General features: G+C 46.4%; 2 protein-coding genes across 8 annotated transcripts; one reads left to right on the top strand and one right to left on the bottom strand.

Moving 5' to 3' along the window:
* Positions 1–22,747: 22,747 nt before the first annotated feature.
* Positions 22,748–64,218, bottom strand: PLEKHO2 (pleckstrin homology domain containing O2). Of its 3 annotated transcripts, XM_073304313.1 has the most exons (6): positions 63,846–64,218; positions 53,652–53,804; positions 45,395–45,511; positions 35,515–35,619; positions 31,259–31,357; positions 22,748–27,820 (listed from the first exon to the last, which is right to left on the bottom strand). In XM_073304313.1, exons 1-6 carry the CDS (start codon positions 63,855–63,857, stop codon positions 26,573–26,575), a joined length of 1,734 nt encoding a protein of 577 aa, XP_073160414.1. In that variant the 5' UTR covers positions 63,858–64,218; the 3' UTR covers positions 22,748–26,572. The 3 variants fall into 3 exon arrangements, with proteins under 3 accessions (XP_073160414.1, XP_073160415.1, XP_073160416.1); XM_073304314.1 differs by lacking the exons at positions 53,652–53,804; positions 63,846–64,218 and adding an exon at positions 42,909–43,020 and having other exon boundaries at positions 45,395–45,471; XM_073304315.1 differs by lacking the exons at positions 53,652–53,804; positions 63,846–64,218 and having other exon boundaries at positions 45,403–45,488.
* Positions 64,219–141,347: 77,129 nt separating this feature from the next.
* On the top strand, positions 141,348–260,400 carry PCSK6 (proprotein convertase subtilisin/kexin type 6). Of its 5 annotated transcripts, XM_073304307.1 has the most exons (21): positions 141,348–141,581; positions 161,644–161,748; positions 179,063–179,173; positions 180,080–180,223; positions 182,655–182,731; positions 185,475–185,563; positions 196,594–196,766; positions 206,241–206,453; positions 212,096–212,196; positions 215,164–215,267; positions 219,450–219,567; positions 225,182–225,370; positions 229,499–229,635; positions 233,778–233,957; positions 241,774–241,876; positions 244,400–244,596; positions 247,874–247,961; positions 252,644–252,747; positions 255,112–255,241; positions 256,982–257,094; positions 258,229–260,400. In XM_073304307.1, the coding sequence occupies exons 1-21, from the start codon at positions 141,417–141,419 to the stop codon at positions 258,354–258,356; spliced, it is 2,769 nt and encodes a 922-aa protein (XP_073160408.1). In that variant the 5' UTR covers positions 141,348–141,416; the 3' UTR covers positions 258,357–260,400. The 5 variants fall into 5 exon arrangements, with proteins under 5 accessions (XP_073160408.1, XP_073160409.1, XP_073160410.1 ...); XM_073304308.1 differs by lacking the exons at positions 241,774–241,876; positions 244,400–244,596; XM_073304309.1 differs by lacking the exons at positions 255,112–255,241; positions 256,982–257,094; positions 258,229–260,400 and having other exon boundaries at positions 244,400–244,604; positions 252,644–252,730.
* The last annotated feature ends 2,320 nt before the right edge of the window (positions 260,401–262,720 follow it).

Raw genomic sequence — 262,720 nt, 5'->3', positions numbered from 1 at the left:
CCTCTTAGGAGAAGACTTTCTAGGTGTCTGGTCAGTTTCTGTGCCTTTCTCTGGGCATCTTCTGTTTCTGCTGTATCCTGTCTGAGATGGGCTGACTGGGAGCGTATACAGTGTCTAGGGTGACCACATGAGGGTGCCAATGCTATTTTGAGAAGTCATGCTATTTATTGGTAGCTCCTCTAATGACCTACAGCTGTTAGTAGCGGCTGCTACCAGTAGCTACACCAGATTCTACAGTTCACACTGTACCACTGGCAGAGTCTGGCCCTTTAACAGGGATCCTCTCACACAGAACTGATGCTGTGGCCCTCGTACCATCTCCCTGCTGCCAGCATAACAGGGAAATGGGGCATCTGTTTACAGCCAGTCTAAGTTAGAGCAGCCCTCCGGCAGCTCAGACTGGGTGCAGGGAGACTGGCCCTGCAAAGATGCAGCGTCACGACTGGAGTGCACCTGTCCCGCTCTGTGCAGAGCCGCCGCACCCTAACAATTTGCATGTTCCCGTGTCACTTCTCGAACAGATGTCTGGATCAATTAAGTCCTCCATTAGGACCAGGTCTTGTGGTTTGGATATTTCTGCTGGTTGTTCTAGAAATGCCTCATCCACCTCCTTTCCCTAATTTAGTGGTCTGTCGTGAATCACAAATTGAATGAGTCAACAACGTGATGCTGTTGCAAAAAAACATCTGTAATTCTGGGATGTACGAATACGCATGTTTAAGACCTGGGAAGTCATTGTTCCACTCTCCTCAGCAGCAGGAGTGCTGTGTGCTGTTTTGGGCACTGCACGCTAAGAAAGCTGTGAACAAATCTGAGTGAGTCCAGAGGAGCGCAATAAAAAGTGTAGAAAACCTAACTTAGGAGGAAAGGTTGAAAGAAAAGGGCATGTTAAGTCCAGAGAAGAGGAGCCGGAGGGGGTGGGAGAGGACCTGATAGCAGTCTTCAAATATGTTAAGTCCGGTTATAAAGAGAACAGCGATAATTGTTCTTCGTGTCCACCCAGGGAAGGACAAGAAATAATTGGCTTAGTTTGCAGCAAGAGAGATTTAGGTTTGATATTAGTTAAGCACTAGAACAGGCTTCCAAGGGAGACACTGGAATACCCAATATCAGAGGTTTTCATAAACAGGTTAGACAGACACCTGTCAGGGATGACCTAGATTTCCTAAGTCCTGCCTCATTGGGAGGGGAGGGAGGGATCAGTGACCTCTTTAGCAGCCTTCCAGCCCTGTATTTCTGTGAAGTGCATCAGAACCCCTCCTAAGCTATTCAAATACAGTATTGTCAACAACTCATTCTCTCAGTATGTCTGGTTTTTGTTATTAACTTGTAAACTTTCAGCCTCTGTGTTCCATCATTTTGCACTGGTGAACAGGGGGACAATTCGCAGCGAATGAGATTAGTCAGCCCCGTAGTTACCTCTAAGGGACCAGGTCTGGTCCGATGAAGACAATGGAGTTACAACAGGTTTAAGTCTGACTCTAAGTCTTTTGGCTCAATGAGGAGGCCAGAAGAAGGCTCCAGGAAGCAGATGCATCTGAGGAGACTTGAAAGGCAGGGTAGCCTGGCTGCATGGGCACTTGTTCAAGCTAATCCACAGCAGTGCCAGAGAGCTGCACCTGGGAACATGGGAGCTGTGAACTAGAAGCGATGAACAGCCACCAGAAGGATCAGACAAACATCCTAGCTCTTCTGCTGGCTCATACATTTCAAAGAGCCCATTTAACAGGTCATCCTCTCTAGGAGTCTGTTTAACAAATGGAAGTCGCAAAGTACTGTTGGGTTCCTCCGACTTCAAACAATTTCAGCTCAGTATCAAATGGGGTCCGGCATCTAATATTAGTCAATATTTTCGTTAGTGACTTGGATAATGGAGTAGAGAGTATGCTTATACAATTTGTGGATGACGCCAAGCTGAGAGGGGCTGCAAGCATGTTGGAAAATAGGATTAGAATTGAAAATGGCCTTGACAAATCATGGAATTAATCTGAAATCAACAAGGTGAAATTCAACAAAGACAAGTGCAAAATACTACACTTAGAAAAAAAATCAAATCCACAACTACAGAATGGGGAATAACAAGCATGGTGGTATCGCCGAAAAGACTGTTTTGTTTTTTGTTTTTAAATGGATCACAAATTGAGTATGATCCCCCAAATGTGGTGACGTTGCAAAAAAGGCTAATATTCTGGGGTATATTAACACGAGCATCCTACATAAGACACAGAAGGTAATTGTCCTGCCCTACTCAGCACTAGTGAGACCTCAGCTGGAGTGTGGTGTCCAATTCTGGGTGCCGCAGTTTAGGCTAGGATCCCCTAGCTGGCTGAATCCTGAGCTTGCAGGATGTATGTAGGTTCCTAGTCCAGCCTCTCGGCTGTCCCGTTGCTAAAACGCTTACCGGTCTATCTGTGCTGGAAAACCACTGTTTGCCACGTGAGGTTCCCACATGCTGTCTGAAGAAAATGGATGTGACCTTTTTTCAAAAGGACCTGAAATGCCCCAGGTGAAATGGTGTGTGTGATTGCCACTGAAAGGAAAATGTGCTGTGGTTCTTGCGCACTGGACTGATGCATTCTGTTTGTGTCCCAGTCTGGGTGTAAGATTTCAGGTCTTCACTAGAGCTCCGCTGGATCAGGATCGGTGCTTAGATCCCCAGGCGCTAGATACTCTAGCGATCACTTGGACAGAACGCCCCGAAACTGACTTGAACTTCACAACTAAAGTCCAGTTTTATTTTTACTACCCAGGGACTCTTGTGGCTAAAGCATGTGAGTGGAGGCAGGAGATCTGAGTTCAAGTCCCAGCTCAGACTTCCCGTGTGACCTTGGACAAGTCACCTAATCTCTCTGGACCACAGCGCCCCATCTGTAAAATGGAGAGAACATTTTCTTTAGTCTGGCCACTTGGGTTATGTCTACACTGCCCCACAGTTCAGACTACCAGGGTGTGAACAGCAGAGCGCATGGAAGTGTTGCCCTGTAACTCCCCTGTGTGGACGCTGCAGATGTGAACCTTTCCCTTTGCATTGATGTAACTCTGTTTGAAGAGAACTCTCTTAACACGAACTAGGAACCTTTTAGGTCATGCCTGCGGCATCCACACAGGAGAGTTACAGCACAGCACTTCCGTGCACATGTCTGTTCACACCCTGGTAGTCTGCACTGTGGGGCTGTGTAGAGAAGCCCTTAGACTGTAAATTCTTCAGTGCAGGCATGTGTCGCTTACTATGCATATATACGGTGTCTGGCCCACTGATACCCCTATGTCAATTAGGGCCTCTAGGCATTTGCCATCATAAACATGAATGAGTGCTTTGAGATCATCGGGTGAAAGTAGGGTAACCATCTGGCTGGTATTTGACTGGCTCTGCTGGTTATTTTTTTATAGATTAAATTATTTTTCTGGTGACTAGAAAAAAAAATCTGCCATTTTGTTGATGTTTTTAGTGGGTCTAAAGATTTGCATTATTATCCCAATACACTGGGATAGCTAATGTTAGAGGTTTGTGTCCAGCTAAAGAGGCTGCAGTGTTCCCGCATCCGCAGTTTAAGCTAAACAGATCAAAACTGTTGAAAATACAGCAGCTGCCTGCCCATCACCGTGCAAGGGCACTGCGCAGGGGCGTGAGAGAGGTTTGAGTCATGAGAGAGTGAGGAGAAGTGTAACGTTGTCAATTTTTATCTACATGTGTGGAGTTGCCTTGTGGTTGGGTGTTGGGATTGCCTCTGGGCGGGGTTCATTTCAAAGGTGGTAACGCTAGGTGCCAGGTTCTGCAGAAGTGCATTCTGGATCTTGAGTCAGGCAAGACCGATCACCCCACACTTGTTTGCTGCTTAATCCTAACCTATGGACTGAAATAGCACACAGATGCTGTGGGAATTTGCGCCTGTCCCAGGCTGCTGATGTTCCAGGACAATAGTTGAAGCCAGCAAAATATAATGCAAGTTTTTATATATATAAAAATATATATATATTTTTTACCTTACTGAATAGGGGTATGTTAGAGAGTAGGAAGATCTAACAGGTCTCTGCTGACACTAAAGTTCTTCTGACTCTTGAAAGGTTTTCTACTATTACCAGCTACTTGCATAGCAATCAACATGCCCTTTAATAAAAGACTGATCCTAAAGGCGCTTTCTCCCTTTTCTGCCATTGCTATAGCATAATGAATTGGACAGTGATGTAGAATGTAAGCGGCTAATCCAAACCCCCTTACAATAGATGTTTGGTATTGATTCTGCATGCAGAAAGAATTATAGTCCTCTGGCTCATTGCATGCACTCTTCTTACTTGAAGGATAATTTTAGCCAATCCTGCCAGATGCTATTTCTTGTCTCATGTCTAAAAAACTGGCTGCAAGTGACCTAAGAACCAGGAGGTCCCTTCCAGTCTTATCAGGGCAACCTTGTCATATAACCCAGTGGTTTTCAAACCAGTATTGGGTCGCTCTGGTCAGCACCACTGACCGGGCCATTAAAACTCCAGTCAAAAGTCCAGTCAGTGGTGCTGCCTGCTAAGGCAGGCTAGTCCCTACCTGTTCCGGGGTGCAGCCTGGTGTCGGAAGGGGCCAGCAGCAGGTCCAGCTCCTAGGCAGGGGAGCCACAGGGCTCTGTGCACTTCCCCTGCCCCAAGCATGGGCTCCACACTCCCATTGGCCGGTTCCCAGCCAATGAGAGCTGGGGGAGGCGGTGCCTGCAGGCAAGAGCCTCACAGAGCCACTTGTGCGCCTCTGCCTAGGAGCTGGACCTGTTGCTGGCCACTTCCGGGGGTGCAGTGCAGTCCTGCCTTAGCACCCCCGCTGTGCCGCTGACCGGGAGCTGTCTGAGGTAAGCCCGCGTCCCAATCCCCTGCTGCAGCTCTGAGGCCCCCCAAAGCTGGAACCCCTTCCTGCACCCCAAATCTGTTATCCCCAGCCCAGAGCCTGCACCTCGAGCCCAGAGCCCTGAACCCCCTCATTGCCGGCCCCACCCTGCAGCCCTCACCCCCGCAACCCAACCCTTTACCCCAGCCCTGAACCCAAACCCCTCATCCCCAGCTTTGTTGGGTCGTGGGCATCAACAAACTTCTTCAACTGGGTCGCCAGAAAAAAGTTTGAAAACCACTGATGTAACCCATTTAATACACTTATCAAGCTCCATCCTAAAACTTGTTGAGTTGTTTGTCCCCACTGATATTCCAGAGCTTCAATCCTCTGATCGTTAGAAACCCAATTCCCAGCCTAAACTTATTCATGGCCAGTTTATTCCCATTTATTCTTGTGCCAACACATCTTATGGGTGGCACTGTACACTTAATTTGTATGCACAGTCAATGTGATGGCATGTGCCCATTTGCTTGCACCAGAATTGTAATACTTGTGGTTGGCAATGTGATGAATCAGGCCCCAAATATTGAAAGTGGCTTAAAAACCATGACTGGTTAAAAGAACAATTCTACATTTGGGTTGGCTGTTACAATTATACCAGAATGCAATGTGCAAGTGACTTGAAAATAGCCAGCTTTGCACACAGTTACCAATGTGCGGGTGTAATGTTGCTCCCAAATTAGCTGTGCAGTTGCATTGTGCTCAGCGTTTGCTCACCTAAAAGGTTTAGAAAGTTGTCTTAAATTATAAGCAGCCTTTGAATGAAAAATTAGAATGAGGCCCTCTACCTGTTGCTGGTGGCTTTCTGTGCTGCCTACAGGGGGGACATGGCAGGTAGATGGGGCATCACCAGAGCATTATGCAACAGCCAAGAAATTATCCGAATTATGCCCATTGTTTACAGTGCCCGCGTTCCATCTTCTCATGCCAACACATTGTACTGCACACAGCCGTGTCCAGGACCTATTCCTGAGCTACAATGGCTGAGAGGTTATTGTGAGTGAACTACACAGGCCCTTTCAGGATCTAAGCCCACCGCTTTGGGCCACCTCAGGCCAGAATGGTACAGAATTCCCACTGACTTCACTGGGTGTTTGTACGTACGTGCCAACAGCTGGATGTAATTCAACTCTGAGTCTGAAACAGCTAACTGAATGTTTCCTAGAGAAGTTGATTGTGTCCCAATTACAGGGTTAGGATGGGTTATGAGTTTGGGTGAGAAGCTGGAAAACAGAAAACCCTGAAGGGCATCACAGCAATACACATAAACATCAACCTTTAGCCTCTAACAGTCACTCATACTGGGGCTTCAGAGACCTGGAAAGCTACCAGGACTCAACAAACACCCAGGAGTTTATCCAGAACCTCCTCAAATAATTTATTCCGATTCCCACAGAATAACAACTTGTTAAAGGGACCCAGGTCGCTCGAAAGCTGTGCCAGTAATAATTCATGCCCAATTTTGAAGTCAAATATTTAGTTAAGCAGAGACTGTCTGATGGCTGGATGAAACACAGACAGCATCTGAGCAAGCTCAACGCTTCAGTTCTTCATCAATGTCCATTGGCACAAGCTGGTCACTCAGTACCATGTTGCTTGTTTTTCCAGACTCTCTTATGCCCAGGTAGCTTTTCCAACAGCTTGGAGAGAGGCATTTCAGCTGTGCTCTCAATCCTATTACAGGCAGAAATAAGTCCACTGAGGCTCTTAGGGACAACTCTGATACAGATCAGCAACTTACTGGAGATTGGCAGGTCAAACCTATGCCTCTGATGTGTACCTTAGCTAGGCCTGCCCCTGTATAAGATGACTGCTGTCTACATACATGGAGATGGTTAGACTGAAAAGTGTCTGGCCCTTGGCTTCTTGGGAGTTGTTTTGTCCATATGATAAAAGAACTGAATAACGGGCAAGTGCCTGGTTAGATGAGGCCTATGTCTGAATTAGCCGGGGGTGTAGAAGAACATCTAAGTTCGGTCTCTACTTTGGAGTCTGTGGCTGTATCCTTACTGTTCAGCCTGCCAACGCTCAAATGTGGGAGACTGTGACAAAGATGACGGATACAAATTACACTAAAGGATTGAATCCCTGATCATTGTAAGTGATTCTATGGTATTAGGTTCATGAGTCTCTCTTTCTCATGTAAATGGTCAACAACAAAATTGTTTATGGAGCATAGGTAAAGTCAGGACTAGAATGAGGATCATCTCAGAGGTAGGCCCATACCCTGTATTGTAAAACACCAAAGATATGTCACTAGCTGCTGTGTAATAGAAATGTAATAGGCAGTGTCTGTGTCATTGCCCTCTGCTAGGTGGGATCAGAATTACTCAGCTGTGTGTCATTGTCCATATACTACTAACAACTAATGGAGATTCTCCATCTGCATAAAGCACAAAGTGCTCAAGCAAAAAGCGAATCTGAGGGTCTTTTATCACTGCTGGCCCAACACAATTCCAAGTGCCTGTGGTGTGCAGAACAGTAATGGGCATGAAGTCCTAGGTGGTTATATATCTGTTTGTCTTGTTGGCCAATGTTTGTAGATCTGACCTACTGGATGCTTTATGTCTGACTATGTTGTATAGATTACATGAGTCCAAGCGATATCTATGCATGTGGTTAGCAGAGTCTACTGAAAAGACACATACTTCCTGGTATGGGGTAATTTAGTGGACTTTTCACTTCCCTAGGGGTTCCTCTTTTTGAATGTTTTCTAGCAGACTCCAGTTTGCGTCCCACAAAGTGCAGCCACGTCTCAACAAAAAGCTCTCTGGCTTAGAAGCCTGCACGGGAGGGAGCTGCAGCAGTAGCCTCAAACGTGAAATTTGCCATCCAGCTCCTTAGAAAACCAGTTGCCAATGCACATGCAGATGAGCCCAGAAGGGCTCCAGCAAGGAAGAGCAGCTCTGTGGCATGCTCGTTCCATCATCTTCCCCCAGTATCAGCCCAGGCCCTTGTTTACACTAGGAAATCACATGGCTTCAGCAGTCAGGCTAGCTGACTTGGTGCTGACTACAGGGTTAGCTGTAAGGGAGCACCAGGGCAAGTCCTATTCAGCACAGGTTCCACTGAGCTTATGCTGAAGCCTGTGCTCTTCCCTGGTGTAGACAGGGCTATGTGATGTCTGCTGGGCAGTGACTTAAGACTGCAAGGAAACAGGGATTGCATGGAGGCCTATAGGAAAAGGTGTTTGGCAAGGCTTTTTTAAAACTCGTATGAAATATTTTGGGCATGATTCTAGTCTGTCTCAGTTATGAATTAGGAACTCCCAGAGGGCTCTACTGCTAAAGGGTCACTTGGAAGCAAATGAGATTGGTTTTTTTTGAAGGCAGATTGCATGTGTTCTGTATGAAACAGCCCAGCGTTCTTTCCAGGAGAAACCAGGGGCCAGATTCTGCTCTTACATGCACCAGTCTAAATCCTGAGTAATTCCAATGACTGAAATGGCACAACTCCAGATTTACGTAAGCCAGCGTCTCTGAGATCAGAACCAGGTCCCTTGTTTATAAATAAGGAATCCTTTTTACTGGAGTCTGCACCTTAGAACAGGGCTCTAGTTAACTTACTGCAGGAATCAAATCTGAAAAAATCAAACTGTCCAATGACAACCTGCTTCCTCATTCCCTGTGATTTGCTTCTACAAAACATAGAGGCTCCGGAGGAGCCATGAGGTGATGGAAGGTTCAGCAGTAGGTGGGACAGGGACAACTATCTGAAAGCTTGTCTCTTGAGTAAATACAGTTTTAGGCAGTTTAGCTAGAAGAGCTTGAGATGCCTGGCTCAAATCAGGTCCACCATTTCCAGCTCTCACGTGGTGGGAGGATAAATTTGCAAAAGGACTAATATCCACGTGCCTCTGCTCTCTTACGTGGCTTAGACTTGGCTTTCTTCTTAGTGTGGCTCCTCTTCCCTTTGTGCAGGACGTGTTCAAGTACAGAGCCAGGGCGGGGAGTGGTTTTAGAGAGGAGGAAGGCCAGGGACAATATAGAGAAGGAAATGAAGGCCCTGAGGTAAAGCTAAAACTTAACCCATGCATGCTAATAGGTAATGCTCAATAAAGAGAATGAACAATAATAGTTATGACCAATAACAACAGGTAGGGCTGAGCCTAGACCAAAACCTCTGGCACAATGTAGAACTTTGAAGAAGTTCCATTGGCAATTCAAACTGAGAAATGGCATGAAACAGTGGGTCAAGAGAGACCTGGGTTCAAGTCCCCTGGGTGAGTGATCTGATTCCCCTCTCACCCTTTGTCTGTCTGTTACCTTTGCGCCAGTAATGCAAAATAAAACCTGAGTCGCAGAGTTTGGTAATCTCCGGTTACACTGGTGGGAATAATCCTCATGCCCCGAGTTTGGAGCCATCAGCTGATGTCCACAGAAGTCAGTATAGAATCTTCTTGCTATACGGACCATTGCCTAATCAGCTTTTGGTAACTCTCCTCTAAAGTCTCAAGCAAAGCTCACTGCTGGGGGCAGACTACGGCAGAAGGTGGTTCACTGGTGCAGTGGCAAATTCTTTGTTGCATTATGAAATATATTGTACTTTGGGGCTGGTGAGAGCCTGTGGGGGCAGCATGCTCAGGTCCTATGGATGGAGAGGTTACTTTGATTAGTCAGCACATGATGGCCCCCAGCATGAGCTGTGGTCAGTCCTACTCCACCTAGAGGAGCCTGGATACTGCAGTGATGGGCATATGGATCAGGGAATTAATGGCTGATCACCAGCCAGGGTGGCCTTTAGGGTGGTAGGGGGACCAGGGCCAAAGGAAATTGCCATACTCTGTTTGATTCTGTCTTCTACTTTCACTGATCCTACTGGAGACCGTGTGAAAATTCACCTTGCCTTCACCTGACTTCAGCGGGAGCAGGTCTGAGCCCTTGCTTTCATGGTCACTGTTTCCCTCTGCACTGAAGGAGCCACACATGGTGTTGCGGAAAAGCACAAGGTGGTGGATCTGAGGCTGAGTTAGATCTCTGCTGACAAAGGTTTGCTCTGTGTGTGGTAATTGCTCCTCCCCCCACACTCGGCAGCAGGGATCGCCACAGAAGAACAGCTGCGGCTGCCTCATAAATAAAGTTGTCTAAACATGCACGTAATAGAAAAGTAGATACAGCCTAGTATGTCGCAGCTAGAATGGTCAGTTCACACCAAATTAATCTCTTTTGGTCTCTTGTAATTTATGGTGGCTTGTAGCAGAAATCCCACTGCAGATAAATGGATGGTCTTGCAGCGAGTGTGAAGGCTCTTCCAAAGCAAGGAAATCTTGGCTTGGCAGGAATCCAAAATACTAGCGCAGATTATGAAATGTCCTTTCCGCTGAGCGGCCCAGCGTATCCTGCTTACTTTGCAGCTCTCCGGACTGCCTCAGCTTGTAGCTAGTGTGTCAATGGCTCTGAACAAGCTGCCTGGGTTAAGAACTCAAGCGCCGCTCCCTCCCTTCTTCTAAAACCGCAACGAGCAGCAAAAATGAAACCATGCCCTGAAATAATCTATCCTGAGAGCATGGTGTTAACCTCTGAAGCAAGCCCACTGGGCAGTAAACCAAACAACCCAGAAGTGATCTAGAGGTCCTAGAGAGACACCATTTGCGGCTTCTTCAGTGCAGTGGGAAACTGAGGCCATAAAACTGAGGGCTGAGTCCTGCCCCTGCTGAAGTCAGGCAATGTGAATTTTCACATGGTTTCCCACAACAGTTCTGCAGGAGGATGTTTACACTGACGTTGAGTTGATTGTGTTAATTCCATCATGTAAAACTTGATAAGGAAGGGGTGCGATTCTGAGCATCTAATAGAAACTACATTAAATAAGATGAATGACGACACATGGGCTCTAGCAAATAATTCTCTTTTAGCCCATGGATAGTTTAATGAGGGAACAGATGGGGAAGCAACACCTTGTGTTAGAAGGATGCTTAAGTGCAGCCTTGGAAGTGTTTCATTTCTGGCTCTCTGTGTGGTGGTGTTGTTTTTGGTTTTGTTGTTGTTTTTTTTTTTTTCCAGAGCTTATCACATCTGTCTTTGCCCCTGGACATGTGCAAGTTCACAGAAATGGTTCTGTTCCAGGGCTAATGAGTAATTCCATGGTCTTGGGCTCAGAGAAGGGGGATGGAACATACAGCAGCTGGAATTGTATGGTTTGCAAGGAACTCCGCTGGTACAGAATTTCAGGCCAATCCATGTTTTTATTGTTGTCCAACAGGCTTTTCTTAAGATTGCTGCTGAACTCCTTGGCTGTTGGTGCAGAAATGACCCCTCCAAGGGATGCAGAAATCTAGTGGGGATACTTGTTTTCGGCATATCAAGTGCAAATGGAAAATAATTACGCCAACGCAGGTGGTTTGAATTTATTTGGGTGTGAGCTTTGCTCAGTTCATGAAGGAAAAAGTGCTTGAATCCAGAAAGTACACAGGCTGTCCTGACTCTGGTTTAGATCTGATTTGTGTCGGGTAAGCTGAGATGAATTGAGTCTTAGTAAGTCTCAGCAGATCACTGTGCGTTTGTTTGCTAAATTCAGCTTTTCTCCAAGCAGCGAGCGATTTTCTGCCTGATGATTCTGTACAGAGCACCGGAAACAGAAGACAGATGTCATATGTTTATCAAATGTTTCCATCACACACACTGGTTTTCCCATCTTGGCTGGCTTGCAGATCTCAGGCCCCAAGGCTGGGTTTACACTGCATGCACAGCAATGTATTTGTAGTGTACACAATCACTTATAGATTCTCCCCCCACACACACTTTTTCCTAGTGCTAGCATCCATAAATGAGGTCATGTACACACACACTGCATGATTCCAGCCACGCAGCTTCACACATTTTAATTGCTACTGCACTTTCCCTTTTTTACGTGATCACAATCTGCCTCCTTAGACACCTGTGCATCACTCCTCCCTGCCATATTCCTCTTCCTTTCTGCTGTCTGCCTCTTACTCGGTCCCATGGGACATATTTCTCCTTATCAGAGCTCACAGGCTTTTCCTGTTTAAGGAGAAGTTGGGAGCTCCCCTCCCCCCTTGTAGAGAGACTGATTAGAAAGGAAATTCTTTTTATAACCAAGATCTGAGGATGTAGGCTAAATCTTTTACAGCTGCCCATGAAGCATGAACTTAATAGGCCTCTTTCAGTCACTTCACAATCGCTCCAATAAATTATGGTTGAGTGGTGCGAGCACAGGTCAGAGAGCCAGGAGCTGCTGCGTCCTCAGCCAATACACTGATTCTTTCTGGGGCCTTGGACAAGTCAGCAGTGACCTGATTTCCAGAGGCGCTGGGCACAGGGCACTAGCAAATTCACTGCAGTCACTGGTTTGCTACAGTTTGGCAGTTCTGAAAATCTGGCCACAATCTTCTCCTGGCTTCAGTTCATCCTCTGTCCACTGAGAAGAAATATTTCCTGCTTTTCCAAGGTGGCGCTAGGTCCCTCTTCAGAGCAGGGAGTGTATTTTATATGATGTCTGTGCCGTGGCTAGGACAGCCTGAAGGTGATGTAATACAACTTAATGAAGTCCTGCAAAGAGAAGCGTTCAAGGTTATGATCACCACCCTATCCTACCTAGTTAGCAGGACACGCACTGCAGTGTCATCACACTTTGGGGAAGGGTGAGACGCTCAGGAGCTCTGGCTTCAGTTCCAAACTCTCTGCCACAGGCTTCCTGGGTGACCCCCAGGCAAGTCACTTAGGGTTTGTCTACACTGCAATAAAAGACGCGTGGTTGGCCTGGGTCAGCTGGCTCGCAGGGCTCAGGCTGCGGGTCTATAAAATTGCAGTGTAGACGTTTGGGCTGAGTTCCAGCTCTGAGACCCCACCAGGGGGAGACTCCAGCCTAAACCTGAACGTCTGCACTGAATTTTGATAGCCCCTCAGCCCGAGTCAGCTGACCTGGACTCTGAGACTTGGTGCTCTGGGGTTTTTTTATTGGTGTGTAGACGTACCATTAGGCTCAGGTTTTCCAAAGTGCTCAATACCTATCAGCTCCCATGGAGAGTAGTCAGAGCTGCTGGGGACGGAGCTCTTGAAAATCTGGCCATGCGTCTCTGGGCCTCGGTTTCCCATCCATGATATGGGGATAATAGCACCTCCTTCCTCTTGCCATTGAAATAGACAAGACGGACAAAGGGCAATTCCTTCAGGACAGGGACTCTCTCTCTTACTTTCGTTGTACAGGGCTTAGGGTTACCAGTGTTGGTGGACGTATTCCTGGAGGTGTCATCACCTGACCTGATCTTTAATTCCTGGAGACTCCAGGGCAATCCTGGGGGTTTTGTAACCTAGCACAGTGGGGTTACCGCTGCAGTGCAAGGCTTTGCATGCTCTTGCAGTCCTCTGCTCCTACTTCTCTAGCTGGTCCTGATCCTGTGGGAGATTCAGGAAACAGCACTGAAGGACCAACCTGTGAGGTCCATAGCAATGGAAGGTGCTTGCAATCCTGAGCTGTTGGGCCTCAGCTGCACAGGGTATTATTCAGTCTAGGGAGCCCCACCGCAGGGTCAGACTGGCTGGGTGTTGCCCCCTTTCTTTGCCCAGGGACATTTGCATTCTGGCTCCACACCTGGCATTCAGCAAGGGCCCATCACACACGCTGTGCCATCCACCTTCCGAACCGCACCACTGAGGGGGCAGAGTTTGGGACAGTCCGGGCAGTGGAGGAGTAGAGCCTGGCACCAGCATCATTAGGGATAACCAGTCAGTGCCGAAGTGAATCCAGCTTTCCCCTGACATCCCTTTACTAGGGAATTCTCTGGGTTACCTAGAAACAGATAGCACATATTGCCAATGCAATGATTTATTCTGCTGGGCTACTCCCCTTCCTGGGCCTTGACATCTGTCTGCCCCCTTCCAGCTCCAGCCAAAGGTCAGTGATAGAGGTGGAGGAAGTGAATTGGATAGAACCGAGCCTAGAATTTCACCGGGATCTGGCCCTGGGTGCATTGCCTGCATTCACAGTACCAGCGTTAGGCCCCGAAGCATGCCCCAGCATCCTTTTGTTCTAGCGATGGCCTTGCTGGCGGTGCTCTCGCCTATCAGCAGACTTCCTTCTCCATTGGACTCCTCCTGATCTACTATTGGCCCGGGTTCACCACTGGGGGGCAAGGATTTTGCTTCTGCATCTACTCTGATGCCTCCTAAAATATGATCTCCTCGCTGGCCTCCTTTATTGCCTGAAGCAGAGCCTGGTCAAACGCCACCTTTTGCTGTTTGTAACTAGTTTGATTACTTTTGGACGGATTGGTTCATTGTTATGCTCCGGGGTGTCTCCTGGCTCTGTCTGGGAGGGGAAGCGGAAGAGCCAATCTATCCTGTGTGGGCCCTTGCGGGATTTCTGGACTAGCAGGAAAAAGTAGACATCTTCTGGGAGAGCTGAGCCTTGTGAGATGGCAGTCCAGGCTTCAGCAGTTCAAATCCGTGTCTGGATTGCGGGGTGCTTCTCCAAAGTGAACAGCTGAAGCCTGCTGGTCACTGTCTGCACACACGCCGCTCCCCGCTCAGAGCACAGAACAATGCTAATATCCTCTAACGTACATGAAGGTTCCTTATTCCATGGCAGCGGACCCCAAAATGTGAATGCGTAGGCAGGCTTTGCGACCCAGAGGCCAGGTGAGTGTTAGTCAGATGTGAAAACATTTCACAAACGAGCAGCCCGGGGGAAACCTTGTTTTGATTTCAGAAACCTCAAACCTCCACACCCAGCAACCTGCTCCTTTCTCTGTGGAAACTTTCCCACTGAGCTGAGGTCTTGGCGACCAACGCTAGGCTGAGTTTATTTGGTTTCCCAGTTGCGTGGCTGTGCTCCCTCGACGCTGGTAAACTTTCCCCTGCACAGGAGGGTGGTGGTTGGCCCGGAGTCCTGGGGGTGATGAGGAGCTGAACGCGCACTGCACTGGAAGAGGGAAGGGTGGCGGAAGCAGAGAGGGCTCCTGTAGTAACAGCTGACCTGCTCCTATGGGCTGTTAACACATCTTACAGCCAACTTCACCACCGCCCCTGACAGGCCGGGCGTCCTCAGAGCTTGACAGGCAGCCGGAGCCAGTTGCTTTCATCATGACAATGTCATTATCCTTAAAAGGGAAAACTCTGAGTTATCTTATCTGCTTAACTGCCTTCTGGTGCAGATCGCTATATTGCTAATCTGAAGTATGCAACTTAGTCCCAGTGCGCTCTAGCTACGGCAGGCTAACCAGTACTGTGCCATTCTGCACTGTCTCTCCAGCATACTGAATTGCTCAGTTCCCCCCTCCCCCCCTTCTGACTCGTTGAACTGACAAAGGAAGGCCCAGTAGCATCCTGAGTGTCTCCGTGCAGTAACCATCGGAGGGTATGTCTGTGTGACAAGTGTTGTGGTGACACGGTTGCAGCTGCATCGCTGTAGTGTGGACATTTAGTCCAGCGATGGAAGGGGTTTTTCCAGATCTGTCGTCATCCCCCACCACCACCCCAAGAGGCAGTCGCTAGGCCAGTGGAAGAATTCTGAGCCAATCGGAGGGTCTAATCCTGACCACTCTGCACAGGGTGTGAAATTTGTCACGGCCCTGAACAATGTAGGTAGGTCAGCCTAAGTTTTAGGTGGAGACCAGGCCTGAGGCCCTGATCTTGTGCTTTCAGCCCCCCCAAGCCTGTGTGGAGCCCTGTTGAGGGGGGCCCTCTGTGTGGGTACAGGGTCCATCCACCTGGAGAGGTCACTGCAGGATTGGGGCCCCGGTGGCAATACAAGATTGGAGAGCTGCTGGAAGAGGTATACCTGAACACCGCGAGAACTCCAGGATAACAGGGTGGGAAACAGCAGCATCTTGTGCTCCTGCTGCTAACTTTTCAGGAGACTTTGTGAACTGTGGAGGTGAATGGGAGGGTCCACTGAGTCCTGGTTCATGGCCTGAGAATTTCTTCTCTTCTCCTGTGGAGCAGCCCAGCCAGAAGGCCACGTCCCACCTGGCTAAGACTTCTCTGAAGCTTGTCAATGTCACAGGTACCATGTGGCTGAGCAGGGTCACGCAAAACTTCTAGAAACCGCTCTCCTATTTTTGTGCTAAAAATGGTGATTTGGTGACCAGATCAAGGAGGAGGATGATTTTTTGGCAGCAAAAATACTTTCATTCAAAATTAGCCCAATTTCCAGAAGGAAACAATCCCCTTTTTGTCCAAGTATTTTGCAAAAATGGGATCAGATTTCTAAAGAAATGTGAAAATGGCCCTGTTCTGAGACTCTTTGAACTCACTGTGACTATTTTCCTCCCCTTGAGCAGTACAAGACACTCCTTTCCCTGGCCGGTGACGGATGCAGTTTGAAAAACCACCTCAGAGTGTAGCCACTGTGGTCTGCAACCAAAATGAATGTGCCCACAGTTTAGGGTTGATCTCAAGTCCCATCCAACTTTTAAATGATCCTTGAAGTAAATGCTCAGTGAGGGTGAGGCCAGTGCACGGTCTGTGCTGCTTAAATCCCACTCACTCCACATCTTGACTGGCCCTCTGCCAGTTTTGCTCTGAGGCCCTGATCTTGCAATTACATCTGCATAGGGAGAGAACTTTGAACCCATATGGCTGCAACTGCAGGATCAGGGTCTTACTACTTTGAATATTATGATCTGAGATTTGGATACTACCCCTCCTTAATCCAGCAGCTTGCATACAAAGTACAGTTGGCATTCAGAGCCTTTTTAAAAGTTAACTAGTTCTTCTCAGGCTTCCACTCGGACGAAAACAAGTCAAATGTATTGGCTCTGCTCAGTAAAACCAACCCCGAGCAGCTGCCATCTGTGCTGCTGGGAAGTAACACCATTTCCATGGAAAACGATCAAAGATTCCAGTTCTCAGGCTTCCTGTGTGAACTTGGGCAAGTCACATAGCCTCTCTAGGTCTCTGTTTCCCATCTATAAATGTAACCCTTCTGCCCCTCAGAGTTGGCAGCAACAAGGGCCAGGTTCAATATCTAGGGGATCCATTCCAATAACACAATGCAAACCGGCTCGAGCCCCCACCCAGTGACCTGGGACAAATATATACCACCCCCGCTGGGCGCCTCCAAGAGGCAATACTTCCCCTCTCGCAAGCACAGAGTCTGAGTGTAGCAAAAAGCCTTTTAATAACAGAGAGAAACAATGTGGCATTATGTTGGGGAAACACCACCAACAGGATTCATAACACAACCCACGAGCAAAAACCCACCCCAAGCAAATTTGGGGCATGTCCTTCCCCTTTGGTTCTTGAGTCCAGCAACCCCAAATCACCCAAAGTCCCAAAAGTCCAATGACCCAAAAGTCTCTGTCCCTGGTCAGGGCAGCCCCAGAGTTCGAAAGTTTATCTGCAGAGCTTTACCTCCCAACCTGGGTGGAGATGAGGGGGTGGGAAAGAGAGGTAAGGGGCACCTTACATGATCTGAAGCTGACCGCCCCACAGCTCCATAGGCCTTTGCTCCGCTCCATCAGCCGCCCCACAAACTGCTTTGCTCGGCTCCGCTCTGGGGCCCACACGCAGCTCCTGCCATCCCACAAACTGCTCTGCTCTGCATCCCACAAGCAGCTCCCGCCATCCTATGAACTGCTCCACCAGCCTGTCCACAAGGCACTCCAGCCGTCCCAGAAACTGCTCCACAATCTATCTTCAGGCTCCCCCACTACTTAACACAACGCTCAGTGATTTCAGCTCTTAGGTGAATTCAGCTTGTAGTAGGGGCACCTCAGTGCTGGTGCACCATTAGCCCAAAGTGAGCTCAGCAGCCTGTAACTAGACTCCTAATAGAATCAAAATTAGCTCTGATATTCCACAGTGGAGAGAGGAGGAAGTGCAATTAGCATGTAAGGCCCTCACCAAGGGGCCCATGCCACCAAGTATTAATACTTGTCCCCAGCCTCTCTCAATTCACAGAGTTTTGGAACCCATGACCCTTGCCTAGCAAGTGCTGCTTCGTTGATGGTGAGTCCCTCCATCATAACAAAAGGCCCAGTACAGTTCCAAGCACAGTTCCCATAATCAGGGTAATAACAATTTATTCTTCCTCCCCCAATAACAGAGACACTGGGGATCCCACAGCAGCCAAAGTGACCATTTGGGCAGCTATGGTCTCATTCTAGGCGGGGTGGGTGTGCCTATGCAAATGGGATCGGCCCCTGAAGTTCTTTTCCACAACTTGCCACACCGCACCACCAGATGTCAGGGTGGAGCTCATTCTGACACTGCTTACATAAAATTGGGGATAACAGCACTGCCTACCTCACCGGGGTGTTGTAGGGATTCTGGGGAGCTCATATACTAGGGTAATGGGGCCATCATAGCCAGACCTGTGCCTCAGAAATATGCTCCTTGTGGCAGCTAACATAGCAGAGGCCTTAAAATGGAGGTGGCTGCTTTATTTCCTCCGAGGGAGTCCGCAATAAACAATAGCTGTCATTTCTGTTGGACCTCTGGAAGATCACAACGTGTGTGGGTATTAAATATTGGACTTAAAAGGCAGCTGGTTTAGGGCATGTCTTTCTGGGACAAGGTATCCTGTTAGATGAGGAAAATGCAAGAGGAAGAGCCCTAAGTGAATATGAACACTGCGCGATGTGGTAGCTGAGCTTCCATAGAGGTCTGTGAACCTGGGCTCCCTATGTGCAGGTGAGAGGTACTAAGTAAGATGAATCCAGGGCTGGTGGAAATGGTTTGTCCCAGAAGTGTGTTTAATTAAACACTACTGTGGGGGTTGTAGAAACTTGGCACCCCCAAAAAAAGTCAGTTTTCCTCAAATTATTGGGTTTCTTTTATTATTAAAAATAAAAGAAAACCTCATCAGCCAAAATATGGAAAAATTTTCACTGAAAGAGACTTTTTTGACCAGCTCTAGGAGACACCCCCCCCCTTACAGATGAGGAAGTTGTGGCTACAGGATTGACCCAAGGTCATGATAGTAGCCAGCTCTCCTGATTTCCATCCTGTGTCTTAACCCCAGGACCATCCTTTCTCCTTTAGTAAAGCTCACCCAAAACATGTTTCAAATTTAGATCAGGCATCTGTGAAACTTCTGGAAGCCAAGAGGCCATTAAACACTGACATAAGTTGTGTGGGGAGGGGGAGCCAGTAATCCCTGCAACAGCCTCTGTTTGCAAGTTGTCTGGCCCACGTGGGGAAGGCATGACAGGAACTGTCTGCAATACTCTTGTCTCATCTCTACACCCAGATAATTCTTAGTATTGTCCACCCACATCCTCCCTCCTTCTGCCTCCTTGACCTCTTCCTTCACACAGGCCCTTGCGGTCTTTGCACTAGATGACCTCATTGTTCACCCTGAAATGCCTCCAAAAGAATGTCAAGTTTCTTATTTCGCCCTCATGTTTAAACAACAAACCCCATCACGCAGCATTCTTAGTCACTCAGGGCTCTTCCTCTTGCACTGTCCTTGCCTAACAGCACGCCTTGTCCCAGAAAGACATGCCCTAAACCTGCTGCCTTTTAAGTCCAATATTTTATACCCATTCAAGGGCAGGAATTCTGGGTTCTATTCCTGCCATTGCCCAAGGACTTCTGGAGGGGGATGGGTGAGTCATTAAAGGATGACATTTCAAAAGTGGACTCTCACTTTTTTTAACTCTCTCAATTTTTGGATTGACTTCAACTGGAAACATGAACATCAGCATTTCTGACATTCAGGGGCAAGATATCCATTGAGCAACCAAAAGCAGAGAGACGCAGAACTCGAATGTTTGAGAATCTAGGCCTTAGCCTCTCTTGTGCCTCAGTTTCTTTAGCTGTGGCCTGTATGTAATATCTCCCTCCCTCACAGGGGTATTGAGGCTAAATTTAGATTGTAATCTCTGGGGGGCAGGATTGTCTTTTAGTTCTGGGTCTGTACAACATCTAGCACAATCAGGTCCTTGTCCATGGCTGGGACTCCAGGGCTATATGGTAGCACAAAGAATAATAAATGTCCAGAAAGTGCATTGAGATCCTGATGGGAAAGATGCTATAAAAGCGCAGCATCACTCCGCGGATGATGATGTGAGTCAAAAGTGGGGACTGAGTTTTAACTTCTTGTCAATTTGATTCACTTGCCCTTATTTTTAAGTAACCCATTTAAAATTAATCTTCTTCCATTGCAGCCCCCAAACACTGGGGCACCATCTAATGTGTGAACCTAGCCCTCCTCCAGGGGGTTCCTAGAGGTTTGAATCCAAATGAGATGATCAGTAAGGAGGACAAATGACAGCTGCACAAGTAAAATTATATTTATATCAGCATGGCTATACACAAAGTTGAGCATGTGTGTCTGTCTGTGTGTCCCTGCCTCAAAGAACTTTAAGTCTAAAGGCACAAGATGGCATAGGACGCCTCTATGCTTCTTGGGAATGGATAGTTTGGGAAGGGGTTTGATAGAGAGAATAGGAGGTAGAGGGCACTTGGTGAATGTTAATTAAGAGGCTTTTCCAAACACTAGGGACAGCAGGAGAGAAGGGGTGATGTCAGGGCTAGGAGACGAGGTGGGAAAGGGGAGACCTTGGGCCAAGCAGAGGTAGCAGGAAGGATAGGAGATGTAGGCAGTGGGTATGGGGGAATTTCTAGTGTGGAGATGCTCCACGTGTTCTGAGTTGTAATATATCACCCTGCAGCTCCAGGTGCAACACAGGCCTCTGAATTCGTGTGAGAGAGAACAAGATTCAATATTTTAAAACTGATGAGTGTTGGAGGGGGGCAGTGGGTTATTAGTCATATAGCCTGGTTGCTGGGGCCCAGCCAACCTCTTACAGAAACTGTATAAAATTCCCACCCTTGGCCTTTAACGCTAACAAGACAGGCTAGCATGACCAGAGAGAACCATAAAGCTGAAAGCAGGTGGTTTAAGGGCTGATCCTGCAGACCCTTCCAAGGCTAGTTCTATTTTGCAGAACTGGGCCATAACTATGGAAGGGTAGGAGGGTGGGTGGGGAACACTGCTTAATAATACTTCACGTGCTCCTCGACGAGCAGGAATGCTCTTGCCAAGCACAAAATTGTTAACTGTTAAACAGTGCCACATCAGCAGTTGTCACAAGAATAATGCAGTTTGCATAACCATGAGGTAAGGCACTGGGGGATATCGTGACTAAGTTTCCAGGAACAAATTAAAAACTGGCTTTCCAAAATGTGTGGGCTTGCATAGCAGAATGAAATATAGGGTTCTTCTGTCTCTAAATATTGTGGCCGTGTTTTGTGCCTTTGATTAATTCCTCTAATTCTCCCTTGAACTGAAAGGCGAAATCTTGGAGAGCTTTGTAGTTTATGGCTCAGTTTTAAGGTAAGAGCCACATTTTTAACTCTGAGGGTACTTAACCATTGGAATGGACCAGCCAGGAATGTAGCAAATCCTCCATCGCTCGGGGCTTGGGGGTCTTCCTGAAAGAGATGCTCCATTTCCTCCACAAATTGTTGGGCTTGATATAGGAATCACTGGGTGAAACCTAGGGCCTGTTTTTATGCAGGAAGTCAGACGAGGTGATCATAATGGTCCCTTCGGGCTAGAGCTGTTCACTGGCTGAACTGGGAAAAAAGGTTTCAGGTGGACCCAAAACACACACTTTTCAAATTTGGCAGTGACCTTGAAAAAGGTGAAAAAAATCTGTTTTAGGTTGAACAAAAATGTTTAAATTTTTTTTTTTTTAGTGTAACTGGTTTAATGGAGGCAAAATTTGACACAGGCAATTTTTGAATAAAAATAAAAACATTTCATTTTGAAAACGTCAGAACACAACGTTTCGATTTTTCATTTTTTTTTTTTAATTCAACTAAATGGAGACAATTTCAGGAACAATTTCAGGAAATTTCAATTTCGGTTGGCAAAAAGTCTGAAACATTTTATTCAGCTCTACTTCTGACCATAAATCTCCGCATTTACATGGGAGCAGAAGCAAAAGGGGGAATGTTTCGTATGTCAATACTACATTATGGTCTAAATGCGTTTAAAATCATTAATACGTGCTCCACATACTTCATTTAATCTAGATATTTAATTTTACCAACATTAGTGTTCTAGAAAATCTGTGATGCAGTTAAAGGCCACTTCTTAGAGTGGCTGGAAGGAAGTAATTAAATCTTGTTTAAAGTAAGTTGTATATCCGGGATCGATCGGCTTTCTTTTATCAGTACTCCAAAAACAGCACTTAAGCAAACTGGTGCTTGGACATTCTCCGATAAAAGGTGACCTGCAATATTCCTCCGTCCCTGCGAGGGATCACAGAAGCGATTCTATTCACTTTTATAACTGGATAAAGCAAAGGGCGAGTAAGTGACTTTCCCAAAGAAACCCAGATACTCAGTGGCGGTCTGGGGTATAGAAACTCGAAGCCCTGGCTTCCTAGCCTCTGCTGCAACCACTAGGCAACAATGCCCTTAAATCAGACACTTGCAATCTGCTTGAGGAACTTCCCCAGTTTTAGGACCTGCTCCTGTTCCCATAAGTCAGCTCTAACACTCTCAGGGGGGGCTCAGTTGTGAGCTGAGTTATACACCGGTGCGGGAGAGGAAGGGGTGGGAGGTTCCCCCCCACAACTAGTCTGTGTGTTTGTGTGGGGAGAGGAAGGAAAGTTGTTGCTGCAGGGGTGCTACTACCCCTCCAGCTACTACCCTTCCTCCACAGCTGGGGGAGAAGCGTGCGCCTGCATCCCAGCCAGAGCAGCCATGGCAGTAGTAAGCTGCCCTCGGCACAGGGCTATCAGTGCCGCAGTTTGATTCCTGGCCTGCTCCTGGGGCAGTGCATGATTGTTCCGCCCCTTCCTTGGGATTTGTGGGTAGCCCATGAGCTAGCCCAAAGACTAGGCTGGACACAGTCTGCACAACCCTCTATGGCTGTGATAGAACGTATCCGAGCAAAGACTTAATACTCTCTCCCGATGCCTGCTCTTCCTTCTTGTTCCGAACAAACTGCTCTGAAGCCGAGTGTGCTTAAAAAGGAGTTTTATTGCCAAATCTCAAAGCTCTTTACACGCAGAAGGCAGCGTTGCCTTTCCACTAGCCATGACAGCTGATTTTCAGATACAATCGTTCACTGCCACTCACTAGCACATTCACTTCCTTCCTGTCGGAACCATGCAGCTCTGGCAGTCCTTGTACAAATCTGAAATTGAGTCATGCTCCATCTCGACACGCCCACAGCGTCTTCAGATGTGAGAAAGCAAGCTTAGTGCAGCTGGGGATTTTGAGTGACGAAAAGCTAGGTGCTCACTGGTGGTAGGTAAAATGAAGACTGGAATTGTCCTTCTAGATCAGCGTAATGGGTCTTCTACTCCAGAACCTGGCTGGGACAATGGCTAGTACTTGCTGTTTAAGAGGAAGGTGCAAGAAACCCAGAAGACAGCTCTGGAATAACCTGCCATCCCCATTGGGCAGAGATTGGCTTATGCCCTGAACAAGAATAACATGTGCGAAAACTTAAATGGTCTAAACAAACCATGAAGCTTTGTTTATATATAAAAGCCCAGTCGACCCAAAATTCTAGGTGGGTTAATCACTTTTAGAATGAAACTGCTAAACCTATACAAAAGGCTATTTTTCCGTAATTAACACAACATTTTCAGCCATGGAGACACTGGGTGTTAAAAAGAGAGTTCACTTAATTTATAGTTATTTACAAGACATAGTACATGAAGGTAAGTGACGTTAGTACATACAGTATTTAGCTCTCCCATCTCCTAACAGATTCAGGTGTCTTCTGCTAGGAATCCTATTGGGGTTTCAGTAAAATATCAGACATTAGAATATTCAGTATGATTTAAAAAATACAGTAAATATAAGCACATCCTCTAGATTCTTGCTGCAATAGATAAGGAGATCTGGGACTCTTCGTCAGCACTACAGTAGGTAGATATTTAATAGGCACATTGTGATGACAAAATATTTGTAAGAGCGAAAGCATCCATGTATATCGGAGATGAGTCTGAGCTGGATCCAGACCTTCCCCAGTGTTCAAAGGTATTCAAATCCAGGGGTTTGGTTTGGTCCTAATAGGGATAAGGGACAACTTTAGCACTGGGATTTGAATCTGCATCCAAATGTTGACCATGGCCAGATCATGGTTCTGGTCTGGGCACATCCCTATTACATATACATCTTTGTTAGCCATCTATTTTATCCTTTTGTTATACAATTTTTATCTCACAAATGCCTCCCACTCGCTGAAGGCTGACGTCCCAAGACATTCTGTACTCACCAGGTTTGTACAGCTCATGTTCACATCGCACAGTGTTCGGTAAACAAAAGTGCACATGCAGAAAAAGACATATTAGAAGCTGGTAGGCACTGAATAGACTAGGTCTGTATTGTTAGCCCTTGTCTTATAAGTACATCTCATAAGAAAACAAGATACCTCAGTTCACATTGACTCTACAGCAGTAAATTATGCAGAACCAGAGTTCATCCTTGGCCTGCATCGAGGGGACTATGCTCTGGACTGCATATATTTGGAAATCCGGTGTCTAAAAGCAGGGCTGTTTTGGCACCTGAAACTCAAGCAAATTCTACTATGCAGAAACTTTATGGGTGACAGAATGAGAGACTTTCAATAGAATTCCTATGACTGGCTTGAGAATGAGGCAGCTTAAAACAAGGCTGTTCTAATCACTCGATTTGGAAGTGTCTGGTTGAGTGACTACGTAGCTCTTATCTAGGATGTTCCCATTTTTCAGTTCCTGAAATGCCTTAGGTCAGGGCTGGGCCGGACATGTCAAGGAGTACTCATCAGCTGAATTAGGAAGGGGGGGGAGGGAGGGAACTGTAGTTTGAGTTTTACTTTGGCTGCTGCTATGGTAGATGTTTGCAGCATGGGGTACCATGGAGCCTCAGTGAGCTACTGGAGAAGGAACCTGAGATAAAGAAGGCGTATAGCATGATCCTGGCTTAGTACTTGGAAGGGGCAGATGGCACAAGCTACTGGGTAGTGTAGATACTTTTCAATGAGAACTGCCAAGCTGAACTCTCTTCTGGCTCAGAAATTCTTTGTATTCTGCTGGGCCTTAGCTATTCAACATCCACCTGCCTTCCCTGGAGCTCCATAAGATCAGCTTAGAAAAATCCAATCCTTCCTCTGCTGCACAAACCTAGATAAAGCCAAGAGGAGGTGGTGGCCCTTAGAATCCCTGGGTAGTTGATGTGGTGCCATTGAGAGTGAATATTTTAGGGCAAAACTCTGAAAGAAGGATACAAGGGATGCACCTGCACCCTGTGATGACCTGGCTTGGTTGGGTAAATGAGCATCGCTGAACTTGGACTGGTTCACATCCACACGTGTTGTCTGAGGGTGCAAAGGGTGCTTACACTTTTAATCTTTGTCATGCAAGACGTAGTTTTGTAATCATTTTGTCACCATGACTATTCTCATTTCATCACGTTTCTCTCATTGGATGCTTAGGAAGATGCGACTTCCCTAAGGAAGGACCAAGGAGGACCAAGAAATTAGGGCATTTTGCCATTGCCTTCCATGGGAACCAGACTGGGCCCTTATTTAGTAATGCCTTCTTCATTTCAGTGTACTAAGTTCAGCCACCTACCCACCAAGATTTAAACTGCAAAATGCATTTCCCTGTTAAAATGATATGATTAGACATTCCAGCAAAACCAGTTGTCATGACGCACATGTCATCAGTCAACCTCCCAGGACAATGCTGCTCGACACACAGCAGGGGGAGAGTCTACTTTCAGAACAACCAGCCAACCGCTCCCATGAGCCTCCAAACAACTGACTGTTTACGTCTACAAATACAGGAGACTCTAGTTACCAGGTCAATGTATTGCTTCAAAATGAACATTTCGGGCTGCTTCAGCAAGAAGCAGTATTTCAGACGAAGCAGCACTGTCTAGGAGAAAGAGCACAGAGTTAGGGGTAGGATTGCTAAATTCTGTCCCGGGCTCTGAAATGAACTCCTTCTGTCGGCAAATCACTTCACATCCCTGCCTGTTTCCCCACAGGAAAAACTAATACTTGCTTGGCAATGGTAGTTTGAGGCTCAATGAATACTTGTACCGTTCTTAGAACAGTGCTCTGGTCTAGAGCTGAAAACAATTGCTTACCATCACCAGTTTGCCAGTTTTGTACGAATTTCTAAGACAATTTTTGAACTGCCGATATGTTCAGTGAGTATCTTTGGAAACTGTTAACCATTTGTTCCAGAATATGATTGGGCCAGGTAGTCAAAACTTGTCAGCAAGTGAACAAACTGAGCAAAATTTAGGGACGTTTGCGGCCAGATTCCCAGTGGAATGATTTCATTGGCAAAACTCTCTGGGTGCCAGTACAAACTGAGTAATTCCATGTCTTACGTGCCAGTTTATACATGCACACATGAATTTTTTGCTGGAATATCCATGCCCTCCTTTGAAAAACTGACCTTTAGTCTGATTACCAGTGATGTGGTGGTGGGTTTTTTTGTTTGTTTGTTGGTTGGTTTTTGTTTTTTTTTAAGGGCCTAATCCAAAGCCCATTGGTGTTTTTTCTGCTGACGTCAATGAGCTTTGGATCAAGACCTTAAAGAATATTCACATTTTTGCAACTGATACTCGATGTCCTCTAACTTCCTATTGTGATCAGGGATGGGAATATGGCATAAAGACAGAACAAAAAGAAAATTATAACTGAAATGCCCTGCTCTGAATGCTTGGTTTGTGCATAGCAAAACATAACCTTATTTAACACTGGCCAAGCAATGGTATAAGTCGTAAATAGCAAATATTTAGCTTGACTGTAAGAAAGAAATGTCGTCTTAAGTACATCTCAGGGAGCACTTCTCCTATAAAGAGTTACTAGATCCTTCGGCTTTTCTTTCGGTTTCTCTGTCAGTTCCTTATTCAGTTCTCCTAACCCTTTAATTTCTTGTAGGACTTGTGTTGCTTGCCGGAGCTGTTCTACAGCCTCATTAAGCAATGTCTCTGCATTTACGGGGGGCCCATTCCCCTCCTGTGCTTGTTCTAACTCTCTGCCTAAAACCTTTTGCAGAAGTTTTTCTGTCTTTTCCCTTTCGCAAGCCACTTTCTCCTCCATTTTAGCCAGGCAGGATTGGGGCTCCTTGCGGAAGCCTTGACCCAGAAGTTCTTTTTCTGCATTTTTCGATTCATTCAGCAGTCCTCCTACGGATACACAGCGAGTTCTGAGAGGTGAGGAATTTGCTATGGACTGTGGTAAAAGTGTTTTCTCTTTACTAGGAACCTCTGTACTTTCCTGCTTTGCTTCGGTAACTAAGGAAGTCTTTATTTGTTCCTGTATTGTTTGTGGCTCCTCTTTCTCAGCAGCAGCTCTCTCACTTCCTTCTTCAAGCTCTACTTTTTGGGGAGTGGATTCTGTCACTTCCCCGTCTTCCATTTCATCCCTGAGGGGCTTGGAATCATGGGGCTCCTCGCCTTCTGAACTCTTCGCCTCTAAATTGCTTGGGGTGGAATCCACACTGGCTGTCAATTTTTCTGATAAAATCTTATGAGGAAGTGGAGGTTTCACAGTAGCTTTTGTGACCACCTCTGTGAGGTTTTCTTTACTGCCACCCTTGGATGGTTCCAAACCTTCTGTGCTTTGAGGGTGAGGGGCTGGTTCATCCCACCTGACCCCTTTCAGCTTGTCCGATAAGATTTTAGGAGGAGGAATCGGAGGCTTTGCCGTGCTGCTGTTGCTGACCTCCATGAGGTTCTCTTCCTTGTCCCCTGCTGAAGCTTTGGGTTCTTCACCCTCCTCACCTTGACTGACCGAACCCTCATCCTTGTCGTTCAGATCGTCCTTTGACGGCGTACTCTCGTTCAACTTCTTTGCTGGAGGCAACGGAGGCTTTTTAGGCTCTTGATCAGCAACGCTGTTAACTGCACTCTGCTTCTCTGACACGACACTGGGTTTTGTAGGAGGCATAGGTGGCTTTGGAGTTTCCTTTGGAGGAGGGATGTTCTCATTATCGCTCACAGTCAAGGTGACGTCTGGAGGGCCATTATCCACTATATCCAGATCCAGCCTCAAGATTCCATCCGATGTAGACTTGGCGACCTGAGAAATGTAATATGAGAGAGCTTTATTTAGACTGTGTCCTGTATCAATCCCCTGAACGATCCTGTCCTCAAAACCAGTCTTAACAAATCGTTTAAGTCAAAGAAGTGGAGGTGGGGTGACTGAGGGCTGGACTACACTCCCGCGCTACATCAGCGCAGCTATGCCACTGTAGCGTGTCTGAAGACATGCCATGCTGACGGGAGAGTGCTCTCACATCAGTATAATTTCTCCACCTCCGTGAGAGGCGGAAGCTGTGTTGGCTGGCACAGCGTGGTGCGGACACCGCGTTCAGTCAGTGTAACTTATGTTGCACCAGGTGGGGGTGGTGGCTTTTTTACACCCCTGAGGAATGAAACTTGCATCAGGTTAAGTGGCAGTGTAGACAAGTCCAGCATCTGACTACAAATCTTTCCTCCCACAAGGAGGATGGTACAGACAAACCTGTATACCTCAGCACAGCTTACACGTGTGAGACTGAGTAGTGCCTCTGTTTCTGCTCCCCTTGACGCCCCCACTTCTTACTCAATTTAACACCCTGCAGGACATTACACCAGCACCCGCTTCAGTGCGTGCGTACTTGCCGCTGCGCTATTTTGTCTCCAGTAGTGGGCGACAGTCAGGAGCGCCTCAAAGCCAATAATCCCAAGAGGTCAAGAATGTGTACTTTGGACTGCTTTGGACCATCAAAAAGCCTATCAAAAATCCTTCTTCCTTTCTAAGTTATCAACACTATGCTGTGCGGTTCTGATGTGGACAGTTTGCACGTTACAAATATTTACATGGGCAGGTGCGCTGTCTGAACTGATAAATGCAAAGAATTTCCCGGAGCAAAGAAGAGACATAATGGGTGAGGAGATATCCTTTTATTGGAACAACTTCTGTTGGAGAGAAAGAGACAAACTTTTGAGCTACACAGAGCTCTTCCATGTAAATGGTCTTAATACAGGGGTGTTAGTGGGCCACTTCACCTTGAATGGTCCCTTAAAGTACATGCTAAACTATCTGTTCTACCTTGCATTTAGCTGTGAGATTGAGTACCTTTTCCAGACCTGAGGAAGAACTCTGTGTAGCTTGAAGGCTTGTCTCTCTCACCAACAGAAGTTCGTCCAATTAAAAATGGCTTCCCCCGCCTTGTCCCACTAATATCTTGGGACCAACACGGCTACCACGCTGCATACAACCTAGAGCAATGGAGGCAGATCATCTGGTTCTATCCTCTTGTAGGAATAGCTGTTGAAGTAGCCTAGCATATTTTATCCCCTTACTACCCAAGTCATCCCCCCCAAGAGTGTTTCCCAGAATTCCTATTGCTGCTGTCCTTACATAACTTGTTGCATTTTCTTAGATTGATAAAATGTACAGGTCTGTTAGTTCATGTATCGAATCCTTCAGTCCAGGGCACTAATGTAACATCATTTTGCGCTTGGCTGCTTCCTCTCCCCTCCTGACATCATCTGTCTCGGCTGGGTTGGGCCTCAGCCAGCTAGTCCTTCATGTCACAAGCTCCAGGCAAACTGCTCAACCACAGCTGCCGGATCAGAAGGGATGGCCATGCAGAGCTGCATTATCTCCATACTGAAGCCCAAACTTCCTAAGTCTCCTATCCACCCCAGAGGCAGAAATGAGGAGAGAGTCCCTGTTTGAGGGAGCCCTGGGGACAGACAATGCCCAAATGCATCTAGGCTCAGACTCCCTCCAGAACAGGGAGGCTGGCTATAGCCTTCCTCCCACTTGAGCCCTTTTAAGAGACCTCCTCACCTGGGTGAAGTACCCCTGTACTGCCTGACCCTCTCAATATGTGTCCCAGGTCTCCTGTGTGAAGCTAGCCCAGAGTATCTCCCTTCAGGATTGTGTGACCAGCAATTAAAATATCCAGTTAACGGGGGGGGGGGGGGGGAGTAATTACTACAGTATTCACGTCCCTACAACTTATGCTCAAATAAATTTGTTAGCCTCTAAGGTGCAACAAGTCCTCCTTTTCTTTTTCCGGATACAAACTAACACGGCTGCTACTCTACAACTGTCTGGTCACCCTCTTTACTGTGTCCTTTCCATAAGGTGACAGGAACTGAACATGGCTTTCAAGATGAAGCGTCACTATTTCACAGTGGAGAACTGAGTTGTGTCCCCTTCCTCGGGGTCTGCAGCCCAAGACTCTCCTATTCCCGTTCAGCAGTGCTGCAGCATACAGGTCTTCACCCCGCACTAAGTCCCGATCCTGATCAGTTTCTTGCTGTACATGACTTCTCAGAGCCAATGACTCTGATCAGACTTCTGGTTCAGACTCCTTACATTACATTTCTTGGGAGTGAAATGCGTAAACTGCTTTTTCACCAGCTACTTCACTAGGGATGTTGTTGCTCTCCTCCTCCTTACCAGCACTGTAGGGTGCATTTTCTCTTCCACGCAGCGTCTGTATAGTCGTCCCTAATACTAATCTTTGTGGCATGTCAGTACCCAGGGCCTCCATCCAAATAACATCCACTTACACGTACCCTCTGTCCCCAATGTCCACAGAAGACCTTTATTACCCTATAAATGGCAAATTGTCCCCTTCAAGGTGAGGGCACTTGCAATAACAGAGCTGAGATTTCAGGCCCAGTTTACAAGGAATTAGGGGAATAACATCAGTGTATAAAATTCCCGGAGAGTATTTGTGCCTCTGAGATCTTTTTGAGGAGAAGGGAGGGACTGTCTGGCTCTCCAGTGATTATTTCTCTGAAGAAAGATTCTCTTGTGAATGTTGCAGGATTTCTGTGCGCTAGACTAAAAAGCTCTGGAGCATGTCGTCTGCACTATGATCACTTGAGAGTTGCGCAGGTGAGAGTCGGCAAACTGTGACGTTTGCAGAAAGAGGTTTAGCCTTAAACCCGTTCGTTAGTTTAATCCTCTTCTAAAGTATCAGTACTATTACAATGTAGAAACTCCCCCAGAAACAGGAATCTAATATTTATTAGGCGTGGGTGTTTTTGTTTTAAATGCTAGCTACAGGAAAGCTACTGGGAACAGAATACAGGCTGCTCTATAAACCTGTCTTAGAAAACCCAGTTATAACCCGTTCTCAGTGCTTCGGGTTGTTTATGTAATTGAGCAGTAATGGCACGTGCCGAACAACGAAGCAGCTCACGAACTATAGAAAGACTCATAAATATATCGCCACCTGTTGCAGCAGCTGCCAACCTGAAGGATGCAAAAATCTTAAACTGCTGCAGTCCACCATCCTATAAAAACTTGCTTTCCCTTACTCCTGTTACCGGCTGGTTTTACAAGTAAGGGGTCAGCTAGAAGCTTGTGTTTTGTGTGTTGCATGTAATCAGCATGAACAATACACCCAGAAATAGTTCTCTGATGCCGGCTTGGGACTTTTACCAGATGGAGATTGCATACAGGTGATTTCACTGCGCTGCAGCATGCAACCCCAAAGTGCATTCTTACCTCTTTCAGATGAATTCTGGTGGGTGGTCTGCGCCCATGACCCACTTTCACTCTGTCTCGAGTCACATGTTCCAGGGAAAGGCTCTGATCTACCTTCACCTTTAAATGGGAGGAGGAAAGGAGAACATCACTGACTTATCAATCCATGCCTAAAACCATCTCCTTGGAGGTCTTTTTCTGTCATTTCTGGTAAGGGTGCATTTGTAGCCAGGATGGCTTTTGAATATGTCGCCATTACAATCAGGTTCTCAGATTTCTAGGCTTATTGAAATCAAACCGTTAACGTTTGTTTTCTGTGTGGTTTTTATTGCTCACCAGCATCATTATATTGCCTTAAAACCTGCACTCCTTTTCAGAAGCATTTAGAATAGAGCTCAATGATGCACTCTTATTTATAGCCATATGTATCGGACACTTGAGCGCTGAAAGAGTTGCCAAAAGCTTCTCTTTTAGCAGGAAAGTTACGCAACTCTTTCTTGGGTGGATGTTTGTAGAACGGGCTCCTTCACCCTCTTAGCCCCTGCCGTACATATGCAGACAATCTGCAGGGTCTGTTCATGGAAAGCTAAAAGGTGGGGGAAGACTTAAACACCATCCTCCATTCCTTACCGCGGGCTGCCAGCAATGTGAACTTGCACATCTACAAAACGGTGCTGGACGTGGCTGCAACGTCTCTTTAGTATTTTCAAAGCAAACCCAGCTGTGATCTGGCAGAACCGCATTCAGAACCTTAGCCAGGGGCCCTTGGAATGCGATGCTAGCTCCAGATTCTCCGCTTGGTTTGCAACATGCACATTCATGATGGCTCAGTGTCAGAGCGGAACAGACTTCATCCACAAGATGCTGAGCTAGTTCTGCAACCCCCCAGGTGAAACTGAGAGCATCTGACTTGGCCCATCCAACTTTCTGAGGTTTGCCAATCCTAGGTACCTGCAGGGCAGGAAAAGGAGGGCACAGGAGACTTTTGTTGTCCTGCACCCAGGCTGGGCTTGGAACGTGGCAAGGAGATTAGTTTTACTACATCTAAGAGGTGAAGGCACGTTAATAATCCTGACCTGACTGTGAACTGTATCTGCAGGCCTTGTTAACAGACCTTTCTTTGTACAGCTTTAATGATCTCAGGAAGCTGAACAGAAGATGTGAGCAGTGACCTGGATTAATTGCAACAGTGGCTCAATTAACACGTTTACTTACTGGAATCAGATTTAAAATTCATTGCGTCGCACATGGAAAATGAGAGCCAATGCTAAGTCCTGTTACTATTCTGGCTCTATGCCTATCACTCCTGCCTCCCCCACCCCTCCAGCTATCTCGCGAAGGGGGCATGCTGGGGTGTTGCCACAGCGTACCACACTCGAGTGATCCCAGCTGGCATAATGGTCCTAAGCTGATATAGTTCAGAGTGTCTCTGAGGCTGCTCTAAACTACGCTGGTCACAGAGCTGACCTCAGGAACGGGGAGCCATGAAGGTCTCCTTTGCATCCCCCAAGCCACACCCAGCGCTTATTGGCCACAGCCAGGGGTTCAGTCCTCAGTGTCTGAAAGCACAGGGGGAAGCTCCAATAGGGGCTTTAGAAATGCCAACTGATTGCATGCATCTCTTTCCAGTTACCTGGCTCAGCTCCCCAGAGAGAAAAAAAGTTCTCTGGAGTAGAAAGACTGACCAGGCCTATGGAGTCAATTTAAAAAAAAAAAAAAATTGGGAGGAATTAAAAACAAAATGGGCCAAGTCCTTAGCTGGTGTAAGTCGGCATAGCCCCATTGATTTTAGTGGAGCACAGCTGACTTGTGCCAGCGGAGGACTGGGCCCGCTGGTTTTCGACAGGGCCTGTGCACACAGATGTTGAAGCAGTTAGTGAGCAGCACTTCCCTCCCCACAGGTCCTGTGGCTGGGGGTGATCATCTGAGCTCCCTCTTCGATACTCTGCGCTAGGGAGTGCGGCATTCATCGCACGTCGTCATCACCGGGGCGGGAGAGAGAGAGAGACCTCCACTTCGGAAAGACAGCACAGCACCAGCGCCGGTCTCCCCCAGCAACCAGGGAGCCAGAGGCAGGTTGCTACAGCAAAGACTGCCCAGCATTACGCTACATTACATCACCTCTCCTGCTCATCGGTAACATGAGAGCGAGCTTGAATGCTGAGTTCGCTGCTGCTCAGATTTATAATGTAGCCCTCGCTTGTCTGCTGCTCCCAGTAGGTCCAGTTACTTACAAATGCTGCTTTTTACGTGGAAGGATGAATGAGCAATGCCTGCCCTAAAAACACCTGACACTGAACGTGATTTGGTAATGCCAGGAGGGTGCTTCTCTGGGCCACCTCCAGTTACTGCGAGGTGCCTCCCGTGAATAAAAATAGAGAGTCTGGATCTTTTAAATGTAAATGTTTTCTCATCAAAATGGCACACTACAATTGGAGTCCAATTCTCCATCCCTTACTCCAATTTCCCATTGACTTCATTGCCTGAATAAGAGGCCCAGGATGGAGCCCGACGAGTATGCATTCTACAACTCCACGTCTGTAATGCATGCTTGATGAAGGCATGTGGTGTTTTTTAATCCCTTGCCTTTGTCTCAAAGATTTTTACACAACACTCCAGTTTCCACTTCCCTAAAGACTGTTTCTCACTAATCAGGTCTTGTTGGTTTCTTAGTCTCCAAGTTCCCCCTACTCATTTCTTCAGGGTGGCTTCATTCCCTTCGTGGTGGCTTCTCCTTAGCTTGGTGGAGTTTACGAACTTCCTTCCAACTACTGCATAGTAGATACTGCCCTTCCTGGTAAGGGATTGAGGTTAGCTCCATGTCAAACCCTACGCTGTGTAATTTTAGTCCTTCCTTTGCCCGAATGTCTGGATTTGGGGGTAGTTTCAGAGTCGGGGGGGGGGGGGGGGGCAGCTCCTTGCAACCTCTCCGCCACAGCCGCAGGTAGCTCTTGGCGACGTCTTGCCGGATGGTAGCGCTAACAGCCCATGTAGTAACTTTCCACTAGACGTCTCTCCAGGCAGCATGAAAAGCTGGTGGACTCTGTGTCACATTACACGCGTGTCCAGATTTAAAGGTGCAGTAACCAGGCTGTGTGCTGCAGGGAGCCACGGGGCTGAGAGGAAGGAAAGTCCTTCCATGGGGCAGAGCAGCTGCTTGGCAAATTCTGAGCTGCAGCAGCTCTCGTGCCCAAGTTCCTTCCACAGGGATGGACACAGATTCCAGTGGATTAACTTAGAGCCTGATCCAAAGCCCTCTGGAGTCATTACAATGTCTCCCACTGACTTCAGTGGGCTCTGGACCAGGCTCTTAGTTGCTTTTGCAGCTCAGGCCAACCCCATTGTGTCAGCAATTTCCTCTACTCCCCCCTCTTGTCCTCCTGGAGAGTCCCAGCGTTACAGTGGAGGCAGGGGGCAAATGACATGTATGGTGAATGCCCAGCTTAGTTGGTGGTGGATTCTATACATGTTATCCCATAGAGGCTTCTATAAAATGCTGCTGAAACGACCATGTTCTGCATTCACAGGTATGTTGTTAGAGAGGAAAAGACGTGGCATTGTTCTCCCTCTTTCAAGGGGCAAATTCTGGGGAAGTCTAGAGAGACTCTAGCTTGATTTCACACAGACCCACACATACCTACACCTTCCAGGCCCCTCCGCATGTACATGTTGCCAAATCAGAGTTTAACCCATTTAACAACCTAATATACCCCTATCACTCTCCACACACTGCTCTTCTGAATTTGGCTCACTGAGTCTTAGGTAGTCTGTGTAACACACATACCACAGGGCCAGAAGAGAGGGGGAAAAGCAACAAAGTAGCAGCTGGTTCACACCATCTCATGTCCTGCTGCTAAACTTCTTACATGCTCTGGCTCCGCTGCCATGACTAAACCTTGCCTACACATTGGTAAGCGGTGTAACTCAACGTAAGGGAGCGTAACTCACTTCTCCTTATGCCACCTCTGAATCTGGCCACAAGAGTTTTTTTTCTTTTTTGCTTTAACCTTTGTTGCTGCTTAGTATTTAGGAGGCCCGAGCAAAGGAAGGAAGGGGGAGAAAGGCAAACGTGACACCTGGCCACTAGGTCAAGAGTGTTGTTATAATCTAAACCTGCTAACAGCAGTATTGGACTCCAGGTGCACAATTTGGACCTGGAGCTGGAACGCCCATGAAGCTAGGAGGTGCGGGAGGCAGGGGATGTCAGTGCCCCTCTACACGGTAGTGAATGAAGGTTGACACACAAACACATACAGCTTGAAACCCATTTGTCTTACCTCATCAAGTATTTTATTTTTGGCTCTGCTGATCCCTTCATTCAGGGCTTTCATCCATGATTCTTTCTCTTCTGCGTTCTGACCCTGAAATTTGATATCATGGACCTGCAAGATGAGAGACGTAGAGAGATGTTTTCATCTTAACGTTACGTGCCAAGGACAGAGAAGTAGCCTATACATCATTAGTGTGTTAAATTCAATCTCCAGCTGAGCCCGTGTTTAAACTAGACATTCCTTTGCACTTTGGCAATGGCTTCACTCCACAGCCGCAATCAACAAACCTTTGTTATGCTGGATGGTTTGTTGCTATAGTTTTTATTTTTGCAACTAGCAATTAAATTAATAAAGCAAGTGACAGTTTCTTCCTCCCACAAAGAGTGATGAAATGTTCCTGGAGCAACAGATGGCTGTTACTTAGGGAATAGATGGACTGTGTATAGGGGACGTGCCCAAATGGGCAACTCATGTTGTGGTGTTAGGTGCAATAAGATGCCGTATCTCCAACTCCCCCCCCCCCCCCCACACACACACAGTGTGAAATCTGTGAGGAACAACCTCTGCTTGCTCTTGCATAGTGCTGCTGCATAGGACTGCGGCAGGATTCTGGGACTCTGCACAGGGGTACGTGCAGCCTGGCTCTGCAGAGCACAGACAGGCTTGCAGGGCGGTGGGGAGTGCTCACCCGAATCACAAGATGTGAAGGTTCAGAGGGATAAACTGGCAGAGCCACATGGATCCACCTGCCATAATTTCTCCCCTTTCCACCCTGACAGAGCAGGGGCTCAGCAGCTCTGAGACTGTAGTACCAGATACAGACATGAGCCACTGCTATGGCCGGACAGAGGCTGTGCTGAAGCCTGGAGAGGAGCAGGAGATCCCCAGCACAGAACCCGTTCCTTCAGACTGTGCAGGGGGGCCATGGACTCCCATGATGCAACTGTTCTGCTCACCACCAGCTGAGCCTATGGTGCATCATGGGAGATGTAGTTTGACCCAGGAGCCCAATCTATAGAAAAGAATGAGTGCACAAGGCACATAAAACTACAACTTCCATTCTGTACCATGGCAGCATTTAAAATATTTCAATTTTTGATTTTTCACTGAAAGGTCAAACTTTTCTGTGGAAAATTTCAATTAAAACTACTCTTTTTACCACTTTAATCAAAATTTTCTGCAGTGAGGGAGCCAATTTCCCAACCAGCTCTGACTAGTCCTAGGAATTCCTGGTGTTCTGCCTTGACAAACCCCAGGCAGCAGTCCCTGAAGGAAATCTTAGGTGGGATGTAATCTCTCTAGTGAATGAATAAGCAACGGAATTCCAAGAGTCTGAACTCTGTGCTTAACTGGATGGTCTCCTGATAATGTCCATGCCAGAAAGTTCAGTGTTTTGTGATCACTGCATGATAAATATTTCTCTTCTACTTATCTCTGAACCTGATTGAGACAATTCTTGGCAATAGCTATAAGTGAATGGTGTGGAAATTCTCCCAAGGCCTGTTCTGAAACAGTGCATTTGTTCAAAAGAATGGCCGTGGCCACTGGCAAATGTAACATCCTCTCATGCATCCAGATGTTGGAATGTAACTAAAATGATGACACAGTTATCCATTCCTGAAGGAATTACGCAAGTTTCTCAGTTGGGCAGCAGTGAAATGACCTAATGGGCATTCTCCATCGCTGGCTTTTACTTCTATTAGGAGCAATGGAGTGAAATTAAGAGAGGAAAAACTTAGTCTGCATACCTGGAAAAGCTTCCTGACAGGGATCCGTTAGCTAATGAAATAAGTTTCCTCAAGCATACAGAGAGGGAAATTGAGGCAGAGAGGTTAATTGACTTTGTCTAACACAGCAGAGCTGGGAACAGAACTTAGGTGCCCTGACCTCAGTCTCCCTGTTCCAAAGCCTGGGGGGTGCAAGGAAAGATGAGCAGAATTTTAACAAGGGCAAACCCCTATATTTTTCCTTAGCCTCATTCTTGGAAATGGCTGAACTGTGTTGGCTGAAATTTTCCAGAAAAATTCAGCCTAAAGCAGACACTGGCCTAGAAAGTTTGAGCCTAAACAGTTGAAGTTTGGTCAAATTATAAGCAGCTGAAAACAGGGTCTTATAATGGGAAGAAGTGTCAGGCATCCTTAATAGGCAGGGCTACCGATCGCACCTATACTTACAGAGGCACTTACAAACGGTTTGATATTCTGAGCACCCAGCACAGATGTTAACCGGAGGGATGGGTTTTTGGCACCCTCTGAAAACCAGGTCCCTTTTTTTAGGTGACCATCAACAGGCAACCTCTGTCTAGGCAGATCACCAGGGCCAAAACGTTCAACGTCACAGGAAGGCTGACAGGCCTAGAAGCCAGGCCTCCTCCTTCCCTCTCCTGAGCGTTAACCACTCGGCCATCGTCCTTTCGCTCTGCAGCTGCCCTTCATCAGGAGGGATGGGGTGTCACTGGCTTTAGTTTCTAATTCGCCTCAGTCCCGCGCAAACCCTCTCTTTAAACGTCTATAAGTCATTAACAAGGCCATGAAGGTGACTGTTACAGGGCAGGTTTCAGAGTAGCAGCCGTGTTAGTCTGTATTTGCAAAAAGAACAGGAGTACTTGTGGCACCTTAGGAGACCCTTAGCTTCAGCATAGTAAAAAGGGAGTTAATCCTTCCTAGAATGTCCTGCTTCCTACATGGGAACCAGTGGAAAAGGTGAGGAGATGAGGCGGAGATGCTCCCAAATAGCTCGACTAAGATGTAAGGGCCTGAGCTTTATACAAACAACTCCCTGACGGGGAGGCCGAGAGCTCACGCTAACTAGGGAACCTAAGGGAAAGCAAGTCTCCAAAACGCAGTGCCAGGCTGGTTTTGTTTTAGCCCAAAAGGGCCTGTTTTTTGTGTGTGCTTAAAACCCTCTTTGTTTGGAAACAGTTTTGCTCTTAAGCGATTAGAAAAGCCTCTGAGAGAGATTTCCTTGTGCACAGCTCAGCTGTTGGGCCGCCTGGCAAAGACCTGGCAGCTTACACCGGGAGTACAGAGAACTCTGGACATGTTGTTCAAGGAAAAGATCCCCTGCTTTCAAGCTTCCTCCTCTGTGGCCACTTTATGTGCCTCATTTCTGTGTCCCTGACAAAGCCCATGGGCCTCCGAGAGTGGAGCGTGACGAAGCGTTGGTTGTGTGGCAGGGCTGAGCGAAGGCTCCAGGGACTGTTCATCGTTAAGGAGAAGCTGAGGTGTCCCTCTGGCATGTAATTGTGGGTTGCACACTTTAATGCTGACTTACAGTTACAGGCACCTACATGCAGCTATGGCAGTTCCAATACCCCACGAGGTGGGTTGGGAGATTGTGGAAGGATGCTCATCAGGCTCCAGTACGGGACTGGGAGGGGGGAGAGACTGGCTGTGTAACGTGGCACAAGTCGTGCTCTGTGCTAGTTGTCTTCTGATTTCTAAAATGAGGCTTGTGTGACAGGCCCAGCTTTGTGCTCCTGTGGGTAGCACACTGGACTAGGAGTCAGACACGGTTCTGCCATCAACTTGTTCAGGGGAGTCCTGTGACCTGTTATGTGGGAGGGCAGATTTGATGATCATAACAGTCCCTTTTTGCCTTAAAACCCATGTATTCGCAGGGGGATTAAGGCTAAATTCATTAATTGGTGACCAGAGACCAGCACAAGGGTCTTGGTCCTGCTTGAGCCCTCTTCTGGGGAGTTGAGTGATGTCTGGGCCTTGGACTGGCCCTCTGCACGCAGTGAATTTCACCCTAATATCTGTAAAGCATTTTGAGATCCTTGCATAAAAGTGGCAAGTATTTTAAAAAACTTGCAATAATTCTGCCCACCCCAAAATGCCACTAATCCTCACTACCAGCAAATTCAGGGGTGCAAAGATGATACTGTGTACGTCCCTTGGTCTTTTCTTCAAGTCATAGGCTTTCTTGTGGAAGCCCCTGTATTTCGAGGGCAGTATTTTAGCTACTTATACTCGCCTTCCATCCACTCCGTAAGTCTTGATACATGGAACAACCTTGGTTACTTAATGCAAACAGCCATGTGGAGGGAACTGACTCTATTTCCCCATCAGAAAATGGGGATAACACCGTTACCTTCCACCCAGAATGGCTGAAGGTTATATATTGGCTGAATAGGGACAGTGCTGTGTAGGTGTTAAGTATTTTCACAGGCGCTGTGGGCTTAATGATCCCCGCACAAGTCAAGTCCCTCCCTTCTATCTCCTTATGCTGAAGATGGTCACCACTTTTGGGCTCTGTACTATGCATTCTTAGCACAGGGAAGCAGCGTTCCAGACCGTTCTGTTTTAAATCAGTGAAGTTAAAGGCTAACTATCACAGGCAGAGAGAAGAGGATGGGCTGCCCGGGGCATCTTTTCTTAAGGAAAATCCTTGCTAAGAACACCCTCACTGTGGATCTGCAGAGTCTGGGGTCTAAGCTGTGTTGTACTGTCAAGGACATACCCTTGACGGAGGAAGAGAGGTGCTGCTGATGGCCTTAAAGAGAAGCCGCAGCGAGCCATTGCTGATGTGGAGAAGCACTCTGCAATGCATGTGTTTTGAAAGTAGGGTAAGAGGAGATACAAGAGTGACCCTGGAAGACTTGGAGCCCAATTCTAACCCGCCCTTTCTCCATAAGGGTCTATAAACTAGTCTTGCTCAGGTTACCACAGACTTTGAAGTGGAACCTAGGAAAAGTAAACAGAGTTGCTTCTCTTTGTATGTTTTCTGGTATAGGTATTCCCAATCTGAATATTAAAGAAGTGCAGGAGAGACACTGAGCAGCCACAGACCATCTGGGAGTAGTTTTATAATGGCAGATATGTAACATGTGGCCTGACCTTCTGCTCAGAACCCTTGAAAGTAGAAAAATTCAGCAGCCCAACTGTACAGCCAAAGGACAATGAGCTAGATGATAAATTTGCTCTCCTGTTTCCTAAGCCAGCTGAGACTGAGTCATGACATAAACTAAGTCCTGATGTTCTAGTAAAAGCCCTTGTGGTTAAATCTGATGCAATAGTGACGTCTGCAAGCAATGAATAGGGCTATGCAATTTACTATAACTGAACTCAGAGGAGGGCACAGACCAGCCTGTTCAGGCTGAATCACTGACTTGATACAATGGGATAAAAGAGGTGCACATCCAGTTCATTCTCAGCCGTAAAATGAAGAGGCATCTCTCAATATGATCCCATGTGTCCCCTCCCACACATAGTACATCCAGTAAGCACTAAAAGGGCCTCCTAGTCACACCTGCCCGGCTTTCCATTTAGGAGAGGGAAAGGTACATGCATCCTGTCCATAGGCCCTGCAAGAAATCCTCTCCCTCCCTGTTTCTACCATGAATCCTGGTCCCCGTCAGATTATGTCTTCAGGTGAAAAGTGGAATCAGAATGGATGGTTCATGTGGGGATTTATTGTATTTCTCAGAGGCTGGATGCAGAGCAGTATCTGCGTCAAACTCAGGTAGGATCAGAAATCAGTCCATCAGACTCAAGTCCATCAGAAATCAGGTGTATGTGGCAAAGTCTTGTAACTTGTGGTGGGCTCCAAATTCAGCTCCTGGCATACACAGGTACGCAGTCCCCATTGAAGTGAACTGGAGTTGAGTTCAGCAAAGTCACGGGGAATTTCCACCCATTTATGCCTGGGTTGCATTGGGAATGGAGTGACATCACCTGAAATGAGTCTTTGCTAGTTGCTTTTCTTGCTACATCCCTCACTCCTCAGCCCCCCCCCCCGCCCCGCCCCCACGGTGCAGGCTTTAACAACCACTGAATGCAAGTTACTGCCTTGTAGATTCCCTTTCTGAGGGACTTGCACCAGATAAATTTTACACCAGTAAATTTGGCCCAGAGATTTCCAAGGTTATTGTCCTCAGTTACAGGCTCAGTTCTGTATGACTTGCTTAATTTAATTGATGAGGGTGGATTGACTCATTTGAAGATTTCTAAACGAACAAATTATTTGCGTGCTTCCACCTTTCTTTCTCCTGGTCTCAAGTCTTCAGCAAAGTGCTGTACTTACTTCTCTTGAATTATACTTTGTTTCAGTTCCGTGGGAGTAAGTAAACCAACAAAAGAGCAAGACAAGAGTAAAGACTGCATGAAAATGTCTATGCTCAAACATTCTCCCAGAATAACACAGCCTCCATCCTAGAGACTAGGCCAAATAAAGCCTGAGAGATTTTTGCAAGAGGCCATCTCTAGCAAGGCAACTGGAAGATACTGTAAGGGTGTCTCTAAAACCAGGACAAAATGCCTAGGTTTTTTCAATTGATAGATACTTCATGATATCATAGATCCATGATAGATGTTTACAGCATGCACGTGTACCTAAACACACTATGGATGGAATTGAACATCTTGGGTAATATTCCCATATTTAAACTTTTTACACCCATTTAGACCACAATCAGCAAATGTGGCCAAGAAAAGACAGCTAGGCCTGAGGAGCGCAGCGATCCAGATAACGAGGTGTGTGATTTCTAACGGCTGCACGTACAGTGGATGGCAGCAAGGCTCCCAAATGGAAAATGTTTCGTTGATAAGTATCACCGCAGCTGCCATTTCAAAACAGCAAGACAACAGTTGTGTACGTTGGCCTGCTCGAGGAAGCCTGTTCTGACATCTGCGAAAGTACGTTGTGTGTCAACACCCTCCCTAAGTTCACAGTCAAAGGGGAAAAAACCACTACAGACAGTGAACTTTTCACGTATCAAAATGGAGTTATTAACAAGTGGTCTCTCTCTGGGTCTCCGTTTAAGGAGGGGCCTGGTATTATACAGGGCAGTGGACCGGGGGGCTATAGAGGGGGGCTGTCATGAGGCCTGTGCTTTGGAAAGGTGAAGTTAACCTTCAGCGGTGGGTTTTGGGAGTGGAAATCATGACCTTTACGGTAAGGTATGATATATCTGGGGTCACCTCTTGTGCCCGTATGCACGTGCGTAGTGCCGCTGAAACGTATACCGTTCCTTGCATGAGTAAGCTGAGCAGGATTTGATCCTTTACTATCTAAGCAACATACACTAGGTTCCTACTGGGCCTGTCATTTCTAAGCAGATTTATCTCCATTGACTGCAGCTGGGATTTCGGCTTAAAAGTGAAGGATCCGAAGTATCTACTGGGACCCAGCAACTGGAGCTGTGGGTGCTCGGCCCTGAACAGGCTCCGCACAGCGTCTTGTGCAGTTAGGCTCTTAGGACCTAAAATATGAGATTAAGTTGCTATTCATTTTTAGTCATATTGCAAGAAACCCCACAAATAGGAGAGGAAGGCTGGTCTTGTGATGACAGCTCTGGTGTGGCACTTAGGAGCCTAGCTCTGCCACTGAGTTCCGCTGTGACCTTGGGCGAGTCACTCTATCTCCACTTCCCCTCTGCAAAATGAGTATAAAGTTACCTGCTTTCTCCTGGTCGGGGTGCAGGATCCTAGCGGAAGGGCCTCTCTCTATGGGTTTGTACAGCAGATAGTACAATTCTGCCCTGAACTCAGTTGAGACTTCTCAGCACTACTGTAATAATAAATACGAACTGAAACCTGGGTGTGCGCAAAAAACACTGCAGTGACTAAATAGTCCTCATTCAGGTAAAATATGCAGAGCTGAGATGCTGACACCTTTGGCTGCAGAAACCCTTGTAGAAATGAATTTCTTTTGATCAATCCCCTTGCCCCCAGCCTGTCAGATCTGAACTAGGAAGACACACAGGAATACAGTGACATGTTCTCCATCTTAGGCCAAAGAAAACCAACAACAAAACAAATCAAAAGAAAAACCAGAAGTGAGAGATTGCAGTGCAACAAAGATACTGGAACGCATTATCAAGTCATCAATTTGTAAGCACTTAGAGCAGCGTTTTTCAAAGTTTGGGTCGCAACCCAGTACTGGGTGGCGGCATGTCAGGTACTGGGTCGCTCTGGGCAGCACCGCCGAGCGGGACGTTAAGTCTCATCGGTGGTGCTGCTTAGCTAAGAGCAAACCCTTCATCCCCGACCCCACCCCAGAGCCTGCAACCCCAGCCCATAAAATAACTGGGTTATACCGGATCACAAACTGAATATGTGTGAACAATGTGATGCACTTGCAAAAAAGGCTAATTTAATTGTGGAGTGTATTAACAGGAGTGTCATATGTAAGACACCAGGAGGTCACTGCTCACTATACTCGGCACTGGTGAGGGCTTAGCTGGAATACAGTGTGCAATTCTGGGTGACACACTTTAGGAAACGTGGATAAATTTTGAGACAATCCGGAGGAGAGCAACGAAAGTGATCAAAGGTTTAGAAAACCTGAGATCGGAGGAAAAGTTAAAAAAAACCCTGGGCATGTTTAGTCCTGAGAAAAGAAGATGGAGGGGGGAACCTGTTAACAGTCTTCAAATATGTTAATGGTTGTTATAAAGAGGACCATGATCAATTGTTCTCCATGTCCACTGAAGGCAGGACAACAAGTAATGGGCTTAATCTCCAGCAAGGGAGAGTTAGGTTAGCTATTAGGAAAAACTTTCTAACTCTAAGGATAGGTAAGTTCTGGAGTAGATTTCCAAGGAAAGTTGTGGAATTCTCATCACTGGAGGTTTTAAAGAACAGTTTGGACAAACACTTGTCAGGGATGGTCTAGGTGTACTTGGTCCTGCCTCAGTGCAGGGGGCTGGAGTTGATGGCCTCGGAAGGTCCCTTCCAGCCCTACATTTCTATGATTGCAAAGTTCTGTCTCATAAAGATGACTGACTATGTAGCCTATAATTCGGGAATTATGGTAAACCCCCAAGCAGAACCAGTAGCAAGCAGTGCTGTAAAACAATTTCTACCCATAAGTCAAATAAACACACTGGCGTTCAGAGAATTCTGCTGAATCAAACCTTCGGGACAAAATGCCTAGCTGAGTTGTTTATGACACACGACTATCAAAACTAGGGGCACAATCCAGCTCTTCTGGCTCACAACAGTCTTATGTTGAAAGCTGCGAGGCTGTATGGGCGAGCGAGGCAAGCAGGGTTTGACACTGTGGCTCAGTGCTATAGTATATTTATGAAGGCATTTTGACTCCTGCACTAATTTTAGGTGGAACCAGATGGTAACACAGAAACCCCTTGTGCTAGAGTTTGGGGGATTTCCTATAATAACACTAGTTCTCCAAGGAGATCAGTATTCCCGTTTTACACATGGGGAAACTGAGGCACAGGGCATTAGGTCAGAGCCAGGAATAGAACCCAGGTCACTGGAGTCCCTGTCCAATGCTCTAGCCACTTAGCCATACGCTTTCCTATATAACTCTCACTGACTTCAGTGGGACTCGCGTACATGTTTAACTTAAGTGCTGTCCTAAATCAGGACCCAGGGGAGAACAGATGGGTGCAGAAAGAAGCAGGTTTTTTCATTCTCCACTGATGAAACAGTATCTGTGACAGAAGGACAGAAGACTCTGAAGCTGAAAAATTCATGAGGAAACACTTCTCCTGAGGGAAAGTAGCTGTGAAGACAGAATTCCTCCCCCGTCTTGCTGCCCCACAAGAAGAACAGGGCATTCCACCCTCCCCACCTCCTGTAAAGAATTCACAGCCACTTTATGATGGTTCCTCTGCTGCTCACAACATCCCTGCTGCATTGGGGATGAACCTGAGAGCCTCCCACTCCAAAAGCACAGGTCCATATTTCATTAAAGGGAGAATCGCCCTTGTTTGTTAGCAATCTAGGATCTATGAGACACAGCAGAACCCAGAAGGAGGGACGGGGCGGGGATGATAGATACACGCATTAGCTAGTTCTTTGCCGTAAATCACTGCAAAATCAGAATGAGAATTCTGGTGTCCTTGGGTGTCTAGGCACATATACATAGATACGTCAGTAGGCAGTGGAGTTTAAGGGGAAGAGAAGGATAATCCTACCTTCTTACCCGGGGATCGAATTAAAATGAAACGGTTTTTCCTTTTCAAGAGAGCGCGCAAATCCTGGCACTTTTCATAGCTCTCCAGTTCCACCGTTTCTAAGCATTTCTGTTCCTCCTGCAGAGTGGGGAGAGAAGGGGAAAGCAAACCTTTATCTGCAACATGATACCTCTAAATCAAATCCATACCAACAACATCTGCCTTTTCAGCCCACCTTTATGTCTCCCCGATGCTCTTTCTCCTTTAAAAAACCCACGTGCAATTATAGTTACGCGGGCAGCAAGCCTCCATAAATCAGGCAAAGGCCTCGTGGAAGAAAACCTGCTGTTGTATAGGCTGTATGTCACTCGGAAGAGGCGTCCGCTTGCAGAACTCTTGTTGCTCTGAGCAGAACTGGCAAAACTTCGCATTTCTGTCATGCTTTCTATCACCATCTCAAAGCGCTTTACAAGCCTTAACTGAGCCTTGCAGTCCTCCACTGCATTAGGTAAAGGTTATCCCTGTTTTACATGTGGGGAAACTGAGGCACAGACTGTGACTACTCAGGATCACACAGGGCGTCTGGCAGAACTGGGACAAGAATTCAGCTCTCCAGGATCTCTTGTGCTGCAGGCTTGGGTCACCTTTCCCCTCAACACGAACAAGGTCAGTGACCGCTGTAGGTTGGTGAAGAACATTTTTCCCTGCCTGCACGTTTGATCTGTCAAAACAGAATCATTTTACGACAAAGAAAGCAGCACTGCCAGTTCCTCGCTGCGGCCTAGCTGTCCCTGGCGCAACTCCACGGCAGTCCATGATGATTTCAATCAGACGAACTTGGCCCATTCTTCCTAATGACACAGCGAAAATGTCATGCACACGTTGTCCAGGTTCAGTGTAGTTACACAGAAACAGCATCGTTCTCAACTGGTCCATTGGGTAGGGAGCACAGTGTAACACACAGGGGATATGATGATGTGTTTATATCACAGAGGTGCCAATCTCATTTGGGCCACACAGTGCAAAGTGCTGTACAAACACAGAGGTGGGGGGGGGTCCCTGCCCAGAAGAGTTCATGATCAGCTCAGTGTTCAGACATATCAATCTCTCACATTAGTGTAGCAAATCCTGAAGCCACATAAGTGGAGAACAGCAGCCTCTGCAGGAGGGACGCTCACAGAAGGAGAGAGAGAAGCAGCAACACCGAGGTCTCTGAGATGTGAACCAAGGGGTGTTCCGCGAAGACGTGGGCTCTGACTGGGACTTGGTCGCCAACTCCCATGGACTTTATGGAAGGTGGGGATCCAAATCCAAACATCGTGACTCAGGCCCGTCTCCGTCGCACACTAAAACTCCAGCTGTGAGCACCCCCAAATTGTGAGGTCTGGTCTCAGCCCAATGTTTAGTGGCTCAGACCAGCCTCTAGCTATGATTAACAAACACCAGGGAAATAGTGCAAAGGAGGAGTGTAGGCTGTGGGCTGCATGTCCTAGCCAGGAAGTTACTGAACAGTTAGAGGCAGGGAAGAGTCACAAGGAAGTGAGCTGAGGGGAATTTCCTTGGTTTACCACCTGACATTTAAGTCACAGGGGCCAGCTCTGGCTGTGTTGCAATTTCTTTCATTGCATTATATTTGCAGAGGAGGCCCCAGCTGCCGTGCTAGGATGCAGAGCAGGGTGCGAGCAACGCGAAGGTGTCTGGACCTAACTTAGGTTTGGATTTTTTGTAATGAAAGTAGCATTTATTTCCATTTTAAACAGAGGAGGTGAGTGTGAGGGGAGAACTGGGAGCATTTGCATCAGCGTCTGATGTGCAGCGTGAACCTGCTCCTGCTCACACTGAAACCAACTCACTCCAAAAATGCAGGACCAAGTCACTGCTTAATTTGTAATGAAATTGGTGCCAGGGCTCAAGTAATTTTTTGTACATTCATAATTGATGCAGCAAGCCCAGAGGTGCTGGGGATTTGAACTGCCACGCCTAGAGGTGCCATGCCGGGACTCAGCCCTGGCACAAATTAAGCATTGGATCAAGCCCTCTATGTAGATGGCAGGCATTCTGACACAGGGCTCATGCTGCCTTTCCTTGCCATATAATTACAAACATGTAAAGGGGATGGAAATAGAACATTTAATAATCCCTCCAAGCCAGCAAATGACAGAGGAGAGTGAGGTCAAACACATGTGCCTATAGGCTGGGTGAACTCAGCTGGGTTGTTAGAGGAGAGCTGCCCACATCATAAAATTGCCACCCAGTTAGCTGCCTCTCTGTGCAAGTCTGTTGGGGATGAGGACTAAGGTGGATTGGCAGAGCTTTGTGGGGAGGTTCGCTCAAAAAGCTTGTGGGCAATACTCCATGCCAGCAGCTGTGCTCTCAGCATGTCTCTAAGGGCCATGTAATCCTCCTCATCTCTCCACCCCTTCTTTCCTGCCTGGAGGGTTTGACAGGCACCCTCCCCCAGATTCCAGAGAAGCCCTTCTCCTGTCTAAGAATAGTTGGTTTTGGGGGAGTGGAAGGCATGGCAGGTGAGGGACCAGAAGCTCTACAATGGACATCACCCCCACTCCAAAGCTCTGGAAATATGCTGGTCACTGCAGCATTTAACCTTCACTAGTTCCCTGGGGGGAGGAGTTGGGGCTTAGGCACAGCCAGGGAATAAGTGAGGACACGTCCGCCTCCGGTGCGGTACCGATGGGGGACACAGAGAACTGCAGAAGGGCTAACTCTCTGTGCACAGGCCATATCCTAGGGCACAGGCCTGATTTCTAGGCCATGCCCTCATAGGGGAGAGGGGATTTCAGAAATCGGAGTTTCCCAAGTAAATTACCCCCTCTAGTGAGGGGGAGAAAAGGGTAGCCTGGACCAATATGAAGAAGGAAACCCTATATAAGAGGCCAAGGAAGATTCTAGGCTTGGACTATGTCTTAATGTGACTTGTGTGTGTAAATGTGACAGTTTACCAATGGCAAGGGGCTGGCCTTTTTTCTGTGCCCAGCCAGGTCACAAGGAGATCCAACCTATCTAACGTCCACAGCAGAAATACAGAATTGAAGGGCCTGACTCTGAGAGGCGCTGAGTGCCAGCATGTCCCTAGGATCTTGTGGCAGCGATATACACATAGCATCTTTCAGGATCGGCCAGCATGTTTCTGTAACTTTAAGGCCACCTCTGAGTTCTGGAGACCTGCTCTTATAAATGGGACTCTTCAGTCTGTCCCACACCTGCTTGGGTTCTGGTTTTCTCTCGTGTCACAGGAGAGTTACAAAAACCATTTTCTGTCATGCTAAGATTCAAAAGTTTAATTCAGCAGCTGCCTTAATCTGCAATCAAGTGTTTCCCTTTATATTGTAGCACAGCTGTTTGGGGATGTCCCATGGCATTTCAAATACTGTTCAGTTACTGGTTCAGGAGCGCTACACGTAACTGTTGAGAGGTGACAGCAGGACGGTAAATTTTATTCCATCCTCCTTTCTCTTGACATGTGTTAGAGGATGATTTTTAAATCACTTTTGCACTGGCTAGGGTTAGGGGCATTAATGAGACACTTAAAACCCTGATGCAAGAAAGCAATTAAGCATGTGTGTAACCTGAAGCATGAAAATAAACTCATTGATTACTCAGGTAGCTTAAGCACAGATGTAACTTTAAGTGCTTTGCTGGACTGGGGGCCTGAGGCAGAAAGTTGTTCACACTGGGACACTTTTTAACACATTAATACGTGTACTCAAAGCACTGTGTGTTTAAAAATCATATGGGTACAGCTGAGTGAAAAACTGAAGGTCCCTCCCTGCCCCGCCCACCCAAAAATTTCGAATGTTTGTTGAAAAACCCAAAACTGAAATTTTGTTGTGTTTGGCAGTCAAGAATCTTTGACTGAAAACTGCCAAAAACTGTAAAAATGACAAAATGGGGGGGGGGGGGAGGGGTGGGATTTGGTTTTATGATTTTCCAACATAATCATCAAGAATTTTCTATGAAAGTTGTCATAGGCATAATATTTTTCATCAAGCTGAAAATGCCATTTTTCCATTTAAAAAAAAAGTTTTGATTGAAAATTTTTGTCCAGCCCCCAATATACTAGTTGTGGCTATCCACTGAGTATATGTCTAGATTGGCTGTAATAATAATTTCTGTTTCTGAGGATCTCCAAGTAATTTAATTAATTAAGCCTTGAAGTAGGGAATGCATTATCTCCACTTTACAAATGGGGAAATGCAGGCAGAGATGGTGAGCACTTGACCAGGGTCACACAGGAAGTCTACTGCAGAACCAGAGATAGAATCCAGCTGCCCTGACCTCCAGTCCTGTTCTTTACACGCTAGATTATGTTCCTTGATGCCTTAAATGATATACATTTAATAACATAACAAACCAACTTTTTAAATTAGTTCTGTTACTTTGCACAAAAAAGGATCAGAGGTAATTTCAAGAGTGAGTGATACTGTCTAATTTGTACTGGGACTGCACCAAGGTTTATGTTTAACCTCCGTCTGTACAGGAGTCTATTTTCTTCAGATATCCTTTGTAATTCTCAGAGTTTCATTTTCATTCTGGCCAGGATCTACATTTCTCTTGAAGACAGTCAGAATCATTATTTCTTAACAACTCTATTCTATTCTATATATGCTTTATACCGTGTTTATCATTGTAGTAGCTGAGCAGCTCCCTGAGAATGTGATGTAATACATGTTCTTGTATGTATTAGTTTGGGTATGCGAGCAGCCAAAGTTACTGTTGTTATATGTACAACATATATACTATAAATGTATCTCGGGTAGCACAGTCTGAGTTCATGTGGAGATTAGGCTGTGGGTAATGTAGGTGAAGCCAAAATGGGATACAGGAAATACACCTAACTTCATACCACATCAACTGAAGGAAGTTTGAAGCATATTAAAGGTACCAGAGATTTTCACCAACCATACGCTCATGGCTAATCTGATAGCCAATTACAGTTTGCCTTGGGCAGACAGCTACCCTTTAAAACAACCCTAAGCCTGGCTAAGAGATGATGAACATGTTTCAGAAGGGACTGGCAAATCCTAACTGCCAAATCTCAATCTAAGACAAATTATAGAAGATAACCACAAACGATGCTAACACAGTATTTGTGCTAGTCTTATGCTATATTTTTCAGTGATGCAATATGACGTAGCTAGATTTTCAGCTGCTCTTAGCTTTGCCTCCAATTGTGTATGCACAAACTTTGTACACACAAATGTTTCCATGTGCAGCTTGCACACTTGTGCACTCAGAAAAACAAGCATGGCATTTAGACCTACAAATGAAGCAACTGTCAGGGGTCAGCATTAGAAAACCTGGCCTTCTACTGATTCATGAAGGGTTGGAAGGCTGGTAAAAGGATGTGTTGCCTTTTGCCTCTTGGTCACTGGTTGAAATCCAGTGAACTGGTGGGGCCTGGTCTACTGCTTCATAGACAGCCATGCCTATCCTAAAACCCTTCCCTTCCCTCTCTCAGCAGAGAGGCCTTTGAAGCTCACCTCCCATCTCACCCCTTCGGGTCAGGCTTGGGACACATTAGGAAGGAATCATGTACTATCATGTTGCACAGGCTAAGGAGAGGCCTTCACTTCCTAGGGCTAATAACCCCAACCTTTCAAAAGCACAAGCAATTCCATTTAAAACTATTTGATTCTCAAAAGAGCAAGGGAAGCTGTATTCCTCTTTAGGCCTGCAACGAGAGATACCGGAAAGGAATGTAGGATGGCCCTGGGATCTGGGGTTCAGATTGGGCACCAGGAAGCAGAAGATGCAGTTTCAGTTCCCCCTGTGCCACAGACTTTTTGTATGACCTCGAGCAAATCATTTTCATTTCTCTGGGACTCGGTTCTCTCTCTGTAAAATGGAGATAATACCACTTCCCTACCTTGCTGGGTTGCTGCAGAGACAAAGACATGCAGTGCGAGTGGCTCACATATTACAGGGATGGGGACCTTTTTATAAGTGCCTCACTAAAAACAGCCATTTCCTTCAGTAGCCCGGCAGCAAATCTGCACAAGCATATGCTGTCTTATTACACTACCACATAACTTCATAGAATTTCTACTCCTAAGATACACTTCTTCAGTATGTGCCACTTTAGCAGCCTATAGATATTACCATGGCCCTGTATTTCCAACAGTGGGACGAGCCTGCTAACCAAGGTCACAGATGCAATTTACTACAGGATGTTACCACAACCGATACACTACCAGAAAATATTGTGCCTGGTTGTTATAAATGTCCTTTTTTCCCTGTTGAGAAAATAAAATACCTCTTTAAAGAACTAGGGGTTTTCCTTCCCTGAATGTCTGTGGAGATTAATCTTACTTTAAAATGCCTCATTTCCTTCTGTGAAGATAAAAACCTCCATATATCTAGTTTTCAAAGATGTTCCCGTTTAGAAGCCTATGTCGTCTTTATAGCCCCGAATCTGCGTGGCTCTGAGCACTTGAAACTTCAGCTGGAGTCTACAGCAGTCCGGGGTACTTGGCAGCTCTCAAGAGAGGCTCAGCAATTTGCAGAATTGGGTCCCATGTCTTGCCACACAGCCGTAGGCCTAGTTACGCCCCCTACACCCAAGCTAATAAACGTGTGCCTAACTTTCTGGCTGCTGGTGAGCATTTTATTCCAACTCCTCATTTAAATGCTCAGAAAAGCACTTCATGGTGCTGGCAGTTTCAGAGCTAGCTGGAAATTTCCCTTCAGGGTGGATTTCTGGTGTAAAATGCCCTTTTCGCATGGGAAAATTTTGATTTTGATGAACAACTTTTGATTTTTCCATCAGGCCCCCCCAGCTAAAATGGTGGCTCCCCAGGTGCCCTCCTGGAAGGCTCCTGGCAATTTCCCTTTCTGCCCGCAGGGAGAGAGTGAAACTGCCAAGAGCCTCTTGGGGGGACCTCAGCCAGACTTGGGAGGGAGGCAGAAAACAGAGGTACTCAGCCTCCAGCAAGCCAAAAAATTAGGGTTTGGTTTTCTCAAAATGGGTGTTTTTCAGGAAATCCCTTCCCATGAATAATCTCACATTTCTGACTTTGTGTCCCAGTTTGGGATGAACAGTCTTTGAAAAACATGTAATTTTTTGCACAAGGGGATTTCCATTTTCTGACTGGCTCTGCTCAGAACAAATGGCCTCAAAGGGGCAATGGTGATTGCCGGGGGGCATACCAAGTGGCATTTGGCTTGACTGATTTGTGTCAAACCTTCTCCATCATGTAGCACATTTGGAGGAGGGGGAAGAGAGAACCAAAAGTATTTTCAGGGTTGCTCTTCCTCAAATCATCACAATAATGTAACTGGTAAAATATTTCCCCATTCTAGTGGCCCTGACACAGGACACACAAACTTTATTTACATGCTTTGCTTTACAATTTTCTTACACTTCTGGGCTGGATGCCACAAAATCTTGCTCACACAGGAAATCCCACTGAAATCATGGGGCCCAATCCTGGAAATCTTTACTCACGCATGCAGTCTCTGTGGGACTGGGCCCCATATTTTCATGCATTTATAATCCTCATTGAATGCAGATGCGAGGAAGATTTAATTTGGCTCTTACTTCTCGGTTGATTGAAAAGAGTATTAAACTAGAGCCAGGCCCTCTAACTTTTTGCATGCAAGTAATCCCAGTGAAGTGCATAGAAGGGTTCTCAGGAGAAAGGCCGAAGGAACAGGTCCTACTCCAGTGCAGTTTAGTCCTGCTTTTGATCAAATAGAAGGGAAAAGCCAAGTAAAATCTGCCTTGTGTCTGCATTTAAGGAGCATTACAAATGCTCACAAACACACTCCACACCCATGAATGGGTAAGTGAAACCCTGAAGAGCTTGAAACGTTGCAGGCCAGACATTTGAAGGCTGCCAAACAGCTGCAAGGCTGTGTCATTCACTTGAGTAGCAGGTGGGAAGTCAGCCTGTTGCAACTCAGTTTTATAACTTAAAAAGCAAAAAAATCTATGTCCCACTCTCCTTCCCACTGCTCCCAAATTGATAATCTGCTCCGTTTCTTACGGAATCTCTTTTTTTTCCAAATTTGGCAAAAACATTGGCAGTTTCTTGTTATGGGTGAAAATATTTATAATATATAATATATTCTAAAATGCACCAGCTGTCTCCTCTCTATTGCATTTAACCTTCCCAGATTTTTCTTGAGAAACTGAATGGGACTAAATGAACTGGAGGAAAGGGTGAAGGACAAACATCCAGTGTCGACTAAGGGCCTGATCCCATGCCGCACCATGCAGGAGAGGGCCCTTATTCCGGAAAGCCTGAGCAAACCGTACCTCATCTTCATACATCAGTAGCTGCGTTTTACATAACAGGATGTAACGGTCTTTCCATAATCCCAAAAGCCCTCCACTGCTTTTCTTAATCCAGCCAGCTTTGTCTGCGGTCGGAGCACGTTTCGGTTTCTCCGTGACCTCTTCTTTCACACCCTGCAAAGACACCACAAAAAGCAAAGGGAAGGAAGATTACGTTCAGTTGCACTTTTCAGACCTAGGCAGCAGTAGCTACGTATTCCAAAGGGCCTGCTGAGGAGAGGTGCTAGGCCCCCCACCCCTCGCACTCAGGCCACTGGCAGGACGTAGGGCCCACATGTGCTCTTACAATCCCTTTCAGTTTGGCAGGTCCTCTTTGCCACGCACGTCTCTTACCAGGAGTCACAATCTGGCCAGGGACATACACTCCCCGCCGTTCACTAACTCTGAAGAAAGGTTGGGGTCAGGCTTTCACCTTGCAGGGCAAGGACAACTCAGGCAGGGTCCCCTCAGGCAGCTTCCAGCTCGGGGAGGGGGTTGGCAGAATGGACTCCAGAACCAACGCCTCAGGAGGGAGCTGGCAGAAGCGAAGGCTGCCTCTGCCACCACACCCCTTGTTAGCCCCCAGGGTGCTCTCCGCACTTTCAGCACAGTGGTGTAGCTGCACTGCTGGGATTTTCCTTACCGCTGCTCCCCTGGGCCCCTTTTTAAATTCCCATGATCCCAGGGGCTCCCTGCACCACAGCATCTGAAAAACATCACCCACATCTCAAGTTGTTGTGGGCTGGAGTTCGTCTCCGCTCTGTTCCTAACCCACTCTAGGAAACCCGGAAAATCTCCTGGCCTTACTCCTGCTCCCATTGTAGTCAATGCCACAACTCCCAGGATCCAGCCCAGAGCCGCTCTTAGGCAGTTTCTCCAGGCCCAGTTTTTCTCCTGGAAGCTTGGCCATTTCTTCCATACACACAATGCTGTCAGCTGTGGGCTGCACTGCTGTACCCTGTGGAATTCCGGGCCCCGCTGTCATGCCGGGTTCGGCATTCTGAGACTTGCGTATTAACACTGCTAGGCTGAATTGCGTCGTGCAACACGAGGGCAGCAGGAACAAGGGCTTAGCTCTCGGCACTCTGTTGTTCCTCACACTGACTCATTCCCTACATTCAGGCTAACTTCTGCAGCGTGCTGATTTTAACTTGAGTGGAAAGGACTAGCAGGAAAAGAAGGAAGTTTAAAGCAACAGTTCCTTTTAGTTGGGGCATTTGTAGCTGTTGCAAGCAAAGTTTTCTGTGTCCCCCTCACTCGCCCCATCTTCATCTAACCGCCAATCCTTGCCTCCCCACAGCCACCTTTTCCAAACCTCCAATTCACTGCTGGAGTGGATGCTAGGGCTTGAATCATCCTGAGGGCACCCACTGCACACACATCTCCCCTGGCCCATAGGGAAAGGGAGGCCCTCCGTGGGGCTCGGGTTGTGCATTATCCCTCCCCAGTTCCCAGTGGAATATGCTGCAAAGACAATACACTGCTTTAGGGAAGCTGGCGCTAGGGAAACCTGTCAGTCTGAGTCCTGGCATTGAAAACATGGGAAGAAGGGGGTTGTAAGTATGTGCAAAGGGGCAGAGATTGTAGAAGAGCAAAATCAATGTCCAAATGTTGGCTGTGCACGACTGCTTTGTTTCAGTGCCTTGGTGTTTAACGAAACACTGGTGGGCAAATCAGTTTCCAATCTCTAGTCCGTGCTGCTACATTAATGTACCTTTTTCGCTTATTCCCCAGGCTGGTCTTAGGTTCCATCATCATAAGACACCACTTAGACACGCAGACGCTACTGTATACGTGTGCAGGCAGCTCACAGACAACTGCTGGCTGCATGGGTTTATCAGACATAGATCTGCTCTGCTCCGGAGCTACAAGGCCTGATTCTCATCTCCCACACACAAGTGCTGCCTTCCATTCACCACAGTGAAGTCACTCCTGATTCCCACCACTGTGGGATCAGAATCAGGACTGTGGGTTTAGAACCCACTCATTTGTCCTAAGAGTTCATACACAGTTTACAGCAATGTACCCCACCCAGAACTATTCCTGCTTAATCTCAGGTTTGTGGGAAGTGGAATTTTTGAGGGTCTCAGGATTGTCCCCAAAAATCTCAGGATTTGGGGGAGGAAGCAGGTTCCACAGCCATGGGCTTGCTGCAGGTGCTGTGACTGCAACATGTGGAGGAGAATCACAAGTCCCGGGAGTCACAAGGAACACAAGTTTTTCATTCTTGAGCCCTGTCATTTTCCAAATCCACTTACCATGGTGGGGATGAATTACTCTCATGATTTAAAAAATAAACGGAAATGTATCTGGTGCCAATAAGTTTTTCAGCTGGAAGAAAGAAACCCAGGAGGGGGAGTCTGTGGTCAGCAAAGCTCCCCTAAATACAAAACACTGAAGGCACAAGCTCTTTTCAAGCTTCAGGACATGCTCTTGAATAGCCACTGCAATGGAAGATGAGGCTTCCACACAAACCGAATCCATCCTTCCCCCGTGCTTCTCACTGTTTCATCTGTGCTGCTGTTGGAGTGCTGACCCTTTTCTGAGTCTCTTCTGCAGGATCAGGCAGAGATTTGGAATTCCTTACTCTACCTTCAGCTGAGCCAACTCCCCTGCAAACAGCGCTTCAGCAAACTCGTGACTGCAACAGGGAGGCCGACCCAGAATTCTCCAGTGTATTTCAGGAGAATGACACTTTAAACACAGGCTGAGTTTCCTCCGTACTCTGTTGGGACAAGAGGCTTGTTCTGTCTAAGATAAATCACAGAAGCTTTGTGCTCTCCTTAGCAATGCTAAATTAGCATGCAATATGAAGGCAGAATCCCAACCCATCCCAATATGGTCCTGGTTAGTTACAAAATGCAACTCTTCTTGTAGGAAAGAAGTTCATCAAAGTAACTGTAATTTGGCCATCGGTTTTTGTTTTGTTTTTTTTTTTCAAATGAGGAAATGCAATGCGCAGGGACGGAGATCGAAACCAGATAGTCCCATGGCCAGAACTGATTACAGACAGAGCGAGCGTAGAAGGAGGTGTTCCAAAAACTTAGTGTGAGATTTACTGACAGATGATATGAGCCTTGGTAACAAGTCTGTTTCCATGCATCCAACTCACAATGAACACACCCTTGGATTGCAGCTGCCATTTGTTTGAACTGGAACTGCAGGGAAGGCAGCCACGCCAATAGAGAGAGGGGGAGAAAGTGACGGAGTTGTTCTGTATATAGGGCCTTTTCCGGTGCCTACTGAAGTCAATGGAACAGCTCCTATTAATTTTAATGGGCTTTGGAGCAGGCCAATACTAAGAAATTGTGTATTTTGGCATGTATTTAGAGAGAGATTTACCTGGGATAGTTGGGTCACTAGGCACGTGCCATCTTGATCACACTAAATAGCAATTGAAAATGCTGCAATACAGGATGGCAGTACATGCAAAGCTCTTCATGGAAATGAGGCGGTATTATAATTCTTGTTCGTTTGTTCTACCTAACTTTTTAGGTTGCCAGGAAGTTGTACTCTGTTGTGATCTGCCACTTCAGGAAACATCAGCTAGTGCACAAATATAGACATGCTGGTTTCCTGAATGAGCTGCCTTTCGATGTCATTCATAGGTCCTTGGGGCCTGGTTCCAATCTCACTTACAGCAGTTTTACACTGGTGTAATTCTGCTGGGTTCACTGGAGCCGCTCTGGATTTATACGGGGAGGAGAATCTGTCAGCCCCAAGGGCTTAATTTTACAGAAATCTCAGAGTTCTAACAGGTTTTTTGCAAGAGAATATTAAAACATGCATGATCCTCACTTAACCCATCAGATGGCAGCAATGTTGTCAGGAAATACATCCAGGGATGTACGTGTCCGACCTCGGACTTAGCTCTGCAGAGGGAAAACTCCCCCATTCCTGTTATTTCTGTGGTTTTAAATAAAAAATGTTCGGTGTAAAACATAAGCTGTTAATTTATTCTCCTAGAAACCTACCGGCCCTGTTACTACTCGTGTTTTAGTTCATCTTCATCATCAAGCTTATACTATAAGAGGCAAATGTGCAAGGTTATGTTGGAGTTCAAGGGGTGCCATAAGAGCCACAACCTTCCAGTCCGTACTCTTTCATGGCTTATATTTAGGACCAGTCCTGATCCTGTGCGCTCCCTGTGGATCCACTCGTTCTTTAACATTTCAAACTCAGTGATATGTTCAAACTCAGGGAATAAGAGGGAGGAGGATGCCTGTAAGGACCCCTTTGTGGAGCTTCCCCTCCAATCGTTCAGGGGCACAAGTCTGCTCCATACCATGAAATGAGCCACGTATGGTTCTGCCTCGAAACTATGCAGAACTTCCAGGATCTGCACATAGCCCAGGGGCTCTGCAGCAGCCATCCACATGGAGGGTTAGCATCTGGCTGCTGGCACCAAAACCTCCTGCTCCCTGTCCGCATAGCCCAAGGGAGCCAGAACACTTGACCCACCCCCTTACAGAAGGGTTCCCCAGTGCCAACAGCTTCTGGGGAAAAGGAAATAAAGCCTGGGCTGTGATACTGTCCCCAGGGAATGATGTTGGGGGATGATGTGGGACCCACCAAAACCGGGTCAGCCCTGCACCCTGCCAGTCTGGGCCTGCACAGATCCTTACCCCACAGAGCAGGCTCCCATAAACAGGCAGTGGAATGGTGCTGTGGAGACTACCAGCCCCCAGTTCCTTTCCAAGCAGGCAGGGAGATCCATGAGCAGAGATGCCCACCCTGCAGATCCGGGGGGGAATTATCTAGGCCTGAACTTGCCATCAAGCCCCCTGGCCTCTCCTAAAACATAAACATAGGGGTTCAAGTCAGCATTCCTTGGATACTACGGTGGTGCAAAGGGGGTCGACCTGCCTAAACAAGGCATCTTTCGTTAGCCCCATCCCTTAGAGCAGGGTATGGTCATCCTTTGCTCTACTTCTTAGTCTCCCATCCCTCAGCCTGGCATCGAGAAAAACTTGACCAGACCCAAGGATCAGATCCTAAAGAGTTTTGACTGTACGAGGAATGTAAAATCAAACCCATTGGGTGTGATCCTTAGCTAGTGTGAACCAGTTTATACGAGCCCAGGATCTGGCTTCTAGTCTAATCCTTTCTCAAGAGAGAGGTGAAAATGAGCAAAGGAAACATGTAATGTCACAGGCATAAAAGTCAACATAACTAAACATTCATGTTTGTTACAGTGAAACAGGGGAGGGTCTGCTCAGAAACAGCATCTGACATTTTCGTGGACTATTTTTGTGGCAACGAAGTAGGTTTGTGCCAGAAGGGACAACATTAGCATATCATGTTAATGGGAGCTTTGCCAGAGCAAGGACTGCAGGATCGGGGCCTCAGTTCCACTCTGTGCTCTCGGACCTGGTATGTGGGTCACATAGGATTACAAATCTTAGCAAGGATGGAAAACTTCAGAGGCTTTTTATTTTTTAAACTTAAACAACCAGCTCTAACTTCCCCCCAGCCTCCTCTCCCAGTATTTTCAGGCTCACAAAACCACAAGTTTCATGTCTTCTGAGCAAAAAAAAATTTAATCACTATGGTGGTTTATGAACTAACTATACATATGGTATTGAAGTTCCTGCCTCAGTTTCACTAATCTCATTTCAAGCAGATAGATAGCAACTGTAACTAACTATGACTAATCAAAAGTACACCTCTAACAAGAACTACTTCCCTCTACTTTTGACGAATACCCTAGTGCAGAGGCTCTCAACCTTTCCAGACAACTGTCCCCCTTCTGGGAGTCTGACCCGTCTTGCGTACCTGCAAGTTTCACCTCACTTAAAAACTACTTGCTTACAAAATCAGACATAAACATACAAAAATGTCACAGCTCACTGTTACTGAAACATTGCTTACTTTCTCGTTTTTACCATATAATTATAAATCAATTGGAATACAAATAGTGTACTTACTTTTCAGTGTATAGTAGATAGAGCCGTATAAAATTTTAGTGTTGTACTGACTTAGCTAGTGCTTTTTATGTAGCCCCTTGGAAAACTAGGCAAATCTCTAGATGAGTTGCTGTAAGACCTCTGTGTACCCCTGGTTGAGAACCAATGCCCTAGTGCCATCTGGTAAAACTATTTTTTTTCCCCAGGGGACCTGAACTTGGCCTCTGATCTTGCACATACAATATTGCAGGTCAAAGTGTTCTAATTTAGCTTTCTATCAACACTGTAACAGCAAATCAGGTAACTAGACAATTAACGCTAACCGTTGCCACCTATGGTTGATCGGGCTCATGAAACTACATTTGCAATTACTGGTGGGTGCAGAATTCGAGGCTGTCTTTGAAAAAGTGGCCTGTGAAGTGTTAATTTAGCATTAGAAAAAAAGTGCAGAGCGAGCGGAACTGCAAACTTAAGTCATCGGTACACAGAAGGGGCAGCCTTGGCAGCTGGAGTGAAAGCTGTCATCCCAGCACCCTGCCAATGCGCCTCACTCCTGAACTGGGGGTGACCACCTCTTGGTCTGGTTCAGTATCCAAGCTCATTCAGGCCTCGGCCTGCTTACCAAAACAGCTAAGAAGGTTGCCAGCTGGAAGGTGGCTTTTGTAATGTGGATTAATTTCATGTAGGCCCATGGATAATAACTTTCAGTCGCTACCAACTTGGGCTGCACTGCAGTCTCCCAACTGTCTTATTGCCAGTTTTCAGACACCCTAGGCCTTGCCACACAGTTTTGGAGCCGGAAATGAAGTAGGGGAAAGGCATAACTTGAAGGCTTAACATCAAATGTGCCGTGGCCCAATTCTGAAGTCCTCAAACAGGATGAACTCCCATTCCAGTTAGCAGTGGGAGCTTTGCCCATATAAGGGCAGCAGACTCTCATTTGGGGAAAGGAGGAGGAAATAATGCTGTAGCCAGATGATGTGAGAAAAAGAATGACATTTGTTTAAGTTGCTTGCAAGCTCGTAGTTTATAGAATAAATCCTGGAAGAGACAGATTACTATGCAATGGGTCGAAGATGCACGAACACAGACAGTGCATGGAAAGAGAAACAATTGCCACATGCATTTTCCCAAATTCAATCCCTTCCCAAGCAGAACCTCCCATAGCCTGATATGGGAGAAGAGTTGACACCCTCATGAAGCACAAGGCTCTTTGTCAATCTATTAGCCTGGCAGAGGCTCAGACATTATGGTGATGGGCACCAGTACAAAATCCTTAAACGGAGAGAATTGGGAAGTATGATGACATAAATAAGGGTTTCATTTTAAATGACTGGGTTTCATCATACCCATACTTTGAAAGTACAAAAATAGGGATAGACCAGTTTCACCCAACGAATTGAAACCATTTAAATAACTCAAGATAGTTAAGTCCACAGCTGATTGCAAAGAGTTGCAAAGGGATCTCATTAAACTGGATGACTGGCAAGAAAATGGAAGATGAAATTCTATGTTGATAAGTGCAAAGTAACGCACATTGGAAAACATAATCCCAACTCTATGTACAAAATGATGGGGTCTAACTTAGCTGTTACCACTCAAGGAAAAAATCTTGGAGTCATCATGGAAAGTTCTCTGAAAACATCTGTTCAGCGTGCAGCATCAGTCAAAAAAATCTAATCGAATGTTAGGAACCATAAGGAAAGGGACACATAATAAGATAGAAAATACCAATGCTGCTTAATAAATCCATGGTATGCTCACCCTTTGAATACTGCATGCAATTCTGGTCATCCCATCTCAAAAAAGATATACAAGAATCAGAAAAAGTACAGAGAAGGGCAACAAAAATGATTAGGGGTACGGAACAGCTTCCATGTGAGGACAGATTAAAAAGACTGGAATGGCGCAGCTTAGAAAAGAGACTATTAAGAGGCGATACAACAGAGGTCTATAAAATCATGATTGGTGTGAAGGAAGTGAATAAGGAAGTGTTATTAACACCTTCACACAACACAAGAACCAGGGGGCACCAAATGATATTAATAGGCAGCAGGTTTAAAGCAAACATAAGGAAGTACTGCTTCACACAATGCACAGTCAACCCGTGGAACTTGTTGCCAGGGTGTGTTGTGAAGGCCAAAAGCATAACCAGGTTCAGAAAAAATTAGAAAAGTTCCTGGAGGATAGGTCCATCAATGGCTATTAGCCAAGATGGTCGAGGATACAACCCCACGCTCTGCATGCCCCTAAGCCTCTGACTGGCAGAAGCTGGGACAGGTCAACAGAGGATGAATCACACGATAAATTGCCTTGTTCTGTTCATTCTCCTTCTGTTCATTCTCTCTGATGCATCTGGCATTGGCCTGTGACAGGATACTGGGCTAGATGGACAACTGGTCTCATCCAGTGTGGCTGTTCGTATTTAAAAGCCAGAGGGAAAACTGTATCCAATGACAGGTTTCAGAGTAACAGCCGTGTTAGTCTGTATTCGCAAAAAGAAAAGGAGTACTTGTGGCACCTTAGAGACTAACCAATTTATTTGAGCATAAGCTTTCGTGAGCTACAGCCAGCAGGAGAGTGAGTTTGTGTGTGTGTGTGTGTGTGTCCGGGGAAAAAAAAGGGGGGGGGTGAGAAAGCCTGGATTTGTGCTGGACATGGCCCACCTTGATTACCATGCACATTGTAGGGAGAGTGGTCACTTTGGATGAGCTTTTACCAACAGGATAGTGAGTTTGTGTGTGTGGTTTTTGGAGGGGGGTGGGGGGGTGAGAGAACCTGGATTTGTGCAGGAAATGGCCCACCTTGATTATCATGCACATTGTGAAGAGAGTTGTCACTTTAGATGGGCTATTACCAGCAGGAGAGTGAATTTGTGTGGGGGGTGGAGGGTGAGAAAACCTGGATTTGTGCTGGAAATGGCCCAACTTGATGATCACTTTAGATAAGCTATTACCAGCAGAACAGTGGGATGGGAGGAGGTATTGTTTCATGATCTCTGTGTGTATACAATGTCTGCTGCAGTTTCCACAGTATGCATCTGATGAAGTGAGCTGTAGCTCACGAAAGCTCATGCTCAAATAAATTGGTTAGTCTCTAAGGTGCCACAAGTCCTCCTTTTCTTTTTGTAGCCAGTGAATTGCTGCTATTCTGTAACTTGTCCATGGGAAAGCCAAAAGTCAGCAAGACTGCCATTTAAAAAAACGGAGGCCTTTATACTATTTATCAGGCAGCGATTTACAGCAGCGTGAGCGCCTTGCACCTGCTGCACTGCCAAGACAGCAGAAACTGCAACAGGCATTAGGTTTCAGAGTAGCAGCCGCATTAGTCTGTATCCGGGGCACCAAGACATTAGGTGTTTTGCTTGTTCATGTTGGGCGGCCATTCTCAGCGGCTCTTCCATGTGATAACCGGCACCCAGCTGCTGGGGGGTTGTGATGCCCGGTGCCCCTTTTCCTGTTTCGGTTTCAAACTAACCCATCCACGTTTGCATTCAGCAAGGAGCTTTGGGGGCACTTTAGATAACCCCAGCTGGCAGAAGGGGACAGCATCTTCCAGTGCCACCCAGGAGACCCAGTGCACTAAAAGGTGCGTGTTTGGGCCGGCGTCTAGCTTGGGTCGGAGCAAAAGCAGAGTGAGCAGCTCTCACGGAAGCAGTGAGTTCTCCTTTCCCCCTTATTACCAGCCTATCATCCATCAACAACAATCTGCTCACCCTCCGCTTCCCGGGCCAAATGCCATCGCATACCAAAACCGAAGAAAAAGAAGAAAAAAAAAAAGTCTTCAGGCCAGGCCAGGCCCTAGTCAGAGCTGCCTCTGTTCTCCCCTGTTCCCTTTCACCCGCCAGCCCCCCCCCGGGGGAGGGGGGGTGGACACACACAAGGAGCAGACTTTCTTTCCCTGTCTCCATCCTGTTATTCCTATTTTGCTTTTTAAGAACTGCAACGCGCTGGGCTGGGGGCAGAGCTGCACCCAAAAAGAATAAAAAGAAAAAGGGGCTGAAGAGTCTGTCCAGCCCAGGGAACGCTGCGGATTGCAACACATGCAACTAGGGATGGGGGGGGGCGGTGAAAACTCAGGCTCCGGGGCAGCGTCTTCCCTTCTACCCCGGGGGAGGTGGATTTTCGCCCTGCCGCCCCCCCCCCCCCGCCGCGTCCTGCCCTCTCCTCCCCCTGGGGGGCTGCTAGTTTTCAGGGCTCCTTCCCCCCCCTCTCTGGAAAGGGGGGGGGTGTGTCGGGGCGGCTCCCGCGGGCCCCCCCAAGTTACTCACCTCCTCTTCCATGGCCGGAGCCCGCTCGCGTCCCCTGCTCGCCGCGAGTCACGGGCTCGTCCCCGGCAGCAGGAGCCCCGCGGCTGGTGGTGCAGACGCCGGATCCGGGCGCTCAAACATGCCGGGCCGGGGGGGGTCCGGATCCGCCTGCCCGGGGAGCGGGACGTGCAGCCAGCCTGGCCCCGGCGCCTTCCCCCCGCCCCGGCTCCCTCCTGCTCCTCCTCGCCCCGCTTCGCAGCCAGTCGGGTTTCCGGTGGCTCGCTCCGGCCGCAGGAGGAGGAGGCGGGGTGCCGGGAACCGGGAACCCCCAGCCCGCGCCCAGCCGCCGCCGCCGCCTGCGGACCCGGACCCCGCCCGGCGCCTTCCCCTGCCTGCGCGGGGCGGGACCCCGCTGAGCTGCGGGCCTCCCGCCGCGGCTGGGGCTGGCCAGGGGGGCGAGGCCAGGGCGAGGGTTGCCCACCCCCGGGAGCAGCAGGGCGTGGCCCCTTAGCGCCTCTCTTCCCCAAGGGCCGAGCCGAGCTGCCCCTGGTCTTCCCCTCTTGAGCCCCCCATCTCACCCTGCTTGGAAGCTCTTTGGGGCAGAGACCCGGCTAGCTGTGTGGGTGGGCGCCCTGCCCCGAGCCCAAAGGGGGTCCTGCTCCCTGGCTGCCTCTCCTGGGAGCTACCGCAGCGCACACAGTAATGATCATCTTCACTCTCTCTTCTCCAGCCCCACCCGCATGGGTCTCACAGTGCCCGGCAGGAGAGGACCTGGAAAAAGGGTCTGCACCATCTTTGCGAAATGAGGTGTCACTGGGTGTGGCCGTTCCTGACCCCAGGGGAATCAGCTTGAGTATCATAGAATCTCAGGGCTGGAAGGGACCTCAGGAGGTCACCTAGTCCAACCCCCTGCTCGAGCAGGACCCATCCTCAACTAAATCATCCCAGCCAGGGTGTTGTCAAGCCTGACCTTAAAAACCTCTAAGGAAGGAGATTTCACCACCTCCCTCGGTAACCCATTCCAGTGCTTCACCATCCTCCTAGTGAAAAAGTTTTTCCTAATATCCAACCGAAAACTCCCCCACTGCAACTTGAGACCATTACTCCTCGTTCTGTCATCTGCTACCACTGAGAACAGTCTAGAGCCATCCTCTTTGGAACCCCCTTTCGGGTAGTTGAAAGCAGCTATCAAATCCCCCCTCATTCTTCTCTTCTGCAGACTAAATAATCCCCGTTCCCTCAAACTCTCCTCATAAATCATGTGGTCTAGCCCCCTAATCATTTTTGTTGCCCTCCGCTGGACTCTTTCCAATTTTTCCACATCCTTCTTGTAGTGTGGAGCCCAAAACTGGACACAGTACTCCAGATGAGGCCTCAGCAATGCTGAATAGAGTAGGAGACACCCCCCCACCCCCAAAGAATTGGCTAGCAAAATGTTTTGTACCAAAGTGTAGCCCAGTGGGGCCCCAATCCTGGTGGGTGCTGCTAGGAGATGCTGGGTGTCAACAAGTCATGTCTGGCTGCCTCTGCTCCATACCGGTGCACAATATTCATCTGCCAACTGTACAAGCGCCAAGGCAGATGGTCACAACACTGATGCCAATGCACCCCAGGTTGTGCTTGCGAGTTTCTGAATGATGTTGGCTCTCGTTTTTATCTTTGCAGCAATGGTCATTGCCATTCCAAAGCCTGAGAAGCCCACTGGTGAACTGGGAAGCTATAGGCTGATTTCTCCACTGAGCACAACCTATAAACTTCTTGAGCGGATCATCCTCAAAAGAATACGCCCTTTTACTGAGCCAGTTATCCCTGTTGAACAGGCAGGCTTCTGACCAAAACGTAGTTGTGACCAAGTTCTGGCACTCACAACTCACACTGAGGCTGGCTATCAAAAAAAATTAAGCTCTGGCACAGTATTTGTCAACCTGTCATCTGCGTATGACACTGTATGGATTAAGGGCCTGATGCAGAAACCTGCAAGAATTATACCTTGCTACCAAACACTTTGCCTGCTTTGAACCATGCTGAGTAACAGACAGAGTAATAAGACCAGCTTACCCTGTGCCATAAACGACGGGCTACCACAAGGCTCTGTACTCGTGCCAACCCTTTTTAATGTTTACATAAGTGACATGTCTCCAACTAAATCGCTTAAATTTGGATATGCAGATGATCTTGCCATGACAATCCAAGCACCAAACTTCCATGACATTGAGGAAGCATTAACAGAGGACCTCCGAATGATGGAAAAATACTTCCAGAAATGGAGGCTCAAACCAACCCCTGGAAAAACAATCGTAAATGCATTTCATCTTGATAATTGGAGTGCCAAAAACACACCGAACGTAGCTTTCTGTGGTAAAAATGTGCAACATGATGATGCGCCAGAGTGAAACTTGACCGCATCCTCACCTTCCATGATCACCTTGAGAAGATAGCTGCAAAGACAAAAACAGACAGACTAACTGAGACATGGTGTGCAGAGTTACAGAGGGAGTTACTCTCAGAGCCAGGTCAGAGAGGAGGAGATTCTGAATCCCATTGATACTCAGACCACTAAGCCACATTTCTCTCACTATAGTAGGGAAATCCCTATTAATACCCTTTTAATACTCCTTAGCTTGAGTGCAAAGCCCAGGGGTACCGGTATATGAAAATAGGGACTGAACGTTTCAAAAGAGGCCCATATAGACCTTTTAAACAGCTGGTTTCTTTTCCTTTCCTATTTTTCTGGTAATTTTTTCATGGTCAAATGACACTAGGGTCAAAAAATCCTATTTTTAATTCAGGAGAATTCAGTTCACTTCAGTCCTGTGTATGCTTTCCCCTGTGAGTGGCTGCAGAAGGTGCAGGAAGAAAGTGTACTCTGTGGATTTCAAATCTGTGGAATAAAAGAAAAATATTCAGAAAAATGACAAAGAGATTGAAGTTGGACAGACCAACAAGATTTCCCCAAGACTGGGGAAATCCCTTTTGCTTTCTGGAGGTCAGCCATACTTCCATCTGACATGGGAGCTGATTTTAATATAAGCTCTCGAATTTTTAGTTTCTTGAAATACTTCAAATAAAAATATTCACACATGATTTGTCACCGTTCATCGGTTCGGTCCCTTGTTCTTGTAACAAGAAACTACTTCCTGGCCGTGTCACTGACCCTACTGGTGTTCCGCAGGGCATTCTCCCCTATCCTTGGAAAAGTTATAATCCTGGCTTCTTCGGTATGCAACCAGCCAACCAACTGCTGTTGCAAGAGTCAGCAGAGCTGATTCAATGCTGAATGGCATACTAGGTATAGTCATGAAATGAGCGACTTCAGTAAGCCAGACACAATGCCAGCCTTCATCGCCCACTTGTTACATTTTCAAACATGCACCTTCATGATTTCTCCCATGCTGCCCCTCATGCTTGGGAGGAGCTCTCCATAAACACCCACAGAGCTACCTCATTTTCCTCCTTCAAATCCCTTCTTAAAACTCTCCTTTTCCATGATGCCTACATAACACCTGACAATGGTTAGGCAGCTGGTGTGCTAAGAGACCTCTGCCTATCCAGCTAACCAAGATTGTCTTCTTGTTTCCTTGTACTCCCCGGTCTGTCTGTCTGTATCCACCTGTTGTCTCTTGTCTTACACTTAGGCTATGTCTACGCTGCACTTTTGTTGTTAAACTTTTGTCGGTCAGGGGTGTGAAAAAAACACTCCTTGGGGGTGGTTTTATTTAGCCAGCAGGAAAGCTCTCTCCTGCCAGCAAAGGGCAGCTACGCTGCGTACCTTACAGCGGCATGGCTGTAGTGGTATGCAGTGTAGACATGGCCTTAGATTGGAAGCTCTTTGGGCAGGGACCACCTTTTTGTTATGTGTGTACAGTGCCTAACACAATGAGGTTCTGGTACATGACTGAGCTGTGCAGCAATATAAATAATAATTAAGCCATAATGTAGTGGAAGGTTGCTTCCAATTATTAAAACCTTAGTTTGCAGTGGGGCAAGGTTCTGACATCTCTGATGTAAGAGCTTTGTTGTACAAACTGTTTTTATGGTCTGTTTCTTATGCTTTCCTTTCACTGCTGACAGGGAAACTGTGCAAAGCAAACATTGTGATACCACTGCAGACATTGCTACAGTGAAATCTTATGAATATGCACTCGGTGTGTCCATTCCAGGGCTTAAAAGTGTTCATACGTCCTTCACAACGTGAACTATTCAAAGATCTAACCAGAAAACTATGGACCATCATTGTACTTCATAGTTGTAACAACGTGTGGGTTAACTCAGTGTTGTACAATCTCAGATTGGAGCTGGCTCAGGTTCGTGGAACTGTTCGTAGTTGAATCTTCCTAACCATGACAGCGGTGGTTCTGTTGGAAAGTTAGAACAATCCCAACTCACCTACAATTTTTCTTTATTTGGAGGATGATAAAAGGCCAATAAACTCTGGATGCACAAAATCCTGAGCAGCCCCTTTGATCAGATGAGGCAAGAAGGCGTCAATTATGCAATTAATTATTTAAAACAAAATCTATATTTCACCCATGCTGCTATTGTACCAATAAATAAACACATAAATCCCACCAAATGCCTTAATGTGAAAAGTGGAGTTTAACACTCTCTGCTTAACTGACAGCTCTGCAGGGGAAAAAGGCTCAGTGACCTTAAAGACAAGGTGTTGGCCATAACAATGACTTTCCTGCAAAATTTTAATTAGTAAAAGAGTTCAGAATGCTTTAAGCGTGCTGTCACTGCTGAAGCTTGTGCATGGGCTATTTCAGTGTGTGGCTTACCCCATTGCATATATTCCTGGTGGTGCGTGGTGCTGTGTGCTGCAAACACTATATTTTTATTTAAGGAGCACCACCAGTGCTGCAAATATCTGAAGCCATAGCCCCAAAGCGTTTGCAGACAGACACAGACTAAGCAGAGGAGACAGCACATGGGACAGCAAGATGAGCTGGAGGTGATGGTAGAAATGTAGCAATGGCCATTTTTTATCGACTTCTTGGAACAGTAGTTTGAAGGAGGATTTGACAGAAGATTCTTTGTCCCATGGAGATGAAGACTGTCCCAAGCATATGGGCTGGCACTGCTTATGGTACAAAGACGTGGATGAGAAAAGATCCATGTATATTTGGTCACAACGGTACTTAGGCTCCTGTGGATCAGAGTGTGCAAGAATGCTCAGCGGGGGTGTGAAAGTAATAACACGTAGCACCCTTTGTCTTCAAAGGCCGTTACAAAGATTAATTACTCCCTGCGACATCCTGAGGCACCCAGTAGCTCCTATGCCAGAGCTTTAGACCGGGAAGGGAAGTGCTCTCTGCCCTTTGCATTTCCAGACTATTGTCCTATTCATTGATAGTCATGATGTAAATGTTTCTTCAAGACACCGAAATGCAGTTACAAGGGAGCTCATGAGTCTGTGCTGGGTAGGAGGCAGGAGGAAGGTGAGTCAGGAAACCAAGGAAGTTGGTTTGCAAGGAAAATCGGCCTGTGCTGATTTAACCCCTTCTATGACTTAGCATATAGAGTGTATTCTGTGCCTAGTAAAGGTCCAGTCTTGTGTGGTGCTGAGCACTCTCCACTCCCATTACCTTCAACTCTGCACCTTGCAAGCGGGAGTCAGCACCTTGCAGACTTGTGCCCTAGAAGGGCACGTGAGTGGCCACAAGACACAAGTCCCAAGGTTTGAATGAATGACAATGGAACGTAGGGGGAATTCATCCGCAACACCCGCCCCCTGGGATGCCTCTGACATCTCACACAAGGGTTTAAAGTAAACAGTGCATATTAATTAATGACACGGCTCTCTCTCTTACTCAATACTCATAGGTAACACAAGTCATATGAACGTGAGTATGGAACTGGGTGCACTTCCAGAAATGTACAGCACTGGTTTCTGATCAGTTTATCATTCCGTCTGTACTACTCTGCCTGTGTCAGATAGTCAACAACATGGGCCAGATACTGCCCATGGAGTTCTGCAACACAGCGGCTATAGGCTGCATCTTCCACAGAGCTGCAGAGATGACAGGTTTGATCACAGGAAATTCCACCTTAATCTGAGCAGCCTAGATGCTCTAGTCTGTGCAGGCTAGTCTGTGCAGGCTAGTCTGTCCAGCACCCCATGTGAAAGAGGACGGAGGTACAAGCTGATCCATTTTATACAAATTAGGGGCATCCCGTGAGCTGCTGGCAGGGAAAGAGGAAGGTTGTGGTTAAGATACTTGGCAGGAATTCAGGAGATCTGCATCTAGTTCCCAGCTGTTCCACAGGCCCAGTGTTTCACCTTGGGCAAGTAATCCCTGGGTTTACATTTGTATCATCTGCAGAACAGAGTCCTCCTTTTTCATAGATTCCTAAACTTTAATGCCAGAAAAGCCTGGTCTGTCCTCCTACATAACACAGCTCACCTGCATAAATTACATTTAGCTCTCCTCTGAGGAAGGCCAAGTCACCTCCTTCCCCAGGCCCGCTATCTAGATAAATATAATTGTATTGATTATTGATATTGCCATAGCTCCTACCTTGTGCTGGCCACTGAGCATAGGGGAGAGCCTGGACCCTGTTCTGGGCAACTTACAACCCCAAATGACAGAGGTAAGGGGAGGAGGGTTGGAAAGATGGTCTGAGATGCCAGGTTGGATGGAGAGGGATAAGTCACAAGGGGAAAGGCAGAGTTGAGAGAGGTAGAGAACCAGGAGAGGACAGTATCACAAAAGGCTTATGGGATGTTGAGAAGAGAAGGTGTGATTGACAGTGTCAAAACCATCAGGGAGGGAGCGGAGGATGAGAACGGGGTAAGGGGTGCAGCGTGTATACAGCGTATACAGCGTGTGTCTAAATAGCAGGTACATGAAATTTGCTTCTTATTGTGCAATTGCGTGTTCTCCAACCCCTAGAAATAGGCGGGAGCTGATTTGCAATGTTCCCAGTTATAATGCCATTGGAATGCAATTCTGGTTGGTATTGCAAGAAGAAAACCCTCGGTTAAAGCGTAATGTGGCATGAGCAACACTACCCAGCTAGCTCAGATCATATGACTTTGCAACAGGGATACTATTACACCAGGTATGTTTCTGTTCTCAGAGGCATCACTGTGAAGCCTAACTCTCTTCCTCTTAAAAAAACAATGAGTAGTCCGGTGGCACCTTAAAGACTAACAGATTTATTTGGGCATAAGCTTTCATGGGTAAAAAAGCCACTTCTTCAGATGCATGGAGTCTTCTCCTCTTCATGCCAGCCTGTCCACCCTACAACTCTCTACGCACAGGGGGAAATTCTGCTCTCAGTTACACCAGTGCAACCCCAGTGAAGTCAGTAGTGTTGCATCTGTATAAACTGGAGGAGGGTTTGGCCCACAGCATATAATAGTTTAACAAATGGAACCTTTCTTGCTTTTATATATGCAGGAATCTCATTGATTTCAATGGGCACCAGAGATATGAGGAGGCTGAATAATCCTATATCTCAATGTCTCTCAACCTTTCCAGACTACTATACCCCTTTCAGGATTTGTCTTGCTTGCCCCAAGTTTCACCTCACCTAAAAATTACTTGCTTACGCAATCAGACATAAAAATACAAAAGTGTCACAGCAAACCATGACTGAAACATTACTGGTGTTCTCATTTTTACCATATAATTATAAAATAAATCAATTGGAATATAAATATTGCACATACATTTCAGTGTCGAGTATATAGAGCAGTATAAACAAGTCAATGTCTGTATGAACTTTTAGTTTGTACTGACTTCACTCGTGCTTTTTATGTAGCCTGTTGTAAAACTAGGCAAATATCTAGATGAGTTGATGTACCCCCTGGAAGACTTCTGCACACACTCAGGGGTAAGCGTACCCCTGGTTGAGAACCACTGATCGATATGGTAATCGGTATGTAGGTGTAGACCATAAATGTTCTGACAATTTAAATTGTCGCAACCAATATTCTACACTGCCATTTAGCCTAATACGCTGGGAACCCTGTAAGTAATAAAAGGGGTTACATCAACATTTGGGTATAAATCAATTCTCTTGTCTAATTTTCTAATACTTCCTTACAATTCCATCTTCATTTATTCCGTCACTCAGTGTCTGAGGCGCTGGTCAGCACCACCATAACCAAATTCAAGTAGTAGTTGTTGTAAACTTTGATTTCAAAAGGAATTTTCCTGATTCAACCTCATGTCTAAGCTAAAATGGAGCAACAGCCTCAGTGTAGCCATGAAGACGAAACCTCTGCTACACACACTGACCTGAAAAAGTCCCTAAAATGTCAGCTCATGGAAATACTTTTTTTAATTATGAAGATCACTGAACCCTTAACTTTGTGATTTAGTTTTCCAGTGGCAAGTGTGTAAAACTGTATGCCAAGAAACCTTACGATTGTTTCTGACTGCCAGAGGGACTGTGATCATAAATAATTCATGTACCCTACTTCAAGTTCCCCATCTGTAAAACGGGGGTGACCCCACATATACGCCCTTGTAGTAGAAGGTCCTGTCTAATTATATGCTATGATTGCTGCTGCCCATGTCATATTTCATTAGGCAGCCTGTGAAATCAGATACTGAGCATTTGTCTATGAACATTATTGCTGTTTTCACAAGACATGACACCATGGTGATAGGCCGATCAGAGATCACAATCTGGTCCTGCACGTGCTGCAGTGTACAGCCACCTCTTGAGATTTTACCAATCTATTTAGTTTGTGATGTAAAAAGCAAGCGCACAGGGTTTCACTGGAAATAAGTGATGCAGCAGGCAAGCAGACTTGTGGGAAAGAGATCTTTACCGAGCATGAATAGAGGTTGGGTTTATATTCTGAGAAGGCTGCCTCTGCCCAGTAGCAGCCTGGCCACCAGCTTGCGCACGTGAGCTCCTGTGGCCACACAAAACTAGATCCTTTCTGAAACTTGACTCTCTTTCTCCAGTTCCTCTCATATTTCCACACACCAATGGGCACCACCCACTCAACGGCCTGGGTGCCCCTCGACATATATTTAAAAGCTCAGTGCTAAAGGAGCTAAAGCACCACTTCAGGTGGCATGGAAGCATTTTACCAAGAACTGGGAATAGGGTAGCATCTAATATGCCTTTTTGTTCTACTGAGCAGATCTATGATCCAGAAGGACACCATGCTGGGGAAAGGGACCCAGTCCTGCTCCCAGGGAAGTCAATAGCCGACTCCTATTGTCATCAGTAGGAGCAGGAGATAGCCTGCTGTGTCAGACTCAGTTCAGAATTTCCTGGCTTCCAACCATCTATGCCTCAGCCATTGTTGTTTTAAATGTAAAATGTTGTTTTAATCTAGTTTTTCTGTCTTTGGAAGTCATCACGCCCTCTCTCCATATCCTTCCTCTGCACAGGGGTTTGTTTTTCCTCTGACTCTCCTGTATTTCCTCACTCTGCCCTATTTCTCTCTCCCCTAAAACCTTTATCACTTTCGGCCCTGTGCGTGTATGAGGGGGTGCCTTAGTCCCACATATGCTAGGCACTGTAGAGTCCTTGTTTCTGCCTGGGTGTGCATGCCAGGTCCTACATCATATGTATTAAATCCTCCAACTCCTTGTCTAGGTGACACTTTCCCAGGGTCAGAGGGCTGCCTCTCCAACAGTGAGCACTAGTGAACACCAGCCATTGGCATTTTAACCACAATGCACCATGCTTGGGGAAGGTCTAGACAACACATTGGCTAAAACACTGGCAGCATGTCTATCTGTTCCAGAGCTGCTATCACTGATGGAGCCGCACCAGAGGGAAATGTCTGGGAAAGAACCCTATTCAGATAGAGGTGGGGGTGGGGGTGTGCACTCTGGGCTCCGTAGAAGCTGCATGTATCCTTTTGATATCTGTTATCATTGAGCTTGTCATAAACCCCAGCATTAGGTTGGTTACTCTGGGAGCAAATTCACAAAGGTGTAATTTCACATTCAAAGTACATCTCTGGACGGACCCTGGCATGGATTGTTATAAGCAGTGAGTGCCAGGGTTCATCCTGTGCTTAAGGGTGCAAAGCAAGTTTCCTTTTCACGGGGTTATAATTTCCTGGGAAGCTTTGAGCTGAAATTTTCAATTCATGTGTGACAGCTACCGTCTTGGCCAACACACCAGGGATCTTCAGAGCTGAAAGCAAGAGCACCCATAGTTTGAGCTAAAGATCCCACACGCTTTAGGTGGGGTTGTAGCAGCCTACTCTCCTCGGCGGGCCTTGCAGCTCTCTCGCCAGTGGGTTACATTTGGGCTCTTTTAAATGCGATTTTTCTTTTAAGTTTGAGCAAAAAGTCTGCAGCCAGGCAGAACCACATTTCCGCTGTGGTACAAAATGTTCTACCCATGCTTTTCTGGCCAGAGGTGGAGCAAACCCACCAGAAATCTGAAACCTGGCCCTGGGTCTTAATTGAGGAGTGTGAAATTAAAGAGAAAGCCCATTCGAACAGGCTTTGTGCACGTCTAAGACTTTCAAAGCCGAGGTGGGATTTCCAATGGAGCCTAAGGGAGTTGGGTGTCCAGCTGCTTTGAAAAGCCCAGCACTGGGACCTGATCCAGTGCCCAGCGAACTCAATGGGAACCTTTCCATTGACCTCAGCCAGCACCAGAATAGGCCTCTGAGATCCCAGCCCTTTGTGAACAGTGCAGTCTCTCTGATGAGTCTGACAGGCTGCTGGAGGGACAGCTTGCATGAGGCTCGCATAAGCCTCCCATTGAAACCGGCACGGCTAAGCAGTAGCCCTAGCTATTTTCTGTTCCTGGTCTTCTGTTCAAAGGTGCGGCTGTCCATCAAGCATTATGTACGCCAGAAAACACACAGGATGTGGAATGTGACAGAGCTGTGTGCTGCTGCTGGGGCTGTCATTTTTACATCGCCAGACTTTGTGTGGCTTTCAGCTGCATCCTTAACAATGCTGCCTGGTCCAAATGCAGAGCTTACCTCCCCAGCCGTGCATTCCCACACGTTAACTTTATTCATATTTATTACAAACCACCACATGTAACTTTCCCTGGCGGGGAGGGGATGTGGAGGGGGATGGAGAAAAGACATTTACCAGAGCAATGTTCATCACGTTGTCTCTGTGCAGCTATGGGAGACTCTCATTAAAGGTCGTGGTATATGAGCTTTGGCTGTTATTACAGATTCTGTGTCTAAGAAAGCCTCTTTGTATAAGACATTGTTTAAACACACAAAAATGCAGTCCCGGCTTAGAGTTTAAGACACCATTTGAAATCATTTACCAAAGTCTATGACGCTGCTTCTAGACCTCAGAAGGAAGCAGTGTTTCCAGTGGTTAAAGCAGAAGGAGTGTTGGGGGCGGGGTGGAACCGGACTCCTGGGTTCTATTCCCAACTCAGCCACTGGCTCATCACATTTCCTGGGGCAAGTCACAGAGGGTCTGATCCTGCAAACACTTACGCATGTGAGTAACTTTCCTTGCGCAGAGACTTTTCATCCAAACAGGTTACAGAAAGACCACAAAGAGGCCAAACAAAAAGAGGGCAATCTCTTGGCCAGGAGATGTGGTGGTGATCCAGCAGAGTTGAGGAGGCAGCAAGAAAGAAGAAAGAAAGGTTTAAGCAATGTCAGAAAGCCAGAATGGTAGAAAGTTCTGAGGAATCCAAGCTGGTAAAGAACACAGAGAAAAGCCCAGTTGCAGAAATTAAGGCTCGGGCGTTGAAGGCCTCAGGTGCAGGACTACTGACAAAGGCGGGGGGAAAGGCATATACAGGTTCACCAGGATTAGGCAAAGAAGCACAGTGGACGTTTCACCATAGACCTCGATGGCAGGAGGACTGGGACCTAGGATGGTTGAGAAAATGCACGTATGTGCCAAGATTTATCTGCTCCATTACCATGTTGCTAAGAGGAGGCATCATTCACCTTCCACACATATACTCCAAGGTGCAAATTTATCTGAGTGTCTGTGGTGTGTCTATATTTGTGCATGAACTTTAAAGTACAGTCTCTAACATGTTTGGAAAATGCAGGGAAATTATTTAGATCCAGCAGGCTAGGAAGTTGGGCTGGGAGTCAGGAGACCTGGGCTTTGCTGTCAGCACTGCTGTGTGGGCTTGGACAAGTTACTTCATCTCTCTGCTTCTGAGTTTTCCCATCAGTAAAATGGAATAAGGATATTTACTTGCTTTTTGTAAAGTGTTTTGAGAGCTGTGTAGAACTTGATTGTTCCAGGTTTATAGTCACCTTTTGATTCTCTTTCTCACACGCACACGTTTTCACATAGAGAAGATTTTGGGATCACTTCATCAGAAACCCAGGCAACCTGGATGCCAGTGAAATGGCAGATGTGCTGAGGAACATGAGCATGTTCCAAAGTCAACATTCTGCTTTTCAGGTTTCACATAGAGGGTCTGTTAAAAATCATAGAATCGTAGGACTGGAAGGGACCTCGAGAGGTCATCTAGTCCAGTCCCCTGCACTGATGGCAGGACTAAGTACTATCTAGCCCATCCCTGAAAGGTGTTTGCCTAATTTGCTCTTAAAAACCTTCAATGATGGAGATTCCGCAGTCTCCTTAGGTAATTTATTCCAGTGCTTAACCACCCTGACAGTTAGGAAGCTTTTCCTAATGTCCAACCTAAACCTCCCTTGCTGCAATTTAAGCCCATGGCTTCTTGTCCTATCCTCAGTGGTTAAGGAGAACAATTTTTCTCCCTCCTCCTTGTAACAACCATTTATATACTTGAAAACGGTTATCATGTCCCCTCTCAGTCTTCTCTGTTCCAAACTAAACAAACAATTTTTTTTCAATCTTTCCTCATAGGTCATGTTTTCTAGGCCTTTAATCATTTTTGTTGCTCTTCTCTGGACTTCCTCCAATTTGTCCACATCTTTCTTGAAATGCGTTGCCCAGAACTAGATACAATACCCCAGCTGAGGCCTTATCAGCGCGGAGTAGAACAGAAGAATTACTTCTCGTGTCTTGCTTACAACACTCCTGATGATATATCCCAGAATGATGTTTGCTTTTTGTGTAACAGTGGTACACTGTTGACTTATATTTAGCTCAGGGGCGGGCAAACTTTTTGGCCTGAGGGCCGCATCGGGTTTTGGAAATTGTATGGAGGGCTGTGCCTCCCCAAACAGCCAGGCGTGGCCCTGCCCCTGCCCACTATCCCCTCCCCCCAGGACTCCTGTCCCATCCAACCCCCCCTGTTCCCTGACAGCCCCACAGGACCCCTGCCCCCCCGCTCCCTGTCCCCTGACTGCCCCCAGAACCCCCACCCCTGACTGCCCCCCACTGCCCCATCCAACCCCTCATCTCATTCTTGACTGCCCGCCCGAGACACTTGCCCCCATTCAACCCCCCTGTTCCCTGCCCTCTGACCGCCCCGACCCCTATCCACACACCCCCTCGCCCCCTGACCACCACCCCGAATTCCCCTGCCCTCTATCCAACCCCCCCTTCTCCCTGCCCCCTTACCGCGCTGCCTGGAGCACGGGTGGCTGGCGACCGTGCGGCACAGAGCTCCGGGTCAGGCCGGGCGTGCAGCCGCACAGCCAAAAGCATTGTGCCGGCGGCTCAGTGAGCTGAGGCAGCGAGGAAGGGGGAGCACCGGGGGAGGGGCTGGGGCTAGCCTCCCAGGCCAGGAGCTCAGGGGCTGGATGTGGCCGGCGGGCCGTCGTTTGCCCACCTCTGATTTAGCTTGTGATCCACTATGACCCCCCAGATCCCTTTCTGCGGTACTCCTTCCTAGGCAGTCATTTCCCATTTTGTATGTGTGCCAGTGATTGTTCCTTCCTAAGTGGAGTATTTTGCATTTGTCCCTATTGAATTTCATCCTGTTGATTTCAGACCATTTCTCCAGTCTGTCCAGTTTATTATTAAGAAATAAATAATCCCCAAATGTCTGCAGTGGCAGGGGTTTCCAGTACTCAGAGCAATGAAGGACTTAACCAAACTCCACGGGGGAGTGACTGCAAGCAAAGAAGTAGTGAGGTCCCTTTGGCTAACCCAAGCTACAAGAGGAGGGTTTGAAAGCTGCTCCTGTCTGTGCACAATCTTTCCAAAGCATGCCAGAAGTGCTGGCCTTCATAGAAAAAAGAACACTCACAAGAAAGGCCTTTTTGTATCAAAACCACTTTCACACAAGCCACTCAAAGCATGTCCTTGGCCGTGAACGTTACTACCAGCGTTTGGTTTAGGAAATGCAGCCTCCAAAAATTAGCAAAGGAAGTGAGTGTGTTGCAATTTGACCATGCAGAGTTTGTGGTTAATTTTTCTCAATCTACAGTGTGTGCAATCCAACGTCCCAGCTCTCAGTCTCAGATGTTTAATTTTAGATGTACGGGTAGGTTTTTGAGATATATTTGTTAAAAACCTTCTTAACAAGGCCCTGAAAATAACAGCTCAGCAAGCTGAAATTTGCAATAGTAAAATGAAGCAGAGGATGTGCAATGTGACCGTTAAACACTATTGCCACGGATGAACTTGGTCTCCACACTACAACGATGATCTGTCAAGGTTATCAGGTGATATAATGGTGCGAGGCTACATGACGTGTAGGGGAAATGAGGGTGCTTAGCCACTGTGCCCGCCTGTGGATACGGTTTGATTTGCATGGAGCTCCATCATGAGTGTGCTAGGCCAAAGACCTTCAATGTGTTTTGCAGGAGTGAATTTCCTGGAAAGGGACCACCACATTTTATTGCCCTGATGTTTTAAGTTGAAGCTAGCTGGTCTGATTGCATGTGCCAGGAAGGCGTGACCGAGCTGAGCCAGTGGGCTGCACTGTACTGGACACTTGCCTGGCAGCCAGGAGACCTGGGTTTTATTTCCAGTTCTGCGACTGACCTGCTGGGTGGTGTGAGGTGACTCATTTCCTACCTCTGGGCCACTTCTCACCCTTGGTCTGTCTTGTGTAAGCTCTTCGGGGCAAGGAATGTGTTTGAACAGGGCCCTGAGCTTGGTTGGGGCCTGTAGGTGCTATCGTAGTATCAATAATAATTGTGGCAGCCATCTTGGATTCTTTGAACTACTGGGGGCCAGGACCATCTAAGGGCTTGTCTTCACTGTCGAGTTAACCCTTCTCAAGTTAGGCTAGCTCGAATGAGAGCCACTGCAGTGTGGAATAACCCTGGAGCTGCCCAAAGTGGTTGTGGTAGCAGCTGCTGAGTTGTGCCTGAACCCCCAGGGGTCGGCTAGCTCAGGTTAAGGGCTTTTGTCCGTGGATGGGAGCCGGGTTATCTCTGCAGTGAAGATGAGCCCTGAGAGAGAAGGTACAGTAGTGGGTGACAGAAAGGAAGAGGAGACACAGGTATTGCTGCCTGGGCAGCACCTCCAGTTGGCCACAGGGCTATTGTAAAAATGGGGTGGGGGAGGAAGGTAGTGAGGAAACGGTGGTCCTGTGTGAAAGTCAAAGGGCCCCACTCAAGGAGATGAGAGCCCTGCTCCTTGGTCAGGCTGGGGGAGGGGTGAGAGATGGGCCCTGCTGCTGAACCCCTCTCTGTTACCCACTTGCATCATGTAAAACACCCTGTTTTTAAATAGTCCAGAGTTCCTACGTGTGACATGTCATCCTATTTATGTAGCATGCTGGTTTAGCGTGGTTAGGGCTGAATTCACCCCGGCGAATCTCTACTGGAGTCAGTAGAATGACACCAAGGATGAATTAGACCTTTAATGATTAAATAAACATGGGTGGACAAACCCGTGGGTGGGCAAAAGTACATGGGACTGTGCTTTCCAGTCTGAATGCACAGCCATGTAGAGTAGCCCTTGCCAGAATAGATCATTGGTCTGTCTAGTCTAGCATCCTGCACCTGCTAAATGCCTAATGTCACAGAAGCTAATACACCTGCCCCATAATATACAGAGCTGGTCGTACGAAGCTGCATGTGAGCAGACAAAATTTCTTTCTGATCTCTCTGAATGACCCACTCACACCCTCAATTGTGGGACGTGTTTACCCTCATTATTTTAGAGTTCCAAATACCATCAGTGGTCGTGAAATTATCTGTGATTTGACTTAAGAACATAAGAATGGCCATACTGGGTCAGACCAAAGGTCCATTTAGCCCAGTATCCTGTCCTCTGACAGTGGCCAATGGCAGGTGCCCCAAAGAAATGAATTGACAGGTTATCATCAAGTGATCCATGCCTTGTCACCCAATCCCAGCTTCTGGCAAACAGAGGCTAGGAACACCGTTCCTGCCCATCCTGGGTAATAGCCATTGATGGACCTATCCTCCATGAATCTATCTAGCTCCCTTTTGAACCCCATTATAGTATTGGCCTTCACAACACCCTCTGGCAAGGAGTTCCAGAGGTTGACAGTGTGTTGCGTGAAAAAATACTTTCTTGTGTTTGTTTTAAACCTGCTACCTATTAATTTCATTTGGTGGCCCCTTGTTCTTGTAGTATGAGAAGGAGTAAATAACACTTCCCTATTTACTTTCTCTATACCACTCATGATTTTATAGACCTCTATCATATCCGCCCTTAGTCGTCTCTTTTCCAAGCTGAAAAGTCCCAGTCTTATTAGTCTCTCCTCATACGGAAGCCGTTCTATACACCTAATCATTTTTGTTGCCCTTTTCTGAACCATTTCCAATTAAATATATCTTTTTTGAGATGGGGCGACCACATCTGCACGCAGTATTCAAGATGTGGGCATACCATGGATTTATATAGAGGCAATATGATATTTTCTGTCTTATTATCTATGCCTTTCTTGATGATTCCCAACATTCTGTTCGCTTTTTTGACTGCCGCTGCACATTGAGTGGATGATTTCAGAGAACTATCCACAATGACTCCAAGATCTCTTTCTTGAGTGGTAACAGCTAATTTAGACCCCATCATTGTATACGTATAGTTAGGATTATGTTTTCCAATATGCCTTACTTTGCATTTGTCAACATTAAATGTCATCTGCCACTTTGTTGCCCAGTCACCCAGTTTTGTGAGATCCTTTTGTAGCTCTTCACAGTCTGCCTGGGACTTAAATACCTTGAGTAGTTTTGTATCATCTGCAAATTTTGCCATGACTTGTGGCAGCCGACTCCACCGGATGATTATATCAGCATGGAGTAATATGTCATTTCACTACTACCCTGCTCCATTATAGTAGTCCCAATGGACTAGGACATTGATCATTGCAGCCTCTGGGCCAGATCCTGCTCTCATTTATACCACTGTAAATCTGGAGGGACTCTATGGACTTCAGTGTACCTGCTCTGTGTTAACATGGGTACAGTGGTGAGCTGGAGCCGGTTCGCACTGGTTTGCTGGAACCGGTTGTTAAATTTAGAAGCCCTTTTAGAACCGGTTGTCCGGGACAACAGGTTCTAAAAGGGCTTCTAAATTTAACAACTGGCCAAAAGTGGCGCCTTAGGCGCCGACTCCGTGGGTGCTCTGGGGCTGGAGCTTCCCGCCCTGCCCCCTGCCTGGCCCCAGCTCACCTCTGCTCCGCTGCCGCCGCCTCCCCAAACGCGCCGCCCCGCTCCGCTTCTCCGCCCCCCCCAGCTTCCTGCGAATCAGCTGTTCACGCGGGAAGCCGGGGTGGGGGGGGGCTGAGAAGCAGGCGGCGGCTTCACGCTCAGGCCCAGGGAAGCGGAGGTGAGCTGGGGTGGGGGTGGAGGGCGCGAGGAGGGCCGCCCGCGCAGCAGCAGGTAACCTGGGGGGCGCAGGGGAACGGCTCCCGCCCCAGCTCGCCTCCACCTCCCTGGGCCTGAGCACGAAGCCGCTGCCTGCGTCTCAGCCCTCCCCGGCTTCCCGCCGAACAGCTGATTCGCAGGAAGTGGCGGGGGGGCAGAGAAGCAGAGTGGGGCAGCGCATTCAGGGGAGGGGGCAGAGCGGAGGTGAGTTGGGGCCGGGCGCGAGGCGGGGAGCTGCCGGTGGGGACTCTGCACCCACCAAATTTTCCCCGTGGGCGCTCCACCCCCAGAGCACCCACGGAGTCGGTGCCTAAGGTGCCACTTTTGATGTGATCAGTGCGGGGAGCAGCCTGGGAGCTGCCTCAGGTAAGCACCGCCAGGTATCCCCACCTTGCACCCTGGCAGGTCCCTCTGGCTTTTAGGGGCAGGGTGGGCACCCACTACAGTGGCCCATGAGACCCTCCTGCCCAGTTCTGGGGGCAGTCAGGGGACAGGGAAGGGGGGTAGATGGGGCAAGGGTCCCGGCGGGGGGCGTCAAGGAACGCAGGAGGGGGGTTGGATGGGTCAGGAGTCCCGGGGGGCGGGGGTGGGCCATGACCCCCTCATGGGGTGAGGAGGGAATCCGTTGTTAAGATTTTGGCAGCTCATCACTGCATGGGTAGAACTGAGAGCAGGGACTAGCCTGTAAGATACAGTTGCATTCCTATCGCCAACAGCTTGGCCAAGAATCACAGAACTTTTGAGCATGATGTCAGATCTCACTCAGCATATTCAGCAAAATGACCCTCCTGGGCCAGTCTGCAAGGGAGGGGAGGAGGAAAAGAGAAGGGCAAAAACCTGAGCATCTCAGCTCTAAAGATCTGACTTTGTGATTATTGCTCACAGGCTACAAGGACACCCCGGCTGACTGACAGCAGTATGGCAAGCAGCCATCCCCCTTCCAGCAGAGGTGGTTGTTCTCCTAATATGAACATGCTGGAGCGGCTCATGGATATAAAATCCACCCCCCAACTCTGCAGTTTCTATCTCTGCGTCCTCTCACAAGCGTCCTGTGCACATGTTGTACCCTTTGGTAAGCGCAACCGTGGTGGTGGGGGAACCAGGCTGGTTTGGAAAGGCAGAGCTCAGCGCTGGGCCTCCCTGATCCACTGGGAGCAATTTGCTGTGCAGAAATCCAGCGGCAGCAGAGTTATCCCCGCTGGGTTTTTCCCCACAGGCTTTAAACAGATTCAAAGCACAAAGAGAAAAGAATAATTAGGATTTGAAGCTCGTATACAGGAAGATACTCACAAACGACTGGGGAAAGGGACTGGTTTCTGGGACTTTGGGAGGTGAAAAGGCTAACAATAAACCGGTTGAAAATGGGGGGTACAAGGTGGGCCAGTTAGGCCCAGATCCTCTAAGGTATTTGAGTGCCTAACTCCCATTGATTTCTAAGGTGCTTAACGACCTTTGAGAATCTGGGCCTTAGTGAGCTCTGGAGTTCCTCATGGATTCTTCTCCTCTCCAAGTCAATGCAAAGTCCAGCCACATGAACGACATCTACGACCATCAGACCCCCAGTCACTGGGCTACTCCACACTTGTCAAATGACAACTGCGTCTCCACACACTGAGCCTGCTCCTGCTAGGGGATGGGCACCCTCAAATCCCGCTCTAGGCACTGGAAGTTAGGAGCCCTCATCACCTGCAGGATTGGTCCCTGAAACAACAGCAGTCTCTAGAATGGCAAAGACCATGTATTCTGTGTAGGTGAAAGACATCCCTCCCCCCTCCCGAGAGGCCAGGTGTCTTCACCAACGATTGGAAATCTTGTTAGCATGCACCAAGCATAATCATAGGGGAAAAGTATAAGAGGCAATGGCCTAAACCTGCTTCCATTGAAGTCAATGGGAGTTTTGTCATTGATTTCAGTTGGGCCCAGTGCTGTCTAGTATTTGTATTACAGCGGTGCATAGAGGTCCCAACCAAGAATGGGCCCCCATCGTATTAGGTGCTATACAAACATATAGTATGAGATGGTCCCTGCTGCAAATTGCTTACACTCGAAATAGTCAAGAGAGTATTATTATCCCTATTTTAGATAGGGAAACTGAGACAGAGGAAGATTAACAGACTTGCCTAAGGTCACAGAGGGAGTCTGGGGCAGAGCTGGGAACGGATTCCAGTTCTCCTGAGTCCCAGTCTAGTTGTTTAACCACAAGCCCAACTTTCGCCTGCTCCGGTGGCTATAACACTGGACTGGGGACCAAAAGGATGCATGGTTCAAGTCCAGGCTCAGCCATTCACTTTGACCCTGAACTAGGGTCCCCGCATGCAGCTGTGAAGTATGGATCTGAAGAAACCCCAGGATATTGCTGAAAACTAGACGTTGCATCTGAGTGGAGAAGTCCTGGGTAAATACATTATAACAGAAAGGCAGCCTGGCAGGATTTAACAACCGTGGAAACTCGAGAACCTTGTACAATCTGCCCATTAATGGCATATCAGTACTAGTGTCTGGTTTCATTTACTGTGCCAAAAAGCTTCCTCCCGTTGGGTTGTAATGCATCCTGGATGTAATAAACCGGCTCTTGGTTACTTACTGTAGTGCACGAGCACTGAGCTAGCTAAATGGAAATCCAGCCAGGCACATGCTGCTGTTGGCAGTCTTACAGGTTGGACTTTGAAAGTACAGGTTTCAGAGGAACAGCCGTGTTAGTCTGTATTCGCAAAAAGAAAAGGAGCAGGAGAGTGAATTTGTGTGGGGGGGTGGAGGGTGAGAAAACCTGGATTTGTGCTGGAAATGGCCCACCTGTTGATCACTTTAGATAAGCTATTACCAGCAGGACAGTGGGGTGGGAGGAGGTATTGTTTCATGATTTCTGTGTGTATATAAAGTCTGCTGCAGTTTCCACGGTAAACATCTGATGAAGTGAGCTGTAGCTCACGAAAGCTCATGCTCAAATAAACTGGTTAGTCTCTAAGGTGCCACAAGTACTCCTTTTCTTTTTGAAAGTACAGTTATAGATGAAAAGTATTTTTGAATAAATTTCAATGGCCGTCCTTGGTAAAGGTGATCAATCAAGAGAGCCAAAGCCTGAAATCCCACAAGGTTTCACACAGCAGAAATGACTAACTTGAGGAAGCCAGAACAAGAGGCAGGGGATAGACTGGGAGACACATATATTTAGGGCTTGATTCTGACCTCATTCCAGTGTCACTGCCTAGGTTATCAGCCAGATCCCTGCCTTCACCTAAATCAGCCCTAAAGCTGGCTTACCCTGTAGGTGAAGGACATGCCCTTAGAGGACTCCCCAGGTGGCACAGAGCCGCTGTAGTGACTTCTACAACACCCACTTGGTCCCCAGGCAGGTAGCATGGCTGTGGGAAAAGCGGAACAACCACTGGGTCCAGTCACCCCAAAGATCTCTGGCTGCCTTAGTCAGCTGGACAAAAGGTAGAGCAGCCCTAATGCTGCTCTCACTTATGCTGGGGAATGGCTTGATCCTCTGCTGGCCACAAGATCAAAAGAGCATGAAGGTGGAATTGTTGCTCTTCCTGAGCTGTGCTGATCACAGCCTGGATGCAGCCCAAAGTCAGGGTCAGTGGAACTGATGCAATGTAAAAACCATGGGTGTGATTTCTGATCCACACTCCCTCCCCTTGGGCACCCTAACCCCTCGAAGTGTCGGGTTCCTGGAAACAGAGACTCGAGGAAAATGAATGCACCTGACTTTAAACATGACCAAGTGGGAGCAGACTTACTGACTGACACCCTGGCCCTCCACCAGTCAAACAGCTCACTTGTGAGACTGCACCACAGCGTTACCCTGAGTTCTACCTGGCAGTTACCCCCGGGTGTTACAATATAACCGGAGTGCTGGCTGAACTTCCACCCCAGTGCTACCCTAATTCTAATTCTGGCCGCTGCGTGAATGCAGCTTCACGTATCAGCTTCCTCTGCAGCTTGGTAAGAGATGACGGCCTTCAACTTTGTTACTTTTTTGATATGCAGTTAACTTCTGGCAGACCACTGCATCAATCGTGAGAACTCAGACTCTTTAGAGTAAAATCCTGCTGTCTTCCTATATACCTGTTTATATGGGGGCCCATCACCATGGCATCTGAGCATATTCCAAGCAATTCCTGAGTACGTCCCCAAGGTCTCATCATGCAACACGTTATTTTGTATTGCTTCTTCCATCCAAAGAACCACATCCCCCAGGGCTTTAAAGTGATATTGTGGATGTAGCCAGTTAACTGGTTTGTGGATCTGCATCTCTAAATGGAGCGACTCGTCTTTCTTCCTTCAGGGGCAGCTACTAAATTCTGTTCCCATTCAGATGCAGAATGTCACAGAGTAAATCACCCTATTTAAGTCTCTCTCTGACTCATGGAGACTTTATATTTGCTCTTTGTTACCCTTAATCTAAAATAGGCCATCTGAAATGATCAATGTTCTTTGTGCATTATACAGTCACACAGTTACATAATAACTAACATGAAGATGAAGGTGGCGGTGGTCGGTCGTGGTGAGGAGTTTTTGGTGGAGAGATTTAGGAGAGCTGTTCCAGGGGGGACTGTGGGGCAGATGGTGGAAACGCTAACACAAACTTTCAATATCTTTGGGAATCTGTTGTCTGCTTTATACTTTCCTTTCCCTGGGAGTAGCAATGACTATATCTTTGCTTGATAAAAATGATCAGACTCTAAACATTTTAGCATTTTTTAAATGCTCCCAAATTTGATCCATTATATTCTCAGCTGGCCTGCTGTTTCCGTTCCAGTAGGAGACCTATTGGCTGGCTGTTAGATATTGAAATACTCAGAAATTGTGGCCTCTAGCTGAGTAATATTTCCATAATGATTCTGTGTCCTCTACCAAGTGCAAATAAAACTCTCCATCACAGACTGCCGAATAAAAGCCTATGGACAAGATGTACTTTCCTACTCTTATTAACCTAATTGAATAATGGAAATTCACAACCCCCTGGAATAGATTGAGTTATCTATCCAATTGTCTGTGTATCTCTTCTCCATTTACGATCTGTCTGCACATAATCCTGGGTGTGCCTTTTGAACAGTCTCATTAGTTTGTCTAGGCCATAGCTGAAAATATGCGGCTAAATTCAGCTCTGATTTAGGCCTGGATTCAGCAAAGCACTGAAGTGCAATGGGCCTTCCTTAAACACATGCTTAAGTGCTATGCTGAATCAGGGGCTATAATGGATACAGATTGAAGTCAGTGGGCTGAACTTGTCCCATAATCATTCCCATTTCTAGAGCTGTAAACCACAATGCTCAAGGGCTGTCTTGTTTATAACAATACTCGTCATTTCTATAGCTCCTTTATAAGAACATAAGAATGGCCATAATGGGTCCAACCAAAGGTCCATCTAGCTCAGTATCCTGTCTCCCGACAGTGGCCAATGCCAGGTGCCCAGAGGGAATGAACAGAATGGGTAATCATCAAGTGATCCATCCCCTATCATCCATTCCCAGCTTCTGGCAAACAGAGGCTAGGGACACCATCCAGAGGCTAGGGACTTCCATCCAATGATCTGTTGTGAAACTAATAATATCCTGGTCATTAGGCTATACGTTAGTTAACTAGAAGATTTTTAGAGGTGGGCTCATGCCCCAGTGTCTTGGTCTTGTTCTGAACTTCCCCAAAGTCTGCAGGTGTTTAGATCCATACTTTTTATTTGAGGAACCTAAGGAACCTATTCGGGAGGAACAGAACTGTACACTCACTTAGGCAGTATGCACTATAGATACATTTTCAGACTCCAAAGAGTAAAGGAAATGTTCACCATATTTCTGAATTGGTTACTCAATAAATATCTAGACAAGAAATACTCTGAAGCATGGGCACATTCTGAATCTGCCTATTGTGAAAGGCAGTGTTGTCTAGTGGATAGATCATTGGGTTGAAACTCAGGACTCCTGGGTTCCCTTCCTGGCTGTGACCCTGACCTGATGGGTGACCTCGGGCAAGTCACTTCATCTCTCTGTGACTCAGTTTCCCTATCTGTAAAGTGGGGTTAATGATACTGACTTCCTTTGTACAATGCTTTGAGATATACTGATGAAAAGTGTTATATAAAAGCTAGGGTTTATTATCTTCAATAACCCAATTAAAAGGACACATTTAAATTTTGTATAAACAATCATTAAAATAGCCATGTGGCAAGTAGAGATTTTTCCACAGATTAAAATAATAATAATATTGCAATGTAAATAGTTATCCTCAACGAAAAAAAAAGCACTTCCCCTGACATTATTGGAAACCCAATTATTGGAGAAACTGAAAGTGAAAACTGATTATAAACAAAAGTAAAAATGACATCATTTGGTTTTCATTCTCCTAGCTAAGTGAAATGCTGAAAGAAAAGAACAAGCATAAACTGTGGCACCCAAATTGGATTTTTAAAATTATTTGACTTTTGATATTCCTAAAGTGCTCTTCATAACAAATTGCAAGTATATAGCTTTCTTTACATATATGATTTAAGCTGTCAGTGTGCCTTTAAAAAAATCCCATCACTCTTTCAAACTTGACTAAAAATATAGGACACCTGTCCGGTGCTTTTAGACCCAGCTAGGAGGGTAATTTTCCAATATGAGACTTTAAAAGGTCTAAAGATTTACACTTATGGCAGCTGGTCTGATTTCAGTAGTGACTCAAGAAGTAGGTTAGGATAAAGTGGATTAAGGATGGATTTATAATAAATGCCGAAAAATAAACTCTTTCACATGAAGGATTGACCTTGTTTGCCCATTCTCTCTGCAGATTTTTTTTAAAGTATTGCATGTGATTTCTAACAACTAAAACAAAATTTTGGGAGTAAAAACAGCTCTACCTGCAACATGGATGTGAGACACATTGAGTGCTCAAAATATTTTAAAACTTACAATAAATCTTCACCTAGGCTTATACATCTGACTGGGTTTTTTCCCCATCCCCCCATTCACAGCAGCAATATTGCGTTTAAAAATCTTGGGACAGGGCCCAGAGAATCATGAGATTGGCTTAAAAACCATGAGATTAAAAAAACAAAAACGAAAAAACTTGGGAATTCTTTTCCTTTGCCATATTGTTTCTGAGCCCATAGGGTGCACTTGGAGTCACATTTTCAAGCTTTTCTCTGCAATAATCAGGGCGAAATTAAATGAAATGCTGAGATCCTCACATAATCACAGGACTCCGGGAGCTGGGGCTTTAAGAAAAACACCAAATGTCATGAGACTCATGGGAAAATCGCAAACATTGGCAACACTGCACAGGGCCTGGTCCAGCAAGGGGCTGAGCATTTGTAGAGGGCTGCTATCTACGTCAATCTCGCACTCAGTACCCTTCTGGAAACGCTCTGGTGACTGGTCTCCACTGTGTGTGAGCAAACGAAAGCCTTGAAGCAATCTGCATGATGCACAGTGTCCTCATTTCCTGACTCTGAGCAAGTCACAGAGGAAAGTGCTGCACCAGCTAATGCCCATTTGCTGAAGGCATCTTGATATTAACCCTTTGCATGCTGCAGGGTTATTTACCACACCACCTAAATAATCTGATCCTGTAGATGGCTCTACATTCAGCTTTTGTTTCCTGTTTCCTCTGCTGTATGCTCGCTGCCTTATAAACAAAAGGTTAACACATGCTATAATTATAAGCCTTGGGTCGTATTCTGTGTTGACTTTTCTGCAATCCCACGTAAGTCAGTCGAGCTCCCAGGGGCAGGAGGAGAGAGAGAGCAAGTCAGTATAGGACAGGGCCCTTTTTCTCATTCTTAGGTTTGTATCTGCTCAGAGCGTGTTTTTGAGAAATCACACACTGTGTGGACGGAGCTGAATAAGGACAGACCATTTTAAAAACACAATGGAGCCTGCTGTGCAGTCCTTGCTATGTTCAAAGATGAGCCAGGGGGAACTGTTTCATTTTCAGAGTCCCTTGCAGCTTCAGGTCGGCTTCCCGGGCGAGCACAGGCCCGGGACGTCAGAGGGTATGTGTGCGAGACCCGGACTCTTTCTCCTTCAGGGGACAGTTGACATTATAAGCCTGCTGTGATGGACTTCTAGGGCTCTGGTAATGGGATAGGGGCCTTTCCCAGCTCTAAGCCACCAGCCCACTTCCTGCACTGCTTGGCAAGAACCGGGCAATATTTCCCTTGTTAAATGAGTGGGTGATTTCAGTCTGTTTCCTACTGGTCATGTGCCCATTCCAGCTGGCTCTAGCGGCCCTTGAAGAGAAGCCCAGGCTTGCATGGACAATGGGAATCACCTTCTCATCCTTAGTCCACCTGCTGTTTCCAGGTCAGGAATGGCGGCTTACGGGCAGGGCTGTGTTAGGCAGCTGGCTGGGCTGCCGCACGTCCTGTACCTGCTCTGCCGTGGAACACCGAACATCAGTCTCCAGGGCGATCGGCCTGTTCCCAGCCCTAGCTCAGACAAAGCACAAGGACCCGCCGGGTGTGTACGACGTACACAGGCCAGCATAAAGGCAGCCCTCATAGAAGTGGGCCAATATCCCGAAGTGCTGAGCAACCACAACTGCCCCCACGGTCAGCGGGAGCTGCAGGTGCTCAGTAATATCAGGCTGAGGTGAGTGGGTATTTTACTCTTTTCGGGTGAGCCCCTCGAGGCCACGTCAGAGGGCTGGCGCAGGGTGAGGAGGCTCTGAAAGCCTTGCATCTGGCTGGGGCGGATTTCCCGGGGTGGGCGCTGAGAAGCACAGCTGTAAGGCTGCCTTCGGAGGAGTCCCTGGCAAGCCCTGGTGCAAGGGGCGTGTCAGGGGCAGGAGGGCTGTGCGGGGAGAGGTGCTGAATGTAGCATTGAGGAGCTTATAGGCAGTGCTCTGGTGTACGTGGGGAGATTTCTATAATGTGGACAGGCTCCCCATGGGACAGCCCAGGACTGGGATGGCACACGAGGGTTAATTTTGTCCCCCGTCACAGGGTGGCCCTGGCCTTTAAGAGGGAATAGAGGCCAGTGTGCCTGGGATTAATTAGTTCCCCTCTCGCCCCCACAATTGGGTTTAAAAGAGGGCACCTGGAGGTGAGGGGAAAGAGAGAGGCCTGGTGAGTCAGAGCTGGTTGAAGCACAGACCGGAGGAGCAAGGAAAGTACAGGTGAGAGCTGCCTGGGAGAGACAGGTATGCTGCAGGGAGCGGAAATCACACCTCTGACTGCAGTGTAGACATAACCAGAGATGGTTGCAATCCATATTCATGGTGATTTTAATCCCTTGTCCAGTTATTGGCTCACCAGCTGATCCTGTTCTCTGGATGGATTTGTTCTTCATCCGTGTTTGACAGATAATCTTCTGTCTGTGGATTGTTCACAAACTGTTGTCAGCCCCTCTGTTCCTTATTTGGTGTGTGTTGGGTCATATGGTATGGTTGTTGATCCTTGGTTGGATGACTGAAACTTCTTAAACAGGAGAGAAACCAATAGCAAATAAAGACAAATGCATTTTTAAATGTTGTGATGAATAAACATTTAGGTAAAACTTGTTAAACTTTCTGGATTTATATTTCTTCTTAGAAATCCCCCCTGGTTTTCTCAGTACTCCTGTATAAATAATAATGACCCATGAAACAAACAAACTTGGTGCTTTTAATTCTTAAAATAGCTGAACCAGGTTTTGTCAGGGTTTTTGCCCATGCAACCAATAGTACTCTCTGTATATTTCAGGCTATTTTCTAAGCTTCCCTCTGAAGCACCTCACGCTGGCCACTGTCCGAAGACAGGATATTGAGCTAAATGGACCATTGGCCTGACCCAGTAGGGCTGTTCTTATGTTCTTTTCTTCGCCTAGGTGGCTGTGATTTTTGTCGTCTAAGCAGTCACGTTTACAAGAATTTCCCACTGCATGGAGCTGTGACATAAACATTGCAGTCAGGTAAGTGTCCTGCATTTGCCTTCTGATAGTCTTTTGCAGTCCCAGTCAAGTGAATCACTCTACAGCAATCTGAACAGGCAGTGCATATGAGTTCCACTCCAGGCTACTGCATGTAGCATGCATACCGGGTACAGTGCGTGTATTTATGTTGGGGCAATGAGTTCAACTCCTATATCAGCAATTGAGAGCAGTTTGATACCCAACCTTATAACTCCAGCACCACTAATAAGGGAAACAGTCTGATTAAATCTAAATAACTGTTGTCAGTTTCGTAGCTGAGTGATCCAGATACTATAAGAAATTTACATGTACAGTCACTCAGTGAGTTTGCATTTGACTTTTGTGCTGTCACTTCTCTTCACCGGCATGTAGGCATGCTGTTTGTGATCACACAGTTTATCCAGTTATGCTGCAGGAGTTGAGGAAAAACAGAAGGAAATGAATTGTATTCAGAGTAGCAGCCGTGTTACTCCTTTTCTTTTTGCGAATACAGACTATCAGTGGCACCTTAGAGATTAACCAATTTATTTGAGCATAAGCTTTCGTGAGCTACAGCTCACTTCATCGGATGCATACAGACTAACACAGCTGCTACTCTGAAACCTGTCATTATGCAAGGCACTGCATTTAGCCATATGGAGTGGAAATCTAGCAACTTCAGGAATGCATCCGATGAAGTGAGCTGTAGCTCACGAAAGCTTATGCTCAAATAAATTGGTTAGTCTCTAAGGTGCCACTAGTACTCCTTTTCTTTTTGCGAATTGTATTCAGTGGGTGGGAATTCCATCAAAGACAACTGCATAAAGGAGAGCCTAAAACCTGCCATTCCGTGAATGCTCAGATGCTGGAGAGAATTTGCACTGACTCACTTTCCTAATATAGGAAAGGACACTGATGTTTCTTCAGAAGCAGTCAAATGATTGCTGAGCAGATCGGATAGAGGATACAAATAGGGTCCCAGTTTCTGTTTTTTCACCTTCAACCCAGTAGTATCGTGTGACCTAAAGTTATGATTAGACTGCTTTTGTTTGTACAGCATCTAGTATGATGAGGCCTGGATTAGGGTCCTTACATGCTAGCACAGTAGAAATAGTAAAAGCTGATCTATCTCTTAGGAGGTGAGCTGAGAAGGGGGGTTATTGATTTCCCACCCCCCTACCCCCAAAATATCCCTGTCTTCATTTTGTTGTACCACTTGAGCAAGTCTGTAGAAGGAGAAGCCAGGAGCATGTTCTAAGAGGGTGGAGTTTTGTAGCCCATAAGAATGGCCATACTGGGTCAGCCCAAAGGTCCATCTAGCCCAGTATCCTGTCTTCCGACAGTGGCCAATGCCAGGTGCCCCGGGGGAATGAACAGAACAGGTAATCATCAAGTGATCCATCCCCAGTCACCCATTCCCAGCTTCTGGCAAACAGAGGCTAGCGACACCATCCCTGCCCAAACCAAGATCATACTTTTCAGGGAATACGTGAAGTTGGAGTCTCCTGCCCTTCATCTGCTGAAGACCCAAGGCCCCTGCTGCTTTGTAAATCCAAAGAGCTCATCTAATGTAAATATGGTAATATTCAACGTCGTACATGAGAGTCTTAAAAGAAATCATGGCTGTTCTTAACAAGAAAGGACTTTCCAGCAGTCAATACTCAGAGCTCTGGCAGGAGAGAAGAGGCACTGAAGCGATGACATCCACGAAAGGGTTTTATCTCTGATTTTTAATGCTGGAAGGACCATGTTGCTAGAAATGTGTTTCAGTTGCTCAGACATGATCCTGGGAGGTGCTGAGAGCCCTGGACTCAGTGGATGTTATGTGCTCACCACCTCCCAGGAGGCACTCAGCATCTTGCAGGATGGGGCCTGTAGTGAGCTGTAGCCAGACAATGAACTCTCTGCCTGCAGTGGCTGTGTCTGCATCAGATCACGCCTCATGGAGAGTGACATTCCAGGATTTTCAACTGGGTGGGAGTCAAACTCTTTCCCAATCCCTGCTCAGACTCTTTCTGGGACCATTTGAAATCCGAGCATGAGGAAGATAACACTGGCCTCAAGCAAGCAATAATTAGAGGTGAGCTCTCTGAATCAGGGACTTAATTCCCTATATATCCGTGCAGACCCCAGCACCTTTTTGGGCACTACGGGAATATGAACAGCCAACAATGCTGGCTGCTTTGCCTGCAAACTTAAATACAGAGAGGCGAATTGCCGCTTCGGGTCAGAGCCCCAAACACGCTGCTTCTATGATGAGCTGCATGCCATTTCAGGGGGTTCAGCCACCACTACCCCAGCTGTTTTGTTTGACTCCTTCAATGGAAATGGAGGCAATACGGAAGCAGGTTTTGGGGACGAAGAAGATGATGATGATGATGATGAGGTTGTAGATTGCTCACAGCAAGCAAGCGGAGAAACCGGTTTTCCCGACAGCCAGGAACTGTTTCTCACCCTGGACCTGGAGCCAGTACCCCCCGAACCCACCCAAGGCTGCCTCCTGGACCCAGCAGGCGGAGAAGGGACCTCCGGTGAGTGTACTTTTTAAAATACTATACATGGTTTAAAAGCAAGCATGTGAAAGGATTACTTTGCCCTGGCATTCGTGGTTCTCCTGGATGTACTCCCAAAGCCTTTGCAAAAGGTTTCTGGGGAGGGCAGCCTTATTGCGTCCTTCATGGTAGGACACTTTACCACTCCAGGCCAGTAACACGTACTCGGGAATCATTGTACAACAAAGCATTGCAGTGTATGTTTGCTGGCGTTCAAACAACATCCGTTCTTTATCTCTCTGTGTTATCCTCAGGAGAGTGAGATATAATTCATGGTCACCTGGTTGAAATAGAGTGCTTTTCTTCAGGGGACACTCAGAGGAGCCCATTCCTGCTGGGCTGTTTGCCTGTGGCTAAACAGAAATGTTCCCCGCTGTTAGCCACAGGGAGGGGGGAAGGTTGAGGGGGTAGCCACGCAGTGGGGGGAGGCAAAATGCGACCTTGTAACGAAAGTACATGTGCTATGTATGTAATGTTAACAGCAAGGTTTACCCTGAAAGAGTGTAGCCACTGTTTTATAAAATGTGTCTTTTTAAATACCGCTGTCCCTTTTTTTTCTCCACCAGCAGCATGTGTTTCAATGATCACAGGATCTTCTCCTTCCCAGAGGCTAGTGAAGCTTAGAAAGAAAAAAAAACGCACTCGCGATGAAATGTTCTCTGAGCTCATGCTGTCCTCCCACACTGACAGAGAACAGACGAATGCGTGGAGGCAAATAATGTCAGAGTGCAGGAAAGCACAAAATGACCGGGAGGAGAGGTGGTGGGCTGAAGAAAGTAAGTGGTGGGCTGAAGACAGGGCTGAAGCTCAAATGTGGCGGCAGCGTGATGAGAGGAGGCAGGATTCAATGCTGAGGCTGCTGCAGGACCAAACCAGTATGCTCCAGTGTATGGTTGAGCTGCAGCAAAAGCAGCTGGAGCACAGACTGCCACTACAGCCCCTGTGTAACCAACCGCCCTCCTCCCCAAGTTCCATAGCCTCCACACCCAGACGCCCAAGAACGCGGTGGGGGGGCCTCCGGCCAACCAGCCACTCCACCACAGAGGATAGCGTTCTTTTTTTTGGGCAGTCATTCAATAAATTTTAAAGTTGTAAACTTTTAAAGTGCTGTGCTTAAAGTACTGTGTGGCATTTTCCTTCTCTCCTCCACCACCCCTCCTGGGCTACCTTGGTAGTCATCCCCCTATTTGTGTGATGAATGAATAATGAATGTGAAGCAACAATGACTTTATTGCCTCTGCAAGCGGTGATTGAAGGGAGGAGGGGAGGGTGGTTAGCTTACAGGGAAGTAAAGTGAACCAAGGGGCGGGGGGTTTCATCAAGGAGAAACAAACAGAACTTTCACACCGTAGCCTGGCCAGTCATGAAACTGGTTTTCAAAGCTTCTCTGATGCGCACCGCGCCCTCCTGTGCTCTTCTAACCACCCTGGTGTCTGGCTGCGCGTAACCAGCAGCCAGGCGATTTGCCTCAACCTCCCACCCCGCCATAAACGTCTCCCCCTTACTCTCACAGATATTGTGGAGCACACAGCAAGCAGTAATAACAGTGGGAATATTGGTTTCGCTGAGGTCTAAGTGAGTCAGTAAACTGCGCCAGCGCGCCTTTAAACATCCAAATGCACATTCTACCACCATTCTGCACTTGCTCAGCCTGTAGTTGAACAGCTCCTGACTACTGTCCAGGCTGCCTGTGTACGGCTTCATGAGCCATGGCATTAAGGGGTAGGCTGGGTCCCCAAGGATAACTATAGGCATTTCAACATCCCCAACAGTTATTTTCTGGTCTGGGAATAAAGTCCCTTCCTGCAGCTTTTGAAACAGACCAGAGTTCCTGAAGATGCGAGCGTCATGTACCTTTCCCGGCCATCCCACATTGATGTTGGTGAAATGTCCCTTGTGATCCACCAGAGCTTGCAGCACTATTGAAAAGTACCCCTTGCGGTTTATGTACTCGGCGGCTTGGTGCTCCGGTGCCAAAATAGGGATATGGGTTCCGTCTATGGCCCCACCACAGTTTAGGGAATCCCATTGCAGCAAACCCATCCACTATGACCTGCACATTTCCCAGGATCACTACCCTTGATATCAGCAGATCTCTGATTGCGTGGGCTCCTTGCATCACAGCAGCCCCAACAGTAGATTTGCCCACTCCAAATTGATTCCCAACTGACCGGTAGCTGTCTGGCGTTGCAAGCTTCCACAGGGCTATCGCCACTCGCTTCTCAACTGTGAGGGCTGCTCTCATCTTGGTATTCATGTGCCTCAGGGCAGGGGAAAGCAAGTCACAAAGTTCCATGAAAGTGCCCTTACGCATGCGAAAGTTTCGCAGCCACTGGGAATCATCCCAGACCCGCAACACTGTGCGGTCCCACCAGTCTGTGCTTGTTTCCCGAGCCCAGGATCAGCGTTCCACAGCATGAACCTGCCCCATTAGCACCATGATGCATGCATTGGCAGGGCCCATGCTTTCAGAGAAATCTGTGTCCATGTCCTGAACACTCACGTGACCGCGCTGACGTCGCCTCCTCACCCGGTATCGCTTTGCCAGGTTCTGGTGCTGCATATACTGCTGGATAATGCGTGTGTGTTTAATGTGCTCCTAATTGCCAAAGTGAGCTGAGCGGCCTCCATGCTTGCCTTGGTATGGCGTCCGCACAGAAAAAAGGCGCAGAACGATTGTCTGCCGTTGCTCTGACGGAGGGAGGGGCGACTGACGACACGGCTTACAGGGTTGGCTTCAGGGAGCTAAAATCAACAAAGGGGTTGTCTTTACATCAAGGAGTATTTCAGGAAGGACTTCGTGGAGGGTTCCGATAAGAAATGGTGCACCTAAGTTATTGTTCTTATTGGAACAAGGAGGTTAGCCTGGCCTCTGATTGATACATGGCTAGATTTACCTCGCTGCACCTTCTCTGTGAGTGACTGTAGTGTGACCTAGAGGAATGAGTCCCCTAGACAGGGGAGGAGGCAAATGAGTAGAAAACAAATCTGGTCTATTTCTTGTTTTGATCCACTCCATCTATCTTTTACATCTTTGGCTAGCAGCAGACGGTGCAGAAGGACTGCATGCCATCCACATCTCATGGCTGCTCAGCAGAAGATGATGCAATAGGACTGCTAGCAATCCGTATCACCTGCCTGCTCACCATAAGACAGTTCAATAGGACTGACTGCAGGACTAAAGAGAATGACCTGGTCAAGTCACTCCAAATTTAGTCCCTGCGCCCATGTCTGCCCAGGCGCTCCCAGCCGACGTGGCCAGGAGCACCTCGGACACGACGAGGACGGCTACCAGTCGTACTGTACCATCTGCTGCCAGAAGACAATGGGTTGCTGCTACTGTGTAGCAATGCCGTACCACGTCTGCCAGCACCCAGGAGACATAGGGTGATGGTTATCTGAGCGGGCTCCATGCTTGCCGTGGTATGGCATCTGCACAGGTAACTCAGGAAAAAAGGCGCAAAACGATTGTCTGCCCTTGCTTTCACGGAGGGAGGGAGGGAAGGGGGGCCTGACGATATGTACACGGAACCACGCGCGACAATGTTTTAGCCCCATCAGAGTGCTCCATTGTGACTGCTCTGGACAGCACTCTCAGATGCAGGATTGTTTGCCATTGCTCTGACGCAGGGAGGGGCGACTGAGGATACGGCTTACAGGGTTGGCTTCAGGGAGCTAAAATCAACAAAGGGGGTGGCTTTCCATCAAGGAGTATTTCAGGCAGGACTTCACGGAGGGTTCCAATAAGAAATGTTGCACCTAAGTTATTGTTCTTATTGGAACAAGGAGGTTAGCCTGGCCTCTGATTGATACATGGCTAGATTTACCTCGCTGCACCTTCTCTGTGAGTGACTGCAGTGTGACCTAGAGGAATGAGTCCCCTAGACGGGGAGGGGGAGGAAGCAAATGAATACAAAACAAATCTGATCTATTTCTTGTTTTGATCCACTCCATCTATCTTTTACATCTTTGGCTGGCAGCAGACGGTGCAGAAGGACTGCATGCCATCCACATCTCATGGCTGCCCGGCAGAAGATGGTACAATACAACTGCTAGCCATCCTCATCTCTTGCCTGCCCAGCAGAAGATGGTACAGTACGACTGCTAGCAATCCGTATCGCCTGCCTGCTCACCATAAGACGGTTCAATAGGACTGACTGCACGACTAAAGAGAATGACCTGGTCAAGTCACTCCAAATTTAGTCCCTGCGCCCATGTCTGCCCAGGTGCTCCCAGCCGACGTGGCCAGGAGCACCTCAGACACGACAAGTACTGCACCATCTGCTGCCAGAAGGCAATGGGCTGCTGCTATGCTGTACCGCAATGCCGTACCGCGTCTGCCAGCACCCAGGAGACATAGGGTGACGGTTACCTGAGCGGGCTCCATGCTTGCCGTGGTATGGCGTCTGCACAGGTAACTCAGGAAAAAAGGCGCGAAATGATTGTCTGCCCTTGCTTTCACGGACGGAGGGTGGGAAGGGGGGCCTGACGATATGTACCCAGAACCACCCGCGACAATGTTTTAGTCCCATCTGGCATTGGGATCTCAACCCAGAATTCCAATAGGCAGCGGAGACTGCGGGAACTGTGGGATAGCTACCCACAGTGCAACGCTCTGGAAGTCGACACTACCCTCGGTACTGTGGAAGCGCTCCGCCGAGTTAATGCACTAGAGCATTTTCTGTGGGGACACACCCACTCGAATATATAAAACCGATTTCTAAAAAACCGACTTCTAAATTCGACTTTATTCCGTAGTGTAGACATACCCTTAGACAGCCAATGTCTTTCCCTTACCTATTGCGCTTGGCCTGGTGTAGCATTGCATGCAAAGCTGCTGCCTGGAATCGGAAGGAGCAGGGGCGCTAAGCAGCCTTGCAGTGTGGCCAAGCTACTTGGGAGGGAAAAGGTCATGTGTTGTGGGTGTGTCTGCGAGACAGAGAACCAGAACTTTGTGGAGTGGATGAGAGTTTGGTAATACGGATAAAAGTCCCCAAGGCCTAGAAGGAGACTGTGAAATCCACCTCTCTCTTGTGACCCAAGTCATATCTGAATGCGAGTCTTCCAAAGTGCAGCTTCACTGTGTCCTTCACATGGTTCTCTTCCCAAATATAACTACACATGGAGTGTAGCTTATACGGGACGCTTAAATTAACACCGCAGCGGCTCTGAATAGTCCACTGAAATAAAAATCTTTCATTGACATTTATAGGTCTGTGGTGATGTCTGCAGAAAGGTTACAACTCCTGCGGCGAGACACGTCCATTAACATTATCATGGCTCAAGAGGCTTAGGGTTATTCACGGTGTGACTCTTAATTTAATGGAGGACTTGTGGCACCTTGGAGACTAACAAATTTATTTGAGCATGAGCTACAGCTCACTTCGTCAGATGCATGCCAGCGCTTGTCATCAGCAAAACTTTTGTCTTTCGGGGGTGTGTTGTTTTTTAACACTTCTGAAAGACAAAAGTTTTGTCATTCAATTATGAGTGTAGACGTAGCCTTAAAGACTCCAGGTGACAGCAAATCCACCACATCGAGAGCTTCTAATAGTTCGTCAGCTGGACTTTTAAGCATTCACATCTTATTTCTAGTATAAATTTATCTTGCTTCAGCTTTCAACCTATCCAATCATGGCCCAGATCATGGCTCCCTTGGGTAGCGTTGTGCAAATTACTTCCTCCCTCTGTGTCTCTCCATCTATCACACATGGCCAGCAATACCCTCTTGGGACCAGGGCTTCGGGACCATTAACCAATGCTCATGCTGAACATGGCTTGTCCTTGTCTACACTGATCAGGCAAACATGCTCCGTGTAGTGTCACTTAAATGTAGATGGGAGGAGTCAAGCTAAACACAACAGACCCATGCAAATGAACCAACCACTACGTGTTGCTGAAACTTTAGACACCTGACCGTATTACAAGTTATGTATAATGGGATGGACAGGGTCTTTGATGCCCTGTGTGAGGTGGGGGACCCCCTTAACTGTGATTAACACAGCTCCAGTTATCCTCTGGGTGAAGCCCAGCTGAGGCAGCTGTTGGCACAAAGATTTAGGGGTTAAATCTGAAGTGGTACTGGCCTACGATTTCTGGGTTGCCCCCTGAGGTGGGGGAAGAACGAGGATTCCTATGTGCATGCGAGGTTTATTCAGTACACCTGAACCTTATTAGGTACGGAGCCTTACAACCCTGTGGGATGTACTGGAGGGTGATGGCTGGCTGGGAACAGGCTAGGGACACCTCTGAAGTTGTATGAAGGGAGTGCAGCTGAAGGCTTTGCCAGTCTGTTTTATTTTGGTTGCACCTGGGAGAAGAAATAGCTGTAAATAAATCAGAAACCCCGGAGAGGTTATTTTCTGCAGAACTTGGGATTCCTGCTGGGTTTCTGTCCAGCAGCATGATTCATGGCTATGCTACAGTGTTTTGCTTGTGTTTTAATTAACCAGTTAGGTGTTCGTTTCGTTATCGCTACATGGCGTTAGACTTCAGTCATTCAGCGAGAGGAGCTCGTCGGGCGGCTGATCAGTGTTAGCATCTGGGCTCCTTTGGCATTTATTCTCTACGCTGAGAGAACCTGTGGCTTTGGGAGGGAGTTTTGAGGAAATAACTCCGTTATGAGGAAGACTGGGGTGGGAAAAGCTGATTTCCTGTATTCTTTTTCTGCAGCAATTATTATTATCACAGCATGTGAGAGATCTGGCTGGGTGACAACTCATGTTTCTGGCCATCACGGAGAGCCATTAATGCAGAAGAAGTTGGACTCACTTGGGGCTTTAATTATCTTCCAAATTCCCCAGAACACATCAAAAGGAACAATGTTGCTGCTCTGCCTGTTCTCTTTCTGCCTCCAGTATCTCAGCTGGGAATAGCAAGAGGTAGGCCTAGCTCTTGAGGTAAAGGCCAGATGAAGCAGCCCTCAATATTGCGCATTGGCTGCTCCCACCCTTCAGTGTTAGATGTTCTCCTTCCCATTTGTGGTTAATCCACCCACAGAGCTGAATGCAGTACAAAGCGAGGGGAACGAGAGAGGAACAGATATGTTCTTAGCAGAGGAAGCAGCAAAGGATTCCAGCAGACGTGAGCAAGGGACGATAGATTCAGACCAGAGCTGTCACAGCTACAGTGTACAAAACAGGAAGCCCCAAAATCTTAGAGGCCATAGCCAGAAAGTGCAGATCTGAGCCTCCCCAAAGCCGGGGGGTAACTGGAACGGGGAGCTTTGCCTTAGTGCACATGGGACAGTGGCTGTGCCATTCAAATCCGGATTCACATTTCTCCAGCTTCGGAGCGTGCAGCTCTGCGGGTTTGGGCCAGGCCTATGACTGTGAGAATTCTATTCTTACTGAGCAGAGAGATGCCAGATCCACGGTACTGGGTTAATAAGCCACTGGGATGGTGACGGGGGTGGGTGAGAGATGACCTACAGGACGGTAATAGGTCTCTCCCCTTCTAATCTGTGTCTCTCTGGCCTTTCGTCTCTGGACGTGTGGGTGCACAGCTGAGGTTAGCAATTAGAGCCCATCAGTTTGGTGGCCTATATCATGATCAGTGCAACGTGAGGGTCTGGGCATCTACCTGTTTTTCTTCTGTTTGTTTGTAAATAGGGAAGGTGTGTCATGATCAGTGGAACCGGAGTCAGAGGGCCCATGTTCCTTGGGTGGACTGTTTAATGAGAGGAAAACAGGGAATGTGAGGTGTTGGGTGGGGAGACCATTTCAGCCTCATAGGCCACAATGTACTGGGATTCCACTTGTCCAACTTGGCAGGTGGCCTAGGGACAGGAAGAGGATGCAGCTGGAGTGGCAGAGCTTGGTGAGAAAGGGCTAGAGCGTGGCATGTACTTTTGAGCTGTGAGTCAGGGCAGCATGGAGCCACATCACCCAAGGATCTCTGAGCAGATTGCGCATCCTGTGTGTGTGCATATGTGTGCTGCCCCCCAGTTCCACAGGCCAGTGGAAAGAAGGTGCATTGCTCCTGTTAGGACACCTGGGTGGGGCAAGAGGGGAGTGAACAGTCCCTGTGCTCCCCACACTCTAGGGCAGGGGTGGGCAAACTCTTTGGGCTGAGGGCCACACCTGGGTGGGGATATTGTATGCAGGGCCAGGGCAGGAGGTTGGGGTGCGGGAGGGAGTGCAGGGTGAGGGAGGGGGGGTGTGGTGTGGAGGAACGGGCTCAGGGCAAGGGATTGGGGCAAAGGAGGGGTGTGGCGTACAGGAGGGGGCTCAGGGAAGGGGTTGCAGGAGGGGTGCGGACTGCGGGAGGGAGCTCGGGGCAGGGGGTTGGGGTGTAGGAGGGGTATGGAGTGTGGCAGGGGGCTCAGGGCAGGGAGTTGAGGTGCAGGAGGGGTGCGGCAAGGGGCTCAGGGCAGAAGGTTGGGGTGCACAGGAGTGTGGGGTGCAGCAGGGGGCTCAGAGCAGGTGGTTGGGGTGCAGGAGGGGTCCGAGGTGTAGGCAGGGAGTTGGGGGCTGGGGGTGCAGGAGGGGTTCAGGCTCCGGCCCGGTGCTGCTTACCTAAAGCAGCTCCGGGGTGGTCCCTGCATGCCTGCCCTAGCCCCATGCCACGCCACTCCGGGAAGTGGCTGGAACCACGTCCCTGCGTGGCCCCTGGAGGGAGGGCGGTTCCGCGTGCTGCCCTTGCCACCCCTCCAGGTACCTCCCCCGAAGCTCCCATTGGCCATGGTTCCCTGTTCCCGGCCAATGGGAGCTGCGGGGGTGGAGGGCAGTGCCTGGAGGCAAGGGCAAGGCATGGAGCCCTCTGCCCCCTGGGGCCCCAGGGACGTGGTGCTGGCCGCTTCTGAGAATGGCGCGGGGCCTGCGGCACCACGGGGGGCAATTCTGCGGGCTGGATCCAAAGCCCTGAGGGGCTGGATCCGGCCCGCGGGCCATAGTTTGCTCACCCCTGCTCTGGGGACTACTACTGTGCGTGGCCCCTGAGCAGCCCCACAAGGGCAAGAGGCCTCTTGTGTGGCTGAACCAGGGCAGCCCAGCCGCCTGGCCCAAAGACATACCCTTGGGATGGAACAAACCAATCGGCTCTGTCAAGGGCAGGCACCATCCACCGGCCAGGCCCTTCCACAAAGGACCTGGGTCTCCTGAAAGCATTATTGCCACGGCTCCCAGCCACCCTGCTACGGGGCAGGCTTACGGAGCTCTCCAGCATGGTCCTCTGAGCCTGCAGGCAGAGGCCAGAGATGGCCAGCAACAATTTATTGCTCTGTCCGGACAGCAGGGAAGCAAGGCCATGTCCCAGCTCTTGACGCTCGTTCTAATAAGGGCCGTGGGTGTAAATCTCCATGGAGATGACGTGCTGCTGGCCTCCGTGGCCCTGGAACAAAATCTGCAGTTCAGCCACTCTCCCTTTCCTTGGCAAAACTTGCTGCCTTCAGTCTGATTTCCCTCCCCCCCCCTTGATTCCCTCTCGAATCAAGTGGGGAGCAAAGAAGGGTTGATGAGGCTCACTGGCATGAAATCTGCAGCCCGTTGGATTGCCAATCTCCAGCTTCCAGTGCAGGGCCCAGCTCTCAGTGACTCCCTCAGTTGATGCGGGAGCTACATTGGCAGCACAGAAACACAGGGCCAGATTCTACCTTCATTGCTGCAGGTGTAAATTTGGACTATCCCCATCAGCCTCCAGAGGGCTACTCCGAAAGCACGTCATTGTAAACAGGCCCAGAATGATGTGGTGCCTAGCTGCATCCTAAAGCAGATGGGACATTAAATAAATAAATAAAAACCTCAGCTGCATTAAATTCTGGAACCACATGGTGGTGCTCAGTGTCTTCAAATCTCTAGACAAAACTGCTCATGGGATAAAAAGGTTTGGGGTTTTGTTTTATTTGTTGGGGCTTTTTTAAATTCCTCCCCAAAGTAGTTAATGAAACGGCTCGGGCTTTAAGCAAACAATGTAGGAGTTTTACTGGGTTTATTCTTTTAAATGAAGATTGTACTGCACTGATCAGACCCTTTTTCTGTCCCGTGGGTTGCAAACCTGTCAGCCCCAAAGCACAGAGAAAGGTTTTGTCCTTTTTAAACATGTTTTGCAAAAGAGACATTTTTGGGAGGTTGGAGTCTTGCGCTTAATGAGTTTTTAATCCAGGTCCCGCTTGCAGTTTTGCCAGTGAGAAAATGAGAGAGAGAGAATCCCATTCTCTAGTCTATTTTGTTTTGTTTTGCAGTAGCGACTACAAGCCAGGATCCCACTGCGCTAGGTGCTGTACAAACAGAGAACAGAAAGATGGTCCCCGCAGCATCTCTACATAATACACACCCTTGCAGTGGCACTGTTTGTGAAAGGAGTCATCGTCACAAGCAATAGGAACGAGCAGGTGGCGGCTACGTTCGGATTAATAGCACTGCAGGACCCATGATGGGCCTCTTGTTGTGACGCTGTGGGTCGGATTCTCGCAAGGGCAGCTCAGCTGAGGGGGGCAACGGTGTCTTTATGGAGCCTCCCAATGCTGTATGGGGGGATACCTTGGTTCCCATCATAAGGCTGCTGTAACTTATGATGACTTCAGACAGGCCTCTCTGGTCCACTATTCTGGCCCAATCAAAGCATTCCAGTCATGCCCGCTCCTGCCATCTGCCACCATCGTGCATCTACACTGAGGGTGGCTTGGAGCCGCTACATGACCGCTGCTGTGAGAATGCCCCTGCATTTGAGGGGGCTCGGATAGGTCTGGCCACTTTTTGAGCAGCATCAAGGGGACGGAACACAGTTGGGAATCAGCCTCTAGCTGCATCCTGTTATAAATGTTTGCAGTCAAAGGCTATGATGCAGTAACATTTTTGTTACAGATTTGTTCTGGGCTGTAACCTTTGCACATTAGTTTCCAGTTTCTCTTTTTTAAGTTGTGTATGCGTCTATTTAATTCTCTCCTGCAGAGATGTGGGGGCTGGCAGAAATGGTTAAGCTGAGTGATATTTTGCAAACCTTTTGCTCATAACCTGGGGCTCGTCTACACTTAAAACTTGAATGTAGACACTGCCTATGCTGATGGGAGGTGTTCTCCTGTTGGCATAATTAATCCACCTCCCTTATAGGTGATTGAATGAAGAATTCTTTCGTCAACCTAGTGCAGTTTTCACAGGGATTTAGGTTGGCTCTGCTGCCCAGAGGTGTGGATTTTTCACACCCCAACCAACGTAGTTAAACCAACCTAATTTCCTAGTGTAGACCAGGCCCTGGACTAGACCCTCTTGGGATGTTTAAGAACAATGGTTGTATTTTTCCTTATTGTGTTGCTTCTGGGACTGATTCGGATTGGATTTTCTCTCTCTTCTTAATCCCAAACTGCACAGTTAAGGGAAGTGGTTTAAATAATCAAAGAAACTGTCATCAGAAAAAACTTGGAGCCAGGGGTGTGTGGATCAGCAGGTCTCCTAGGAACTCGGCCTGAAGATCTGACTGCTTGTTCCAAGCTTTCTTTCCCCACAAGAAGAAAAACTCAAGCTAGCGACATAGTGACCAAGGCCAGTTGACTTATTCCCCTAACAGTGGTAAAGCTGGGATTCTCCAGACCACTGAGGTGGAATCCCTTTGTTGGGGTTAACAATACCCAAATGTCGAATGGCCATTTTCCTTGTAAAGGTGCAGGCCTTTAATTCGATGAGAGTCGGTATCGCCTCATTATGCAAAATAAATCTGATAATGGCAGGGCCGCGCCTCCCTGAATTGAATGCTGCTGTGAGTTTGGTGTTACTAGTAATTGCAGCGTGTACGTTGGAGATTGGGATTGAATGTTTCTTTTCAAGATCAGAGGAACTGTGGATGATATTAGAGTTCCCAGGTCTTCCTGGGCTAGGGTTGAGAATACAACCCTGTCCTCTGCAGTGGAGGAATCACTGCTGGATTGAGACTGTGGGGGAAGAAAGCTCTTATGACCGAACAGAAGGTTCCCCTATGAAAACAATTCTGGCTGGGCATTGATGTCCAATGAGATCTGCATCTAAGGTGGTCGGAGCTGGCTTGCTGTCTCCCTCATGGCAACATAGTACCACGTGCCACCAAAGCAGCTCTCCCAGGGTCTGCCTGTTTTCCATGTATGTCCCACTCTGGCTAATGCTGGCTGAGCTCTGCTGGCATTGGCAACACTGGGGAAAATCTGTTGGGGAGAGGGCACCACCTGCTGCCATCGTGCCATGGAACCCTGCCCAGTGTAGCCACAGTCAACAAGGTGCCAAACACAGCAGCTCAGTTGTCTCTGGCGGGCTCCCAGGGTAATGAACCCTGATGGAGCTGACCCTGTGTCAGTGAGAGTGGACAACTTTTCAAAAAATATCCTTAAGAACATCATGTAAGAGCGGCCATACTGGGTCAGAGAACATGGTCCATCTAGCCCAGTATTCTGTCTTCTGACGGTGGCCAATGCCAGGTACTTCTGAAGGAATGACCAGAACGGGGGCATTGGAGTGATCCGTCTCCTGTTGTCCAGTCCGAGTTTCCGGCCGTTAGAGGTTTAGAGACACCCGGAGCATGGGGTTATGTCTTAGGTGCACCAGTGGCTATTAACCATCTTCCGTGAGCTTATTTGATTCTTTTATGAACCCAGTCAGCCTGAATGTGGACTGGGATCAACTGTGTATTAATATCTGTGCTTAAATAGGATCCGTTTGGTAGTGTACAGATGCCAGCAGCCCTTGATGGGTGAGGCAGGTAAGTCTAGATTTGAAGACAAATACTTCTCTCTCTGCTTTTGAATTCCATGGCAGAGTTTCATTTTTTTTTTAAACATCTCAGTAAAATATGCAATTTCCTGCATTCGTGATACTGTCTCAAGGGTTAGAAACAAACAAGGAAATGCACACTTTTTTTGTCTCTGAAGGCAACCTGTGGCCACCAGAGTTCTTGCTTATATTTTCTCTTCCTGTTTTTCTTTTTCTGAGCCCATCTTGTCTCATTCCACGTGCTTTTTCTTCCTTTTTTAGCCGTGGGCCCCTAAGGAATCAAGGACTGCAAATGATCCAGCTGGTAGTTAACCCTGATCTGGTTTCCCATCTGACTGTTCTGGAGACTCCACTCAGGATTCAAAGGGAAAGTTCAAGGATTTTGCGGAGCCGTAGGAATGCAGCTTCTCGATTCGGTTTTGACAGTCCAAAGAGCAAGGTTCTAGTCCCGTCCTGTGCGACCTTGGGCTAGTCACTTCAGCTGTCCGTGTTTCTTTCCCCTCACACCCTTGCTCTGTCTTGTATGCTTAGCTTTTAACTGTGTGGGGCAAAAGCAATTACTATGTATCTGAGCAGTATCCGCTCAGCTACTGTGTGACAAATAACAATAATAAAAAGGTAGTGACCTGATCAGCGTGTGTGCTATATAATTCATTCGAATCCACATGCTCTGTAATACATATCAGCAGCCGAGTCTGCCCTCTGGATCAAAGTGTTTCATTTCCCTGCTGGAAAGTGAAATTTAACAAGCACTATTGTCTGGCTAGCTCCATGTGCCAGACCTCAATTACATTACAAAGCACGGACGCTCCTGTTGATTAACAGAAGATGGTCTGTGAGTGGCTCCTGTATCTTCTTCCCCTAATGTGATCCTACAGGCATCCACTCCACTAAATGTTAAAGTGGGTGTAAAAGAAATGGAGCCAGTATCAATGCATGACAGCACCCAATAGGGCCCGGGGTCCAAAGGCACCTTCCTGACTCTGGGGACTGCCTTTTTGTTCTGTTTGCACAGCGCTTGACACACTGGGGTCCACTGGTGCGACAGTAACACAAATTAATAATAAAGGCAGGGGGTATGACGTAAAAGAATTGTAGAGCCAGCTGGCAGCTAGATTTGTGGGGTCAATGAATACCAGCCCGCTTGTGTTCTGCTAGCACCCGTTTTCTGCTCGCTCTGGGTCCAGAAGATCATGAGTGGTCCATGGAGCATACAGGGATCTGAGCTGCATGGCTATGGAGCGTATAGGGACGACTGTATGGATTCCTAGAACTGCTGGATGTAGGATTTTATGCCATGATTTCAACTCATTTTGGGGTGTTTGGGAATCAGTTTAATTTTGCAGCTTTGTTCCTTGATAGTTCCCCTCTCAGATTCCTGCCCATCTTGCCAAGTAACTCCTGGCAAGTGTGCTTCCACGCAGAGTCCTGCACTTCTGTAACACCCCCCCGCCCCTTAGCCTTTTCCTTGCTCCCAGCAATTGCAACCTTGGCCAGGCCTACACTAAAAAGTTAGCTTGACCCAGCTCTGGTGCTCAAGAGTGTGAAAAATCCACACACCCCCAGGTGACATAGTTAAGGTGACCTAAGCCCCGGTGTAGACAGCGCTACATCCATGGAAAGAATTCTTCCGTGCACCTAACTCCTGCTTCTTGGGGCGGTGGATTAACTACTGTGATGGGAACACACTTCCCAGCAGTATACTGAGTGTCCTCACAGCAGCACCTCTGGAGCATTTCAAGTACAGACAAGCCCCTACTTTGGCAGGGCAGATCTGGCCTCCAGCGTTCCCATCTACTTGCCCATTCCTTTCGACAGCCAATCTCCTATTGGCCCAACTTCTGTTGGTGGGGAGACAAGCTTTTGAGCTCACTGTCGCTTCAAAGCTTGTCTCTTTCTCCAGTGGAAATTGGTCCAATAAAAGATATTACCTCGCCCACCTTGGTGCTCTCTCATCCTGGGCCCCGCACAGCTCCACCAACACTGCAAACAACACCTGGCCCTTCCTCTGAGCCACAGTCTGAGGAGAAATGGTTATCACAAGCAGCTCTCTGCTCATTCCTCTTCACTGCTGCTCCCTCCCATCCTCCCTCCCCCCCCACAGGTCCTGTGGTGGAAAATGAGGGCCCAAGGCACTTTCCCAGCTCTCTGGGTTGCTTCAGACATGCTAGAGAGCTGCTCCACCCTCCCAGCCTGCCCTGTTTAAACACCTGAGAAGCAATCCCACAGGGAGTACACACCCTTGAGGCAATAGTGTTTCTTATCTATCTTCCAGTGCTGCAAATCCACTCAACCTGTTAGCCAACTTTCTGGCCACCGAATCTCCATGCTGCCAAGTATCTTCCTGTGTGAGATCCCTGAAACGCCGGTGTGATGTCTCCTTTCAGTGACTGTTTGCAGGACCCCGCGGCTGAAGTGGCTTCTATCTGTGAAGGTACCTTGATCAGACTGCTCCGGTGGTCTAATGTGCTCTCCCCTGCTTCCTGCAATGAGCGCGGGCCCCTCCGAGATAAAGCCAGGCACCAGGATGGTATGTTTTGAGATGCGGTGCCAGTCTCCTTGTTCTTGTTGCTTTCCCTGCAAGTGCTCGGAGCAGGGGGGTGTGTGTGTGTACACTCAGGTGGCTCACTCAATAAAACCAGCTCTGCGTCTATTGATTAAAACCCTGTGCTGTGTGGGTGTGGTTCTGGCTCCTGGCAAGCGGCTTCAGCACTGATAAGACCAGTAGAGTGCAGGGACTGCTCTGCAGTGCTGTTTCCCGCTGCTGCTTACTCCTGACCTGTGCTTTCTGTTTCATGCTGGGCCTCTCCTTGGACAAACTCATGTAGGGAGGGCCTGGGAAGAAGTGGGGGTGGCTTGCAGCGATTGCTCTGATGTCCCCCTGGGAAATAGGATGGCTGTGGTGAACAGTGCTGGGAAATTGTGTCTCCTCCCCTTCAAATGATCTGACTGCTGCCCTGTGACTTTCCTGGGAAGAGCCTTCTCAGGGCCTAGTGCTATTCATTGGTTCCCTTCTGTCATCAGTTCTGGGTTTGTACAGCGCCTAGCACAAGGGGGTCCTGGTCCTGGTCCAGGACTGGGCGACCAAGGCACTCCAGCAATACAGAGAAAATAATGATAATAATAGCCCGGTAACTGGCCTCAGCATGCTCAGGATGGATGCCAGTGGCTAGAGAGAGCCCCGAGGGGAGGAAAGGTCTCTAGGGAAAAGGAAAAGGGATGCAGCTGATGGGAATAAATCTCTAGTTGCAGGAGGGCACAGCAGTGGGTGGCATGGAGGGCAGTGGGAGGGTGTGGGAGTGGGTGGCATAGGAGGCAAGGAGGGCAGTGGGAGTGGTGACACGGGTGGGTGGCGGGAGGGTGCAGCAGTGGAGATAGGGAGGGCTGCGGCAGGATCTGGCAGTGGACGGCATGGGAGTGGGTGGTACGGGGGAGTAGGGACGGGAATATGGGGGGAGTATGGCAGTGGGGGCAGGGAGGCACAGTAATGGGTGGCAGAAAGTCTCTGGGCTCTGGGCAGATGCCATAGCAGGAGTGAGCGGGTGAGTTTTCGAGCCTCAGGAAGGGTGGCAGGTGAGCGCTCCAGTGGAGGGCGTGGGTGCAGGGTCTGCCTGGGTGGGGACACACTACTGACACAGACAGGGCTTCTGAGGAGCTGTCAGGCCATCAGTGAAATTGAGCCTTTTGGTTTTCCGCTGTTCTAATTTATCCTTTGGTCCCGTGACGTTGTGGGTCATGCTGGAATGCATCCCACCGGCTGCCTCCATGCCTGCTCATTGCATTGCAGCCCATGCAGACCCCCCTCCTCTCCAGGAATTTTTAAAGAGGTGAAATACCAGCTTCAGTTGCCGTAGACTGGAGCAAATACAGCCTGACGGCCCAGCACATGCGCTCAGACATCTGATGCTTTCTTGAGCCTCCTGTTCCTCTCCATTCGGTGCCATTTTCCCCCTTTGGATACTCAGTTTGCTAATGCAGAGCTGAAAGGTGCCCTGTGTGCAAGAAGGAATCCCTGTGCTCTGATCGGCATTGCTATTAGCACCCCAGGATGGACGGACGCTTGGCGGCCTGGGCCATGCTGAGAGAACAGGTGAGTTGGGGACATGTGCCTCAGCTCATTGCTCAGCTGGGTTCAAAGTGAATTTTAAGAAGTGCATCCTAACACCTCTGCTAAAACCTGCATTGAACAAGGATAGTCCAGTGAGTGACACCATAGAAATGTAGGGCTGGAGGGGACCTCAAGAGGTCATGTAGTCCAGCCCCCTCTGAGGAGGCAGGATAGGCAAATCTAGACCATCTCTGGCAGGTGTTTGTCCAACCTGTTCTTAAAAACCTCCAGTGACAGGGATCCACAACCTCCCTTGGAAATCTATTCCAGAGCTTAGCTCCTCTTATGGGCTATGTCTACACGGCAAAGAAAAACCCATGTCTGGCCTGTGCTAGCCAACTCCAGCTCTTGGAGCTCAGGCTGTTTCATTGATGTGTGGATTTCTGGGACCCTCCCACCTCACGGGGTCCTAGAGCCCATCAATACTGGTGGGGCCTCAACCGGAGTACTGTGTCATACTTCAGGAGAGATGCATATACATTGGAGAGAATCCAGAGAAGAGCAACAGAAATGATCAAAGCTTTAGAAAACCTGACCTGTGAGGAAAGGTTAAAACAAATGGGAGTGTTTAGTCTTGGGAAAAGAAGACTGTCAGGTCCCCCCCTTCAACAGTCTTCAGATATGTTAACAGCTGTCATCTAGTGAACAGTCATCAATTGTTCTCCATGTCCACTGAAGACAAGACAAGAAGTAATGGGTTTAATCTGCTGGAAGAGATATTTAGGTTAGACATGAGGAAAAACTTTCTAGGTATACGGTTCGTTAAGCTCTGGAATAGGCTTCCAGAGGAGGTTGTGGAATCCCCATCACTGGAGGTTTTCTAGAACAGGTTGGACAAACACCTGTCAGGGATGGTCTAGGTTTACTTGGTCCTGCCTCAGCACAGGGGGATGGACTAGATGATCTCTCAAGGTCTCTTCCAGTCCTACATTTCTATAAGAATGGCCATATTGGGTCAGATCAATAGTCCATCTAGTCCAATATCCAGTCTTCTGACAGTGGCCAATACCAGGTTGTATGAAGTTTTATGAAAGAATCACTGGCTTCAGTGCGGGTTGGGTTGGGAGTCTCCACTGTTATAACCCTTCCCTTTCTGGTCCAGATGGGGTGTGTGTTTGTGTGTATTTCAAACCAATAGCCACACACGGTCTGGAAGTGGCACCACAGAGACCAGACAAAGAGGGAAAACCTGGCTTTCAGCAGACTTTTGGATGCTTCTGTTGACTGAACGTTTTGTACAGTTACATACTTTTGGAAAGGTGAATGTTTTACCGTTGACTCCTGACTGCCAATCCTTAGGTATGTTACAGTTGCTAACAGACTTCTGAGAAGAAAGACAGTGATAAGAGGAAATTCTTTAGACTAAAACATCAAAGAAAGTAGTACAATGTTTTAAAGGTGAACTGCAAAGTCGGAGGGAAATGGGTTTGTGTTCTTTTTTTTTTATGATGTTATAAGCAAGACCTGAAAAGTTTTAGGGTTTGGGGTGCTATGGTTTTTTGGTTTTTTTTAATTCTGTTGGTTTTCTGTGTTAGAAATTCATGTCCTGTCTAGGCTTGGAAGACTCTATGGTGTAGAAGTAGTGATATGATGACATCTAGGGTGACCAGATGTCCCAGTTTTATAGGGACAATCCCGATATTTGGGGCTTTGTCGTACATAGGCTCCTATTACCCCTCCCACCACCATCCCAATTTTCCACACTTACTATCCAGTCACCTTGATAACATCACAAAAGCAAATTGAAGGGGAAGGAATTTTTAGTCGCTGTGTAAAACTTTATCTTGCCATTATTTAACTCCAATGTCTAATGAATATTTTGGAGAAAGGTAGGCTTTGTTAAAAATTCAAAACCTGCAGCCTTTCACTTAAGGTAGAAAGCTAACAGTATATATCCTCAGCAAAAGTTGGGGAGACCAGAATTGCCATTTCTGCTATTTCTAAAGTAAGAAAGAAAGCAGGAAAAAGTATAATCAGGCTTTCTTTAGACTTCAGAATGAAGCAGAAAATGGCCACAAGCCCAATTTTTTAAAAAACGGACTTTGCAAGTCACCTCTAAAAGTTTAATGGAATAGAGCGCCCTGGCCTCTGATCCCTACCCAAAAGTCTGCCTGGTATGGCTGGAGCAGAATGTTTGAGAGCAAAAGCAGATTTTGTGTCTAGTGAAGAGACCCGTTTCTCCAGACGCTGAAAGAGAATGCTAGGATAATATTTTGAAAAGAATTTCAGTTCGGCACAGTGTGACTTGTGCAGTACAGAAGCAACCTGCTTAAAAGTGGATGGGAGAGACAGCTTGAAAAAGAGCGTTTGCTGTATGAAGTCGGTTTTCCTTGATTTCCTTTCCATCCTCACTCACTTGCTACTAAAGGATCCGGATTATAATTCACTGAGACAGTAAACACAGAGTGGGTGCCATTTTTTAATAAAGTGGGTACCTACTGAATCCTGGTATTTACTTTCACTGTGGTCGTCGCGGTATTCCTCTCCACTTAAAACGGGAACTGGTGCAAATAGCATGGGTGGTCAATATGGCAAGGCAGTAAGCATACGGTTGTTCATGGCACTCCTTGGATCTAGGCTTTTTTAAATGGTGTTTGTGAGACCTGTTGAATCTCATTCATTTAGGGTTAGTTGCCTTCGTTTGGGGTTAATTTCTATCAGGAGTATTTCACTGTTACAAAAAAGGATTTTTCAATATTTTGTTTAGGGTGTTTAAAATCCTCCCTCATTCAGATAGCCACAGCTCAGCAGCCCGGTAGTTATGGAAGTAATTTTTTAAAAAGTATTTCTTTCAGCTAGTTAATGAATGGTTCTGTTTTACAGGGCCCAATTAATGAATTATTTTAAAACTGGTTAATTTCTTTATAATTGGTCCCTAATAGTCATTTCATTGGCAAAGCCTTAAAACAATACCATTATTGGACTAGTAGCATCCATTTTAACACTCAAATCCTGCTTGACATTTAATAAATGCTTTTTCTATTCTTAAAACATATTAACTTTCCATTCAATGTCAACATTTCTGTTGTATGGCTCATTCTGAAGTGTAATTTATGTCTGATGAGGACTAATGTAGCTTTCAAAAATAAGAACACTCTCTTCATTGTCTCTTACGGGAAAGCTGATGTTTAATTTACTGACGTGAATGTACAGTAGATCTGGACATGTTGGTGAATTCTGAATACATCTTAAGTGTTTGACTAGCAATCAGTGTCATGTTCAATAAAGCTGTCTTAGGGCAGAGTGAGGTGATGTCCCTCCCCATGAACTGCTCTTGGAGTCCTGCTTCCTACCACACTTATCAAGACAAAGGTCTGGTCTATACTACAGAGTTAGGCTGATGCAAGGCAGCTTACATCACTCTAACTATGCAAGTGTCTACACTTAAATTTCACTCCTGCCGACGTAACTGACCCTCCACATCGACTTCATAACTCCACCGTCACAAGCGGCATAGAGTCAAGGTTGGCGTAGCTAGCTCAACGCAGTGTCCATATAGACACTGTGTTGCTGACGTCAACTGTTACTGGCTTTCAGGAGCCATCCCACACTGACAGTACAATCGATACAAGTGCTCCTGGTGAGGATGCGCACTGCTGACATGAGGACCAAAGTGTAGACATGCACAAGTGATATAATTACGGCGATGGCTGTATGCTGTCATAAGTCAATTTAATTTTGTAGTGTAGACATGGCCTGAGGCTGTGTCTATGCTGTGCCACAGTGTGGACTACATGGCCACGAACTGCAGAGTGCATCAAATTGTTGCACTCTAACTACCCTGAGTGGACACTGTTGGTGTGAACTAAAAGATACAGACTAGTTAGCATTAACTTAGCCCTCTTTCAGACAGGACTATGTTAATGTGAACGAAGTACCCTTCGGTTTGCCCCAGCAATGTCCACACAGGGCAATTGGAACACAACCTGCCGCTTTGCACTGCATTTCATACCCTATAGTCCAAATTCCAGGGCCATGTAGATAAACCCAAACTGTACGTAATTCTTCCCTTGATCTCAGATGGGAATTAGGTTTGCATATCATTTGCAGAATGGACCCCATGTTGCATAACTCCAAGCCTGTAAAATGGGGTTAATGCTTAGAGCTGTCTGATGAATTTTCATTGACCCATTTTTTGTCAGAAACTACCAAGTCAAAACTGTTTATGGGGAAAGGGTTGCATTCAATGAGTTCCCCACTTTGAACAAAGTTTTGAAATTGTCAGAATGTCCTGTTTTGACATTTTCAAAACAAAAAGTTAAAATTTTTCAGTTCAAAATGCCTTTTTGTTTAGAAATTTGTTAATTTATGGTTAAAAAATTAATTAATTCAAAAAGATCAAAATTGAAATGATTCAAAAATTACTGAAAAAATGTTTTGACTGACCTGATCCAATTGTGCTCTCCAATTGTGCTGTGTTTGATCCGCTTTAGCTTCAACATTTTCCTAGGTGGATCTGCTTAGTTTCAATGGGTTATGTATGTAAAATTTAAAGCTGGTGAGAAATGTTCTTGTGTTTAATAACACAGTTTGATGCCATCTTTAAAATAGGAAGCAGTATAGCCAAGTCAGTTACAGACCTTTTTGTTCAAGGTTTTTTGTTTTTGACCTTCTTCCATAAGAGCCCGTGTGAAAAGGTAACATCTTTTGAGGACTAATTCTCGCAATTAAATCAAGCAGAATAATACCTCGTCCCAAAGTCTTAGTGATACACAGCCTTAATAAGTTCTGTAGGCCACACACCAGCATATAGGTCAGCACAATGATCTTAATTCATATCTGATTCTACAACTCCATTCATTTCCAATGATCCTACACCAGGAATGAATTTGGCTTGTTGCTTCGTAGCAATAGAGCACGTTACAGCATTGATTATTTGCATGCTGCGGGGGCTGGATAAGTTTGGGCAATGTGATTAGGAGACATTAGGGTACATGACCCTGTTTCAAACAGGAACTTCTGGGTAATTGAGATTCAGAAAAGTGAGGCTGTACTTAGTTGATAAAAGGCTTTTCAGGGTAAAGTGGAGAGTAAATCTTTTATGTTGTTTGAGTGAAAATGAATAAACAATTAGGCTGGGATTTCCAAAGCCACACTTGGGATTGACATGCCCCCCCCCCCCCATTGCAATTAATGGGACGTGTGCATCTAAATCCCCTTGGAGACGTGAATCCTTAATAGATAGGGCTATTCTGATGTGCCAGATGTTACTATCAAGGCAGATTTCATGCTGGGCTGATTTCATACTTGGCCTCTGTTTTTGCAGGCATGGTTTTGTGGGGTACTGTTTTGTCCCACAATTATAGCCAAGTCCTACAGTCGGCTGAGCATCCTCAGTTCCCAGCAAAGTCATTGGGTGGTTGAGGGTGCTTAGCACCCTCCAGGAGCAGATCTTAAGTGTGGGCACAAATGCTACCATTTAGGGGTGGGATTTTTCAAAGCTGCCTAGGGGGTTTAGACACCCATCAACAGCAATTAGTAATGATTGGATGTCTAGCTACCTTGACTGTGCCTACAGACCAGAGAGTGAGGACTTGTGTTGTGACCTATAGGCCTCAAACCCAGGGCCACAGGGATTACAGGAGCAGCCACGCTGCAACTCTTCACCTGGCAGCCTGCTGACAATAGCTGGCCCAGGACCCAGGAAGCCCAGACCCAGTTTGAGGCTCCATCCCTGACATCCCAGTGGCAGAGTCCAAGAGCAGCTGATTGGCCTGCTGCCCCTACTTAAGCAACAGGAACAGGAAGCTCTCTGAATAACAGCTCCTGCTCCCCCAGCCTGACTTCCTGATGTGGCTTGGCTCCAGACCTCTCCCTTATGGTTCTGATCTCTGGTTTGTCTCCTGCTTCTGATCTTTTGGTATCCTGACCCAGCTGACTCCTGACGGTGGACTCTGGCTCTGACCACTAGGTACAGCTGCCCATGACCTGGCCCTGACAACTTGTTTACACAGGGAAATTGTCCAACATAGTTACTTTGGAATAGCTCCCCATGTGGCCACTGTATTCCAGAATAAATGTGATTTTTTTTAATTCCAGAATAATTAGTCTGCTTTAGAAATATACTAATTATTCTGAAACAAAGTGACTTTTATTCCAGAATAGTGTGTCCACAGGGGGTACTATTCTGAAATACTGTCCTTATTCCAGTCAATTTCACTGTGTAGACAAGTTCTTAGATGTTGAATCACTGATGTTTGCATGCACAGTTAAAGATGGGAGCGAAACTATCTGGCATGACAAGTCCTCCTGTAAAAACAGAAGCTGGGCTTCAAAATCAGGACATTGTCTCAGACTTTCTGTGACCTCAAGGAGACATCTCCTTGGTCCCATCAGGTTCACCCTAGGCAGTTCTGTTTGGTGAATGATTTCACGCTGAATACTGAAGATGTTGCACTCCAGGATTTAATTAGGATATTTCTTACGTCAAGTGGCTCAAAAACATCCTTAGCTTAGGAGGAAAAATCGAAAATCCTTCTGTTCAACTCTGTCCCGTATTGCCCTAATATACACTCACACATGCGCTGCAGCTCCCTGCCAAAACCCAGACTCTCCTAATACAGGGGATTCAAAAGTGGGTTTTAATAGCCAGCTTACCCCCCCCCCCCCAAATCTTAACTTCGTATACAGTTCTGCATCTAACTGGAAGCTCCTGATGTAAGACTGAGGTTTGTGTAGAGAAAATCTTAAACTAGTTCTCTCCCTGGTTCTTAAATGGGCTTTTATAGCTGAAACTTATAGATACAGTACTTTTTTCCCAAGGCTTTTTACAGTAATTAAAGAAGTTCAAGCAAATACACAAACCTCAGATCCCGGAAAGTTTGCCAGTTGCTTTGCTGTTAGTGCAGATTCTAACAGCAACATTTGTTCTCCTGAAGCTGCCCTATACAAGGAGTGTTTTACATCCATAAATAGTTGCTTTTGGAGACAGGTGGGCCCGCAGCAAACTTTATTTTTCTGGAAACAGCAAATGCATTATGCAGAGAGAACTTCCCAAGGATGCCCTCCGCACCCTTTGTAGGAAATACTGTACAAATCTTTATGGCAATGCCAGTTTTTAAGTTGCATGAGCGACAGTCACAGCAAGGACGTGTTGTTGCATTTTCCATTGGCTGTTGGCATTTTATTTTGGAACCATTGATGTTTTGATCTTTGCATCTCTGCCCCATCTTGTCTCCCTTTCTATGTTCACGTTACCTTGAACTTGTCTGGCTCTAGCTGAAGAGAGGCATTCTGACAATACAGCATTCTTCTTTACACAAGTGCCTGGCCAATGCAGAATTGAAAATAACCACAAAGTAGAATTGCAGCAGTTGACGAGAGAGAGGAAACCGGTATTCTCCTTCCTTGCAAGTTCCAATAACGTCCTTTGAGATGTCAGCTTATCAAGCCACAAAAAGAAAACCGTTCAAACCAAAAGCAAAAATAATTTCTAAAGCACACAAGTTCAGTGATAAGGTTCAACAGCTGTCCTTAACCCATTGTGTTATGTCTGTTACAGTAACTGTGATGCATGACCAGAAAGGGTTAAGCATCCTACAGGATAAATGGCTCAAATTCAACCCTTAAAAACATATGGGCAGATAAAGTTTGTGTTTTTGTGTATTTACAAATATATTGGTAGAAATCAACAATGTAATCAAGCAGTCCCTGTCTGTGTGGTATTCTGTTACTTCAGAGATCAAAAGAACATCTTAACATTTAAATGAACTATAAACATAGGCTATCACTGTGTTCATCTCTCTTTGAAGTGTATAGCAAATCCTCTGTAAATGGTGGAAAAACAGGCAATTGCCTTATGTTAATCTGTGTGAATAATTACCGGGTGATGCTTAGGAAATGACTGTCCCATGTTTGCTGAGGGATTCCAACCTGTCAAAGAAGGCCCGAAATTGTATAAAGATGTTTGGGTCCCAATCCTTTTTATCTCAGATCTGCTTAAGCTTCATCAGAGGAAGTTTGAGTTGCAAGATTGCGATCCAAGTCCTAAACTGGAACACCCTGAATATGATATTGGATATTGGACTATAACCTATGGACTAAATTCTAAAAGAACTCTTTGCAGCTACAAAGCTCTCCATCTCTGCTATGAATTTGAAGCTCGAGATTGTCTGTATGTATATTGATCTTTTAACCTATACTCTCTCTCTTTTCTTTTTTAATAAATTTTAGTTTAGTTAATAAGCATTGGTTGTAAGCGTGTGTTTGGGTAAGATGTGGAACATGCATTAACCTGGGCGGTAACGTGTCTGATCCTTGGGACCTTTTTTGTATGATGAATAAAATTTTCATTAATCCTCGTCAGATATGACTTGGGTGCCTACGTGGAGGCCTGAGGCTGGGTCACTTTCAGGAACCTGTGTTGTTGGCTTCTGAGTAACCAGTGAGGTAATAAAGAAGCCGTTTTGTGCTGGCTTGGTAAATCTAAGCGTTGGAATATCCACCAGCTTTGAGGATTGTCTGCCCCGTTCTTTGCAGTTCACCCTAATTGAGTGACCTCAACTGGCTGCCCTAGGATTCCGGCAGGGGTGAAAGTAACACAGACGACTTACTGGTATGGGGCCCGGCTTCGGGCCCCCCAGAAGGGTGGGGCCTCGGATGGAAGGGGCGGGGCTGGGGGGGGTCAGCCTCCCCACGCAGCCCATCCGCGCTGCCCGGCCTGCGCCGCCCAGGGTGCCGGTGGTGGTTTAAAAGGGTCTGGGGCTCTGGCCACTGCTCCTCCCCAGGCCCCGGGGCAGCTGCCACTTTTACCCCCACCATCAGCGACCCTGCTGGTATGGTCGCTTTAATGTTGGCTGCGTACGGGCACCAGTACTGGCAGCCACTTCTTACCGGTACACCTGGATTCCGGTCACCGTAACTATGATACAATATGGAAGATCAGTGCTAAGACAGCATCCAGTACCGTTTAAGCATCAGGCAAGGAGGGTCTGTTTTAAACCTTAAGGCGGGCATAACTAATGGCTCCTAGAGTCAAAGGGAATTGTGTGCATGCATTCTTCAGACATTTGAAATGTCTTTGCTTGCCAGGGCTGGGAAAGGGTTATAAAGTTTTTAATCTACATGTATATAATTCACTGGTTATGAGACCTACTGTCCCAGTGGGTGGGGTTACATCTTACCCTAGGTTTTATTTCACACTCCCTGTTGGTGTGTGATTGCCATATGATGCATTTCCTGCTATGGATCTGTAGTATGAAATATGCTTAACCATATGGTGTATTCGGACTGGGTGTGGCCACAGACACCCTGTAGATTATTCCTGTTTTGGCTTGGTCTACATATGAATTTTGTATCAGTATAACAACCTCAGTGTGAGGTGATTTTTACCAATGGAGTTGTATTGCTACAACCCTAGTGTGGACACAGCTGTAATGGTTTAAAGGTTCCTTATTCTGGTATAGTTTATTCCCCTTTGTGTGTGGGAATAAGCTATTCTTGTACAGCTGCATCCACCCTCACGGGTCTATCACTCTAAATATACGGGGATAGTTAAAGCAATAGAATTTTTGGGTGTAGATAACACCCAGAACAATGAGCTGCGTGCGTTGGTGCTATTGCTGTGGCTGCAATGGGCGGGGGACGGGGGGTGTGGGACATTGCCTAGTGCAGTGGTTTTCGACCTTTTTTTATTTGCAGACCCCTAAAAAATTTCAAGTGGAGGCACGGCCTCCTTTGGAAATCTTCGACATAATCTGCGGATACCCAGAGGTCCATGGACCACAGGCTGAAAACCACCGGCCTACTGTTTTCCACTCAGGGGAGAGGAGATTTTCCTACGACTCTTGTCTAGGGGGGTTCTCCGTTAGCTCAGGTGAGAGAGCAGTGCGTTTTGGAGCTGAAGGGCCAGGATTCTGGGGTACGTGTGTTCATATTGCAATTATCTCTGCTGTCTGGAGCATATTGATTCATTGCACCACATCCCCTTGGAGCCCTAAGCCCTGCTCCAGAACACCCCTCTGGGGTGGAGGCCAGAACACGTCTGCCTTGTATTTCCTGCTTGGGTGTGGGCTTTCTGACAGTGCCAGAATTTTGCCAGTAGAAGTGAAGGCCTTAGCAGTCTGGGAGAGTACATACTGTTCATGAACAGGAGCGCTGACCTGTACTCCCTGTCTCAGCATATGCAAGAGAAGAGAAACACTTGGACTAAAATGAAAGGATTAGCCCTGCAATTGGAATAAGAACAGCATCTGTCATGAGATCATTGTGGGTAAAACCACAAGGCTCTTCCATCCTCATGCTGCAGGGCATGAGCTGATTCCCAGCGGGAACCCAGAGAATTTCACCCTCCTCTGGAGCAGCCACCATTGGCCACAAGATAGCAGACGACCTGGACCCTTGCACTGACTAGAATGGCAGCTAGTACTCTGTGTTCCTAGAACGCTTCGCTCTCTGGCTGATTTAATGGTTTTAAAATCCCAAATAGCCCTTGTTTTACTTTTAATGTAGTGATTTTAAAGTTACATGAGAGCCAAACGCTATTCAAGACCAATGAACCTCTCGATTTGGTTGTTCCGTGATTGTAACTCAAGACCAGATAGATTTTTTTTTTAATCTCATTTTTTCCCCTCTGTTAAGACTGTCTGTGTTGCACTGTGTAGTCCCGGGGTGACTTTTACACCTTGAGCTTCAAAGCCTTGCAAATTGTTTCAGAACTTGCAAATCCATCTTTTGGATATTTTTACAGGTCTTAATCCATACTCGGCTTTTTAAAAAATTATTGTTCTTATTACTAGTGTCTTTACAGGAATATTGTTTTGATTATAGTTTGGGCTTATTTTGTTTTTTGTTTTTGTTTTGCCTGCTGTATAGAATACCGGTTTCTGATGATCAAAATGGAATCTTATTTTCAGAGAGGAGGAATGCAGCATTTAGAAAATCCTACCAGCTCCCCAAATAAGCTGTATGAACAGAAGTCTCCAGCCTAAGTATGTGTATGGTCCCCATCACCGTGCTATGTGAGCAGTAATGGATTGATTGTGCAATACCCCTGCCAAGGTAGGAAAGTATCATTGGCTCGGATGCACATTTCATAGAAGAAGGAGTGAGGCACTTGCCTCACCACACACAACGGGGGGTGGGAACATGCCCACCTTATAACTTTGCACTCAGTGGTTAGAGCGCTGCCTGGGATGTGGAAGAACCAGGTTCAACTCCCTCCTCAAGCAGCAGAGAGCAAGGATGTGAACAGGGGTCTCCCACCCCCTCCCACTCCCACCCCTCTATCCACTGGGCTGTGCGATACTCTGATGTGGGCTCCCTCGGTCTCTCCTGCTGAAGCTGTTCCTTGGTGGACTAACGCTTTAGAGTCACTGGGCCAGACAGAAAGAGAATGACTCTCTAGTCCAGTAGTTCGGGTAGGTGGAAGGCCCAGGATCCAGTGCTCCAGCTCTAATGGCTAGTTACGTATTTATCCACAATGGAACAGCTTCAGCAGAAGAGACTGAGGGAGCCCCCCATCAGATGGCTCAGTGGTTAGAGCTCTGGAGGATCCTATTCAAATCACTTCTCCCCAGCAGGCAGAGATGGGAGTTGAACCGGGGCCTTTCCCATCCTAGGTAAATGCACTAACCCTCCCCTTTGAATGGGACCTGAGCTGGTAGATGGCCTCTGAGCATTCCTGCCAGATCAGACCAGGCAGGCAGGACAGCTGGGCAAATGCCTATCTTCCCCTGGTATGTGCATCGCACCAGGCCTTAGGCAGGAGATAGGTGCCCAGGTTGCTTAGGGTGAGGCAGCAGTGCCCATGCCCAGAGGCAGAAACTTAGGCAAATTTTACCCTGAAATTTGAGGCACAGAGTGAGTTTAGGCACCTACAGGGTTAGCTGGCAGCCAGGTGGGAGGTTTGTGGGTCCTGTTGGAACCTAAAACCGAGACTTGGGTGCCTAAATACCTTTTGTGAATTTGGACCATTATCCCCAGCTGGGAAACTGAGGCACGGAGCCATTAAGGCTGAAGTTTTCAAGAGTGCCCATTGAGTGCTGGTGCCCCAGTTGTTCAGTACCTCTCTGGAGATACCTTTGGCCTCCTTTTCAGGGATGCTGAGGGCCCACGGCACCAACTGAAGCCAATGGGAGCTGCAGGCAATCAACCTCCGAGAGAAATCAGCTCCGAGGTGTCTCAGGTTGGGTGACCAAGACCCGAGGCACCTGCACTCAATGGTCATGAATGAAAATTTGAGTCCGTGGCCCTTTAAAAGTGCCTAAGAGTATGTCTGTACTGCCAGCTCGGAGCAGTTAAGCCGCGGCAGAATGCGCTTTGATGCAGGCTGCACAAATGCCCCTGGATTCCTGGAACTCCACTGTTCTAGGCCTTGAGCTAGCTAGATGAAAACTAGCTCAAGTATGTCAGCTCAAGCTGCAATCATGCCTCAGCACTGCCGTCTAGATGTCTGTGGGTGACTTAGAAGCCTGAAGTGCCATTTCCAAAGGTGACCTAAACACTAGGAGCTAGTCCCATCAATGTCACTCATGACCATCTTACCCTATGTGACTTGACCCAGGTTATGCAATCAGTCTATGGCAAATTGGGAATCGAATCCCTGGGTCCAAGTCTAGTCCAGTCCCACAGCCACATGACCATCCTTCCTTCACATCTGACTGTGCGGCACTCAGTCAACTTCACCTGAGTCTGGCAGCTGCTGGGTGCAATTAAAAAAAAGACAGAACTGGACAAAATTTCTGGATCAAGCAAGAAATTTCCACCATCCCCCTCCACTCCCCCCAACCCTAATAAATTAATACCTAAATATTAAAAACCCACCACTAGATGCAGGTGCAAAACTGATTGTTCTAAAGGCCTCAGCAGTGCCATTAAAAGTATCTATTTTCTCACGGGGCTTATCTTAACTCTTCTCAACCTGTGAACATTGCTGGGTTGAAATTGGCTTGCTCTACAACTACCTCGCCCCCTCCAAGCACAACCTGGCAGCATCTCTAAACATTTATCCCGAGTCTCCTTTCATTTGGGCAAAGTGGTTATCAAACTGCTTTCTGGGAAGGATAACTGGGGTCAGGAGTCTGAATCAACTGTCGGCAGACACAACTCACGGACATTGTTTTCATTCTTTTGAGGATGCATAGTGCATAGACCTAACAGTGGCCCCTACTGTAACTTGATATTGACCAACTCTGGAAGGACTTTTGTAAACCTTAGCAAACCAATGGGTTTGCAAACATAGTTCTGCTTGATCCTTGCTGCAGCAGGAAATAGGGGTGGTGAAAATAACCAAAGCCTCTGACAAATTGCAGCAGCTTAATAGAATCATAGAACCATAGAATATCAGGGTTGGAAGGGACCCCAGAAGGTCATCTAGTCCAACCCCCTGCTCAAAAGCAGGACCAATCCCCAATTAAATCATCCCAGCCAGGGCTTTGTCAAGCCTGACCTTAAAAACTTCTAAGGAAGGAGATTCCACCACCTCCCTTGGCAATGCATTCCAGTGTTTCACCACCCTCCTAGTGAAAAAGTTTTTCCTAATATCCAACCTAAACCTCCCCCACTGCAACTTGAGACCATTACTCCTTGTCCTGTCCTCTTCTACCACTGAGAATAGTCTAGAACCATCCTCTCTGGAACCACCTCTCAGGTAGTTGAAAGCAGCTATCAAATCCCCCCTCATTCTTCTCTTCTGCAGACTAAACAATCCCAGCTCCCTCAGCCTCTCCTCATAACTCATGTGTTCCAGACCCCTAATCATTTTTGTTGCCCTTCGCTGGACTCTTTCCAATTTATCCACATCCTTCTTGTAGTGTGGGGCCCAAAACTGGACACAGTACTCCAGATGAGGCCTCACCAATGTCGAATAGAGGGGGACGATCACGTCCCTCGATCTGCTCGCTATGCCCCTACTTATACATCCCAAAATGCCATTGGCCTTCTTGGCAACAAGGGCACACTGCTGACTCATATCCAGCTTCTCGTCCACTGTCACCCCTAGGTCCTTTTCCGCAGAACTGCTGCCTAGCCATTCAGTCCTTAGTCTGTAGCTGTGCATTGGGTTCTTCCATCCTAAGTGCAGGACCCTGCACTTATCCTTATTGAACCTCATCATAGAATCATAGAATCATAGAATATCAGGGTTGGAAGGGACCTCAGGAGGTCATCTAGTCCAACCCCCTGCTCAAAAGCAGGACCCATACCCAATTAAATCATCCCACCACGGCTTTGTCAAGCCTGACCTTAAAAACTTCTAAGGAAGGAGATTCCACCACCTCCCTAGGCAACGCATCAGATTTCTTTTGGCCCAATCCTCCAATTTGTCCAGGTCCCTCTGTATCCTATCCCTGCCCTCCAGTGTATCTACCACTCCTCTAACATCATCCTGTGGCTAGGTCACTTGACAAGGAGTCAGAGGACCTCAGTTTCCCATCCCACCCTTTTGTATATTTAGATTTTAAGATCTTTCGGGCAGGGGCAGGGACAGGCTCACATTATATTTTTTGGTACTGTACCCAGCGCAATAGGGGCCTGATCTTAGCTGAGGCCTCTAGGAACTATCGTCATGCAATGAATAAGGAATAATAATAATATTGCAACTCGCCATGCCACAGATGAGCTGGTGTTGCATATGTTATGAGCGTGTAAACCTGGTTCTCTTACCACCTTTTCCCAACTTGCTTATCCTACATTAGCATCCCAGTTTGAAAATGTCGCCGTTAACTGCTCTCTGTCTCCATTTCCCCATCTGTAAAATGGAGAATAGCGTTATTTACTAATCTGTGAAAAGCAGTTGGAGGTCCATGGATGCCATGGGCATGTGAGATATTTTTTATTACTAAATTTAATTCTGACCAAAAATTCAAGTTTTGTGCGTGAATGGTAAGTATTTAACAAAATACACAAGTCAATAAAAGCTGGAATAAAAGAAGTGGTTTGAGAGGCACGAATAGAAATGTAAAACTATTGACTTGTCTTCCTCATTTATAGCTCTACAGAATGGAAGCAATCAAAATGGGATCAAAGTCGCATCCTTTTTCATTGCCTTGGTGCACTGCCGTGAACTAACAGTGGGCCGAATCAGAAGATTATTGGCTTTGGTTCTGCAAGAGTTTTTGACCATTAATGCTTATTTTTCAGAGTTGTGTACACTGCTCTCTGTTTTCTGAGTCGGTGAATTCACTTCCCTCTGAATCTCCCTGTTCACTGTGCATGTAGGGCCAGATCCTGACAACTGCTTTGGATTCTTTAAGATTCTTGAAATATATTTAAGTCTCCCTTGTGGGACAGTGTAGAGAGGCAGAGTGGCCTCCCTCCGGACTGGAAAATGAGGGATCACTACATTTCCCCTGGCTGGCGGAGCCGAACCCACACTGCTCCCCTTGCCAGAAGTACCAGGGCGGGACAGGAAGTATAAAGGGAGGGCTTGGCATCTCAGTTGAGCAGGAGCCAGGGAAGGAGACGGACGCCTCCGCTCCGGTGTGACACCCGGGGGTGGAACCTGTGCTCTGCAGCACCCTGCCCCCGGAGGAGACTGGGCCTGAAGAGGAGCTGCCGCCGGGACTGCCTGCCACTGTGTACCCCGAGAAGCCAGAGGATCTGCAGATTATAGAGGTACCAAACCCCGGGGCGGTAGGAAGTAGTCCAGGAGCAGCCGACAACTGGCCAGCTATCTTGCTGACTGATTCTAGGTCAGCGTGTTGCAGCTGGATCCCTGCTGACCCGGTGGTGGACCACTCCACCACTGTTAGGGCCCTGGGCTGGGACGCGGTGGAGTTGGGTGGGCCCGCGTCCCCCTATCCTGCTGCCACCTTGGGGCGGCCGACACCCCACCCTAGGCCAGGAGGCCTGTGTGAATCTACCGTCCGTCAAGCTTGGACGCTAGACTTGGTTGGTGCTCACCCCTACCTGAGCCCCTAGACCGTGTGTTTGCTCTCTGTCTTGGCCAGGAGGCTTAGGCTACGGCCTGCTCTCCGCTCGGCCCCAAAGGGCTAGAGCTCCAGATTGTCAAGTACTGCCAGCCCCAGCTGCAGGGCTGAGAGCTAAAGACTGCTCAGGACTCTGCCCCAACCCAGGGGGGACCAGGCTATTATTGTTTGTTTGCCTCTGTTAGACGCGCACGGAACGATAGACTACTTACGGCTCGGCCCCGCCAGTGCGACCCGGACCCGAGGGTTACGGCCCAATACAGCGAGGCAGAGTGGCCTCCCTCCCCACTGGAGAGCAAGGGACCACACCAGACAGGAAAACCATCCCCCATCCAACTCTAAAGAGATAGATGGCAAGAAAAAGCCCCTGGGTGGGGGCCCGTAGAGGAATTATGGGAAGGCACTGGAGAACTATTTGCCCTCGATTGTCACATGGAAGCACTAACGTGCATCCTCGCTGATGAGGTGAGCTCACTCGAGGTCTGGTCTGTACCTCCAGTTGTGTCAGCCAATTTGTGTTAGTACCCTCCCCGCCCCCGCCACCACACACAAGTAAGAGTTTGTGTGCGTGTGGCTGGGGGCTGAGTTAATTCCCACTCGAACTATAACGCGAGGTAACTCATTAGTCAAGACAAGGCCTACAGACTAACATGGTTGTAACCACACTGCTGTAGTTACACTGGTCCAAATTTCCCTGGTCCAGACAAGCCCAAGGGCAACAGAAAGTGGTAGGCCCAATCTCCACACTAAATTGTACCTATTTAACGAAAGGTGTGGGGATTTTTTCTCTGATTTTAGTTAAATTTGGTGTGACTTTCTGTGTGGATGCTCTCAAATTCACTTCAACGTGGCTTACATCAAGGTAGCTTGCAACTTTCCATGTATAGGTGCAAGCTAAGCTGCTGTAACCAGTTTCAAATGGAGGAGTGACCGTGCAGGGGATTGCATTGGTTTAACTACATTGGTTTTTTAAACTGATTTAAGTTAAACTGGTGCAGTGTAATGTGGGAACAAGCTTTTAGTCGTGCTAACAGCTGAACCCTCCATTCTACTGCACAAATGATCTACTCATGTCCCTCCTCTGGGGTATTTGTCACGCACTACAGAATGCGCGGTGGGCCAGGCGGTCAATGAGCGCGCTCAGCACTTTGCAAGCCCTAACCTTTCATTTGGGCTTGTTGTGTTAGTAAAGGATGCAGCAGTAGCAGCCAGACCAAGCTGTTTCCTCCCTTGGATAGGAAACCTGGTACATGACCTTTGCACTTCAGAGTAACCCTTTATGAAAATGCCCTGCTGGAAGGGAGCTCTGGCCATGAATGGCCTTGATACATGAATTAAACCTGCCCTGCACTGCTGGGAGTGACTGGGCAGAGGGGCCTGTGCACAGGACTGGGAGCCAGGACATCCTGAGCCCACACTTGACACTGACTCCCTTTGTGGCCTTGGGATAGTCACTTAATGCAAGGTTTTCAAAGGTATTTAGGCACCTAAAAGTGTAGCTAGGCACCCAGTGCGATTTTTCCAAAATGCCTCACCACGTTAGGCCCCTAACGCCCACCAGGCACTCACCCGGCAGAGCCTTCTTGCCAAAGATGAGCTGGTTAATGTTTGTAAAGGTGACAAGAGTTGCAGAAGGGAGGAGTACGGCCATTACTAGGGTATTGCAGGGATAGTGCACCTGCTGCTTCTGGGCCTCCTTAAAGAGAGACCAAGGGCCAAACGGTGACCTTACCTCCTCCTGGCATTGTGGGCTGCGTGTGGCTGAGCAGAGGCAGCCTGAGGCAATGGGTCTGCTCAGGACAGGTGAGGATAGGGTGTGGCTGGAAGTGAGCCCGCTGTCTGACATTCCTTACTGCTGCCCCTTTGTGATGGTGGGCGTGGTGAAAGCCACATGCAACCAGGCCCCACTCAGCACTCGGGAAGTGCCATCATCAGCATTCTGCATTCCCGGTGTGGGGAGGGATTGGGAAGGAGAGGAGGAACGAGAGGGAGAGGATGGATGGCAGGCTCAATGCACCCTCCCCTCCATCCAGCCCAAATTTCTTTCCAAGTACCACCCACTACACCAATTCTGCAGAGCTGAGTTAATCACTTCAGTGAGAGGTTGGGCAGCAGCTCGGGCTTTGAGCCCTCTCTCCAGTTCCATGTGGAGGGGCTATGCAGGACTGGGACAAGAAGAGTAAAGCTCACCGGGTCTGATACCCCACTACTTCATGTGCTTCTATGCACCTGCAGAGAGTGGGTGTCAAATGCTTCCACTCTGACTTGGTAGCTTTTGCATCTACCTGGCACAGGTGTAAATGACAACACAAGATGCCAGGCAATGAGGAACCCCAAGCCTCCATGCAGTTGGTTTAGGTACTTGCACTTGATGCACCCCTTCCATCAAGGAGCACTTGACCTTTGTTCCTCAGGGATGGACCCTCTGACCCTGGAGCATGGACTCCAGGTTTTTTGGAATCTTGCCTTAAGAGGCAGAATTCAGTGTCCTAATCCCCACAATGGCAGCAGCATTGACCCATGGAGCACTTCTGCGTGGGAGGCAGGCACCCAAGAGTAAACCAAAGCCTGGTGCTCATGCCAGTCCTGAGAGCAGCAAAGAACGAATGGAGACAAGAGTAGACGACATCAGCCACAGCGAAGAGAGCGCCCTATCCAGCAGAAAGCTGCACTCGGTGAAGTTCAAATCCATTTACACTGGAGTGACCAAGACCAGGATCCAGCCCAGAATGGCTTTCAAGAGTTTCCCATTTGCTTCAAAATGTCTTATTGGCACCAGAGCCGCGGACAGCATTACGTATTTGTATAAAAAACAAGAAGTTACCTTTTACCTTTTGGATCTGTTTGTATTTGCCTAACTGCAGGCATTGCAAGGCTGCGTATTTACAAGCCAGCTTGTATTTGTTTAACTTATTGAACCTGAGCTAGCAAAGGTACATTTGCACGGTCTCACTTTCCCCTACGTAGGGAAGGGAATCCAGACTGCGGCTAGGGAAAAGAAACCGACACCCAAACACCAAAGCAGCTTTGTATGGATTTTAAATGATTTATTATCCCAACTTGGCCCTGTCTTCTTTTACATTCCTCTTTTGGGGAGGCCTTTTTCTTTCTTTATGCTTTCATACGTTCACATCACTGCTGACGTCTGGGCTGCACAATCTAAATGAAAAAGGCTTTACCCTTGCTCCACGAAAACGGCTCCTTGCATGTGCAATGGTTAGTAAGGTAGAGAATGACTGATCCACCGGAGAAGAAACAGAGCATTGGTGTGCAGTGGTTGGAGTCATGGGACCTAATTCTCCTCTTATCTACACCAGTGTAATGTTATTGACATTAATAGGGCATAATGTGGGGACAGTTGTCTGCTCCTGCACTGTCACTTGCAGGATTGGAGCCTAAATCCATACTAAGGCACCTAAACAAGAAGCCTGGTTTTCAGTTCATTGACCATCATGGGTGCTCCTTTCCGAAACTCAGGCTACTTTAGGTGCCTAAATATGGACTGAGGAGCATAATTTACAATTCCTTTTCTGGAAAATCTGGCGTGTGGCAAACAAGAGCTGAATTGTAGCGTCAAAACCAGCAAGAATCCCACCCTTTTCGAACCGGTCAGGGATTTTTTCCGACGAAATGTTTTCTCATCAAAAAACGCCGATTTGTTGAAACCAAACTTGTGGTGGGAGAAGGGTGGCTGTGCAACGCATTTTCTGTTTAAAAACTGGGGTTTGGGTTTTTTGGAAAAAGTTTTAAAATCGTTTAAATGGGACATTTCAACATTTTCTCCCCAAGAAATTCTGGTTTGCGGTTCACACCAACTTTTCAGTTTGGGATTTTATGGTAAATAAAATGTTAAAACCTTTAAAAGGTCAACATTGAATCGAAACAAACTGTTTTAATTGACCTGACCAATATTTTTCCCCCATGATTGTTTTTCTAAGACTTTGAAATTGTAATTTTTTCCTCCCGATTCAGGACTGGAACATTTTTTTGAAACCTCTAAAGTTTTCCCAGGATGGGAAAGCCATTTTCCACCTAGCTCTGCTCCTCTCCTCATACACAGACCCTTAGAAAAAGAAAGCACAATCCCTCCCCTTCCATTTCTTTTGCAGGTGTCTTTAACAATTATTTTTAAATAAGGGGCAGAGGGCGACAAACATTTTTGGAGGAAAATCATTTATTTCCCCATTTTGTATGCAGGTTCCTGACTTTGCAATATTTTGTGGAATACTGATTCCAACTCTAACGGTATATGGTTTCCCCCTAAACATATTGGATCCAATCCTGCAATTGGATCATTCTTTGTGCCTAAGTGGGTATGTTACATTTATTTTATATTGGTCCTTACCTGTTATGGTTTTAAGTGCAGTCCTGAGCTAGGAACGCTTTCCTGAATAAGCAAAAAGAATGGGGAGTACCTGTGGCACCTTAGAGACTAACATTTATTTGGGCATAAGCTTTCATGGGCTAAAACCCACTTCATCAGATGCATGCAGTGGAAAATACAGTAGGAAGATAAGGAGGAGGAAATGGAATTATTTGTACAAAAACCAGCAGGTGGTTGTGGCTTTATTTGTATTATAATTGCTTTTCTCACATTTTTCCTTTCTGGGTTGTCAAAAATATTTTCCAGAAAGGATCAGTTTGCAAAGAAATATTTTTTTTTTATAAATTACATTTTGTTTCATAATGTCAAGCTTTATCCTCCCAACAAAACTAAGGTACTACATATATTTTGAACCAATCAACAGATATTAAACTTAATAGCACATGTTCTTCTTAACAGGGCCGGCTCCAGCACTTTTGCTGCCCCAAGTGGCAAAAAAAACAAAACAAAAAACCTTGCCACCCAACACGGAGGCGGAGTGATGGTGCGGCCGCCGAATTGCCACCGGCGACCGAAGAAGAGTCGTGTCCCCACCGCCGAATTGCCGCCGAGCGCGAAGCGCACTGTGATGGAGCGGCCGCCGAATTCCCACCGCCACCGAGGGCGGATTGCCGCCCCAGAGCCCGACCTCCTGCCGCCCCTTTACATTTGCCGCCCCAGGCACCTGCTTGGTTCGCTGGTGTCTGGAGCTGGCCCTGCTTCTTAAATATTATTGTTGTGATGACATTTTAAACATATTTAGCGGACAAATATTGCATGTGGGCTTTTTCACAGCCTTACAGGATCTTTAAATCTGGACTCTCCGGGGCTTTGAACTCTGCTCCTTTAGTATTTCCTTTTTCGATAGTATATTTGAAGTGGCTGCTGTTTACCCTCTAGCCATTTAGTCTCTGATTTCATCGAGCACGTTTGCATCGTGCAGTATGTCTGCAGCTTTGAAACATTCATAGAGAGGGAGTTAAAATGAAGTTGTTGCCATGATAAATGTTCATTTCATTATTGCGTCTTGGGCCTACATTGGGGGCTGGATACAGTTCAGTAAGAATATAATGGACCATTAAAAATACTTAGGCCAGATTCTGATCTCATTTACACTAATGTAAATCCAGAGTAACTCCAAAGTGTTGGAGATCAGAATCTGGCCCCCAGTTTTCAGCCAAGAATACGAGTGTTTGCCTGGCGGAGTTTATCACAAAATGCATGTTTTTCTTGCAGCCAAATGAATGCATCTTTCCCCCCAATCTTTTGTTAAAATCCAAGGCCTTTCAGCTTATTCTTTGCTGTTCTCAAGTTTGGGCAAAAAATTGTAATTTAAATAATAAACTGTTATATTCTAGAATTACCAAAAGCTCATTAAATGGTCTAAGGTAAAATAACGATAGTGACACAGGGCCAAATACAGTTCTCAGTTACCCTAGTGTAAATTCCTAATAATGCCTTTGAAGTCAATGGTGTGACTCCAGATTAACACTTCATCCGATGGAGTGAGCTGTAGCTCACGAAAGTTTATGCTCAAATAAATTGGTTAGTCTCTAAGGTGCCACTAGTACTCCTTTTCTTTTTACTGGAGTAAATGAGAGCAGAATGTGGCCCATAGATTTACCCTGGGGGTTTCTGTTAAGGTGATTACATTAAGAATGAGGGTGGCCAAAGGCCAGATTAGCTTCATGGTGGTTCTCTCCTTAAATTCTAAGAAGTTGTTCTAGGAGAGGAGGGTCCTGCTGGGTCCAGCTGTTGTGGGTCCCCCTCGCTCCTGATGATAACAGTGACTTGACCGTCTCCTATTTAGAGGGGCAGTGATGTTGTGCTTTTAATGGCACAGTACAGTTTAGAGTATGTCTATTTTGCAGTCGGCAGTGTCTGTGATTGCAGCATGGGTAGGTAGACCTGAGTTAGCTTTAATCTAGCTAGCTCTGGTACTCTGCGATGCACTATCCACCCAAGGAAACCGCCAGGGTCCTGGGCTGGAGTGTACAGCCCACATCAAAGCCTGGGCTGCCACAGCTTTGCTGCTTTTGGTATCTGCGCTAGCTAGATTAACGCTAACTTGGGGCATGTGTCCACGAGCTGCTGTCACACCCTGTGTGTGTAGACACACTCTTACAAAGAGATGGGCCTCATTCACAAAGTTTGGATTCTACAGTCTCCAGGAGTTTGGGGGCATTCACATCCAGGCTTTGGATTCAGCACATCGCAGAGATAAAGGCTAGCCACGAAGGTCCGATCCATAGCCAAAGGCCATGGGACGTGGTGTTTTGGTTAGGCTCCATCTCTAATCCATCAACACTTGGTGATTTTTGCAGGGATTCTTTTGTGGACCATGAGTTTAAACAAAACAGAGATGCAAACGGGGTATCCTATGCCATGGACTTAAACTGAGAAGCACCAGCTTCCACTGATTTCAGGGGGAGTTCAGCACCTCTCTGGGTCTGGCCCTCTGCCACTAAAATGTATCAAGTTTCTAGTCCCGCAGATCTTACTTCTGGCAAGACTCCCATTGATTTCAGTGAGAGTTCTGCCCATCTGAGCATTTATATTCATCCCTTATATGCAGTGTGCAAGCTGGCTCCTAGCCAGTAACTATTACATTCTGTTCCTAGGACCAAGCAACCATCTCTTGCACAATACATCATCAGAGGGTCTCACTCAGCCAATATATTCCACAAAGGCATCAATAAAATAACCGCACCCTGATGGTTTTTTTGGTGCAATATATCAGTGGTGCAACAGGTCACTGTGATGAGGTATTATTGCAATCCATCATCAGACTGAGACCTTCTGAGACGGTGGTATTCACAAGGTAGTACCATCCAAGGAACAATAGATCTAGATGCGAACTGATTTTAACTATGAGGGAGGGATATATCTCCCCCCTAGTTGCTTGTTTATGGCATGATGCAAAACCCAATGGTCTGTAATAGTGTTGAGGCACAGGTACTTATTCCAATGAGTTTGATGGTTTCTGCTGCCCCTCGCAGACCGTATCATTTCACAAAACCAATTGTCATAGATTTTGAACGTTCGGTAAAAGGGACAAAATCTGTTCAGGTGAATCTCTGTGCCTGAACGTTAACATCAGATCCCCTTTACCAAAGAAATGTTCCCTCTAGGGCTCACGTGATCCTTGGATGTATAAACAGGAGTTTATATTCAAGTAGGAGCAGAGAGGTTATCTCACCTCTATGTTTTGTACTGGTGCGACCGCTGCTGGAATCCGGGGTCCAGTTCTGGTGTCCACAATTCAAGAAGATAGAGGTGCTGGAACAATTTGTATCGTGGGCGTGCTAAGAGCCACTGAACCAAACTGTGCTCCTTGTATATGATGGAAACCACTTCAAGCCAGGGGGTGTAGCAGCATCCCCAGCACCAGCATCTATGCAAGAAGGATGCTGAAAAATTAAAGAGGGTTCAGAGAAGAGACAGGAGAATGATTGAAGGATTGGAAAACCTGCCTTCTAGCAAAAGCCTTGAGGAGCTCAATCTATTTAGCTTATCAAAGAGAAGGTTAAGGGGTAACTTGATCAGTCTATAAGTACCTACATGGAGGCTGGGGGGAAACTGATAATAGAGGACTCTTCAATCTAGCAGACAAAGGTATAACAAGACCAATGGCTGGAAGCTGAAGTGAGATACATTTAGACTAGAAATGAGGCACACATTTTTAACCATGAAGGGAATGAACCATGGGAACAGTTTACCAAGGGTTGAGGTGGATTCTCCATCACTGGCCATTTTAAAATCAAAATTGGAGGTTTTTCTAACAGAGGTGCTCTAGGTCAAGCAGGGATTAATCCAGGCTATGTCTACACTGACAACTGAACAACAAAACATTTGTCTTTCAGAGGTGTTAGGCCCCCTGCCCCGCCCCCAGACAAAAATTTTGCCGCTAACCCCGCTCGTTGGGGGTGGAAGTTTTTTGTTAGCAGGGGAGCCGACAAACCGCACGACGTCACTAAAAACTGTGTAGTGTAGACAGAGCCTCAGTAAAGTCCTATGGCTTGTGTCATACAAGAGATCGGACCAGATGAACACCTTGGTCCCTTCTAGCTTTGTCAGCTATGAATTTTATGAAAATGTTTAGGGAACCAGTATGGGCTAATGGCCTAAGCACAAAATTGGGAGCCAGCAACTCCTGGCTTCATTCTCTCCGTCTCCCTTTCTCCATCTGTAGAACAGTGATGCGAGTGAAATTACATGAGGGATGAATTTGCCCCTCTGATTTCCATGTACTTCACGGGGTGTTGTAAGGATTAATTATTTTGGAGCTATGTATTATTTCCCCTTGGGTCATAGGAAGAATGGAAATGTACAGGTAATGAACATCTCATTCTCACCTCCCAGAGAGCGAGGTGAGGCTTAATTCATTAACATTGCTACAAAGCTCTGAGATCCTCTGCTGGAAGATGCTGTAGAAGGGGAGAGCATTATTATTCATTATGGTAATACCAGTGTTTGTTCTATACCTGCTTGCCTAGCGCTCCGTATGGGAGAAACACACCGTGATTGACAAGAGTATTTATTTCCACCAGTGAGACAATGGCTGATAATTTACAGCCGGCAGACTGAGTCATTAAACTCACTCCTTCGCATGGGTTAGTAAATTGTCTTCTCCCCAGTGCCAGCATAACATATTCCATTTTAAATTCCTCTTGATTTTTGTTATATCTAAAAACGTATTCTTAGGTAATGGCTGAGCTTGTGGGCACCTGAATGTGTGCCTGGAAGAAAGTGATTTGATTGAATCCCTGGAGGACTGGGCCAATGCTATGCTATTTTAAATCCCATTGGAGGGAGGCCACAGAGCGTCAAAGTATCCCCTGACTTCCCTTCAAGGGAAATGCGCCCCAGGGCAACTAGCAGCTAACACAGTCACTTTGGGGGAGGGGGGTGGACAAGGTCCCTTCCACTGCAACAAGATAGCAATTGCAACTGGAAATGGGCTGTTTTATGAGTAGCAAATTGCACTAAGCACCTCTTAGCCCAGGACTCCAGGTGCTTCTTCCTGAACATGAATACAAGGCTGAAGATACCCTCCTGGGGCAGCAGTATATGCATGCCGCTGGTGGGTAAACTGAGGCACGGTGCTGTTAAAAACTTGCCCACGTATTTGAGTCGGCAGCACAGTTAGGAATGGAGCACACAAATCATGCCTCCCAGTCTCTTGCTCTAACCACTAGAAACCCCAATGTTCCATGTCAACAGCTCTTCATAATTAATGAGCCCTTCTCTCTTGGCAAACTGTCCCCATGCATTCTCTCACTCCTCCCCTGCAAGTCAGTTGCATTCATGGGCATGTCTGTTTCTGTCGACAGAACCACTCACCCTCCCATCCAAGAGGGATCTACCACAGAGGCATAATTACAGCATATACAGAAATGGCTCTTCTTAGGGCATTCCAACAGAGCAAGGCATTCAGCTACACTGAACTCAGCTCGTAAGTCCTGTTGAATCACAATTTCTCATAGATTTCTAATTGGATCAGCCTGGCTTGCTCTTAGTGTTTCTGCTTTTATCAGTCTGACACCACTGATTGGATTTGCTTACTGACAAAGGGTCAGATTCATTCCAGCTAACCCTTCGGTGAGGTTGCACCAGGAATAAATTTGGCCCAGTGTTTGTAGGAGAACTAGCTCGCCATAAATTTACATTGCGATTGAATCTTAACGCTGAGCTCATGCAGCTTTCCTATTAACTAGCATTGTGTCTGGATTGGCTCACCACTGAGTGGTCGGATGTAATTTACGTTGTGATGAGATTGGCATTAGGACCTTTGTTTTCCTCTCTCCCTTCAGAGATCAGATTTATTGCATAGTCAGGGCTGACTTTCCTATGTTCACCCTTTCCCGCCATCCTCAAGTAGAAGGAAACTCTTCATTGCTCCTTGCATCATGTCATATACACACACCTTCTTTGGGTGATTTCTTTGGGGCAGGGAATGTGCCCTCATTCTCTGTGTAAAATTCCAGACATGTCTATTGCACTATAGACCCAAAGTAATAGTGTCATTTGGTGTGTGCTATCCCAGACAAGTGCTAGGGCTCAAAATTTTCAAAGCTGCCTAAGAGATTTGGACACCAAATTCCCATTAAGATGAATGAATGAATCCAGATCCCCTCTGTGACTTTGAAAATCCCATCCTACATGGACCAATTTATATAATTATAATATATAATTACTGGCAACAATATTTTTTAAAATGTTTTTTCCCCAGAAAAGGAAGAAGGAAATTTATATAAGTTTGGGGAGATTTTGTTGTTGTTGCTATGGTACGTCTATATAGCGCTGGCGTGTGTGCAAGACAAGCAAGGCTGGGTTTAGAAACAGAACCAAACACAGCGAAATGGTCTTTGAACAGTGCATAAATTGTTCCAGGGCTGAGCCCCGGCACCTCTAGGCTTGGCAGTTCATAGCCCCGGCACCTCTGGGCTTGCTGCCTCAGTCAGTGGGCAGCACTGTTCACTGTGTTCCAATAGGGTTGTTGCTATTCAGTTAGTGGCAGGGTGCATCCCAGATAGCCCTGAACAGCAGCGAGTTTGGCATTTGCTGTATCTTGGAGATCAGTTTGTTGGCTGTATTCTGAGTCCAGATGTTAAACGGAGGAATATTGGCTGGGACTGGTAACCATGCAAGTTTTGTTGGCTTCCATGAACCTGTGATAATTATCATGATATGACTAAGCTGTATGTCTACTGGCCTAGTATGGGCAAAGTTTGTCCAGACTGGGGCACGGTATTTGCCAGCTGAGTAGCATAGAGTGAACCCCGAATGATGCAGCGTTTGCACATTGCACCCCCAGGTGAACCCTACCAGTTTGTTCAGGAAACAGTTTCTACTCTTGATCTTTTGAGCTACGTTAGTGAATGTGTGTGTGCGATCTAGGCTGACCCTGACTGACTTTGGCCCTTGTGCCAACCACTGGCCATTCAAAAAGATGTTAAGCTCCAGTTGGCTCTGAGCATCATGTAAGTGGAAGCAAATTGACCCAGTCTTTGATGTACTTGGTTGCAATCCCCATTTCTTGCAACGGTCACCTATGGTAGCCATCTTACTATTCAGGCCCTCTTCAGGATTTTAGAAGTCATGGGCCCTTGAGGCCAGGCACCCATCATTGCCATACATGAACCATCTGCAGATGGTGTTCAGGAGGTCACTGGCGAATACTTTAAATACAGTTGATGCCAGCACTGTTCCTTGTGTGAGTCTGTTCTGCTGGAATCACCCAGAGCCACCAGAAAACATCTACCTTGGAGCCTCAGCTCATTTGCCAACTTGCCATGACAACCCATCTAGGATGACCTGTGGTATCCCAAACAAACTGAAGATACAGCAGGTAGGGTTATCAGTCCAGCTAAGGGAAACAAAACCAAATGCAGCTTCAGCCCACCCAATAAATAGCCATGTGTTTGTGTATATATATATATATATATATATAATGTCATTCAAACATATTGTGGGGGGGAGTGGAAGGAAGCATTCAGATTGTAAGTCAAGTATTTACTCGTCAAAATGCAATCAGTCCTTAATGGCTCAGTCCACTCAATTTGTACACAAAGACAACCCTACCTGACCACCTACATGCAAGACAACTCTTCCATTTCCCTTTGCTCCAAGCCTCTTCTATTCCTCCTCTTCTACTTCCACCTATTCCTTGGAATTCTGTGGAAACTATGAGAGGCTGTCTTCTCTGCAGCGAAGACCTGGGTGATTGGCTCCTGGGTCTGGGCACTGAGTTAGCCTGGGTGTGAGCAGCCACACTGCAAAAGCCTACCCAGGTTACAGTGTCCTCACTGGGGCTACACTCACCCATGCATGTCACTAGGACTTCTGGGGGTACAGCCCATGGTTATTTGTGCTGGAGGAGGCTGAGCCATTCTGTGGGTATGTCACCACTGCAAAAAACACACCCACGCCCCTCCCCTCCCCCATGCTAGTGAGTCTCAGAGCCCGGATCTGCAAACTCAGAGGGCTCATGTTAATGGCACTAAATACACTGTGTAGAAGTTCCCACTTGGGTTCTGAAGCCCGGTGATGGGGTGGGTCTCAGAGCCTGAGCTCCCACCCAAGCAGGAACATCTATTGGCTATTTTTAGTGCCGTATCATGTGAACCCCCCAAGCCTGAGTCTACAGACCCAGGCTCTGAGCCTCACCACTGTTGGGTGTTTGGGGTTTTTTTCCCAGCAGTGTAGATGTACCCTATGATTCTTTCCCAATGAACTGTGGGAAAACTTTTCTGTCCTTCTGGATACGCGGGGGAATCCTGGGAAGGCACTGGAGGACGATCAGCACTCCAGTGGTTTAGCCTGTGTCTACACAGCAAGTGTGTGGTTACTAGTCTGAGTGAAAGCTGCACCCCAGCCCAGGTAGCTAGCTGGAGCTGCTGCTCATGCTGCACTGTCCACACTGCTATTTTTAGTATGCTAGCTGGAGCTGAGCTACCTGCCCTGGGAATCGCCCCCACCCCCCGGCTGCAATGTAGACATGTCCACAGAGGCGGCGTCCTCTCTACGGGCCTGCTCCAAAGCCAATGTCCTGTGTTCATGACGAACCAACCCTGCTTCCATTCCAGTCAGCAGCAAAACTCCCATTGTCTTCAGTGGGAGAAGCAACTCTCTGTCTGGCCTGCATTCACTCCGTACTCTCTGAGGCTTGAGCCCACTAGGCTCTATCTCTTAGGGTTTTATCCTGCCCCCCGTCACCACAATGTCTGAGCACCTCCCATGGTAACCTGATTAGCAATGGCTGAGGCCCTAGCAGGCTCCATGGGGTCTCTGGCTGTGTTGCCCACATAACACCCACCTCACTTCACACAGCTGATGGATCTTTTTTATTCTTTTATTTTATTTCCATCTGTAACTGTTGCATTAGCACACCGAGCTGGGTAAGAGCATCTTTCAGCCACTGCGCTAGAGCCAGTTCTTTTTATAGACATAAGAACAGCCAGCCTGTTACAGTCTTGGCCTTCACAACATCCTCTGGCAAGGAGTTCCACAGGTTGTCTGTGCGTTGTGAGGAAAAAATACTTCCTTTAATATGGCTTTCATCTCCTGAATACAGAAAAAACTGACTACTTAAAAAAAAATTACAGACAAGTTATCTGGTATCCTATGGCAGAAATTAAATGGGAGGAGTGAAGGGAATACCTAGACTATCCTCTTTGTTTCCACATGCTCTAACCACCCTGTCTAGCCCAACTTCAGATCTCTGCTCCAAACCCCCTTCCCATCACTAATCTCTGCCCTGGGGCTTGCTGGCCCTTTATTACTTTTAAAACAACACACAACCAATTAGAAAACCCTCATGAAACAGAAAATAAATCATCCCAAGTCCTTGTCAATAATGCTCTCCCAAGGGCAAGTTTGTCTTTCCCTGCACTGTCTATTGTCTTTTCTACATCCCACACCATGACCAGCTGTCGTTTCTTACCCCTTATCTATCGAGGGCCAAAGTTTTCCAGTCACCCCCTTGTTTTATTACTATTCCTATGCTGGTAGCACCTGAAAGGCCTACAGGGCATCAGGCCTCCATTGTGCTAGACTCTGTCCACCGACACTAAAAGAGACAGTTCCTGCCCGCAATGCTTACAGCCTTTTACACATGGGTGCCATTGGGATCCAATGGCTGGAAGTTGGTCGCAAGACAAATTCAGGCAGGAAATAAGGGATATATTTTTAACAGTGAAAGTAATTAACCTGTGGACCTGGTGGACTCTCCATCACCGACAATTTTTGCATCAAGACTGGCTGTTTTTCTAAAGGATCTGCTCTAGGAGTTATTTTGGGGAAGTTCTCCAGCCTGGTTGATACAGGAAGCTGGACTATATCAGCTGTTTCCCACTTGTGGTCTGTGGACCCGTGGGGGGCGCGGACTATGTCTAAGCATTTCCAAAGGGGTCTGCACCTCCATTTGAAATGTTGGGGGTGTGTGCAAATGGGGAAAAAAAAAAGGTTGAAAACCACTGGATGAGATGGTCCTTTCTGGCCTTGGAGCGGATGAATCCCTGGCCTGCTGCAGAGCCTAAGGACAGTAGGTAGTTGGAGCTTGGATGGGCTGCTCCCAGGGGCAATGATCTGCTCCTGTTACTTCCATGGACAGGGCCACCTGCCCCAGCGGTGCTGGGCGAGTGATGACTCTGTTGCCCTGGACCCAAAGGGTTATTCGGGACAGAGTTTGGGGGTGGGCGGGTTGATCCCCCCCCCAGGATCTCTAGGTGCAGAGTATGGGGCCGGTAGGTGAGGCCACACCCTGGGCAGGCAGGTAACTCATCCCTGGGTGTGTGGGGGCGGGCGGGGGCGGCAGGCAGGAAGCATAAGACAGGTGCCCGGGGGCCCCTTCTACCAGCGCGAGGGGCTCCCCGCGGGGCGCCCCGGGTCGGAGCCCTTCCGCAGGCGGGCAGAGCAGCCCCCGCCCCCTCCCCGCAGCAGCCACCCCCAGCCGAGGCCGCTTTAAAAGCCAAAGCTCCCCCCGCCGCCCAGCCACGGTACGGCACCGGCAGCCGGGCTAGCCGGAGCGTCTCCCCGCGGCGCGCCAGCCGGGGCCGCCGCCCGCCGCCCGATCATGCGCCCCTCCGCGGCTTGGCTGCTGCTCCTCCTCGCCCTGCCCGCCTGCCCGGCTGAGCCCTCCCGGCCTGTCTACACCAACCACTGGGCAGTGCAGGTGCTGGGCGGGCCGGGCGAGGCAGCCAGGCTGGCCTCCGCCTACGGCTACGTGAACCTGGGACAGGTAAGCGCCCGGCGCCCCCTTTGCGGCCAACTTTGGGTGGCTGGGGAGAGAGGGCGGGCGGCTTGTCCCCAGCGGCCGGGGGCGGCTCCGGCCCCTGTGCCCTGCCCGCGGGCACCAGGGGCCGGTCGCTGGCTGTGCCCGAGCGCGGGGCGCTTCCGACTTTCTCTCTGCGGAGCTCCGGGGCGCAGCGTCCCCGTGCGCCCTGGGAACGGGGCGAGCTCGGGTCCGGCGCGCAGCGCGCAGGGGCTTGGGCGCGCAGCCCGCAGGCGGGGCCCGGGCAGGGAAGCTGTTGAAAGGCTGCGGGGTTTTTAAACGAGTGGTGTGTTGGGACGTAAGGCCGGCCAGCCCCTTCTCCCACTGCCGGCAAAGGCTTCGCCCCGAGCGGGCACCTGGAAGTTTAAAAGCCCTGCTAGCTCTAAGGGGCGAGAGCAAGTGCCGAAGGCAGCAGAGGTTCCCATCAGGTTGGACGCTCAAAGGTCCTGGCCCCACTGAAGTTTTGCCATTGATTTCTTGGCGGGGGGCAGGATCAGGCCCCGCTGAGCCCAGTCTCTCTCTGGTGTTGCTCGCCCCATCTCTGCAGATCAGCGACTCCTTTCTTGTAAGCGGCTGTTCCCAAGTTCAGGACTGCTGGACGCCTTTTCCTCTGGGCAGGCTGGCGGCTCGAGCGTTTCCCTATGATTAATACTCAGCAACGCCTCGCTTTATTTAACGTTAGTGGTTAAAAATGTGTGCTCGTTGAGAGGTGAAAACAGATGTACAAAATGGGCAATTAGTTAGCTAAATCCGGGGGAGGCAGCAAAGTGGAAAGGAATCAATATTTAATTTTTGCAGCGCCAAACGTGCGCTTATCAATTTAAACAGGGTTATGAAGCCGCGTGTATTTGTCATGCCCACTTGATGCTTGAACTGGATTGAGTTTTGTGTTTTGGTTTGGGAAGAGTGAAGAAGTGCTGGACTCGACAGGACTATTTTACGGTTTAGGGGAGAACTTGGAGTTTGTCAGCTCTGTTAACGGTTTGTAATGGCTTGAACTAACTTGTAATACTTTTAGTAGCAACTCTGAAGTGATCTCATGAGTAAGTGGTTTTTTTGTTTTTTCTATAATAGTGGTTGCTTGGTGTAGGTAGCGGTAAGACTGGAATTAATAGAGTTTAACATGCGTAGCAAATCTATGGAAAACACCCAGCCTTTCTCCAGATGGGACTTGTACATTTCAAGTCCAGAACAGAATATGCAAGAACATATTCTTGTGAGAAGAAAGCTTGAAAATAATCAGGGGGGCTAGAGGAAAACACCACCCATGTAGTTTTTTGCAGGTAAGAGCTTTAGGGTTTATGAGAGATGGCGAAATCCAGAATGAACAAAGCCCCCTTGCAATTAGGAATGGATGAGGTTTGTAGTGCACACAGTGAGTGATCATGAGATTGTAATGTATAGTCTCCTGGTGAGATTAAAAAGAGAAAGCTGTGATTAAAGAATGTATGCAAATTCATTCAGGATTTCATAAAGGATCAAATAAGTTACAGATAAACTCGTTTTGTAATTCAAAGCATAGTACCATGCAGTGTTTAAATGCAGTTGTGTAATTATCCATGCAGAAACCAGTAAAGTGTGGTGCTACTTAATCTAAATGGAATTTTCTTTGCATTATAACTCCTATCTTGATACCGGTAATGTGTGCTGTTCTGTAAAAGTAATTTAGATCACTTGAACTTATATTTGTGGATTTAAACTACAGCCAGCCAAGTCAAAAGTTTATCTAAAATCTAGCAGAACATTATCAAATTTTGCCATTAAGTCCCTCGAAGCACATCTGTGGCTTAAATTTTACTTTCCTCACAGAACTTTTTCTCTCAAAACTTTGTAAATCTTCTTCTTTAAACGGTCCGCATGTGAAAAATGTTCCTCAGGGTTCCATCCTGAGTTTAGTGCTTTCCTTGGTTGCTTACAGTCTGCCTGTTCAATGTGTTCCCAGTTCAGTGCTTCTCCCTGTCCAGTTGGCAATGCAATGTGTCTGGGTGCTAAAAGTATTTCTTGAACTACACTATAAATTATAATCCAATTCAACATGTCCCATATTTTATACTTCAACACTGAAGTACAAACACAAACTACCAGATCAAGATTCCTGCAGTATCCTCATCAGAGATCTGTGGTGCTTTTGTGCTGCCCCAAAGGCTCTGCCTAAATCCGACAACTCCTGTGTGTGGCCCCATAACCTGTGTTTTTAGGCTGAAATATCATGCAGATGAGGTGCCCCAAGCCAGAAGGGATCATTGTGATCATCTAGTCTGACCTTCTGTATAACACAAGCTGTCGGACTTCCTGAATTAATTCCTGTTTGAACTAGAGCTTGATTTAATAATTGTCAGTGAGGGACAATCCTTGGTAAAATGTTCCATTGGTTAATTACCTTCACTGTTAAAAAAAAAAAAATTTGCTCTTTATTTCCACTCCGAGTATGTCTAGCTTCAAGTTCCAGCGATTTGGGTCGTCTTCTGTTATAAACCAGATTGAAGAGCCCTTTGCTGTTGAATTCCTGTTTCCCATGTAGGTACTCGGACTGTGATCAAGTCACTCCTTAACCTTCTCTTTGATAAATGAAACAGATTAAGCTCCATAGGTCTTTCACTTTAAGGCAGGTTTTCCAATCCTTTAATTATTCTCGTCGCTCTTCTCTGAACCCTCTCCAATTTTTCAACACTCTTCTTGAAATGTGGACACCAGAACTGGACACAGGAGTCCAGCAGCAGTTGCACCAGTGCCAAATACAGAGGCAATGTAACCTCCTATTTGATAGTCCCCTCTTTATACGTTCAAGGCTCGTGATGGCCCGTTTGGGCACAGCGTCGCATTCGGAGCCCATGTTCAGCGGATTATTCAGCATGAGCACGAGTCCTTCTCAAAGTCACTGCTTAGTCCCCAGAAGCATGGGGTACATTCGTTGTTTCTATACGTTTGACTCTACATTTGGCAGTATTAAAATGCATATCGTTTGCGTGTGTCCAACTTTCCAAGCAATCCAGATCTTCATACTGAGCTCATCTGGATGACAACATTTTCTTGGTAACGTGTAGTGTTAGAGTGCCAGTGGAGAGTGACCTTATGTAAAAGTGTGCAGTAATACAAGTAGACTCAGAGGGACTGCATTAAGGAGGGGGGTATCAGTTTAGCCTTGCATTGGTTGGGGTTTAGGCGTGGGGATGGAGAATGGATCTAAGTTTTGATTCTCAGCTGGGGTTTGCGATGAACTCTGGAGTTGAAACCTGGCCCACTTGAAGTCAAAGAGAGTTCTGTCATTGACTTGAATGGAGCCAGGATTTCGTCCTGCGTTTCCACAGGTAAAGGGATACTCTAAAGGTTAAGAGGGCACCAAACCTGACACTGTCTGTCTCATCCCACACAAGGCAACCGTACACTTCTTTTCTTAATGATTGCATTCCTAGCAGGGGAAAGGCTCATCTCTAGACATTCAGAATGTCAGATGACTTTAATTTGGGATGCTAAAAACTAATTTTCAGATGAGCTTCCCTCTTGTTTAACAGAAGGAGCCCAGATGCAATACAACGGGGATCAGCAACCTTTGGCATGCACCCCATCCAGGAAATCCTCTGGCAGGCCGGGACAGTTTGTTGACCTGCAGGTTCAGCCGATCGCAGTTCCCACTGGCTGTGGTTCACCGTTCCAGGCCAGTGGGGGCTGCGGGAAGTGGTGCAGGCCGAGGGATGTTCTGGCCGCCACTTCCTACAGCCTCCATTGGCCTGGAACGGCTAACTGCGGCCAGTGGGAGCTGCGATCGGCCAAACCTGCGAACGCTGCAGGTAAACAAACCGGCCTGGCCCACCAGTGGATTTCCCTGACGGGCCGTGTGCCAAAGGTTGCCGATCCCTGCAGTACAAATTTACCCTGTGAGTCATGCTTCATTGTTTGCAATTGTTTGCAATTGTTTCAGAATTAAGGGAGCAGACAATATGTGATACAGCAATATCCAGTGTGCATTGTTGGGAGTGCGACTTAGTCAATTGCCTTTATTTGGAGTTTTGATATATGCGTGAAGTTTTTTAATGTATGCTTTTTGTCCCCAAACCAGGCAGGACTTACAGTTTATACCATCATTCAATCAACGCCAGAAATGGGCAAACCCAACCTTCCAAGGGCCTAATTCTGTGAGGTCCAGACTTCAGTGAGCTTGCTGGGTGCTCATCCATTCATGGGAGGTGTAATTAGAACCCAGGTGCTACTCTGTCTGTCTAAAACACAGATTAACCTTTCTATAGGGCAAGATTCTGCTGGAAGCATTGCATCACGGTCATTTAGGCATTTGAAATTCTGAAATGACAAAATCCTAGAGGTTGTATATAAAAACTGCTTTCGGGCTTTGAATGTAGTTCTCATAACTACTGTCTCTTCCCCCAAATGAATGGGACTTGACTGTCACAACAATTGGCATGGCAGTTTAGGGGGAAATTTTGTATGGAAAATGATGTTCATAGATGGGTCTGAAACCCTAACTTGATTTTTGTTTTAAATGAAACAAATAATTTAAATTAAAGAAAGGAAAACTTAAAATAACCAATCAAACACCCTGTTCATTTTTAACTCTTGTGACACTCCTCAGCCCTGACCTACACTAGCAGGATTCTGTTCATCCCTGGGAGCAGAGCTTCAAGAATATATTGGCTGCTCCAGGGTAGCAGTTACGGGAACTCTTCTACACAGTATACGAGAGAGAGAAGCTAGATTGTGCCATCCACTGTGTACTGGACGAGCAAAGAAATGTATTCCCCTCAATAGATGGCAAACAGGCATTGTTTAGAGACAGGATTGTTTCGTTTTGGCTATAGAGCATAGCTAGTTGTTGTGGATTTACTTTTGGGACGTACTTATGTATTAGATTTTCTATACGTTCTCTGTTTTGCACTGACCTTCTTGGTTTGAAGCCCAAAAAAGGAGCCTAGCTCAGAGCCAACTCTATGGAAACGTCTTAATGCTGTAAGTGCTTTTGAATCTGTTTTTAAATGACTGCGGTTACAATAATAACTGCCGACAGTTGCACAACTGGAATTAAGTTTTGGGTGGCTGTATCTTACCTTAGTTTTGCAATAAAGCATGGGGATTAAAATGCCACTGAGAACACTTCTCCTCTGGGTTGTTTTTGTTTATGCAGTCTTGTAGATTTGCAAAGTGTTTTTCAGACAGCCCCTGACCCAAAGACTTCCCAATCAGGGGGTCCAATCATGGAAATACCAGCAATAGTGCTTACTACTATGAAAAGCCCCATTGATTTCAGGAGCATGCCTTCTGTAGCAAGCAGTATGCCCCAGGATTAAGCCATTTGACAGTTGAGAGGCAAAAAGAGAGAAATGGCGCTGGAGATTGAGATGTGACAAGAGTCCTGGAGCTTGGCTTGTTCAGGATAAGCACAGTCTGGTTGGTTCTAGTTTATTTCCCCTTCCTCCCACTGTATATAGTAAATATTAATTCAGATTACATAATGCAATCAAATGTATGTAAAAGAAGATCCCTGTTCTGTCACCTTTATCATGCTGTGCTAGTACCTTCCTTTGCAAATAGTCTGTCCTCCTGCGGTCATTGGGGCTACTCATGAAATGCTGCTTGCTGGGAGCAAGGGTGGCAAACTGGGGCCTTAAGCGGGGTGGTAAAAGCAGGGCAGATTTTGGGGGAATGAGTACGGGGGTGGGGAGGAGAAGTGGGCAGGACAATGTCAGATGAATGAGGCATGACCTGGGATGAGCAGCTTGCTGAGCTAGGGGCATGGGAAAAGACTGAGTGCAAGCCATATGCCAGTGGGTAATAAGGACGGGCAGAAAAGAGCTTACGATGCAGAAATATGACCAAATGGAGAAAGATAAATCAAGCAACTCTCATTTACACCAGTGTAATAATGTTAATTACTCCACATTCTGTCCTGGGTGCGATCAGAATCCGTTGTTACATTTTGGCTAGGAGAGGGAGAACTTAAAAATACCAGACAGTGCTTTTAAGAAGAATATGATCTATGAAGCCAAGACTCTAAAGACTGCAATACTTGGCTTTCACATCTAAGGAATGTTAGTTCATTGTCACTTCAGAAATTACTATTCGTAGTCTGCATATCTTATGAAGGGGTTTTTATGACAATCTTGGATTCTAACACCATCCATACCTACTGGAGTATTTTGCAGGCCTGGCAGGATGCATAAGATCCTTAATCCAGTTTCACTAAAACGGGGATGAATATAACTCCTTCAGCTTCTAGCTGTTCACACTTCATAGGATGGAGTTGGCAGACACATGTTTCCATGGAAACCAAGCCATCAATATCCTTTCTGTAATAATGGTCTGGCAAGGAAAGAAGCACTTCCGCGTTGTTTCTGTCTGCCGTGAGTAGGTCAGAAACAAGCTGAGCCGGGCAGCACTGACCTGAGACTTTACATCAGGGCTTCATTTACCTCCATTAGCATGAACCTGTACTTCCCATTTTACTTCAAGTACAAACCCAGGTTGGCTCAAAATAAACATAAACTCCACTCAAACTTCTGCCACAGCTCCAAATTGCTAATCAATTCAGAAAATTAAAATTGACCCCACGCTTAAATGAGCACCTCCCATGCTGATGGAGCCGCAGTCCTGGCAGAAATATGATGTCAGAAGAATCAAGATCAATAACTGTGGGAAGTAGTAAACTTGTGGGGGTGGGGGGGGGAATGAACACTTAAGCATGCTCCTGAAATTCCTGTGAGAGTCTAGTGATCTATATGGCCAGACACAGCATTCCCAGGCTTTGGGAACAGAGCTCCTGAGGTAAACACATTATCCTAGAATAACCTTATACCTAGATTAGTGCAGCTGTATAACATTCTTACTGGGGTGAGTGACTTTTTTTTTTTTTTTTTTAAATGAGCAAGTAAAATGCTCACAGATTTTAATCAGCAGTGACTCTAAAAACGCCCAGATCTTTGATTGATGTACTGATTAATGGTTACCTGCTGTTTTTTGTGAGGAATATAACTTCATCATCTGAGTGTGTCCATGTAGGTGTTGAAGGGGCTACTATGTCTCAAGCATAACTTATCGAGCTGGTCAGAAAAATTCCAAAATTTCCTCAGAATTTCCTGACTCTGCAACAATTGAAACATTCCACTGAGATGGTTCAATTTCGTCAAAGTTCCGACAGAACTCAGGCAGCATTCTGATGGAAACTTGCCTTGTTTCCTGCCTGCTCCCCACCTGGTCGGCTGATGGGAACCCCAGGGCTTCCAAGGTCCATAGGTTTGAGGTAGCCAGCCAGGCAGACTGCCCTGGCATCAGGGCTTCATTCCCTTTGCTGGAGAATTTCAAAATGCCTCATTCAGAATGCCAACAACCAGGCCAGCAAAAGTCAACTGCCTCAATCTGTTCCAGATGGATGCAAGGTCAACAGTCGTCAAGATCTGTACCATCCATATTTTGATTTTTGGATGAACTACCCAACCTTGCCTGCATCACCAAAATCTGGTTTAACACTGCCAACAACCCTGTTGTAGCTGAGCTACTTCCAAGAGACTACTCAGTAACACAAAGAAAGAAAGATCCCAGAACATGGCAAAGCGAAGACAAAGTAGGATAGAGGTCATGTCCCCCTCCAACCTCAGATTTTGAAGATTCCTCATCCCAGAAACCATTGATGGTTTGTGAGGCTACGGACAAAAGGAAGCTAGGACTCTGAGTGTTCTGCAGATTTCCAAACAAATTCTCTGTAGGGTTCATACAGGAACAAATTGGATCTGCTGTCCAGCGTAGTGCTGGAATCTCCCAGGTTCTTGGTGACTATGACATTTGTATAGAAAATACCAAACTCCTTGCCTGCATGAATACCATGGGTTTCACACCAGTCGTCTCCAGTCCCATCCACTCAATCGGAGACATGCTGGATCTAATCTTCAGCCTAGGAATGGACTCTGGAGATGTCACACAGAAAAGTAGCATTTGCCAGACTGGATCAGACCCGAGACCCATCTAATCCAGTATCTTGTCCTCAGGAGTGGCCAGCACCAGATGATTCAGAGGAAGGTGAAAAGACCCTGCAGATGGGGCGGGGGGGGGGGATGATTTACCACCCTATTAAGTCTTGTTCTGGGTGTTAATAGTTAGACTGGCTTAAGCCCTGAAGCATGAAGTTTAATATCCCTTTCAACATTTTTGTTCGTGTTTATATGGATATCAAGAATACCCTAAGTTACCATAATTAATGTCCAATTCGTTTTTGAATCCTGCTAAGTTCATGGCCTCAGTGACATCCTGTGGCATTGAGTTCCACAGGCTAGTTACGTGTTGCACAGCAAGAGTATTTCCCTTTAATCTGTTTTTAACAGGTCACCTCTGTCATTTCATTTGATGTCCCCTTATTTTTGTACTCCAAAGGTTCCTGCCTCCTGGTCGTCTTCTTACCAGCTGGCCTTCCCTGTGCTCCTTCAAGGAAAGGAAGCGACCTAGCTGCTTCAGTCACAAAAACATCTGAATTCTCTATATTAACATATCCATCTAATGACCACAGTTGTCAGTGCCTTAGCCACAAGTTGTCCTTTCCTCCTGAATCAAGGGGGGAGATCGCGGTGGTTCACAGGGTCAGACAGAATCAGCTGTCAGGTGCCATAGCTGGAGGCGAAACTCTGAAACTGGAGCCAAGAGTCAGAGCTGAGGTTAGTGATTGGAGCTGAGATTCTGGACCAGGTTAGCTAGAGTGTGGCAAGGCTGGGGCTAAGGCAAGAGCTATCATAGCCGTGGGCAAATGCTTTGAGCCGCTACCAAACTACTGCTGTTGGGCTCAAGAGCTGGTCTGTTGACACTTTCCAGCCAGCAGGCTGCGTAGACAATCAGGCAGCTACTCCAGGCCAGCTGGCTTTGCTCCAGGCCTTGAGCCCTGACCCATTGAAATCAATGGACGTTAGGAGCGTAAATACCTTTGTGAAACTGGGCCATCCACCCTAACCCCACACCTACAGCACTTTCTTAAGTGAAAACTTCTCAGCAGTGCCATATCCCCCTTCTCTTAAATGAAGCTTAAGGAAGCGCCAATCCTCTGCCACTGGCAATCAGCAAAGCAGCGAGTTTTTTCAAAAGCAGAAAAAATGATTTATCTCCTCGATCTGATCCCCAGCACCCCAGTGATGTGGGAAGGAAGACGTTCTTGAGAGCCGTGGGAGCGGTTGAGACAGAAGGTGTCTGAAGAGGACTGAGGGAAAGTGGGGTTAGGAGGAAAGGGAACAGTTTCTCCAGTTTGGAGCTCTGAGGTATGTTGCAAGAGGAAGTACTTTGAAAAACCACAGGAAACCACCACACTGACCCAGAACCTCTCCCCAGCCCCCCGAAGGCTGGCAGCAGTAGTTTCCTAGTCTGAAACCACCTTTCATACCATGATTTTTTTTACACCACAGGAAAAACCCTACTGCTGCTGAGGCTGCGAACTGGACTCAGTCCCGGCACCTCTAGACAGTCACTAGTGCTGGAAAACCCTTGACAATACCCAAGCGCCAAATAAACCCACCCAGAACTCCTGACTTTGAATTGTCCTTGTTCTGTAGGAAGCCTTTGGAATAGGGTTGCCGCCTTTCTAATTGCTGGTAACCAGACCCCTGCCCCTGCCCCTTCCCCACTGCTTCCCCCAAGGCACCATCCTCATTGCTCCCTCCTCTCCCACCTCGCTCGCTGGATCATCTCAAGGAGCCAGCATCCAGGTAGGAGCAGCCCCGGCTGAGCAGGGGCTGGTGTGAGTTAAGGACCTGGTGCCTCCCTTTGCCCTGCAGTCACCCGATTTTTGGTTCAGGTGCCATTTAGGGTTGCCAGGTCCCCTTTATGACCGGACTTCCTGATTAAAAACCAGGCACCTGGCCACCCTCAATGGCATCTGGACACAGAAGCCAGAAATCGGACTGTCTGGGTAAAACCCAGACAGGTGACAGCCCTACTTTGGAATGGGGGATGGTCCAGGTACAGCAGGGGGGCCACGAGCTTCCCCATCCAGGAAAGCCAGGTCAGAGTTAACTGTGAGCTCAATCGGTTACACCTGCAATAGGTGTCAGGCTTCGAGGAAGGGGTTAAACGGAGAGAGCTTCTCCCAGTAGGAAGCTGATTGGGAAGGACAGCAGCCCTCTAGTCTAGATCACAGCCTGAGAGTGGGGCTGAGGCTGGGGCTTGCTGCCTGGTGGAGCCTCCCTGAAGAACGGTAGGTCTGACGTGGAACTACCGTTGCGACTTGCTACCAGTGCCTGGCTTGTTGCAGCTGGGTACGATGGTGCCCTGCCTGTAGGGAGTGACAGCCAAATAAATATCCCTTTGTGTTTTGGTGCACCTAGCCCAGGTCTTGCTAGTGGTTTGTCCAGAGCCCAGGAGCAACCTGGTTCATGAGGACCAATGGACTGGAAACTGCTCAGGGTTTTAAGACCTACAATATTCTGTCACTTTAATTGGGGCAAACCCTGTAAAAGCTTTTCTGATGCAGCCTTGCTGTATGAGGGAGACAAGATTAGGTGGGAGGGATGCGCTGGGAGGGGAATGCAGCTCCTATATGGTAACACTGGGATGTGGCAGCGTCTCTCTGCTCCTCCATCAATCCCTTCCTGGGGCCCTGAGGGTGCAGAGTTCTGCTCCAGCCCGTTGGCTGGCTGAAGTAGCAGTGATCAATGGCTCCATGTCTAGTTGGCAGCCGGTGTCAAGTGGAGTGCCCCAGGGGTCGGTCCTGGGGCCGGTTTTGTTCAATATCTTCATAAATGATCTGGAGGAGGGTGTGGATTGCACCCACAGCAAGTTTGCAGATGACACTAAACTGGGAGGAGTAGTAGATATGCTGGAGGGCAGGGAGAGGATACAGAGGGACCTAGACAAATTGGAGGATTGGGCCAAAAGAAATCTGATGAGGTTCAACAAGGACAAGTGCAGGGTCCTGCACTTAGGACGGAAGAACCCAATGCACAGCTACAGACTAGGGACCGAATGGCTAGGCAGCAGTTCTGCGGAAAAGGACCTAGGGGTGACAGTGGACGAGAAGCTGGATATGAGCCAGCAGTGTGCCCTTGTTGCCAAGAAGGCCAATGGCATTTTGGGATGTATAAGTAGGGGCATAGCGAGCAGATCGAGGGACGTGATCGTTCCCCTCTATTCGACATTGGTGAGGCCTCATCTGGAGTACTGTGTCCAGTTTTGGGCCCCACACTACAAGAAGGATGTGGATAAATTGGAAAGAGTCCAGCAAAGGGCAACAAAAATGATTAGGGGTCTGGAACACATGAGTTATGAGGAGAGGCTGAGGGAACTGGGATTGTTTAGTCTGCAGAAGAGAAGAATGAGGGGGGATTTGATAGCTGCTTTCAACTACCTGAGAGGTGGTTCCAGAGAGGATGGTTCTAGACTATTCTCAGTGGTGGAAGAGGACAGGACAAGGAGTAATGGTCTCAAGTTGCAGTGGGGGAGGTTTAGGTTGGATATTAAGAAACTTTTTCACTAGGAGGGTGGTGAAACACTGGAATGCATTGCGTAGGGAGGTGGTGGAATCTCCTTCCTTAGAAGTTTTTAAGGTCAGGCTTGACAAAGCCCTGGCTGGGATGATTTAATTGGGGATTGGTCCTGCTTTTGAGCAGGGGGTTGGACTAGATGACCTTCTGGGGTCCCTTCCAACCCTGATATTCTATGAGTCTAAGTATCTGCAGTGGGGGCGGGGGGAAATAGGGAGTGAGGAGGAAGCTCCCCATCACATGTGGCTGGCCAGCTCTGGCAGCTGGCACGTGGAAGGGCACTGCCAGAGCTGGCTGGCCACATGGCTCCACTTCCTCCCTGCTCCTTCTTGGGCACCGGGCACCTCTTGGGGAGTAGTGATGGAGGAGCCTGAAGGGATAAGCAGGGTCTGCAACTCTGAATGGTATTGACATGGGCATGATGGGGAGAGAGGAGGGGGGCGTCTCATGCTCTCTCCACCTTACTGGGCACCCTCATGAGGGCCAGGCAGCCTATAACCCACAGTGTCTTTTATACTTTCCAAACACTTAGGGCTAAATGTTTAGAATTTTGGCTGCCTTGGATTTTGAGTCCCCAGCTTTAGACACTTGGGGCCTGATTTTCCCACTCTAATTGAAGTCAATGAGACGTTCTGCCCCTCTGAAAGCCAGGCCCTAAGTTGGGCACTCAAAATTAGAGGCCAAGTTTGGAAAGCAAGACCCTAAATGTATCCCCAAAACAGGCCTGTGAATCAGGTAGGCACTCTGCATTTTAGAAATGCAGAAGTGCAAACTAAACAACCAGTGACTGAGCTGGAATTAGAACCCAGGAATTCCTGGCCCCCCAGGTCTGTGGTCATTCTGCTAGAGTCTGTAGCTTCTCTAAAAACCATAACTTCTGTCAGCCAATTGGAACAATCTTCCACCAAAGCTCGTTGTGACATTACCCTGCGTACAGTCTGGACCATTGGACAGCTGTGTCCCCTCAGTTCTCTAACCTGGGGTGTCTTTAACAGTGCTTCACTGTGAGAACAACCACTCCTGGTCATTCACACAGTCTCCAGCCTGTAACTCACTCCCAGCTATACAGAGTGAGTGTTGTTAGCTAGCCACTCCTGACTGACGCTGCAGGAAAACACCAGCAAACTCTCCAGGCCCGGACTTGCCCTGAATATGTGCAGCTTGCACTGCCCAGTGCTCTTCTGGACAATGCAAGTTCATAGAAAGGCCGTCATTTCAGGAATAGAAAAGGATATGCACAAACCCTGTTATCTCAAGTGGGGTGGGGGTTCCCAAACACTTCAATCCAAACACACTTGTTAGATAAAACACATTTATTAACTACAGAAAGAAAGATTTTAAGTGATTACAAGTAATGAGGCATAAAAGTCAGAACTGGTTACAGAGAAATAAAAAATAAAATGCAAACTAATGCCAACTTAACAAATTGAGGGCACTTAAAGTAAAAAAACGTTTTTCCTCACCACATGCTGAGAGCAGTCTGGCTGGATCCTTCAGCCAGGACCCCTCCCCCAGTTCAGTGATGCTTCCTTGGCCTTTCAAAGTCTGTTGTTGCTGCCATGAGTACAGAGGAGGGGGGAGAGGTGATTTGTGGGATTTGTTCTCTATTCTTACACCTTTCTTCCCTCCTTGAGGGTCATCTCCCGCTGGGGTTCAGGTGACAGGACATCTATGGGATGGGAACCTCCAGCTGTGTCTTTGCCAACGTGTAAATTAAATTTCTCGCTTACCCTTCTTCCTGCCAAAGAATGCCCACTTACCCAGGTGAGAGCCTATTGGATTATGTTGACACGCAGGTGAGGCATCTGTTTGCCTTTTGTTTCTGAGGAACTGGTCTGTGCCTGCCTTTCTAAACTTAGTACTGCCATTCAATAGAATCTTATATCTTTACATACACTGTTACCACACATTTGACCAGGACAATAATATTCAGCAAATTGAGTTTCACAAGACCCTGTATGAAATTTATCCTAGTCTTGTCAAAGGGTGAACAGACAAGTCCAGCCTGTCACACTTGTGCAAATAACTTCAGGAAGAAGATGAAAAGACTGAGCCCAAATGTTGGAGAGGGCGGTGTGGAAGTGGTGGAGGTGGGGAAACTAATTCTGAGTGGGAAAGCAACATTTCAGATGTCTTGAAATGTTGTTAAACTGACCTGCCAAATATCCTGCGATGGATAAATCTGGAGCAGCCCAGTTATAGGTAGTAGATGGAGGGGCCCAGGCTAATGTTGAATTGACCGACAAGCAAGCAAATAGCAAATCCAACAGAAGCACAGGCTGATGGAATTGCTGAGGAAGAAGTTTCTAGTAAGGAAAAACAGATACCTTAGGAAGAGTTGTCAACTCAACTACAGAGCAGTGTGGGCCAAGATAGCCTGGACAGGGTGAGTTAGCTGAATTCAGCTACATGGCTTTGTATTCTGACTTATTTCCCTGCCCTTACTCGTATTTATTAACGAGTGGGAGTTTTAATGTAACATACTTTATAAATCCTTTTTGGACTTAAAAAAAATAATTGTTGCAGCCCTTGACTACTGGCTAAACATAGCCTTGGTTTCTCTTTGTTTATTTATATCCTATGCTTCCCCAGACTAGAGTCGCAAGGTTTAGCAGTTTACCTCTCTTATAGTGACTGTTTTAGCAAACTTTACAGCTGCCAGCACTGAGAACACAATGCGAGTCCCTCATTGTGTGACTGCAGGACAGAGGCTCCTCACAGACTGAAAAATCCCGCTGAGGACCTTGGTAAGGCAAAGCTCCTCTGACATGAACACTCCACAGCTGTTGAACTAATTTTTACCTCATAATTTCTGTTTTGCAGCCAAGGGGAAGGCATCGTTAAAAGATGATGCTAATTACCTGTCGCAACATCATCAAAATAATTTGGGCTTGATTCTGATCTGACTTGTCAGGTCAGGCTTGACAAAGCCCTGGCTGGGATGATTTAGCTGGGAGTTGGTCCTGCTTTGAGCAGGGGGTTGGACTAGATGACTTCCTGAGATCCCTTCCAACCCTGATATTCTATGACTCACTCCAGCTCCACTCTGGTGGAGCACCGTTGACATAACTGAAGATGCTCTTGATTTTTAAAGGGCGGGAGAGTGAAATCAGAATCCAGTTTAGTGTCTGCATTTAACTAGAGACCCTCTGCTGAGTGACTAGAAGCAACACTCCCCATTTAGCGGATGTTCTTGCTGCAGCATTCAAAAGCGTTGAGGACTTCAACTTGCTGAGGAGAAAGCAGCCTAGTTGCATGGGGGGGAAATTCTGTTACACTTCTGAGGGTACATCTGGGACTAATTTAAATTCTCCTGTGATAAGACCTCCAGTGTTTTAGCATTGCTAACCATCTCGGATCACTTTGGACAGTCTTGGACTTCTCTGTCCAGGGGCCTGCTCAGGAATAAAAATGTGACCCCTTTTGGGCAGGAGGAGCTCACTCTCCCCTCGGAGAGGCCCCACCGGGAACCCTGTGCTCCCCCCTCTATCCATCTCCACCGCGGGGTAGCCTGTACTCCCACCACCACCAGGGACCCTGTGCTCCCTCCTCAACCAATCCCTTCCTGGCCTGGCCCATCCCCAGAGGCTCTGCTCACTGACACACTACTATTTAGGAGGATTGTCCCTCCTCTGTACCCTCTCAGCTGCTAATTGGTGGAGGCAGAGAAGAGGGTGGGGTGGGTGATGGAGGAGGGGATCTGGCTCCCCAGCGCTGCAGCTAAGGACTCTGCTTAGGCATGTGCTGTGAGCAGACCTCTGGTAGGTAGGAAAGTTGGGGGGGACAGTGATTAGTTATTGTTTAACGATGGGGTAGTTTAGGCCAGGTTGAAACTAGAAAGGGTTTGCTGGCACCCTCTTAGTGTGGATTCTGCTTATACCAGCCAAAAAATGCTTTGGCCAGTATGGGTATGTCTGCACTACCATTAAAATTACATGGCTGTCAGCTGACTTGGGGTAAGGGACTGTTTAACTCTGCTGTAGACATTCGGGCTTAGGCTTTAAGACCCTGTGGGGAGGGCAGGGTCCCAGAGCTCTGGACAGTTGGCTGAGCCCGAACGTCTACACAACAATTAAACAGCCCTGCAGCCTGACCCCAAGCCAGCTGGTTCAGGCCAACCACGGACATTGAATTGCAGGGTATATACCCTGTAGCTTATTCTGGCTCCCTGAGCAATATAAGCCATACTGGTAAAAACACCTTTGTCAGTTCAACGACATCTATACTAGGGCTTTTGCTGGTATAGAAATGTTGCCAACAAAATAAATCCTCTCCCTAACTGTACCGGCAAAAGTTTCTATTGTAGACCTGGCCTTAGGGGGCCAGTTGATGTCAGTGGTCCAAGTTCATGCTGCAAGTCAGTGATGCAGCAGTAAAGTGCTTAATCCTGTATCTAACTGTAGGCATGTGAGTTAGTGCCACTGACTTAAATGGGCCTAACCCACTCTGATTTCGGTGGGACTACTTGCAGGCTAATAATATGTTAAGCACGTATGTAACTGGCCCATAGCCAGAAAAGCAGTGTCAGGATTAGAATCTGGGATCGGTGTTCAGTCCGCCTGTAATGGCGTGTCACCCATCTCTTGTGAGCACCCATTGTGGTCAGGTTTGTCTGCAGTCTTTAAACTGCCCTGGCCCTGGTACTGGGCTGTACCACCGGGGCTTCCTCTGTGGAGGCAATGGTTTCACCCTCTTGGTATGTTCTGGCCCCAGCTCTCCAGCTGGGCCTCTTAACAGTTCAGTTCCCCTTTTTCGGGGTTTATCACTGTCCGAGAGTAGGCCACATCCCCGGTGGCCTATGGGAGGACCCAGGCCAGCCCACTACTCCCAGTCTCAGCCCAGGAACCCTAGGAATAGCAGCCATGTGCCACGGTGTCCCTTTAACTACACTGCTTTCAATCCCTGGGCTACTTACACATGGTCCCAGCCTTTGCCAAAGCTTCACCCTTATCTCAGGGCTCATCTAAGTTCAGACCCAGCAGCCAGCCAGGAGCTCTTCCTTGCTCCCCCAGTCCCTGCTGGCACTGAGCTGTCCAGGGTGCTGCAGTTCCCTTTAGCCAACCAGGAGCACCACTGCGCTCCTCTAGCTCCAGCAAGCAAGTGACTGTCTCTAGGTTTGCAGCTCCTTTTATATGGTCCTTCTGGGCCCTGATTGGCTGCTTCACCTGCAGTCTCTCTGACTGGCTGCTTGGAGGACTCCTCTACTGTTCCTTTCCTGGGATGGGTGTGGCAGGACACTGAGGCCTCCAGGACTGCCACCCTAGTCCAGTGCAGGCACTTTCCAAGCCAGCTTTCCCTGGAGGCTCTACCAATATGCATGACTGCTGTTAATTTTTAAAAGGGGGTGGTAATTTAATTTAAAGACTTCCAGGCTAAATTTTATTTTGACAAGGTGCAGTTGTATGCCTCTCTGTCCTCCGCTCATCCAGCTCCATTCTTATTGCATATGGCTTACAGCCCAGCCCTGTCTTTGTTTGTCATGGAAGGTGTTTAAAGTTTTTAAAACAAGAATGGAGCGGGGGTGGAAATCTGCCTCTTCTCCTGCCAAGGTGAGTTACCGGTGGAGGCCAGCAACAATTCCACTAATGCTAAGGTATTTGTGGATGGGGTGGAGAGAGAGAGTTAGTTCTTCGGTGGTGGGAGAAATGACTTCAGCGGACTCTGTCTTCCCTGATGTATACATTTGGTCTGTTTTTTCTTGAGAAGTTATTGCCCATGAGGTTTAACAGGATTGTTGTGTATCACCGAGGATGGGATTTATAGGGTCCAGTCCCACTTGTGCTAGAAATCTCTGTTCCCTTTACATTGGAGGCACAGGGGGGTGGGGGTGGGAGGGGCGTTGGACTTCTTTAAAAGATGACAACAGGAAAAGATAATGACGAGGGCTTGAAGGGAAGAAGTCTTGGCATTGGTTCCTCCAGGTTATTCCTTTTACCTTTATAACTCTAGGACAAGACTTTAAAAAAATGACTAGCCATTTGGGAGCAGGGGAGGGGCTCAAATTTTAGGTGCCTGAAGGAGATACCTTATAGGGGACTGATTTTCAGGAAAATGCAGAGCACCTGCCCACTGAAAATCAGGCCTCTTCAAGGTGCATGAATTTAAACATCCAAAAATTGAAAGATCCCCAGATCACTACTCATTTCTAAACATGCTCCTGTTTTCCTAGGAGTCTCCCCTCTATGGGGAGGCGTCCATTATAAACCAATGTTTCCTTTGGATCAAAATCCCACACACAGAGCTCCTACAAAAGTAAATGTGTTTTGTCTGAGCATCTTCTGACATGATCGTTTGACCATGTGTTCTGTGTATGCTCCTTTCTAGGGGATGTATGTGATCTAGACAATACAATTACTGTCCTTCAAAGGCACTATGCTAATGTCACTCTGGCATGTGTTAACAGGAGTGCCATATGTAAGACACAGAAGGTAACTGTCTTGCTCTACTCAGCACCGGGGAGGTCTCAGCTGGGCACTGTGTCCAGTTCTGGGTACCAAGCTTGAAGAAAGATGGGGACAGAAAGTAGAGAGTCCAGAGGAGAGGAACCAAAATAAGAGCTTTAGAAAACCTCTCCTATGAAGAAAGGTTAAAAAGAAAAAAACTGGACATGTGTGGGCTTGAAAATTGAAGACAAAGCGTGGGCTGGGGAAACCTGATAAGTCTTCAGATATGTTAAAGGATGTTAAAGAGAGCGCAACGAAATTGTTCTCCATGTCATGTGAAGGTAGGACAAGAAGTAGGGCTGTCAAATTATTAAAAAAAAATTAATCACGATTAATTACAGTTTTAATCATACTGTTAATATCAATTTAAATTTATTATAAATATTTTGGATGTTTTTCTACATTTTTCAGATATATTAATTTCAATTACAATGCAGAATATAAAGTGCCCAGTACTCACTTTATATCATTTTTATTGCAAATCTTCGCACTGTTAAAAAGAGTGCAATCTACAAGTCAAAGCATGAAGAAGCATACAACTCTTTAGCATATCTGACCCGTAAATACCTCCCAACACCGGCTATAATAGTGCCATGAGAACGCCTGTTCTCACTTTTAGGTGACACTGTAAATAAGAAGCGGGCAAAATCATCTCCCGTAAATGTAAACAAACTTGTTTGTTTTAGCGATTGGCTAAAAAATTGGCTTCCAGTGGACTGAACTATGGGCCTCTGAAAATCCCACCAAGTGAAGTTCACCCCCATGCTGAGAACCAGCACCAGGCCTCTGCACCACTTAGATCTAAACACTTCAACCCACCGATGTACCAGTACTGAACTGGAATGAATCAAGGCGAGGGTCACCTCATAGACGTAGGCCAGGGGTCTGTTGGGAAATGAGCATCGCTGCATTGCTGGATAGCCCTTCAGTGCCCTCTGTGCAGCCGGCCGAAGGTCTCTGTCACATCACACACAAACTGTTAGCACTGTGGAGTGCCCTTGTGGCAATCCCAGTGGAGAGGCCAAGGAAGCCCCTGGAAGCTGTCCCTTCAGAACAGAGCTGTTGGCTGACTGGTGCAGGGAAGCTGTCACTGCCCATGGGGCTGCACCTGTTTTTTGGACAACAGTCCCTGCCTGTTCTCTGCTTGATGACATCCCCACCCCCGTATGCCTACTTTTGACTTTGCCCTACAGCCCATGCTCCTCTCTCTGTCCTCCATAAGCATTTCAATGCTGGATTCTCTGGCCCCTGCCTTCTCTGAGGGGGTGTGCATGTTGTTGTTCTGGTCGGCTCTGCCCACCACCCCAGGATTGGCTCCTTTCTCTATCACTTAGCCTGCTTAAAGAGACTCCAAAGCAGCAGGCTATTGCACAGCATTTGCAGTCACTGTGATGTGCTCCTGAGCAAGCTTTTTCCCTTATTGTCACCATATGCGCTGCGGCTTTGTGGTGAGTTTGACAAGTTTTTCTGGCTTTGGCATAGCAGCTGCCTTTGAAGACTCATTCCTGCCCTGGCAGCTGGTTCCTTACTGCTTTACAGGAACTCCTGTACCCTTCCATAGCAGAACACATCTGGCTTCCTTGCTGACCGCCAGTAGCTCTCTACAGTAAAGTCAGGACTGCGTGAACTGTTATTTTGCTCAGTGGATAGATGGCTGATGCAGTATTCATGGCTTTGGTGCAGTGCTCTCATCTATTTGCTTTGGTTTGTTGTGTCCTCTGCCATTCTTTTCTGGGGAGAGTCGGGTGTCTTTCTTTAAAGACATGCTAGGGTTGCTGCCATTTTTGAGCTCCCGGAATCCTTAATTATAGGCCCAATGCTGCTACCACAGAAACCAATGGCAAAGTGACAATGTGGCTTCCTCAAGGGCCCGAGACCGCACTGGGAGCAGGAGCGTGCTCAGTTGCTTCATAGATCAGTGCAGATTCTCAGCCAGGTGATACAGTTGTCTTTGCGGCTAGGTGGGGGGAGTCTGAAAATCAGCCCCTCTGGCTGCCAGGGATTGTTGGGTATGGGAGGTCAGAAGAAAAGCTGAGCATCTCAAGCTGTGCGTGGGTGGAAGATTTCTCCTTCACTGACTTACTGTGCATGGGTTTTTTTTGTTTGTTTGTTTGTTTGTTTTTTGCACAGATTGGGAATTTGGAGAACTATTACCACTTTCACCACAGCAGGACGATAAGGCGCTCGACGCTCAGCAGTCGAGGCCGACACAACTTCCTCCGGATGGATCCCAAGGTATGGCCCCAATCGGCAACACTGCCCCCTTAGGAGCCAAGCTGCCATGGACAATGACTCCTGCATCCTCCTTCCCCTCTGCTCCCCTTCTCACCCCATGGGTGGTGGAGGGGCGGTGTACAAGGCCCCAAGCACAGCAGCAGCATGGCCTGTTGGTATTCTCATAGGGAGTCCCTTGTTGGGCAAGCTTCTGCAGAGAGGTAAGGATGCCTTTGACTCCTTTCCCTCCCCCCAGAAAATATCCCAAGTCCAGGCCCTTGACTGTGTACTGTTTGTGTATAGAGGCATGGGCTGGCTTGGGATAAGGAGCATCCCCCTTTGTGTCTAAAACCAGATGGTGGAGATGGTACAGCCCCAAGTCCATCAGTGCCCAGATGTGTCATCTCTTGTCTGTGCCCCTCTTCTCCACCCATTCGTATCCACCTGCTGGAGCATGTGACATTGTGTAAACCCTTGTCTGTATATTTCTTAGGTCAGTTGGGTGTGTTTCAATACAAATGGCTACGCTCTGCATTATGTACTTGTAGGGTTTTTTATTATGAAAAACTTCAGATGGTCTTATGAAAGAACCTTTAAACCCGTGGACATCTTGCCAGAACATCATATGACTATGCTCTCTGAATCAGGAGGGGTTCAATGGCACATGGCCTGCAGCCTTGAGGACGCACTGTACAGATTGGTATTTAGTGCCGTAAGACACTTGTGGAAGTAATGTGAACTTTTGCAAAACTATCCTTGTGTTTGGTCTTTGCTCCATGCTAAATACATTGCAAATGCTCTACACTCTCAACGATCACCCTCTTGGTATCCATCTCTTTCAAATTTTCTCTTTAATCCCTCCACTATACATGCAAACAAAAGCAGCGTTCTATAAAAGCCTGATTCTGCTGAGGGCGGGAGGGAGTTCTGCCACCAGGCCTAAACGCTGTGTCATATTTCTCATCCTAGTTAAATGTAACTGTACGATGGTGTATCTAGCACAATGAGTGGCCTTGGGACGATTTGGTGCTCTATGATAAAGATCTTTGGTATGCTCCGATGTGAAGCTTGTATTTGAATGATTTGCCTTAAAGAGCCTGGTTTCTTTATTTGCAGCATACAATTGAGCGTATTGTATTGTATTACAGAAGTATTGTAAATCGAGCATGTTACTTGATACCACATGCTCTGTAATTGGTGAATCATTTGACATGCCGGTTATGTTTATCAGTGATTGAAAATACTTAAAAGTAACTAAATATTAACATCTGCCTTCAGGGAAAAAAATATTAAAAATGGTTAAGGAAACTTTCCAATACAGAAATTGCATGGTATGCTGGTGGTGTTGACTTAGTTGTCATAACATTTGCAGTCTTAATGGTTGCTATGTATGAAATCTTTGGCTACAAGCATACGTTACTCTTTCTAGAGCAGCCTAAGAGATTTTTATCACCGTTGAATTGCGAGAAGTCAGTGTTCAAGAAAATAAAAATTCAGAACAAATTAAATCTATGGCAGTGCGTGGGATGTAGTTGGAATGTTACATTATTTTTTACTTCCTGATGCTATTCTTTTCTCTTACCAACTTTTATAAACCTTGCATTTGCATGTGCATAAATGTAAAGAGAATTCATGGGTTTTTAAAAAAAAATTGTATTAAAAGCCGAAATAAACACGGTTACTCTTAATAGACTGCCATTCTTAAAAAAATCTGATACTCCAGCAAATTCAGATTTCTGTATGTATTGGGGTTGACAGAAGTTTGTGGGAACTTTGTCTCACTGGACTCCAGCAGCACTGAGCACAGAATGAGAAGACTGCTCCTAGAGAGAGTGTATTCTGTTTCAATAAGCTAAAGGGAGCTATGGCAGGTCCCATTTGGTGCTTAATGGTATGTGGTTTTTTTTAAACCTGACATCAGGCAAAACCCAGTGTGAAAAGCAAGAGTTATCACTCAGGTCCTGATCCACAGTGCATTGAAGTCAGTGGGAGTTTTCCTACTGACTTCAATGGGTTTTGGAGCAGGCCCTCTGGGACTGAAGCTATGCTGCTTTATACAGCAGAGGGACAGATTCTCATCTAGTGTAAACAGGGACAACTCCTTTTACTTCAATGGAGCTATGCCCATATAAACTGACTGAACATCTGGCCTAAGGTAGGGCAGATTAGTGTAAATGACCTATTTTTACTCTTGCATTTAGAGGGGAAAACCTGTTAAATGTGTACATTTTATTAATCTTATTTATATCATTAATTTGTATACATGCACTGAGCCTCATCTTAGTAAGCTGGACAGTCTTTCAGTGTTAGAATTAGAAGCAGTTATCAAAGTATATATCTTTATAGAAAGACCGGTATCCATGATGTATACTGGGCCTTCCTGTAAAGGTTGAGTATCTGTGGCAAAGCCTGCCTGCCTGCTGGAGGTGAGATGCTACTTCTTAGGGCCTGTAGGCAAGGTGTGGGAGGGAATGTCGTTTTGCGTTGTATAGAGGAGAGAGAAGTGCGACTCTTGGGCTCTTTTCCCAGCTGTGCCACTGATTTGATTTGCTCTACAGCCTTGGACAAGTCACTTAACCTCTCTGTGCCTCAGTTTATACATATGTAAAATAGATACAAAGCTTACCTACTTCATTAGCACATTGAAAGGCTTCATTAAGTTATGCAAAACTCTCTGAGACCCTCAAGTAAAAGATATCAATGGACAAAGTATTACATTATTATTAAGAAGAAAAGGAGTACTTGTGGCACCTTAGAGACTAACCAATTTATTTGAGCATGAGCTTTCGTGAGCTACAGCTCACTTCATCAGATGTTTACCGTGGAAACTGCAGCAGACTTTATATACACACAGAAATCATGAAACAATACCTCCTCCCACCCCACTGTCCTGCTGGTAATAGCTTATCTAAAGTGATCAACAGGTGGGCCATTTCCAGCACAAATCCAGGTTTTCTCACCCTCCACCCCCCCACACAAATTCACTCTCCTGCTGGTGCTAGCCCATGGGGGGGTGGAGGGTGAGAAAACCTGGATTTGTGCTGGAAATGGCCCACCTGTTGATCACTTTAGATAAGCTATTACCAGCAGGACAGTGGGGTGGGAGGAGGTATTGTTTCATGATTTCTGTGTGTATATAAAGTCTGCTGCAGTTTCCACGGTAAACATCTGATGAAGTGAGCTGTAGCTCACGAAAGCTCATGCTCAAATAAATTGGTTAGTCTCTAAGGTGCCACAAGTACTCCTTTTCTTTTTGCGAATACAGACTAACACGGCTGTTCCTCTGAAACCTGTCATTATTATTAAGACTTTCCTATTGACTCAGGAGAAAAAATTACATTGTTGGTGGTTATTTCCTTGTAAGACCCACATGGAGGACCCCCAATTACGAGTTAAACTGCTATTAAAAGGGGTTCACAGTTAAACATATAAACATAACCTCCAACACGCTATTGGTAACATTCGAACATAGACTGTTGTCACAAACAGTGTTGCCAACAGAAAGGAAAAATAAACCACCTGAACATTCCAGCAATAGCTGGAAATAAGATACAATTGGCTGATTGTTTCCAAGTGTTCTAATTAAACTTTATAGCCCTGGGGAATGTATACAGGCATCTGAACATATTATGAATTTAATTCTAAATTAGCTTAGTTTAGTACAAACCAAATCAATTAGATTTTAGTCTATTAATATTTACTTTACCTAGCTCTACTGATTAATAGTCAGTTAAATTAGAGTAGGTTTACAAGGATTTGTTATTACCTTGAATTCAAGATCCATCAATTTGGTGGGGGTTTTTTTTTCCTCCCATCCATTTGCAAATCATTTGGAAGTACGTTGGTTGTTTGAATGGGGCATAATTAGTAATCATAAAATGGTAAATATTGTGAAGTTGTATTACTGCAAGGCATGCGGAAACAAACAAAAAATTTGCAACAGCTTGAATGGAATAGCAAAGATGGAAACAAACACAAGTCCTAAAGAACAAAAGAGTTCAGTCATCTGCAGATGCTTGATCTGTTTTCTGTCTTCCACTCAGCTGTTTTGTTTACACCATTATTTATTTGCATCAGTAGCATCTTGAGGTCCCTGCTGGGGCTGGGGCTCCATTGTATTAGGCACTTTGCTATGGCATAGTAGGAGACAGTCCCTTAAGACAAAAAAGAGTAGGAGGGGAAACAGGAACAGCTGAGTGAAGGTCTGGAGCAGAGCTGGGAGCAGAGCTCTGGTCTCCCGACTCCCAGCTCAATGTCCTCCCTAGACCCATGCAACCCTCCCCCGTGTTATGCTATCACCGTTGCGGCTCCCTTCTTTAGTCAGCCACAGTGGGAAGGCCGGCGTAGGCTAGCAGTTGGTCTCCAGTTGTATTCCTACCACTGCTACCATTGGTGGGAGGTTTGACGGGAAGATGCTAGTGTAGACGCTAGACATTCTCTGTTGGATAAAAATGCCTTTATGGTTGTTGGAATTCAAAATCCTCTCATCGTTATTACAAATGATGTAACCGGAAGGAAAGGCGGGGCTTCCCTCACCAAAGTAACTCCCTGGAGCTATGGCTTTCTTCACTGAAATCTTAGCCCAAATATGTTTCTTTAGGGCAGTTCTGGGTCGTTGTTGGAGTCTGGCTTTCCTCACCCTTATTGGCTAAGCATTAATGGAGATCACATGTCTGCCTGAGGCCTTGTTGTCATGTCAGGAAACGGGTGAGCTCTTAACTCAAGTTAGGTCACTCAAGGTAAAGGCTTTAACTCATGTGAGAACTTCAAACTGCCTTCCCATTACTAGGATTGTACTGAGTTACCTGACTTGAGTTAAATCCTCATTTTTATTTCACAGAGAAGACAAGGCCTGAAGCAGCCAAGCTAAAGGGTTGGTCAGAGTTGTTCTAGGCCTCTGCTACTGTAGGAAATTGGCCCATTACTGCAGTTTATTGGCTAACACTGAACACAGGCTTTGTCCCATCCATACCAGCAGTTACTGTGTTTGGTACTCGTTCAGGGGTATCTGCTGCTGACAGCCAGTTAAGCTATGGGTCTGTTTCCCCTGTAGCTGGGACTTTCCTTCAGTAAACACACCCTTGTTGAGTTTTGTGTCAAAATGGTCCCTGAAGCCTATCGCTGGGATGTGGGTAGTGCCAATAATACTCAAGCGCTTTACGAAGTAGGTCAGTATCCGTTATTAACACACTTTTGGCCCAGTCCACACTAGCTGACTTAGACCTGCCTGCACTCCCAACTTTTAATGAGGTTTGTAACCAGGTAAGGGCCATGCTTTGGGCCAACACAGAACAAGGTTAACATATGGCTGGTAACTGTGCCAGCTGAGCCTGGGTCACCCTTCCTATTGGCCTAGGCTGGCAGATGAGTGCTTTCTGGTAACTAGGTTGTAGCGCTCTTTTGTAGTGTAGATGTGTGCTGTAACAGAGTTGGCCAGTGTTTCTTTCTCCTCTCAGCTGTCTGTAGGAAATTGGTAGGGCATCTGAATGCATTCTTCTGCAGGTGCTGCTCCGTATCCATGTCCTTTGGGCACTCTCTCGCCTGATGAGGCATTATGGGATAGCTGCCCAGAATGCACGGCTACAAACCCATTTAGGTTGTGCAGTAGGAGTGGGTAGACAGACATGATTTTACGGTGGGGGTTGGGGTCGGAAGGGGAGAAACTGTGTGGACACAACTCAATCATATTTGAGTAACGGGGTCTGATGAGTGTCACGGACTCACTTAATATATAAAATTTGTATGTTTAGCTCAAGCTGGGATTAACTCAAGCTAAAACTATTTCAAATCCTGCTCTGCTACAGCTGTGCCTGTGATAGTTAGATATAGCTGGCCCTGACTTGGTTACAGCCCTGCTCCATTTTGTAATGCTGCTGTTTTAAAAAAACAAAACAAAACTAGGCATCTACTGGCCCCAGTCAGGATTGGGGCCACATTGTGCTAGGCACTGTACAGACGCATGGTAAAAGACAGCCCCCGCCCCAAAGAGCTTCCAACCTAAATAGACAAGATAAATATAAACAGGCAGATGACATACAGTTTTAGTTCCTTTAAAAAATTCCCACCCTATCTGCCCCTCCAGCTCATTCCTTAGTCGAGATCGGGGTTCTGAAATTCCATTGCACTGTGACCCCCTTCTGACAACAAAAATTACTACAGGACCCCTGGAGCGGGGACTGAAGCTTGAGCCCACCCGAGCCCTGCTGACCTGGGTGGGGGAGCCAAACCTGAGCTCCACTGCCCTTGTGGGGAGGGGGAAGCTGAAGCCCAAGGGCTTCAGACCCAAGCAGGGGGCCTGTAATCTGAGCCCCACCCCTGAAGGTTGAAGCTTTCAGGTTTTGGCTTTGGCTCTGAGTGGTGAGACTCAGGCTTCAGCCCCGGGTCCCAGCAAGTCTAAGCCAGCCCTGGGGTGACCCCGTTAAAATGGGGTCGTGACCCACTTTGCGGTCCCGACTCAGTCTGAGAACCACTGGTCTAGATGTCTCCCCAGAGCGAAAGTCTGTGGCTGACTTACCAACAGAGCTAGGGTGACCAGATAGCAAGTGTGAAAAATCAGGACGGGGGTGGGGAGTAATAGGAGCCTATATAAGAAAAAGACCCAAAGATCGGGACTGTCCATATAAAATCGGGACATCTGGTCACCTTAAACAGAGCTGTAAAGGAAAAAGAACTTACTAACCCTTTCATTTAGCTGCTGACATTTCCTTGTTAATGTAGACAGGATTCTCAGCATGATGAAACCCTTGGATGCATGCATCTATACTACAAAATGGAATTGCATTGCAACCATGGAACTGGAGTTGTAGTGTAGGGCGGCTCTGTGCCCTGAAACAGGATCGAGAAACAGGCCAAGATTTTTCAAAGGTGACTAGCGATTGTTAACCCTTAATTTTTGAGCGCTCAGGTCTTTAAAGGGGCCTGATTTTACACAAAGCACTGAGCACCCACCCTCTGTAAATCAGGCCTTTCATAGCGAGCACAGACTTTAACATAATATTTGTGTGCTGTGCGCTCCTCTGGCCATCAGCCTTGAAGGCTGATACTGCAGTTCTCTTCTTGCTGCAGTACCCTACTCCTATTTCCTCATCTACTCTCCCTTTGGAATTTTGGCTGCATTTCCCCCCTCTTTTTTACACTCTAGGGAAATTCTCACCCACGCTAACCTTCCCGGAGTGGTGAGTTAAAGATACCCCATTCCATGCATGCTGTCTCTTGCGCGCACACAATTCCAAAGGTGCCCTGTCCTCCTTTTGACTCTCAGGGTTTCAAAAGATGAGATTAATTCAAGGAAAGTTATAGGTGTATAATTTAGGGGACTGGAACTTTAAACTGTAATTTTAATTCCTAGTTTCCATTGTTCTAATTCCTAGTACTGGCCATCTCCAAGCAAACTTGTCTGGCTGCAGTCGAATTTTAGTTTGGGATTTGTACAGGCTACAGCTGCTGGATGTAAAAGTCAAATTAATCTTGGTCTGCAAAGTCACTCTGTTAAATAACTGGATCATATTCACTTCCACCTCCATGGGAATCTAAAGTATCTGCTTTCAGTAAGTGAAGTTCTTTGTGGTGGTCAATCTGACCATTAACCCTTAATAAATCAATCTTGGGTCCACTTTTATTGGCTCAGAGTGTTGGCAGATTAAAAGCACAGAACGATTTGAGCTGATGGAATAAGAAACATACAGAGTTGGCTGCTGCTTCTAAAACATTTCTTAAGGACTTTTTTTAATTGAGGAAAATGTTCTGAAGTACTAGGCTTTATGACTGGGACAAAGTATGGTTTGACACAGTATCATTGAGTTTAATTCTAAAACTATTCCACAAGCTTGAGAGTGTAGTAACTTGGCTCTTAGCCTTCTTTAGCCTTATGGGAGTTACACAGGTGCTATAAACAGCACATCTGGGTTAATGTAGACTCTCAAAGGACATTTGAAGGACACTTCAACACCACGCCCCCTGCCGTAGGAGATAATGTGGAGGAAACTCTGATTTGAAAGATGTAGGGCTTCTCACTTCTGGCCTTGGCTTGTGTATGGAAGAGCTGGACTTGGCCTGTCAGCATGGACACTAAATAGATGGGGAAGGGCATCGCTTGTAATGCGAGGGAGGCTGTCTCTTGCACACACCAACAGATTAGAGCTTGCTGTCATCTGTGGGCCAAGCACAATGAATGTTTGGAGACTGAAACTTCAATAATAAGACCTATTTAAAATGGAAATACAGCAGCAGAGGAGGACAGCAGGCCAGGTCTAGAGCCTGCAGGCATACACCATGTAAAAAGCAATAACACTTTATTCCCCCCTCCCGCCCCCCCCTCCCCCCACACTGAGTTTATGATGAAAACATGTTATGGCCATCTGGTTTGTCCTGGAACTGTGTGTTAAACACTGAATATCCATTCAAATACATTATTTGTTTTTTTGCAGTGCAGGAAATTTTGCATCCCACATGCAAATTTTGTAAAAAATACCTTAAATGGCTAAATTAATATTTATTAAAAATACATACAATCTGAATGTGATTGTTTTTTGTTTTTAATGTAGAAAAGCCTGTTCCTGGGGTTTTTTTGTATTATTATTATTATTTTTTTTTTTTTAGCAGCTCCATGACTGTGAATGGTTTGGGTCTGTGGCATCTGCCACTTGTTGTCTTTGTCACCACTCCATGGCAGGACAAACTCATCAATGAGGATATTAGTAGCTCTGGTTTGGGTTTGGTGGCTTTATTGGTACAGATGGATTATCGGGATGGAAGACCAAAGTATTCGGAAGTACCTTTACCAAGGAATGCTGCTACACGGTCAGCGATCATGTGGTCACCAAAAGCTTCAGTGGCATAGTACAATCACCAGAGATGGACATAGACTAAACATCCACTCAGACAGCTTTAAGCACCTGCCTTGCTCAATTGGCAAGGAGGCCAGGTCTACCTTTGGGATTGGCCATGGTGATGGTCTGCCACTACACTACAGGTTCCCTGCAGGAAGTCCAGTCTGCTGATCTATTGTTCTAGCCTCCCTTTGTTCCGCGTGCAGTGGCCCCCGGTGTTGTGAGTCAGAATTTGCACAAACAGCTAGAGCAGAATGGAGCAGAACCTGATTGCATCATAGAACCGGGACTTCAGAATGTTGTTGTCAAAATTCCATTCAGCCTTTATTTAATGTCCTTTTTTTTAAAGGTCAGTTCTCATTTGGGGGAAACCTTTCCCCCCACCCATTAATAGGTATTTATATGACAGTAATGACAGAACAAGGAGTAATGGTCTCATGTTGCAGTGGGGGAGGTTTAGTTTGGATATTAGGAAAAACTTTTTCACTAGGAGGGTGGTGAAGCACTGGAATGAGTTACCTAGGGAGGTGGTGGAATCTCCTTCCTTAGAGGTTTTTAAGGTTGGGCTTAAAATCCTGGCTGGGATGATTTAGCTGGGGATTGGCCCTGCTTTGGGCAGGGGGTTGGACTAGATGACCTCCTTCCAACTCTGATATTCTATGGTTCTGTGAATGTAAATTTAACCAAAGACCACAACTCTGAACTATGCCAATCTCAGTCTCTCCTCATCTAGTCAAATGACACAAACTACTATTGAAGCAGATGGCAATATGGCGGATTCCTGGTTTGTTTGTGATCTGTGGTGTTAGGGCTTGACTCAACAATTTAACTAAAATCAGTTCTTAAATCAGTTTAAATGATGCTACTCCTTGTTAAACCAGTTGATATCCATTTAGATTAAATCAACAAGGAATCCGCCTAAACTAAATTGATACAAACTGGGTTTTAAATTGAATGAAGGGTGTCCATTAACAGCCAGTTAACTCAGCCAGTTAAAAAAACAGGCCTTTGGTTAAACTGGAGCAACTTCTGTGGGAAAACACTAAAGCCTTGGGGAAGGCACCAGATACAGCATATATAGGAAGCTGGCCTAGAATTATGAGTGGTTAGTAGAAGTACAGGGGTGCAGCAAAAGACTGAGCTACTAAAGAATCAGAGCTGTGCAAAATCCATCAGAGTTGCTAGCTATTCAGTGGGAAAGGGAGGCACCGGTCCATTTATTTGGGGGCAAGGAGGAGGAAATGTTGGCATCCACTTTACAGTTAGACGTCAAAGTCCCTTTTAAAAAGGTAGCGTTGTGACAGTTCTGTGTGCAACTGGGCTATCAGCGGGTGGTCTTGTGGTGCAATTATAGCTATGCTCTCAGGTGCAAGAGACCGAGACCTGATCCTGAAAGTGCCAAGACTAAGGGGGGAAAACGCCAGATCAGAATGCTGCAACGCAGAACCGGCACCAGGCACTTATTGCCAGAATTCAGGCCAAGGGCTTTCGGAGGCAGCCTGGGATATTTTCCTCCCAAATGGAGAAGTTCCCACTACAACCTGTTTGCAGGTAGAGCATCTCCTGGAAACAACTGAGAGAGAATACAGACCCAGCTAGGAAATCTGAGGGCTGGAGTGGGACTTTTAAAAACTTGGGGTAGTGACAGATCATTTCGGGCTCTGAAAAATGTAGTAATCTATAACTTGTTTCCTGTGGCGAAGCTTTATTTTTAAAAAACAGGTATAAGGAGCTTGTGTCTTTGGGATCAGAGAGTGGCAGAATCTATGCAATGAACTGTCCGGTGAGTTAGCTGCTGCACAGCTGGGGCTGGAACCAGAATTCAGCCAGGTAATTCCTGACTTGCAGCCCTGTACTCCGATCACATCCCTCTGAATACGGTAAATGTACTGTAAGAGTAACTCTACCACAAGCAGTAAGATCTTCCCTTAATGAGGAGACCGGCCTCTAAGCTCTGCTATTAAATCTTTCCTGAGAAGTGGAGATGAGGCGGCTGGTTTTCTTGTAGGAAATTATCAGGTTCTAGGTAAGAGAAGTGAGACTAAATGACAACCTACTTAACCGACAAATGCCTGTGATGGGGCGTCTGCCCCACACTCCCCAATAAGGGGTTAACAGCTCTAGGGAAGCTGTGTGAAAAGCAGCCAATAGGAGGCATGGCCAATCAGGGCCCAGCAGGACCATATAAAAAGAGCCTCAGGGCAGAGCAGAGTCAGTAGCTGCCTAGAGTTTAAGGAGGGAGAACTGTTTCTGGAGTAGACTGCAACCCTGTAGCACCTTGAACAGAGCAGTGCAGGCAGGAACCCAGGGGGGAAGAGAAGGTGCTTCAGATGGGCTGCTGTGGCTGCCCAGGGAAATGCACTGATAGAGTTGCAGCAGGAGGCTGCGATCTGCAGGGTTCCTGGGCTGGGACCCGGAGTAGTGGCAGGACCAGGAGCAAAACTCCCCTGGAAGAGGGGAATGTGGATAGTGACATGGCTGGAGGGCTGAGCCATGAAGAGGGCACTGTGGTTCCTGATACTGTGAGAGGGGTTGCAGGTGGACTGCGGAGAAGGAGTGATGGGGTACAGACCCTGGTCGGGGGGGTTGGCCTTGAGCTAATCCCCAGAACAACCAGAAGGAGGCGCCAGTCCAGCGGTGAGTGATGTGCTATGTGACAGTGCCGTAAGGGCTTTTGGCATTGTACTGACATTTGGCAAACTAGTGTAAATCAGTGACACTTGGAAAGGCAGGAAATAAACTATTGTATCTCAGTGTACATGGCTAATAACCCTGGCTACTGGGAATGCTGAAATAAGGTTTATAGATCTATGAACTCTCGTTCATAATGTGACCAAACAAGTATAGCACTCTGACAGGCACGCTCCGTTTTTAGATCATACAGCACAAAATTAGGAGGCTTAACTTGCCAGTATCATTTTTTAGCACTGGTCACATCCAACAAAACAGTCACTCTGAATATAGATTTTTACTTCCAATAGTTATACATGAAATACTTTAAAACGCACAGTAAATGTTGGGACACTGTGTTAATGAAGAGTCTAGTGTCTTCAACAACTTCCATACAAGCTCTGTAGTTTTCCCCCGTGGAAAAATTTCAATGAAAATGAGAATTGTTTTCATTTTTTTTATAAAATGTTTTGTAATTTTGTTTAAAAACAAATCAAACCAAAACCCCAGATACTGTTGTTCTGGACAACTGGAAATTTACCAAAAAAAGTTTGCTTTTTGGCAAGCAAAGTTATAAAAATTTTAGCTGGTCAGGCAAAATTTTTTGATTTAACTGAATTGTTTTGCCCAACTAGCCAAAACTTCTCAGTTTTCAGCTGAAAAATAATTAATATCATTTTTAGGGTTTTGGTTTTTCAATGAAAACCTTAAAAAGTCATCAGAGATTCCCACACAAATTTCCATTTTGATGAAAAGCTATCTTTCATCAGAAAATATTTTGAACTAAAAACTTCTATCCGCTGTAGTCATCTAACTCCCACCACATGTCAAAATACTGGTACATTTACTTGTGTTGAAGCAAGAAATAAAGTGTGTATTTCAAAGCATTCAGTTTGACTTCAATGGGTGTAAGTTTCATTTTTCTCTATGAACAAAAGAAAAAGATTATTCTGGGGGGCAAGTATACACCACTGTGTTTGCATGAGAGAGCAGGAGAAGGATGAAAAGAAGAAATAAAGAGGGAATGCATGACACGTATTTAAAACAGTCACCTTATATGGTAGCTAAGAAGTTCCTTGCAAGTTAAAAGTGGCATTTGACAAACCTTGCCCTTTCTAAAATGGCTTTACATGTGATCTTGCGGAATGTCACACACCACCAAAACCCCAACAAATGTCACAGTAGTAGACCTGGAACATTAACCTAGATCTTCTGCCGAGAAGTCGTCTTTGTAAAGATAAAAAATGCCTTTTCAGCTTGGAAGCAGAGAGCTGATCACTTTAGGTAGATGGCAGAGTGCTCAGGGAAAAAATATTCTAGCACTTTTGAGCCTGCTCAACCAATGACGTCCTTCATGTTTAGCTTATTAATTGCAGTTTATGGAAGATGAATGGTGACTTCCATCAGGGCATGGAGTCTGGAGAAAATGTGGCTTAAATCCATAACGGCGTGCAAACAAACCCTCCCTTTTTAATTCATCAGCAAAGACTCTAGTGAGGCAAGCTTGTGGGACTTATTTTTCAGGATATATGTGTGGCTTTGGGGCCAGTGCGCATGGTTTACATGGAAACACATGCTCATATGAGCATGCAAAAACACTCCCCTTCAACACTAAGGGTCTGTTGATAGAGATCTTGATGAGGGAATTCAGTGGCTTGATTATTAATGTGAATGGTCTGAATGTGGATGTTGGATAAAGCTGCATTTTAAGAAGTACTAAATAAGTGTTATGAGAGCATGTGGTGTGCTTAGATGAAGCCAACATGATTTTAATGCTAGCAGATGAAAGAAGAGCAGCAGAATCAATGTCCCTGCTGTTTTAGGACTGTTAGGGTAAATCTGTAGGCCCAGTTATCACAACTGTGAGCTCCACGGTGAAAAGTGAATGAAAGTTCATAAAATGCCACAATAGCCTAGACCAACAAAGGCTGATGGGGAAAAGGTGCAAAAGGGAGACTGAATCTGTACAAACAAAAAGGCTGACTGATATAACTCAAGGATTGTGTTCAGATCATGCCTGGTAAACAAGAAAAGTGTGGGAAATCAGTGAACCAAAATTAGTGTGTTGGAAATAAGGCCTAACTGGTGGACAAAATAATGAGGGGATGGGCTAGCCCACCCATCAATCCCTTTTGGGGTCCTTAAAAGACTTTTTGAGGAAAATTGGAGGACATGAATGGAAGAGGGCAACGATTGCTGACTGAAAGGAGGGGAAGGAGTGAGCTCTACCAATATGGCTGCCACCTCCAGTATCTCCTAGGACTCCAGAATCCACCATAATGCCACTAGAGATCCCAAAAGATGTTCAGACCAGATCGGGCCAAAGAGAGGAACCTAGATGTCATCACTACCTCCGCCGTCTGACTAATTCCCAACCACCATGTGGGATGTGAGACTCTGCCATCTACCCTCATCCCCACGTGTCCTCCTTCCCCCATTTTATTTCTTCTCATTTCTGTCCTCCTTTGTCTTCTGTCGGATAAAAGTCTGGGTTAGCTGGCCAAGACTAGATATTTTGTAACACTGTTGTGAGCCTGTGACCAAAAGCGCAACTAAAAGCAGTGCCCTACACAGCCCGATGCTGGTACAAGTTTGCCAGGTCTTAGAGTGGTTAATAAGATTGTGTTCTGGGCCTATTTTTCCAGCAGTGAGGTGGCAAGTGAAGGTCCACACCAGCGTCAGAAGCTGCATTTTCTATCTTTGCTGTTCTTTTCACTCCTCTTTCGTGTGTCTTTTAAGAAATGGGAACAGACTTTAACAGCTCCTGCCCATCTCAGCTAACTTCTTCTGTTTTTCCCCCAAGACGACACATATTACTATTTTTGATACCACCTAAAAGATGGTCAAACAAGTTTTTCCCCCCCACCCCTTCTAATGACTCTCTTGAGTTAAAGGGAACAAGGGCTGTTGTTCGTATGAAAGCCTTACTTAATATTTGACATTTCTAATACTTGAACTGTTTTTCCTTCTTTTTCTGTATCTTTATTCAAAGGTTAAAGGGATTCTTAATGGTGTGTTTGCCATGGTACAACACAGGCTGAGATCTCTGTATACCAAACCCTGAACCTTGTTTAAAATTGACGAATGTTGGACAGCATTAAGTCTTTGGGACCATATATTCCAGTCCTGCAGCTCGTAAATAAACCTGAGGGCAAGAAGCCTGAAGATTATTCTAGTTAGTTATAGGAACAGCTCCCAGGTTTCCTCAAATCCATTTTAAAGAACAGAGGATGAAATTCCAGTCCCACTGAAGTCAATGAGAGTTTTGCTGTTGACCTGAGAGTAGCCCGTATCTCTCCCAAAGTGGCTTGAAATGTATTTGAACTTTTTGTGGGGTGTTTTTTATATATATACTTATTTCTTTGCCAGTGTCACGCTGTCTGGAGTGGCTCAGGACCAGGAGTGCCTACATCAGGGCAGACTGTCAGAAAAGAGGGCAGACACCTCAAGCTAGTGGTGTGTTCTATAATTAATTAGATTTCACCAAGCCAGTAAGAAGTGTGGACTCCTAGATCACTGTACCAGTCTTGCCATGGAGTCAGATAGTCTCCTTTGACTCTCCAGTCTATCTTGCCACCCAGACAAACTGGACTTTGTGATAAAATGGTTACTTACACCAAAACTCACGTCATATTTAGGTTGCTTCCAGTCCCAAGAGACCAGTCACTTACCCCAGATCAACTGGTACCCTAGATCTTACACCAAAGACCATGCTGGTAGCCAGTCTAACTAAGGGTTTATTAGCTAAGAAAAGGAAATGAGAGGTTAAAGCAAGTAAAATACATGCACAGGTGAATCACAGTTTGTGATTCCAAAGGGTGGCAGTGATGTACTAAACTGCCAGTTTCCCAAAAGTCTTTTCAGGGTACTATGATTGTCTCGGAGGATCTCTGCCTTGCATCTGGCGCACTTCCCTGTAAGAATCCAAACAGTTCAGAGATGAAGGATCTTTCCTTGAATCCATACTTATAGCTTCTTCTCACAGAAAACAAGCCAACAGTGTAACTACCTAAATGGGCTTTTCCTCTGATGATGGAGAGTGAGAAATGCCGTTTGTTCTGATGATTGGAGGTCAAAGATGCAAAGATCACTTGCTTTGAAATTAACTCTTTTCTGTTAGGGTTCTTCATTTGCATTCTACAAGGCTTCTTTCTCCTTTGATGGGTTAGTTGGTTACAGGGGTATCACAATGTAAATGTTTGCTTCTACTTTATAATGGGATGTAGATAAGTGAAAACAATGCAAGTAACATCCCATTAGTTTTTGTGACGTTTAAACACCTAATACTCTCTTACACATTTAACAATCATCTTGATCTATATAATGCACAAGTGAATTGGCCTGGGGCTTTGACATGAGCTGGCACCTGATCTGCCAGTGTCCCAACCAGTTCTGCAGAACAGATGAAATATCACCAGCAAGAAAGAAAAATAAGCCCCTCTTCAGCAAATCATCGACGTACTTTCCTAATGAAGAATTTACTAGTCATCCTTCAACTAAGCACTTAACCAAGTGTTTTGACTACAATAGGGCTTAAGCTCACGCTTCAATCCTTTGCTGACTCAGCCCATAGATAATACTGTTTTAGGGACCCAACCTTTACGTCTGACCCACGGAGCAGCGCACTGTCCTACCAGTCTCTCAGGGGCACATGCCTCCATGCTGGTGCAGCTTATCTCTGAGTGCTGGGGCCTTCACACTGCCCTTCCCCTTGCTAGATAATGTCACACATGCATCCCACTAAAAACCAACACAAACCCGTCCGTCCTGGGCTCTCCCTTGTTAATACTGAAGTGATGGTTCAGCCCTTGTATGGGAAATTCTCAAGCTTGTTTTGCAGGCAGGAGTTCTTTCTGGGCCCCTTCTCACCAAGGCATTCCATTCCCAAAGTCTTAACCCTTCCCCTTGGGTTCCCCCAAGCAGAGGCAGACCCTGATTTCCCCAGAAGAAAGCCACTGTCCGCACCAGTCCTTCCTCCGTTACAATAGAGCCTCCAGCACAGAGTCCTGCCTCCTCAGATTTCAGGTCTGTTCCCAATCACCTGCTCTCGAGAGGAAAACAAACCAGGCAAGGTCCGAGCAGGGACCTGAACCCCGCAAAGTCACAAGCTCAGCCTGTGACCTGCTGCTAATATTTCCCCTCCAAATTAAAAAATGAAACCACAAACCCATTTTCGGAGAGCCTGGGCAAAGGGTTCTGCTAGCAAATGAGAAATCGTTTGGTTTCATAAGGCTTTGCCTTCAAAAGAATCCGGGCACTTGAAGTGGGAAAGCCAGGAAGTGCACGGCTCTGATGGTATTTGTGGGAGTCTGCACTGCCACTGTTGTTGTTTTGTTTGTTAGCTGTGCTTTGGCATTGTATATATTCTGTTGACAAACGCAAGTATTCGTCCATTGTGGGTCCAGTCCTGCAAACTCTCATCTACATCAGTAATGGCTTGCAGGACGGGCCCTGCTTGTATCCAGAACATCTAATTAGGCTATCTCGTTACACATTCCATCCATAGTACTTTAAAACTTACAAATGTGATAAAGCAGCCTACAAAGAAGATGAGAGGTAGATTTGACTTCTTCCATTTCAGATTTAGTTTGTTTTCTTGCATGAATAGATCATAGCCCTATGCAAAATCTAAATTTGCTCTAGATTTTCCATGGTGAGGAAAACCATCCACTGACTGGTTAGAAATGAGTCAGGAATATAATGTTAAAGGCCTCTCAGTTTAAAAAGTTGTTTTGTTTGCTTGGGGTTTTTCATTGATACTATATATGCAATATTTGAGTGGCCAATGTTTTTGTTATATCTTTATTTGCATATTCAGTAATTTAAAATCTCTGTAGGTGAAGTGGCTACAGCAACAGGAAGTGAAACGACGAGTTAAGAGATATGTTCGAGGTGACCCTCCTTTGATTCACTTCAATGACCCAATGTGGTCTAAAATGTGGTATATGGTGAGTATCTTCAGTAGTCTTCTTTTTGCTAGCCAGGTACTTTTCTATGGTAGAGTTGTTATTTTACAGCAAGATTACTTTTTTAAAAAATGGAAAGTTTCATTACCCTTCACTTAACCTCGTTGGTAGTGTAGCCCATTGACTTCTGTGTTTGTGTCAGTGAAAGTGCTTTGTAGCTGTATTAATATTTCCCAGGCTGCAGAAAAATGCCATTTTAGAGGCAGTGTGGCCTAGTGATTGAGCATTGGACTGGGACTCAGGTGACCTGGGTTCTCTTTCTGGCTCTGCCACTGACCTGCTGGGTGACAGTCGGCAAGTTATTTCCCCTCCCTGTGCCTCAGTTTCCCCATCTGTAACCTGGGGAGGAGGAGGATGATATACTGACTTCCTTTGTAAAGTGCTTTGAGATCTGCTGATGGAAAGTGCTATAGAAGAGCTGAGTATTCTTGTTCGTTGTAATGAGCTGTCTTTCATCATCATTTTATCACAGGTACACAATTCTAAGCATAAAAGGTCTGAAACTACCTGTATGCAGTAACATCATTTTATTTTGGTTCATTGACTTGTGTTTGGCAGGGAAAGTCATTTAAAATAAAGTCTCTTGATAGAAATGTTACTTTGTATGAATATAAAGTTGAAGATCCATCCCTAAAGTGGAAGAACCAAAGAATATTAAGATTTCAGTTCCCCTCATTAACTTGTTTGGGGATTTCTTGATCTAATATGTAAATTTTAAAAAAAACCTTACAAATAGCTTGGTAAACTGTGGAATGTAAATGTATTTTCAGATTAGTTGATTTGTTTGCACAGAATCATTCTTCAGCAGAATTGGGTGATGCTTTGAACTCATTGGCACATTGGGGTGAATCAGTTTTATAATCTGCCCTTTGCTATTTCTGCCCTCAGCACTGTGGAGATAAAAACAATCACTGCAGGTCAGAAATGAATATTCCAGCAGCCTGGCAGAGAGGATATACTGGCAAAAATGTGGTGGTGACCATTCTTGATGATGGCATAGAGACAAGCCATCCCGATCTCATACAAAACTATGTAAGTAAGAAAAAAAAAAAAAAAAGTTTGCCGCTTCTCTGTAACCTTTTAGACTGGCATGTCAAATGGAAAATATGATGGGGAAATGGGATAGTCCTTCAAGGAAAACGGGAGCAGAGACTTTTTTCCCCCAGTGAATTTGTTTCTGAAGAACTTAAATTATGCTTTTATTTTTAAAGACCAGCCATCAACAGAATACACATAAAGATTTGAAAAAAATCAAAACTTCAGATTTGAAACAAACATGTTTGGAAACTCCATTCCCGTTGGGGATTAGCCAGCTGTCTAGGAGATGAAGGTTTACAAATATCCCACCACCGTCAGTCGCCTGTAGAGTAAAACCAGGCATCCTGTGGCCAAAGACAAAGATAATGTAAATGGCTTTGCTCAGCCAGAGTTTGAAAACAGATAATAGAATATCAGGGTTGGAAGGAACCTCAGGAGGTCATCTAGTCCAACTGCCTGCCATAAGCAAGAGCAATCCCCAATTTTTGCCCAAGATCCCTAAATGGCCGCCTCAAGAATTGAACTCACAACCATGGGTTTAGCAGGCTAATGCTCAAACCACTGAGCTATCCCTCCCCTTGTCAAGCAAGATATAAGACTTTCCATAGCTAATCAGTTTCCTGGCCCTGGGAAGTTTAGTACCTGAGTGAGGCTGACTTTTTACCTGAAAGATCCTGATTGCCAAACACCCAACACCCAAATCACATTCCAGTTTGGCAACATGGACTCTATCACCTACCTCTCTAGCCTGATCATGACACATACTGGATGGAGGCAATAAACTTAGTACAATTCTCCTGGTTCTCACCTGATCCTCATTTGACGCTGAAGACTCTGACATGCCAGTCCCTGCTGACTCACTGCTAGCTCAGTATTTGGATGATGTGGGTGTGGGAGTGGAATGCCTCTCTCGGTTATAAACAGGAACAGAAACACTTTTTACCTGTCAAGCCAAGAGTTCACTGGCTGATGTCTCTCCTGCAACAGTTGACAATGTTCTAATACATAAAACAGCACACGGTGCAGCATTCCTACAGGGCTGCAAGATACTGACAGAGACCATTTCTGACAATCTGAGTCTTCTGGGCCCAGGATTCTCTTCTTTTCGCTGCTTTAATAGGTTTGAAATGTCTTCGTTTTAGGTGTGCCCTAAGAGTTAATGACAGGTTTCAGAGTAACAGCCGTGTTAGTCTGTATTCGCAAAAAGAAAAGGGGTACTTGTGGCACCTTAGAGACTAACCAATTTATTTGAGCATGAGCTTTCGTGAGCTACAGCTCACTTCATCAGATGCATATCGTGGAAACTGCAGCAGACTTTATAATGCAGTTTCCACAATATGCATCCGATGAAGTGAGCTGTAGCTCACGAAAGCTTATGCTCTAATAAATTGGTTAGTCTCTAAGGTGCCACAAGTACTCCTTTTCTTTTTGCTAAGAGTTAATGATTTTTAGTGTCAGATCCTGGGTTCTTACTCTATTTTCCCTCATTCCATATCAGGCAAACTCCCATGAGTGAGAAATGATGGACCGCAGGTTTTAGCTCACAGTGCAAAGCTTGTCATTTTTAATAGATTAATTCTTCTTTTCATTTGTTTCTAATAGCTGTAAAAGAGCCTGGACAGGTGCTTTCTAAACACTTCTAAATAAGTTAATATAAAGAAGGGCCCACACCCAGCAAACACACAGGCATGTTCCATTGGCTCGCAAGCAATTACACACTAAGGAAAAAGAAGTTCCTTGTAAATTTCAGTGAACCCTTTTAAGCTTTTTCTCCTTCGGGCTTGCAAGCTCTGGTTACCAGCCTGAGGAGTATGCTGGATTGAATAATGAATGCCAGTAGCCTTTGTTAATCTTAAGCAAATACTTGAGAATTAAATTAGAAGTGCCAGGTTATTGCATAGGCCATCTCCCCAGCCCCAGCCCCTGGAGTGCTCTATTAGTGCTAATGTTGCATCTCACAGGTTTTTCATTTAAGCATTTCATTTCATTTGTAGAGTGAACACTTTATAGCCTTCCTGAAAGGCGTAATTGGAAAAGCAGAAAATATTGAACCACTTTCTTGTCAGTGGTGAGACCAAGATTATAACCTTAGGGAAAGGGCACTCGGCAATAAATGAGCCTGGCATCCCGGTTATGCGTGAACTACCGCTGAATGATAAGGTGTCTCTGTCTATCCGATCCCAGCAATGAGTGCAGCTCCATTTACATTGCTGCTTTGGAGGGGAGAAGCAAAGTCTTCCCAAGCTAATGTTATGATCACTTACTAAGTGTAAATTCCAAGGGGAGCCATGCCTTGCTGGGGTGTGCTTGGGTGATCTCTTCCTGTTACACTTGCTGTGTTAATTCAGTGTTTCTCTAAGCGGGCTTTAGGTCTGGTCTGTGCTCTGGCTAGTCACGCTCACTAACGAAAGTGAAATGTTTTTAGGATCCTCAGGCGAGCTATGATGTCAATGACAATGACTGTGATCCAAGCCCACGCTACGATGCCAGCAACGAGAATAAGTATGTTGCATTCCTTATAATGCGCCTAGCCCTTAAATTGTGTGGTACTTTCCAAGAACTTCCCAGACATTTAAACACCTAATTTTTACAGTTGCTTCCTCCCAGAAGGGTGGGTTAATAGTACAGGAAGCATTAGTAGTATTGGGATTTCATAGATGGGGAAAGTGAGGCAAGAGAGCTTGACTCCTGCAAAGGTACTTGTCGGAGCTAGGATTGGAACTCAGGAGGGGAGGGATTAGAACTACGGGGGGGGGGAATAGCTCAGTGGTTTGAGCTTTGGCCTGCTAAACCCAGGGTTGTGAGTTCAATCCTTGAGGGGGCCATTTGGGATCTGGGCAAAAATTGGGGATTGGCCCTGCTTTGAGCAGGGGGTTGGACTAGGTGACCTCCTGAGGTCCCTTCCAACCCGGGTATTCCATGATATGCCAGCTTCAAGCTCCTGGCTCCCAGTCCTCTGCTTTGCCCATTAAACCAGTATGTGCACTACCATCCAGCACGTACATGATGAATGTTACACAACTGTGACGCTTTGTAAGTCATTTTAGTAAGCTGTGAATATTTAAAAGTAGAATTACTTGAGTGGGGTCCAGCTTATTTCATCTTGCACATGGTCTCCAGTAGCCCCCTTGGCCCAAACCGTTCCTTCCTGATGAAGGGAACCCCACCGCCCTCCTTCTGGGGCTTGTGCTGTTCTTCTCCCTGGTCCCTTTGATTTGCCCTTCACCAGGCAACCTTCCACTCTGGCTGGCAACAAAGTCTGTCACAAACAGAACTTAATGGTGTCTCTCCCCTGGTAGTTTACCTCAGTTTTAAACTGGGCCCAGCCTATCTCCTCCTTCCCAAGGAGTCTCAGACCCTCCTCTGATTCAGCCACCACTCCCTGGCTTTACCTGGCTGGAGCTCAGCCTTCTGGCTCCGGCGTCCAAACTCCCCTGGTGTCAGGGCCTTCCTTGCAGGAGCCTTTCTCACTCTCTGCAGTTTCCTGAGCTTCCTCTCTCTGTTTCTTGTTCCTCTCTGTCTCTTTATAAGGAAACACCTGTCCCCTATCAGGCCCCACCAGGGCTGTGAATGAGGCACAGGTGAACTGGAGCAGTTCCCTCTTCTGGGGGGGAAGACGTATGACATGTAGGCATCAGTTTAATGTCGCCCACCATCTTCAGATAACAACACACTGTGCTTCCTTGCCCACTTCTTAAGAACATGGGATGTGCCAGACTGGATCAGGCCCCTGGGCCATCTGGTCCAGCGTCCTGTTTCTGAGGAGGGTGTTAGAACTCTCTAATAGGGAAATGTTGGATCATCTGTCTTCACACGGATCTCTAATAAAGATTTGCTTAAACCCTAAAGCATGAGATTTAATATCCCCTCCAAAATTCTTATTGTTAATTAGGATGAGTCTGAAAATTCTTGATAGCCATGTAAATGTCCAAACTCTTTCTGAATCCTGTCAGATTCTTGGCCTCAGCAACTTCCTGTGGCAATGAGTTCCACAGTCTAATTGTGAGTTGTGTGAAAAAGTATTTCATTTTATCGGTTTTGAATTTGCCACCTTTTTATTGACTGCCGCCTTGTTCTTGCATTTTGAGATCAGGAGAACAGAAGCTTACCTTCTCTAGACCATTCATTATTTTATATATTTTTATCAAGTCCCTCTCTTATTTGTCCCCTTTCTAAATCTCTTCCAGTTCTGCAATATCCTTTTTGAGACAGGGTGACAGCACTGATTTATATAAAATCACACACTTTTACAGCAATTGTCCATGGTCTGTCAGCTCAACTCCCCCTCCCCACCCCAACCCCTTATTTTAATTTACTTCTGGCCTCCTAATAGTGGTGTATACATATCTGGGATCATACAGCGTAGCTCTCTTCATGTGGTAACAATCAGTTGCCAAGTAACTTTCTATCAATCAAACAAATGCAACGCCAATAAACTCTTCATGCCCTGTGTCCCAAAATGTCTTTAGAAAATGAACAGCTCTACCATTTAAGATGAATGAGTCTATTCTCCACCCTGTGCACAATAGGCCTCATACAAGGGAATCTTCTAAAGGCCAATTTGTGAACAGAGAGGGGGGTGAATGTTCAACATGATGTTCAGGGCTTTAATGTTCGTGTGACGTCTGCTGCTGCTAACAGGAGTCGTGTGGCAGAATCCTTGAAGAGCTGACTGGAAATGTGTCCTCTAGTCTAAAAGGACTAACCAAAAACTATTTTTAAGGGTCACCATCTGTGAATTCCCTTAATGATGCCAAGCCTCTAAGCACTTTTCCAATTTAGCGGATTAGATGTCAAAACGATATCACACTTTTTGAACCTAAATTAAAGTGGGACTTCCACATGGCGGCACATTTGAAAAGGAAACATTAATACAAAAAAGCAATTTACTTGGCCACTAATTTCCTCTATTCCCCTGGCCATTATTGTGTTTTTGAATAAAAAGCTTCCTCGAGCTCAAGTCAGTTTTGTCTGCTGCGGAAGTCTTAAGCCCGTGTTCATGAGCTCACCCGAGGGATCGGGATGTCGCAGATGGAGCATTGTGACATCACTGTAGAATCCGAGAGGGAGAAATGATGGGATACAACACTGCAAATAGCTTAAGCAGCAATGTGACTGCTAGCAATGGCGTCATGATGCTGAGTGTCACATACAATACATACACACGCTTGGTCCAAATCTGTGTTTGACTCTGCTGTCATTTATTTACATGGAAATGTATCCTGACTTTCAATTCTCTTTTCAGACATGGCACCCGCTGTGCTGGACAAGTTGCAGCTAAAGCAAACAACTCTAATTGTATCGTGGGCATCGCGTACAATGCAAGAATAGGAGGTAAGGCTGACACTATGCTATGGCTCTCTCACTGTGTGTGGTTTGCTACTTATACACCTTTATTTCCTGGACCTATAGTTCTGCCCGCCTGGACTGGTGGGCTGTGATTTCTTGAACTGAGATTGACGGGGGACAGTGAAACTCTGGAGCAGTGACCTGGTTTGGATCTGCTAAAGTCTTGAATCATTATTGTCCTTGATTGAGAATGACCCTGAGGTGCCCCCCCACCCTGGATAGCGAAGCCGTATTTTTGAGAAGAGGTTGGGAACCTGCTGATTTCAGCTCTTGAGGACATTGCTGACAATGTGCCCTCTGCATCCTGTAGATCCTCAGTTAGTACAAATCCACAGGTGGCTACAGCTGGTTGGAACGCCTTCCCCAAGATATGTCGGTTTCATTGGGAAGGGGTTCTTTATTTTTGTTTTTTTGAGCAAGAGATTTTCTCACACTCTGTAGCCTGGCAATTAGGGCATTGGCCTGGCATGTGAAAGACCCAGTTCAAATGCCCACCCTACCTCATCTTGAGTGATCTGGGACAAAAAGCTCTGGTCTGGATCACGCAGAGCAAGGATTTGAACCTGGGTCGGCTACATTCCAGGCGGTGCCCTAGTCTGCAGGATGAATGGGAGCACACACCCCAGTCCAAAACTGGGCACTAGGATATGACTCCTGTCCCCAGAAACTTTCCAAAGGTTTTGGATTTGTTCCAGCATGGAACAAAAACAAATTTCGAAACTTCAGACTTTGCTGCCAAACAGAATTGTCGTCCTACAGCGAACTGTACCGGTGGCCCCTTCTCATTGGTAGTCAGCTGCACCAGCTTCAATTAGGGAAGCTGCAACACCCCAGTTCAGCTCAATATTCACACCAGAGATTAACACTCCACTTGTAATCATTTAGAAGGGCTAATCTGGGAACCATGGCTGCTTGGATGTTTGCCTTCCAACTGGAACTGACAGGGGAAGTCAAAGGAACAGGGTTAGGTCTTCATTTGGTAAAGGACCAGTTTTGGAGTTTGCAGGAGCAGCTGCATGCTTTTTCCCTGTATGATCCTCCTGGATTTTTTTCCATATTTAAATATAAAATTGAGCCAATAGGTGATTTATATAGGATTGCATCTTTTACGGAACCGGTCTTAAATGGAACAAACAAAGCTTGCATAGGCTTTTGGGAATGTATTCAATCAGGTCAGACCCTTGACTGTCTGTCTGAAAATTCCTGGCAATGTTTTCACTTCTTCTTGCATCTAAATCCTGGAAATCCAGGACTTGGAATGGCAAAGTCTGTCTCGCTGCATGGTTCAGTCTCTGGGCTCTTCGTAATTTGCCTTGGTAGCAATAGATTTTACTGGCAAGGCTGCTATAAAATACTGTTCTCAGCGGCTGCTGTGTGCAAGCCGCTTGCCACTTTCCATGATGTCAGTGCAACTTGTGGAGCAGGGAATTGCATGTGGTTTTCTCACAGCTGTGCGATCCCACTTCGCTGCCCTCCACTCAGCTGCTGGAATTGCACGCCGGGGAGAGGCCTGGATGCAGACTGGCAGGGGAGTGCCTTGCCAGCATTGCACTGTCTTCCAGCTGTTTAGGAGTTGGCAACGCTGCTAGCGGGCGGCAGTGCTTCCTCAGTGACTGAGCGGGAATGCTGCCTCTGAGAAGGATGCTGGGAACATGGGAATGGGGCTGCACTGGCTGTGAGAGGATTTTCGGGATGCTGCCAAAGGAAACGTAGGGTAGGGTGTGAGTAGAAGAGGGGAACCGCTCCTTTATTCCTGTTAGAAGAAAAGGAGGACTTGTGGCACCTTAGAGACTAACAAATTTATTTCAGCATAAGCTAACACGGCTGCTACTCTGAAACCTGTCTTTATTCCTGCTGGGTTTCTTTCCCCTATCCCTGACTTTCCTACCCCTTTTGCTTCCTGTTTACCTCCATTGTCCTCCTTTCTTTCCTATTCTCTACACCCTCATTCTGGGTTCTTTCTCTTTCCCTCGTGTGCCCGCCTCTCCTATCTCTTTAGACAGAGGCCGCATGGGCAGTTACCTTTGGCCCAATGTGCAATGGGGCCGAAGTGGTGGTGGGACATCTGTGGTTCCTTGATTACAGAGAACCCTAAGTCAGCAGGAGACCATGCACTTTCCGGAGCTAGACAGAGGTCCGGTTCACCTTGTGTCAACCACACATGTCCCCTTTCCAACACCATCCTTCTCAAATCTCCCTTACAGGAAACGGCTCTTCTCTTCTGCATCCCTTCTTTGCCCCCCTCCCCCTGCTGGTATGCAGAGACGAGCACATTGTTCTTTAGAAACGGGGGGTGGGGGAGCACAGGGATGAAACGATTGCTGCTGATGCTGTCGATGCGGAGGTTGGTAATATTGGAGGCTGGTCACTTTGAGAGATGCATCTCTTGCTGCAGGTAGGTCCAAGCACCCAGAGTTCAGGCCCTTTCTGACCCACCCTTGGAGACCAAGAACCCACACCAGGAGGGGGGGCCGCCCTTTCCGGCAGATGGAGATTTGAGCTGTTAGCATGGTTTGCAGTAGGAGCCCAGCTCCGCAACTGCCCTGTGTTGATTAGAGTTGCTCTCGCATTCTTTGCCCATGCAACCTGGGCTGGAAACGGGTGCTTCTGACGCAGAGAGAGTGCGTCAGGTTTTTGATGCTCCGTGTTCTACTCTCCTGAACACTCAGCATGTTGGATATAGGATCTCCAGGTGCCCTAGCGGTCAGGCTAGCCTGCCTATTTGCGCTGTGGGTAAAATTGCTGGCCCAGTGTTTGAACAGTCTGATCCACCTACCTGTGTCTCTTCAACACATTTTCCTACTCCGAGCCAACTGCAGAGCAACAGCAAATGTTGCTAGTTAATTACATACATTGAGATGTTCCTGTCCTCCCCTCCCCCCAGGAACCTGTTTCCATTTAACGAAATATATTAAATAAATAACTGAAAATGTCTTATTTTTAAACTACATGTTTGTACAAACCCCGGCACAATGGGCCTCCTGCCCTCTGACCCTGGCACTGCTGTAATACAAATAACAAACAGTAATGAAGTAAACAAATCATTATCAGTAAATTGGATTCATGATGCTAATGAGAATCATGAAGTTCATTTGCATTAGCATATCTATGAACCATTCAGATTTAGAGCATTTTAAAGGATTAATTTACCCCAAACACTAATCTAATCAGCTTGGAGTTCTGTAGTTACAGGGTCAATGACATGTAGTGTCAGTGAATCTGTGGGGCTGACTTTGCAAATGGGGTAGAATGAAGGCTGGAATTGTCATGTATTACAGGCTACCTTTGTGTGCAGCTGCAGACCAAATCTACAGGAAAAATCATTTGTAAATCAGTTGCCGAAAGGTCCTGCCCCGTCCCACTTCCCCCGGCCTGATCTGTCCCCTCATTGACCCAGATAGAACTTGCAGAGTCAGAGTTCAAGGAGGGGGACATGAGCCTCTCCATCAGCCTCATTTTAGGAGCCTTATTTGACACCTTGCAGAGGGCAGATGTGGCCCTTGCTCTGTTACCCTCTGAGCATTAGAGGAATCAGCTTAGTACTTGTATTAATGGGAGGAAGGCTTTAGACCTGGGCACCTCTAGGTAGACGTGGTCCTGACCCAGTCTCTCTCCTTTGCTTTAGCTTAGATATGGAGAAAAGAATTAAGCCTCTTCCTACACATCCACCTCCTTCAAGGCTCCCCCTTGGACTGTCCTGTCTCCTGCCAGCATCTCTTCCCTGTTAGCTCTCTGAGGTGTCTGACATAAAACCCTCTGAGGCAGAGGTCGCAACAGCTCAGCAGGAGTCCATCAGGGGAAGATTCCCCACAATGCCTCAGGAGAGCAGAGGGACCCTGACATCTGTGTAAGAAATTCTTGGTGGCTGTATGGGGAAGGCGAATCTTGAAAAATGCCCACAAGCCACTGTGCCAGCAGCAAGAGCTGAGGCAGTATGGGATAGCAGTCAATGCTTTCCCAGGATGCATTGATACCAACATGGTTATGGAACTTGACAAGGGAGGAAGTGTAAATACCGGTGACTTAGGCCAGGTCTACACTCGAAAAGGTGTTCTGGTGTAGTTATCCTGCTACAGCTATAACCGCAAACCCCTAGTGCAGACAGAGCTTATCCAGTGCTTAGACCAGTTCCCCGAGCCCAATAAGCTACACCAGCAGCAGCACGTTTATGCCAGTATAACTGAGTTGACACTAGGGCTTTTGCCAGTATAGAAATGTGACAACATTACTAGCAAAAGTTTCTGCTGTAGCCCTGGCCTCTGTGTTTGGCTGGGGGAAAGAAGCTGCAGCATGGGAGCAATACAGCTGTGATTGCACTCGCTGCGGGAGATAGCCGGACAGTTCTACTCATGTGCTTCTCTCTGCGGTGTGAAGATCACTTAGCTTCTTCCACCACTAGCCCAGGTGCTCGGGAAAAACGCCGCTGGAGTGCTGGTTGGGAGACAGCGAGGAGATTGCCCCAAGCTTCTGGGCCTGGGCTAAACCCCAGGCTGGGATTTTTCATTTCCTCCTGTGACATCAACTTAGCAGAAGAAAAAATAATTGTTGAAGAAGAAACCTTGTTGACAGATACCGTATTTCCCTGCCGTATCCTGCCACCAGCTTACCCTCCACTCCAGAAGCCATACACAAATTCCATACCTCATCTCCACTATTTGAGACCTAAGCGAGGGAATCCTGGAGACTTTCGTTTAAATAACTAGAGGCCTTATTGTACCCACTTGGCCCTGCCCTGGAGGCGGCTCCCGTGCCACTGGAGTTTGTAGAGGATTGGTTTGTCTCTGGTGGGTGTTTGGCTTTCGCTGGTGAGAGATAAGTCCCGTTTCCATGATTCCATGAGTGAGTGCTTCTAATAAATCAACCACTAGACACCCCCCAGAACGGGGGTATCTCTCTCTTTTTCACTTTAGAGTGTCCGCCTAGTTCTCTGCATGGATGTATTCGCGCACGTGCGTCCGTGTGCATGGCACATCTGATTTCTCTGTGATCCCAATGCAGGGGAACAAACGCAGACCCTGTTTTGAAATGTTCGCTCTCCATGCAAATGTGGCACATCACATCCCCTGGCACTCTGTACTGGTCAAAGGCCCTTGTGACAATTCCCTGTTTTGTGAAGCAGGCAGCACTGAAAGAAGCTAATGCCATCGGTATAAATCAAGGCTGTAGCAAAATGAGGATGCTGATTGCCTGGTGGAAGCAGGGCCTTTCACTTCCAGCGACTGCAGCTGGAGTTAAAGTACTCTGCCTCCTACAGGATCAGGCCCTAAAATACACATGGTATATTTCAAGCGCACACTCCTTAATAACCCCGGAGGCAGGAATTACTTGCCAGCTTTATAAAAAATGCATTGCTCCCTTTTGAATTTGACTTCTTTAATGAGCGCCTCCATGTGTGTGCATGTTGGGGAGACCAGGAATGCTCTGTCGACCAAGACAATAAAACTGACAGACCGCTTGAGGTTGTAGGTTTGGGTCAATTTTTTGAAACCGAACCCTATAGAGTTACTGATTGTGGAACAGAACATGCTGTCGCTTTAGCAAAAGTGATTCTAGATGGATTACTAAAAGAAACTCGCGATTAATGAGCAAAACTTGTTGGGGAGGCCTATTTGTCACACTCAAAAAGCTACAATCTAATTTTACTTGATGTTCTTCAATGCTCTTGCATTGCCATTTGCTGTAGGCAAAATACATTACTGCTCAATAAACAAACAGTGATCCTGGCATACCTTCTTTTTTCCTTCTCTTCTTTACAGCCTGCATTCTGAAACTTTTATTGCTTATTCTGTGGGAAATAGCTGATTTATTTCCCCCTCCCACCCATCTTTTATTTAACTTTGGTTTCCTTCTTCCAAACTCTATAACCTATAGATCCTGCTGCAGTATTCTATAAATCTGGGTTTGATTGCTAGCTCTGCTAGCTATGTTGGATCTGCTATGTGATGAGACTGAGGGGATATTTTCACTCTATACAAGTGCACAACTGGGAACAAAGTAAAGGGAGAATTTATACATCTTATTTTTAAGCCCATGTATGTAGGTATGGACAGTACCATTGCCATTGTGCCTTGCAAATGTCTCAACACCTGTCTGAGGCATGCAAGTATTAGCCCCATTTCAGATGGGGGGACTGAAGCACAGAGAGATTGTGACTTGCCCCAGGTCACATAGGATCTGAGACAGGAATTAAGTTCAGTTCAGATCTCCTTAGTCCCAGTCCTCATACACATGTCCATCTTTTTGCTGCAGACTCACTAAAGGCAAATCCTTCATTGGTTCATAGACAGTCCAGATGGGCGGAGAGTCCCCGTCAGGCCTGGGATGTAGCTTCACCTTCACCCCTTACAGGACTTGTCAGATATTAAATTACAAGATCTGAGCCAAAAGGCAAGGTAGACGTGATGTGGATGTGAGGAGCATCTCTGCCTGACCTGCCTTACACCTAATGCATGTAGTCCAGCGAATGGTTTACATTGTCCCAAAGCTGCTGCTTACTCCAGCTCTTCTCCTCTTACATGTAATGCTGGACATGTCGCTCTGAAGCAGAGTCATCCATTCACGAGCTGAGGTTGGTCCCAATTCTGCAAGGTGCCAGGCACCCCCAACTCCAGCTGACTTCACTGGAGTTGATAGTGCTTGGCTCCTTGCAGGGTCAGGCCTGGAGATTGAAAGCTAGCTTTTCCTCCCACCACGTGACGGGCTGAGTGCTTTGAATTATGATGCTACAAAAGGTTTTCTCTTAAAAATGAATAATGTGCAAGATAAAGTAACAGTGATGTGAAAACACTATTTCCCCTCACATCTCTCAATCCAGGATAGATTAAGCTGTGATAGTGACCAGCTAACTGAAAAAAACGTGTTCTGTCTGAATAATAAGTGCCTGTGTGGCACATGCCAAAAACCAGTTCCTTGTCACTTGCCCATGCTATTTAGGAAATTTAAAATGCTGTTATAAAACACAGCCCTGCCCAGGGGTTACTTGTTAGTGTTCTCTTCAGTTTCGTTAGTTCACTTTACAAAGAAAGGAAGCTTTGGTAAATGTCTTTGCGCCTTTGCTTTGTATTTTGAAGATTGTTCCCTGCTGGCAGCAGACGGCATTAGAAAAAATATATTTGAATTGCCTGTAGTCGAGAGCACGGCTGCAACAGTAATTAAAGCTGTCTGCATTTGTTTGGTTTAAGAAAAATAAATGTGGAAAGGGAAGTGCATTTTTATAAACAGGCGTCTGGTTGGCTGGCTCCAGTAGGCACTAAAATGATCCAATGCTACCTTTCAGACATGAGACCACTTAACAGAGTTACAAAACTAGACTAACTGAGCATCAAGGAAACAGACGGCTCTGAGCTGCTTTTGTTCACTCTGTTGATGTGCACCAGGGTGGCTGCCTTCTGAGAGCCCCCTCTTACCATGGGGGGCTCTGAGTGCCCTGCCCCAGTTTTCCTCCTCTCAGGTACCCCAAAGACTCTCCATGCCAGGCTCTCTTGCCTCAATAATGTCCCTCCTTGGGGTGTTTTATTATCAAAACCTAGTGTAAGGCGTTTAAAACATTAAGTCTTGACACAAAATGAGGTCAGACTACATGATCCCAAGGGATCCTTCTGGCCTTGGAATTTATGAATTTATGAAAATCCATGTCTCACCTCAGTGCAAACAGCCATTAAAATCACCAAAGAGACAAGATGGGTGAGGTAATATCTGTTATTGGACCAACTTCTGCCGGTGAGAGAGAGACCGGCTTTCGAGTTCCCTGGGCCTGTTCCAGCTCCGACTGCGGCGTCTCTCCTACACACCCAGCAGGGCCGCAGGAGCTGAGCACGGCCCCCCTGCAGTCACTCCTGACTGTGGCTGGATGCCGTGGCATTGGCACTGAGGGGAGGAGACTCCTCTCCTCTGCTTTCCAGGTTGAGGACAACCAGTTGGCCCAGGGTCTCATTAGCAGAGAGGTGGGGAAGGGACAGGGACTCCCCTCTGAAGCCTGTTCCCCCTGGAACCCTTGTCCCACCCAGCCTCCTTGGAGCCTCTGTTCCCATGAAGTGAGCTGTAGCTCACGAAAGCTTATGCTCAAATAAACTTGTTAGTCTCTAAGGTGCCACAAGTCCTCCTTTTCTTTTTGTTCCCATAGCGTGGTTCACAGCTCACTCCAGTTTCACCTTGGGTCAGGCTTTCCCCACTGGATAACCTCTGTGATCAGACACAGCCTCTTCCATCGCCATGGGGATTTGTCAAGCCAAAGGCAACCTGTATATACTTCCTTAGCCTAGTGTTCCATTAACAGGCGATGTATGTGAACATTGTCTCTAGCGCATGGGAAGGCAGGGTCTGAACTCGCTCACATTGATCAAAGTGGGGCCTGGTGGTAAAAAAATAAATTTGAGAGCCATTGCTGCTATCTAAATCCAGGAAGCTGATCCACTGCTGTGTTCCCCAGGCAGGGAACTGTCACACTCCAGTGGTGTTAGTTACAAACACCTATCGCCACAAAAGCAGGCTTCTCAGCTCAGTTCCTGCCCTACAGGAGCACATCCCCAATCAGACCGGGGAAAGAGTTCCCATTGCAGCCCAGGGGAGATGGGTGTGTCCCCTCGCAGCGTCGTGATTTGATCGAAAGTCTCCTGACATTTGGAATGTTTGGTAAATACCCAGCTGCTGGAATCAAGTGAATCTGCAAGAATCTCAGCTCCTGGTTTTTAAAAGTAAGTTTCTAGCCCTGCTGGCTGCACAGAGGAGATGGAAAATGTGAAGTGAGTGCAACCTAAAGGCTTTAAAGCCAGACTGCAAATAACAAAACCCAAGTCTATTGTTTGGCTTAAAAATCATGAGCTTTAAAAAACAATCTTATGATTCTGGGGGCCTGATTCATGATTTTTGAATTCTTGGGGTTGTGCCTACAATGCTGTATTTACACCAGGGCTGAATTTGTTTCACAGCATCTCTTTGGTTTCCCGATAAACTGAATTCTTCGTCTACTACCACTTCCTGGTTTGGAGCTTCCCAGTGAAATGCAGCACAGTCTTATGAGTCTTTAACATCAATGATTCAGTAACAATGTTATACCTTTGCCACATCTTCTTAAATTGGCTCCATTCCCCTTTTTTGTTCTGTCTTCCCATTGGGCATTTGCCATCAAGTTGCCTCGTGCTGCAGAGACGAGCCAGACAAGCATCCTCTCTTGAGATTGATGGGAATGCTTCACATGGCTGGGAAAGCGGCTTCACCCAATAAGCCCTCCCAGCTCTGTCACTTCTGTAATTGAATTAGTCTTCGCAGTCAGTGATTCACTGTTCCAAAACCTAGGTCCCTTATGTATTGGTGTGAGGAAGACGTCAAGAAAAATGATGATAAAGAGGCTGAGCTGAAGTGAAATGTGCGTTCACACCTACCACTTTTCCTCCTCTTCAGCATGGCAGTTAGAGCATCTTGATGTCAAGCTTTAGAAGGCTTCTTTTCCAGTGATCAGGTTTTGCCCCCTCACCATATCTCTTGGGCAACTTTGCTGGCACTTTGCAGATGGCTGGTGGAGCTGCTGTGAGGTTGGACTGCAAATGGTCTGCTTGTCCTACTGCGTTTTGGATATTGTGTTTGGATTTTCTCCCCTCTCTGACTTTTTCATCTTGATTTCAAGGGACTGATGAATCTTTATTCAGTTACAAATAAAATTCTTGCCATCTCTTCCAGGAGATATGAACATGGGTTGACATTTTCAAAGCCACCAGAGGAGTTTAGCGAGACAGCTCCCAGCTGTGTGTGTGGCTAGCTGGAAGACAAGAGGTCTTCTAGGTCATGAAACGTTTCAAGGCAGCAGGAATTTGTTTGGATTCCACACTGGTACGAAACGGAGACCTTTTGAAATTTTTCATGAAAGAGAGAGAGTCCTCCACCCACCCACCCAAGAACAGCCAATAGCCCAGAGCAGAGCAAGAACTGGAACCTGGGTCCTCCATATCCCATTATGGGGCTGCTGCCTATTCTGCTGTCTCCCTCTTTCTCTGACCAGAAATTTCATCCTGGACCTGAGAAGCCATCCTGACAAAACTTTAATTAAAACTCCTGTTTCTGCAAACATTTTCCGTTTCAACAAATCAGTGTTTTCCAACCAGAAACATTTCATCTAAAAATTCCCAGCTCTAATTGTGTGTCCGAATCCCGAGTTGGCTTTGAAAATCTCATCCTGGGGCTTCTGAAGTTCCCAAGGATGCCCACCCTTTACTTACGTTTACTGTGAAGCCTGACAGTCTCCCATACAGTCACCCATATCACGTTGCTCATGCGAGCCTACTGCTCAGTGAGCGATTTGTCTGCCCTAGAAATTGTCTCGTTTACTTTTTAGCAAATGCTTTCAGCACTTTTTCTTTGGGAAGCCGTTAGCTTGTCCCTGATCAAAAGCTGGCACACTGTGTCATTTAGGGGCCTGGTGTAACTATTGCTTGATAAAAGTGCATGAACTAAATGCATTCTCAGACGGGGCTTTTGGGTGAGTATTCAGTAAACAGGTTAATGAATGTCTTCCAGGCGTCAGAATGATTTGATTAACTGTAATTATAAGGGGAGGGGAGTTGTTAACAGAGAAATTTTATGACTGAAAGAATTTTAAAGGCATATTCTCTCCAGCAGATGTGGGACTCTACTAGTGTGACTTTGTGAGTGCTGCTACTTGGAGAGAGAGAGAGAGGAACTCTGGGGAAATGTTTAGATTCACTCTGGACCACGCTGCTTTCTGAATCCTGCTCGTGCAGCGGAACACCCAGAGCGCTCCAAATGACGTATCTTTTTAATTCCTTTCCATCAAATCAGCAACACAGTGAGAGAAAAGTGAGAGGGGGAAAGGTTTCCAAAATAGCATAAGAACTTCACGCAGCAGAGCTCATTAGGGTACCCACACTGACATTGTTTTCAGCTGTTCAAGACATTACAAGCCTTTCAGTTCTCGGCAGCCTCTAACAAAGGCCTTTGATTGCAATCCTTGCACTTTCATAAAAGCCATTCAGCCCTAATGTCTAATGTTTTTGTGCTTTTAGGCGTTCGTATGTTAGATGGAGATGTAACAGATGTTGTTGAAGCAAAGTCGCTTGGCATCAGACCCGATTACATTGACATTTACAGCGCAAGCTGGGGGCCAGATGATGATGGGAAGACAGTTGATGGACCTGGTGAATTGGCCAAACAGGCTTTTGAGTATGGCATTAAAAAGGTGTGGATAATTGAGTGCATTGGAGACATTGTTCCCCCCCCCCCCTTTTTGCTTCATATGAACTTTACATTCGTGTGTGTGTGTGTGTGTGTGTTGGGGCTAAGACTAGTGTGGAGCAGGGTGTAGAAGGTTAAACAAGGGAAAGAAAGTTAAGGTCAAGAGAATCGTCTTGAGAGAGTGGTGACCATGTCCAGGCCTTGTCTATACCACATCTGACGCTGTGGCTACCATATAGGGAGCTGCACTGGCATCCCTAGAAATGAGAAATGGCTGTTAGCTGCAAGATCCTGACTTGGAGCCCCTTTTGCCCTTTCCCTCCCGGATCTGCAAATTATGGAGGCATTCACGTTCTTGACTTGGGCTCATCGGACTTGGTGACAAATAAATAGGAAAAAGAAAAGGAGGACTTGTAGCACCTTAGAGACTAACCAATTTATTTGAGCATAAGCTTTCATGAGCTACAGCTCACTTCATCGGATGCTGTAAGCTGTAGCTCACGAAAGCTCATGCTCAAATAAATTGGTTAGTCTCTAAGGTGCCACAAGTCCTCCTTTTCTTTTTGCGAATACAGACTTAACATGGCTGTTACTCTGAAATAAATAGGAGTGATTCTAACCCCACTCCACGCTCAGCAAAGCAATGCATGGAAAGCTCTTCGGGAGGCTTGATAAAATCTACTCAGCATAGATGTTCCAGGCACATGTCTGGCATTAAAAATAAAATAAAAGGCTTTCCCCAGGGCACTGATCAACACCAGCCTAAACTAGCACTTCCCCGTGTCAGGGAAATCCCTGAGAGAACAGATGGCCCAGAGCTCATACCAGACTCAGGTCTAATTTGAAATCCTGGACTAGAAGCTATGTTGGCTTAATAAATCAAAAGTATTTGAAGGGAGCTCATTTTTTATTATTAATTAGATTTATTCTCCCAGGGACTGGGGGCTGCAGGGAGGGGGATTTATCTCTTTGTTGTAGCACCGAGGAGAGTCCACTGCCCCCACACTCTCACTTCCCCCCTCACTTTATCTCCTACTGTGGCATTCTATCTGACAACCAGCCCTGCTAGCCAGTAAGGAACAGGAAGGACTCATTGTTTCCAAGCCTGCTTGTGCTGCTTGCCTGGTGCTCAATATGGCTGCTGTGCTATGAGAGGTGCACACTTTGCTTCCTGTCTCCCTCCCCTCTGCTTTGGAAGTGTCAGAGAGGTGCTAGGCTTTAGACCTGCAGGTTTGCTCCAGGGCACCAAATTATGTGCACCAGTGAAGCAGGAGGGGAAGTTACTGTCTGACCCCAGCTAGTAATCAGCACATACCCTGAAGCATGAGGATTGCTCATGCCTGTAATACTGTCCAGGCTAGTATAACTACAGACCCTGTTCATGTGACGATCTCACTCTTATTTTAGTCTCACTAAGCTCCTAATATCCTGTCTCAGTAAGTTTGATAGGTTATTTCCATGTTGCATAAAGTATTTCCCTTTATCCGTCTTAAAATTTGTTCCCATTTAATTTCAGTGAGTGACCTCTGGCATTCGTGTTATGACAGAGAATAAACAGAAGCTTCCAGTTGTCCATCTCTGCCTCCATTCTCCTTTTACAAATACTCCTTCCCCAAACACAAATCCCTCTCTTGACCCTTTTCTGGAATGTTCTGCTGCATCTCCCTGGAGCTGACATGGCCCAAGTCAATTCACTATTTAAGGTCCGGTCATAAGCTTGGTTTATACAGTGTCAGGGGTTGACTTGGAGATGTTTAAATCCCTTCCGAACAAGAGCGGGTAGATCAAAAGTCAGTATGTGGAAGCGGGGCCACTCCACTGACCCGACATGTGACTGCAGTAAAATACAAACCATGGCACGTCTTTTGGTCTGCTGGCTCCTGGAGGAACCATGCACTATGGAAGATAGTGCCAGGGCTACAGACCAGGCCACATAACGTGCCCAACACTGGAAAAAAAATGATGATTGTGGTTGAAGGATATGAGAAGTAGAAGAAAGCAATGTCATTCTATTTCCTTATTCTCTCTCCTGTTGCTGATACAGCCTGATGTCTGAGAGCTTTTTCAACAGCTGCTCTGCATTGAGTGGCCTTCTTGATTTGAACTGGCTACAGGGATGGTTTCTCTTTTCTGGGACGTTACCACTGATCAGGACCCATTAATACATAGCAGTAGTTTGAAGGAGTGACGGATCCTGGCCTTTGGTTTGGGCGCAGGCACCTCCCCAGACTTTGGAAATGTTAAGGACATTATGATTTATCCTGTAGGAGTACAAACCCACAGGCAGACCCAGATCCTGCTCTGAGGACTTTATAATCAGGTGTGGGTCATGCACAAGATCCAAGGGCGAGGAGTAAGAGAATGAGAGCAGAGTTGCAGGCAGAACCTTCAAAGGCGAGGTTTGCGGATTACAGCATACTTGGATAGATTAACCCCCATCTTCTGGGAGGGTGCTGTATGGAAAACCAGCTCCTTCCGTGCTGAGTTTCTGGAGGAAGCACTATTGCAGCATTTCTTATGACAATCAACTACGCCTGGCAAAAGACCTTTCTTGGTACCCTTCAGAAATCTACCCCTCTTCACCTGCTCCATGCTAGGTGAAAATGCTTCTGTATCCAAGGCTTGTGCCATTTCTGGTACTGTCCACTGAAGGGGAAGAGGTGGAAAGTGGCAGGGATGTTTTGGATGGGACTAGTCGTACTTGTCACAGCTTTCTTGAAAGACTGAAGCGAGCTGTTTGGTCCCTTAAGTCTATGTGGAGGAAAAGAGGCTCCCTGGGGAACCTTAAATTGAAGTTATCTAAATCTGGTCTTGAGAAATCTCTTGGGACTTTGAGGACAAGCCGGGCCTCTTTCTCAAGCCTTACTTTGGCATATTCTCCTCATTTTTCTTTTAGCAACTTTAAATTTTGGGGGGGAGTGAAATGTGGGGAATATCCCATTTTGGCATAAACCCTCGCTAAGGGGTTGTCATGATAAAGTAGTTTAGCCTGCTGGCCAATTCAGCACCGCTGTGAGGGATTAGACGTTGCTGTAGTGAAACAGACGGCCGGCATCTCCTCGGGTGTGGAATACTACATTTGGCATCACAGTGTTTGTTTTATCCTTTGTAACAATGCACCCAGTGTGACCTCGAGCCCAAGAAACATGCATTTCGAAACCTAAATTGAAACGTCGCTGAACTGAAGCAATGTTAATTCAGGAGAACTCCCCTTAACCAGAGCTGAACTCTCCTGTTGAGAGCCATTAAGCCCATCAAAATGGAGACACGCAAAGCTGAAGGACCGAAGTTCTGTCTTCAAATAACCTTTCTATGACCTATGTATCAGACGTTTACAGAAAAGGAAGCTGCAGCTTCCAGGGTTTAGCGCATAGGTCAGAGAGTCAGGACAGCTGGGGTTCCGTTGCCAGCTGTGTCGCTGAGTCACTCCGTGACCCAGAGCAAATTTCGTCATCTCTCTCTGCCTTGGCTTCCCATCTGTACAATCAGGATAACTGCTCCCTAGCTTTGTAAATCTCGTTGCAATTTTGGGGTGAAAGGGATGCATAATTGCAAAGTATCATTACTAAAACAAGGACTTTTGCAGAAAGGACTCTGACCGTGCCCCAGACAATGTTAATTTTCTGTTTGGGGCAGTCAGTCTGCAGAGGGATTCATTGACGTGTGTGTGAATTCTTGCAATGTCAATACATAGAATCGGGGAAACAGGCTGCCCTTTAGACTCTTTTCTTCCCGTATGGAAGATGTGCAATAGAGGAGGCTGCTGCAGCTGATCGGGACACCCTGCCATTTGGATCCCTGCAGCTCCCGCACACACATGCGTGCTGCCAATGGTCAGGAAATGGCTTCAACAAGCATTTCCCAAATGACGGCGCTTGCTGCTTTCATTTACATCAAAAGCCTTCAACTCACTGGAGGAGACATGGTTAGACCCTTACAAAAGTTTCTGGTCCAGATTTGAACCATGTTACCTCTTTCTGCAGAGACCCCCTCAGAGAGGGGGGAGAACTGAGAACCACCTCTCAGAATTCCCTGCAGATTGTCCCTTCAGGGGGATGGGAAACAAATTGAGGCTGGAAATAACAGGGAGGGGAATTAACCACTAGAGCAACTTACTGCGGAGCGGGGTGGCTGCTTCATCGCTAACTCAAGTCTGGATGCCTTTCTAAAGGAGATGCTGCAGCTCAACCAGAAGTTATGGGCTTGTTGCAGAAATGGCTGGGTGGGATTCTCTGGCCTGTCATTCAGGGGGCCAGGCTAGATGACTGCAATGGCCTTAAATGCTAGGAATCAATGATTTGAGGGGGCTGATGGAGGAGGGGTGGATGAGGCCTCTCAACCCCTGCAGATCTGGTGTATTCGTGAAGGCACTCGCCAAACCTGCCTCTGTTGGCTCCTTTGCTTTCCCACACATCACCGTTCCTGCAAAAGCTACCATTGACTGGATTTTCCCTGCCGCTGTCTGAATTTCTATTGGGAGGTCCAGTGAGTGCACAGGGGCAGGGGACGAATCCTGGGAGCACGGCCAACCTCATGGCCCTGCCCCTCAAAGCTGCAGGGAGTCAGCAGGAGAAAGAGGTTTCCCAGGGGGCAGTACTCCCTGCCCCTCTCTTGCTTCTAGCTTAGCAGGATGAAAACTCTCCTGGGACCCCTTGGGGACAATCCAGGCCGTTGTTATGTATTCACAACCAATTCCAAGTGCCACAAAGCACCTTGAGAGCAGGAAACCCTTTTTCCCTACGTGCAGAAATTCTAATTGCCAAGCCTATCTTTTTAAATTACTGAAGAACGCCCTTAATTGGCTGGTTAGCTGTAACCTTTAGCCCAAGCATGCTGCTGCAGCTGAGTTATAAATCTTTACAACTGAATTTTAATAGAAATATTAATGCAGCCATTATCTCTTAGCAATGGGCCTGTGCCAGTGTAATTCAGCTGCTTGTTGCTTGCTCTCTAAGCCACACCTTATTAATTTCTGAGCTAATGGGGGAATTTTCTCCTGTGCTCTAAATTGGTCTCATTAAAAAGGGAAGGCAGGCCTGCTGGTGTCAAAACCACATCAAACTGAGTCAGGAAGAATCCAGCACAATTTACTTCAGACTGATAATCTACTGAGGGCTTGTCTACAGGGTGCATTAGTCCACACCGGAGAGGTGTAAATTCTAGTCTGCGTTAGCATGTCCGGCACCAATGGCCCGTGTGGGCCCTGCTGGCACACACTTAAAGTTCCCTAGTGCACGTTAACGCAGGCCCGTTTTGGCTCAATTAGGGTCTTGGCCAAAACCCACTGAAGTCAATGGAAAGCCTTTCATTGATTTCAGTGGGGTTTGGATCCAATTCTTATTGCACTATGAAACCCATGCAACAGTTGCCAGCATGCCGTTGATTTAGCAGTGGTTTCATACGGAGATTGTGGGTGTTTTAAGCCTGCTTGCAGAAGTCTTGGCAGTTAGGTGTTTCTGAGCTAATGAGAGGAGCATTTCTTGGCTTCCAATTCAGAAGGGTTACAGGCTTAGACTTTATCTCAATAATGGCTAGAAAAGACAGCAGAAATAGTCATTCTGTTATCTCCTCTCCCTCCTCGCAGTTAACGCTAGGGAGAAGAGGTGAGTCTTCCTTTATTATTCCTCAGGCAGAAGGAAAATTTATCGTACGCCTGCTGCTGACTTAATATAACCCCACTGGGCTTTAAGGGCTAGTTTACACCCTGTTAGAGTTATTATTGCATGGGGTTTAAGCCAGGACAGAATTTGGTTCTGTGTACAGAAGATTAAGGATCGGACTGTACCATCTATTCTCAGCATATTCTGATGTGAGTGTGAGGCAGAGAACTCTGTGAATAATGAATTTTTTGGTTGGCTGGTAATTCTGAAAAATTGGGGGAAGATTATTTTGGGTTCAACCAAAATTCAAATATTTTGCGAATTGAAAAGTTAAAAATAAAAATTGGCGTCTGTCAAAATGCAATGTTTTGTTTCAATTTGAGGGATTTTTCTGTGCGTTTTTAAATGTTTTAAAATAAATTTGGAGGAAGTTTCTAAACAGGAAAACCATTTTGAATCCAAAAATTGAAATGTTTCATTTAAAAAATGTGGAAACAAAATTTTTGACTTGCTTTGATTTATTTTTTTTTTAAGCACAAACAATTTGGTGAAACCAACACAAATTCACAAAATGTTTTGGGGTTGCTGACTGCATTTTTCATTCAAAAAGTTTCACGCAGCTCTAGTTAGGAGGCCCATGCTTTGGAAATCATGATTAACACTTGAACGTGCGCTGTTCTAGCTATGGCACTGTAATTCACAAAGGACAGGAGGAAAAACGTCAGTTCCTGGCATCCTTATCAACTACAAAATCAGTGATAAAACTCCCCTTTTGTGTACCTTTCACAACTGGTGACTGATTTCTAGATCATCTGAACAGTGCTTACGAAAATCTTAGACTGTACCCTGAGATGTCCAGCTTTTTTCTGTTAGTAGATTGATGGATCTTATCTTTTAATAGACAATCACCTCATATCGCCTTTTTGCTAAATCCAGCTTTAAAGAGTGTCAGGTTACAAAATGTTGCACTACCCAAACATACAAAGCACATCTATTTCTTCATGGAAATCCTGCCAGGGCCTGTGGACACAGAGCCAGCACATTTGAGCTGACTGCATTATACACTCTGCCAAAAACCAGAATTAGGAGGTCAAGTTTTAATAGATCCAGAAAACCCTAGAAAGACTTTAAATCCGGGCTAGCAAGTGGCATGTTGAGGTACCAGTAGTGGTTGACCAAAGGTTCAATACACTTCATATGGAGGTAGAATTATCTGTTGGTAGAGGACAGCAGAACAATTTGGCTATCAAGCTGTACTTTTCCCTGCCGACCTCCTGACAACTCTGTTAATCTTTCCTATGGAAGTAACCTCCTTTTGTAGCTGTGAGGCAGGCAAGATAATGAAAACCTAAACACAGCGGGGAAAGCAACCCAATTTACCCTTTGTATCCAGAGGCAGGGTCAACAAAGAGATTATCAGCCCAGCAATAGAGCAAGATAAGTAATAAAAAGAAAAGGAGTACTTGTGGCACCTTAGAGACTAACCAATTTATTTGAGCATTAGCTTTCGTGAGCTACAGCTCACTTCATCGGATGCATACCGTGGAAACTGCAGCAGACTTTATATACACACAGAGATCATAAAACAATACCTCCTCCCACCCCACTGTCCTGCTGGTGCTTATTACCAGCAGGACAGTGGGGTGGGAGGAGGTATTGTTTTATGATCTCTGTGTGTATATAAAGTCTGCTGCAGTTTCCACGGTATGCATCCGATGAAGTGAGCTGTAGCTCACGAAAGCTCATGCTCAAATAAATTGGTTAGTCTCTAAGGTGCCACAAGTACTCCTTTTCTTTTTGCGAATACAGACTAACACGGCTGTTACTCTGAAATAAGTAATAAACCATCCCTCTGCCTTGAAGTCTCAGAATAAAATACACCCTTGGAGCTGATTCTGCTAGAGGAAGCTTGCTGTCTTGTGATGGGGAGGGAGAAGCAGGAAAGGATTTCTCTGCAATATGTAGGCAGAGACTTGCTTGGGTTAGTTCCACAATATCTCCCTGACACATGCCAACTCTCTTCCCTGATAAGGGGAGAACCCAAGACAGCTGGGTATCATCCCCGTGACATTCCTCTAGCCCTTTCGTTACTGTTTGTGAATTGACTGTCTGTCAAGCTAAGTGGGCTTAATTCAGTCTCCCCTAAGCTTTTAAGTTGTGGAAAGTGGGATAGAAAAGCAAAGTATTCACATCAGAAGAAAGCACAGCTTATTTTAAAAGGTACTAAAGTCTACGTCAATGTGTATGTCCGTGTATGCCAATCAACCAACATTATGGTTTTCCAATAGTAGTGTTAGGAACAGCTCTAGCTTTTCTGCCCACGTCTGTAGCTTCACTGACCTTCTCTTTATCCTCCAGCAGAGAGCCCTTAACTATAGACGGGCCAGTACTGAAAGGCTGCCCTGACCTCCAGGTATTGCCAAAAATACACATGGTTCGTTCATTAGCATGACCTACCTTAAAGGACAAGTCAAGGCCTTACGTACCCCAGCGTAGTGTCCCCACAAAACCTCCCCACTGATGGAACTGGTAACATGAGAGACCTCCAGATCTGCTAACGTTTAACACGATTCCCGGCTGATGTCCATGTTTGAGCTGGGCTGTGTTCAGCGATGGTGCTGAACCAGCTTTGTCACCATTGTATTGCACCTCGCACCCTCTCTGATCCTTGGAAATTGTTCTTCTGGTGGGCAGGGGTAGCAGTGGGGGGAGCTTGTTGCTTTTTAGTGTCAAAACACAGCTCTCGCTATTTTGTTCACTAGCCTAATGCCATCGACGTCATCCCTGATTAGCACTGGGGCAAACGAGAGCTGAATATGATCTAGAGTCCATGCCACAATGGCATTACTGTCTAAACGTGACCTAAAGAAAGATCCTCCTCTAACATGTCACCCCTCTGTTCTTAACCAAGAGGCTAGTGGATTTTCACCATTGGCTGAGGAAGGAGTCTCCTGCTATTAGAGTTTTGAGTGGTCTGATGGAGCCCTCACTTCTGAATTTCTTCCTCTCCTCTCATCACAATTTCCTTTGGCTTGGGGGAGGCCTTGGACTCAGAGAGCCCGTATCTCTTTGGGCACTCCAATCCCACTTTCTCACCCAGCAGAATTAAAATCTGGACAGAATTCAGACTCTTGGGCTCTGCACCTGCAGCAGCCAAGTGAGCTAATTGTGACTGCTTTGCCCAGTGTGGGCTGTAAGCTAAAGTTAGAGGAAAGGGCAGTAAAACAAGTTGGCTCTGTTAGCCTGCAAGATACACTTCAGGCACCTTTCCTCCCTTTCTGTTTTTCCCACCAGGAGTAATGAACTAAAGGGAATGGAGCCACCCTGATTCTTCATGAGTTCTCCTTTTGGTTCATCCTGCAGACCACTGGAGTTGCACGTGTACCATGCAGGGGAGTCACAGCAGGTCTTTGCTTTGCTCTGGTGTGTGAAGGAAGTAGCTGCAGCTGGCCTACAGCTTTCAGCCCTATTGCTGGAGGTGCCAGCTGCCCGAAAGCACCACTGTGGCGGGCGTCTGCGTGGCCCTCATTTTTCAGCCTGGCTGAGGGAGGAGATCCTCGGAACTCCAATATGTTTGCTCTTTGATCATTTTGTAGAAGTCCATAAAGCCCCTTCATCCAAGGCTTTTCTGCTTTGCCACCCTTTTGGATAGTTATTGCCTTTAAGAATGCCAGTCACTTTAAAAGCGACGTGTGTAAATATTCACTGAGTACAGTAGGGTTCTTTTTTAGAATGGTCATTTTTTTTAAAGGATTGTTTGACCATGGAGTGGGGGAAGGGGATCCAGGATGGCTGTGGATTCTGTCCAGAGGAGGTGTTTGAGGTTTATTCTTGGGGATGGTGTGTTTCCTTATAGATGTTTTTGTTTGAATGTTTAGGGTCGTAAGGGTTTGGGCTCCATTTTCGTCTGGGCCTCAGGAAATGGTGGCAGAGAAGGCGATTACTGCTCTTGTGATGGCTACACCAACAGCATCTACACCATCTCCATCAGCAGCAGCACGGACAGTGGGCTCAAGCCCTGGTATTTAGAGGAATGTGCGTCTACTCTCGCCACAACCTACAGCAGCGGGGCATTTTATGAACAAAAAATTGTAAGTTGTATACCCGGCTCCAAGATGGTTAATTGAATTCTACCTATCTGCCATTTCACACTTCTCCTCCTAAAAACTGCCGGGAAATGTTATGTGGTTCTGTTGCTGTGTTTCACCCCAGAGGTGACTGCATTTCAGTGGGGGCGTGAAGTGATTCTAGTTTACAAAGCACTGTGAGATCCTGCGAGATGGAAGGTGTTCTATTCAAGTACGTCACTATTTGAAGTAAGTACTGAAGAAGTCCTTACTTCAGTAGACTTTCTCTTTGGGATTTACATTGGGTTTTGGTTTAGATTTTTTTAAAACTTTTTACCTGATCCTGCAAACATTCAGGCCTGTACTTCTCTCTGGAGTCAGTGGGGCTTCTTGTGCACTTAAAGTTGAGTATGTGCATGTTTGCAGGGTCAGGGCCTTAATTTTGTAACTGTAGGGCCAGATTCTGCTCTCATTTTCTCTGGATTTACACCAGTGAACTCCGCTGATGTCAATAGAACAACATCAAGATATGTCTGATGTGCAAAGAGAATCGGGACCCTTTTATTTTTTTAATCTGAGTGAAAAGCAATAAAATGTTCCAAGCTTCCAAAAGTATAGGAATATGCAACTAGTGTCCTTTACTACCCTTTGAAATGAAAGCTTAGGATTCTTTTAGTTAAAGATCTGAGTTCCTATAATTTTAGCCTGAAATAGGCACTAGAGAGGAAACATGGTTAGGCCACTTTCCTAGGACTTGGGAGAGTTGTGTTCAAGTCCCTGATCTGCAATACACGGTTAAGCAAGTTACTTAGTCTCTCTGGGGCCCCACTTCCCTATCTGTAAAGAGGGAATAACAGCACTGCCCTACCTCAAAGGGATGTTGTGAGGATACATACATTAAAGATTGTGAGGTGCTGAGGTACTACAGGAATAAGGGCCAGATATGTACCACAATAGAGTTCTAGAAGTTTAAAGAAATGCATGTGCCCACATTTGTCAGTAGGTGTAAACACTTAAGAGCTGTTTTATTTCCTCCCTCCCTTCCCACTCCCCCACCCCCGGAACTTCATTACGGCCAAAATTTGGATAGAATTCCTTCCCCTTAGCTACTACGTGTATTACATGGAAACGGGGTGTGCGGTAATATCTGTGCTCCATGAGCAGGAATTTAATGCTGACTTAAAACAAAAAGTGTTCGTGTGTCTGGAGTGAAGAGAAGATCATTTTCAATCTTAAATGTGATTTTTAAAGCCTTACTAAAGTACGTTCTGTAAACGCTGTGAAATTAAAATGGCCATGCTATTTAAACAGAAAGCCCTCTATTATTTTGATAGAGGTGAAAGGCCTAGTTTTATAGTCGCAAATCTACAACTCTTGATTTGCATTATTTTCTGTTAGGAAGTGGGTCTGTATAAATTATGTGTGAACTTATTTTTACGTTTATCTGTATAAGCAGAGTTTATGCTCTGCACTCTGCAAAACCAACAGGGGAAGTCAGGCAGAAGGGTTTATTCAGGTGATCATTTGATATATTAGTTCCTCTTCTGTTACATCATGCTCTACTGGGACATGCTTTTGAGGCAGGGGTGGGCAAACTTTTTGGCCCAAGGGCCACATCCACGTTGTGAAACTATATGGAGGGCCGGGCAGGGAAGGCTGTGCCTCCCCAAACAGCCTCACCCCCGCCCCCATCCACCCCTTCCACTTCCCACCCCCTGACTGCCCCCCTCAGAACCCCCGACCCATCCAACCCCCACTGCTCCTTGTCTCCAGATTGCCCCGTTCCGGGACCCCCTGCCCCTAACCACCCCCCAAGACCCCACCCACTATCCAACCCCCGCTGCTCCCTGTCCCCTTGCCCCAACCCCTATCCACACCCCCGCCCCCTGACGGGCCCCCCAGGACTCCCATGCCTATCCAACCCCACCCCCCACTCCCCGCCCCCTTTCCATGCTGCTCAGAGCGGCAGGAGCTCGCAGCCACGCTGCTCGGCAGGAGTGGTGGGCCAGAGCGCTGGCAGCGTGGCAAGCTGAGGTTGCAGGGGAGGGGGTATCATGGGGGAAGGGCCGGGGGCTAGCCTCCCCAGCCAGGAGCTCAAGGGCCAGGCAGGGCGGTCCCGCGGGCCGGATGTAGTTTGCCCACCTCTGTTTTGAGGTCTCGAATTGTGCGCTGTGAGAAGCAGGAAGGTGTTGTAATTCAAAAGAGCGACTGGCTGAACCAGTGCATGTTGGAACATGATTTACAATGCAGTGTACAAGACTGGTGTTCAGTGAAATTGCTTAGGCTCTGCAAGTATTGACTTGTATTTTTTCTTGATTAGTCACACTAATGTGTGAAAAAGGGTTCTTAGCTCTGACGAATACATTTGGCAACAACCCCATTGAATAAAAACCTGCCCTGTCCTCCTTCCTAATTTCTTCCCTTGATAACATCATAATAATGTTTCCTCAGAGAAATAGTGGAAAACCATCACTGAGTTTCAATGAACCATTCTGTGAACAGCTTGGGTATTTTTTCACAGCCTTTCAAGTTTGCCCATCAAAAAAATGTATGTAGTCTCTTAATAGCAAGATACTGGGCTATAATATTCTCTGTGCATAACCCAAAACTCAGGCAATTCCAATATTACCTGTCATCACCTCTCATCGCTAGAGCTAGTCCGGAATCGTCCATCAAAATGATGTTTCGATGGACATTGCAGTTCCTGCAAAATACAAATTTTCTGTGGGGCAAATTTCAATTTTTTTGATTTTTCCATTAGGAAAACCAAAACAAAATATTTGTTGAACAAGTTTCACATTAAGGTGCATAGTCTTATGGTGCTGGGTTTCCTTATAGGAGCTGTAGTTTGGGTGTCTGATGTTTCCATTCTCTCCTATGGTCCAGGCTCCCAGACTGGACTACATCTCCCATGCAGTGCAGTCTCCGTTCTGATTGAGCTGCCTGATGCATCATGGGTGTAGTCTGACCGGGGAGCCCAGCCCACAGGAGAAAAGGCATCATGTCCCTGAACTAAAACTACCAGAAGGCAATGCAGCACCACAGGGAGACGCAGTTTAATGCTGAACTGACTTGAAATGTTTCGTTTCAGGTCAGTCCAACCAACTGAAATGAAACTTTTCAATTTGGGAATATTGAAGTGTTTCATCCTGATGGGAAAATGCCAAAATAAAATGTTTTGCAGTTTCCAAATAGACATTTTTCAGAACTTTTTATTCCATGAGTATTTTCGGTGTTTCAACTTTTCCCTCCAGATTTGGGACGAAAGCAAAAATGTAGATGTATCAGGATTTCCCGTTTTTTGACCTGCTCTACTCATCACCTTGCCAAGCTAATGAGCTAGTGAATTGGGTTGAGGATTTGCAGACCACTAGGACAAACTATCCTCAGGTGTTCAGAAGAGGTGGTTCCACTGAAAGGCAGGCTAGACACAGAACATCAAAACTGTGTTATACAGCGTTCTAGCCACAGCCTCCCCCTTAATCTTAAGTATCCTCATGCAGCAAAAAACCACTGCAACGGTTTGCAAATATGATTACTATGGAGAGCAACCACTTCGGAAATTTGACACACATTTCTTCTGAAGAATAGATTGATATCAAAGTTTGCCACTTTTCATACTTCTGATATCTCCGCATGCTTTACAAAGCAGGGAGTTAGATAGTTCTGGGTAATGCAGCAAGTTTTACTTTCTACTATCAAACAGGTTGAGACACTGGGACTGCTTTGTGAAAATAGGGAATGTTGGCCAGGGCACCAGAGGTATTTTTTGCTTTAACTTTCACCTGGGCAGTCGCATCATTGATGAGACAGGTCCCAAAAATCACGAGAGTGGCTTTAAAATCATGGGATTTTTAACAGTGTGGGAACAGGTCTTGATTTAACTTCTCATCTGAAGACCAGCCCATCTAATGATGCAGCACTCACCGAGGGATGTATTAGATTAATAGCTCAAGCCCTGATGCTGGACTTGAATCTTCTGGGCTAAAAGTAAAGGTGCTGCTAACTGAATGTTTGCAAGGATCAGCTTCTCTATGGGCCAGATCAGACGGCATGTTTGTAAGTGCTGGTGGTGACTCTCATGCAGATTTGCCAGCCCTGTCACTCTGGCCAGCAGTCAAAGTGAGCTACTGTTCCCCTGGAGCCCAGTGGTGACTGAAAGGGAAAAGCTTGGGTTTATTATTGCAGTAACGGTGATGACAATGTCCCTCCTCACAACATGTCACCGGGCAGCGTGGATACTCATTTTCCATAGGCAGCTGTCTCCAAATTCATGATCCTTGACAAAAGTTTTTCCCCCTGTCTCAAATTACATTGTCATTGTACTGCCAAGTAGCTAAAGAAAAACTTAAGCTGGGAATGTCTAAAACACATTTGTTTATCATATGTCCATTTTCGCTGTACAGCTGTCTGGGGCCCTGATTCAAAAAAAGCATGCTTAAATCTTAAATGCCTTGTGCATATTGATATCAATGGGACTTGTGCACACGTTTAAAGTCTAAGTGCTGTCCCGAATTGGGGTGCTTTCCTGAAGTGGGGCCTTCATTTTGTCAGATTTTTCCAGCAAGCATTTTTCATGCTTCCCCTCATGCTCCCTCACTGTCCCAGAAGAAGCTCCTTGTATACATCCCCAGACACATCTCACAGTGCTCCTTCAAACCCTCCTTTGTGGTGATGCCTGTAGTGTGGCAGTCCCCCCACTCCGGCTCAGAAGGGGTTAAAAGCCAGCCCTTGGAGAGGGTGGGGGCTGAGAGAAAGGGCTGGGCTGATTGGGAAGGCAGCCACAGCTGGGGCCATGCCCCAATCAGGCCACAACAGGCCCTATAAAAGGGCTGTGAGCCAGGAGCTCAGGTAGAGAGACTCTCTCTCTCCCTCTCCTGAGAGAGGAGGACCTGGCAGCTGAGCAGGGTACCTAGAGTGGAGCAAGGCTGGGGGGGACGGGGAGGCCAGAGGAGCTCCAGCTTGGGAAACCCCCAGGCTGCAGGCCTCGCTAAAGGCCAGGAAAGGTAGGGGATAGCCTGGGGTTAGGCAGAGGCAGCTGGTCCAACCCCCCTTACTGATGATGAGTGGTTTACAGACTGCAGTCTGCCCCAGTATGTGGGGCTAGATGGTGACTGGCAGTAGCCACTGAGGCAAGGTGAGGATACGGGGTTGAGGGTTCTCCTGGAAGGGGAGACCCAGAGTGTGGGGGCACTGCCAGGGGATAGCACCCTGAGGTAAAGAGGGGCACCAGGGTCCAGGAGGGACATGGGGGCCAGCGGCAGGTGAGACACCAGCCTGCAGAGGGCGCTCTGGGCTGGAAGAGCTAATTCCCAAGACGCCCAGCAGGAGGCGCCGCCCCAGTGAGTTGCCGCTTCACTACAATGCCCACAAAAAACTTGACAGTGGGTAGGCAGTTAGTGTGCTGTGACTGCTGCTGCTTATACTGTTTATCACCTCATTGTTTGACTCCTAGGACTGGAAGGGACCTCAAGAGGTCACCTAGTCCAGTCCCCTGCACTCATGGCAGGACTAAGTAAGTTAGCTTGTGCTTCCACCTGTTGTCTCTCAGCTTCTTAAATTGTTAGCTCTTCTGTCTGTGACACGGACCTTGGACTGTTTTGTGATCAAACTGTATAGAAATCTGCTCATAGCACAATGACTAGCTGCAATAATTTTGTCATTAGGTTACCACGGATTTAAGACACGGTTGCACAGAAGGTCATACTGGAACCTCCGTGTCTGCACCCATTGTCACAGGCATCATTGCTTTGGCTTTAGAAGCAAAGTAAGTTAACTCTTGACTTCCTTGTTGGCTACTTTCTGTATTGAATGTTTATGTAATTGGAGCCAGAGAAAAATTTCAGGCTTTTTACTAGAGCTGGCTGAAATGGGAAAATGATTTCATGAAAAATTGTGAAATTGTTTCCATTTTGCTAGGTTTTATGTGGGTCCATTTTCTAATTTGCAGGAAAATTTCCTGCAATACTTTTAAATAACACTTTTACTGAACTAGTTCTTAGCACATTTCTTTTACCGAACCCCTGGCTTTCAATAAGACAACAGTTTTCAGTGAACGAAAATTTTTGATAACTATTTCAAAAATGGTTTCCATAAAAATTGTGGTTAAAAATGTTGCAGAAAGTTTCATGTGAAATGGAACATTTCTGTAATGGTGTCAGTTTTTCACAAAACATTTCATTTGGAGGTGGGGGGCGGGGGCGGTCACTTTTCAACCAAAGAAAAGGCTTTTAGTGTAAAACATTTTGACCGACTCTACCTTTTTAAAGAGCTATGGTTGGAAAACTGAAATCTCTCCCCAACCTCAGCCCCTCCTTTCCATTTAAATCTCTTTTACTTTTCCCTACATCCCCTCCTGCAATGTACAGATAAACTTCATGATGTAACCTGAAGATCACAAAACCCAGGTTGTAGCGGACCAGAATGGGGGAGTGTCATCCTGAGACCCCCTCACTGGGTGTGCCCTGCCACCAACCTCCCTTTTTATACCAGGAAGCTGTTGAATCCAACAGTTTCTACTGTATCACATGACCGGAGAGGAGGGTCTGTGAAATAGCCAGGACTCAGACAGTGAAGGGTGGGTAGATCCAAATAAAGACTTAAAGTTCAGCAGTATCCAGTGCAGATCAGGAGCAATGTGCTCCCAGTGGGAAATACCATTTAGCAACTGGGATAGCCTCATTCTGCACTAGATACACTTTCAGGATGGATGTGAGGTGCATTTGTTGGAAAAAGAAAAGGAGGACTTGTGGCACCTTAGAGACTAACAAATTTATTTGAGCGTAAGCTTTTGTGAGCTACAGCTCACTTCATTGGATGCCTCACGACAGCTTATGCTCAAATAAATTTGTTAGTCTCTAAGGTGCCACAAGTCCTCATTTTCTTTTTGCGGATACAGACTAACACGGCTGCTACTCTGATTCCTTGGAAAGTGGCATTTAGCTCTTAATGCAGCTGCTACATACAGGGGACATTATCAGACCAATTCTCTGAGACTGTGCAGTTAAAGGACCTGATCCTGCTCCCACTGATGCATGGGGAAAAGCTCCTATTGAATTCAGTATTTTGGGATTGATCCCAAACAAAACACAGTAAGTTTTGAGTATAACACCAACAGACCCTGGTCATCTGGATTGAACCTGGGACCTCTGGAGCTTAGTACATGAGCCTCTGCTGTATGAGCTAAAACCACATGGCTGTTAGCTAAGGCTGTAGCAGACTCCTTAATCTCTAGGTGGTCTCAATTGCCACTAGGTGGGACAGAACACCACAGCCAGGAGGTGTGTGGGTTATATTAGCGTTTTAAAAGGCGTCACTTTCCCTCTAAATGCAGCCTTGGCATCTATACATGTCTCAGGCCGTTGTTTTCTCTTTCCTATAACAAGCGTGTTTGATGCGTTTGATACAACTTATTAGTTTTAGGAAAAAAACAATAACCCAGGCTGCTGGCATCCATGCTGTGATTCCAGCTCCCGCAGCCATTAATCTATTGTAGGCAGCTGGGAGTCTACAGTCATAGAGACCCATAATTTCTTAGGTTGATGTGATGCAGTTCAGTGAAGGCACTAAAATGCTGGCATAGCTGACCACTTTTGTCCTTGTTCCCCTGCCCCCTGGCTTTAAGATACTTTGGCTCTATTTTAAATTGAGGAACCCATGACAGAGGAACCCATTTTAGAGATGCCATTTTCATTCCAAATGAAGAGAGTTCGATGTAATTTTTGAATGGGTTTGCTGGTGAATAAAATTCAGCATTAAGTACCAGAGGATGGCACATAAGAGATGCAAGCACTCAGACAGTCCATTACAAGAAGAAATAAATTGAATTTCTTTTGTTAAATGCTGTGGATAGAATTATAAATCAAGCTCAATATGCTTAAGTAGCATCTGAAAGGGAAAAGCATGAAAAGTGTTCACAAAATATCTCTAATCAGTGATGCTTATAAAGAGTTAGACAGTGAGTGAAATTCACCCCAATTCACAGGGTCAGCACAATGCCTAAATACTATCTAAGTCTCATTTATAGCCTACTTTGATTGTTACCCTAAATGAGAAGCTCAGTTTATTTCCCACAGGATGTGATATTTATAGGAATGTAAAGTTTGCTATTGCAACTCAGACTATTGGCCCATCTGGTCAAGTAAACTGCTTGGAGCAGTGACCAATGCCTGCCATTTTGGAGGAAGATGGGGAAACCATACCCAAAATGTACACTATTCTGCACTGCAGAATTCCTTCCTGACCGCCATGTGGCAATCCGTTTATGTTCTGAAGCATGAGATTTCAATACACTTAGCCTGGAATGAATCACTGCAAATGTTGGCCATCAGATTACCCGTTCCATCCAGGTCCAGTATTTAGCCCTGCTTATCTGATCCCATTGCAGCTTTGCTAGAACTTAAATAACTTTTAATATCTATTCCAGTCTAGAGGGATGGAAAACAAAAGTTCCTTTAAATCTCTACACATAATGCTAACATTTAAATAACCAATTTGCACTGTGTTTTAATTTAAATGGAAGGAAAACCCTCTTACATCTATCACTGAATGATGTTGTCTTTTCCTTTACCAGGAAAGGTGAGATGTAGCTGCTGCATTCTCCTCCATGCAGCCATGGGTTTGCACTACAGAACAGTCAAATCTGAATGTACCTGACAATGTTCAGCTGATTGAAAGTTACTACACAGGCCCTGAAGGCTTCCCTGTAATTTTTTTCTTTACATTATTATTTTAGCCCCTCACTGACCTGGAGAGATGTTCAGCATCTGATTGTTAAAACATCCAGGCCACTACATCTGAAAGCAAATGACTGGAAAATAAATGGAGCAGGACGCAAAGGTGAGGCAGACAGTGTATGTGGACTGGATTGAGCATCATTTGCTGCAAATGGTACTCCCGGGAGACTTCTGCACCATTACTCAAAACAGAATTTGCACAGAATTAATGTTCTGTGCAGAATTTCCTTTTTCCCCACAGAATTGGTGCTGCAGAGCTGCTGTCTGCCACTAGGGGCTGCTGGACCCAGCAGAGCCCAGCTCCCCAGCTTGCAAATAGAAGACACTGCTGGGGGGAAAAGGGACAGAGCTAGAGGGTTCCCAGCAGTTCCAGTTCCTGGCACACCCTGAAGGAAGCTGTGAAATCATGCAGCTGGGCTTGCGGGAGAGGAGTTGCTGGTGTCTGGGCTCATGGGTGCTCCATGGCTGGGCTCTGGGGAGAGAGGGCGTGGGTGTCCGGCCCCATGGCTGGGCTCTGGGAAGGAGGCGGCAGAGAAACGGGAACTGAGTTGTCGAAGGGGTTTCTTTAACTCTCTTGTCCTCAGGGAATCTTTTTTTGTTGTCTGTATTGTTAGACATAGTTGCTGATAAGTATTTTGAAATAAACTACCAAAATAATTGAAACTGGTGTAATTATATAGCATTATTTTGACAAATAACATTTGCAGAATTTTAAAATATTGTGTGCAGACTTTTGAATTTTTTGGTGCAGAATTCCCCCAGGAGTAAAGTGGATAGGGAGAAAGCAGTGCAGAAATCTATGTATGGAGAATAAGGTGCATAGCAGTGTCATTTATGTCACTGTCAGTGCACTCTCAGTAGAAATCTTTGGGATAACCTAGTGTTGTTCATACTTTACCCTCTTGAGGCGTTGTGGGGCACGGCTCTATCAAATGGAAAATCAATTTTGGGTATGTGTGTGACACACACTAACAAGAACATAGTGACCTCAGAAACACTGTATATATGTATAGTACACACTGAGAGGCATTGCAGTTCTCCTCTGCTCTCAAAATACTGGTGTAATTCCAGTTAATGCCAGTGGGGGTCTAAAGCACATCAGGAAAGGATTTGGTGCTGTTTCTAAAATAGCCATGCCAACTAATGATGGAAAATGTATCTAGCACACTTACAGTCCTCTGAGTTTCATTACTCACTCAGGATAATGGCTGTAGCATAATCCATGGCTTCATGACACGGGCATAGTATGATTAACTGTAGCCACCTCTAAGAGGGAGGATTAGAGTTGGATCCAATCTACATTCTGTCCAACTTCAACAACGACTTTTTCTTAACTCTGCAGTGTAGGAGGTGAGTGGAATTGTTGTTGAACCTGGCCCAAAGAAAAGCAGGGTGAAGTCTGCTGCTTAACCTCTCAGTAGTACGACTCGTAGACACGGTACCTAGAATGGGACTGTTCTTTGTGCTGGTAATTTGTGTTTGCTGCTGCCACTTCACTTCATGCTGAGATTCTTTATGTATGAAAGGATTTTAGGAGCCTTCTTAGAGTGTAATCTCCTGATGGTTGGTTCTACACCTTTCACCACAGGCCCTGATTCTGATTGGCACCTCCTGAGAGCTTCCACAGTTCTAAATAAATAATAATAGTTGGAACCCACTGAAGTGCACTGAGCATCTCTTACTTAGTGCTAGCCAAAAGCAGCAAAAGATTTCTTGCAACAAAAAATCTGGGGGGGGGCAGGGGTAGATAAAAACAAGGGGAAATAGGTTACCTTGCATAATGACTTAGCCATTCCCAGTCTCTGTTCAAGCCTAAGTTAATTGTATCCAATTTGCAAATGAATTCCAATTCAGCAGTCTCTTGCTGAAGTCTGGATTTGAAGTTTTTTTGTTGTAATATCGCAACTTTCATGTCTGTAATCGTGTGACCAGAGAGATTAAAGTGTACTCCGACTGGTTTGTGAATGTTATAATTCTTGACGTCTGATTTGTGTCCATTTATTCTTTTACGTAGAGACTGTCCAGTTTGACCAATGTACATGGTAGAGGGGCATTGCTGGCACATGATGGCATATATCACATTGGTGGATGTGCACGTGAACAAGCCTCTGATAGTGTGGCTGATGTTATTAGGCCCTGTGATGGTGTCCCCTGAATAGATATGTGGACACAGTTGGCAACGGGCTTTGTTGCAAGGGTAGGTTCCTGGGTTAGTGGTTCTGTTGTGTGGTATGTGGTTGTTAGTGAGTATTTGCTTCAGGTTGGGGGGGCTGTCTGTGGACAAGGACTGGCTGTCTCCCAAGATTTGTGAGAGTGTTGGATCATCCTTCAGGATAGGTTGTAGATCCTTAATAATGCATTGGAGGGGTTTTAGTTGGGGGCTGAAGGGGACGGCTAGTGGCGTTCTGTTATTTTCTTTGTTAGGCCTGTCCTGTAATAGGTGACTTCTGGGAACTCTTCTGGCTCTATCAATCTGTTTCTTCACTTCCGCAGGTGGGTATTGTAGTTGTAAGAATGCTTGATAGAGATCTTGTAGGTGTTTGTCTCTGTCTGAGGGGTTGGAGCAAATGCGGTTGTATCGAGGAGCTTGGCTGTAGACAATGGATTGTGTGGTGTGGTTAGGATGAAAGCTGGAGGCATGTAGGTAGGAATAGCGGTCAGTAGGTTTCCGGTATAGGGTAGTGTTTATGTGACCATTGTCTATTAGCACTGTAGTGTCCAGGAAGTGGATCTCTTGTGCGGACTGGACCGGGCTGAGGTTGATGGTGGGATGGAAATTGTTGCAATCATGGTGGAATTCCTCAAGGGCTTCTTTTTCCATGGGTCCAGATGATGAAGATGTCATCAATATAGCGCAAGTAGAGTAGGGGCGTTAGGGGACGAGAGCTGAGGAAGCGTTGTTCTAAGTCAGCCATAAAAATGTTGGCATACTGTGGGGCCATGCGGGTACCCATAGCAGTGCCGCTGATTGAAAGTATACATTGTCCCCAAATGTAAAATAGTTATGGGTAAGGACAAAGTCACAAAGTTCAGCCACCAGGTTAGCCATGACATTATCGGGGATAGTGTTCTTGACGGCTTGTAGTCCATCTTTGTGTGGAATGTTGGTGTAGAGGGCTTCTACATCCATAGTGGCCAGGATGGTGTTATCAGGAAGATCACCGATGGATTGTAGTTTCCTCAGGAAGTCAGTGGTGTCTCGAAGGTAGCTGGGAGTGCTGGTAGCGTAGGGCCTGAGGAGGGAGTCTACATAGCCAGACAATGCTGCTGTCAGGGTGCCAATGCCTGAGATGATGGGGCGCCCAGGATTTCCAGATTTATGGATCTTGGGTAGTAGATAGAATATCCCAGGTCAGGGTTCCAGGGGTGTGTCTATGTGGATTTGATCTTGTGCTTTTTCAGGGAGTTTCTTGAGCAAATGCTGTAGTTTCTTTTGGTAACTCTCAGTGGAATCAGAGGGTAATGGCTTGTAGAAAGTGGTGTTGGAGAGCTGCCGAGCAACCTCTTGTTCATATTCCGACCTATTCATGATGACAACAGCACCTCCTTTGTCAGCCTTTTTGATTATGATGTCAGAGTTGTTTCTGAGGCTGTGGATGGCATTGTGTTCCGCACGGCTGAGGTTATGGCGCAAGTGATGCTGCTTTTCCACAATTTCAGCCCGTGCACGTCGGCGGAAGCACTCTATGTAGAAGTCCAGTCTGCTGTCTCGACCTTCAGGAGGAGTCCACCTAGAATCCTTCTTTTTGTAGTGTTGGTAGGGAGACCTCTGTGGATTAGTATGTTGTTCAGAGGTATGTTGGAAATATTCCTTGAGTCGGAGACGTCAAAAATAGGATTCTAGGTCACCACAGAACTGTATCATGGTTGTGGGGGTGGAGGGGCAGAAGGAGAGGCCGCAAGATAGGACAGCTGCATCTGCTGGGCTAAGAGTATAGTTGGATAGGTTAATAATATTGCTGGATGGGTTGAGGGAAATAGACAGAAGACTGCTTCCTCCTATATCTTTTGAGCTGGGTAGACAGTGAGGAGTACCACAGAAAGTTTGACAGAGTCTTCAAGATGGTGATGGGATTCTAATGAGAAGAGTTTCCCTAAGCCCATAGAGCCTGTGCTACAGGAAAAGGTGAAATTTGGATCTTTTTTTTTTGCATGTTTAGTATTTTTCCCCCTCTAAGAAATCAAGAGCCAAGGTTAAACATTTCCCCCCACACACACATAAGTGACTTTTAAACTCTGTTAATATCTTTAAGCAAGTAGATTTCTGAGTCTTCTGTCTTTTCAGTTAGCCATCTATATGGATATGGTCTGGTTAATGCAGAAGCTATTGTAATGGAAGCTAAGAAATGGAAAAAAGCACCCACCCAGCACATCTGCATTGGAAGCTCAGATAGGATACCCAGGTGAGTGGTCTTTTGTAGACTCCCCCCCCAGCACCAGGACTATGTGATGGCATAAATATTCTAGCTTGGGCAGACAATGCGTAACCTCCATCATAAATAATCACTTTCTGTTACAGTTACTAATACTTGCCTGTGGATGCGCTCAGCTATCCCAGTGCCATGCATGGAGGTAAATTAGACTCTGTGGCAGGACCACGTCCCTGCTGGCTAGATCTCACCCACATTGTGTGGTCAAGGTCACGCTGCCTGGGGGAAGCCATTTTTAAGAGTGTGGTGCTTCATGCCCACTTGCACACACGCTGTCCAATACCAGACAACACCGTGTCTGATTTTTGTCTCCGTGCTGGATGGGGAACAACGGTTAGAAAAGCAGACCTGTCCAGCTTAAAACCGGATGAATGGCCTGCCTAGTGTATGTGTGCAGGGGGGGTGAATAACCATGCCCTTGGAGTTGAGTTTGAACTCTGGTTTGACGTGGGGGAGTGCCCCCTGCTATCTGCATGGTGTTTGAAGTATTCATGGTGGCCAACTCTCATAAATTTTTTATGAGTCTTGTGATTGTTGTTGTTGGTTCTGAAAACCCCAGCTCCTGGAGGCATGTGAAGGAGTGAGAACGTCAGGGTTTTTTTTTTTTTGTTTGTTTATTTTAAAACAAAGTTTCTAGCCCTCGCGGTTGCAAAGAGAGGCTTGGAAATGTGGAGCAAGGGCACTGTCAAGGCTCAGAAACCAGAAGGCAAATAATAATAATAACCTCCTGATATTTTGAACAAATATTGCACACTGGGTTCTTTTGATTTCAGAACCTGTAGGGATCAAGTTTTCAAGCTTTTCTCTGCAGCCCCAAGGATTAGGTGTGTATCTTCCTTCTTAAATGGAAGCTGTGATTCTCACTCTGTTCAGAAGAGACCAAAGAAGACAATGACTTTCTGCTTTATTCTGCCACTTGCTTTTCTAAACACAGCATCGTCCACTCTGGAAGTCTTATGGAGAGTCTCGTGGTATTTAGTGCTTTTTCTGAACTCTGTAGATGCCCCTATGTTAGTGCCCAAACCTGCCAACATTCCCTACAGGGCTTACGAAGGGGAGCAAATGCTACTCCGGGGCGTGTTTGCAGGGGCAGGCCCTTAAGGATGGCTTGTGGGTAGGGAAGTGAGGAAGTTGCTGACCTCAAGGGAAGAAAGAGAGGCAAGCAAGTCTGTGGCTGGGACAGCAGTCACCTCAGCCTGGCAATTTGGTCCAGTTGTGCAAAAACTAAGGGTATCCCCTTATTTAGAAAATGAAGCCAGGTTTGTGTTGGTGAACAAAGGTCCTGAGAATTCCAGTGGCCTTGTCTCTTTTCTGATTTGCACCAAATAAGCAGGGATTTGAAGCTCTGTCAGAAGTGCTGTAGCAAGGGGACAGGGTAGTTTTTTTTGTTTCTTAAATCCCTATAACTGGTTGGTAGAAGCTTTTGCAGCAATTCATCTTAGTGCTGCTTCAGACGCAGCGTATAGGCTGATGGCAAGACGCAGGAGATAAGATACACTAGGTACATGCCAGTTCTGAGCCTAGTTCATTGTGTAAATGTCTGAAGGTACTTTGATTTGAATTTGTTTGAAATGGATGCTATTAATGAGACCATCCTCTAGCAGCTTGACTCAAATTCCTCTCTTCCAAACAGAAGCCCCGCAGTTGATGCATGCAAACTGTCTGGTTTTGCATACAGTTTTTATTATGATTTGCCATGTCTCCCCATCCCAGGGAGAAACTGCTATGAAGGGGTATCCCAGATGGAGTGACCTCTGAAGTACCAGGGATCTTCCATTAGGGTACCTGGACACAAGGGGAATGATTCTGGAACTATCCACGTTGCAGGCAATGTCCTGAAATGAAGGACCATCCGGAAAACCCTCCAATTCCTCTGTACTAAAACTGGGAACAAAAGCTGTCTTGATCATATCAGAAATCTTTTCTGCTGTGCTAAGATGGGGACACCAAGAACTGGGCCTCATTTAGAGCAGCACTTCTCATAGAATTTGTGCTGGCCATCTGCGCGAGATGTCTTTTTCATAGATTTAAAGGCCAGAATGGACACTATGTTCTAGTCTGACCTCCTGCATAACCCAGAGCATAGAATTTCATCTTGTGACTCCTGTACTGAACCCAATAACTTTGGCATATGTTCCAGAATGCATCTGGGCTGGCTTTCCTGGTGTTCGCTACTTCAGAGTTTTTTATAAACAGTGGAAAGACTTCAAAGTCAAAGGCAGGCCAGTTCATGGCTACTCAGGTGCAATTACGGGTCTTTTGTAGACCTTTCCCCCCCGCTTTCTTTAGGCCTGATCCAAAGTCTCTGTTGAAATCAATAGACTCCCATTCAATGGATTTTGGATCAGGCCCTTTAGGGAGAAATTCCTTCTTCTCTTCTCTGGTGCAGTAGATCTGTCAGCCCAGGCATTAAAGTTTCAGCCTAAATGGAAACAGGCATGTAAATGTGTTTCTCATTGTGGGAATTGATGACCATGAGCAGAATAGTCTGTTGGGCCAGATTAGTCGATCTGGCTCTTAAAGAATCAAAATTCCTGGTAAGACACATCCTCCTTTCCAGAACAAGTGATTTGCTAATCAAAAGACCATTATTTTATTGGAGCAAATAGAGACTGCAAAGCAGTTATGAATTTGTAGCCAAAGAAGTTCATAAAACAGTTTCTGATACAGACCCTCTTTTTAAACCAAGGAGGAATGTGGCCCTAATAATAATACTAATTAATAAAAAGTTTGTGATCCATAACTCATAGATCTTTGAGGACCATTCAAAACCATTTGGTTACCACTGAGCCCTTCAGCAGACTGGTGTTATAGGTAGGACAATGTGTTGTGATGCAGATAGCATCGATTTGTTACTGTTTGTTGTGAAATAATAGGAAACAATGAGTAAACAAAACAAGTTTGTTGTGGTTTCCAGACATGAACAGGGGAAATGCAATTGAGGCTGGCAAGTGAAGGAAATGCACCCAGATTCTTATTTCATTAAGCAGCCCCTCTGGCTCCTTGTTTAGCATGAGTATGTGGAAAGAGATGGGGGGGCGGCAGGGGGGGAGAATAAGCAAAGCTACAAAGAGTGGTTTAGCCTGGCTTAGCTTTAATTTGTCAGGACACTCTCTCCCTTGTTGACCGTGTCTGTGAATGCCATATTGTCAACCCCAAATGCTCAAATCATGAGTCAGCTCACCAAAAATCCCGAGATTCGCCTTAAAATCCTGAGATTGTGTAAAAAGACTAGATGGGGCGGGGTGTTCTTTTTATTTGCCTTCCGCTTTTTGAGCCTTTGAGCGCACTGGGGTCACACTTTGAAGCTTTCTCCACACATGAGGGCTAGAAAACTTACTTTTTCATTAAGAATAAAGGCTGAAATCATCATGTACCCACTTGACTCCAGGAGTTGGGACTTTAAGGCAAGCAATAACTATCATGACTCTCATGACAAAATCATGAGAGTTGGCAACATAATATGAGGAGGTTTCCATCCATCCACCTACCAATCCACCCACGGGGTGTGTGTGTGTGATATAAATATCTGTGTTGTGCACGCACACACACAGGGAGTAAAGTATCACTGGTGTAAATATTGTAGTGACCTGGTGATGAACCAGGTTCTGTGTCTTAATAGCCAGTGGGAGTTTCATACGAGTTACCTACCTGAAGCCAGGTGTAACTGAATTCAGATGCTGCAGCCCAGTCCCTGAGGTTTAAACACAGCATTCCTCTTGCTGGTGATGTCCCCAAAAGACCTGGCTTGCTAGATCTTTAGGCCATTTTCGTGCTGCATTAAGTAATTTGTGAAGTCTGTCTGGAAGGCGTAAGATGTTTTGGCCTCATGGTGGTGTCCATTGTTTCTGATTACTAACTCCAATGAACTTTTTCTGAACCCTGAAGATGATTGGAAATTAGTCTGGCTTGATGCTTTTTTTTCCCCCCAATCTTGCATAGGAACAGTTTATAGCTAGTCAGGCACAACATAATGTGGAACTGCAGTTGGCTGCACATCATTCCAGAACTTTTCCCCAGATGCTGCTATGGTGGGTTCTGTTTCACCTGGGTGTTAGACACCTACACAGCAACAGATTTCATCTGCCTGCCATCAGATTCAGTTTTGGGCTGGATATAAAGCCACCCTAAGGGCTCTGGTAGATGGGTGATGTAAGGAGTGCCTGGAGAAAAGCTGGGATGTTCTGCACCGGGCCCTGGTGCAACTTTGTCTTAACTCTTGTCTTATACTTAGATGGGAAACTCTTTGGGGGCAGGGACCCTCTTTTTGTTCTGTGTTTGTACAGCAGCTAGCCCTGGTGCTGGTCCATGACTAGGCGCTACAGTAAAACAACTACTATATAATAACCTAAGTGTAAAATACCATGTTAAAATCTCCATGTTACGGTCACTTTGGACCAGAAGGACTAGCTGACAAAGCCACTAAAGCAGCCAAGACTATGAATTTTTGAAGCTTTTAAGTCATGAAGAGAGAGGAGCATCTTGAAGTGTGTTCCTGGTGCATGCAAATAATGTTTTCAAATACTTAGAAACCCTCCCAGGGAATTACATCACTGTTTATAATTATTTAGATTGTTTGTTTTTTATGACCAAGGCAAAATAAAGGCATGCTATGTAATCCCTGCAAGAATCCAAAGCATATGCTTGGCAGTATCCCCAGAGGAAACTTGGGGAATAATTGAGAAAATGCTCCCTCTAATAAATTATACATTAATAACACGGCTGAGAAATTCACTGGGAATTAATCCTTTGGTGGGTGGCGATTGTTTGTGTAGTTAAGAATGTGGTCGCTGAAATTTGAAAATTTCAGTTGTAAAGGATCCAGCAGCTGATATGAGCAAACATCAAGCCAGCCGGGCTAGGTTTGGAAAGCAGGGTTTTAAGAGCAGTTGGGGGACTGTTATTCTTGTTTGATCAGCTCCTCCACGGCATGTGTTTTCAGAATGAGCAAGTGCTGTAGATTCCACTCAATATTCTACACAGTAGCCAGAAAAGTTTGATCAAAGGAAGGAACTCAGTGGAGTACTTCAAAGATTGTTCCATAATCTCCCAGCACACTGTGGGGGTCAAATTCTGCTCCCTTTGTGTCTGGGCACAGGAGACCCTGCCGCAGTGTGACTCATTCACTTCTGCTGTCTGGGAGGCAGGATCTGGGGAGCCTCTGCAGGGGCCATGAACGCATTTTTCACCGCAGAGCCCACTTCTTTGGGCATCTCCATGTGCTGCTGGCAGAAGTGGAGTTGGTGGTTCCATCCATCTGCTGTTCACTCCTGGAGCTGACCCTGGGGGAGACTTCTCCAGCACTGACATGGGAGTAATGGCTGTTTGCAGGGCTGTCAATTACTTTTGTGCCCACAGACCTCCCCAGAGCACAGCCTGTGGGGGGCACCTCTTGGAGAACTGAACACTGTGGCCAACAAGAAGGGTCAGCGAGAACTGGCCTCGTAACATGCAGCAGGGCCAAATCAATTACAGTCAGCAGATTCCATCTGCGTGGCCATTGTCCTATTCTTTGTGTAACTCAGTTCCCGCAGTGATGGCACATTGCTCTCCTTTCCATTGCAAACTGCCCTTGCTTTTCCTCTAGGGACATCCATGCCGACCAGACGGTGCGCACAACCACCGTGACCAACGCCTGTGCCAACCACTACGACCAGCGCGTGGTGTACCTGGAGCATGTCATTGTGCGAGTCAGCATTGAGCACCCTCGGCGCGGGGACCTGCAGATTAACTTAACGTCTCCCTCAGGGACGGAGTCTCAGCTCTTGGCAAGAAGGTGAGAACCGCTGAATCTATATGGCCATGCAGTTGCAGCAGCGGGCACAGGGCCAGGTTAGCCTGGGACTGGCTACCATCATGTTTTGCACTGTTATTTTAAAAGAAGGGGCAACTTTTCCCTCTTCCTCGCCCCTCCAGCCCCCCATGCTTGACTGGGACATGGTGAATCTGCACAGAACTCTCCTGGAAAATGTCAGGCCAGAAGGGGAATTCAGTGGCAGGCTTAATGAACTGTGACTTTGAAACAAAGGGCTGAAAAGGTTCATTTTGAAAATGTCAAAATGAGGCATGGCGTCTATCTTTAAAAAGGGAAACAAAGAAGATCTGGGGAATTAGACCCGACAGCCTAACCTCAATACCCAGAAAACACTGCTACTGATTATTATACAGTCAATTGGTGAGCACCTAAAGGATAACAGGGTAATAAGCAAGAGCAAAATGGATTTGTCAAAAACAAATCATGCCAAATCAACCTAATTTCCTTCTTTGGCAGGGTTACTGGCCCGGTGGCTATGGGGAAGTTTAGTCATGATATATTTTGATTTTTAGAAAGGCTTTTGGCAAATGTGATCTAGATGAAATTACTATAAGATGGGGGTGCATACCTGTTTAAAAGGCGGTAGTCAAAGAGTAGCCGTCAATGGTTTGCTTTTGCACTGGGAGGACGTATCTGGCGGAGTCCCGCAGGAGTTTGTTCTGGGTCCAGTATTATCATTAATGACGTGGATAATGGAGTGGAGAGTATGCTTATAACAGAATGACAAAATGGAGAAATGGTCTGAAATCAACAAGATGAAATTCAGTAAAGACAAGTGTAAAGTACTACCCTTTGGAAGAAAAAACAAATCAACTGCATAGCTACAAAAATGGAGAATAACTGGCTAGACAGTAATACTGTTGAAAAGAACCTGGGGGTTAAAATGGACCACAAATTGAATATAAGCCAAAATCACAGTGCGGTAGCGAAAGAGGCTATTATCATTCTGGGTGCATTAATGGGGGTGTCATATGTAAGATTTGGAAAGTAATTGTCCCTACTTGGTACTGGTGAGGCCTAATCTGGAGTGCTGTGTCCAGTTCTCAGTCCCACACTTTAGGAATGATGTAGACAAAGTGGAGAGAGTCTGGAGAAGAGCAACAAAAACTATAAAAGATTTAGAAAACCTGACCCTTGAGGAAAGGTTTTAAAAAAAACCTCAAACACAAACTGGATGTGTTTAGTCTTGAGAAAAGAAGACTGAAGGGGAACCTGAGAAGCCTTCATATATGTTAAATATCTGTTGTTATGGGATGGTGATCAATTATTTTCTATGCCTGCTGAAGGCAGGACAAGAAGTAATGGATTTATCTACAGTAAGGGATATTAGGAAACTTTCTAACCATAAGGGTAGTTAAGCTCTGGACTAGGCTTTCAAAGGAATTTGTGGAATCCCCATCATTGGAAGTTTTTAAGGACAGGGATTGTCTAAGTTTACTTGGTCCTGCCTTAGTGCAGGGGGCTGGACTTGAGGATTTCTTGAGGTCCGTTCCAGCCCTACATTTCTATGATTCTATTAAATGTTTCAACACTTCCCAGTTTTTTTCCCCTAAAACCATTTGCCAAATTTGATCTAAATTAACAAAACGGAAATGCATTTTTGGCGGACTTACTATTTGCCAAAAGAAATGTTCCAGTTCTAGTATGAAACATACATACATCTTTAATGTATGGGAAAAAAACAAACAAACCCCAAACAAAACCCCCAAAATAATAGCTTTGATTCCTAGTGGCTCTTCTTTGCAAGCTATAAACTGCTTCACAGAACTTTTACTTTACAAGATAGTGGCTGTTCCAGAAATCTCACAAGTGGGGATGAAGGTGAAGTAGGAAAATTGGTGTGTGTTGTATTCCTAAACTGAGTAATAGTTTTGGCCTTCCAAATTCTGGTCCCCCTGCTGGAAGTGTGGATGAACTTCATCTTGAGAACTTCGGAGTGTTTGTAGACATTAGAAGAACCCCAGACTGCCATCTGGTTACTGACTCCTTCATTAGAAAAGCTGCTTTCCCCTAGTCCATTGTAGTGTCCACTCTTCCCTGGAACGGATAGTTCAATTTAAAGTTGGAATATATTACTGGAGGATTTGCAGCTGAGACGTGAGCTGACTATGATCAGGAGTGGTGGCTTCACACAATCGGCAGCGTCTCCCCACTTCTCAGCAATGATTAAATAGCAGAGTACTGTGGTTACAAGACTTCATTGCATGTCTGTGCTATGGAGTAGTCTCCTAAATTGAAGCTACACTCGTGCAGCGAGCAAGATACATTTTGTTATGCAAGACCCTTGGGTGGTGTTTTTGTCAACTATGTTCTGCATAATCTGCTGGGCAAGGTTGAGAAAGGGAACATGCATAGGAGTATTTTGCTTCCCCTCCAGTTCTGTGGCAGATTATATAACATCTGGAGTCTCTGCTGTGGTTTAGAGCTATGGGCCACACTCCCTTTCCCTGGGAACACCCTTTGTGGGAGATAGGAGATGACTAGGGACTTACTAGGGCTGAGGGTCTGGCATGGTGAATATTTGGTCTTTAAGTTTTTTGGTAAATACACTATGAATTTGATTCCAATATGATGCCCTGGCCACACCCACGCCGAGCAAACTGCTACATTGAAACGCAGCCGTATCGAGCACTCTGTACTGTCTGCAGTATGGTTTTTAATATAGTTCAACAATGTGCTTGGGAATGACTTCAGTAGGACTCCATGTGTGCATGCGGGGTGTGTCCTCACGGATCTTGGTGCAGGATCAGGGCCTATATAGTATCTAGAAGATGCGTGATCATGTCCAGTGCTCAAGGCCTTGGTGTAAATACCCTGAATCAGAAGCAGACCCGGTGGTGGATGTTGAATTATTACCAAAAAAATCGATGTTCCAAACCTTGGCTCTTAATTTCTCTCTGTAACCAGGTGCTATTTGACCCGCAGAGTCTCTGGGTAGATTATTTTTACAATGCTGTGTTCTGCCCTTTGGGGTTAATTTTTATTGTAAGTCATGTACGAGCGTGAGATTAGAACAATGGTTCCCAAGCTGTTGGCTGGTCTCTTAGCGTTGGCTCTCCTGTTTGATTCTAGCTGCTAAGTTGCATTAAAAGATACTTTCCTAATGTTAATTCTCCATGGCAGGCAATGCTGCCGTTGCCACAGGGATGTTACACCGGTCCTGATGGGAGGGGAGGTGGCCTGTGCCATCACCAATGGGATGGGTGTTGGATACAAGATCATCTCGCTGTTAAGATGCAGCCCATTCTAATGAAAATCTTTGAGAACCCCTGACTTAAGCTATGTCTACGCTGTGCCACAGTGTAGACTACGGGGCTGTGAATTGCAGAGTACACCAAACTGTTGCACTTTATCTGCTCCATGTGGAGGCTTCTGGCACAAACTAAAAGGTACCTAGTTCATGTTAACATTGTCCTCTTTCAAACAGCACGAAGTTACAGCAAGCTGGGTACCTTTTAGTTTGCGTTAGCTGTGTCCACACAGAGCAGTTAGAGCAGGGGAGAGCAAACTTTTTGGCCCGAGGGCCACATCGGAGGTGCGAAACGGTAGGGAAGACTGTGCCTCCCCAAAAAGCGTGGCTCCAGCCCCCTATCCGCCCCCTCCCACTTCCGAACCCCCCCCCCCGCTCCTTGTCCTCAGGACCCCCGTCCCTAACTGCCCCCCCTGCTCCCTGTCTCCTGACTACCCCTCCCCCCCGAACCACTGCCCCATCCAACCGCCCCCTGCACACTTACCCTTACCAGGCCGCTTAGAGCAGCTGGACCGGCTTATTTGAAAGCCTGGGAGGTGGGCAGGCACAAGCCGCGCTGCCCACATGGTGGTGTCACTGTGGGGGAGGGGGGCCAGTGGGGGAAAGGCCAGGGGCTAGCCTCCCTGACTGGGAGCTCAGGGGCCAGGCAGGACTGTCCCACGGGCCGCAGTTTGCCCACCCCTAAGTTAGAGCATAGCACTGTCCGTGCACTCTGCAGTTTGCTCCTGGGTTGTCCGCACTGCGGTGAGAAGCCATTAGGGTGCATATCTTTTAGCACCTTGCAGTGCTCCCTGTTTAATTGTCTTGAGTAATGCACTGACACTACTCCTCAATTGCAGAGTGTTTGATATCTCTAACGAAGGATTTAAAAACTGGGAATTCATGACCGTCCACTGCTGGGGGGAGAAGGCAGAAGGGGAATGGACTCTGAAGATCCATGACACGCCATCCCAGATGCGCAACCCAGAGAGGCGAGGTGAGCACAGTGTTGTCTTTCTAGATTGTCACCAGTAGCATCTGAGCTACTGATTTGGTGTAATGCATAGAGTGCAGTTGTCATGCTCCTTCCCTGACCGTGTCGTACTTGATGCAAATGTCTGTGCTTACTTGGAATTGTGCTTTCACCTGGGTTTGTTGGATAGAACTTTGCCACGATTCTTAAGGAAAATGTTGCAATACAAAGCACAGTTTCAAATGTAGGTGCCTAAACGGAGTAATAATTTTGGCCTTCCAAATTCTGGTCCCCCTGCTGTGTGTGGATGAACTTCATCTTGAGAACTTCAGAGTGTTTGTAGACATTAGAAGAATCCCAAACTGCCATCTGGTTACTGACTCCTTCATTAGAAAAGCTGTTTTCCCCTAGTCCATATAGTTGTATCTATACCTAAATCTGGTGATCAGTTGTGTTCATCCACCAAGGGTAGGACAAGAAGTAACCGCCATAGTTTGCAGCAAGGAACAATTAAGTTACATATTGGGAATATTTTCTAACTATATCAGGATAGTTCAGTACTGGAACAGGTTATCTCGGGAGGTTGTGGAATCCCCATCACTGGAGGTTTTTAAGAACAGGTTGGACAAATGCCGTCAGGGATGGTCTAGGTTTACTTGGTCCTGCTGCAGCATAGGGGGCTGGACTAGATGTCCTCTCGAGGTCTAGTAGGACTTGATGTGACGAAATCTGATGAAATTCTTTATGCTGAAGGGGTCGACAAACTTGTCTATCAAAGGATAATCTAAGAATTAATTGTAAAATTAACATTACTGTGAAACTGAATTTGCTGACCCCAAGAACGAAGGTGATAAAGTCAGAATATAATGGTTCAAAACAAAGAAATGTAAAAGCCTTAATTTAATGTCTGGAGTTCTGGGAACATGTGAATGGCCACGCTACTTCAATTGCTAATGCTGTGCACTACCTTGGGAGCAACAAATGCAGTTCCAGAGTGCGTAAATCTGGTGAGATTGTTTCACTGAAATCTGAATCGAGGCAGACCACAAACAGCCACCAGGCTATAGTCAAGGGACTTCCGTGGCAGCAAATAATGACATGAAGTGTGTAATAAATACAGAACTGGAGGAGGGAAATGGAGGCTTAAATTAGATTAAAAGGAGTACCTGTGGCACTTTAGACAAACAAATTTATTTGAGCATAAACTTTCATGAGCCACAGCTCACTTCATCGGATGCATGCAGTTTTCCATGCTGCAGCTCACGAAAGCTTACACTGAAATTTGTTGGTCTCTAAGGTGCCACAAGTACTCCTTTTCTTTTTGCGGCTACAGACTAACACGGCTGCTACTCTGAAACCTTAAATTAGATTGTTTTTTTTTTTTAAATAATTTAGTAATTAATTTGTAAAGTCAAGTTAATTTTGACCTAATTGGAAAATAATATTTCAGCAGCTGTGCTGATGAGCAGCAATTAATTATTAGTAAGGCTGCACTTCTTTCACGGAGGTTAGAAGTCACAGATTCTGTGACTTTCTGCGACCTCGGACTTCCGCAGCAGCTGGTGCAGCTGGCCCTGGGGACTGCAAGAGCAGTGGCTGGTCCCAGGGACCGCCCCAAGCAGCGGTCCTGGGGGTGCCCCTGGGGAGTGTCTGAGCAGTGATCCTAGGGGCTGACCCAGGGCCAGCAGCACTGGCTGCTGGTCGGGGAGGCCTCGGGAAACACCTGAGCTGTGGTCCTGGTGGTGCCCCAGGGACCGCCCAAGCAGCAGTGGTCCTGGAGTGGCTGGAGCAGAGGCCTGAGGCACTCGGAGGCCATCTGGAGAGCGTTCCCTGGGAACAGCGGCCAGGGGGCAGTCAACCCCCGGCACTGAAGCAGGGCCTCCCACCCCAGCAGGGACCCCCGGAGCAGCTGGGACCCAGAAGTAGAGAATTACTCAGGGGTATTTTTGGTAAAAGTCATGGACAGGTCACAGGCCGTGAATTTTTATTTATTGCCTGTGCCCTGTCCATGACTTTTACCAAAAATACCCATGACTAAATCTTAACCTTAATTATTAGGGCACTGCATTACATGGGATTTTAAAATATTTGTTCAATGAATAAAAATGAACATATTAAATTGTACCATGGCAAGAAACTGAAAAGTGTTGAAACAGATACAAAAAATATCAGAAAAAGGAAGATATTTTCAACGAGCTTCAGATGCTTGCTCCCCCCAAAATTGACATTAGCAGAAAAAGCAAATAAAATAGCCATCAGATTAGAGCCACAGCTAGAAGAGAATAAAGTGGCAAGGTATAAGCAGCAGTTAGGGCAATAGCTGGGGAGCTGAGAGACCTGTGTTCAATTACCTCCTCCACCTTAGGTAAGTCACTTAGTCTCTCTGTGCCTCAATTCCCCATCTGTAAAACGGGCATAATAGTACTTCCCTAAGGTGTTGTGAAGATGAATACAGTAACAGATGGTGAGGTGCTGAGGTACTGTGGTGAGGGGAGCAATAACTGATGGGGAGAACCATAGATTTTTTTTTTTTAAATGGATGTGAGTCTCTTTAGGGGCAGGTTTGCAAATATAACTGTGGCTAGAATTTGCAGAGAGGCTCAGCACCCACATTTGGGCTCAGAATTTCAAGGGAGTTCAGCTCCAGTTTAGACACGAAAGCTAGTGGCCTGATTTTTCAGAAGAGTGCAGCTTGTTAGGTGCCGAGCTGTTTGAAACTGTGGCAATGGAACTGAGAGGCCAAGTCCTGCGGTTCTTCATCAGACAAAACACCCATTGGTCTAATATCCAGCATCCAACCCCAGCAATCCACATGCTCCCATAACTAATACATGAAGTCCAGGAAGCCTTTTGCCTGGGAGCATTTAATGTTTAGGCACAGTTTGAGGTCTGACATCCAACTGTAGTTAAAACTCCCAGAGCCAAGAAACGAGGCATTTCTGTATTTGCTCTTTTTCCCTGTGGATGGCTTCCTTTTAGGCATAGTAGTCTAACCTGGAGACAGGAGTGGTGACACAACCTGCCTGCTGGTGCACCTCACTAGAAAGCCAGGTATGTGTGGATCACAAGCTCTTGCCACTGACTTGGCTCTGATTGTGTTAGAGGCAACTGTTTCAGTGGCCGTATTTGGTTCCTGAACTACCCGACACAAACTCTTTATTATAAGTTGTTGTTTTTTTCCCCCCTTCCTGTTTTTTCCCCTACCAAAACAATTTGGTGAAACTGCCACAAATTTATGACTCATTTTCGTATCACCAAGTCTGCATTTTTCACCTGAAAAGTTTTGGCTGAAAAATTTCACCAGCTCTAACCCTAAATTAAATTGTTATAATTTCCTCATGTAGCAAAGACTTCTTCTAGAGATGCTGCTTTTCTACTCCTTCTTAAGGCCTTGTAACTTGTTCTCATTCACTCCTGAGCATATTTATTCCATTTAATCAGCTCTATAGTGTATATCTTCCATTTGATGCAAGTTACCACAGTCCTGAGCAAACCCAGAATAATCCACTGATGTTCCTTCAGACTGTCTTGTTTACAAGCCAATGGTGCTGCTTGCTTAGTCCTGTTCTTAAAAATCAATCATGTTAGGGGGGAAAAAATCCTCTGTTTAGAAGACGGTGGAAAACAGCTCTAAAAATCTTTAACCTGTGTTTGGAGATATTGACAAAAATAAGTCTCCTTATCTCCAATTATAGCTTCTAGAGTTAATGGCTCTCTCCATAGTTCAGTTATTAAGCAGCTAATGAAACTGCAGTTTATCACACAGGAGTTAACGCATTAAAAATTCCATGGCTGCCTTGAACTGCTACCTTAATTTAGTCCAGAATCTCTGTGGTCTAATAAAGATTTGTATTGAATGATCTTGCTTGTGCTTTCTTGGCTGCTTTTATACCTTACAAATTTTAGAAGTGTGATGTTTCCTGGCAGTTCTGCTGGGTGTCAGAACTCCTGGGTTTTGGTCCTGTTCCCACTACTGCATTCCTGTATGTCCCTAGACTAATTGTTTTACTTCTGTGTGCATCAGTTTCACCAGCTGTGAACTTATGCTCACCTCACAGCAGCAGTCTGAAGACTTAATGATCCTTGTTTGTAAGGGCCTTTGAGAAGTGGAAGGTGCTATGGAAAGGTGATGTGTTAGTCTACTGTCACTGTTGCATCTATTGCAGGGAAGTTAAAGGAATGGAGTCTCATTTTATATGGAACAGCCGAACACCCTTACAACACAACCAGTTCCCATCACTCCCAATCAAGGATGCTGGAGATTTCAATGCCCAAAATGGAGCCCTCTAAAGCAGCAGTTTTCCAGAGTCAGATGGAGGTGGTGGAAGAGGAGGAAGAATACACAGGTAAAACCTCTGCAGCCCCGTGCTGTTTCACTTGCAGCTGAATATTGTGTCCCTACAAAAATCAGGACCTGCCGGTGCAGATATAAACACAGCACAAAATGTCTATGGTTTGTTTCCTTTGGGAGAAGAGGAGAGAAAAAGAGAATGTAAATCCTTATCCTACCTTGCCTCTGCACCCTGGCCTCTGCCAGCAGTAGGCCAGATTCAGCTTTGGGGCACATAGGAAGTGTCAGACTGGAGGTCCAGCTAGTCTAGTATCCTGTCTCTGACAGTGGCCAGCACCAGCTGATTCAGAGGCAGTTGTAAGGACCCCACAGTAGCAGATGTGGGATAATCTGCCCCTCACATTGTCTCATTCTGATCTCTAAGCATACATCTATAGTGCAAAAAAACAAACAACCCTGTGACAGTGAGTCTGGAGCTCAGGATAACTGGGGCTCATGCTATGGGCTCTGAGACCTTCCCCCTTCCAGAGTTTGAGCGCTGGCTCCAGCCTGAGCAGGAACTATGTACACTGCTGCTGTTAGCCAGGTAGCACGAGCCCTAGGAGCCTGAGGCAGTTGACCTGGATTCTGAGGCTAGCTGCTGCATTTTTGTTTTGGTGGTGGTTGTTTTTTATTTGTGTTTTTTTGTTGTTTTTGTTTTTTTGCAGTGTAGACGTACCCTAATAGAGATTGGCCTAAACCCTAAAGCATGAGGTTTATTGTCCCTTCCCCAAAAATGTTTGTGATTGGTTTCTTTATGTAAATCAATAAAAAAAAATCAAACAATGAAAAGGACAGAAAAGTAAATGACTGACAGCTTGTATGTGTTTCCAAATCCTGCACGCTTCATGGGATCACCAATGGAGATACGCAATTTTACAACTTGTCAAAGCTGCAAGATCAGATAATACACAACCAGACAGTCCTATGTAGACATAACATGTTGTTAGGGTTGGGGAAACAGTAATAAAGTAGCAGAAGAAATGCATGAATCAGGAGAGAAAGGAAGGAGGGGAACAGGGTTGGAGGGGGTAGAAGAAGGGTTAGCTGGAGTGGAGGTCTGGCTTTCTTCAAGCCATCGCAACAGTTTTATCCAAATGTATCTAGAAATGGGGTCCAAATTTATTCAGATTCATATAATTTCTCTCTGTGGCATTAAGCTATCCTTTCTTTGACTGCTAACTCAGACACTCTTACCACTGTTCTATTCTGGGCATAAGCCTCCTACTCCATTTTTTATTAACATTAATTGTGACAACTCTGGATGATCTTGTTATCCGTATAAAGGTCCAATCCCAGTTTGAATCTTGCTAAATTTTTAGCCTCAGTAGGTATGTCTACAGTGCAGTGTAAGCTGTGGATTCAAACTCTGGCTCAGGCCCCCATTCTGTCTACACACAAATCACACTAACTCAGGGCTTGGACCCAGGGTCTCGGAACCCCATGGGAATAGAGGGTCCAACCCTAAGGGCTTGTCTACGCTTACCATGGGATTGACCGGCTATCGATGCATCGGCGGTCGATTTTAGCAGGTCTAGTGAAGACCTGCTAAATCAACTGCAGATCGCTCTCCCGTCGACTCCTCTACTCCACCGGATCGGGAGGAGTAAGGGGAGTTGACGGGAGAGTGTCTTCCATTGGCATCGCATAGCGTGGACCCTGCAGTAAGCAGATCTAAGCTACGTCAATTTGAGTTACGCTATTCACGTAACTCAAATTGCATAGCTTAGATCGAATTTCCACTGAAGTGTAGACAAGGCCAAAGTCAAGCCAGGACCCAGGGTTCAAGCCCTATTGCTTTGCAGAATAGGTGCAGCCCCCCTTGACTCATGCTCTGGGAGTCTGCCAAAAGTATCCCACAGTTTGACTTCCTTTGTCCTCTGGACGGTCAAGTTTTGTGGACAGTCAAGTTGTTCCATGCTGCACCACAAGCAAAGAGCTAAAGTGGCCTCATTTTGGGAGGGCGCCAGGGAACTCTGGGATGTGGGTGGATTTTGACCCCCATAATATAGTGTAGATGCTGGGTCCCCAGTTTGGGACCTGGGGTTCAACAATTCCTAACCTGGAGTAACAAATGAGAGTAGATACTCAAGCCCTAGGTTAACAAACCTGAGGTCTGCTAACTTGAGTTCTACTAACCCGGGCTTGCCTTGCAGTATAGACATACCCACTGACTTCCTGGGGCAATGAGCTCTACAGTCTAATTATGTGTTGTGTGAAAAAGTTTCCTTTGATTGGCTTCGAGTTTGCCGCCTTGTTCATTTTATTGTAAGTGGGTGTATGCGAATGCAGCTCTGACTTGATAGGAGATATTCTGCTGAGAACACTAGGCCTGAATTGGGTCTCTTATATTTTACAATGGAAATTGATCCCAGTGCCCCAGATGCTGGCTGTTCTTTAAGGATGGGATTGCTCAAAAGATCTTAAGAGAGTTAGACATCTCCCATTGAAATTTTCTGGGGTTTGGGCCCTTCCCTTTGGCCCCTTAGAAAATTCCAGCCTGTGGAGAACACTGATACAGCCCTGGCAGCAACCTCTCTTCCGTAGTCTTGGTAGAGGATAGCAGGACTTACAGAACGCATCAGTGGGGTGAAGCACCACCACAAGACTGCTGAGGCACACTGTAAAGATTATCCAAGTCAACAGGTACAGGGGCTGCCCAAGGAAACCGTATAGATGCTGCAAGGCTGTAATAAGAAGCCCTGGTTTATTAACTGAGGTTCATGAAAAATGTGTCCTGGTTTGATTCTCACTTAGGGTGTATCTGCAGTTCAATCTGAAGGGGGACTGTAGCACAGACATGGCATGTCCCGCACTGGCTTGGTGACAAATTGCAATGCAGACAGGGAGGCATGAGCTTCAGTGCGGGCCATACAAGTATGCCAGGGCCCTGGTATGTGCTTGTATTGATGATCTGCACTGAAGCCTCCGCCCCCACATGTACACGGCTAGTTTTAGCCATGCTAGTGCAGGTAAACCTAATGCAGGTATGTCTACCCCTGCTGCAGTCACACCTCCAATTGCAGTGGAGACATACCCTTACACTCAGGCTTTGTCCACACTACAGCTTATGTCGGCATAATTTACATTGCTCAAGGGTGTGAATAAACCTCCCCCCGAGTGACCTAACTGCTCGTATGCACAGTGCTATGTCAGCGGGAGAGCTTCTCCTGCTGACAGAGCTTCTGCCATTCGCGGAGGCAGTTTTATTACACTGGCAGGAGAGCTCTCTCCCGTCAGCATAGAGCGTCTTCACCAGACGCAGTGCAGTGGTGCAGCTGCTGTGCTGTATGTGTAGACATGCCAGACGGCTCCTTTCCAGGAAGCTCAAAGTACATTTGCATGACTTTATGGCTCTGCTCCATCAGCCAGATCAGTATACAGGGGCCTAGTATGAATGAGAATCGGCCCAACCTATCTCCACCCACTGACTTTTATGTCCTCCTTCTTCTTTATATTATGGTATTGTCTAGAGACAGTCCCTGCCCATGGGAACTTACAGCCAAAGTGAGAATTGCCTTGTAATTACTGTTTTAGTGCCACGAATGACTAGAGGACATGAGAGAGAGAGAAGGGCGGCTGAAAATAAATTCTCTCTACAGCATAAACTTGTATAATTACATGTAGCACCTTTAGCAACACATGTGACATAGAGAATTCACAAGGTGCCCACAGGAGGAAAGCTATAACGGGATTTTATGGAATAGTAATCTGTTCTGTGGGCCTTTGAACACTGCACCTAAACGATTAGCAAGAAAAGCCACCTAGTTTTGGTTTGGCAAATATTCTTTATAAATATTATGGCTGCTAGATAAATATTGGGCTGCATTTTGAACATATACCTCTCATTTATGCAATACCTTCCTGTATACCAATGAAACTGACAATTCAGGAGTCAGTGAAGGATTGGCTTAAAGAATTTTGGAATGGACTCCTGCCTCTCCTATTAACGCTACCACCAACGCAGCTGTAGCTGTCTTTTCCAGCTTGTTCCAAAAAAATTTAAATTATTTGCACACTAGTCTGTTTGTTTTTTTTTTTCTTGTGGTCTTCTAAACTATGGTGAGGTGCAAATAGGTAGTTTTTGAAAATCTGTACAATATGGATGATTTTTAAGCTTGACTGGAAGGTTCTATATGAGCTGGGCAGTCGAATTCTTAGGACACAAGTCTCTCCTGCCTGGGTCTATCTAACCAACCTGCATCTGTAATGAAATTGAACTCTCTGGAGACCTCTGTGTTCGCCAGCTAATTTTGGTAGCAAATCATTCCCACACCCTTTCTCCTTTATTTCCCAGCCACTTCCCCATCTGCACACCCACCCTTCTAATCTCTGGTTCCTAGTAGCCCAAGTGCCTCAGAACTAAACGTTTCCAGAGTTTGGTGAGGGTGAGTTATAGCGTATTGATTCAGGCCCACCTTGAGTTAATGGAACACCATGATACCTGGTTAAGGCGCTCATGAATGTTAAGACTAAGACAACTCTTCTCTAGCACTAGGCAAAATTTTTCTCACAAAACCATTTTTTTTCAGAGAACAATCCAGATTCGGTGACACTAAACCATTTTGCAAATTTGTGTAAATCTTGCCAAATAGTTTTGATTGAAAACCAAATCAAATTCTGAAAACCTCAAAATATTGTAATTTTTCGGTTCAAAATCACTTTTGTTTAAAAATTTCCTTTAATTTTATTTTTTTTAAATCCAAACCATGACAAAATGTTCAAGATTGAAACAAAACATTTCAACCCAAAACTGATTTTTTTTAAAAAAATATTTTGATTCAATGAAAATTTTGAAAATTTTCATTTTGACCCCAGTTTTTTTACAAATTCTTTTCAGAATTGCCAGTGAGTTGAAAAATTGTTGTTCGCCTACCTCTACTCTCCTCCCATTTCCCACTTCTCTGTTTTCCTCTGGACCAAGTGAAGCTGCTAGTTCCAGAGGTCAGCTTCAGCACATCTCAAGAGAGTTGACCTGGTAGAAGCAGTGGGAGAAGTCTCTAAAATGAAAGTTGAATTGGTTCAATTCTTTCCATCTCCTGGTCAGCGCCTTTGTTGCAGTGTATCATTACAAAGTCTCAGGGGTAGCAGAGTACTGCAGTCTGGCATTGCCTAGTGTTTGAGTTGCAGAGGTTTTAGGAGGATATGACTTTGTAGTTCAATTGTCAATAGATAAAATATTCATAATAAAATAAGGTTCAAGGACTAGACAATGGGATATAGAACCTCTGACCTCTAGGTCACCAGTTCAAATCCAGCCACAGATGGCACAGCAACTAAAAGCTATTACCATCTGCTAGATCATTGATCTACATGGCTTCAGTCCTGTTCACGGTGTTTCTGCGGGCACACCATAGTGTGGGCTCTTGCTGGTGTCTGTAGAGGCCAGAATAGAATGGGCAGTAGAAACACAGAACTGCCCTCCACCTTTCTGAGTAGCATGAGGCAACGTGGGCTGTTGCTGTCCATGCTGGTTCTGCTGGTCCCTGGGTAAACACGAGCCTTCGGTCACCCAGTGGCCAATCCAGCATCATTCTCAAGATTCACCCGAGAAGAGAAACAAAACATTAAGCTGCAGAACAGCACGTGAGCATGGTTGCTGTGAACTAGGGGGATGGCATCTCAGGAGCACGCTACAGTCTGTCACGGGGCTGCACTTGCAATGTTTTGTGTTGAAGGCTGGGCAAGTTAACCAGGTGGTTGATGTGAAAACAGGGTCGGGTGTGGGGGGTGAGCCATGCTCTCTGAGCATCTAGAACCAGCTTGTTTCTGGGAGGAAGGGCACCAGAGTTAGGCTGGATAAGAAAGCGTCTAAATTCCCTTGCGGTTGTTGGTGCTGCTGTGGTGCACACAGTGGGGTGGGAGGAAAGTGGGATGGGCTGCTCTGGGCCGTAGAGGGCTGAGCAGCCTGGACATATCCACCAGCCCACACACTGACGGTAAAGAAATGGATGCTACAAGGGGGACTGTGTAAAGGAACAAAATTTAAAGTTGAAAAATGACCTGTTTCATTGCCCCTACCACAAATTGGTTGTGCCGATGTCAGGAGAACGAGAAAGATCTGCTATTTCCTTGCACACGGAGATTGGGTTGGTTCCAAACCCTTCAGAAAAACATTCCACAGAAAGCCAAACAGGACCCTGCCCCACATAAAATACAACTGGAACAGGAAAGGATGGGAGAAATACAAAAGTGAGGCTGGTGCTGGTGTAGATTTGGGGGATGTGTGTAAGACTCTTTATTTTAAAAACAAAACAAAACTCTGGCGGGACTGTCACCAGAGGCTGAGATTTTTGTAGGGATGGGGAAAGGCTAGGGGCAAATGCTAAATTATGAGGAGAAAAGAATGTTGTTTGCAAAGCTGGAACACAGGCCCAGCCCTGTGATAGAACTATGCGACCAGTGTGATATGTCCCCTTCAGTGATGGCTGGACTATGTTGAGGTTAGTAAGCTTGCTATAGCCTTGACCAACGGAAGCAAATCTTTTAGCTCCGGCAGTAGCGGCTCATGCTTTTAGTTCCAGAGGTCAAAGGTTCAATCCCCACTGCCGATAACCCTCCCAGGGATGTTGCATTACATATATGTATTAGACCTGCTTTGAGCAGTGTTAGTTGACACAAGGTGAAATCCTGACCCCGTGACAGTCGATGGGAGTTTTGCCATTGACTTCGGGGGGGCCAGCATTTCACTCACAGTACTTAAAATACTGGCAGCAGCCAATGGCCTGGCTACGCCAGGGCCCCCAGTGTTAGTAACTTGGGTGGAGTCAAACTAGAGGTAGCAACGGTGGGAAGTCACTGCAGAATTTCCCATGTGTACATGAGTCTGTTGGCAAGACAGCTGTCAGAGAGACAGCCTGGTATCCGGTGCCTCTTATCTCCCTTCTCTGCCCTTGTCTCTATAGTCAACTCCCCCCCCCCCCCCCCGATTATACTTTTCCAGTTACTTTTGTTATGCCCCACAAAGCTGTTTTCTCAGATGTCCTTTTCCTCTGATGGTGATAGAATAGTATCACATGAGATGGCCATGGTAGGTTTTCAAAAGTCATTCAGGCTCATAGTCACTGCTTTTGGAGAGATTTCAGTCGCTGTATTTCCTGTATCACTTTCCCTTTTGGGGGCGTATATGCACCTATAGTTTTCTTCCAACTGCCACCTTCACATCTGATTGGACGATGCTATTGCAAAAGAATTGTCCTAGCCGGAAGCGTCAACCTGAATACAGCACATTTAAAGAGACACGCCTCTTTTTTATCATTCCCTCTGAACTTTATTTCACTCTATAACAAATATGAATTAGTAACATATGAATATGGATCTGTTACTGTTGTGATAGCCAAATATTATTCTACTAGCCAGATAATATAATAGCTCAGTAGTTGTTTAGGAGAGAACCACACACACACACACACAAAATCAAAGCGCATCTTAACATAAACACATATGTATGTTTGTGCAAATTTTTTTCTTTACATATAGAACATAGACACAAAGTCTTATTTGACTGCTGTGGTTTGTCCTTCAGCTGTTAGATGCTGTGTAGTGCTAGGATGGTAACTCTCTCTGTCCCCCTCCTCTGCATACATGTTAGGGGGACAGTTGACAAGTAGAATGATATGGCTTTCTGGCTCTTCTGTGTTGATTTTAAAATTCTCAAAGTAGCAGGGCCAAATCTATCCTGTTTTATCGTTCTCCGGAGCTAGCCCCCATCAGTACAGTTTCTCAGCACCTTATACCTTTACACACATGGGGATGGGACATAAACACTTGCAGGGTGTGCTTGGAAGAGCTTGTGCAAATTCTTTCAGCAGAAATCTCTCTCTCTTTTTAAGGTCCATGTCATCCTGAATGTGGCAACAAAGGCTGTGATGGTCCTAATGCAGATCAGTGCTTGAATTGCATCCATTACAGTCTTGGAAGTGTTAAAACTGGCAGGTAATGATGTTATTTATTTGCATTACAGAAGTGGCCCCTTTGTGCTAGGAGCTGAATGTGCTACTAATAAGAGACAGCCCCCCCCCCCCCAGCTCCAAATAGCTCATAATCTAAACAGACAAAGGATGGTAGTGCACGAGCATTATTGGTCCCATTTTACAGATGGGGAATAAAGGCACAGGCATGAAGTCACTTGCCCAAGGTCTTACAGGGAGTTAGTAGTAAGGCAGGAACCTGAACTTTGATCTGCTGCATCCTCGTTCAATGTTTTAACCACCAGGCCTTTGTTTTGTTCGCAAGTTAGTGTATGATGAATGTGCTAGTTTAATGAAATATCATCTGAAAGAGAAGCCTGGTTGAGATCTGTTAATAGAAAGACAAACCTGTTGCCTGTAGTGGGGAGGAAGGATGGTCTTGTGGTTACGGCAGCACCCCAGGGCTCAGCAGACCTGGCTCCTGTTCCAGCTTATGCCATGGGTAACCTTGGGCAAGTCACTTAATCTCTCCAAACCCCACCTGGGATAATGGTACTTCCCTGCCTTCTAGGGCATTGTTAATGTTTTCTTGCGTGATGAGTGTCCTCGAAAATTAAATCATTAAAGGTCACCGGTTCCAATGCCACTCCAATGCCAGATTGGTAGTTACCGAAAGTTGTTTCCATCTGACTGTTGTTTGGGGGCTTATGTGCCAGGTTATATTTAATTATTATAAAATCCTTTGGGTGCATGCTTGAATGAACTGCTCTTAGCTCTGTCACTTCCTTCCTGTGTCATGCCCGTCTTTCAGGTAAATGGAGGACTTCATTCCACTGGACTGCTGATCTGGCACCTTTCATAAGCACTAGTATTCATGTGAAAATGTATTTTAAGAAAGAGGGCGAGCGCGGGGATTCCTGCTTTAAATTGGGTGATGGACGGCATAAGGAAGACATAGGGTGTAATTTTCAAAAGGACCTAGATGACTCAGAAGTCTTGGTCCCATTTTCAAGAGGCATGTAGGTGCCAAGTCCCTTGAGACTTGGACTCTGAAGGGCCTACATTACTTTTGAAAATGGGATGTAGGCGCCTAAATCACTTTGGCTCTGAAATTTTTGCCCATAGAACTAGTTATCAAGTCAGTGTGCGTTAAACATTGGGGAAACTGTAGGAAACTTTGAATCCCATGCTATGTATGGGAGTGGTTTTAAAGACCATTCCCAACCACTGAAATTCAGTTTACACCTTGCTAATTAATAAAGAATAAATAGGAGTAGATTGTTTTAAAGGATGAAATGATCTAGTAATTCTGCAAGTAAAAATGCTGATGAGGGGAGCTGTCTGGTAGGATGACTGGTGTGCAGTCGCCATCCCACTGAGACAGTCAGACAGGCAAGTGCTGGAGTTAATTGCATAAGCAGCATTTCTTTACAATAAATGCCAAATGAGAACCAAGCACTTGCACTGTTAAACACCAGACTTAATGAGCTGAGAATACTGTACCTTTTGGGAACTGGGATCCACACTCCTTTGCTTTCCAGATGTCTAAATGTGCATCTGTTTAATTTATACTTGGTAGTATAATCCTTGGAAGCCGGCACATATCATACTGCCACAACGCCTAGAAGTCCTGACACCTAAATCTTCTCTTGGATTGATTGTCTAGAAGTCCTAACACCTAAATCTTCTCTTAGATTGATTTGCATCTCACATGAAATGATTGCATACTGTCAGTTCAGACTTGGTTATTGCAACTTGTATTTTACAAAGCAATCCCACCTGAATATCTAATTCCACAAAGATCATACTATGACACTGTTTAATAGTATTTTTTTCCAAACACCTGTAACTTGGTAGAATGACTCAGCAGAAACAAGAACATAGGTGCAGTTAGCAAGAGATTTCCTCAAGCTCAAAGAAAAGCGCAACAAAAATCTCCTTTAACCCGAGGTTCAACTTAGTCCTAATATGATTTATATTGCCTTAACACCTAGGAGCCCCAGTCACGTACCGGGGTTCTGTTGTGCTAGGTGCTGTACGAAGAACCAAAAGATGATCCATGCCTCAAAGAAATGACAAACTAAGTATAAGATAGATAAACAGAAGATCATAAGGAAACAATGAGACAATAATACCAGATGCTTCCCCAAAGGCTTTCTTTTACCTCCGTCTCCTTTATTTCTAAGCCTTCGCCTGAACACCTGTGCAGGAGGAAAGTGAAGCTGAGCTGAGAATGATGAACTACAGGTAACCAATATTAGTCACATAGCTTAATGCGCTCCTGGAAGACACACGGATACCATGGTGATGAAGGCATCATAACAACCTATGTAGAATAGAAAGTTAGCCCCTTGCTCACTGTCTAATCCCTGGATTTATCACCGTACCTTTTTGCCTTACAGTGTAATCTCTTTATCATGTGCAATTGTTGGGCCAATCCAGTGAGGCGTAGAGTTCCCTCCACTCTCGTTGACTTCACTGGATGCATCTGGCAGAAGTGAGCCCTCGGACATTGATTATACGTCTGGTTTGTTTAATTCTTCTCCAGGGTGTGTGTGAGCTCGTGCCCTTCGGGGTATTTTGGGGACAACGCAAGCAGGAGATGCCGAAGATGCCAGAAGGGGTGCGAAACTTGCACGGGCAGGGGCCGAAACCAGTGTACATCTTGCCGACGTGGTTTCTATCACCATCAGGAAACACATGCATGTGTGGTGTTCTGTCCAGCTGGGTTTTACGCTGATGAAAGTAAGGAGGTGAACCATTCACAGACTGGAGCATGAGAATGTGGGGGTGGGGTTTTGTCCCAAATGAACACGAATGGAAGAATTTAAGAAATCTAAAATGTCAGGATGGAGCCTCCATGTGACTAGCTTTTGAATCACCATCTAACAGGCAGATCTCTACTGCAGCCAAGTTTCACATGGCACTCTCGCTGCTACTAGTGATGAGAACCAGAATGCTACAGTAACGTGAGAAAGTGCAAAGAAAAAATGCACAGTGCCTCTTCAAAAATTGGACTGATCATCCTCACTAATAGGTCCACGGTGATAAACTCCCAATGCTTTACAAGCATGAACTAGCTTAACCCTCACAGTGCCCCTGGGAGGTAGGACAGTATTATAATCCCTGTTTTACAGGTGGAAAAACTATGATGCCAAGGTCAGAGTCATAACTTTCAAATGTGCCCACTAATGTTTTCATTTTGGGGTGCCCGACTCAAGATATTTAAGACCTGATTTGCACAACTCCAGTAGACTTCAGAGGGAGCTGTGGATAATGAGAAACCTCTCAGATTCAGCAGCAGAATCAACCTCTCAGAATTCAGCCCCCAAAACCTGAGGCACCGTTAATGAACAGTTCTGGCCACATAGCCAATAAGAGGCTGAGTCTGGACTGGAACTCAGGAATTCTCCCAGCACCAAGCTTAGGGTAGAAGGTTGAATGAGTTAAGCACCTAACTCCCGTTGAAAGTCAGTGAGAGTTAGCTCATGTCTACACTACAAAATTAAGTTCCTCTAACATACGTGGGCATACAGCCACCGCAGAAATTACATTGCTTGTGTGTCTGCACGTTGCTCCTTCTGTCGGCGGCACATGTCCTCACCAGGAGCGCTTGTATCGATTGTACTGTCGGTGTGGGGCATTGTGGGAAGGCTCCTGAAAACCAGTAACAGTCAAGATAAACAACACAGTGTCTACACTGACACTGCGTTGCTCTAACTACATTGACCTTGACTCTAAGGCCTGGTCCACACTAGGTGTGTGTGGTGGGGGGGAGGGGATCGAGCTAAGTTATGCAACTTCAGCTACGTGAATAACATAGCTGAAGTCGCTGTACTTAAATCTACTTACCGTGGTGTCTTCACTGCAGTAAGTCGACAACTGTCACTCTCCCGTTGACTCCACCTTCGCCTCTCGCCCTGGTGGAGTACCAGAGTCAACGGGAAAGCACTCGGCGGTCGATTTTATCGTGTCTAGGCTAGATGTGATAAATCGACCCCCGCTGCATCGATCGCTGCCCATTGATCTAGCGGGTAATGTAGACAAGCCCTAAGCGGCTTGTGGAGGTGAAGTTATTAAGTCGGAGTAGTGGGGCAGTTATGTTGATGGGAGCAAACTTTAAGTGTAGGCAACTTATATCAATCTAACTATGGAAGTGTCTTGCATTGACCTAAACCAGACCTTAATCGCCTAATTCACTTAGATACCTTTGGAAAATTCCACCCTTAGTTGTGATTTCAAAGGCGGAAACCCCAGCTATAGAAATGTAACTATTAATTGCCATTGCTGCAGTTCAATAGGCATTATTATTATTATTATTTATTATTATTCCACCTGTCTCACAAAGGTGTTTTGCTTTGGATCACTTGCCATGGAGGGGGGCAGAGAAAAAAAGGAGGTAACCGATGCAAGCCACAGAACAGAGAAAAGAGGATAATTTAAAACAGTGACATTTTCCAATATCCCATTGTAAATGCCATTTCCCCACAATATTAAAGGTCACATTTTTGAGTCTAACGCCTGGAATGTTGATCCTCTCCCAGCCCTTCCTGCCCGTGCTCCCTTTTGTTCCATTGTGTCTGTAATGAGTAGCCATTGACAGCACTGTGAACACTTTTAGTAAGTCCAGCTGTGGGCAAGAATAGGAATGCTGCTGCTTTACTTTACTCACATAGTGGATCGACAGCCGTCTATACTTAATGTATCCATGAGGCCCCATTAGCCCAAAACACCCCATTGAAGTCAATGCAAGCTTTGTCTGAGTAAGGATTTGGACAATATAGAGCCCAATCCAACTCCCATTAAAGGCTCCCATTGACTTTAATGAGAGTTGGATCAGGTCCATAGCATGTGTCAGAACCCACACAAATGTGTGCAGCTTCTGGCCTATTGAAATGTATGGGGATAATTTGATATCCATGAGAAGCAGAATATTTTGAATCAGAAACATCATAAAACTGCTAGCCGATTTGGCTTAATCAAGTAAGTATTTACTGTGTGTGTCCCTGTGAGTTATCCACATAGTGTGACCACCACCCATCTGTATGTCCTTTTAAAAGGAAGGGCTCACGTGTATCTCGAAAATGCTGTTCTACCTCTCAAAAAGAAAAGGAGGACTTGTGGCATCTTAGAGACTAACCAATTTATTTGAGCATGAGCTTTCGTGAGCTACAGCTCACTTCATCGGATGCATACCGTGGAAACTGCAGCAGATATTATATACACACAGAGATCATGAAACAATACCTCCTCCCACCCCACTGTCCTGCTGGTAATAGCTTATCTAAAGTGATCATCAAGTTGGGCCATTTCCAGCACAAATCCAGGTTTTCTCACCCTCCACCCCCCTACACACAAACTCACTCTCCTGCTGGTAATAGCCCATCCAAAGTGACAACTCTCCCTACAATGTGCATGATAATCAAGGTGGGCCATTTCCAGCACAAATCCAGGTTTTCTCACCCACCCCCCACCCCCATGTGGATTTGTGCTGGAAATGGCCCGCCTTGATTATCATGCACATTGTAGGGAGAGTGGTCACTTTGGATGAGCTTTTACCAGCAGGAGAGTGAGTTTGTGTGTAGGGGGGTGGAGGGTGAGAAAACCTGGATTTGTGCTGGAAATGGCCCAACTTGATGATCACTTTAGATAAGCTATTACCAGCAGGACAGTGGGGTGGGAGGAGGTATTGTTTCATGATCTCTGTGTGTATATAATATCTGCTGCAGTTTCCACGGTATGCATCCGATGAAGTGAGCCGTAGCTCACGAAAGCTCATGCCCAAATAAATTGGTTAGTCTCTAAGGTGCCACAAGTACTCCTTTTCTTTTTGCGAATACAGACTAACACGGCTGTTACTCTGAAACCTGTTCTACCTCTGTAAGTTGTTGCCTGCAAATAGCTGCTGAACTGTAGGACTTTTCAACTCGTAAGATCTTTCTTGTGCATTGTGGCTAGACTGCTGCTTGCATCTCTCTGGGCAGATTTTATTTACACTGACTTTCTTTTTTTTTTTTTAAAGGTCAAAAGCTCTGTCTCGAATGTCATCAAACCTGTAAAAAATGTGCTAGTGATCCAGAGAAACGTATTCTATGCAAGGATGGATTCAGGTAAAATACTTTCAAAATGTTTCTCTCAATATTAAACTCCAGAAACTGATGTGAAATCTGCACACTATGAAAAATCAAAAAGCGGAATTTAAAAAATAGATATCTATGTTTCAGTAACACTACGACTGATCCAAATTGCCAGAAGCCAGGAAATTCAAAGGAGGGAGCAGTCATTATATAACATAACTCATCCCATAGCTGAAAAGCACTATGTACTCCATCCATTTATCTATAGCATTCATCACTGTGGTATAGAAGTGCCATATTGCACGTATCGATAGCACTGAGTGGGCCTCAAATGGCACTGCTAAGTATTATTATTATTTTTATTATTATTGTTATTGTCACTGGTAAAGAAAAGTCTCATTTCCCCCTCATTTAGGGTTGATCCAAAGCCCACAGAAGTCCATACAAACCCTCCCATTAATTAAATGGGCTTTTGATCAATGGTCTTTAGACTGCCATGTATTTATTCCCAGATTTAGACCAGTCAGTGGAGTCAGTCTAAGTGAGAGGAGAATCAGTCCCAGATTGTTAGCTGACCACTGACCACCATTTTGAGTTGCGTCTTTGACGGTGTCTACACTCTGAAGATGCTTCGCAATATAGCTATGCTGGTGAAGACCCCTAGTGTTAGACGCGGCTTATGCCAACAGAAGGAGTGTTTCTGTCAGCATAGTAACACCGCCATCCCAGATGACATCAGCTATGTAGACAGAAGCATTCTGCTGTCAGCATAGCTGCGTCTGCACTGGGCTTTTTGTTGGCTAGTGGGGTGGTGCTTCCACGCCCCTAACCAACATAGCTGTGCTGTGAAAACTTTATCGTGTAGACCTGGCCTCAGTGTGCTAACGGCCAGGATGTTATCTATCATGCTCACGTTACACCTAGTCCAGCCCCTGTTAAGGTCCATGGGAGTCAGAACCAGGCCTGTAGTCTATAGATGGACCTACCCCTGCCAGCTGCCGAGCACTCTGTCCCAGCATGGACATCACTGGGAGCTGAGGATGCTCAGCTTCTTGCAGCATGGGGCTCCTGTGTCTGCCATCTCACTTCTGGCTCTTTCTCATCCCCTTAATGCTGTCTGATTTAAATCCCCTTTGCTGGGTAGTGTTTATAAGCTGGGATGGGGGTGGGGATGCAGTGGGGAGGACATCTAAAAGGGGAAAAAAGAGCAAATGTTTACATTGAATATTATACAACGTACGGTTTCCACAAGAGCCTCAGGGAGCTCCTTCAGAACCTTCCCCGTTCAGCACGTCCCGTGCAGTCGATTTTTCAAAACAAGGGATGTTTACCTAGTGACAGGAGTTATTGGGTTGATCCTATAAATATCTATTTTGGGTGCATTTAAAATGCATACTGCAAACACAGAGGTCCCTTATTTAGGCCTTATTTAAACAGGAAAGTTTTACCGGTTATACCAATATAGCTATAGCAGTCTAGTTGTACAGATATAGTTACACCGGCACCAAAAACTCATGTGGGCACTCTTATTCCAATATGAGTGACTTTACTTGTTTGTTTGTTTGTTTTGTTTAATTTTGGTAGCTTAAATCCTTCCCAAGTGACATAAGCTAACCTGCAAAAAGTCACGCTTACACCAGAGTCAGCCTCCCCAGGGAGGTGAAGGGGTGTTGTACCGGCATAACTCTCGCTCCTTATGCATGGCAAGCTGGAGTCTCAGCTCCTGGAAAAACACATACTCCACCCCACCACTCAGGTGTTAAATCAAGATGGCTCCTTCGGTGCTAACTTGCACTGAGCTCAGCCCTACAATGAAGGGAGGTAGAAAGGCAGCTTAGAGCCACCTTTGTCTCTTCTTACCCCAGCAGTGCTGGGTGGGAGTTCAGTGCTACTGGGGATTGAGGGTGAGGGCTCATTTTCAGAAGAGCCTTGGGAAGCCCAAGTCCCCTGGTTAAAACTTCTCCCCCTTAAAAGTAAAAGTGTGAAAGTGGGATGTTTTGTCACAGTGTTTGAAACTGGAAGTGCTGAGCCCATGTGGCCACTGTCATGAATTTGGTTCTCCTCTGCTGGAGCATGCGTAACTGTCTGATAGTCAACAGGCTGTACTTGGACTGGAGTGACTTTTTTAACAGCACTGCTTCCCAGAAGTAAAAATCGCTAGTGCCAAAAGATTCTGCATTCCCTCAGAAAAGAGAAAGTGGAAGTGGTTGCCAGGTATAAGCCATACAAAGCTACCTTTTATTGTCCAGTACCCTTTTAAGCTGGGAATCCAAATCTCCTCTGTCACATTAAAGCACTAAGGGCCCAACAGAACATCTCCAATAAGAACTTTCTGTTTCTGCTTATTTCTGAAACCTAGAGAAGGGTCCATGGGGGGCTTATGGTTTTTCAGAGCACGGCTGAGCTGTCAATCACATCTGGTTTGTAAGTGCAGCAAAGCCGTTTGTTCAAAGGGGTTTGTGTTAAACTACAGATGGGCCCAGTCTGGATCAGCACTCCTTGGATTTGGGGTCTGGGCCTGAATTTCTGGGCTTGGGCCCATCTCTGATTAAAAACACACTTTATACACTGGACACACAAAAAGCTACATCCCAGATTCTACCACCCTTATTCCCATGGACTACTGCACACACAGCCCTGTTGATTCCAATAGGAGTAATCGCAGAGTAAGGGCTGGTCTTCTACATATTGTGAACGTGGCTGGCAGGATCTGAACCCAGATCCTGTGCACATGTGCTGTTTCAAAACACAGTAGCTTTGGGGTCCATATAATGGCCACCAGATACTAGTGTAATAAAGCTGAGATTTAATCTGTTCTAGCTGTAGTAACTGTGGATGCTAGAACACCATCCAATCCATCCTTGTAGGTAAGACCCTGTTCTGCTCAGCTGAGAGCAGCTACAAGGCTTGTGGCACCTTATCCTTGGAAGATACATTCCAAAGTTCGAGGCCCGATTGTGATCCTCCTACTCACATGAGCGAGCAGCCAGTGCCCTGTAACTGCTCAGCACAGTGAGGAGCCGGGAGTCCCGATGTGGCCCTTGGGATGTAGGCTGCACGAATGCAAAGGAATTCCTGCTAGTCTTCAGAATCAAGCAATGTTGAGAAAATCATGATTTATTTGTATTACTGTAGCAGCCAGGACCCTCAGTCATGGACCTGGACCCCATTGCACTAGGCCTGTCCAGACACAGAACAAAAAAACAGTCCCTGCCCCAAAGAGCTGGCAGTTTTGGCATGAGTCACTAATCGGTGGCTCACTAAGTGAATAAAAAACAAACAGCTTAATTCCTCAAAAGCCAGGCATCCTGGTAGTAAAGAAGAAACACCCTCTAAAAGAGAGAATCCTTGATATGATCTCTCTGTCTTACAAATATCTAACCATGTTCTGTGTTACAGGCCTTTGGAAGAGTTGGGCCAGCTGCCCATGTCATTTTTTCTTTCTTCTTCTTTTTTTTTTTTAACCCTCCCTTTCCTCTTGAACATTTAATTAAAGATCCTGCAGGAGGTTTTTTTGAGGGGGGAAGGAGTGTCCCTAGAAGGACTTGAATGTCTTTTCAAGTGCTGGCTCAGTTCCAGATGCCTTCTGCCCAGCAATTGTATTGCCCATGTTTTTAAACTTCATCATTGTTTTGCGCATTCATGTATTACAGCAGCACACCGAGATCAGCGCCCCATTGTGCTAGGCCCTGTACACAAACACATAGCAAGAGGCAGGCTCTGCTCTGAACAGCATACAATCTAAATAGACAAGAAGACAAACAAAGGGTAGGGAAGCAGAGGCCCGGTGGGCTGAAGTGAAGCATAAGTAGCCTGAAGGCTGCCCCAGGGTCATGCGACAGGTCAGTGGCCAAGCTGGGCTAGAAACCCTTTCCAATCCTTACTCTATTGTGCTATCCACTAAATCACGCTGATCCTAATAACACAATATTTGGTGGGGGAAAGAAGGGGCCAGGGAAGTACAGATTAAAATAATCTTCACATTGTGTGTTTAGGGTGATGTCCTGAAAAGGGCTGTAAATCAATTATTAACATTCCAATCCAGCAATTGGATCCCTGTGGCATCCCCCACTAAGATGTGATTGGGGCCTGAGCTTGGTATCCGTGAACCAGACTTGACTGGCCAGCTGACAGTCTCTTAGGCCAGCTGGTGTAGCTTAGAGCAGCCTCTGTGGCCAGTCATAGAACCAGAAAACCAACCCCTCTTCTCTGCTGTGCTGAGCAGACCTTGGCCAGCACAGAAAATCTGGCTTCCTGGGCCTAGTCCTTGGCTGCAGTCATGGACTGCAAGTTGGAGTGTACAAGGGGGGGCTTTAAGCTATAGGCCACAGTTGCGCTCCTCTGATCCTGGCCACTCTACAGCAAGACAATCTTTCGGCATAAGTAGGCTGAAGGCTACCCTAGGAGGGCCTATTACAGAGGAGTGCAGGAAAACCCTGGTCATGTTCCCTGCTTCAGAGCAGTGGGGGGCTGGTGTGGGGGCAACTACAATGGCTCTGTGCCACATAAGGATTCCTAGGGAGACTGGATCTGCTGGGTTCACTTCGCTTTGGGGAAGGGGGTACAAAGCTGCCTCAATGCAGGAGGGGGTTGGGTCCCAGGCTGCCCAGTCCTTACATGGAGGCTTGTATTAAACCTCTCGATGGCGAAATCACTAGGGCTTGGGGGAGTATTTGTATGTTTCGGTAAAACTTTCTCCCCTGCTTTTCCAACAGCTCGTTAGGAGCAGGCTGTCTCCCGGAATGTCAACCGGGCATGTATTTCAGCAAAGAGACCCGGAAATGTGAGAGGTGCCACACGAGCTGCCAGACCTGTGTTGGTACGTTCTTCATCTGCACGGGGTCCCAAGCCGTTCCTCCAAACGGCCTTAAACCCAGCCCTCCGTGCCTAAGCCGTGAGCCCTCCGCTCTGTGGTGCAATGGCATCTGTGTTTCCTGGACTCCAGTCCTCCTTGCCCCTTTAAAGCATAAGAGGTGCTTTGAAGCAGCTTTGCCTTCAAAGAGAGACACTCAGAATGCTGGTGGTTTTGCAGGAGGTAAGGCCAAAGTAATGGTAATCAACAGTCAGGTTTCAGGGCACTGGCTGACCTGCAGGGATCTGGAAGGAATTTATTGCCACCTTTCTATAAGCCAGGTCTGCACCCAGCCTAGCAGAGTGAGGCTGCTGCAGGGAGGACCAATGCTGGACACGGGGCTGTCGCTGGAAAAGGGAGAGGGTGGAGTGCCTACATGGGAGGGGAAGGTAGCGAGAGACAGAGGCTCTCAGCAGGGGGAAGGATGGAGCAGAGATATGAAGGAAGCGGCGTTGCGTGGAAGATGCCTCCCCCACCCCCAGCACTGCAAGTAGCAGTGAGATGCAGGGCTGGAGCTCGGAAGGGGAGTCAGCCGAGCAACGCTGCAACCTCAAAACTCGAGTGTTTGCCGAGCGAGCGCATGTGCAAAGTAGCCCTAACATCGCCGAATGTCCATTGGCTTCAAACAGCCCACATTTTTTTGCCATGTCAAAAGAAATGGCCGAGGTCGGCAACACTGTAGCACCAGACACCAGTCACGCTCGTGGGCCACTTCTGGGTTTCGAGCCTGTCCCAGTTGGCTGCTCCCTGCCCCATTGGGTACATCCTACAGTCTGTAGGCTGCTTGTTCGAAAGGCCACCAGGTGGCAGCAAAGAGACAGGGACGGGGGAGCAGCTGGGCTCTATGTAAAATCTCCCAAAGTGCAGATTTTCCGGCTTGATTTTCCTGTCAACCTCTCATAGCTCTGAACCTTTCCATGTGCACGAAGGGCTGGTGTGTAGGGAACAACACCAGACTGGTACTTTGTCTCTGTCTGGGGTATCTAGTTACCCAAGAAGATAATTTGTTGCCCCAAAAAGTCACCCGTTGTTGCTGATTCAAGATTTTTGGTTGCTGAGGCCACTCAAAAGTAGCCCAAACTGGGAAAGAACCGCAGAGGCTGGCAACGCTGAGGAGGAGGCTGCATAGAGACTGCACTACAATATGGCACCACCGGGAGGTCACAACAAAAAAGAGCAGGACTTTCCTGGGAGCCTGGCCCAGCCATCTATGTCTACACTGCACACTAAGCCCAGGCTCTGTGTCAGGTTTGAGCCCAAGCTCCGCTTCCGTCCGCACACCGATCAGTCTGACTCGGGTCACCAGACGCTCAGGATCCAGATCCTGGGCCCTGCTAGAGGGGTGGGTCAGAACCTGAATCCAGGCCCTGTCCTTCTGCAGTGTGGACGCAGGTCAAGCTGCAGACCCCAGTCAGAAGGTCTGCATGGTGCAGTAGGACATGTCACCACAACTCTGAGACCTGGGCCCAGCAGTCATAAACCCAGGTTTATGATGCAGTGTGGACGCTCAAGTGCGGGCTTGGAAACACCCATTCCATAAACACCCATAGACCTGAATTTACAATACAGCATAGACATAACCCAAAGAGGTTGTGAGGAGTAGGGTGAGGTGACGCCCCTTGCTGCCTCCTGGACACAGCATTTGCTTAGGTGTGTTGTGGAACATTGATTTTCCCTTCCTCAAAGCATCAGGAACTGGCTGCAGCCAGAGGAGGATGCTGGTGCAGGAAGAGAGGGAGAGACTGGTATTACTGGTGTTACTGCAAACCCTGCGATCTTCCCTAAGTACAGATTTTCCTGCTTGCCTTTCCTGCCATCTTCTCCTGGCTTCAAGCCTTCCCAACTGAAAGTTAACCATGTGTATGAAGGGCTGGCTGTGTAGGGGCCAATGCCGGGCTGGTACTTTGTCTCAGTCTCTCTGCCTGGGGTATCTAACAGCAGGATCAAAAACTCTGTCAGAAAGTCGGTACGGATCGGAGGTTGTGGGCGCTTGAGGGCTTGGCCAGTGTGTGTGCGCTCCTAAAAATGTCCGGTGACACTTTGCTGCACACCCATGCCTGTCGGCATCTCTTGAAGGTCCTTTCTCACCAGGCTGTTGGATTAGCTGGGCCTGGGATGTGGGCATGAGCTGAGGAACCATTCAGAGCCCAGCTGGAGCAATAGTCTCAGGCAGCTTGTTTATTCTGCCACAGCCTTCTGGAAGAGAACAGACTGCAGTATGTATCCTAGTCCTGAGTGTCCCTGGCTCCCGTCCGACAGTCATCGTAACACAATGCGGTAATTGTCTTCGTAGCAGACGATAATATTTCACGTCTCCCTTGTTCTCCCTAGGGCCAGGCAAAGAGGCATGCATACAATGTGCCAAAGATTTCCACCTGCACGAGTGGCGATGTGTCCCTGCTTGCAGCCAGGGGTTTTACCCTGAGGCGGTGCCAGGTCTACCTTATAAAGTCTGCACAAGGTACAGTGTCCTCTTGAGCCCTTTCCCTTTGAAGTTAGCGTCATGAAATGCACAGGGAGCCATTCTTAATAGCTGATTGGATACATCGGTAATCAGAGTGGGGCTGCTGATAGCGTGTGTCACAGGGAACGAAGATAAAAACCCTGAAAACAACTGGCTACTTGATGCTGTTCACTAGACCGACTAAAATGTTCAAAGAAGCCCAGAGCTTTTGGAAATTCTTCACTGGAGCTGATTTTTCACATGGGTGATTAGTGAAAAGTGTCAGCGTGGAGCATTCTTAGATAGTAAACTCCTTGGGGACTGTCTGTTCCATTTGTTCAGAGCCTGGCACCAATGGGGTCCTGGCCAATGACTAGGGCTCCCAGGGGCTACACTAATACACATGACAAATGATCATAGTAGGTCTTGCCTCAGGACCAGGAGGCCCTGGGTTCTAAACCCACACCAAGTCTGGGGCTCATAGGCACCACTGACCCTGCCATAGGTTGCTGCGCTCTCCTTCAAGGCAGATGTTAAACCCTTAGGGCTGGGGTGAAAATTAGTACTTCTCCAGTGCCCTTTGAAAAGGGTAACCCTGGTATTCAGAAAAAAAGGGCTGGCGCTGGAAGGTATAGTGAGCATAAACTAACTGCTCCATTTGCCTTCACAGTCCGTTCTCTAGCAGTGTTTAACACATTCCTTTGCAAAGCCCTGAGATGGCTCGTGCAGGAGAGGTGCTGTAAGAAACCAGATTCTAGTCCATTCTCAAACAGTAGTTTCTTGACTTAAGTGGAAACTCTCATTGATTTTCACCTAATTATATGTAAGGAATAAATGTTACTATTTAATAGTAGAACCAAATGTTCTAATTTCTCCAGGTAGTATCAAACCCAGTCGGCAGGTTTCATCCTTTTGGGAGGTTTCATGGGCACATGTAAATCGTGTCTCCTTTAGACAGGAGAAATGTCTGACCTTGCTTCTTTTTTTTTCTGTATCATCACCTTCCACTTTAGCACTTGAATCTCTGTAGTTGATCCACGCTGCCTTTCTTCCTCAAAAAACAGAGTAAAAGAGTGATTCAGTGAAGAGATGTTGCACTTATCTATTCCCAGACAAAAAACGATGTGAAACTGGAGAGTACATCTCGTTAATTTAGAAACCCTGGGGATGTGACTAGTGTCCCCGAAACAAGCGTTACTGATCATGGCATCTCTACAGGGCAGAGTTAAGCTTGGTTACAACCCTTAACTGCATTTCTGTACTTTAACATGGCTGGGTTTCTTTTAAGTTTTACATCTGAATGTCCTGGGCTTGGGGTAATTACAACATTCCTGTGAGGTTTTTAACCCTTAAATTCCTGATGTGTGTTCTCCAGCATAATGTTTTTTGTCTGTGAATATTAAAATTAGCTTTGTTTTAATCTTTTTGTTAAGAAGGTGGAGGAGGAGGGAAATAGCTGGGACCCCACAACCCCAGTTCCCCTAGGCCATCAGAGTATGGCAACTTATTAATCACTCGGGACCAGAAACAAATGTGAAATTTGGACTCCTGTGTCCTATCTCCAGTCCAGTAAGAAGTTCCGCCCCTCGTGGCTCAAGTTTTCCAGAGAGAAAGGGGCTGGTTCAGTCTAGATGTAAGTGGGTTCAAATCCAATCTCTTCAGTGCCCTGAGGCTGAATTTGCCCTATGGTCTGTCGGGTCTCTACACAAATGGTTGTGGTGCCAAGAGACATTATTTGTGCACTTGTCTGTTTGTCAGGTGTGATGATAACTGCTCAGCCTGTGAAGGCTCCAGGGATAACTGCGTTAAGTGTAAGGAAGGTTTCAATCTGCGCATCAGCTCCTGCATCACAAATGTAACCTGCATGGATGGTACGTAACGAGAGTGTAAACATGTAATATAGACCCCAGGCTGATACCCCAGTTGCACAGATGTGTCTTAAAGCTGCCCGAAAGGGGCAGCTGGGGATTCCCCTATCATTGGGGGTTCCCCTAATGGTATAAAGTTATTAGAATCCGCTCTCCATCACCTACCTCCTCCCCCATCTCTGTAAATGTGTCCTGTCAGGGCATGGCCAGTGCATGCTGTACTCTGGTTATTCAGAACCGTTGAACAGCCCATGGGGACTATTCCAGCTAGCATTAGTTAGTGCAACCACAGGGATGCTCTAACTTACGCTGGCCCCAGGATGCAGGAAGGCTGAAAGGCAGCTTAGAGATACATTTCCCTCCCCCGGGTCTCCATGCACCCTGGTGCAGCTGACGATTGAGCCTATAGATTGAGTACTCTTTGTACAGGGACCTGGGCCCAAATCCTTAGACTCAATTGATTTCACTGGAAGTTAGGCATCTCAATATCTTAGAGGATCTGGACCCTCCTCTTTCTATAGGTCTGCAAGGTGCCTAGAATGCTGTCAGATAATAATAATAAAAAGCTTCCTAGAATTCAAGTGGAACTGGTCTTGGAATCAAACCAGAGAATAGATGAGAGAAATGTATAGGGACATAAGGAAAAATCCTTCAGCTGCACCGTTCCCAATTATCTACATTCCCAAGAATCCCCTAGCTGTAGTCAACAAAATGATCCTGATTCTTCATTCTCTCTTCACAACAGAAACAGGGAGAATGTTGGATGCTGGGATTTCATATTTATGGAACGTACAATTGACCTACTCAAATTAAATCAAGTTACAGAATTCCAGACCTGAAACAGCACTATGATTTCTCCCATCGTGGTATCTCCACAATGATTGCAATAGAAACACAGGTTACCCAGCAAGGCTGATAAATGTTTGCTTATTGCTCAAATAGACACACGTGTTTGCATTTCATTATATTTTATCCTTGAACTAAATCGCCCACTCATCACAAAGTGTCTCCATTCTCTATTACAAACAGGTGGTGATACCTCCCCCAAAAGTGCTCTCTCCTCAAACACTGGAACAAATTGCATTGCCTGTTACCTGTGAGAGGTTGTTTATTTAAAATGTTAATTTGTTTTCTCAGATTCTCCTAGTCCTGAACGTGGCCCCTCAGCTTTCAAGAGTCTCTGTGAGATTGTGAAATCAAAGAAGCTCTGTGAAATGAAGCTATTTGTACAGTTATGCTGTCAGACATGTCTCATGGCTGGATAAAGTTCAGGATCTGCATCCAGGAATTCCACCACCCTGCAAGTCCAATTTGCCGAACCTTTAGGACAAAAGTTTATTTTCAACTTTGGGAGAGTTTACATGGTGCTGCCTAACATCAGTTTGATAGCTTTACTATCTCTGTCAATTTGTTTCTATAGCAACATAATGAATAGCATTAAATCTAGGTAGGATTCTTATTCTCGGTAATTAAGGCCCCAAAGATACAAAACAAATGGCAATATTAGTACTCTCAAATGCTTCTCATGAATGGGGACTGATGTGTGATCAAGACACCTCACCTTGTTTCTTAGTCAAAATCCTTCCGATTCAACCATTCCAAGGGCATGGCAGGAGATCGGGACTCGGAAGCACCCAGGATTTCTGTGTCTCTGAGAAGAAGCAGCTACTTTAAATGGTGAAACACTTTTCCTGTTCTTTTATGCTAGCTCATGGCTGATAAAAATCCATGTTACAAAAATAAAAGTAGTGCAGTGTTTCCCTGTTCTTTACATATGTAAAATGATGAATGGTGTAATCTGAGTGGAATAATCTGCTGGATAAAAGTTCTAAAGGAAAGTATTCAGGTTACTCGTTGGTTTCTGTTGTTAACTGTTTCTGTCTGGCCATAAATTTGACAATAACTGGAGACGTGAGGACCATATTCAGAGTTGGTGGTGTAAGAGGGACAATCTAGTGCACCGGCTAATGCCATGTCTGAATTTAGCCCATTGGGGCCCTCAACCTGCCGGCTGTTGCATGCAAGCAGACTCATGTCCCCACACAGAACCCCATTGATTCAGTGGGAGGCTAGCCAGACATAAGGGTCCATCCCCATGGCTCAGGAGTCTTATTTACTCAATCCATTTCTCTTCTGAAATAGTGATTAAATTGTTGATGAACTCCATTCTGATCATTGAAACAGGTTAGGTTCTTCCTCTCCTAACTAAATGAGATGGTTTTCCTATATTTTCACCCTCCAGCACTTTGCATCAAAGCCTCTTCTCTATGACAACAATGCAATGGGCTTAACACCTCTCTCTAAGAAATCCCGATGCCCATAGATGCTGACTTCTGCTCCCGTCGGTGGGTGCTCGACCCCCCTCTGCCCCCGGTCCTGCCCCGACCCCACCCCTTCCAGGAGGCTCTGCCCCGCCCCGCCCCCATTCCAATCCCTGCCCCAACTCCACCCCCTCCCTGACCCTATTCCAACTCCTTCCCCAAATCCCCATCCTGGCCCCGCATCTTCTCCGCCTCCTTCCCTCCCCCTCTCAGAGTGGCCAAAAGGCCTTTTGGCGGAGGCTGGATGGGAAGCACTGGGAGATAAGTGGAGACACGGAGCACTCAGAGGCAGAGGAGGTGGGATGGGGTGGAGTGGGACGGGGGCGGGGAGCTTGGCTGCCAATGGGTGCAGAGCACCCACTCATTTTTCCCAGGCCTGTGCCGATGATCGGGTCAGCAAACACCTTCCCTATACAGCTCAGTTCTCTAAAACAAATCAGAATCTCTTCACTCTGTCTCCAAACAGAATGTCATGTGGTTGTTTGTATAATTGTTTTAAAGTTTATTTGGCTATGTTGTCCTGAGATTTTTTTGTCATAACTTATACTGTCTTTCTCCATAGATTATTAATTATTGTTATTTTTATGGGAAGTGGGGGATCCTTTGTGTCTTATTCATGTGTTTCCTCTTCTCTGGGACCTCTGTTGCCAGACTTCTTACAAAGATGTTCTTTTCATAAGACATATGTAGATGATGTTTCTTATGTTGCATGGTCTGATTTTCATTGTTAATAGTTTTAACAGGTTAAAACTTCTGCCAGTGAAATTCACAGTAAAAATTTTATCAGTTCTTTATGAAGCAGGAAGAATCAATTTTTTTTAATTCAAATTATTTTCACCCTGTCTGGGCCTGTCCAATAAAACCTCAGCCAGGTGAACAGGGGATGGCCAAATGTCATTGTTCATAAAACTGAATGGATCAACAACCACGTAAAGGCGAAACTTCTGTGAACTGACCATTAAATTAATAAATTGTTTACATCCACTGATGAGTGAGTCTGTACTCTTTCCAAGATGCCAAAGTCAATAGATTTATTTGGTCATTGAGGCCAGAGTTAGATCAAGTGTAGTACGATTCTGTGAAGTCTTTTGTTGGACATAGAAGCTGGACGGATCAGGGTCAAAAGTCAGTTGTCGAGATTTTTTGCTGGGGAGGAATTCTGTACTTACTGCTGGAGATGCATTTCTTCTGCAGAGGGGGCACACCCATTCTCATTAACTAGTACCAATGGCTTGTACCTTCAGAGGAAGCTCAGATCACGCAAAAATCCAAGGTACTTACTAAAGATGATTTGCGCATAGCACCTTTCATCCTGAAGGCTCCCAAACTGCTTTGCAAACCTGCATACAAACCACACATAGCATGGCAGCTAGCAACACATAGCAAAAGGACAGGACTGTCAGGGCAGAAACTGAAGAACATCTTATCACATCGGGAGAATTTAAGTAGGCAGAACAAAGTTACCCAAGTTCTAGGAAATTTTTAATGAGCACAGGTGCTCAGGACCTTGCTTTTATGCTGAAAGATGTATTCTCCAGCAGTGTGGTGCCCTCTAAAACTAGGCTGGGGCATTGTTTAAATACTGATTTCGAGAGAAACAAATGCCCACCACTACTTCCTGCAGCACCGGGCTGTTCTTTAGTTCCCCAGCCAGGCACTAACCCAGACAGCCCTGCTTACTTGGTGAGCTCTGTTGGGATTGCAGCACAAGGCGATGTGGCTGCAGGCTTTGAAGTAAATGAAAGTAAAGGCATTATCCTCTCACTGCAGCCAGAGTACTAAACCAGCATGCCCTGTTGTAACAATCTAACTCCAGAGGCTGGGATGTATATCGTTGTGTTGGTAGGACAGTTCAAATGGACTCCCGGGCTCAGTACGGCTTTACTATGGTGGTGTAAATCCAGTTTTTGACCTGGCGAAGGCCCGGCTTCTTTGTTTGCAGGTGCAAAGCTTGAGTATTTGCACCTTTGTCAGGTAAGAAAGGGTACAAGTACTCAGGGTTGGGCCTGCAGTTCAACTGTGCGTGAAAATTGTGTCGGTGCTTCCAGGTGGAATTCAAGGAGATGGTTTTAACCTAGCAGGGCCTAAAAAGGTCAATTACTTGTGCGATTACTTCTCTCCCCAGGACTTACTGCCGCAGGTGAGATTAGCAGAGGTGTTCAAACTGGATCTCCCTCAGTTTATTTTCCCTTGGTGAAATTCAATGGCCTGTGTTTATTCAGAAGGTCAGACAAGACGATCACAAGGGGCCCTTCTGGCCTTAAAAATCAATGGAGTTTTCCCATTGACTTCAATGAAGCAAGGATTTCACCCTATGAATCTATAAACATGATGAAGCTGAGTGGAGTGTTCTCTGTGAGGGGACCTGGGCTTTGGAATCCACCCCACTGTGGGCCATCCAGATCTGTTAACCTTTTGGGCCTACTGCAAGGCCCGTCTTTTTCTACTCTTCTCTACGGCTGAGGAGGGGGTTGTCTGGGGGGCTAAATTTATGGACAGTCCTTTGTTTATTATGTTTGTTTTGTCATTTTTAATTAGTGGCCAGGAGTCTGGGGCAACGGATGGTTGGGTGCTTAGAGCTGTGCTTTATAAACTGAAGACACAAATTAAATTTGCTCTCACAAATAGGAAGATACCCCCTCAAAAAGATTCCACTTTGTGTATAAATGTATTCACATTTACTGAATAATTCACTGTCTACTTCTAGTTCCTTTTGCTGTATAGTATACTTGTTTTGACCAATAGCGGCCACATGAAATGAGTATGGCTTCTGCATTACAAAATCTTATTGTTGTGTCACACAATAGACAATGGGAAGAGATGTCACGTGACTGAAGGGTAAAGTATCAGCTTTAATTTTAAATTCTCTGGCTTCTGTTAGCTCCAATCATAACATTGCTTGTTTATTAATTTAGATGTATCAAAATGCTAAAAAGATGCTTGAGAACATAAGAGCAGCCATACTGGGTCAGACTGATGGTCCATCTAGCCCGGTATCCTCTCTGGCATAGGCCAGCACCAGCGCTTCAGTGAGAATGTACAGAACAGGGCAGCTGCAGTGATCTACCCCTGCATCCCTTCATGGCTTATCCCTATGTTCCAGGTGTCCTTGACATAACTTAGGATGTCTATTTTAAGAGGAGCAGCACGCTTTAGGGTAGCCCACCATCCCCAGAACTCCGAGCATCTTAAAAGCTATCTCCCTTCCAGTTAAACAGGACCGGCCTTGACAAATTCCACTCCATTTTCGTCTAAACACAGAGGCCACACATTGCTCTCAGACTTGTACAACACAACCAGCATCAGGC

The sequence above is a fragment of the Lepidochelys kempii genome, chromosome 10 (genome assembly GCF_965140265.1).
Source record: "Lepidochelys kempii isolate rLepKem1 chromosome 10, rLepKem1.hap2, whole genome shotgun sequence".
Taxonomy (NCBI): domain Eukaryota; kingdom Metazoa; phylum Chordata; order Testudines; family Cheloniidae; genus Lepidochelys; species Lepidochelys kempii.
This window is presented reverse-complemented; position numbering and strand designations above follow the sequence as displayed.

Excerpts from the sequence above, each read along its gene's own strand:
- PCSK6 (XM_073304307.1), top strand. The coding sequence starts at position 141,417 with ATGCGCCCCTCCGCGGCTTGGCTGCTGCTCCTCCTCGCCCTGCCCGCC. Across the intron at positions 180,224-182,654 it reads CCGATCTCATACAAAACTAT|GATCCTCAGGCGAGCTATGA; the intron begins GTAAGTAAGAAA and ends AAATGTTTTTAG. Across the intron at positions 252,748-255,111 it reads GAGCTGCCAGACCTGTGTTG|GGCCAGGCAAAGAGGCATGC; the intron begins GTACGTTCTTCA and ends TGTTCTCCCTAG.
- PLEKHO2 (XM_073304313.1), bottom strand. Across the intron at positions 35,620-45,394 it reads TTCGATCCCCGGGTAAGAAG|GTCCATGATATCAAATTTCA; the intron begins GTAGGATTATCC and ends CTCATCTTGCAG. Across the intron at positions 27,821-31,258 it reads CCAGAATTCATCTGAAAGAG|GTCGCCAAGTCTACATCGGA; the intron begins GTAAGAATGCAC and ends TACATTTCTCAG.